The following is a 243793-nucleotide window of genomic DNA, read 5'->3' as shown; positions in this document are numbered from 1 at the left end:
TTTGTTTCTTTTCCAACTTCTGACATTTACAGAAAGTTAAGCATTCTTCTGAACATGTGTAGAAGTGTCAGAGTTGCCAGAATAATTGTTTGCTGCCCCCTCTTTAATAAGAGCTTTGACTTCTTTTCTCATTATTTTATACCCTTGTAAGATTTAGAGTTGATGAATTCTAAATCTCTAGTTGCTGTTATCCTCTTGCATCAGTGCTGTGCTGTGCTGTCCGCCTCTATAGATGAGTAAAAAGCTTTTCCCATTTCCCAGCTTCTGTGCAATGTGAGAATTTACATCTTTTTTTCTCCCTTTCTCTTTTTTTGATGCAACTGGACTAGAATGCAACTTTGGGGCACGGCTCTGAGAAACAGGTGGTGGATAAGCTGGGCTAGCACAGGAGTGAGCTGGCAGTTTGAGTTGGAGGCAAACCTCTGAGCAGGAGGATCCTTCTTGCATCATCCTTGCTTCCAGGAGTTACGGAGAAGAAGGGAGTAATTTGTTACTAATCTTCTTTCTCACACTGGCTTAGCCACTCTGCACGGCAGATAGTGGTGAGGGGATGGAGCCAACCATTGCCTGTCTCCTACTCACCACCTCCAAGTTGGCCCTATTGAAGTCTGCTATCTGAATCCACAGACCCAACTGCCCCTGCTGGGTGGAAAATGTTTCTCATTTCTCTCTGCAGATATTTAATCTGAATTAAATGACAGTAAGAGAAGTGTCTGGTTTAGATAAGTGCCAAAGCTGCAGTGATTATTCAAATCTTGTCAGAGCCTCTTGGCTGGAGTTATCATGAAACCGCTCGTGAAATAGTCTGTCTTGTGGTTTTGGCACGGTACGAGCTTATAGCTTCTAGCAGGGAGGATAGAAACAGCCACCCTGCCTCCAAATATCTGGCCATAACCAGCAGTGGGGAATACAGGGATAAACAAAAATTGAAAAGACCTTTAAAACAGAATGCAGGAAAATCAAGGGATGTTGCAATAGTTTAAAACCCATTCCTATTTTATCTGACTTCAGATATATCCCCTCTGATTCCTCCACTTCCAAGAGCACAATGTCTACTATGCAAAGTAGCCCTTGCCTAGGGCTGCCCAAACAGCAAATGTCTCCTGCCTTGCAATTCCAGGGATATTACAAAGACTTCCATCATGCCATCACCTTGACATCATCAGGAACGGCAACTGCTTGTTTTCCTTGTGACATATTACTCCAAAACAACATAAATGTCAACTGGCTGCCTGCACATATTACACTGGGAGAAAAGTGTTGCTCTGAACCTAATTTGCAGGCAAACTGATATGCTTATATCTTTAAAAAATTAAACAGAAGTAGGACATTCCAACCCAAGGAATGGTTAAAATCAAATTTGCTTCTGATTTCTTGTGCCACCTCCCCTTTCACACTGCTAGGACGATTTTCCATAGATTCTTACCTCTTGGTCCCAGCCAGTTTCACCTCACTTGTGCTGGTCCTGGCCATCAGCATAAGGCTGTATTCATTTGTCTCAGGCCTCTATCTGTTTAGTGATAAAATGATCCTAGACAAAAAAATACTAAATGTTGTTACCTCTCTCACTGCAACAAGTGTCTTGACACCCTGTTTGGTTTTGAGGAAAATGGTTTATTAAAAAAAGTGAGAGCCAGTCTCTGTGTTATCATCAAACTTCAGAAAGGGAACCCAAAGGCTTGGCTTTGGAACGGGATTCTCCTTGGTGGGAAAATGTATAAAATCACTGAAATTAAATAGGAATCTTTGTATGCTCCAGCAAAGACGTGTTATACTGATGTAATGCCTTTGACAATTTTGTAAAAGGTGAGTTCTTTTTAGAGAAAAATGTGTTTGATCCAGCATCATTATCTTAGTTTGAAATCGCATAAATAATTGGACATGATAAATCCAGTTAATTTTAAAGAGCGCACTTAGGAAAATATGAACTTTAAAAATTGTCTCTTAAATAGGCGTAATCTGTCTTCTAACTTTGACAGTGCACCTCTTTTTTTTTTTTTTCAGTTCCTGACTGGGATGGTGGAAATAGATTTGTGACTGTTCTCGGGACAGTTCAGAAACAGTAGATTAGAGCTGAACCACCGCATATTCAGAGATTAACTCTGCCCTGTCATGGCTGCAGTTTTAAGAAAACTGTTTCAAGGACTGATTGTAGTATAGTCACACTATCATGGAGCTCTGTACAGCCTGCAAAGCCACTCCAAATAGCTATCCAACCTCTTGCGTGGGTTCTGCAGCCTGTGCTGTATTCCTGGCTGCCACAGCTAAATCTGCTACCACTACCCGGTTTAAATACTGGGTAAGTATCCTGTAAAAGGGTAGGCTTACATGGCAGGACTTACAGTGCACTCATCACTGTAGTGCAAATTCTTGTATTTAAGTTGGTGGATCTGTTCTTGCAAGTCAAGTTATTCGTATGCTTATATGTTCGCTAGGTGCTGATATTATGCATGGGCCTATTTTTAATAAATGGAGAGAGTCAGAACTTGGAGTGCAGTTTGCATACACATAGCTGTAAATTAGATGCATCTGAAAAATTGTACTCACTATACATAAAAGAAAGATATTAAGGCTTCCAGGAATTATGCAGAAGGTAGGAAGTGTTGCCTGTTATTGTCCCCTTAAGAAGAAATGATGAATTAAAGGAAAAAATACTACACTCATGAAATACTCCCAGTGCACAGTAAAAATAAATTCAATTAATAGCAAAAGATTAAGTTGTAAAGATGTCTACATTACACTATGTGTCATATTATGCTATATGATACTTTGCACCTCTACTATTATATTTTCTTCGTTGTTTTTTTCTTCACCTTGCAACAGGGTGTTAGCTTTTCTTTCGCCGTGACTGATTACCGTGCAGTTGCTCAAAGTTGAGTAAGTCTGGGCAATCACGAGCGTAATGCATTGCAAGAGACTTCATTTTTTGTACTTTCTTCTGATAACATAGAGGCTGTGTTTACCAGAATAATTTAGTAAGTATAGTTTTGTCATAATGCTTCGAAGTAACTACAAACCTCTGACAGCTGCAGCTGTTTTCAGACCCTGTAATGAAATGGAAGATGAGTCAGACTGACACTGTGCCAAGGGATACTGCCAGTGCAACACAACCTCTGTGATACCTCCAGAGAGGAAAGCAATGTCAGTGAAGAGGAGGTGTCTAGAAAGGTTGAGCCAAAATATGCCTCAGTGACAGATCTCAAGAAAGGACCTACATCCCCTGGAAGGGAAGTTAGTAGATTTAAACCTGTTCATCTCAGTTTGACACTGTCAGCCTCATCAGCTGAACAGGCAGACCACGTCTGCTACACAGCGCTCACTGGACAATGCACTTGAAGATGCACGGGTCTGCTGGTAGCAGGATCGATGAGTTTGAATGGTCCCACTGATTCAAAGATGTGTCCTCCAGTGCCTTCTTCCAGAAGCTTCACTGCGTGTAACGTTGTAAAAGAGAAATGTGGGTAGACTGGGAAAATGAGACAAATGAATGGTTAAAGTGGTGGGCTGCACATACAAGGTAGCAGATTCCAAGATGGAGATTCTTTACTTTAACAAAAAGAGGGGGGCAAGTGTAAAAAGCGACCGTGATCGATTCTTTCAATAAGAGAACAGCATACAGGGAATTAAACCCAGGAAAATCTAAAGCCACAACCTTATAATCTTTGCTCTGTAGAAAATATTAGAAAACTACAAGGTTTTGGAAAATTATTGCTCAGTTCTTAGCATTATGAGCTTTTATCAAATGGGATGTGTGACCTGCTAAGCAACTCAATAAATGTCATCTGAGATACGTATGCAACTGTACAAAGGGCATCCCAGATACGAGTTCCTATAAAATTAGATATTAAGTTGATATTAAGGAGGAGAGAGAGCACATTTTGTTCCCCCAATCACCTCCAGCAAGCACACTTTGCTCTTTGATGTGCTCTCACTTGCAGAGTAAATAGAACAGTATTTGGTGTGAGCTTGCTGGCTCCTGGCAGCACCATTTACTAAATAGCAACAAAATTAAGGGCTGATATTATTTACAGTGGACCTTTCTGTGGTAAGTTAGTCAGTTTTTCCATGCAAAACGCTAAGGGCAGGAAGGATAGTTTAGCGTCTAGGACAGGAGTAGAAACCAGCTTTGTAAGAATACAAGAACTCTCTGCATCCTGTCAGAGGCCATTTAGTCTGCAGCGTTTGCTAGTATGAGATGCTACAGATAGACGGTCAACATCTCGTTTAAGTCAATGCCTTCCTAACTGTTGGCAGCTGGATGTTCCTTTACACCTGGAAACACAATGGCTGATATACCCTCGATTTTTTTAGCTTGTGTAACTGTGGGTGAAACAGACTCCTGAGAAATGGGTAGCTCCAGGGACAGCTGAATTTGTTCTGACAAAACCTTTTCTTCCTGTGCAAGAATCAAGTGCTGGCCACCCTTGCCCTGTTCTCTACAAGTGCTAGGAAATAACACCCTTACCTGGAGAGCAGCAGAGTTTCTTCAAGGAATGATGGATTTTTGCATTTTCCTTGAATTCCCAGGGGCCTCACCATACATTCCCACCAGCACCTGCATCAAGGAACACTACTAGGTTCAGTGGGATCAGTACTTGGGGAGAAGCATACCTCTGTGCAAATATGTTTGTTCATACACTAAAACTGTATGAATGAGTATGGTTAATCTAGCAGGTTGGTTGGCATCATTGTGGCTTACTCTAGAGGTATTTCACTTATTCAGTTGTTCGTATCGTCTTCAGACTAAATAAGCCTTTGTGCTTTAACCTCACTTTGTAACCCAAGAGAGGCTGAAGTTATCAATAAAATCACTTTAGTGATTTACATCGCTTTGGTACTTTACATCGCTTTCAATCTTTTTACTGCTTCCTCCTTTTTCATCATGCCAAACTGTATTTCATATTCTTAATCTCCTAAGGACTGAAGGTCCTGTAATCCAGCCTTATCTTTCTTTGCTTGCATCTCTTTCATCCTACCTATCACAACATCCAAATGTTTTCTTTCACAATTCCCGTTTTTTCTGAGGCCTCTTGTAGAAACAGAATTACCTCTTAGTTCTAGTTTATAACTCTTTCATCTTCTTGTTTAAATTCCTCCTTAAGTTCTTATTGTCCTGAAACCACCAACACGCTCTGAATTAAAACTCGTGTGTGTCAGTAGCCTTCTTACAGACGTCTGACTATCACGACAAAGGCAGTCTTACCCTGAGATTTATACAACTCCCAAATCAGCATAAAAGTTGACCTGTGTGGTGTGCCACAGACCTGCATGGCAACAGGAGAAGATACAGAGGATTTTAACTTTCTAATCCATTGTATAACTTGCCCAATTGCTGAGGATGACATGCCTACTCCAGTCGGTGGGCTTAGCAGCTTTAAGTAAGCGGGAACACAGAGGTGGACTTCTCCCACTTAAATTATTTTCATTGTCACTGGCAAAGGGAAATGGAGACTTTTCACCCATTTTCCTCAGTTCTTTAGGTATGAGAACTACAGCAGAGACTGGCTTGCTCAGGGTGACAGTGGTAGAGGATGGGATTAGAAATTCTGGTCTGCATATTTATTATTAAGCAGTATAAGCTCCATTGGTGTACCTGATCACTTTTAGTAAAATAAGACTAGGATTTTAAAAACTGAGAGCCTGAACTTGGGTTCTTAAGCCCATGTTCAGGTTACTGTGACTAACTTTGACAGTGCTGCATAGACTGCAGGTCCCTGTGACAGCTTAGGGCTCCTGAAAACCAGACTAAAATTTGAATATTGGGTTTGGTAGCCACCTTTAAATTCTGTCTTTTTTTATATTTTTTTGAACAAGGCACAAGCATATTCAGGAAATTATATGACATTCACTAATGTGACATTTATCCCTATTCATAATGTTTAATGCCAAGGAAAAATGATAGTGCTACACACAACCTACTGGCTGATCCTTTTGACATTGCAGAAATCTGATAGTTTGTTTTTTCCCTCTATTTTTATAGTTCTCTGCAGCTTGATCCTTGGCAAAAGCACATGACAGACAATAATTGCAGAACATTAACAAAAGAAACAAGAGAGGGTGAGAGATTTGAGACAGGAGATAGGAATGAGCAGGAATATGAAGAAGAGACTTAACAGTCTCTCCTGGAATACACTGGGAGCCCCTGGACGCATTAGCCAGGTGGCTGCTGGTGGAACTAGCAGGAGGGTTTAAGAAGAGGCCATTTTCAGGTAGTCCCAAATACCAGACAGACAGAGGTTGTCATTGCAAAGCTTTATGCAACAGAACGTGAGAGTCTCCCTGGTCCACCTCAGTGTGCAGCTAGCATCGCTAGCTGAGATGAGTGCTGAAGCTATCTGTAACTGCCAAAGGAGGGTGAGAAGAAATTAGCAGAGATGATAGTAACTGCTTAAACTGCTAACCCATACCTGTGAGAAGGCAGTAGTAGAGGGACTGTTGAGTACCGTCCAGCTGACTTGGCCAAAATGCCTGTAGGAATGATTCGCTGCGTGACTCACAAGGAAGAAACGTTGTGGCCGACAGTCTGGGGATGTGGCTGGTTCCCGCTGGGCAGGGCAACGGATGCACTGCCACTGTCTGCCTGAGAAGTTTATACAAAAGAGCATTTCCAACCATATAAATGATCATTTTACTGTAGATATATTTCAAGCCACAGAACTTTTTTAAATTTAACACTTGAAAGAAAAAAGTTTGTCGTGCTTTTTTAGGTGCCAGTAGATGGCACGCAGTCTTCCTGCTTATGCAGTCTATATGCAGGAAAAAAAGTCCTGCAGAAGCAATCCCACAAAGTTTATTGACCTGGTAATAAGAAAGCAGTGACAGCATGATGCACAAATGCTCTTCAGTCCCATTTGGGCTTCTCATATGTTTGTATTGTTATGGTTCCAGACTGCTAATACCTTAAGCCTCAGGCTCTAACTTGAGCAGGAAGGGTTTATTTTTGGAAGAAGAATTTTTCCCATAGACGAATGTCTGCAATGCCCACTTTTTAATTTTTTTTTTAATAAACCATATGGTAAAACTTAGGCTAAACTGGAAAGATTTGGCCCAAAACATCACTGTACCACTGAGAAAGGAATAGCCAGAATCCATACTGTAAAGTCTGTACACTCAGATGCATTGCACTGCCAACTGCGTGTCTAGGAGGTGGCGGTAGAGAAGAGATTGAGCTGGGTGGCTCATGTATGCATGGATGAAAGACTTTGGATGACATGCAATTCTGTGGGTGCACAGCTAATGCAAGAGTGAAAAGCCAAACTGGGCTGATCTGCTGTGCAGGCAGCAGCTGGGAGGAGCCTGTGGAAGAGGAAGGGAGCACGAGAGGGCTCACTTTTGGGCATCCAATGTATTGTTGTAGTTATGAGCCCAACAATCTCTCATAATCATAAATCTCTATGACAGATGCATTGTGTAGGGCACTCTGGATATCTCCACTGGAGCACTGACGTGTGGGCTGGTCACTGTTGAAACCCAAGATATGAGACACCTTATCGAAAATTCACTTCTGCATTGCCCTCTAAAATTCATTTGATAAGTATTCAGCTCCCTAAACATGTGTGTAGTGTCATCAGAGGTGACTGAAGTTACTTAGAGAGTCATATGGAAGAGGTGGATCTGACACCAGACTTACTGACGACCCACACGCTGTGCAAGGGCAAGGGGAGGCCATGACGGATACCAGAGGGCACTCTCAGATGGCTGTGTGTGATCATGTTTAAGTAACCGAACTGAGCCCGATGACTAGATCTCCAGTGACTGCACAGCTGGGAAGGACGAGTTCAGATGCAGAAGCCGGCACTGAAACTAAAAAGTGAGCTGGCACTCGCTAAAACTTAAGCACAAAGGATCTCACCCAAAAAGTCAAAACAAGTGTCTGTTCTGAACTTCATATGCGCAGTCCGTGGCAAAAGTGAAATATATCCCCTTGGGATTTCTCTTCCAGGGTTCGCAGATCCAGAAAGCAGCATATACCTTAGACTAGGAGCCAAGGACAAAGACTGAGAGCCATATCTCTGGACTCCTGTTCTTTACCCCAATACCTCACATGGATCTTCAAATTCCATGGCTTGTCTCTGTTTTAATTCCTTTATATATAAAATATTCTTTCTAGCCTACTTTCACTGGGCTGTTTGTGAAGCTTAATTAATGCAGCAAGTCCTTGTTGACTGATTCTAATAGTCTTTTTTAATCTTTATTCTTACCGCTTCATGTAATTTTTTGAGTTACAACCTATCTTTAAAATTCATGCTGGATGTTCTCCAAAAACTTCAAGTCAGAATCTTCTACATACAGGGTTTTCCCCAAGAAAATCTCCTCATCACTCATTTAAAAGACATCACTATTTTCCAGCCCAGTGCTGACTCAGATTGAATAGAGGTTACAAAGACTTTGGAAATACTAGTAGAAACTGGCACTTTATTCCTGTTAAAGCCAATAGATGTTCATAAACGAAGGTAGGATGGTGCCACCACGTTCCTGTCATTCAGCCATATTAAGTATGTTACCTAAAAGATGACATTTGTTAGTGCAGAAAGGGCGTATACCGTTCTTTTCATTACATAATGTACATAGGAAGAAAGTAAATCTTCAGCATCTGTCAAGATTCAAGAGGAATCATAAAGTTATGAGGACTGGCCAGGCTCATAGAGCAAATGACGAAAACTGATTAACCCTCGTTTCTTAGTGAGAAGGTGAAGGCCTCTTCTACCAAGCGGGGCTTTATGGCTAATTATTGCTGGTTTGCTTTGTGCTCCCAGTGGATGGTGCTGCCTTTTCAGTTACGTTCCCTGCAGCCCATGTTCACTCTCCTCAGTGAATCAGTGGGACCCTCCAGTGGTTCACTGAAGGTTGAAAGGAATTTGATTTTTTTCATCCAATACAAAGGAAAAAAAGATTTGGATAAATTAAAGAAAAATCTATCTCCACGCAACAGACGTTTTTGGAATTAAGAAATCAATATGCAGTACTTCACACGTATCTCAATTATCTTCCAGAATAGGAAGCGGATGTTTATAAACTGTGGACCTCGGACACAACGAGGGTATAATTTCCCGTTAAACCTAACACTATGTGTGTGTAGGTTGCAGCTAAGAGGGACAATCCCACTCCCCTGTCTGTGGCTGTGGCTGTGCCCTCCCTTTGCCTCGTATCTACCGATCGCAGGGCTGCTGGAGAGCATTGCTTCAGCTAGCTAAGGCAGCAGAGGCAAAGTGCCTCCTGCTCCAGGTGAGTCGGATTCACTCAGATCAGTAAGCCCAACTGCCTCATCCTGCAGAGCCTCCAGGTCTGGCACAAGGAAGGGAACAAGACCTTCTGGATGAGGGAGGAGGGAGAGAGAAAAGAGGGGAGAACGGGCCCGTCCTGATAACCGCAGTCTGCAGCGGTGCTGGACTACATGTGTCAGGAAACTATCCTATTAATGTGTCAAACACATTAGCCCAGTGTATTGTACTGTTACAATTACACTGCAGTTATGCTAAGAACAAGTGATTTAACAGATAAAACATAATACCGGCCCCAGAACTTGATACCTTTTATTCCATCTATTCATATGCAGCAGTATTTTTTAGGCATTGTAAATAGTAATAATATATCCTGGTAGCAACTGAGATTAAGGGTCCGCTGTGCAAACAGGTACTAATGCACACTCCATAGGCTCTCTAAGGAAACGAAGGTATGATGATAGCCATAGGGTAAAAGAATGGGAATCACCCCCACTTTACAAAGAGAGATCTGAGATATGCCCCAGTTAAGGAAGTTGCTTATGATGATGTGTACAAACGCCTTTGGACATCTGGGAATTGAATGTATTTCTGTTAAATACCTTCATAGAGTGATCATTATATAGCGAGGGTGACCTTAGATGGTGGCAGTCTGAATGGGAACAACCACTTTGACAACATTTCCAGGCTATCAAATAGTTAGAGTGAATTTTAAAGTTTTATTTTCAGCCCCTTCGTGGTTGGGACTTGGATACTTTTGCTTTGAACGCTAGTGAATGACACTTGGATTTCCATCATTCATTCTGAATTGTTGAAATATATATCTACCTCTATGAAGTATTAAAATTTCTAAGACTGCAATATTTAAAATTCTAAAAGAGACCAAATAAAATTTTTTAATACCAATGTATTTCTAATACACTCATTTGGAGGCTTGCGACAATTTTAACAGAGGATTGGTATTGTGTAAGCACTGATTACTCTCACTCTGTCATTGCAATAATTCTAAAATTGTCTCAGAAACGTTAATCAATCATTAATCAAACATTATTTGGAATGCCCTGTGCTAGTATTTCCCTTAATACAGGGTGTGCATCTTTGGGTACATGAGGCACCAGCAGAATTTTGTCACTGGAACATGTTAATTGTAACCAGTAGGGAAACAGATGTGGAAAAAATAATTTGGGAATATATGTGCTATTGCTGGCATAGTTATGGATGTCAGGAATTTCCAGGGCTAAATTTCTACAGGCATGATTTTGAAATTCTGCAGACTTCTAATAAGACAGATCAAATGCACTGCAAATAATTTAAAATTAATCTACTATGTTCAATGCTGAAATGCTATATTGGCATCAGAAAACACAAAAAAATGCAATTCTGAGAGAGAACCTGAGATCAGAGTCCTAGGTTTATAATGTCGAAGGGGCGTTTTCCTCATCCCAAGCCTCATTGGCCAGCGCTGGAGACACCATACCAGCGTGATACACCATAATCTGCTGGGGTAAATCATGTGTTCTTTGTAAGCTGCTGAGGTAAATTTCACATGCTTAATGAACAGATCAAATCGGAGCTGAAGAAACTTCTCTTGATATGATACATCAGGCATTCACAATTATGGAGCATGTAAAACCAGCGTGGGTCTTGCTTACCTAGGCATAGCTCAGGTGAGGAGCTGCTCCCAATTTCACCTGTGGAAGTAAGAACAAAATTCTGGGGCGCAATGTCTCTCTCCTCTCCTGGCTGCACGGTCCTCTTTCAAGTTTCCTCTTATAAACAGAGTGAAATAAGCTCTGGCTCTCTTGAAGTCAGTGGCAAAATTCCCATCACTTTTCTTTTCTTAGCAACCCTCATCTTAATTTTTTCTGACTGATCCAGCCAAGCAGTTGACAGAAAGAAGCTGCTCTCCTCCCTCCTCCTGCCGTTTTGCCTGCTGCCCTGACCTAGGGACTGGCTCTTGACTTTGCTGCCGAGTGCCTCGGTGTGCTGGAATTTACTGTCAGAAAGGAAACACTCTGACTGCTATAGGACACCACGGGGCATGTGTTGCTTACACAGTAATGTCACCCTTTGGGTCATTGTAAGGCAGAAGGTAGAGCTGACAAGTGGTGTTTATCTGTCAACGACATCTTGTACATGCCTTGAAGTGTCTCCAAGCCGACTGTCTTGGAAAAAAAAAATGCTACTTGGGCTTTAAAGTTTAATCTTCCCTCGTCTTGCTACATAGAGTAAGATCCCATTTGTGGACGCTACATCTATACAGAAAGTATTTCTCATCACTTCTCAACCAAGGTCATGTCTCATTTACATGGCAGAAAAGTAGAGTGCGTGACAGAGTTGGAAAGTCTTGTTTTCCTGGCAGGTCTACAGTGCAAGGCTGTGATTAAACGGGGCTGGCCAGGTAAAGCTAGGTGTCTTTCATCAACACCAATAAGTTCAGCAAAGATGTCAGCAAAAAAGGACTGCCTTCACAAATCAGATGGGGGCTAAAAAAGTAACAGATATCCTGAGATGCAGTATTTTTCCATGCTGAGGTACTTCCCTCTCTTGCAAAAGAGTTGTTATGCATTTTTCAGTTGTACATTTCTAGTCTTCCACTTGCCAGGATGGTAGAAATTGAAATAACTGATTTGTTATTTTCATTGGTAGAAAAGAAAAAAATGCTCTGCAGATTATCAGTGACACCAAAAGAAATAAAATCACCAAAATCTATAATGTCCTATTTTGAATAAAGTATGTGGCAAAGGCAGAATCTGAGCACAAAATGCTGTCGTTATGAGGCGATTCTGCTATAGACGTGGAGAACAGGTTTTCAAGCCTTCTGCCTGGTGGGAGGGGTCGTGGGACTGGAATGGGCCTTGGGCACTGTCAAACCTTATTCCAGCATCCTCCTGGAGAAGTGCCTTTATGGGTTCCTCCTGATGGGAGGGAAGGTTCAATCTGCTGCTGCTTCTTATCCTTCATCCTCGGACTCGGTAGAGTAACTGTTCCCTAGAGGCTCCAAAGCTCCAAATATGAAAACTGGTGAAAAAAGGTTTTCTGTTATGTAAGATTTCAAAACTCTGGATTCTTTACTAGTGCAAATCCAAGATGCTGTTTATTTTTTAATGAAAACACATAGACACACCGGCCTTTTGGGGTTATTTCCAGATTTTGTCCTGCGTGGACTGGGAATCCTTTCCCATTCTTGTCTAAACTGATCGTTTCTGCCCAGCATTCTTATTTCAATTGATCAGCTTTTCTCAATACCAATAAAACCTTTCAGTGGAAAATTTTTAAATAGAATCATAGAATCATAGAATATCTCAATTTGGAAGGGACCCATAAGGATCATCAAGTCCAACTCCCTACTCCTCACAGGACTACCTAAAACTAAATCATGCGACTAAGAGCATTGTTTGGTTAAATAGTTTGGTTAAAGATTTGTCGCTGAGGTCTTCTGGGAATGTCCTGATCCTTTGGCTTGGTGACAAGATGAAGATTTTTCTCTGGTAACAAACAGACAGTGACTTACTAGAATAGAGACTGAAGTAAGTGAGAGAGTTCAGTCCTAGGAATAGCAGCAAATACGAAGTTATGGATGCAGATCTAGCAGCTGCAAGAGCAAATAGGGGCTTTGGATGTTTGACCAAGGGAATTTATTAAAAACAGACGAGAGAGAATGATTTAATTATCTGACGCCTTGGTTAGCTGCTGTTTGGAAACTGCTCAAGGAGCTGAACAGAATTAAAATAGGATACTCATGTTTTGGAAAGAGACCACGGAAGATTAATTGGGGCAGGCATGGAAGAGAAAGGCTCAGAGAGCTTAGCATGTTTGGCCCCTGAGGTGGCTGAGACGAGGGCTTACGGTGGTACACAAAAGCCAGACTGCGATGAGGATAAATTTTGGTCAGAAGACATTCACTTTATGGAAGGGCAAAACACAAGGTCGCAAGCCAACTTATGGAATATCAGGTTATGAGAAAGGACGTTTCCATCCAGAGACATGAGGCAGCCTGTGCAAACAGGTGTTTTTAGCAATAGGTTAAGTTAATGAAAGGATGGCTGGGGATGGCACAGCCTCTCATTCTGTCTACGGAGGTACAGGAGGTGGGCTAGAAACAAGGTGGAGCTCAGCTCTTTCCACCTCATGATTTCTGTGAAGGGTCTGGCTCAGTCCTTTGGCAAGCAGGCTGGCAGCTGAGTCAGAAGGTGGTTCATGGCTCTTTCACTTGCTCAGGAGTTTTTTGTTCAGCACAGAGGAGCTAAATGCTTCCTTTTCTGCCTCAGCTCCTTTATAAGATGAGTTGCAATCACATCAGCTGAGTGATTGCCATATACAGGGAAGTAGAGCAGGACTGCAGGAAAAAAAAATGGTTAAAAATCTGAACTTCATAGAATGAACAGATAAATGCATTTATTAACAGAGAATGTGCAGGTTGGGTGGATGGATAAGCTTACAGATGACCAAAATGGAAAAAAAAACCTGAAAAAGGTCAGGTGTTTCCTTCTTTTCAGTTTTTTCCTTCTTTTTAAACCAGTCTTAAAGCAATTTGGACAATTGTTGGCCAAAATCAACACATCTCCTGTATGCAGTGATAGGGCAAGTTTGGTGACTACCATGCACTCTGCAAATGTGGAAAAGAAGTATAAGAAAGCAAGGTCTGAATGATATCAATCCAATAGCACCAAAGTAGTAACAACAGCTAGGGCACAAGCAAGATGAGGTCAATATTGTGACAACATTTGTGCAGGAGGAAAAATAACCTACAATGACTAGGTTGTCTTAGATTGGAGTATGAAGTATCTGCAGGTGCTTGAGGCATGGACTCAGCTTGGAATTAGACTGAAACAAATAAAATATGGCTTGCTTTCTTAGGAAATAAACTGCTTTCCCTGTCACTGCTAGTGCTAAGGTACACTGAGATATCACGGTCTAAATCTAGCCTGGTGGCATCTTTTATAGTACTATTAAAAATTACATTACAGGAAAGTTGCAACACTGGAATTTTTTTTTATCAGAGTACAAGAGAACATAACATGAAATGCAATGAATTATGCAAGTAGGTAGGAAAGTGTGAAAGGATGAGCAAATTTTCAGACAGTTGCTACTCCACAGTTTCAATTTATTTGGTGCAGTTGAGAGCCTTCTGCTTGCACTCTCAGCTGGCCTTTACAAAACAGAGACCTCAAGAAACACATCTCTCCACACACTACAAAGGCAACTGTAGTATTTCATGAATTTTTTCTACCTATCACCTATTGTCCTAATTTCAGCTGGGAGGGTTAATTTTCTTCATAGTAGCTAGTATGGGGCTATGTTTTGGATTTGTGCTGGAAGCAGTGTTGATAATATAGAGATGTTTTTGTTCTATGGACCTGTCGTTGTTGAGCGGTGCTTACACAGAGCCAAGGCCTTTGCTGCTTCTCACACCGCCCTGCCAGAGGGATGGCTGGGGGTGCACAAGGAGTTCGGAGGGGACACGGACAGGACAGGTGACCCAAACCAACCAAACGGATATTCCCTACCATATGACGTCATGCTCAGTTTATAAGGAGCTTGGGGAAGAGGAGGGACGAGGGCGCGGCAGCATTGGGAGTGATGGCATTTGTCTTCCCAAGTCACCGTTACGCATGATGGAGCCCTGCTTTCCTGGGGATGGCTGAACACCTGCCTGCCTATGGGAAGCGGGGAATGAATTCCTGGCTTTGCTTTGCTTGTGCGCGCAGCTTTTGCTTTACCTATTAAACTGTCTTTATCGCGACCCACGAGTTTTCTCACTTTACCTTTTCCAATTCTCTCCCCCATCCCACTGAGGCGGGGGGAGTGAGCGAGCAGCTGCGTGGTGCTCAGCTGCCGGCTGGGGTAAAACCACGACACCTATCTTTTTCCCTTGCTGCCTTGCAGAGGTTATAGTGCCAATTTAGGTTTTCTAGCTATGTCTATATCCATAAAAAAAGCAGGGCTAGAACATGGGTTCATGTGCTGTCCTGTGATTATCCACACTGGGGGATGGTTAGCATGCTCCCTGGTGCCATTTTGGCTCTGGCCAGCTAGCACTCTCCCACCTATGCCTAAGCATAGCTCAGGCACATGCCAGCAACCATTCCCTGTGGACATTTTGGCTGCAGTCTCCCGGTTTTGGGGTAGAGAAGGAGTTTTGCTGTGCGGATGAGAACCACACACTTTCACTTGGCTTCTGGGCCAGCGAGTGGTCTCAGTACTGGTGTATTTAGTAGTATAAAGGTAGCCTATGAGTTAGATTCTGTCTTCCTGAATATCCTTCTTCCTCTTCCTGTAAAGGAAGCCCTTTAAGGCTATAAGGATAAGCACTGGCCTCCAATCCTTTCTCACCGTGAGACAGCGATGGAGGTCCTCTCTAACCCATCCAGTGCTCGGTTGTGACCTGTTTATATCAACGGGAATCTCCAGACACGTAGTTCTCAGCACCTCTTGGCACACAATGGGCAAACTGTCTTTACATCTTACAAGGGGCCACTAAGGAAGCACCATGCTGGAGAGAATCAGCAGTTGCTCTCCATCCTCCTCTGGTTCCAGCCATGAGAGCGTTTGGTGCCTGGATGTGAGTAGGAAAAAGGGGGAAGAAGAAAAAATGATCTCTGCAATGTTATTAGGTCTTTTCATGCACTGATTCCCCTCTGCCACCACATTCATACCCAGAGGGACAAAATCCCCAGTTACCTGTTCAGGGTAGCACTCTGTTTGCTTTCCAAAGACAGGAATTATTTCAGTGATATAAAGAGGTTTACCTAGATAGTGATATGAAACAAAGGAGGAAAATAGCTTTAACAGTCCTTGTTTAGGTTCCTGTAGACAGGGGTCTTGCCTTTCTCTGTATTTTATAGGTACATGAATCAGTCAAATAATAAAACACCACAATGAGTAGAGCAGAAAAAGCCAGATGATAGTCTGGTCTCTTAAAAAAAGGAATGAAATGCCCATCCCTTATGTCTATAAAATGGCTAAATAGTCAGAAAACAACAGATTGTAGAGGAAACAATCATGCATTGAGTACAGAATAAACATGCACATGACCACTATTCCATCTCTAACTCCTATTCAAAGATGTAAAATATGTTTTTCCATAACATTTGAGTCTGTCTAGTAGCCTAGTTCTTATTGATATGTGATAATGATAGGAACATATGTTTTAATAGCATGAAACCCTTGAGGACTACTTCATCTGTTCCACTAATTACTACAGTTTTGTTTCAAAATCCTAAAAGGGCATAAGAAAACAAATCCTACTACCCCCTGATTAACTTGACCTGCATTTCTATTGCCTACATATTCATAGTTTAATTAGGAGTTTAAGAGGAGGGCAGCCCAGTGGCTTAGTTTAGTGGCTCGGTGCATGTGCTACAGATAGGATTTCCATTCCTACTGTCTGGTTTCCTGGCTTGGCAAAGACAAGGGGTGTTGCATCTCCTAGATGAGTGGAAAAGAGAATATCCCATCTCCCAGCAGTGACCGCTCCAGTTAATGAGGTAGCAGTGCTGAAAGGAACACTATAGTCTCTACTGAAGCCAAAATGAGGATGGCTACAGAGAAAGGACCCAAGAAAGTGTAGCAAATGTAAACAGAAGGGCAATATAGAGCGTGTTCACCACTCCAAACAGGAACATAATAATCCTTTTTTCTTCATCAATACTGCAAAGTACTTCTCACTCCATCTTTGCATAACACTTTCTCTTAAAGGAAGGAAATGAAATTTCACTGCAGGCATACTCTCTATACCTATCTGTCCCTTTTCTGTTGTAGGTAAAGGCGTAAATGTATACAGGTAGTTCCTATCAGTTCTGCAGGCAGGAGGGGCTCTTTAATAGTGTGGCAATCACTTTTTCAACCTCTATCTGTGTGTGTATGCATGTCTGCATGTTACAGAGAGAGACGCGGAGAGCGAGCAGTGCAGCTGAATTTAGAAAGTTATAGATGTTCTCATCAGCCCCATGCAATGCAGCAGAGATTCCTTCCAAAAGCCAAGGGAGCAGAGGCTGCAGACAACAGATGTGAGAGGGGTTCCCATAACTGTCAATTTTCAAAGTGTTTGCATTGAAAAGAGAGGAGGTGCTATTTTGATTGATATTTCAGCCGCAGTATATAAAGCAGAGGAATTCTTCTTACCCTCTGCTTGTCATACTGATCTGCGTACTCTCTCAGCTGGACTTGGGGCTACTACTTAGTGCATCTGAAAGGCTGAAACTCACTGGGAATAAAGAATTCTTGTAGCAATGCCGGAACCCACCAAGAAAGATGGTAAGCATAACAAATATTACCTGAACGTTTCTTAATTACAGGAATTATGAGTACGCACACACACAAAACACCTTTTAGACCGTCTTTCATATTTTAGCAACAAATAATATCTGAGAGTGATAGCCATGTAACATCATTACATTACTGCAGATCACCGATCCTTTTAAACTGAGAAATTACTTTCAGGTAGGGATATAGCACAAAACTGTTTTAGCCTCCAACTATTTTAGACAATAAACAATGGATTTGCAGAGATACTGAGAAACTACTTGATTGGGCAAATGCTGTATTCATGTTTTAAAGACTGCAGGATTTTTGCATTGCAATTAGTGGTTTCTCTATAGCTAAGATATCTAGACTCTGGAAAACAGTGAATAAGCATTTCTTATGGTTTGAAAAGTCAGCATGTTGATACGTTTTTCATAAAGTTTTATAAGTTATTGAATAGGAAGGATGTGTTCATGAAACAGTTTTAAGGTTCTGATGAAAATATATTCTATATGTCTAATGCATAAGTGAAGAACGTAGTAAGTTTTTCTATACAGGTCAAACTGGAATGGTACATTTTGCCACACTACAGAAATGATTATTTCATCTTTCAAATGGATAGTTAAAGGCAGTAATACTGGCCCCTTTTGTGGTACTATTAAGTTCATAGCAAAGAAACTGAGTATGTAGTCTGCTAGCGAGATACAGGAGGCTGCCCAAACAGGCATAATATGTTTGGGGTCTAATTCATAACTTTTTAATAGCTAGCATTTATTTTTTACTATTTTGCAAATTTAAGCTAAATAAGCTTCTTATATTTGCATTACTTCTATAGCCCTTCTTTTATTTTTCTTTCAAATTTAGACATTTTGGTAAGAATTTTTGATTATTATTGTTTAGCATTGACAATATACATAGCTTCTGCAAAGCCATAAATGTGCAAACCGTATATGCTTTGCATGTGTCGGCAAACGAGCTATACAGACAGGTTCCCTAATGCATTCCCAAATGCAAAACTGAGTTTAATCTTAAAGATAATCTTGTGGAAAGTATAGAAGTCATTAAATAGCATTTATTTCCCATCAATTCTGAAGGATCTGATAGGCCTGTGTGTGTAGTTTGAACTAGTAGATTTGATATAACACTGACCTATAAGTATCATTTGGTTTATTTTAAAAGTCTTTTTGAAATATTTTCTGGTTTTGTGAAAGGCAAGAGCAGAGCAATTATCAGGAGCACTAGGCAGTTTCAGCACCTCGTTGGGTTGGGGGCATATGAAAACTAAACTTTTTGCACGACTGAGTCTTAAACAAGTAGTGTTGACAGACCAATGTGATCATTTTACTTACTGGCCCTCCTTAGTGCTCGAGGACAATGATGGATGAAGTATCCTTCTGAAAATAGCTGCACCAAGTGCACGTATTAATACGAGAGCCTAATCCTCTATATCAAACCTAGAGCCAAGCCCCTTCTAAAGTGTCTTATTTGTAATTCAAATGATTTACACATGTATTAAGTGTCCTTTTTATTTGATCTGTTATTTGACTGGATATTACACAGTTTAATCAGAATGCATTCTGTGGCTGCCAACTAAAAAAAAACCCTAAAATATTTCTGCACTTTCAAAAGATATGTGCTTTGTAGAAAATTTGTTAGGAGGCTCATGTTTCTAAATGTTATTATTCTGTTTAAGACTAGATTGTTTGAAAGATGTTCTTACGATGCAGTGATTACAAATGCAGCTCCGTGGTTGTGTTACAAAGTAAATTTAGCAGCTCTGAACAACATTATATTGACAGTGGAATAAATGTGATTTTTGATGAGTCAATATTCAGGAACATAAAAATTATTGAAGCCTTCTGTCCTGATAGACCTAGAGTTCACACATAGTAATGAGCACTGGAAGAGTGATACATACAGGTTGTACACTGGTTGTTCCTTCGGGCACCCAGTTTATTTGCAGCCAGTAGATTAGGGTGATAACAGGTTTATCTTATTGTACTTAAGAGATTAGCTGCTTCCTAAAGATTTCTTTGTTGATCAAGAACTCACCTGGACTGGTGGCAGTACTTGTAGAGTAAGTACAAGTACTTACTATTTTAGTGGCAGGAGTATTCGGTACCAATAATAGTACAATACCACTGCTACTACTTGTACTAGCTCTACCAGTAAGAATTCAGAACCTCACGTGTCCATCAAATGCCTGTTCTCAAGGTAATTTCCGAGGTGTGAAGGACTGAAGGTAATTAATTAATGAAGGTAAAACCTTGGACTGTCTACATTCTGGAAGGTACCTCTGGAAGGACTCCCTGAGAAACCTTTGGGGAACTTGCTGGCAGACTACCATAGAAAGCAGAGAGAAACAGAGTCTTAAGGCTTCTGCATCACACGGGCACCTTAGCAGTATTCTTTTGACATTTCCAAAAGGAGCAGTCTACATCAATGATCTCATACTCCTTATTCTCATAGGTCCCACCAGTTAAAAACAACATACGCAAGAGCAAGCAGCTGAGAAATCAGAAACTGGCTAACACTTGAACATTAAGAAAATCTCCATTTTGCATTTTTTGTCACTGCAGTCTCTGAAGTATATAGATAGATTTTTCAGAGGCAGTGCTGTAGCAAGCTCCCAGGTTTTTGGTTTTTGGTTTTTTTTTTTGGGGGGGGGGGGGCGGCAAATGCTCTTTGAGCTACTTTAAGATTATTAGATTATGAAAGTGAGAAATTTCCTGACTTGGTGAGAGTGTAGCCTCACAATGCACTCTTAACAAATAGGATCACCAAATTAAACACACCACTCAGCTTTGAGAAGGTTGCTGGAGCACTTCAGCCTGATGGAATTTGTCACTGTAGAAACAGGCTTCCATGACTAATGATTTAAGGCCTTTATTGTGCTCCTAAACAGTCAAAGTCCTATGTATTACCTCAGCTGTGGCTTCTTTGGAGTATATGGTCATGCTGTTGTAAGACAGTTTTGTCTTAGCCTGTTCAAAATTTCATATTCGCAAGGTGAAGTTTACATCAATGGGTTAACTGATCCTGGCAGATGACTAGGATAGGACTGTGATGCCAAAGACCTTTACCAGTGCATTTAAATTTAACAGCCTTTAGTTTTCCTGATGACTAATAAAATAACCTCCCCTCATATAATTACTTCCTGTAATTTATTGTAATCACTCAGTCAATCTTTCCTCTCCCCCTTTTCCTTTAACCAATATTCATAATAAGGGCTGCCCATTAATTAGGTGCCCTCTTAAACTGTCACAGGCCATGGCATTTGGATATGCCTTTGTAAAAGTGCCAAGTCTCTCAAGAGCAACGGTTTCAAACTATTTGTGGGCATCATCCCACAGGGACAGGTGCAAGTCAGTCCCCAGTGGGCAGCTTTGCAAATTTGCCTTATTTATTCTCCCCAATCTAGGAAATAACTCATGGCCATGAGTTAAGCGACCGTTCCAAATTTTAAGCCAAAGCATTTATCAACTGTCTGCCAACTTCATTTTCTAAGGGTTTGCAAGCTCTGCTTGAACACTGCCTGGAGCATCCACATATTGGCAAGGAATCAAAATTATAAATCAGTATGCAGTGTTGTAGTAAAACTTTTTTCAATCTATAAACAGCATAGATGTAAAAGTTGTGAAGAAAACTATGTGCATACATTGTCTGTTAGAAGGACGATCTCGAAAACATGAAGCAATTTGTGAAAGGAGGTAAACATACCAGTAGAGACTGCTTTAGGTATACGCTAACACTGTTCTCTCTGAAGAAGCCCAGTTGAAACAGCCTTTACTTGTATTGACTTTTAAGCGTGACTGGTTTTGTTTCATCGCATGATTCTTCTATAACTGTGCTTGCATTATATTTATAATATTTAAAACAATACCACAGTCTGTTGTATCAAGATAATAGGCACTGTCAAACAAGTCAGCTAGTCATATAAATCATATAAGCAGACACGTAGAGCAGCATTCCAGTGGGAAATCAATGTCAGTATCAAGGGTGGATAAGAGTTAATTAAAGTGAGATTTCTTTTAATATCACATTTTCAAGGCTAGACAATTTTTCAGAGGTGAAAAAGAAGTTAAATGGAAATTCTGCTGCCATATATGGATTTGGCTTGTGTCAAAATTAACACTGCTGATGGAAGGTTTACCTGAAAATTCAAGAACCCAGCATGTGAACATTGTATAGCATTGCTTAGCGCTTTCCATGAGGAAGACTGGACCCGTATAAGCGTTTTATTATGGCACCAAACTGGGTAGTGCAGCTGCTGCTGTCCTTGCTGCATAGATACATGCTTCAGTGAGGCAAAAGAAAAGCACACAGACATCCATCTTCTGCCATCACCATCGCCCTCTGGGGCAGGACTGGCTGTAAAATGCATTCCCATTATTTCTAACTACCTTCGGTCTTGGAGCCAAATCACACTCAAAGTCAGGCCCATGTGTATCATTTGCAAGCAATGTGTTAGCGTCACAGGTAAATGAGTTTCGGTGGATGAGGAAAGGAAGAAACCTCTTATCTTATTTTCCCCTCTCAATTCTTTACAAAGTTTCTCTTCATCACCTCTAGCTAATAAATTTAAAGCCCTCACCAACAGAAAGCAAACTTACGCCTAACTGTTGTAATTAGATCCGTTAGGGTGGGCCCTGCTCCCGTCCTGGGCCCTATAGAGCAGTGTCCTCCGGCACAGATCTTGTTGCACGCTGGGAACTGGGTTGTTCTTAGACTGTCTTTGCTCCCACACTTCCTTCTGAGATACCAGAGCATCTCGGATTTATTCTTTGACCTTCCGCCCCCACTGCTCCTAAGTCTTAGACTACTTTTTCAACCAGATTTGTTTGACTGAAAAACCCTACACTGGCAAAGAAAAATCCTCGAACTTGCCTTATTTTGGAGGTTTTATGTTTTGTTTTATTACAGTGCAAATTGAAGGAAGTACATTGATTTATTCTTTTTCTTATACAATGCATTGATTTTATTTTAATACTAGTGTAGGAGGATAATGCAAGATTGATCTGGCTTACTGTTGTTCTTACTTGAGTTGAAAATCTCGTCCACCCTGTGCAAAAAGCGGTGCACCTATGCGCAGGAAAAATATTTAATATTGTCACACTAAAATAAAAAAAAAAATCATTGAATTTAGGAGGAAAGCAGGGAACAGTCTTTCAGCAGACCAGAGGGTGCTTTGTACTTGGCAAAACTGAATTTAGCAAATGTTGCCTTTGTGCCTCCCTATGCTGCACCTGTTGGGAAGATAAATAAAGGACTGCCCAGTTCTTTCCCTTCATACCTCCTAAATATATCACTTTAAGAGAGCCATAAAAAAACCCCAACCATGCTACAGTACCCTTCTGTTCCATGAAAAACTGGATGAGTTTCTTCATATTAGTTTCAGGGATCTACCAAGCAAGATGGGAAGGTCTGTGGTCGCATAGCAAAAAAATAGCAGACAAATCTGCGGAGACTTCAATTATGAAAACATTAGTAGCTGCCACGCGCATTATTGTCCTTGGAAAATATGTTGTACAACATATTTCATGTTTCATGAGGGGACATCCAGAGAGTTTCTTGAAGTGGAAGAGCAAATCAAGTTTGAATAAATTACCTGGGGAAATTTCCCTAGGGATAAGCTCAAATACTAGACTCATCAATCTGGGAAAATGCAGAGATTCCACTAAGTTAGAGGTCCTAATTTAATATTTGCTCAAAAGTGAGGGAAAAAAGGTTGTTCTCATCCAGACACTGATGTGGCTTTGCACTGAATGTACAAATCTGTAAAACAAAGGAGAAGACAAATGGATAGAATCATTAACTTCAGTTGTAATTAGAGTTTTCTCAGTCCCGCTGCAAACAGCTTTGTCTCTCGATTCTGAGGAACCGTGTGGCTGAGAAACAGCCCCTTCTCTTCCCACCCAGCCCTCTCTCTGCTCTCGGTCACAACTGAAGTGCTACTTCCGAAGGTTTTTCTTTTTTACTGCTATTAGGGAATGAATAGTTGAAGCCATTTTTCCATCATTCACTAGGGGAGTTTGATGCGTGTTGTGACCACTGGGAGATTTTATTCTTTTGTGTTTGAAGAGCTGTTGGTGTTTTAAGAGTTAGGGAAGAGAGGACTGATCTGACGTGAATGTCCATGTTTGTTCTTTGAAAATTTTGGTAACTTTGCAACCGTACAAAGATTCTAATGGTCTTTACACTGCCACAGATGATCGCTGAGTTAGGAACCAGATACCCAAATGGAAGTGTGTGCAAGTGAAGTAGGTGTCCCCGCTCCCGCTGGAGTCACGGACAGCAGGTCATTGCAGTCAGTGGAGCCCAGACCGCTGCTCAGCTGACCAGCCAGCAGTTGCCTAAACATAGGTGCCTACTGCCATATGAGACACTCTAGGACACAGAGAACACCCGTTTTGGGCTGGCAGGTATGACTCAGGACCTATGGGAGATCTGCAGCACCCTGGAGTAGCAGCTAGAAACCAGAAGGGTATGCTACAGCATCTGAATGTCATTGATCATCTATGTTTAAGAAAATCAATTAAACCATATTTTATGGTGAATAAAAATCTAATTCCATTGACTATAATGGTAGACTGGACTCCTAGCTCACACCGTAGGCACATTCATGTGTCTCCCTTTATTCTGAGTACCTTAACAATAAGGCTGCAGAGTTATTCTCTATAATTTATTCAATTAGTGTTTCAGGGCTTTCTGCAATGGATAGTTTTATAAGAAGACAAGGAGAGAGTTCCACTCCAGCATTATTTGCATGTGATATACTCAGTTGCTCTCCCTCGATAAATGAGTCAGTACATTGCGCCTAGATTCCCTTGAGCAGAGGAGAGTGCACCCTTCTGTAATTTGCTGGATGGACTGATAAAAATAATAAAAAAATAATAATAATAAAAAAGGTGCTACTGCCATTTTTTTTTGTTATTTGAGAGATCCCGCTGGTTTTGCTCGCTTTATTTTTTATAAGGAGGAGTCAATATATTGTATTTCATGGCTAAGCTGAGTGTTTAAATCAACTGAAAATTGAATTTCTTTTTTGCCTCAATGAGAAGGAACAGAAAGTTGCATTCCTGTTCAAATCGGTATTAAGTCATCTTCTTCCTTTCTACTCTAGCTTACTCTCACTGCCTTCAACAGCTTTATGCAGTGAGATGAATGACTGGTTACATCAAGGACATTTGTAACTATGAGTAACAAGCACTTTTTATGTTAAATAATAAAGTGTTTCTGAATATTCTACAAAGTGTTCAACAAAACACATATAGATTTAGGAATCTTCACGAATTCCCATTTCTGGAATTTATTCTCCCTAATTTGTCAGACATGGTTTTGGCTCCTGGAGATCACTGAACTAGCAGGTGGTTCAGCAAAGATGCTTACAGAAGAGAGTGAATTCGAGTAACTTCCAGTTCTGGGTCTAGCAGGATTTTGTGCCCTAGGAAGCCATTCTAGCAAGAATGTTTTGGTAAAATTTGCAGTCAATCTTCACCACTTCCTGAGATGCTGTAGGGATAGCAAGAAAGTTACTGTGAATTCAAGAAGTGTGAAGATGATAGATTTCTGCTCAGAGACCTCTCAGAACCCTAAAAAAAAAGCAGCATTCACAAACCAGAGTGGTTTCTCTCTGGCATCTCCACAGAGCAGTCAGTGGGACCTAGGCTAAGTGATGCAGGATGTCTTACATCACACAGCTTAGAACTGCCTCTTCTGAAGAAGACCAATCACAGCCACAATCCTCTACTGCTTGGCCAAGTGTCTTTATGTGTATTTTCATTTCAAAGTGCCAAAATAACCTGTGGCCTCTGCTACAGTTAGCCATGGTGGTGTTAGATGTCATAATACTGAGATGTTGCACGCCCTGCTCAATGGTAGTGCTAGATGGAGGTTAATTTAGGACATTAGGCCACCTGGATTACTGTCGGAGGGTTGTTGAACAGAAGGTCAAATATGGCACAATCTCAGAAAAGTTCCAAAATTCAAAAAAATTCACCATCCTAAAAATTGCTCCATGCTCTGCTTTGGAGTAAAGTTATTCGTTTCAGGAAAGACCCTCACAAATACGATAACTTGCAAGTCAGTCAGCGCATGTGACTTCCATGCAGCGCAAGGACTTGCAGTACCAGGACGTGGGAGCGTGGCTGGGTGACTCATTCCACAGTTTAGAGTCCCCCCACGTCCCACCTCCATGCTCCCAGAAGTGTACAGACACTGCAGCAAGGAGAGAGTCCTGCTGTATCTTGCAGCAATGGAACATGTTCAAGAGAGCCATTGCTCTCCCTTCCCTGGAGATCAGGAAATATTTCTTACATAATTTGCTATCCCCTGGCCCTATTACTAATTGAAAATAGCATGTGATCTACTTCTTAGGGCAGTTGTCCTTATATGTGATGGCTCCAGCAAGTTATTTTGATCAGGTGATTATTACAAAAAGCTCCGTTCTAATTTAATTCTCTGTAGGATCAAATGGTGTTTTTAGTGAGCGTCTGAAAGCGTTGTTCAGTAGTACCATGGTGCTTGCTGAGAAGGATCTGTATTAAAATACACACTCATCACGACTTTGCAGGCTCAGAATAACTTCCTAATTTTGGTCATAAGTGCCAAGAGTAGGTTGCAGTCACACGCAGATGCAGACGAAGATTCCCTTTCCATGCAGATTTGTGTTTATAAATCTTAGCTCTGTGTGCATAGACATAAATTGCAGAGACATGGGCTCCACTTCTTGTTATTGAACCGACTGGATGGAACACGTTATGTAGGGGCTGAGCAAAAGCCACTCACAAACCAGCTCAGACGGTTACTTTTTTCTTGAACGAGAGCCACGCTTATCTCAGCCAGCATGCAAACCCAGTCCAAAAGCCTATTCTAAATTTTGCCTTCTCTCAAAGCCCTGAAGTTGTGGTGAAATTAAACTGAACACAGATGCAGCTAAAACTGAAAGAGACCCCAAATGAAAAGCTCGCTCGTTCAGTTGATGGAATAGACCTTACTCCTTGATACTCACCTACTCCAGTGTGCTGATGGACTAGAAAGAGCAGTAAGACATAGCTGTGGAACCGTTCTTGAATTCCAACCTTTGGGTATTTTTGTGTTCATTTTCGTAACGTTTTGCCACAAGATCTTTTCTGTGCAAGAGAAATGCACAAATTATGGCCCCTAGCATCAGTTCCAATTGTTCTAGAAGGAAGAAAAATTTCCTCTTATCAGTCTGAGCTGATTGTGCAGGTGTGGTAGGGGCTTTCACTGTTCTCTGTCCCGAAATGAAACATTTCAAACCATTTGCACACCTGAAAGCACACAGCATCGCATTTCTGTCCTTTTTTCAACAGCTTTATTAGTTTCCGGTACCACTAAAACATTGTTCCTAGCAAAGATTACAGAAAACACTTATCCCTGGTGATGTGGAGAATATCTGTGGCTAGAGATATCTAGGAACAGTCACACGAGAAATGCCATGCAGATGGAGTAATTAATTGACTAATAGCTTCTGGGTCTCGTGCTGTGATATTCATGTAGATAAAGATATACATACACACACTGTAGCACATTCAGTATCTTCGGTTTTTATAAGAACATAGTATCTAGGCCAAAAACTTTATTTTAGACCCAAAGAGGAGCGTAATACCAACGGAGGCTGTGGCTGCCACTCCTCCACAGATGCAGACTTCAGTGAAGGCACAGAGGGTCAGATGCCTGATGACATTTTTTCCATGGCATTCCCTCCAGCCTTACTAATCTTTCATCTAAGCTTTCCTTAGCCCTATTTTTAAAGGGGAAATCTGACCTCTGTCCTCTGCCCCTTTTTCTTTGCCCTTGTTTTGCATTTCCATGTTTTGCAATGAAGGTTTCTCTCTTACCCAATAGCTTTTTTAACTGGACAGAGAGTATATTCAGTGAGCTGTGACTGTTATTCACAATAGCATCTCAAATGCATTTTGCTGTCATGCTTTGGAAGAGCTTTCTTTTATACATATCACTTACTGATTTACTGATGCAAACCCTCACGGTTTGTCTGCAAACATCCTGCTGTGGTGTTTTCCCTAAAGGCAAAGTTAAGTGATTTTTTAAAAGCGAAGGCTTATAATTCTCACAGTTATCTCCATTGCTGCAGAATGAGACTGAGAGGTAGAAAACGTACCAGTATTAACACAAAGGGATGTATGCGATTTCGTATGCCTAACACCCACAAGGGGACTTACGTGACTTTCATGTACATAAATATTGCTGCATGATCCACCAAAGACTGGCCAAGTGCCATAGGTCTCTGGGACTTTAGATATCCTAAATTTTTACCTACAGAAAAAGTCCTTTCTTCCCACATGTGCAAAATACTCTTAAAGGTTTTTCAATACAATGCTGAATTCCAGGCATCTGAGCAACAATAAATATTTATATACAAACAAGATTACAAAAAAAAGAAAACTCCCAAAGTCAGTGCATAGAATTCCCATTAAATAAGTAAGTTTCTGAGTTTTAGGGTAACTTCTTTTAGTGTTTGATATCAGCAATACTGCAGCTCTGATACAAAGCTTTCCAGCATTGCCAGCTATGTTTGGGGTTTTTAAAATTCTTCTCCAGACTTAATTACAAATGATCTTTGGTTGGCATGTACTGAAAAATCAGCACGCACGAAAAGTAGCAGCCCCTAAATTTTGTAGCCCATAAGTATGAGTTACCCTTAGTAAACTAAGAAAGTAGATGCTACTACCCTCTTTTTCATCTTGAGCGAGTTATTTTCCACAAGCCTGATGACTGAAAAATAGCATTGGGTAAAAAATTCAGGTTGCCATAAGTAATGGATTATTAGTGATTAAGTACTTGAAACGATCTCTAATCACCTATGTGCCTGACAGCCCCGTGTCAGGGTTCCTCATTACCGTCCCATTCTGTAAGACATCATCTCTCGAGAGGAGGCCGAGTACTGAAGCGCAGATGACAGCAGAGTGCTCTTATCTGAAGGAAGTCTGAGAAGACTCTTCCTTCTTGAAAAGATCACAGAGTATCAGATTATCTGTCACCCACTGTCAAATAGACTTGAAGCAAATGCTTTTCTTATTTGGTATTTGGACACAGTCATGACAGTATTTAGACACAGTTGTAGGACATATTACTTAGACAAAGACCTGATAACAAGCTGATAAATTCAGTCCTGGGGAAACCCCAACATGTCCGCGTTTGGTTTTGCCCTGACCCTCAAAGAAAAGTTGACCTTTCAGAAACTATGAAATGAGAATATCAGTAGGTTTTAATTTTACATTGTTGAAACATTTTAGTCTGAAATTTGATTAAGATGAAACCTATCAGCACATCTCAAACGCTTCCTTGTAATTTGCTGAAATAAGTTCGATTGCATGAATTCACGTCACCACAGCTTTATGCTGATGCCATTGTTTTCCCCTTGGAGTCAAGGGGAATGATTTCCCACTATCTGCACATACTCACATGGCTCTCAGGGCTAATCTGAATGCACTGAACAACAGGAGACGTAGTGCTTTGTGAAACTCACCCCAATTATGCAGATCATCGGGTCTATAACATGATTTCCATAAAATAATACTGCAGTTGATTTCCTTGAATCAGAGTGAAATCATAGAATCATAGAATATTTCAGGATAGCTCAGCAAAACAACAGTGTTGTGACTGGGGTTGAGCAAGAGTGAAGACAATTTTCTGAATTAGGAAAATGCTTCCTGAGCTGGTTTGGAAATTATCTGGCCAATCTGAAAGGAAGTTCTTTACTCATTAAGTACTCATCTCTTGAAATAATTGCCCTTTCAACTTTATTGCTGACTTTTATCCTATAATTAGAAGTGCAACTGCCATTGAAAATATATTGTTAAATTTGATGAATAAATTGCTGTCATTCCTGAGCAGCAGCTCTTTGTTTTATAAAGTTCTTAATGCAATAATCTGGTTCACTTAATAATGTTTTGCAGCTTTCAGAAAAGGAGTTAGCATTACGCAGTGTACTGCTATCTACGGTATTATATTGTGGTGGGTTTTGCTTTCATTTTTCCCTAGGGAATCTCTTGAACTAAATAAAAATATTTACTTCCAGAGAAAAATTATTAACAAGTTATTGCAAGGAAGGATAGGAAACTGACGATAAAGTCTATCTATTGCCTTATTATTTTACATGGGATCAAACTTTTCTGATGCGTGAACTGATTTCAGTAAATACATAACAAAGATTAATTAGATTTGGGTTATTTAAAATAAGAATTTCACTTGGCTGGGCTAGGAGTAATCTTTAAAGCTTGATTTCTCATTATCGCCTGCTGCCAAAAAAAAGAATCATATTATTTTTACAGGCAATTTAACCCACTAAAAATGTGTTGCAACATTCAACGAACATTGGAACTAACAAAACCTGGCTCTCTATGGCTCTGCGTCTTTTGTCCCTGCAAACACTAAAATCCAGATCCCCGAATTTTGACCTATGAGCCAGATCGCTCATTTTTAACCTGAAGACAAGAACCAGACCCGCTCCGACTCCTCCCCGCTCCCCGGGAATCACAGCAGTCACACGGGAGGCTGGGAGCCCCGGCAGCAAGCGGGGGACGCGGCGATGCCCTGAGCCGGCAGCGCCCCTTACGGGCCGTTAGCACATACAAGGCAGGCCGTCAGGTTTTGGCGGAAGGTGTGAATCTGTTCACAGACCTTAATGGAAACTTGGGAACATACACTATGAAAAAGGCAGAGTGAATACTCACAGCTGAACTACAGTGTAGTGGGAGCGATTCTGCAGAGCTTCCACCAGACCTACAGCCCTTTTTTTAATACAGCAGAAGAGAGAAATCTGTGCTAAGTGCTAGACTGAGTTAGGGCTTTCGGGTATGAAACTTTAGAGCTGAATCTGTGAGGTTGAGAAGTCCAGATCAGGTATTTCGGGTCTGTTTTGTTGTTGGCTTTACAACCTAAAAATAGGAACATTGCTTCTGTCCTTTCGACATAAGCACCTACCTGGTTGGCAATATTTACACAGCCAGTTTTCTCCTTCCCCTGTTTGACTGGAGTCAGAACCATGTGGTACATAATGTGAAGCAACATTAAAGAACAGCTCACATGACTGAGAACAGGTAGATGAGGAATATAGAATTTCAGGACTAAGGAATCATTTCAAACACATCAAATTAGCGGTATATAGACTAAGATGGTGCCATAATACAGGAAAGTTTGAGACTTTCTATCATTGAGCTACGATTTGTAGGAAGAAGCTGACTCTGGGCAGAATTTCCACAGTTTTCACTGTGTGAATATTATGGGGAAAATGCCTACTAAGAATTTTTTTAGGGATATTTGGGATTGCATACACTTCATTTTATACGTTTTGCAATGATAGTTCAAAATAAAATGTTTTGATTTCCAAGATCAAGATGTGGAATAAAAGATAAATCAATATAGCCACAAACAGAATCAGGCCTGGAGAATTTTTCAATGGCTTTACAGGTACAGCTGCGCTGACAAAATCTTCTCATAAAGGTACAGTTATGATGGCAAACTGAATTACCTTATCAGAACAAGTCACTTTGGTAAATACTATAACACATTTCAGCAAAATACTTTTGCCATATAGGCGGTGTAACCAGCAAAACTTTGCCTACAAGATTTTGCACGATAGCATCACAAAATTTCGGTTTTGAAAGTTAAAAAAAAAACTTTTTTTTTTAAAGCGATGGAATATGTTACAAAACTGCAGTTGTGAAAAGCTCAATGGAAAAACATTTAGTCAAAAAATTGCAGCTAAGTGTGGCCCTCAAATTATAGTCTACTGCTAGTCTGTGATCTGTGAGACACAGATTCTCTTGGATGCACAAGTGCTCAGGAACTAACTTTTATGAATTAATTTGTTTGATATAAAGTAAGAGAAGAAATATACAATGGAAATACAAATGGAATGTAATTACTCCGTGTTGGTGCCTTGTGGGCTGAGCAGGTTAAAAATGAGTTTGAGAATGCATGGGAACTTGATAACTAGAGTAAAGCCACCAACTTTAGCTTTCTTTATCTATTTTAAATACTGTCAACGCTTGGCAGCCTTCTAGTTCCCAGTTACTGCACACACACACAACTTCAAGACTCCCAAGGAAGTTTTGCATCATCTGAGGAGGGTGCTGACTGCTGATGGCTGCCTCCTACCTACCAGAAATTAAATGGGGGGGGTGTGGGGGTGTGTGTGTTAATGCATGGATGACGTAGTCCTTTACTGAACAGTCTACTTGCACAAACTTAGGAAGATATAGATATGTAAACATACATTTTATTAAAGACAATACTTTTCTTCAAGGTCATGGTTACAGTGTTCGTTAGAGATTAATTCCAATATGAAAGCAAAGCTATCGTAAGAAATGAGAAAGATGTGGAAGCTTACATATGATCAGATTTGATTTAATAGCATCATTTTAGAAAAAGTGGAACTGCAAGGAAAAAACACTAAACAAGCAATGGTTGTTTTATACGCTTCCATAATTAGGGATGGCAACAGAGACAAACTGGAGTCACCAATTACACTGCAGCTCCTCAAGTGGATCCCTAAACTATTTCTTTGGTGTCTAACCCATTCCACAGAATTCACTATTACTAAGCTTTTATTCCACCTGTTCATTCATTTTTTCAGTCTTTAAGTCAGGGAACATTCTGCATATATTATACGATGGTTTGATCACATCCTGTGGCCCATAAATCCTTTATAATTGGAAGTATTTAGACTATTCCTGAAACAGGTGTATTGTAGGTGAGATTATATACTGGGAGTAATTATTATCCTTGGTTTTGATTTTTTCCTACAAGCTGAAATTCATTAGGAATGGTTTTGAATTTTAATCATATGCAAAACTGAATTTTTAAGTAAACCCTTTGTTAAGTTTATTTTTTCTCCAGTCCCTACCTGAAAATGCATCACTGGATTATGACACTTTGAATTGCTGGAACATAAAAGTAATTTCAGCTTCAGGGAACATGCTGATTTGTTCACTTTGTTGCAAAATGAGACAGTATTTAACCTGAGGTTGCTGGTTTCATGTCTAACCAGAAACAGTCACAGCATTCATAAATTTATCAGTCTGGCTCCACTACTCCGTTGGCCACACTAACAGTCATCCAGGCAGCCACCAGAGCACCGCTGCTTATTCACTTCAGTCTTTAGAACGACTTTAGCTCTCAGGCCCTAGGACTGAAGTCTGTTTACAATAGTTTCTGTAGCTTTGGTTTTAAAGTAACATAGAAAATGTCCATAGATATTTATAAAAAAAAGGTAATCATTTCAGCTCGTATTATAGTTTCTTGCTTCTGCTCAGATTGGGAACTGTCTGTGGAAGTTGCACCAAATCAGTTTATTTCTCAGTGGAGAACTGAGACTCGTGAGGCGGCGGACAGACCCTGTCTGCATGACTGTGCGCGGGTCTTACAGAATGCTGAGTATTCCGCCCTTTATTGATATGAATAGTACTTACATCAATTTAAGTCCAACTGAATGCATTAAGAGCGCTTTTATTGATTACAAATGACTTTGAATCAAGCCTTCTGTTTCCCAGCTCATTTAATCCGAGGTCTGTTAACAGTACTGTTTCCCCATGAAATGCTCATCATGCTCTGGTAATCTATAGAGATTGTTGAGCAATGTCCCGCCTTCCAGAAGATGAGGCTATGGCTTTTAATCACATCACTGATGCTACTGTGACTGTACTGGCCTGGGTGAAGTGACCTATAAAAAAATGGTCAAACCATTTTGAGCCATTTCTCTTCTTCAGAGGACTTTTGTTGCAGGGAGTGTAAGTAACGTTGAAAGAAAGAACTGTTACTGCTTTTTTCTGCTGATGATCTGGGCATGAGGTCTGCCAAGCAACTGTTCCACAACCTTGGTCCTTCCCTGCCCACCTATTTCAGTGGAGCATCTACCCCAGAAGAAAGCCATGTGCCACAACGGCAGTTCTCGTGTCTTACAGAGGCCGCACACAGGGGACAGTCCTTACACATGACAACTGGACAGGGGCTAGGGTGAGCCATGCTCTCTCCCAAAACTAGCATTTTGTCTATTTTTGCCTGCCTAGCAGAGTCAGCACTTTAGGAATGCCTACGTAATAGTTATATTTGTCTAATCCTTTGAGGGTATGTCCGCAAGCTTAATCCACCTACTTAAATTTGACACAAGTTGACAGGTCTTTGTGACAAAAACGCATTAAGTGACCATCCTCATGCTCTTTGACATATGAAAGTCACTTTAATATGCTGCAGTTACACAGAGAGATATCATACCTGTATCCATGATGATGAAGCTATAGTCCTGGTTTCCCTTTCAGGTAAATGGGAGTAAGCCCTCTGGTCAGACTGGGTGAGATCCTGAATCCCTTGGCTGTTGAGACCAGAGTCTTTCCTGGGTTGTAACCAATCTATATCTAACTGCAGGGAGAAATTAGTGCAGGAAACTTTTCTCCTCCCTCCTGTGAATGTTCCAGCCTGGTGATGGTGAAATGCTATCTTTAGACTTTGTGCAAGCCCTAACTTAATGCTCAAGGTCATTTCCCTCACCTAAGAGGCAAAAAACCCCCACAACCCACTACTCATTTTCTTATATCATTTAGAGTTCCTAACCCTACCCAAAACAAACCTGGTCATGAATACAGAGATGAGAAGGGTTATCCAGCCAGACTGCTTTCCCAGTATGCTTGCTGATAACGTATAGCGCTCAAACGGTCTGAACTGCAAGTCTCCAGAATACTTTCCTCCCAGCACAGTAGTAGAGTAGGACCTGGACACTGTTTTAGAACTGTCAGCATGCCTCGTTATGTTTACACTCTGATGTGAAAAGTAATATATATGATGTCACGGAGTTTCTATGCTTGTTGCTGTCACAGAAGCCAGTGGAAGTGGGAATTTAGAGCCCTTGAAAATTGGCCACCACACATAAGCACCCTGCCAGTTCCCTGCCAAAGCTTCTTGTGGTTATTGCAGTTCGGATGTCAGTGCAGCCAGACCTAAAATGGAATTGAAATTTAAAATAATGATAGTCCCAATTTAACACGGTTCTTAAGCATTCCATAACTTTAGCACGTGGGTAATCTCGTGAAACTTTTTAAAGCTTAGTTATCTATATGCATAGCAAGAGATTTAAGTCTTATTTTATCTGAAAAAAAAATTAACATAGTAAATGTGGAATAGTGATGGAAAATTATTGGTAATGGGTCAAGTTGCATCTCCTGCTGATTTTCAAGAGTGTATGTGTGCATGTATAATTATAAATCACAAATAAAAATGTCTTGGCTCTAAGTGCTCATATCCTATGTCAAACTGGATCCTGAATGCATCTCATGACATGGCTGAGGCATGAAAGCATTTCTGGAGATGTTATCTAAGTGACAGTTGTGCTTTCACTTTATTTGCTAACTACACTTCTTAATATACTATCCTTTCTGAGTAGCCATGTAGAAAGGACTGCTAAGTTAATTCCTTTTCTTGCTCTAGAATTATACGTAGCCAGCTGCTTTACAAGTTTCACAACCAATGAATAACCCAAGGTCTGTGTTTAGCATGACACAATCCACTGAAATGCAACATTCTTGGCTTCTTAAATATAGAATTGCTAAGAAGAGACCATTACCTTTTAGAAACTGTGAGGCAGAAGTTAACTTTAGTTGCTTAGTAGAAGGCCCAGTTGACATTATTGTATCAAACCAGTGGTAACTGGACCTTCAACATCCTCTCTCCCCTCTAGCTCAAGAGGCATCATTACAATCCAGTGAAGAACACTTCTCCCAAAGGGCTGAGGAGTGCATGCTGGAGGCAACACTCTCTCCACCACCAGCCCCCCTGACGATGCCTTGACAGAGCACCATATTAGGCAATGGGGCTGTTGGGAATGGCATCTGGGGACTCCAGTGAGCATGCCTCCTAGGGAAGGAGCACAACAGTAAGCTGCTGGTTAAGTGCACGGAGCCCTTTCCTGGCTGACAAGCCTGTTGCAGAGGTCAGCCAGAGAAGGCTATCATTCTTTGGGGAGGTGGAAACTACTCGGTGCTATTAATGGGTTTTTTCCTGGCTGTCCTCAGGAATGGAACTGTAAGCCAAGCATGACCATGAAAGGGGTCGCACATCTCCAAAAGATTATGTTGAAGTATCTCCCATGTCTCTGCCACCCCCAGTGCCTGGAACTCTCTCCCTTCCTTTTTTCATCCCACACCACACTTCAGGTCTCTCCTCTGAGCTCAGTTCTTGCCTCAGTTTTCCTAGCAGTAGCCCAAACAGCCTTGAACTATGGTTTAATAAAGAAACCACTGACTTCTTGGTCTAGCTTCAGTCATCATCCCACCACAGAACTGCAGAATAGCTGAGGCTGGAAAGGACCTCTGGAGATTGTCTCGTCCAAACTCCCTGCTAGGAATAGGGTCAACTAGAGTAGGTTACCCATGACATTGCTCAGGTTTTGAATATTTCCTTGTACATCTACAAGTATGAGATGAAGTTTAGACTATAATAATAGTGTTTCAGGTCTGGTCTGTGCTGTAGATTTTTGGCTAACATCTGTGCCTACTGCTAGATAAGACAGGACTAGAAAGATGTATGATTTCTGACCAACACTACTGTGTGATGAAGCCATGAAATCTTTCAAATTAAAAGAAAAACTCAAGGCAAGTCCCTCAAAAGGCTCATAACCCTTTCACCTGAGCCTGGAAAGTGCTTAGTTTGGTGAGCTTTTGTTTATAAATTTGTGGCTCCTGCTGGTGAGTCAGGGGGAATTTTCTAATTCAGTGTTCATAAGAATACTCCCTGTTTCTAGCTATTAAGTTTCAAAAAGACAAGTACACAGACAATAATTTTCTGTTATTACTTTTCCATGCAAGAAATAGGCTTCCAGGCTACAGTGATGTTATTTTATTCTCAGTGGAAGCAGTGAGAAATGTTGTGGTAGTAAAGGGGATATGTTCCAAGGTGTACTTTTTGTGGTGGATTTTTCATATTTTCATATGAAAATTTTTCATATTTTCCTAGGCCACAAAGTAAAACTTAGTATGTTCGTAATTAGACCAGGAAAAATAAATTGCTATGAATCTAAGTAAAGCTATTTTATTATTATCAGGCTCTGCGTCTGTGAGCCTTTTATTCCATATGATGGGTGCTGTGACCAGAAGGTACAGATGGGCAGCACTGAGCTCTTTCCCTGTAGCGAGGGATTCTTTTTGAATCCTCTACAAGGATTTGCTATAGTGACCATGTATGTGGCTGGAAGTTCCTAAACCATATCAAATTCACACATTCAGCTTAAAATTATATTTGTACTAAAAGTATTCCTTCCTTTTAAACATTAAATGGAGTTATTAAGAATGAGAAGTATGTTTCAGTTATATTTAGACCTGAGTGCAGAGGAATAGCCTTACCAGCATTTCTGTGTGACAGAAATTGAAACTTTATTTCCTGAATATGAGCTGAGGTGGGGTCCCAAATGTTAATCCCCATAACATGATAAAGGTTAGTAAAAGCCATCTAATGTTACAGTTAAGGATTTCAACCTTTTAAATCTTTGCTTGTTGCAAGTAGTTGAACTATAAATCAGTGCACTATCTCAAATAAATATTACTATTTTCAACCAGTTTAGAGTCCTAAGGCTTTTACAGGTTGAAAATATGCTTCCTTTAACATTTTAAAAATAAACTTTATCTAGTTAATTTGTTCTTATGTTTTTAGATCGAAAAACATGTCATCCCAAAAGGATAACATTTAAATAGGATAAAAAGCCTGGGTTTTATATCACACATCTGAAAGGGAAGTGGTTTAGATTAAAAACCATGACTGAAAGAAAGAAAACCCAAACATACTGTAGGTCCTATGCAAAGCAGTTAAGCTGATTGTTTTACTTTCTGCTTGCACTGAACACTGAACTTAGATCTAATGGTGTGGTGAAAATTATATTAACGTCTCTGGATTCTCTGTGCATGATCCTCCTCAGTTAATGGATCCATTACATTTAACGATTAAAGTCAGCTCAGGTATTATTGCAGTTGATGGAAAGTTTGCTTAAACATAGGCTATTAACTGACAGAAGCATATCAATGTGCTAAGTTACACATTTAAGCATAGGTTCAAGACCAATTGACTTAAATCAAACTCAAACTTCAAATTCAACTTGAATTCCATGATGTTCCAGAATTGGCCTAAACTGGAATTGCTAAAAGGTCCCAAAATGTACTGGGGCCCACCTATATGAGTTAATATGAATGCATGCAGGTAGATGACCTACATGTCAGGGAGAGACCTTATTGCTCTCTACAACTGCCTGAAAGGAGGTTGTAGCCAGGTGGGTGTTGGTGTCTTTTTCCAAGTAACAAGAAGTAGGACAAGACGAAATGGCCTCAAGTTGTGCCAGGGGAGGTTTAGATTGCATATTAGGAAAAATTTCTTCACCAAAAGGGTTGTCAAGCATTGGAACAGGCTGCCCAGGGAAGTGGTTGAGTCACCATCCCTGGAGGTATTTGAGAGACGTGTAGATGTGGCGCTTAGGGACATGGTTTAGTGGTTGGACTTGGCAGTGCTAGGTTAATGGTTGGACTTGATGATCTTAAAAGTCTTTTCCAACCTAAATGATTCTATGATTCTATGAGTATTATATCTCTCCAGACTGTCCTGTACTCTCTCTTCACACAGCATAAGCTTCAGGCCTCTAACCATGTCACTCTGAAGATGCCATGTGTTGCATGTGTGAAATCAAGAAAAAATTGAGAACTGTATTAAAATATTAAATGAACTCAAACTGGGTCCAAATTCAACAAGCATATACCAAATGTGTGAAAAATATTTGCTTTTACTTGAAGCTGAATATCTGTCTTCTCATTTTTCAGAGACTGAAACTGAAAGTGCACCACCAGCTCCAGGTTAGTGTAAAAAGTGCTAATTTGTGCTGTAACACTAACATGTTGCATGAAACTAGATACTGTATAGCCATAATATGATTTGTGCTCATTGTCCCTTTGAAAGTGAGAGGATAGTAAGAAAAGTAAAAAACCTGCCCAAACAGGATATTCTCACATCATTTTGCCTGAATGTTGATTTTTCAGGCTCAATTCTTTTTTGCAAGACACTTGTTGGCGTAATGATGAAAATGTCCTTTAGATTACAAGAAAATGACTGCTTAAATTCTGTGGCTAAATTATACTGTCTCCTTGGATGCTGAAAAGCATGCAATTACCAAAATATTGCCTTTCATTTCTCCTCGAAGGTACTCTGTGAGTAAACTTGACAGAATCAAGCATGGGATTCATTTCACCTAATTTTAACCTTTTCTAAGATTAGGTATCTTGTCTAAGTTGTTTAAGTAAGAGTGCTCCACCCATAACCAGTGGAGCAGATCCTGGGCCATACACGCTCATCCAATGGCCATTTCCTGAATAACCTATCTAAAATGTCACTGGATGTCTATGTATCGGGAATTGCCCTGAGGACTTTGGTTGTCTAGATTGGAATGGGTGAATAACTTCCAGGAAGCCAAAGTTAGGTGAGGTGAAACTCATTCATAAGGACCAGGGTTTCAGGAAAAGGTAGGCAAGCCTTTGCCTTGTGGATTTTGTTTGCATTGAGTAACTTGAGTTATATTCTGCTGGTTAATACATATATCCATTATGCATGTCTAATGTAACCATCTGGTGAGTTTTATTCTCTGTGTAGTTTAACAGCAACGCCAAGCAGAATAAATACTCTCCAGGTGTTAAACCTGCATTTACTTACAGTTTTGCAAACTGGCATTTTACAAGGCTGATTCAAGGCATTTTTGTTTAAATGACAGACTCTTTCATTAAAAAATGACAAAGTCTGGAGGTAGTAGTATCATTTGCCACGAGGAGTTTCATGTTTAAAAGTTTCATGTTCAGAAGCTCCATCTCAACAATGTTAGTCCGTTGACGCTCATCCAAACCCATGTTCTATTAGCCACTTGACAGGTAAGTTTGCCACAGAAAGTCATTGTTCACAGGCAAGAAAATATTGAGTGCTTACACCTTGAAGACAGTACAATTCATATGATTTAACAACTCTCTAAATTGCCTTGTATGCAAATTGAATGAGATGGGAAACCAAAGAGAATAGGAATCCTATCAAGTCCTGAAATAAAAGCGGCATAGAAATTTTTATTTTGTTGAAAAAAAAAAAAAGTCCGAGTTTTCTAATACATACAAGGTCAAAGATAATTCACATTCACCTGCTTGGAGTAGAGGACAAGCTGACACCTCTTCTGATCAAGAAAATGGAAACCAATTAGCCTAGGAAAGATTACTATGATAATGATGAAGATTATGATAAAGTTAATTCTTAACTGAACACCCTCAATACACTCTTTCTGTGGTGTACTTTATCTTAAGGATAAACCAATTAGGGTGATGGAGCTCTGGATACTATTAATATTTGGCAGTATCTCATGTCTGATCCAATTCCATTCAAATTAACAATAATATGTAACTCATTTCAAAGGCTTTTGTAAATAAGCCCAAGAACAAGAGACTAAGAATCACTACTTCTAAAAAACCCAATCTTTTTCTTCCACTGAGTATAAGAACATGAATCTTCTACAACTTGTTCAAAACATAGAAAATGCATTGATATGCACAGAGTTGTAAAATGCTTTATGGGATTACAACTGTATATTACATATACACGTATATCAATAATTCTTAAATTTTGGTTTTTCAATACTAGCAGAACTCACAATATTGCTGTATTTTTTAATGCTGTGTAAGTTTTTCTTTTTACTTTAAGATCCTCTCAAAAATATACTTGTACTTCCTACACAGAACAAAAAACACCACAGGAAGGTGGAACTGGAAAGGGTAAAGGTGAGTCTGAAATCATATCTTAAAAATGGGTAGTAAAGAGAAGATTCCTAAATGCTGTTCTGATGCTGGATTGCTTGAGCTTTAATTCAGAATTTCGGTGCCAAATTTCAGAAGTGTGATGTGAAGCTTCCTGGATCCTTTTTCTGCATGACTTATCCAGCACAAGGAAATTGTGATACTTATGTGTATCTGCAAAAATTCTGCAAACAAGACTGATGCTTTAGCAACAGTATTTATATAGACTGTTAGTTAATACATCAAATTTCAAGTGATTTGCATGAGCAGAAAGCCACGTTTAAATGAGCCTGGATGTTGACACTGACCAAGCTTGCTAAAACTCAGGTACTATGCACATTGGTAGCTTTTAAATCAAGAAATGGCTTGCTTGAAAATGTATTATGGCTTTTGGTCTCTTCCAGACAAAATCTTGCCTTTTAGACAGACTGGATGCATACTTGATACCTGCAGATTTATTTGGCAAAGGCATGCATGGCTATTTGTCTCAGCAAAGTCAAAATATAAACACTGAGAGTGTGTGACTCAAGTACCCCTTTGAAAATAAAAATGCTGAACCAAGATTCAGTGCATGTTATTTTGCCAGCTGTCTTTGCATTGAGCAATTATTTTGACACACAAAATTTCATGTGAGTAATCAAATCTGTCATCTTCGTAATGGAAACACAATTCAGGATTAATTTGCATGCCTAATGATAGGAAAAAAGATGAAGGTCTTGCCTCAAGCTATTCCAGCAGTTACTTCTGCTTGCTTTAATTTCGATATGAAAGAAATGTTTGTTCCCAAACTGAACATGAATGGTGTTTTCCCCACTGCTTACAAGTCTACATTTTACTGAATAAAAAAGAAAACATGGTAGGTATCTTATCAAATACTTCTATTATCTTTTTATACATTATTACGATTATGTTTCTGGTTTGAATTTAGTGAAGAACACAGGTGCTTCCTAAGGGCAAAAATGCTTTCTTGGTGCTTACCCTGTCTAGGAGGATTTTGCTACCAAAAAAATTGTTTGAGATCCTAGGGTGGGAAGCGTTTCCAGTTTCAGTCCATGGTGGCAGCAGCTGCCTCAGTAAGAATTCAAGTGAAAGTCTGAATACCAATATGTAGAAAGAATAACCTTCTGACACCCTCCGGTGAAACTGTCACCTCTGCAAAGCAATGCAGATGTCATTGCCAGACACTTGGTATTTTTTTTGTTTGGTTGGTTGGTTTTTTGTTTGTTTGTTTGTTTTTTTTTTTTAATTAGGTATAGTGCATTTTTTCCTATCAGCTCCTGTTTGTTGCAGAATATCACCAAATAAGGCAAAGCATATTTTCTTAGAGTGATTCCTTCATGTTTGTCTGCCAGAAGAAAACCTTTATAATGGTGAGCATAATTCACAAAATGGGAAAAGGTTCCATTTTTCCAATGTGTCCAAGATCATTTACACTAGCAAGTGAGCAGTTCAACAAGGAAATGAGGACAGGAGCAGCTAGAGGTTAACTTCTGTATAAGCTATTTAGAAACCTGTTTCTGTAGCTTCAGAAGTAACAGATTTGGGTACTCCCCTGAATGGGATGAGACGGGAAAGATTTCATGTCTGAATTCCACAGCGATTCTACAATACCTGTGACCTTTTTGCTGATAGTTTATAAGAAACAGCACACCACAGGAACCTGGGACAGCCCCTCTCTGCACCACAGCTAGGCTGGGCTGGAACCTGGCAGCTAGGAAAGAAAGCTTGGTAGTCCACGTAAACCACATAGTCCATAATTTTCACCTCATTTCTAAGACAAAGTTAACAGCAGAAGTTAGGAAGATAAAGTGTACCTATCTGTGTGTCTGGTTTACTGTTCTATTTCTTTTTAGTAGTTGTTGTCTGTGTGAAATTACATATTTGTGTTCCTTTATGTTCTCCGTAAAGTTAAGAAATGGCAGACTGTGGTAAATTCTTTGTTATCTTGTGGTTATTTCAATGAAAATTAGTAGATCAGGGCAGCAAAAATAAAATTTTCTTGCACAGAATAATCTTTTATACCATTTCTAGTTTCAAAAATATCTGAAATAATGTTGTAAAAAATTCAGGATATGTATGATCATCCTTTTTATTTTCAGAGAAAAAAAGTGACTCAGCAGAAATCCCACCAAATTTACTATGTTATCCCATACTCGTTCAATTTCAACTCTTCTGCCTTTGTTTTTAATTTTAGCATTATCTTACATATTGAATGTTGTTATAATTGTGTTCCCACTAGCTGGAATAATAATTGAATTTTAATACCAATTTGCTCATTCCTTTTTTAGGTCACATCCAGTCATTCAGAGAGCTACTAAAATTTCTGCATGTTTTACCAATACCTTTTTCTCTAGGTTCCATCCAACCATCTACTAAAACGTTCGCATGCTTCATCCTCGTATTTTTTCAGGTTTCACTTATCCATTCATCTCTCTACTAAAACTTCCATTGCCGTATGTACGCACTTCGTTTACCATTTCCACAGTGCCAAGTCCCCTCGATGGGACTGCTGCATACTCTTTGCAAACCAGATGGGTAATTGAAGGCAACTCTTAAACTCTTGGTAATTTCAGCATAAACCAAAATTATTCAGGCCAGTTGGTTGAGTTACTCTGTATTTATTTACGTACCATGAAGACAAGGGTTCGCTCGTTGTGGTGCTTATCTACCTCCTGCCATGGCCTTGAGCACTTGCTCCGGTGTGCAGTAGCACAGGTAAATGTCAAGGCGCTCTGAAGTCACCCGCACCTGCAAAACAGCGTCTGCCCCCCTGTTCACCACTCCGCCTATATACGCCTGTCAGATCTCTCCCGTGGTCATCGGTGTGTGAGAACAGGCAACAACAACAAAGAAAGATTAATTAGTTTACCGGCTCTGTCAGTGGATTAAATCAAGTTTGAGATGCTGCTCCACTGGAGTCAATTCCAAAATTCCCCTTTTCAGTTCTGTCGCACCCGGCTTTTGGCATTGACACATGGCTTTCAAGTCTTCTTTTAAACAGCTAAAAAATAGAAAAGTAAAACAATACATTAATATGATTTTACCACTTCTGCAAAACATTAAGTTTATCAACAATGTGACTGAAGTCAGAAGAGCAGCTTCCACTTTTGTGTGGAAGATTTCAGATCAAGGGAAAGAAGATCTAAAATTCTTGATATCAGTAGTTCATATATAAATCAGTAGTTATTACCTATATTTTGACAGATTTTTCTACACTCCTGCTGTGTCAGCAGTCAGAAATTTTAATATTGAGGTATACTCACTAACTGTGAGTATAAAAAAGTTTTACATTAGCTACTTCTGAGATATGGAGTGTACTTTCCTCCTACAAGACTCTCCTCCTGATGGAGCTCCAAGAGGCCTGGTCCTCAGTTAATGTGATCATTTAGCTACAAGGAAATAAACATGAATATCCTATTAGTTAATGAAATGTGTCATAGATGAATAGAAGGCAAAGAACAAAAATCTCCGTAGAGTAATACATCCTACTGTCAGATGAGTGAAGTGATTTCTTCACACCTAGCTCTTGTCATGCACAGATTGCTAAATGTATTTCATTAAAAGTTTATTTGCAGAAGATAAGGATAGTGAACTGAATATCATAGCTCTACAGGTAGGTCTGGTATTTTTGTGATTTTTGTTACCTTTAAAAAGAATTTATTGCTAGCATAGAAAATCAGTCATCACAGAAAGCAAATCAGTTATAGCTGTTGAACCATTTTTCATATTTATTCAATATATGGAGTTATGGATCGATAATTACTCATTTGTCACAACAATCCTACTTGCATGTATTGTTTTCATACTCTTTCCATTTACAGCACATGCTTTCATTCTGATACTTCTGAAATGTTTGTTTGTTTTGATTTGTTTGTGTTTGATGTTAATGTTTTGTTTGAAAAGAAACCTCAGCAATCCCTCTGCAAAACTAATACCATCTTTCTGTTATTTTAGTTTTTCAAACATTTAAAGAAAATAGAAGTCAAATAGAGTGGTCCTTTAATAATGTGATTATTATACATCATCATGTAGGGTGCATCACATCAAATGTTTAATCATTTTTTTCTGGCCAGAAAGAATATTCAGTACTTCTTCAAGCCATCATATACAACAATGGTGACATTATTGACAAAAAGAGCTGGAAGTACACTTTATACTTTCATGAAATATGGAGAAAGATTTGCAGTGGAATTACTTAGCCTTGCACTCATTTAGTTGCTAGTACAATATGTTAAAACATCTGCCATGACTTTATCATTACTGTGCTTTCACTGAAAATCAACATCTTCAACGTCTGCTTATGCCATTGGATGACGCAGGTGGTGAGAGCTCTTTCACTAAACAATTTTTTTTTTTTTTTTTTTTTTTGCTATGAGTAAGAAATAATTTTTGTTAAGATAACACATTAATCCTTCATGTGTAGACCTACGACTGACATCCTCCTCCCAGGGGATTTTTAAAAAGAAGTTTGATGAATCATTAAAAAGGAATGAGTAAAATGTTATGGCTAAATAGTTAAGTTATATTAACAGACTTTCAATTAGCCTTCAGTGGTTAAGGAAGTATAAAAAATTAATATGACCAATATTTACAAAAATGCAACTATATGTTGTATGTGGTTTTGTCATAATTATTACATTTGTCTGTGAGAAAACATAGACAAATTATAACTTTAAGGTCAAAATCAAAGGATAACTACAGAGTTAAAATTTGATTCTGGAAAGCCAAATCTAAAATCTAAAAAAAAAGGAAAAAAGAGACATGTTACCTTTACATTAGATATGTATTAAATCCTAAATACGTCTAGTGTATTCAAATACTACATTGGTAATTTTTATTTTTTTTTTACCATTAGGCTTTTAAGACACTAAGACTTTCTGCATATTTTTATCAAAACCTAGTATCTCTGAGGTTTCTAGTCAACATCTAAAATTCAAAGAGATGTAGAAGACTCTTGTAAAGATAATCTTTACCTTATTCTGGTTTTCTAATAATCATGATTACTGTATTTCAGGTTTAATGCCAGTTTCATGTTTTTTCAGGCTTTTGATTTACATAAATGTATACCTCAAGGTATTTTATGAGATTAAACATTTTAAAATACCTGGATAACAATTTCTTGTGGTGATTTAATACCCAAGGATGGTCAACTGTTAGTGTGATTAAAAGGAAAATCCAGTGTGATGATAATAATTCTGTCCTCATTTTATATTATTCTCCTATAACATGGGGAAAAAATGAGTTGTTTATTCCTTGTATTTTAAATTAATATTCTAATACAGAAGTTACAAAGTATAAATACAGGGGACTATTTTTAACTGTTGCATATCTTGATTTAATGATGCTGAATGCATATATGGTGCACATTTTAATTGCAGACATGGACATCAGAGAAATGGCATCTTCCTCAGGTCAGATATGTGATTGACCTTGATTTCATTGTGGCTTTTTTTGTATTTACTGTGGATTACATCTCTAACAAACAGAACCACTCAGCAGCTTTCATATAAACTCATGATTTAATAATAGATCACAGTCCACATCTCATTTTTCTTTTACTTGCTTGAAACATTAAGGTTTACCATTTCAGCTACTGAATTATGCAAAGCTTTCTTCATCAGTTTGAAGCTTCCATTGTGAATGCTCCTGACTATTATGACTTCTTTCCCTTTCTTTTGCAGGTTTTACTTTTTCACTTAGTTGTGTTAAAGCAGATGATCGCCTGTGCTTTCAGTTTCTTTATGTACTTTTCTATTTGTATCTCTTTTCACAGATGAAGATGACACTTCAGTTAGTACTCCACCAGCAGGTTAGGAGTGTGACAGTGCTTTGTGTGTGTATGTATGTATGTATTTTTCTCTTGACTATTAATGAAGAAAGAGTCCAAACCATTGGACTGAACTCAAAACATACTAATTAGAGAAAAAGCTTTTTGAAGCGCCCTACATTAAATTAGTCTCCATTCAGAAGTACAAGACCTTCATACCAGATATGTTCCTTTCCAGTCCTGTCTTGAGATCTTTGGTAGAACTTCTGCCATTGGAAGGTAAAATATCAGCTAGCAGCTCTGAAAGCAACTCCCCTTACCTTTTCCTATCAACAAACCTGGAGTGCGTTTTTAAGGTTAGTCTTGAAAGCAAATTCAGGAACTACAAAAAAAACAGATGCCTTATGACTTCAAAACAGGTTTATCCACATAATTGTCTACCACCTCACCTTAGGCCATATGACCTACAAGGTAGTTTGAATGTACTGCTCCAAGCCATTGCTACCAAGCTGACAGATAGAATGTCCTTGGTAGCTGGCAGTAAAAGAAAAGCAACAGCACAGGGGTCCATCATGATAGATGTGACATGGGGAAAATTTCTCCATTGCTTGTTTAATATGTTTTTTAAAAATAAACTGTGGATGAAACAGAAATTTTGAACACTAGAAAATGCGTTGCAGTGTGCCAAATGAAAAACATGCTCTTAATTATCTTCACTGCCCTAAATAATCGCATTTTCTTGCTTTCTCCCAAAAGAATTTATTTGCATTATTAACTTAGGGCTGAAAGTCACCTGTAAAGTCAGTAGCAGTACGGTGATTTACAGTACTAGAGGGCCTCATTGGTAAAAGCTAAATATATAAAAACCACTGTAAATCACAAAACCCTAAAGTTTAATTTTAACTATTTATAATTATTTTGCTCAACCTGGGTAAATAAATAGACTATTTAAATAATTCAAAGTACTGTCCCCTCAGATAAATATAGAACAACATAAATTCATCTTTTATATGGAACTACACAAATCATGGAAAAAAACATCAGCTTCATGGAACCCTTCTAAATATGAACTACTAAAAAGGAAATCTTGAATGGGAATTAAACTAAATTAATTTAGATTTTCTAGAGAAAAGGGGGAAAGATTTCTGCTTTTTTTTTTTTTTTCTTCCTAAGCTGTTCACTTCCTTTTTCTGGTATTCAAGTAGTTCCTCATGGGTTTGATCCTAAATAGTCTAATCTTCTTGCATGAAGAATCAATGTTCTTAAAATCCCAATGATCTGAGGTCAGTTAGACTGTGATCTCTGAGCTGGTGTCATCTAAATTGCTCTTCCCTTTCAGATGGGATGTCTAAGCCAGCGGAAAGAAAAGATTCAGGTGAGACCTCCTGAAAAACATGATGAAACACTCCAAAATTTACATAACACGATTATTATTAATACTTTACTTCTTAAAGATAGAATTTAATTTTATTTTCATTGTTTACAGAGTATCGAACTGAAACTGTTGAAATGCTTTTAAGTATCAGAGCAAATAGGTTTCTAGCAGCTAAACCAGGAGTAAGAGAAGGCTCTGCTGCACAAGACAGGACACGCATCAGCATTTTACACATACATACATACCTATCTATCTATATCTATTTCTATATAGATAGATACGCAGCTATTCCCTTCCTCCTCAGCCTACAGGGTGACTTACCTGAATCCCACACACAGGCCCCAGGAGACTGTAGGAGAATGGCTTCTTCTCACAGCTCAAAGGACGGAGGGGAAAACTTAGCAAAGTCATAACTTCTTTCTTCCTACCCTGGCAGGTAACGCATACTACACCCACTTTTGTGGTTTCAGGATTTGCAGCCTCTGGAACAAAATGAGCAGCAGGTACTTCAACCATGGTTACTGACCTGGCATAGCCGCCTATGCCAGCCCACGAGCCAACGTCAAACCCACGTTTTGTTCTGTTTGTTTAATAAATAGGGTAACGTTAATATCTAAAGGTGATGATAATATTTAGGTGTTATTTTATGTCGTACCGTTTTAATGACTCTATGTAAGCTTCTTCCATTTATTAATATCCTTTTTCCATTTCACCCCATGGTGTGTTAGGTTTGTTACTGCACGAGACCGGGTCCTGTACTGAGCATTGTCACATCATTCTCTTCACATCAGTAACTATCACTTGTTCTTATGTTGTTTCCATATACTAGCATGTTATACTGGCAAAATCTAAACATCTGGATTATAGACAGTATATATAGATGTTTATCTATATATATATTCCTGTTCATGTATGTCTGTGTATATGTTTTCATATACGTGTATATACATGTGTGTATATACATGAACGTCTTTACCTGTAAGACATATTGTACAAGCAGACATATACAGAGATGTTAGGCACACCGCTCATAATTCACTGAAAGACTGAAAGGCAAAGATTTTATAGCAAAGCTGTCTAGCATTTCTATACCTTTTTAAAATTCCTAATAGACTTTAGGATAATAAAACCAGTTTGGTGGCATTTTCCCACGGTTGTCATGAGTTGTGTTGCATTCGTGAGCAATGGAAATTTTCATGAGTTAAAAAGGTTCCTGTAGCCGTAACCTCTACACAGTAGAAAGATAATTCTGACTTCCGGCAAATGAGTTTCTACAGAAAATACTGAGCAAGGAAAGGAACTTTTAATTTCAAGACTGGGGTTTGGCTAAGTGAGAAGTGTTGTGTGACTGGTTCCTCATTTATGCTAATTGTGAAACCAAAACCAAAAGAGCCTTGGATATACTATAAAAAGCTACTTTCACTTCTGAAATAACTAGAAGTTCAAGGGGAACAAGGGAGATGCAGCTCTGATTTGAAAGAGACAGATGGCTTCGTTAATTATAGCTGTACATTTCCACATTTGCTTTGCTCTTCAGCACCACCAGGGCAGCGCTGGCTTTACTCAGTTTCCCCTATGCACTGGCGATAACTCCTCAAATAATAGGAGATGTGGCATTTGGACTCCTCAGGTTCTCACCTGGAATGAGACACGTGCTTTGCATCTCTGCAGAATGGAGGCACGTAACAGACAGACGGTTCACTGTCTTGCTCTCCCTGCCTTTTCTGTTAGGAATCAGCTTTTGCCGTGATTTTGCATGTATTTACCTGAGATGTAACTGCACAGTGCAAAGCCAGGGCTGTTGAGCAGAAAGACCAGAAACCCACAGCTGTGCTGGTACAGTTCTAGGGACACTGCTCACTTGCTGCTTCTCTCAGTACCGTTGTTCCTTTTCAGTTCCAAAATCCCAGTTTCCAGAAGAGAAGGTGCTGTGTCTGAACATATGACACAATCATTTCCATCTGACAAGCTGTTTTTCTGTAAAATATCAGCCAATGCACATGGCAGGACATGGTGTTCACTGATCCCCAAACTCTCTGGTTCTGTCATGGTAGAAGAGAACAAAGTTCAAAAGTAAGCTTCACCCCTACTCTATTTTGCAGACAAAAAGGAAAAACTAGCTTGTACAATCGACTGAGTTTGGGCTTGAGACATACCCACCGAAACTATGCATCATACATGTTTTGTCTGTGCTTACAGCTGTTTGTGTTTTCAGAACCTCCATCTCTTCTGAAAAACAAAGAGCTGACCCTTGCGCATTGCCTCCATAAAGCACTCATGGTTGAATGCTGGTGCCATTCGAGTTGCTCAGTACCCGTCTTGGCTGATCAGGTTCCCCTCTCTTCCTCCGTGGTAGTTTCATTTGCTGTCACCACAGAGGTAGTGTTCTTGCAGGAACTGTACACAATGTGACAGCCAAGCAATGGATGTTATTGTGAGCAAAAACTTACATATCTTTCAGGACATCTGAAGAGAGAGGTAATAGGGTTAGAGAGTTTAGTAAGTTCAGGTAAGTGTATTTTGGAGGGAGTAAAACATGCTCAGATGATTGACATTTCCCTCTCTCTCTCTGCATCTCAGTATGGTCTATTGGAGAAGGAACTCCAGAAGAGACAGAAAAACACGATGACTCCCAAAGATCCACTTTATTCATTGAAAAACCTCAGAGCGGTTCAGTGAGTGTTGGTAAGTGCTTAGGAAGAAATCAAAAGCCAGTGCCAGAGAGACAGAGACTGAGGCAGAGCCGGGAAAGGTATGTGCAGTTCCTGTGACCCTCAGCTTCTGCCCTCAGCTGCAAGTACCTTCACGGATTTTAGTTGGATGTGAACTCCACTCTTCGAAGGCAAAAAGGACTGCACAAAGAGAAGTAAAACCCAATTGTTTCATTCAAGACAAGCTCGAAATCTAATAGTTTACTGAGCACAATGGGTAAGAGGTACGGTTTCTGGAGAAGAGAGCTGGTTACTGTAATGCTGTTGGCTGTACTGTTATTGACACGTCAGGAAGATCTACCCAAAGGCCTGCAGTGTAGCTTAGAGATTGGCGGGTGTGTAAATTAGCAAGTAGACTAATAGGAGCAGCTCTGTAGGGAAGCTGGTAGGGTCACCCCCACTGTAACTATTCTGGGGGATTTGCTCTGGACTAGCTCTGGTTTAGTCCAGTGGTCTATATACCTATGAGCAGTTGGAGCACAGGTGGTAAACTCTCAGAGCACATCTTTGGTTTTAATTCCACCCCAAAGGAAGCCAGTTCAAGCACTGTGAGGACCTTTGGTGTTGTGAACCAGAGCACAGTAAATGAGGGTGGTTAGGATGTTCACTTCCAAACTGCACTCCTGAGCCATACCATCACGGTAAGGTAGGTGCACCCTAAGCAGGGTAGCAGCAATGGTGAGAAGTTCGGTACAGGCTACTTATCTGTTGTGTACTTGGGTACACTAAGATATGGTCAGATGTGGGGGGGTTTTATGCATGCCTATTATTTTTCTCAGTTTCTGAGTAGAAAAAGAGCATTTTGGGAGGATATATTTGGAAAACAAATGTAAGGAGTTAGATGTACTCTCCTCTGGAACCCATGAATGTTAGGATGGAAACTCCACAGGGGCTGGTCAGTGGTGTTCTGAAAATTGAACTAACTTTTACTATTCCCAAATTATCGTCTAGAGAAGACTCTTTCCCCTTCCTTCTCAGCTTAAAGAATTAATGATAGAAATACATGAAGAGCTCCAGGCTTTCTTTTCCAGGCTGAAGTTTATTCATGTTCCAACTGCCTGGTAGCTTAGGAACACCTGTGCTTGTTTTAAGCAAGGAAGTTCAAATATTGGGAACAATCCACCCATGACAACAAGGACTTCTGCCTCAAGTAATTTATCCTGCTGCTCAGCATCTCAAGCTCCACATTGACATGGGCAGAAGGATTCCAGATCCAAAATCATTATTCTCTGTAACGCTGCAGTACTTTCATAGCCTGTGTGACTCCATCTGATTCTTACTGTCCTGATAGAGCTAGCACATGGAGACTGGAAGGAGCAGTAGTAAAAGAAACTTGTGCAGACATGACTGACCAACCACATGTTCCTCAATGACTGCATTATTCTTTTCTCTTTTTAAAAGGTGGGAATATTACATTTATAGCCAAAGTAGAAGCCAAAGATCTTCTCCGAAAGCCAAATGTTAAGTGGTTTAAAGGAAAATGGATGGACCTGGCCAGTAAAGCGGGGAAGCACCTGCAGCTGAAAGAGTCCTTTGAGCGTCACAGTAAGGTGCGTCTTTGCTTTTCCTTCTTGCAGGAGCAAAGGTCCAAAGAGAGCTTAAAGATCAGTTTAAGACAATGGGTAGAAATTCAAGAGCAATTGGTTGGATTCCAGCCCTGGCTTCCCCATGCAGATTTCAGTGATGATCTCTGGCCCTCCGCAGAAGCAGACTTTTCTGCTTTCCCAGCGCAGGACAAATAGTGGTGGGGAAATCAGTCTTCCATTGCCATTTCTGGGTTCCAGTTTCTTTCCAGAGCCCTTTATTCAAGTTATTCCTTGCTCCTGGTTTGGGTCTGAAATACTAAACTTTTAACTTCTGCTTTGTGCAAATGTATCCCCACATTAATGAACAATTATGTTCGATTTTTAGATTCATACATTTGAGATGCATATCATTCAAGCTAAGGAAAACTATGCAGGGAACTATCGCTGTGAAGTGTCTTATAAGGACAAGTTTGATAGTTGCTCTTTTGACCTTGAAGTCACAGGTAAGATTCCACTTGTGTCTGTAAAGATTCATAAAGATTTCTTTTTTTTTTTTAACCTGAAGTGCCACCTATTTTTTTTCAGAACCTTTAAGTGAAGTAATGCTTAAAGTGAACATTTTTAGCATAGAGCTCAAAAAATTTTCTTAAGTGTCTGTAATTTACTGTTTAAATGAACATTGGGATAGATAGCATGTGAGACATTTATCCAAAAATTAGAAAAGCAGTCAGATAAAACTAGTACTGAATTCAAATCAGGCTCTGGCATACAAGACAGAGAGCTGGGCTTAGGGCTATTCAGAGAGAGAGGCTTCATCCGGCAGCGTCTGAGCAGAGGGACACGGAACGGTCATGTGCAACGCCAGTGCTTTGCACCCTGATCAGGCATGGTATGATCATACTCCAGAAAGCTATTTCTTCCACTCCTCATCAAAATAAAAAACAGCTCAACGTGGAGAGCACTGGGGAGTCGTGCCTTTGTCTATTTCTGTGTTATAAAAGGCCTTACTCTGGCAAACGTTAACCCACAGGCTTATCTTTTCCTTCGAGAGCAGTTCTGCCAGCACATCAGCACACACATACCTGCACGATCAGCCTGAGAAAGACGGATGTCTTCCGAAATGCCAGGGCCAGCAGCCAGTGGACAAAATAGTTGTTCACCCTCATAAAGCACGCCTACCGACTGGCCGAGACTGGACTGTTTATTCACCAGTCAGGGGAAGGCGGTCGCAGTTAAGGGGACATTTGACGGCTGACTGACAGCCTGAGGGGCACAGGTAGGTGGGTGTGCTCAGAGGTGAGCAAGGCAGGGCCAGCCTGGCTGCATCTATCCACCGGCTGTGCATCAGCACCATTTAACCTGATTCAGGCTGGCACAAATGGGTAATTCACACAAGGGGCATTCATCCTCGCACTGAGAATCAACGTGAGTCTGTAGTTGTGGAGAACGCTGTCCCTTTCCTCTGATGCTGAGCGTACCGAGAAAGTGCAAGATGCAAGCAGGAGAGAAAGCATAGGGACTGGGAAGACAAAAAAGCCAGAGCCTGTGCATAGGCAGGAAAGGGATCGCAAAGAAACATCACAGAGAATGATCTCCTATGCAGAACTGCAGAAAACAGTTTAGAGAAATGCATTAATTAAACTTAGCTTAGCACTGAGCAGCTTTGCAATTATCAGAAGTTAATGCCAAAGGAGCAGCACAAACTGTGGTCACTTACCAGGAAACTGAACAAATTTCATATGCCAAATTACACTGATTTACATAAATTACATTAATTTCAAATGATGTTTTTAATTCCGGTGTTACTGTTATTTCATAGAATCTTCCCAAGCTGCTCCATCCATTGACATCAGATCTGCTTTCAAAAGAAGGTAACTTCAAACAGCGATCCTATGAAGCTCCTCAGTAATGGATGCTGGTAGCATGCACAGAACTGCTATCAGTCTTGGCAGGCAATTGTATCAAGTACTTTAAAAAAATGTTTTTGTAAATAAAGATAAAAGAAGTGGGGTTTAGGGTAGTTGGTAGTGGGTAGAGTGAAATAGTAACAACACGTAGACAGTGCATATGATATTAAATACTCTACTGTGAAATTACAGTGTCATTGCTTTAAGGGAAGATGGAATATTTAAGGTAATTATATGTTTCTTTAGAGGTTTTTAAAATCATATTTTCATTCACTAAAATAGTCTACTGCATGTTCCCTGAAAGTTGTCATCTACAATATGAAAGTTCCTGATCCCAATCCCGTACTGATTAAAACCAGACAGAAAATACACTGTGATTTCAAGAAGATAGGATCTGGGTTTATGTTATTTTACAGTAACAAAGTGTGTCATAAGGCCATCATTATGGAAAAAATGCAAATAATATATTGCAGAGGACATAAGATAAAGCACTGTGTCTTAAGTTTCGTTACCTTGGTGATAAAATAGCAACTCAAACTAGTGTAGATGTCATTTTTATATTTTATGGAGAAAATTATCTTACAAGGACAGAAATATTCAGAAAGAAAACGTTTTACAAAGAGAAAATGAATGCAATTTGTTAATTTACACATACAAGCAAAACCGTGATTCAGAAGTAACTGCTTTTATTTAGAGGGACTTGATTTAAAGAGTAAATGCAAAAGATATTACATTCAAGGTGCACTCCTTTCTTGAGCACATTTGAAGAAAAAAAAACCTGCAATAACTATTCTGCCCAAGCAGGTGAGGATATCTGAATATTTTCTGATTTTCTAAGTAATATCTTGCATGCAAAATCTAGGATGAAATATTGGCATCATTTGACAACATTTGCAGGATTTTGCCCTTTTTACAAATATTAAGGGCATTTCTTTTGTCTTTTGTGCTTTATAATCAGGTATTACTGCTTAAGGTCACATTATAGAAAGAAATGCACCTTCACAGCACTGTGATTCTAACTGTAAAAATGTACAATGTACTGTTTCTTCTTTTTTTAACTGATTTCTCCCTTCATTTAGAGAAAGGTTAAATCTGAAGTGTAATGCTTTGCAATCAGTATTTGACACAGCTATGCATTGTTAAAAGCACCACCCAGCAATGCAAATCTTTGTTTTACATTCATAGCAAAAGATCAGCACAAGCCCTTTGTTTTTATGCACATACACTATGGAAACGAAAAACAAAGCTCGTTGTGTTGACTAGCTCACATTTATTTGTGTTACTGAAATCTAACACAAATCTTGGCAAATTTATGTATACAGTTACAGAAATTTGTCACCAAAGTATAATAACAAGCAATACAAACCTTTGTGTTATTTTTCACAACTGCCGAAGGAAACATAATTCGTGTGAAAAAGAATACAAGTTTGTGTTGATTTTATACCATTATTTGTGTGTCCGGACAGTGTTGAGTATATGAGACACGTAGAGCGTTTGCAATGTGTGTTGTCTAAGTCTTCCTGTATTAAACAAAGATTTGATCTTTTTCTATTAATAACAGCGGTGATGGACAAGACGATGCAGGAGAACTTGACTTTAGTGGTCTCCTGAAACGTAGGTGAGAACCAAGTGATGCAGTGAGCAGGTGTGGATTGCAAACCATTAGGTTCGCACACAGAAAAGAGTCAGGTGTAGCATTAATAACTTCTTAAGAATTTTCTGACCTTTCATTTTTTTCAATGTTTCTAACTATAATTCTCATAATATGCAAATATTCAGTTAATTGTACCTTTAAGTGTGCAGAAAAGAAACCTCAGATTTGAGTGCACTGGGAAAAAAAAGTGAGCCACAACCTAGAGAAGCCAATAACATTTAGTTTACTTGCTATTTCTTTTGTGTTTGCATGGAGGGTGTGTGGGGGGACATTTTCCTACACAGGGATGAGCAGTTCAGAAAATTGAGTCTGGTGCAAGAGTAAAAAACTGCAAGGGTTAAATTTACCTCTTTGGGTACATCTTAATTTGATTTTATAAGCATCCTGATATGAAAAATCATATATCATGCTTTCAAACCGTAGACATTGGTATTAATTCTTGTTATCTTTCAGTTTCAATATGTTCACACAAATGTTCAATGGTGTTTTATTTAACTTAAATGCTTTGACGGAGAAAAACTTGGGCACGTGTTTCTCCGGTTTGCCTTGAAAAATCTGGTGTTATGATAGTTATGCCTCTAGCTATTTCAGATCTTAAACCCAGTTTAGTCTTTTAAGAGGTTAAAACAAGAGAGTTAATTTGTCATTTTTTCAAATTTATCACAGAAATTCTAGATGCCATGGAAATCAATGGCAACTGACCACAGAGAATTGGAAAAGGAACTAGATCCTTTATCTCATCTACCACTTACTCTGAAAGAGGAAAACCCAATATGCACTATTAATTACATTAAAAGTTCACAGTGGGCTCACGATGAGGATACTATTTAAGCAACTAAAGCAAATAGGAAAGGCTGAAGGTGAAAGTAGGCAGTGAAAGAATTATCTGAACCAATTCAAATCCACCAGGTCTTTGGTTTTTTAATCTTCTCATCCCTAATTAGGATCTGCAGTTTGACTTTTTATCATACTAAAACAACTTACCATGACAGTTCTCATGACTGCCTGTGGGGTGTTTCATTAGCAACATGAGAGTTGCATGTAAGAGGTCTTGGTGTTTTTGTGGAAAGAGAAATGTGACTTAAGAGTCATTATCACTTCACTAACAAGTAACTCACATGTTTTGTAAGATAAATACTGTATAGCCATATAAACATGGTATACCTATCGTGTGGTTAATGGGCAAAGCAAACTTTTAAACAGCATTATTTGATATTGGTCAAATCAGTTCATCATCTCCTTGCTTCAGGCACTGAAATGCAACCTCATACTTCCAAGCATAATTGAATAAGCCCCAGTGTGTATATATTACTACCCATTTTTATGAAGACAAATGCACGTTTTCATTTCAATTTTTTCAAGAGACAATGTGGCAGGTGCAATCCTTCTCTTGCATGGTTATATTTCCAAGGAAAGAGCTAGAACTTTTCACCTGTGGTGCATAATACTTGAAACATGTTTTTTAAAAAAACCTAAATGCATAGAATCCATATTCTGCCTATTTTCTAATTTCGCGCTGGTCTTGCAGGAAGACAAACTAGTCCTTATCTCAGTAAGCCACTCTGTGACTGGTTATGCTTCATCAATGCAATGGATCAGTAACGGCACGAAATTCCAAAAGGCACAAGATCTCAAAAACACTCAAACATTTAGGTCCTTTTTTAAAAAAAAGTACATCTTTCAACAAAATGCACATTTTCGGGGAAAAGATCTGAAAGCGATTTTGTGGAGAGGTCAGTCCGCCTAGGAAATACCAAGCACTGTTTGCCCACTACCCACAACAGAAACTACTGTGGTTTCAGAACGAAGTTGGTTTGCCCTACGTGTCAAAATTTGTTCTCCAGTTACACCAGAGGAAAAAAGAGTCTGGAATTAATTCTTTCAAGCTGGTTGAAAATCAGGATACCCTAACCGATCCTTATTCTCAACTACTGCCTGATTTAAAGGGGTACATGATCTGGATTCCCACGGAGCGTACCTCTCCTTAGCATGGCCAGGCGTTGCATGGCAAGCGGCCAGCCCTGGGAGAGGAGAATGCCACCCCATGGGGTGCGTCAGCTTTTACATATGTTTGCAAGCTGATCTCCACTCGCTGCCATGCAGAAGGAATCTCGCTGAAACGCCAGTGTTCACTGTACACAGTCACCCTCCAGAATGCATGAGCACAGATAAAAGTAAAAGGAACAAAACATAAAATTGCATACCTGAGATTGTCTAACAATAATTCTAAGGTAACGATGCAAGTATTTGAAAGATTCCTCAGTGAGAAGCTTTTTTTCCTTTTAAAGTAACACTGGCATATTATGAAAATGAATAAAGCTCATGGATTAAACAGCAAAGTGGTTTTCCATAGTTCCTCATCCAATCATGCAGACATTCTCTGGGACCCCCAGTGCTTTTTCTGTTTATGTTAAAGAAAATTCTCTGTCAGGCTTGATAGAGCTCAGCTCTAACAGTGTCTCACTCCAAAGCTCAGTCTCTTTTTATTCTCAAATGTTTATTTTCTCCCTCTGTTCTCACACGTACTGATTTCATTAGGCCAACCAGATCAAATCAGAATGATCCTGGTCTGATCCTAATGAATTTACAGGGAAAAATGCCTAGATTTCTGCTCCGATTCCCAGATTGTTCAAGCAGTTCACTATTTTGAGCTGTCAATCTCAAAAATTATCATTTTGTTTAGGATGCTTCCATTGTTCTCTCATTTAATGGCTGCCATTGTGAAAATAATTACACTTCTCTTTATTGGTTGTCTTAGCCTGGAGTTGCAGATAGTAAATACGATATTGAAACTTCTGTATAAAGGTGATGATATTCACACAGGCCTCTGAAAACACTTCCTGCTCTTAAGACTGAGATAAACATGGAAGCCAACAGATCCATCTTACAAGTTCAAGCTGGTGTGGAAATCTCCAGTTCCTATCCATATGCCAACTTTAAGTAACTCTGAGAAGCACTGGTGTAACTATAAACAGACCCAGATTCCCTTGGATTTCAATGTCTTTTCATTGGTCACCCCTAGTAACAGCTACCGGGACTCAGGGTTTGAAAGCATTTGTATATAATTCCGAAATGCACAGATTAGACTCAGATCTCAGTGGTGCCATCATAAATTGTAACTGATTCCACTCAAGTTACAGCAGATGATAAAACTGATTTAAGTGGGATTAGCCAATCTGCTATTATAGTCCTACATTTTCAAACTGTATTTTTTTAAACAATGAAGCGATATAAAAACTCTCATAACTGATTACATCAGAAAAGATCAAATTAAAAATTATATCCAAATTTCACCTTGAAGAAGTGTAAAGTAAGTTGTGAATGTCATTCTGAGCTATTCCACTCATACTGAGTGAAATTAAAAAAATATGATGGCAGCCTTCAAATTTTGATCAAAACATTTCTAACCTCACCATAGATTCAGCTTCACCTTTTTTATGGTGTGATAAAGCCTTCCTAACTCTTCTCCCATAATTTTATTTTGCTACTGTTAGGGAGATTAAACAGCAAGAAGAAGAACCTGAAGTAGATGTGTGGGAGCTCCTGAAGAACGCGAATCCCAGTGAATATGAGAAGATTGCTTTTCAGTATGGTATCACTGACCTGAGAGGCATGTTAAAGCGTCTGAAGCGCATGCGCAGAGAAGTGAAGAAGAGTGCAGGTATGGATAAGGCAGAATATTCTTATGTTCAGTAGTCAAATATGAGCATCCACCTTAAAAACCCAAACTTGCTTCCTTTCCATGGAAGGGGACTTGCACACTACAACTCAAGCCTTATTACTGCAAGGAGTTAATCAGAAGGCGGCTTTGGTCCACTGTGGTTAGCGAAAACACCCTGTCCCATTCAGTGCTACCAAAAGGGTCACTCCCTCTTGGCCAAACAGTAGTTCCAACTGGAACAAAGTCCCGCAGTTGTGTGGAAAGGTGTTACTGGATTAAACAGTATGGAAATTAAACCTTGTGTTATCATTAATATCTTCTGCTCTAAAAGAGAGTCACTCCAAACACATTGTTCGCTCTTCATGATTTCATTTTGCACTTAACCTGACATTCATCTGAAATCCCACTTCTACTAAAAACCCTCCACCCTGCACTGGGTGAGGACATTCAGGCCTGTCCTGAATAGCATGAGTGGTGTAATATATATATAAATATAGATATGTGTTTATATGTATGTGGATATATATGTGTATATAAAATATACGCATATGTTGCATAATACATATACACACATGGACACACATATTAATACAACCACCATCCGTTACACTGTTGTGGCATTTGCTTGCTCCTGGAGAGCATTTCAGATCTGGATGCAATATATACACCTGCTGTTCCACTGGTTTCCTGGAGGAGTCCCTTTTGTGTAGGCGAAATCCTCCACAACTCCAGCTGTAACCCAGCTGCCTGATATACCCTCTCTCTTCATCCATTACCTCACATCATAACAAGCGCTATGTTACTACACACTCATTTTTGTTTATATTTTTCATTTGCTGGTAGATCTGATTCTAGGCAGAGTTGAGTGAGGGAGAAATGGAGTCAATGGGCTTTGGCTGAGCCACTGGGGCAGTTTCTGTATCCAGTGGAGCTCTCTAAGGGGTCAAAGCCCACGAAAACTCCTCACCTTCCCGTAGGAGTCTGGAGCAAGGCTGGAAGCTGGGGCAGGAATTGCGCAGCTGGCAGGAAGAGCTGTTCCCTACCCAGGCGCATCACGTGGAAGTGCTTGAATATTTCACTGGGAAAGGGGCAACTCTTAGCACCTGGGACCAGTCTGCCTGGTCCTTCTCCCCAGTTCCCGGTTAAGTAGGATGGAGCTGCCAGCCATACCAGGACTTTGCAGTGGATAGGGTTTTCCCTACAGGAGGGGCTCCAGACGCTGGGGAAAATGTCTGTAGTAGTGACAGGATAAAAGCAGGGTGTTCTTCCTCTCACAACACCTTTATTATGAATTGGAAACATTAAGAAACATTAAAAATCCTTTTCAGATTTAATAGCTCTACTCCTGTTGTGTCAATATATTCAGTCTCCTGCAATCAGACATATGCATGATATAAACCATAGCAGAAATTGATTACTTAGCTGTGGGTAATTTGTTTGAGGCACCTTTTATTTATTTACTTTTTGAGCCACAGATACCTGCTCCCCCGTGTCTAACATTTCTGGCTGGCAATATCTAAGTGTTAAAGTGTTTTGAACTGATTGAGTTGCACCTGGCCTCACCTTGCCCAGAACAACTAGGCCTACATTTGCACATCTCAAAGAAACTTTTTGAAAAAGCCCCATTAGTATTGGATTCACAGACTGACAACTTTTGCCTGGTTTCAAATATTTTTGCAAATGTTTCGCAGCTGTAAAATTTATCACGTGGAACTGCAATGTACATCTTGCAACCTACAGAAAGAATCAGGAAAGCTAATTTGGCTTTTAGACAAACCAATGTGTTTATTCTGATAGTGGGAAGCTCAACAGGAATTTTAGTTTAAAATTCCCTGTTAACTTCCGTGGCAGTGCTAATAGTGAAGTCCTATGTAACAGATTAATTGTAAATGATTCCATGGCACCAGCTGTATACCATTTTCTTCTGACATAGCACTTCTCAGCAAGCTGCCAAACCTACGTTTACCCAACGCTATTCAGAAACAATCACACTGCAAAGTCATGAAGAGACACTAGCTTCAACTTGGTCAGGATAATCAGATCTGCATAGCTTTGCACTTATTTTAATGTTTCCAGAAAATAAACTGATTCATGTGGACTAGCCTAAGAATATAGAGTGATGCATAACATTGTGTGCATGTAGTCTGACAGATTTTACGAGATTTATGCAATGTCATTTCAGCATTCATATTCTTGTTTTCTGATCTTCTTTTATAATAACACTTGGCTTCCACAACAGCTTTTTCCAAAGGTCTTGATCCTGCATATCAGGTGGACAAAGGAGGTAAAGTAAGGTTCATGGTGGAGCTAGCAGATCCAACAGTGGAACTCAAGTGGTATAAAAATGGCCAAGAAATACGACCAAGTGCAAAGTAAGTGGTTTTATTGTATGTTAGCAATAAAATGGGTACACATGTACTTCCTTGACAAGTATGTTGCATAGATCTATCTCTTTGCTGAGCTTGCACCGATTTTATTTCTGAATTTCCTTACATGTGAAAAGTATGTAAATGATGCTATATGGCTCATGACCCAGGAAAGTCCACTGTATGCTAAATGTTAATGCAGATTATCTCCTTTGCCTCAAGAGAAAAGAATTAAAGATCCTCGACAAAACATGGAGCCATTTCCTACTCAGTAGTTTTTAAAAAAATGGGAAGCACTGTGAGTAAATAAATCTCTTGTCCTCAGTACTATGTCTGAAGGAGGTCAGACTCTTTCTACAGTAGTTGGTGCTAGGAGGAGAGATGTTTAACAACACATACTTACCCACTTGGCTCATAAACCACCTGAGGAAAGGGGAGCGAGGTTTGTCTCACCTTCCACTACCCCGTTAACGCTCACACTGAAGTCAGCACCATGCATTAGCTCAAAGTGACTTCAGTCATGTGCAATTGGTCTCATGTACCCAAGCTTCTTCATCATCTGTGTCATCTGCATATAGGTTTATGTTCTGGCTTTATCTAGAAGAAATGGCTTTTCAGGTGCAGAAGCTTGAGCACAGGTAGAGTAATGTCTGGAAATTGAGCCTAGTCCCTAGTGTGGGCACAACCAGCTCTTACAACCTGGTGCAGAAAAATCTCATTCCACAGTCAGACACAGCTAGAAATGACGATGTGCAACCAGTAGTGCACAGCAATGTAATGTTTCTCAGCAGCACAAAATCCTAGCAACTTTCTCCTCTGGGTCTGTGAAAAAATAGTAATTAGCAAAAGCCCTCTTACAGAGAAGGGGAAGATTTCCTTCATTGTGTTGCTGCAAAACTGAATGAAGGATTTTGATTAATATTCATAGTTGTCAACGATGCATAATAAACTGGGTACCTTTTCTTTAGCCCCTGCCATGAGCAGTTCAGAACTGTTTTGCAGGCAGCTATATGGATACCTCTCCAGGAGAAGGACCTGGATTGAATGCTCCAGTGCATTTCTTCCAGCCTGCTGAAGCAGCTGTCAGATGCTAATGAGCTTTGGCTATTACAAACCTGGAGCAGATCTAAACTGGTGACATAAAGGTGAAAGGCTCCATATCCCATTACCAAAACCCCATATCCCATTACTGATCTCTTGTGCCATCTGGCCTACCAATAATATTAACTTCTTAACTTCGGCTATTATTATACTTCACAAAAATGTTAAGAGTGTTGGAATGAAGATGGTGTCCTCTTACTGGTTATTTTCATCTTTACTCATCTAGAGTTTCAGGCTCCATTTTACCTGCCAACCTTCAGAGCCTACTCCTTTTTTTTTTTTTTTTTTATTTTTTCATATCAGCCAAGCCTGAGATTTTTGGAACAATCCAGAAGATGCTTGTTGTCACTCTACACCAGAACTCTTTTTGCTAAAATGTCTATGACAGTTCTGTTGAATCTTGGAAATTGCTTCTCAGGACAATTTTTCTAGTTCTACGTAAAAAACAGTATTTTCACCGCTAATAATCCTTAAAGCACTTTCTACATAAAACAAAAGGGGTCCAGCAGTTTTGCTAATGTGTCTTTGCTGCATTCCTATTCAAACAGATACATTTTTGAGCACAAAGGTAACCAGCGAATTTTGTTCATCAATAATTGTACGATGACAGACGATGCTCGCTATTACGTAACAGCTGGTGATGAGAAATGCTCCACAGAACTGTTTGTGAGAGGTAACTATGCAAAGCTTGCTCCTATTTCACCTGCTGTAAATTGGTGTGGTCTCTTTGGCTGCAACAGAAATTAACAGGGAGGATCTGGTTGAGCTTATTTTTGTATTTGTATTAGCAGCCCTTAGGATCACTCTGTATTTCTGTGATCCCTGATCATTTTTTTTCCCTCATCCTATATTTAGTAATATAGTGAAAACCCTGAAATGGGGATATGGTTGATTTCATACTGTGCATTGGGATCTAGAGGAGCTGTGGTCCCCTTCATAGTTTTAAAGCCATTTTGGGGGCTCATTTGTCATAGCGTTGGCTTTCCCTAACACCACAATTAGGCACGTGGTGACCCTGATACTCTTGGTCCAACCGATCTGTTTCAAGCACCCTCAGATCAGGCTGTCTAGCAGATATTTTTCATTCCATCTGCACCAATTTAAGGGAAGATTCTATCAAAAACTATGAATGGGTGGCCATTTCTTCACCCTTTTTGCTCCCACAGTGTTGATAGTCTTACTGATAATATTCATGGCATTACTCACATATGCACAAGAAAACAAACAGAAAAACAAAACTTACAGTGAGAGAAAAAAATCATCAAATATTTCAGAAAGCTATTTAAAATAATGGAGCCCATTACCCCTATAAATATATGAGGGTAACTGTTGTACAATCTCTTGCTGTTAAATAAACTTGAGTTTTGACAGCAGGAATGGGTTGGACCAATAAGGGCACCGTGTTATGTCATCAGGTCATCTTATGACGCATAACAGTTTATAGGACCTAATGAAAGCACAGCTTTATGAGAGGGATCTGTGGGAGGCGAGAGGGGAATGTCAGCTTTTCATGTTGACCTGTCTGGACAAAATGTCAATAAAACAGGATGCAAAGTGGGTATTAATCTGAACAAATGTTATTTTTTTATTTAGCACATTTGCTACTAGCATTTTAATGAGCAATTGCTTTTCTGATTTAAGGCAGAAAAAGCTGCACTGAGATTGATAGTAGAATTTTAAAGTAGTACCATCTTCTATAGCATGTTTTTGAAAACCTCTTTCATTTAGTTTTCTCTCTCAGACTGTGAATCTCTAATTTTCTCTTCTCAAAGATCCTCCAATTTTGGTGACCAAAGGCTTGGAGGATACTACTACCTATGTTGGTGAACGAGTAGAACTGAGCTGTGAAGTGTCTGAGGATGATGCAAATGTGAAATGGTAAGCCACACTTTGAACAGATACTGTTTTCCTTGAGAATAAAACCCAAAATATTTTAGTTGTAGGCAAAAATGTGGACAGCTTTTTCCATACCAGTAAACCTGAAACTTGTTAAGAAAACCTCAGGAAAAGATTATTCAAAAATGTAGCAACAGTAAAAATACCCTTACACATTCGTGGGTGACTTTGTTTAACCTTTTCTTGTGTCTTCAGTCTTACAAAGTCTTCTCTGGAAGTTTCAGTCTCTGGGAGTCTTATTTGCACAGGACTTCTATTGGAAAAATAATCATTCTTTGTTTTCCATTAGGTTTAAGAATGGTGTAGAACTTACCAATGAACCTAAATCTCGGTATCGAATCAAGGTTGAGGGTAAAAAACACACTTTGATCATAGAGGAAGCTGCAAAAAATGACAATGCAACTTACTCAGTAATGACAACTGGAGGCCAGTCAGAAGCTAAGCTTTCTGTTGATTGTAAGTATCATCCACCTTGCTCGTGAATTCATATGTCACAGTTTACCAGCTTATAGAAATAAATAATTTGCTTGCCTTTTCCTGCGGGTTTAAAGGGAGACTTAACTTCCATACCAATTTCTTTGCTGCTAATCTCCAGAACAGTGACTTTCCTTTAGACGTTGTTTGCAGTAATGGCAATGAACTAGTCCTGCTTGAAAACTCTTACTGCGTTAAGATAGAAAACAAAGCTATCCATCCAAAGATATAATAGGCTAACAAAGCGAAATTTTCAAGGGAAGTATCTGCTTTTCTTCAATCCTTTCAGGTTTTCACAGGAAAGCCAAATCAAGGCTTTTTAGCTAAAATCAGAAAAAAAGTATGTTGGGAAAATAAGCAGTTCTATAACTAGGCATACTGTTAACGGGCATCAGGGTCACTTGAGCTGAACTCATAGGCACAAAGACATAAATATGTAGCTCCCTCAGTATCATTTGTGCAGCATCTCTTTAAAACGCTGTTTAAAGCATTAAAGTGAGTTAAAGCAGTTCAGCAAACAAGAGAACAATTAGTGTATGAATTAAGCTTAGTGGCCAGTCAACCTTTGCCACCAGCCTGGCAAAACGGGTTGAGATCTGCAGTCCCCACTTGTGACGAAATACTTTGTTAAGTTTCCAAATTATCTCGTATCAGCTGGGAGAGCTATGAGAGCAGTTAGATCACTTTTAGATCACAGGAAAGGTGGATTGTAACCCCTTCTAGTGCATAGGTCTGGGGACGCAGGTCTTTCACTTCTTGAAAGTTTCTTACTGGTGTCGTGGTTTAGGCCCAGCCGGCAGCAGGGCACCATGAGGCCTCTTGCTCACCCCTCCCCCAGCGGGATGGGGAGGAGAAGTATCACCAAAAGCTTGGGTCGAGATAAGGACAGGGAGTGATCACTCACTAATTATCGTCACAAGCAAAACAGACTGCACTTAGAGAGGGAATTCATCTAATTTATTACTAAGCAAAACAGAGTAGAGGAATGAGAAATAAAATCAAATCTTAAAACACCTCCCCCCACCCCTCCCATCTTCCCGGGCTCAACTTCACTCCCAGCTTCAACCTCCTCCCCCCTCAGCGGCACAGGGCGGGGGGGCGGGGGATGGGGGTTACGGTCAGTTCAGCACACGTTGTTTCGGCCACTTCTTCATCCTCAAGGGGAGGACTCCTCTCATCGTTCCCCTGCTCCAGCATGGAGTCTCTCCCACGGGCTACAGTCCTTCACAAACTGCTCCAGCGTGGTCTCTCCCAAGGCGTGCAGACCTTCAGGAGCAAACTGCTCCAGCGTGGGTCCCCCACGGGGTCACAAGTCCTGCCAGCAAACCTGCCCTGGCGTGGGCTCCCCTCTCCACGGGTCCACCGGTCCGGCCAGGAACTTGCTCCAATGTGGGCTTCCCACGGGCCACAGACTCCTTCAGGTGCCTCCACCTGCTCCGGCGTGGGGTCCTCCATGGGCTGCAGGTGGAATCTCTACACCCCCTCATCCTTCCTCCATGGGCTGCAGGAGGACAGCCTGCCTCACCATGGTTTTCACCACGGGCTGCAGGGGGATCTCTGCTCCGGCACCTGGAGAACCTCCTGCCCCTCCTTCTGCACTGACCTGGGTGTCTGCAGAGTTTCTTACATCTTCTCACTCCTCTCTCCGGCTGCAAAAGCTCTCTCTAACTGTTTTGTTTTTCTTCTTAAATATGTTATCACAGAGGCACTGATTGGCTTGGCCTTGGCCAGCGGCGGGTCCATCTTGGAGCCGGCTGGCATTGGCTCTATCAGACACAGGGGAAGCTTCTAGCAGCTTCTCACAGAAGCCACCCCTATAGCCCCCCCGCTACCAAAACCTTGCCACGCAAACCCAACACAAATGGACTCTGGGGGATAGAAACATCCTACTCCAGCACCTAAACACCAGAGAGGGTACAGCATTCAAATTATGATCCTGGGCTTAGTTCTTCTACTGCCAATAGCCATGGAGTTTCCCCAGTCAGGGCATGGGTATTTTGGAACACCCTTTCTAAGGTACCAGACTACATGAAAAGAGGTTAATTTATGTAGCTTACACGTACATATTACTGGTAATTCAACATGAGAACTTTATTATTGGAGGCATTTTTCTGATTTGAAGACTATCGTGATGGCTAGTAGCAGCTCTGTGATAGAATCATGAGCTACTGTTTGATAGTAGCACTAATATCTCCGCCTCTGTTTTCCTAAGTGAGACCACTGAAGATATCACTTGCACTAGAAGACCAGACTGTGAGGCTTGGACAGGAAATCCACCTGAAGTGTGAGATATCTGAGAACGTGGAAGGGAAATGGTACAAAAACGGGCAACTGATCGAAGCTAGTGACCGTGTAAAGCTTTATCACAAAGGAAGGTAAGCCTGTTGTGTATTGACTTGACTTTTGATGGAATGACACTGCAGAGATATGCCAATATGTGGATACTTCACTCAAAATTATCTGGTAATCAAGCCTAGCCTCTGTCCCTCAAACATATTTATTTTTATCATCATAAAAGCCATGTCTCCTTTCTCCCTTTCATCTTTTGCCTTTTGGCTGTGGAGGACAATAATCAAATCCTTGATCCAAGTTCAAGCTATTAATTTTTATTGACATTGCTGTTGCTGTTAGTATGAGATATTAAGTAGTAAAGTAAAATAATTGTTAGACATTATTAAAAATATATAGCTTTTAAATGTCTGGGGTTTTTTTAGCTTCTGTTTCTGTCAACTCAGACCACATATCTCTGCCTGTGCAAAGTATGTGGAGATATCAGGTTGCTTTGCGCTTAAAATCCATCCTTTTTCATGGAAAGCTTGTCAGTTTAAAGCAAAAACCCAAACCAGGTCCTACCTTTACCTACGTCCCCTTCACTTCAGCCTACCAGACCATTCATAGAGCAGGGAACTGCACTTGTGAAGGTGTTCCTAAACGGGTTATGAAATTTTTGCATTGACTCCATAATGCTCACTAAGTCGCAGTAAGGGACAAGTGCCAGCTGTGCAATGACCCCTTGGATTGACATAAGGTGAAGGAGCTCCCCACAACCCATGTAGGCCCATAGGGTGAAGGAAAGGGGAGCAGGAAGGGCACGGAGGTGAGTCCTACCTTGAACAGAGCTCAGACATAGCAGGTAATAGAAGAGCAAATACATCATCATACTGGAGGATGCAGTTAGGCATTAAGAGCAGCATATGTTTTGCTCACTCATTTCTTTATTCTGGCAAGCAAATAGTAGATTGGATCCCATCACAAAGATGGTCTAACAGAAGTCAAAATATTCCCACAATGGGATCACCTAAAGATTTCTTCTTGAACAACCAAATTACTAGCTAATGGCATCAGCACAGAATCCTTGTATCAAAGAGATTACACTCCTGTATTTTTCTACTTCTGTGTTCAAACAAAAAATTTTGGAATTGGTTACATTATTTGGTGGTTGTCTCAATAATATTTTGTACAAATCACACAGTATTTAATCAGCTAAAATACCACTAAGCAGACAGCAAAGGATTTTTGTCAGTAATTTTACACACTTGCACAGAACTCCTAAACTTTTCACAGATTTTTCCTTATAGTTTCAAGGAGTCTTCAAAAATAATTTACATTTATTTCTGTTTCAATTTTTTACAGAATCCACAGATTTGTCATAGCGAGCGCTGCTGTTGATGATGAGGGTGAATACATGTTTGTACCAGATGCCTATAATATTAATATTCCATGCAAAGTGCATGTTGTGGGTAAGTATATGTCACAATGATTTATATATAACACCTCTTTCTCTGACCTTTGGAAATTAAAAGCAATGTGAAATATCTTTGATTACAATCAGTTAGTTTCCTCTGAGCAGGCATCTACCACAGAAAACAGACCTGTTTCATTGGGAAAGTGCAAGTGAGCTAGTCAGGGAGCACTTTGCCTGTGCACAGGATCTGCTCATAGTTTACAAGCCTGGGAGAGCTCCTGGAGAAGGCTTCTTGATGTTGAATTCCTAGACCTAGACCACTGTTAAGAGTTTGTGTAAAACACCTGTTGCTATCCTCTTTTCAGATATACAGTGTTGTCTTCTTTGAAGAATTGGCTCGCTGACATTGCAAAATGTGATTTAGTTTGGTAAAAGATTAGTAAAATAGGTACATATTTACCTATTCCCTAAATACATTAAATGATACCTAGGGAGCAAAATGTTTCTGGCCAGCTTGTATTCAGTCAGCAAAACAGAAGGCTTGTTAATGATCCCAGTCTTTCAAACAAAAACAAAACAAGGCATTGGCTCTTCCCACAACAACACCTCACTGGCTTTTAATTGCAACCAGCAACTTGGAAGTGAAAAGGAGAGCAATATAAATGACCAAAGTTTTAGAAAACATGTTCTGTGATTGAAGCTGAAAGAAGTGGGATATCTGTGTTACAAAAAATATTGGCAAGGTTTAGGGAGAATGAAGAGGGAAGGGGTACTAGAGGGATATGCCCAGTGACATAACTTCCAGTTTAAAAAAAAAAAAAAAAAAGTTGTAAGTGGATATTCAACAGTTGTTCTCCATGCTCATGGGGTACAATAAAACTGACCGTTTCATTTTCAGAAAGAGGATTTGGGTTAAGAAAAGTTTTAAACTCTAAGAACAGTGATGTCTGAAGCGTGGTAAAAGGTGTTGTAGAAAGCCTGCAATGGAAATTCTCAAGAGCCACTTAGAGGAAATCTCAGTTACTTGAATATACATCATTCTGCCTCAGGAAGATAGATTTTCATTTTTTTTTTTAAAATCATCCTACTATTCCAAAATTTCTATGGTGCCATGATTTACTTTTCATCAGACAACTATTTTCTTAAAAAGAAATTTTCTTCACAATTTTTCTTCCAAACAAAAAAATCAGTTGACTAAAAATACCAGGAAAACACAAAACATAGAATACGTTTCTCTATGTTGCAGACCTATGCCAGGTCACTGAACTCTCAGAGTGGCAGCCACACAGCAAATTTGCACAATCTCTCCTTTTTCAGATCCTCCTAAACTCCACCTGGACGGTCTTGGGGAAAATAACACTGTGACAGTAGTGGCAGGAAGCAAACTACGACTTGAGATCCCCATCACTGGCGAGCCAACTCCAAAAGTCATGTGGAGTAAAGGGGACAAGGTACATCGTCATTATAGGTGTTTCTTTAGAATCACAGAATCCTTTAGGTTGGAAAAGACCTTTAAGATCATCAAGTCCAATTGTTAACCTAGCACTGCCAAGTCCACCACTAAACCGTGTCCCTAAACCATGTCATCGACATGTCTTTTAAACACCTCCAGGGTTGGTGACCACTTCCCTGGGCAGCCTGTTCCAATGCTTGACAACCCTTTCGGTGAAGAAATTTTTCCTAATATCCAATCTAAACCTCCCCTGGCACAACTTGAGGCCATTTCCTCTTGTCCTACTTCTTGTTAATTGGGAGAAGAGACCAACACCCACCTCACTACCACCTTCTTTCAGGCAGTTGTAGAGCTTAACAAGGGTCTTTTTCCTTCAAAAAATAACCTTTAACTTTGTGAAGATATTCATTTTAATGGCAGAAAATAAGGAGGAAATGCATTTTATCTAAAAAGCTCTTCTCACTTAGAAATGAAGGGTGAAATGGATAACTATTATTTAGTAACTTTTGGGTCTTTTTGAGGAAAGGCTGAAATTAATGAAGGAAAAATATATGGTTTTGCTATAAATAAATTGTAAAGAAGAGTGACATATGAGATGCAAAAGAAAACTAGTGAAAATCTACCAAATGGCTATTTTTTCTGTACGTACTGCCCAGAATGGCTGCCACGATTTGTCAGTAAGCCATGGTATGGTCTGGTTTTGAAAAATGAATGATAAATTCTGATCGAGTGTCAAGTCTCGAATGAAACAATAGGCTGAGCAATTGGTGTCTTGCATCTGGTGTCTTAATACAAAACTCTGCAGATCAATCCCTGACTGTGTAATACCAAAAAAACACTTTTTGCATTTAAATCTTCATTGTGGTATGTGGAAGCTGGAACATATTATTATTACTGGATTCATCAGACCCTATCTGGTCAAATCTCTGACTACTATTTTTCAAATACTAATTGTAGTATCACCACTGTGGACTTGTCCAAATAGGGGATTATTCTAGGAGAGCTCTTACTCCAAAATATGTGCCAGAATTTGAAATCTGTGAGGACAAACTACTGACCGTTACAATCACTTTGACCTTTAAACTGAACGAATTACAGTTTGATCTGACTTTTGGGAGAATGCATTACTCTTTTTCCATCAAATTAATGACAGGTAGTGTTGACAAAAGCATGTTCTTGCTCACAGGACAAGTAAGCATAGTGCCTCTTCCTTTGAGATGCAATGGCTGAACTGTGTACTAAACAGTTACTGTATTTTAAAGTTAGCTATTTGTCCCTCAGATATTTTGTAATTTTTGTGATCATTAGGTGACTGAAATTCTGAGCTTTAGTGTGTTTTTTCTTACGGTTGCTTTAGTATTTTTGCTGAAGTGTCCTGTACTGCATTTGGATTTTATTTTTGAACATTTTGATTCTCAGATCCAGAAAATAAGACTTTTCCCTCTGCTTACTTTGATTCTTAGTGGCTCACAGACAGTGGAAGAATACGGGCAGAAACATACCCAGACAGCAGCTGTCTGGTCATTGATACAGCTGAGAGGGAAGATTCAGGTCCTTTCAGAATTACGTTAAAGAATGAGGCTGGAGAGGACACGGCTCTAATCAACATTAAAGTGGTTGGTAAGTCATGTGGAACAGTGCACGAGCCATGTCTTTTATCACAGCCCTTTTCAATAAATGCTGCTTGAAGAACCCTACTTTTCTGCACCCCAAAAGAGAGAAATTCCTCCTGTACCTGAAGGCTCTCTTCTGTAGATGCTGTCCTCCCTAACTACCAAACTTGTAGATTCTCAGAAAACTTCCATTTCCCCGTTTGTCCCCCTTTTCAGATGTGGAATTGAGGTGCAAGGATACCAAGGCCCAGTGTACTGCAGGACACAAGAGGGAGTTAATTATCACCCCGCTGCCACCTCACGCTGCAGGGGCCAAACTTGTGCAGTTGCCTCAGGCTGCCCTTAGCACTCCCTGTTCTCCATTCTCCATGCGACTGTGGGCTCTGTCTTACCACATGCCCTCAAGTGCCTCTCAAGTGTCTTGACCGTGCTGAAGAGCTTGGCATTTATCCCTTCCCAACCACCTGCCAGGATCCACAAAGGCCTTTTTTCTCTCTCTCTCCTCATTAGGAACTCCTGTTGCACTTCAAAAACTATTGAGAGTTGTTTCTTACTTGACATATTTTATTTCAACCTATGCAAAAAGAAGATACCTTTTTTAATAATATTTACTTTGTTTACAACAGATGTCCCTGATCCTCCTCAGGCACCAAACGTGACTGAGGTGGGTGAAGACTGGTGTGTTATGACCTGGGAACCTCCGGCAAATGATGGTGGATCACCCATCTTAGGTACATACTTTTCTTCTTTTTATTTTTTTTTTTTGTGGTGATGCTCTAATATAGACAGAAGACACAAACTCCAAATAATGGGCGCCATAGGATCACAGTTTAGCTCAGGCCCTGGAGAACTGCACTTTGAATATCCAGCTGCAAGAATGTTCTACCCAGTCTTCGGCTTTATCAGATACCTGGTTTTCTAATGCTTTGAGATTTGTGATTTTGTATGTTGCCACATTATCAAACCCCCTGCTTGAAAGGCAACCTCTTATAATACCAAACTTTGAACAGTTACCCTGTTTGAATGTTAGCAGGAATTTCAGAAACAATTTACTGTGTAAATTGGAATATCTTCTAATACATTGAACCGCGAGGAAAGTCAGGGGGGCCCAGAGGCCAGCAAATCAGGCCCTTTTCACTCTGAACTAAATACAGCAGTGTTGTACGTGAAGTCCAAAAAAAGCTGTACGTGGCCATGAAAGCCAAACAGGTGACTATCAGATAGCTTGCAATGGGAAAAAAATTTAACAATAATCCCTACACCACTCTGAGGCTAGAAGGTGATATTGAAGTGTATCCAGAAATAGCACCATTGGGCAGTCCAAAAATAGACCCCTCACTATTGAGCTTTATGCCACCGCTTACTGTAATAATATTTTGTTTGGTCAATAGGATATTTCATTGAAAGGAAAAAGAAACAAAGCTCCAGGTGGATGAGGTTGAATTTCGAACTGTGTAAAGAAACAACTTTTGAGCCAAAGAAGATGATTGAAGGTGTTGCTTATGAAGTCCGTGTATTTGCTGTTAATGCAATAGGCATTTCCAAACCAAGTATGCCTTCGAAGGCCTTTGTTCCTTTAGGTAAGTAATCAAGAGCATAGAGATAGGTACGCAGGTACGTAGATAATGTAGAAAATTATCCTTGATACATTATTACAGTCATCTAATTATATAACTGTAGTTCTTGTTGCACCTGTGTTGCTCAGAACCTGTCTGTATTAGGTGCTGCATAAACTATATGTCTATTCCTGAAGGATTTATAGTCTTTTATAAACAAGAAACAAGGATGTATAGACAGAAAAATGGTTCACTACAATAAAATAGTGACATGCTATAGGTGAGCCTGATATGGTCAATACTATGGTCAGGATGTTTTAAGGACCAGAACTAAAAGTTCCATGTTCTTGTGTATCATAGGTACCTCCTGAGTTAGTAGAGTCAAACTGTTGCCAGTCAAACTGGGAATTTAGAGAATTGATAAACATGGTGGATTATAGTCTTGGTTGTTTTGTGTGTCTTTTTCCTGCTATAAGTTCAGTCAGGCATTGGCCAAAAATGGTCAGGAAAAGTGACCAGAATTCTAAAGATCACTATTTGCAGGCTGCACTGTACAAAAATGAGTCTTTCATTTTTTCGCTATTTACATTTTGCTGTTACATAGTAGCTTGCCATTGAAAAAATGTATGAATGTTCACAAATAATCCATACATTTCCATTAAAAAAAAAATCATAGGTATGTGATTTATCATAAAGGTAGAAATTTATGGAAAAATTAAATGAATTTGCCCAATATTGCAACAAATCATATGATAAGATACATTTGAATAGTCTCTAATTTCACTCTATGCCTCATGGATCCCCATTAGCTGAAGTAGGGGCTTTTTTCCCAGAAAGGATTCAAATATTTTCAATGTCCTTTTGCAGACAATCCAGATTAGGCTAGGTCATATTTTATGCTATTCTACATGTCATCTTATTGCTTTGTATTAATGAAACAGCTAGAGGGCCTTGTCATTCACCTAGTGACAGACTAATCTGGTGGCCTTTTCATATAAAGAAACAGATTTTCAAACTATCGTGACAACCACAAGTCCCTGTAAAAGAAAGGTGCCTTGTTCTGTAGGCCAGCAAAGATTCCTACCTTGCTCAGCGGCACCCCCACAATGCAGAGGAGGAAGAAGAAGGTGGCCATTATTGCCACAGCATGCTCTCCTCTTGCCGGAAAATACCTGCAGTTGTAGAATACGCTACTCACAACTTCTCTGCTTTACCTTCCACCATTCTTGGTCCTTCTCACTCCTCAGGCAGCAGGAATTTAACTCTGGTTTAGGCTGTGAGCAGATATGGGATGAGGTACCTGCTTCTCCTAGTTTGGTCCTAATTGGGAAAGAAGTGCCAGGGAGGGTTGGAAAAGCCTGGCAGGCAGGATTTAGCCTGTCACCTATGATGCTCAATTAGAGGAATACACACCATAAATGCAAACCTTTAATTGTAACACATTTTTCTGCCTTCTCCCCGCTGCCTGCTTGCTTCAGCTGTTACCAGTCCACCGACTCTCCTGGCAGTGGATGGAGTGACTGATACCTCAGTTACAATGAAATGGAGGCCACCAGACCACATTGGAGCCGCAGGGTTAGACGGCTATGTTGTAGAGTACTGCTTTGAAGGAAGTAAGTGACGACGACTGTGGTATGTTACTCATAGTGAAAGTAGGTGAGAATTTCTCAAATTTTTCTCTACAGGTGTCAGGTACTCTTACTTTAAGGCAGAGGCTAATCAGTCAGAAAACCTCAAGCAGCAGGGTTTTGTTCAGGATTCCTTTTGTTTGTATCCCAGATCCTGCATGTTAATTGTAGTTCAACCCATTTTACATTTGATCTGAAATCCAAATCGAAAGCCATATAATCTGTTGTAGGGCACCAAGTACCATGTAAACTCCTATCCTCTTTTTTGAGCTAAATGAAGAGTTGATGCAGTAAAGAGTGGATGGATGAATGAACAGGAAATAATGAATGGCTAGAAGTACAGTCCAAAATATGTGCAGGTTGGCTGGGTTTTAGGGACAGGAGATCCTCAGTGTGGTAATCCCTATTTTGACATATTACTAATTGGCTACTTAAAGTGCCAGTTCCCAATACTGAGGACAGACAGCCTCCCCAGTAGCTGGCTGTAGAAGTTATCTAGACATGCAAATTTCATGTTTGGATATTGAATTTCTCCAACATTTCCATGTAGTTAGATACAGGATCTTTAACTATGTCCATGTAAGACATAAATCTATACAGAAATGAAGGAGAAAGATAAAGATGTAAGAGACTGAATAAACTTATGAGAGTGAACTAACAGGAAATAGGGAAATATAATTTATATTTTACAACTAAGAGTCTTTGGTGAACAGGCAGCAGAAACTTAGCATTTGCCAGCAGATTTTCTTCTGGCATCAAATGAAGTCTATTTTCAAAAAGTAAAATCCACCAGCTCCTGGGTAAGTATGAAATAGACTGGAGCGGTATGTGCAATACCCAGCCTCTGTGGGCAAATGCCAATCAGTGGGACTCCAGCAGTGTTGTGTGTTTGGATGAATGGGACACAGTTATCTTCAGCTCCGCTAGCTGCTGCTCTTGACTGCGCTGTAAGTCAAGTGATGAGTTGGACACCTGTTTTCATAAAGGCATTTATTTCAATGAAAGATTTCCATGAATGCAGCCCACAGCCTGGAGACAGGTAGAGGACAGAACTTGTCTTTCACACTGTCACGTGTTTCAGATTCAGACAATCCAGGAAAACAGTAGTTCACAAAAGTGGTCAGATACCACAGGAGCAGAGTGCCCTCAGCTCTCACTCAGGCAAGTGGGAGAGGGAGTGAAGAAGAACCACTGGCTTTTCTCAGGAGCACTCAGCATCTTGTAGTGTTGAGCTGAATATCTGTAAGGAGCAGGAACAGACTGCAAGAAGCTCAGAGGTCTGGAGAAGATTACCTGAAGGCAGACACACCTGGAATGGTAGGAAGGGTTTTCCTTGTATATTGGGAGGGAGCTGCGGGAACAGCTCAGAAGGAGTACGCATGCGGTCTTACATCAAGATGCAGCATTCCTATAATGTTTCCATTGCACAGGCAAGATGTATGGGAATATAAAGGGAACTGTCAGCGCAAGGACTTCAGTGTATGCTGTATATTATGCTCTGTTTAGCATTGGTAGGATGGCAGGGGAAAAGTTAAAAGTGTTTGTAATATGTCACTGTCATAAAACCCTTGACATTACAGTATGTGATTTCCAAATTAGGATAAGAAATATATAAACAGTAATGCAAACTATGGTGTTCAAAGGAATCTTCCAAATCTATCTTTTAAGGACTATTAGACAGAAGATCATTGTATACCTGTTGAATGGAACAAATTCTTTACTTTTCTTTTTTCAGATAGGTTTAAAACATACGAAGATACAACAAAATGGCAGTCAACTCTGTCATTTTATTGTTACCCACCTCAGTTAAAATACAATGGGTACAATGTATTTTACATAGCTTTCTGAGTGTTTATGTATATCTATATATGCCTCCTATATATGCATATACATCTATATATACACAATTGACATTATTTATGTATATATGTTATGAAAATGGTTAGGAAGAAGCAAGCTTAGTAGAAAATACCAATTAAAAAGATGTGTTATTAAAACATACATCCTTTTCTCTATGTTCAGTCCTTTTTTTCTTTCTTGCAATATCTCAGTGCCTCCTTTTTCATTCCTTTCAGTGCCTGTTCTGCCTCAAACTAATTTCTTCTATACTGTTTAATAACTCTTTTTAATTTCAAGGTACTTTTTATGACTATCTACATTCATTCTGCTGTTCTTTTCTTTTAGTTATCTGTTTGTAAACTCATTTGTCTTTACCTTCTCCATACTTTCATCATTGTCACTGAAGTAGTTTTAAAGAGGACTTTTCTGAGACTTCCTTATCATAGCAATCATTAGTAGAAATCATAATCTGAATATAGGAAGGAAAAAAAAAGTTATAATTTAGAGTAATCATGTACCATGAGCATTGGTTTGGCTTTGCAAAAATTGGTATTTGCCTTTAGTCTGAACCTCATAACTTGATCAACATGGTGGACTCTTGGACTTCCTTAACTGTGGTAGCACCTTTAACAGCTCACTGTGTGTATTACTGAACTGGAGTCTCATCATGAGTATCAGGATCTGGCATTGCATAGGTGTGAATAACGTGAACATAGAACTCCCCTTCCCAGGGCTAGTTTGCAACATCCAACTTGAATCTCTTGCTGTGGTGATGTGGAATAGACCAAATCTTGTTGACACTAGAGAAGTCAATTCCTAGTAATATATGCTGCCAACTGCTTCTTGTTTGACATTTCAGGAGTAGTCTGATGAGCTTGGCCCTAGTTTTCCCTAGGACACTGTGTTTATGTGCCTTTAAAGAGCCATCTGCAGATGATCTGTTTTCATAGCCAGTAAATAAGCACTCCGGAGAGTCTCTGTTGGCTGAGATCTTTGCCAGTGGTACACATCCAGGGCCATGCACAGATGCTAGAATAGTATTTTTACTATACTGAAAATAGCCACCTCCAGGATTCCAGGAAATGCAGGGCAGTCATAGCTTTGTCCAGGAAACAAAGCCTCAGTGATCATATCATATATGTCATCATCCATGGTTTTGGCCTTCTTTAAATTTCTTTCTATGGTGCCTTTAGCTAAATGTGTTCTATTCCCCAATTTTTTTCCAAGACATCTCTTTTTCTGTCTCTCTTACTCAGATTTCTTCTCTCAATTTCTTCTCTCTTCTATGATGTGTTTTCTTCTCCTCCTATACTTTCTCCCATCATCATTTTGTTTCATTTATCTCTCTTCAAAATGTTCCCTTTGTCTGTTTCTTTTCATCTTTCCAGGGCTGTGGTCAGGCCCAAAGAAACAAAACAACTTAATCTCCTCTTCCTTTATCCTTTAGTTTTTCTGTGAGCATCATGCATAACTCTTCTTTGATCTAGATGACCTCTTCCCATCTCTTTCCTCCCTGCAGTATCCCTAAATACGGGTCCTCTAAATCTTTAAAGCCCAGCATCTATCTTTGCATACTTACTAACAGGAATTGCTAACCACTGACAAAATGCTCCATCTGTGTGAAAGTGGGTGTCTCTGATTAATTTTAAAGATGGATTCTCACAAGGTATATCGACAGATCTGTCTGAGGAATTGATGGAGCCACCTTTTAACCTGGAAGGTACAGTATTCAACAAAGGATATAAATCTTCTTTAATGAAAGAAACACTCTCTTCATAAAAGTAAAGATAAATAAGTCCACAGAATTTGCTGTAGTCCGTGTATAAGGGGAGGGGGACGTCTTCAGAAACAGTCATTGATTGCTAGAAGCTGAAAGCAGCAGCTTAAAGGAAAGTTTAATGCCTAAAAGTAAGACCTGCAGTTATGAAAATGTACCACAGTATTGCGCACTAAGTCTGCAGGGCTCTCTAGCTTATAACAGTGCTCTTATCTTCTGTGCCAATATTATAATGCTATCTTTATCTGATGTGGAAGGTATTGATACTGACTTGCTACCGCATAAATCTGACTGCCAAATGTCAAGGTGCCAGCAGTGTTAAAGTGATCTGTTTAGAGGACGTGGTGGAAAAGAAAGTATCATTCGTAGTTGAAGCTTTTCTGAAAGACTATACTGTTTCTTTCCATCACTCTACGGATTACATGCGACTACTTAGGGCTAGGATAAAAAAATCCAAGAATTCTGTAATTGCGTGAAGAATTCTGACACAGCTTTCCTTTTTTAAAGGCACCAGGAGAGATGGCATTTCATTGCAATTTGTAAATATTCTGTGTTTCTCTTATCCCTGTGGTCTCAGTAGTAGTTTCAAGGGTACTCAGTACTGGTCTAATTGTGATATTAGTGAAATTAATTGTAAACCCCATTTCTCTCCAAGGAAGCTGTTACAGCAATGATGAGTGCTTTTGGAAATATACTCTATGTCCCCCTTGTTTTCTATCAGCTAAATTTAAAGACTAATCGGTTTTCTCTCTGAAAATTAAATGACACATTCTAAAAACATTTATTTCTCTAAATATAAATATATAATCAGCAGAAACCCTTAAAGGTTTGAAACATTTTTCCTACGTATGATTAAAGTGAATCAATACCATGTTACAGCATAATTTGAAAAACAAAACCGATGCATTCATCAGAATATAATGAATCTATTACCGTTCTGTAATTTTCCTCATCCTTGCAGTGGATGTATTTATAATTTCCTATTCTTTGGATTCGTCCTCCTCTTTTCCCTAAACTAGCTGATGAATGGATCGTGGCTAACCCGGAGCTGACCGACAAAACGAAGTTTACTATCAATGGCCTGCCGACTGGCTCGAAAATCCTTGTGAGAGTAAAAGCCGTGAATGCTGCGGGTGAAAGTGAGCCCAGGTACCACCCACAGCCTATTTTAGTCAAGGAAGTGATAGGTAAGATCCTCCTGCCTACGCTCACACACAAATACACTCTGCTGCCGTACTTAGTTCGGGTTTTTAAGGCTAATACTTACTTGTTGGAAACTGATGCCATTGTGGCCTTACAAAGCCATTGTGCAGTGGCTAGAAATCATGAAACCATCTTTAAAAATATTTGTAATTCTTTTTAATTGTTTCATTTCTGAGCCTTTATTGCTCAGCCTTTCAAGGCTTTTTTCCTGCAGAATCTGATGTTGCTTTTTTTGAGTTGCACTAAGTTTCTCGCTTATTCCTACCACCACAACATTTGGTGTTACAAAAACCAATGGTGTACCAAATGTAACACTGTGGGACCAAGAAATTTAACACACTTCACTAATTAGTCACTTCGGGGAATTGTAGACCACAGAGTCTCCTATTTATATTGTTGCTTACTAGTACTGCCTAAGTCAGAAAAGAAGATAAATGTCGAACACAAGCTTCTGGCTTTTTTCAGAACCTCCAAAGATTCGTCTACCAAGACACTTAAAACAAACCTATACTCGAAGAGTTGGAGAAACTGTGAATCTTGTTATTCCTTTCCAGGTAAGAACTAAAAACACTGACAGGAAAATACTACTTTTTCTTATATTGCTGCTTTTTAACTTCTTTCTGTGTAACTTCGGTCTGCCAGTGAGTTAACTTCGGCAGATGTGGAAGAACACAGAAGTACACAGGTGCTTGAAATCTTTTGCTTTGACGTCTCAAAGAAATGATGCTAAGCTAATTAATGAATTGGGTAACCAGCTTAGACAGACTGATTTGTCATCTGTTATCCAAAGGACACTTATAAATCCTTCCAGTAGACATTATATGTGAGATAGTCGCTAGCACAATGCAAAATGGTTACATTGGCAGTAGTTAGATATGGTATTGGGACTGTGGCATTAAATCTTTTTCTTGACTTGAGAGAGCAAAAGGGAGGGGAAGAGTGGGCAGACTTCAACTGTCTCCTACAGAAACTGCAGTTTTTAAATCCTTGAGATCACAGCTATAACATGACTCTTTCCAAGGACATAGCACATGTTTTCCCACAGCATCGTGTTAACCTTCATTCCCATAGGTTTTACAACAGTGACTGCCTCTCTACCTGCAGGGTCCTTATTCTTCTGAATGGAAGAAGTATGGCAGAATACACTTCTATTTCATCTCCGCACACCTAAAGATACTGGGTGGGCATAGTCCAGCTTCTACAAGGCTGATAAAAGCCTAATAAAGGCTTAGATCAGCAATACACTGCTCTTGAGAAATTAAAGGAATATTCTATGGTTATTCTCTAAGATAAGGCATTCAAAAAGGTGTGAGATTACCCTTTCAGACAGCATCTGCAAATTGTTTGCCTCTGGCAGCCAAATCCCAAGGTAAAGCAGGTGGAATTCACTGTGACTTAAGTACCTAAATTGGGCACTACTAGGCCCACAAAAGTGGCACACAAAAGATGTCAATCCAGCTTACCTAACAACTATTCCAACTACTTTTGCAATGAAAGAAAAGAGTTTGGGATCCCTGGAGGTTCAGCCCACTACTTTCCTCTTTCACTGGCAGCATAGAGAATGCAGGCACTTCCAGAGGGTGAAATATTTTATTCTGCATTTTCTGTTTTTTTCTCCTTTTTCTTTTGGAAAACTGGAAATTAATTGACAAATTTAGCCAGATAGTTAATTTTCCAGTTTAGCCAGAATTTGCAAATATTTTCAGTCTCCTGGAAAAAAAAGAAGAAAAAAAATCTGTATTTTAGGTGAATTAATATGATTGCATCTCAGATGCTGTATGCTTTAAAAAAGAATTCTTAGTTTCTTTCGGGATGGTTTTTACTTCCCATTGGGGAAAAATGGGAAATAAACCTGTTTTCTTTCCCACCCTTTTCTCTCCCAATATCATATACAAATTGTTTCCTGACTTCTTACAGGGAAGACCAAGGGCAAAAGTATCATGGCAGAAAAATGGTTCTCCAATTGACAAGAACCAAATCAACATCCGCACCACTGAAAACGACACTATCATCTTCATCCGAAAGGCAGAAAGGAGCCACTCTGGAGAATATGACATGAAAGTGGAAGTAGAGAACTTGCAGGACAAAGCTACAATAGATATTCAGATTGTTGGTATGTTTTGAGAAACAGAAATAAATGCATGCCAGAGAAGCAGACTACACATTCCAAGGCTATAGGAAAACAGAGGAATCCCAAAGAGCATATTTCTCAACAGTGATAACTCTCCATGTCCAATTACTTGGCTACAGATTTGTGGTCTCTAAGTAAACCTCCCCACACAATGGCCAATGCTTGCTGGAACATGTCCGTCTCTTTTTTCACTGTTATGCTTTTCATGTTGTTATCTATCCAGGATGCAAGCTTTTCCTCGTTGAATGCTATCCATAGCCAGAAATGGTAGTAAATCCACAGTAACTTTGTCACAAGTGTAATGTGGAAGAAATCCTAAATGTTGAAAGTAAATGAAAGTAGGAAAGACAGACAAGAAAACACATTTACTTTTCATTTTTACCAATCTATTTCTTTACATAATAGGCAAAGCTGGTAACACAGCCTTTAGAGTAATTGTCCAACTTTGTCTTTTAGGAACACATCTTCAACTGGTTTTAACTTTTCCAAAATATTATGTCCTTATGCAATTAAAAGGCATGTGCATATTAGAAACCATACTCACAAAGTGGTCAAGTTAAGTTTTTCATAATTCTGACATGTTTTAACTCTGGAAAGTTTTATTTTGCAACCTCATCTTTCTTTTGGCGTTGGTTTTGGCATGTGAGTATCGTAAGAGAGAGAAAAATCAAACTAAGATGTGTGTAGGAAAGAGAGAGAGAAAGCAAATAGTGGAAAATGTCAGCTGCCATATTTTCATTACAGATCGCCCAGGCCCACCAGAGGTTGTAACTATTGAGGACGTCTGGGGAGAGAATGTAAATTTATCATGGAAGCCACCAAAAGATGATGGCAATGCTGCCATCACTGGGTACACTATTCAAAAAGCGGATAAAAAGAGTATGGTAAGTAATGAGGAGATGTTTAAAAGGCTGATGTACTCATGAATTCTTCCTTTTCAAAAATAAAAACCTTACATGTTTAAATTGATGCATGTGGACAAAGCATTGATTAGTCAGTGAAATCTGCAAGGTATCTCTAAAAATTCTAAAAATCTCCTGTTCACTGTATCTAAAGCATAGACATGGAAATGTTTTCAGATGATGCCAAAGAGGAGGACTAAAAAGGTAAGGACTTTGAGGGAAGTAATTCTGCTTTTTTCCCTTTGTCTCAGTAGAGAAAATAAACCCCCAAAATATTAAAGTCAGTAGGTCGCTACTAGAATCAAAATGTAGTGCTGTTGTTTTCAAACCCGTAATGTCACATTGTGTAAGTCATTGCCACTCCTTACTACCCATGGCAACATGGTACATTTGTAATTCATAAAGTGCTTTGAGATTTACAGATGAAAAGTGCAATATAGAGATGTTTATTATTTTCATTAAACTAACATGAATTTTACACTTCCTTAAACGAAGGTAGTTGGATTCTTATATTTAACACTTACTGCAAATTTAAACACTGGAAATCTAGAATAATATTTTGGGAGTTGCCTTACCTAAGGGAATCTTTTTGCTGCGCTACCCTCCACTTTAATATGTTGATCTACTTTATGGTCTGATCAATTCATTCTTCCTGTGTTGCTATTTCCCTTCCCATCCTTCATATTTTCTTTCTCTTCAGACTGTAGGAAGAGATGGTCTCTGCACAGTGATCAGAACAATGATGTCACGTGTCTCTAAATTACTGTGTTAAGGAGAAAGTAACAGCAGTAGCGTCTAGGGTCCAGCGTGTCACGGATCATTCAGGTCATAGTTTCCCCGCATTCTCTGTGGTGGTGAATTTTGCAATGCTGGCACAGCTGGCGTTCTGCAGAAAACTCTTTTCCCAAAAGGCACTTCGGCTCTTAAAGACGACCAAATATCAATGCAAACTGTGACACAGGGAACTCGACATAAGTTCATCTTTAGAAAAGCAAGAAAACTATGTAGGACAGAGTAAAGAAAAGCAAACACATTGCTGTGGTCATATTGCACTTTACATTAATTGCATTTTAGCATTAACCTCTTTCATCTCTGTTATTTAGGTATTGTTTACTAGGATAGAGTTCACATATCCCGTTACAGCTGCAGACTAAAACGCTAAACCCCACCTCCCCATCTGAGCATTTAGATGTCAGAGGACTACCTGCGTAGAATTCGATTTCTCATGAACACTCAACCTGTGGAACAGGGGGTAGATTATTGCATTGGCCTCTTGTGAGTACATGTTACTGCAGATTAGTACATGCTACTACTTTTCTTATCTGCAGCAGTACCCTCTCTGTCAGCAGTGTGCACTAGGGATGAAGGAGCCTGCCTTGCCTTGCACAATACAACATTTGTAATACTGGATTTCCTAAAATGAACCCTCCCAGCTAAGAGAATGTAACAATTCAGTAGGGTTCACTTTCCATTTGGCCTTCGCTGCTCAGCAGTGAGCTCTGTGGTATTCTCGTTATAACTCATTTCGGACAGAATAATTAATTATTGCTAGCTTCACTATTTTAGTATGCATTAACATTCCCTTAAAAGAAAAATCTTACTCCTACAAGCTGGATGATTCTTCCAAACAGTTAATGGCTGAAAGGTGCAGGGTGCTGCGGGGAAGCTTACTCTCTGTGTTTGTGCCTTTCAGGAATGGTTCACAGTAATTGAGCACTACCACCGCACCAGTGCCACCATTAACGAGCTCGTCATAGGAAATGAGTACTACTTCCGAATCTTCGCTGAAAACATGTGTGGCCTCAGTGAGGATGCAACGATGACCAAAGAGAGTGCTTTGATTGCAAAGGATGGTTAGCTAATTATCCATTCCTTGTCAGAAGGGAAGGGGTGTGTTCAGAGGCTGGAAGGGGATCAGGGGTAAAGGCTGTATCTCTAAAGCATTCAGATGCATTCCTATTCCCAAGGCCAGGTACAAATAACAGCTAGGACATTTCGTATTAGGACTTCTTAGTTTGTCCACATAGTTCATAGTAGGCTTTTTTAATAAAGAGTGGGACATTTTTCCAATGTTCTGACATTTTCTACGATCTTGGATCTCAGACTCGTCAATTTAGACTTGCCAGTGGTGACACAAGAGCTGGAAGAGGAGTGAAGAAGCTGTTCTGGTAGAAGCAGTGAATCACTGCCTCCCAGTGGAGACTTGGCATCAGCTGTGCAAGTGCTCCCATCCATTTCAGGCAGATGAGTAATACACCTGTGCACAGGAATAGATGTCAGTCTCTCCAGCTGTTCTAAATTATAGAATCATATAATTGCTTAGGTTGGAAAAGACTTTTAAGATCATTGAGCCCAACCATTAACCTAGCACTGTCAAGTCCAACCACTAAACCATGTCCCCAAGCACCACATCTACGTGTCTTTTAAATACCTCCAGGGATGGTGACTCAACCACTTCCCTGGGCAGCCTGTTCCAATGCTTGACAACCCTTCCGGTGAAGAATGTTTTCCTAATATCCAGTCTAAACCTCCCCTGGCACAACCTGAGGCTGTCTTCTCATGCCAACTTAGTTTGTGGGTGAAGATGATTTATTGATGGTAATCTCCATTGCAGAGCAGGGAAAAAGTGGCAGTGAGAAACTAGATTTTACTACCACATTTTCCTTGTACAGAAACTACATCCGTTCATGTATCTGTATTGTTTGTGCACTGTATGAAGCAGAAAGAAAAATGGATTTTCAAATACAGGGCCAGTTTGCAATCGGAACAAACTGTGAAAAGTAATTGGCAACAGAGTGAACACGGCTTGTCAAGGCAGGCATCCTGCAGTACACCAGTCAGGATCCATCCTGTTCTGTAATATGCAGGGCATGCAGGCGAATACACAGAATAAATGTGTATTATTTGGTATACCACCTACTCAGGAAACAAAGAGGAGCTCTCAGACATCTACCCTATAGCATGACCAAGGGCTGTGGTCACTTCCCAGGCTCGCTTCCAGCCTCCCCTACAACCGCAATTGCTAGAGGCAGGTTGGTACCTAAAGCACTGCAGCTCAGAACAGCTTCAGACTCCTTGTAGCTTTTTAAGATGCTTGGGTATTTAGCTACACGCCAACACTCTTTTCCTAAATCTTTTATTTTCATTGCATAGGTAAAGTCTACAAATATCCAGTTTACGACGATTTTGACTTCAGTGAACGGCCATTGTTTACTCAGCCTCTAGTCAACACGTTTGCTGTAGCTGGTTACAACGCTACTTTGAACTGCAGTGTTCGGGGCAACCCCAAGGTACAGCATAGCTCGCAACGGTATCAGTTAAAACACAAGATAGTTTAACCTGATAGTGAAAACTGTAATACCATTTTTACTATTTTTCTCATTCACAAGCCAGTCTGAAGGCAAAGAGAGTGGTGTGGGCTCTAAAGAATACAACAAAGGACCTACTTACCTGTGTCACAGGCATTATAATAATTACTAAACCCACAGAAAACTCAGTGAAAGGGCAGAACCTCAGGAAAAGGCTGGGTTATAACTGGGACCGGCACTGACAACAGCTGTACAGTTAATATATGAGTAAAGATTGTTACTAAAATAAAGCCATAATTATGCTATAAAAAGCTAATTATGCTTTAAGAAAGCGCATTGCAGGAATTCTCCAGGGACTGCACTGGTTCTCAGACCCACTGTGCAATGCATCTTCCAGTTTCTTTTGAGTTGTGCCTTTTTGTGATCTGTTTTCTGTTGTGAAAAACTGAACTGACCGAGTAAAATGAGAACTGAAGAGTACTTAGGGACATGTTTGCTGTTCACTCTTCACCTTCACAGTTTCTAACTGGTCTCTGTGCAATACTGTGAAAACCCATGCTTTTCTTATTGATTTAGAATAATTGGATGTCAAAAGTTACTGCTCAGATGCTCGCTACCATTACACAGTGCCTCTTACACTGATAACAGGCTTATACTTATGACTTTAATTATGTGATAGGAGCTGCACTGAAAAAAATGTGCTTAAAACCAGATGCACGATGCAGCCTATGATGACGTTTGAGTTAAGAATTACAGATTCCTTTCTATTTTATCTATTTTGTATCATTTCTGGATTACTCAACTTCAACAGAACAACCCCAAAAAAATGATAAAATATTCAAGTTCATAAGATTTGTGCATATGGGTTTTCTTCTGTTTTTACCACAGCCCAAAATAACCTGGCTGAAAAACAAAGTCATTATAATGAATGACCCAAGGTACCGAATGTTCAGCAACCAAGGTGTCTGCACCTTGGAGATCCGCAAACCCAGTCCCTATGATGGAGGTACCTACACCTGCCGAGCAGTCAATGAACTTGGAGAGGCAGAAGTTGATTGCAAACTGGAAGTAAAAGGTAAGGGGTTTAAATCATTGCAAATGCCCTGTTTGTCTGAACACCACCTGCGTAGGAGTCAAAAGTACGCAAGGCAAATGCAGAAAGGAGTTCAAACAACTTTTTTAACTTTCCTGAATGAAAATGACAACTTGATTAGGACAAAATAAACTATATTGGTTGCTTTGTTTTCTTTTTGAGGACCAACATGCTGTGCTTATGTTATATTGTCTTTTTTTCCCCCCACACCAATTCACATAGTCAGTGATTGCAAGGACTTTTTCCACAAGTGACAAAATGGTAGACTATACCTCTTAGAGCTATGCCACTTACCTGACAAACTCTAGTAAGACTCAGCTATAGAGCTCTTTGGGAAAACATTAAAAAAAAGAAAAAAATCAGCTTGGATAAGAGACAGATCTCTGAAGGAAATGGCAAGGGGAAAAACAGAGAAGGAAGAAAGATTAGTTCAGGGCAGTCTTTGTCTGCCTTAAAATTATGTATTAAACATACCAAACATTTACTTCCAAGGAAAACTTCTTAATGTAGTGTATTAGCAAAATCATGTAGCAGCGTTGCTCCGAAGGACACAAGCTAGCTGATAGAATTGCTGTATTTGCTTTAAGTAATCAGAACTATGGACTTTGCAAAGGCAGGGAAAGAGGACGAAGCCTTCTACAACTGAAGACTTATCTATTTTTATTAATAGGTACTCTTTATGAATTCCAGGTAGTTTAGCATTGATTGGGATGTCATGCATGGCAATAGGATTTGGATTGGACTACTAATGAATCATCTCAGGACCATATTTTTCAGAAAAATACTTCCTAGGAAAAGACGGGGTCATATTTAGCTGGACTAACTCCCCCTCAAGGCCTTTGCTTCAACTGTTGAATAAGCTAAGTATTTCTGAGAAAAACAATTTGAGGTTATAAGTAAGGAAAGCTGCCTAAAGCCAGCTGATAGGAAGTGTCTAACTCAGGAATTTAGGCTTGCTGAATATGGTCCTAATTATATTATTTCCATCATGCTAATCTATAATGAAAACCATAATATTTAATATCCTTATGGATTGTATTGTGTTTATTTTGGATTTCAATTTCCATTTTCAGTATTTTCTGATGTGTCTTGTCCCACAGCTCAAATCTGCTAGCAAGAAGCCATTGCAATAAATGTTTGGTCTATGAAGTTGAACATTTAACTAATGTAATGGAAATATGCATAATAAGTTTCTTAATTTTCATGATTTGTTTTTAAGACACTGTTTAAGAGACGATACCCTCATCCTGGAAGTATGATTGTTTTCCTTAATCACAAGCAAACTCTCTATTTCACAGTGTGACAGAAGACGTCATCACCTGAGAAGGCCACTTCATTGATTGATTTTTTTTTTTAATACTGAAAGGCGAAGTTAGTTTGCCATTTCATTAAACTTCCCAAGTCGCCAAGCCCTAAAGCTCTTACACACGTTTATACTCAGTTGTAACTTTTTAGTCTTCAGCACTTTGCTTGTAGTACAACAAAATACAAGAGGCTGTTTAGTTCTCTCCTTTGTTTTACAAAGGATTTTTTACATATGATGTGCAGAATACTGTGAAACATTTTTAAGATAAGAAATAATTTAAGTAGTCCAGACTCCAAATGTTGCCATGAATAACATATCATTCTTCAATAATTCCCCTTCCAGCTGTTGTGAAGTATAGACGCTTCTGTTGATCTTGGAACATTTTTTCACTGGGTATCAGGATGAATTAGCTTGCTGGTTTTGAAGCGTCATACAAACACCACGTCTTCATTCAGGCTCTCTTATAATAAGCAACAGTTTCCAAGAAACTGTTCAGCAGCAGTGGAAGCTGCTCTATGTTAGAGTTGTTAAGAGAAACGTGGAGAGATTTTTGCCTTTGATCGATACCGATGGGGAATTTAATTTCTTACATTTATGGACTGGTATCTGAAATAGGCTGGAAATGCTTAAGATCCTTTCCCAGTCAATTAGAAGTAATGTCTCTAGGAAAAAAAAGCTACAGTTCTGTTCATTAAAGTGGTTACTAGGTACAGCTGAGATGATGTCCCTGATGATTTTTGCTGACAAAAGTTTATTTAACTTTCACAGGTCCAGTTTTCTCAATAGTGTTCTGAAATGGAGAGCACATGATACGCTCTGTTCACAGGCTGCCAGGCCTGGCCCATTCATAGCTGATTCTTTCCATGATGGCTGCATTAAAGATTAAAACAAACAAAACCGTTATATCTGGCAACATGGCAGCAAACATTTGGGGTCGACAACAGTCAGAGCAGTGAAGCACTAGAGCAGATTTGTTATGATTGATAGGCACTAAATGACATCTCAAGATTGTTCCAGCTCTGTGAGTCTGAGATCTTGACTCAGTTCTTAGCATTGCCAACACACCCTAGCACCTCAGCCAGATTCAAGTATCCCCCCCCCTCGATCACTCACCCCACAGGAAACCTTGGATAGACGCATGGGCTTTGCTACATGTCCTGAGGGTTGCATTAATCATCCTATCAGCTGGCTGCAGCACGTCCTACAGTCTCAGTTCCTCTGGCACTGGATCTTGGAGTTGCAGTTGAACGTACCTTTGCTACAGTGAGAACGAGTCTGTAAGAATTACCCCCTTTCAACAAGATTTAGTTCATCCTTTCCCACTTGTAAACAAAATCTCCCACACCCACTGACTGCAAAAGGCTTATAGCACAGACACTTCTAGACTTAAAAAGCCTTCTTTCTTCTCAAATAAAATAATATTTACTTTAAAAGATTAACTGAAAAAATGGAATACTATACCATAGACATCTTGCTCAGAGCAGTACTTTAGCTTTGCATCACACCTGAAAGAAGCCCTGAAGAATGCAGGCTGCTGGGATCACACCTGGGCTCTGTGTTGTTGTGGCTATGTGATGGGCTGCTTCATTAACCTAAATACCCCCTCCCCTAGTTAATGGTTGGTTTTTGAACCCAATCTTGTATCAACCATCACCTGGCGCAGTCCCACTCCCTCCCACCAAGCTTGGTATTGTGGTTCTCTCCCAACGGTTTGGGTCGTGAGTGGTCACCCTCACTGAGATTCCTCCCTCCACCCCGGCAGGTTTAGCCGTTGCTTCAGCCTCCTGCTTGAAGACTGCTTAGGTGAGCAATTTGTAGGGCTTAGGCACAGGACAGCTGTTGTAAGGGTTCAGTGCTGATGCTCTTAGCGTGACTGGCAGTTCAGCTGATGAATTCAAAGGGAATAGGATTAAGTGAATACAGCAGCTGTAGCTTGGCGGACCAGGGTGGGCTCAGGGTTTGCTGTGTGACACAGGCAAGCGCAAATGAGTATTAAACAGCCAGAGCATAAAAACATAATTATGTCTTATTTCACTTTTCTATTGACTTATGTGTTGAATTATCATTCTCTGAAGTTTCCCAGCCTGTTTGTTCATTTAGGAGGGCTCTTCGGATGACTGCTCATCACACTGATGGAGAGCAAAGAGTTACGGATTTCTGACTCACTGGAAATGGATTGCAGTGTGTGTGTGTGTGCGTGTGTATTCATATGTATAGCTTTAAACTGGTTCAGCTTTACTCCAGCAAGTAACAATCAAGGTCTGAATTTGTAAAATGATGATACAGTTGAATGCTGCCTGAATAAGACCAACAGGCTCAAGGCTATGCTACCTATCCGGTGAAGGTACTAGCTATAGGGCTGCTCCTACAGATCTTTGGGTAGTGAGCCATGCTAAAGAGCTCTATGCCATGCAACCGTATATATTGCAGTAAGTGAATTTTCCTTATGTTGGCTAGAATTTATTTTACCCTTCTATTTCTGAGGTGTTGGAGATCTGAATTTTATCATGCATATATATATATATATATAAGGGTAGTCTTAGAAACGCCATCAAACTACTCACAGAACAGTCAAGGATTTCTGATTTTACGTAGTATTTGAACAACTGAATAGCCATGAATACTCTGGCTATGAATAGTATCAGTATGCTACAATTTTCTTTTTTAGCCATTCACTCACAGTATTTAGTACCCCTAGTTGTTACTAAATTTAATGCTCATTTTTTGAAAAATAGTTAATGATGGTTAACAGACAATACGAGCACAATAATAAACATAATAAAAATAATAAATTCTTATTCTGCCTTCAGAAAAAAGGGGTTGCATTTACTGATGTTATTTCAGATAGACAGTACTTCGACTTGTGTTTTCGGTTTTGCTGAGTGAACTTAAAGATGGCAGTTATGCAAGCTGCTCAGCACAACTGCACGTACAATGGCTTTTTTTGTAAATATAAACGTGATGAAAAAGGTAATGCAATAGATCTTAGACAAAATAATAACTCTACCTCATATGTCTTGAAAGATGATGCATGCACAGAATCTAATTATATACATTATATAAGGAAAAATTCAGAATATGTATCGTTTTAAGTTTGAGGTAGATCCCTAACTATGGCTGTAAATCTCTCATAACAAGCAGTAAGGAGCCGATTCCTTATTAGCTTCACTGAGGTCAGTGAAAAGATTCAGATAAAGCACTGTGCTTCTTTTATCATGAAACAAATGGCTTTGGAGAACATTTATCTTAAGCATGGAGTCAAGGTTGGCGATCACTCTAATAGGTTGATGATAGCAAAGATGCTGTATAAGAAATATTAAAAAATAAGGTGTTATGATCAACTGGGAAGAATTTCAAATGCGAATAAATACCACTATAAATATTCTAATTCTGCAGTGATATATCATGGAGTAATTAACCCAGGAGAACCATTCTTCTTGTCGGGGAATAATCAGGTTTATAATAAGCATACTCCTCTGGACATTCCATTTCATTCCCTTCCTCTCTTTCCACACGTAAACGCATTTTCTGCATGCAAAGTGTGTATTTATTTGCTTTTTTAGATTAAACTAGCTAGTGTCTCATGGCATACAATGTCTATGTCACATGAGCAAAGAAGGCCAAATTAATCAAGAATATGGGTATTTAACATCTGAGTTTAAAAGGTTTTAGATGTATTTCTGCTATGCCACTGGGCATAGAACTACCTGTACCTATAAGGAATTTATTTAATTCCTGTGACTGTGACCGTGACTACCTTTGACCAGAACACTTAGACCAGGAGATAGAAATTTGAAAAACAGCTCTCAGTAAGCTTGTAGAATTATTGAAAGAAGTACCATAAAGTCATTTACTGTGCTTAAAAGGCATTATTTATTACAGAATTGTCATCTTTAGTTACAAGTTAGTGCTGAGAGTGATAATCCGTGCCTAAGCTTGCACTACAGAATTTAAGAATGAAATCTTGATCCAACTGAAATCAGTGAAAACTTTTTACTGACAAGCATATAATCTCTGGAGCTTATTTTAATTCAGGTTCAGTGGGGTTCAGAGAATTTGGTTCCTTCTATAGAAAGGTGTTTGCTTGTAACCTTGCCCAAATCCAGAATATTTACAGTGCAGTTTTAAAATGTCAGAAATGCCCAAAAACTAGTCTCCAGTATATTATGCATCCAAATTTACTATTTTAAACCTAAAACATGTTAAGAAATTAGGCTAGATAATGTTCCTATAGTATTTGAAGTATTAAGGTATTTATCTTAAATGGCTACAATAGGCATAAAGTTGAGTGTTTTTATATATATACACACACATATAAATATATATATAGAAGTTTTATAAGAGTCAAAATGTTTAATTAATTGTAAGGGCTCCTACAGAGTAAATAGCATGCTTTAAGTAATGTAAATGTGAATACGTGACAAAGTACATACTTTAGTGCACAGGAATGTTATTAGTCTGTACTTGATTATTTTGCCTTACAGAGTTTCGACATATATATATATGCTTCGGTGTTATGTGTGTGCTTTTTTTCCCTGGTGGAAAATACTATATATATATATGTGTTAGCTTCCTTGAAGCTACGTTTGGAAACTTTTATCATAAATGTCAGTTGCATAATTTGGTTCCAATCTATACTTTAGACTAATTACAGGAGTTATAGTTACTTGTACATATTAATATAGCTTTTACTTATTAATGATAATTTTGAAGTGGAACTGGATCCCTACCTTTTACTCTTCATGTGCTTCTATTCCTACATATTTTACATGACTAAGGATTAAAACATCACCTTGACATAATTGTAAGCATAATTTCACTCAACATTTTCTCTCTACTTTTGTGTTTGCGATTAAATTGTTACTTCTCTTTCTCTCTCTCCCTTAGCTACACAGTAAGGATTTTTGAATGTATATTGTCATCTAAGGTAAGCTTTCATATGGTTCTTGCATATGAAGCTTATTGTCTGTTTACACGTCATACAATGTCTGCCTAGTATGGCATGATTTTCATTATTTCACTTAATGAAAATGGTTTTTAAAATGAGTAGCATGATAGTTTTAATGCACAGAAATCCAGATTTTTATAATAATTGCTTGTTACAGTAACTCCTCTTAGTAGTATTTCCCACTACCTTCTAATAGTGCACGTTTCAATGGAAATTAACAGCGCACGAGTTAGCACGATTAATTAGCATGAATAAAATGCAAGCAATAAAGGAGCATCTTGCATTTACAGTTATTTTCATATAGGAACATACCTCTACATGAATGAAATATTTATTCCACAGTTAATTTCATTTAAGAATGAATGATTCGTATCACAACTTGCACTACATGAGTTGAAAAGATGCCAAAAAGCATGCTTTTTTTTTTGGTCTGTATTGTGCATCTACCTAAGGTCGGGAGCGAAGAGTTCTGCAACGATGACGGTGTTAAATGAGACAGCGCAGTCTCATAATCACTAGTCACTAATAGCACTTTAATTGGATAATCCTTGTGTTAATAAAGGTTACAAATTCCTGAAATCTGTACTCAGGATAAATGCTGTATGTGAGTATCAGCTCAGTTGCACTTAGCCAAAGCATTCAGAGACAGTGATATCTTCACCCTGGCAATGTACTTTTGCTTTAAAGCTTTTGGTGTGTTCCAGAAAAGGCTCCGAAGGTAAGTGCAGTTATTAGCGGATGGTTTTGCAACTTGCAGAACAGAATACTCATGCAGATTCGTAAGAGGAATAGTAATGGTACGTAGCTTGCTTACAACAAATGCCACCCTTCGCCTTGAGAAAGGGCAGACTAATGTTTTAGCAAAATATTTATCCGTTTCACACTGTTCCTTCCAAATATCCCTGGATTTCAACGAAATTAACAGAAATACCCACGTGTTTAGTTTCCATGACATTTTTTCAATGGCATGAAACTTCACTCCTGATTCAGATTATTTGTATTAAATTACTGCTTCCACATCAGTGGGATCTGGGGTGCCCTGGCTGGTGTGTTAGACACTACATACATGTTGTTCTGGGCACGGAGAGAAATATTTTGTCTTGGATTGCTAAAATTTTTAAATGCTCTTCAGAAATCTTTTGCCTTGTCCCTTTTTCCAGAACACCAAAGAAAACACTGAGTACTTCCAATGGCTTTCTTATAAGCTCGGGTTTCTATTACAGCAGGGATTTAAATTAGGTTTGGTTCAGATTTTTACTCATGGTGGCTCAGCCACAGTCACAGAGCGCACAGACCTGAAAGGCTGGGAATGGTGCTTTGGTTACCTGTTCAGCGAATATTGACTCCAACCAACATAAAACTGGAAAATGGAAAGAAAAAAAGAAGAAAAAAAAAAAAAGTTTAGTTTCATGGAAACAGGAAACTAAGTTTTGGCAGGGCTGGAGGAAATGCAGAATACAAGAGGCCCCTGTTTTGTCAGCTTGTGAGCATGGACGCTCGCTGCTGCAGCTAAGGAAGGTGCTGGCCACAAGTCTGGAGTAAGACTCCCCTGCGGATCGGTGCAGGATCTCCCACAGCTTTGAGATCACATACCTATAGCTTCAAGCCCTTGGAAAACTCTGGAGCTTTAAGGGAGTAGGCACCTGGATCCGAGGTGATTACGTGTGGTCTATTCTTTATTCAAAAGCAAATCCAAAATTGTTCTTCAGACTTCCCCAGCAGATGAAAGTTTCAACTTTCATCACCTCTCTCTGGAATCTAAAGGCACCTATATCTAAAATCCTGGCTTTTTTTCATGAGATTGTTTTACATATGTCATCCCACCTGTTATTATCAAGCAACACGGTAAATATTTTGCTAAATACTTATAAACCATTGTAAGACCCAACACTAGAATAATTTGAATGTCTCTGCATGTTTTCCACAACTCATCATAGTCAGGTGTTTTCTACATTGTTCCCTCTGAACTGACCTCCATCTCTGACTATACTTCACCCAGCCTGATGGAAATCCAGTAGGGTTATTTGAGGTGAAGCTTATCATAGACTATTGCATGGGGTGAGAGAAATGACTCAGTGTATGACATCCTAGAAATGAAATTCACCCTGCACAAAGGACAGGGAAGTTCTGTATAGTACAGAACTCAGGTAATGGTTAATTCTTGTGCTGGACCTATGAACAGGGCTGAATTTTATCACATCTCAAAATGAAGTATGCAATAGGCGCTGACTAAATCTTTGTCACGCCAGAAAATAAAGGTACAAAGCTACTGCTCCAGGGACCTTCAACCTGAAGATTGTCTTATTCCTTGTCTGTAGGTGGGCTTTCGTTCTTCAGACTATTGATGGATGGAGTGCCTCCGCATATCATTGATTCATATATGCGTGAAGTACAGGCAGACAAAACTGAGGGGAAGTGAGAGTCCGTCCACAGTGTTTCCTCCCACTACACTGGAAATGGGTAGCAGAATAATTACAGCATTTTAGTTCTTGCAATGACAGAACAAATGTGTGGTTGGGGAATTTTTTTCCTTTTTTCTTTCTTTCCTATTTGTTGTTTTGTTTTCCCTACCTGCTCTTACTGAAAAGAAAGAATACGCATGGATTGCTTTGGGGTTGAAATGAAATGAACTGAAGACAACACACGTTTTTTGTAATGTTCAGCTTTATTTTCTGTTTGATATTGTGTTCTGTTTTTTAATGAGGAAAGAGGAGAAGCCGTGTAATAAACATGAGGAGGCAGTCAGAGTTTGTACTCGGTGGTAAAAAGCGTATCTTTCTCAGACTGAAAGTACTTGGATTAGCCAGTAGCTGTGCAATAAGACCCTTGGAATACATACCTCTTTGATAATGTATCTTATTCACCTGAGAATTGTTTAACAGAATATGGTTTTACTGTAACGTAATTAATACATATATACTTAATGATCATTTAAGCTGAACATACCTTCCTTTAGAAGTTTTGATTTCCTAAATCCGACCCATCAGTCTCTCAACTGAACTGAAACTGTTTTATTTAATGTACAATAAATATGAAGTGTTTAAGATCTATCAAGTTCTTGTTCACTATTTTTTTAGGTTTTTTTCTGTCTCATCTTACCACATTTCTTGTTTAATTTCCACATACTGTAAAGCAGGAACCTGAGCCCACTATATTGAGAGGAAAACAGTATCAGCAGTCACACCTAACCTAATGGGCTTACACTTCAAGAAAATACGACACAGAATGTGAGTGAAGATAAATGCTATAGATACGTGCAGTTTTCTATCTATATGTTTTCAATCTATGTGTTTTCAATATATAAAATATTGTAAATGCCAACCACGACAGCTTTCATCATTCTGGATCTGCCCCCTTTCTCAGCAATTCACAGAGCTCTTGCAGGTATTGCAGCAGCAAAGGGACTCAGACCATACCACTCATCAGGTTACCATGCAAGGCAAAAATGCCTTAGATAAGGTAAAATGGCTACATTACTTTTCCAGCTCTAGCACCTTTAGCCTCCAAGTATTTCAGGAGTGGGAGTGATTGTCTGTAAGTCTCCAGCAAACTCCAAAGCACGTGAGACACAAGGTCACACATAAGTTGGCCACGCTGTCGATTCCCTGTTGCCCGGTCATTTATTTACCAGTTCTCACTCTGGCTGCATAGATAGCGTAGGTTATGTGCTTACTGACTAATGATTGATCTTCAGTTATGGCTTATAAAGGTCTGCTTAGACCAGTAGTACATTACAAGATGGTTATGTGATGTCAGCACATTTTCAAACATCCAGCAGTCAGTAATTATGCAATAATAAAACAATGTGTTACTATGAACCGCCACTGCTGAACTGGTGTTTTTTCACTTCAGTTACCGCTTCTTTTGCCTTGCGGAGCTGAAAGCATTTTCTCACTTAATGTTCTGTGGATCCTACTCACTCTGAGATCCTTTTTCTTCCTTCCCTCCTTGCTATTTTTGTGATTTCTTCTGCGCTGCCATCTGTGCAAGGAAGCAATTCTCTGTTCCCGGGGATTCTGGACACCCCCCACCACCACCACCTGCATTTCACCCTGCTCTTGCCAAAATCGGTTCTCTCCTACACATTCATTCACACCTACACATGAAAGAAGGCAACACATCTACTAAGAAAGAAAATTCCATAAAGGATTAATAAATTCTCTTTATTCTGTATCTCACCAGTGAATGAGGACTCCCTTCATCTGTATTGAAGCACAGAAGGTTGTAGGAGAGGGTCAGTTTGAATATATGCCATGCAGCATTTAAGCCCACAGCCCTCATTTAAAACCGTATCAGTCTGTTGAGATATATTATAGTCAGCACCAAAAGCTATAGTTATAACTTCAAGCTTATGTATCTGCATCTGCCTCCTCAGTCTTAATGTACCACACATCATAACCTGAAAGCCAGCATAAATCTCAGCTTCTGTAGGCTCTCTGCTGAGCGCATTAGCTATTCTAATTTCTACCAGATGCCAGCAGTGTTAAAAGACAAGCTGAGCTAAGCTACTTTTCATGGTGTGAATGGTAAGCGTTATATTCGGATGCCCTTAATTCCTCCCTGGTTGCGTTGCTCAGCATTTGCCATTGGCCGTCCCTGGGGCTGGAGACGCACCACGCCAATAGGAAGTACTGGGTATCGCCCCGTGGGTGGAACTGAGATGAGTGGGCATTAGTGTGCTATAAATTCATACCCTAACTAGGCTGACTGGCCAAGCCTCCGGATTAAAAATTAATTGAAAATTACTTTGAGAGGAACCATAGGATGGGGTGAGATAGGAAAGGGATTTCTAGTAGATCTAAACCAGGCTGCAGAACCTTAAATAGAGAATAACAAAAGATAAAGTTTTGATTCATGATGATTTGTTTAATGGGATTCTCCAGGGATGGTGTTTGATAGGTGAAATAAAGTGACCGAAACCACAGAGTTAAGAAAATGCTCATAAAATCTGTAGTTAGTACCAGCTTGGGAGAATAAAGACGTACCAAAGACAAGAAAAACTACAGGCAAAACAACCTAGAGAGAAGAGCAGCAGCAGAACATCATGCTGTAGAAGATATGGCCCGACGCTTCCAAGAAGAAATTTCTCCTAAGTAGGCTCACATGGAATTTCCGTAAGTTAGTAAACCTGAAAGAGATGTAGGAGTAACAGAAGGCAGCAAATAAAACCTGGTCACATGAGATAAAGTAACAGCAAAACTAGTGAAACTAGTAGTGCTTTTATGTCTTATGGTTGTGTTCCCTGATGTCTCATAACATGTGAAAACAGTTTAAGTCTTCAGCTAGTCGCATTATTCATCTCATCTGTTTGCTCTCTACACTCTCCATCAACTATTATGTGCTGGGGTTATAGTTCAGTAGCACCTTTAACAAGGGGTTTTTTCCTGCACACTTTCACATATCTGTTAGGAATTTAGTATTTTTGAAAGCTCTGCCTTGGTGTTTAGTTTGACTTACACAGGTCAAAGAAAGTTATTACTTGGAATAAGGAGGTGGACCCAATCATGTATACACATGCAGATACACAGAGAGAGAGAGAAGAATCAAATTAAAAAAGGCGTTTATTGTTAAGAAAGCCAGAGGAAAATATTTTGTCTTCTCTTGGCTTGGTCTCCTCGCCCATGGAAGGGCATTTGGCATATAAGCATTCCTGTTGTATAAATACAGATCCATTCTCAAATTGCTATATGTGGAGCTACGGGCATTGTAGTTACCCATTTGCACTGAAAGATCATGGCCAGTGCCAGCCCATTTTTCCCTCATTGAAAACAATCTCACAAATATAGAAAGGGGAAGAGAAAAAACACATGCAAATATTTTAAAGAATGCTCAGATTGGGATATGCTGTTTATAAGGGGGTCTTTACTGAGAGTCAGAAATTTTAAAAAATATTAAAAAAATGTTTCAAGCTTCCTGTACATCCTTTAAGGGAAGTATAATATTGCTACCTTTTACAGAGCAGTGTGTGTGCTTTATGAATACCTGTTGTTGCATTTTGAGATTCTGGAGCAAAAGGCATTCTATTTTAAGCACAGTGTATTTACTATCACTTGATTTTCATGGCCTGCTTTCCTGACTGACAAGTAAAGCTGCTGCTTTGCTGAAGCAGAGAGCATTTGGAAGCAAAACCATACCCTGAATACTGAGGAAGCGCTGGAAGTCTGAACACACTGGACTTTAAATTCTATGTTCTCTTGTTCCATGCTTTGTTGCTGGATACTTTTTTAATTAAAACAAACCCTTCCACAAGCTCAATAGTAGGAATTCTAGTTCTTCCTCTGCTCATGTGGGCCTCACTTTTTACACCACTTACTTTCCCCTCCACTTCTTTTCCTAGTTTGTTTTCTCTTCTTTTCTTTTCACCTTGGTATCACAAAGAGCTTGAGCAATCTCTCCATAAATACCAGTACCATTATGTTCATGGACCACAGCAATGCACAGGGTATTAAAAGAAACAGTGTTTTTACCTTTTTCCAAACCCAGTGATTCCAGTGCACTGGGGATCTGGCTGGTTGTGAGTCCACCTGTCACGTTTCCCCTTTGCCATTCTCTAGCTGGCCGTTAATCTTTCTTTACTATGTTATGTATTACCCCGTCCTTTGCTGGCGGTTCCTCTCTTCTATGTTTTGGCCCCTAACCCCAATTGCTGTATCATACTATATTTAGTGATCTGTAAATGAAATCAGCTGATGAATGACATGGCACTTGGGATGCACATACCATGTCGAGAGATTTTGAAACCACCCTTTTGCGTATGTCAAGCATTCCTGACCCTTGCAGTAGAGAAACCTACTCAAAATCATATTAACTTTATCTGATAAAGTGAATGGGTTGACTTTGAATAACAGAAAATGGTTCTGTCCAGGAAATTGTTGTGCCTGGCCAGAACGCTGCAGCCTCTGGCTCACAACTGAATAACTTAAAAAAGGATTCCTGATTCTAAGAAGATGCCATTTGGTATGTAATACTCATTAGAGGTTGCATTTTACCCTTTCTACTTCATCTTTCATACAGCCACAGAGTGCTCACCTTTCCTTGGCCACATTCAGAAACCACATACCTTCCTTGAGATTCAGGGATGCACCTTCACGTGACCAATTACAATGATTTGACACGCCACAATTTCTGAAAAGGCGTATTTGTTTTGAAGCGCCTTCTCTAGGCAGGTCAAGGAGGTAAACTAACGCCAAGTCCCACGTAACGCAGCGCCCAGATGCCCCGTAACGCCTCAGACCGCCGCTCCCCGGGCAGCGGGTCCCCTCCCGGTGGCAGAGGACTCCTTGGCTGACACAGCGGGGATCGCCTCCCTGCAGACACGGCTGCAGCGGCCTGCTGACCGCAGGGAGGTCGGCTGCTGCCCATGCTTTATGCCTTGCTCCAGCAAAAAGCCTCGCCGGGCCACCTGCTGCGTGCACACCCCGCTGACAGGCCGCCAGCTGCACTGTAAAACGTGCCGAAGGAAAATAAGACGAATCGGGAAAATCACGAGGGGGATTCAACCCACCCTGCTCGCACCCAGCGGTGACGGGACGCGGGCGCTCGGGCCCACCGCACCAGGCCCCAGCACCGCCCGCAACTGCCCGCGGGCCTGGGGAAATGGCGGCAGGCGGGAAGCAGGCGGAACCGGCCCTCCCCGGGCGCAGCCCCTCGACGACCGAGGGCTCCCCCCGCCGCCAGACAAGATACCCATCCCTTCACGGCGGGGTTGGCGGAGCCACCAGGGCAACCCACCCAGAAACGGGGCCTCTGCTGCGGGGGAGGGACGGAGCCATACACCCAGGGTGAAGGAACTAAGAGCGGGCCGGGGGCGAGGGCGGCTGCCCCGCGTTAGCTGTCGCAGGGGCGGGGGTTCCCAGCCAGCAGAACAGCCGCTGGGCGTCGGCCTCTTCCGCCTCACGCCGCTGCCCTCAGCTCAGCCCCGCCCCGAGCGGCGGCGGCGGTCTGACCTCGGTCCTGTCCGGTGGGCGGCTAGCAGTGGTCCCTGCGGCGGGGCCGGCATGGCCGTGCCCTGGGCTCTGCCCGCGCCACTCAGCCCGGCACAGCTGAAGCGCCTGGAACAGCACCGCTACAGCGCGGCCGGGTGCTCGCTGCTGGAGCCGTGGCTGCAGCCCTACTGGGCTTGGCTGGTGGAGCAGGTCCCGCTGGGGCTGGCCCCCAACGCCATCACCCTGGGCGGCCTCCTGCTGAACTGCCTGACGGCGCTGCCGCTCATCGCCTGCTGCCCCAGCGCCACCGAGCAGGTACTGCCCGCCACGGCCCGCCGCCGCCTCTCGTTACAGCCTGACCCCTTTCCCCGCCCGCCACCGCCTCCTCCCGGCACGGTCTCCCCGCAGCCCGGCGGCCCTGCCCCGGCCTCTGCCCCGCGGGGCCCCCCTGCCCTCCCGCCCTGCGAGCGCCGGGAGCTGGTGCCGCAGCTCGGCCCTGGGCGGCCCGGTGTGGGGGAGCCGCCCCGCTACCCCCTGGCAGTACCCGGAGCGCTCGGGCTGGTGCCCACCGCAGGGTGCGGTGCCCTGCCGCTTGCGGCTCCACCGCAGTAATATGCGCGGCCCTTCCCGTGGTCGGCACGGCTAAGGTAGCACTGCGGGTTTGCCTTGAGAAATCAGCGGAGCGGTGATGCAGGGGTCACGTTTTGGGGTCAAGCTGGAGATGGGTGTTAAGGTTTGAATGCCGAAGTGCTGGGGGATCACAGGGGACTTTTCAGTGAGCTCCTCTCTCCTCCTCGGCCCTTCGCTGACCAGAGGTCCCTGTGGGGAAAGGACTTTGCCTGGGCGCTTGGCCTGTGCTGGGTGCTGTGGAGCAAGGGTGTAGCCAGGCTCGCTCTGGTGCGTGGGACCCCAGCCTCCTCCGGGGGCCATCTTACATCCCACATGTGTGCCTCTGCTTGGGCAGCTTGCTGGGAAGGAGACATAAGCTGTGCCAACTCTCTTCTTAAGAGAAGGGCTGTAACAGGGCGCTGTGGAGGTGGAAACAGCTGCCAGCCAGGAGGGAGTGTGGGATGTGCCCAGGAGCGGGGCATGGCTGACGCCACTTCAGCGTTACTTAGTTCAGAGTTGAGGTTCGGTTGTGTCGCAGATGTGTTAGCTGACAGTATCTCAAATGCTTCCCGTTCTCGTGTGGGAAATGTTTAAATGCTTTAACTTGTGGAGGGAAAACAGGCTTGTTAACGTGGGCTGATGCTGCTGTTGCTTAAACTGGATTGCCTACAGTTTGACAATTTAAGGAGCTCTGTCGGAGCTTCCCAGCCTGTTATGAGTTTCCCAGTGCAAAGTCTTCATGATAGTTAGGGTGGGAAATATCAGGGGAAAATGGCTTTGCGTAGGTAGAATACCTTGAAGGGTGGCTGTTATTTTTCTTGCATTCTGATGGTGTTAAAGCCTAATGGCAGAGGTGGCAGTTGGTTGGATTTTTTAAATAACTTAGACGTACTTTGAGTGTTCTTGTTGATGGAAAACCCCTTCTTTTTCTCTAGTGGCTTTGCCCTTTGTGTTAGCAGAGGTGTTTGTGACAGACGAATCAGGAAGTTGATCAAAATTAAGTTTGCTTTGGTCTAACTAACCCTAATCACTTCCCTGATTTGCATCACCATGTAGAGGTACTCTGTGGTGTTGCGGGCAGTAGGAGAAGGGAGGATAGAGATGCGAGTGAATGGTCGGAAACTGCAGGTTGTCTTCTAGTGGCACTTGCAGAATTAAAATGTTTGAACTGCTACATTTAGCTTAGTTTTGTGATGTAGATATCAATCATGTGCCAGCTGTGTGTCTGGATGTTCATTTTAGCTTTTTCTCTTTGCTAGTCAATAAAAAAAAACCAGAAAGTATATTTTAAGTTATTTTTCCCTTGAGGACTCTCGTACAAAAAGAAAAAGGTTGTTTTGCAGACATCCAGGGAATTATTTCTTCCAGGAAAGCTTAGGTTGTTGTTGTTGGGTTTTTTTAATTGTGGAAGCTGAATTTTATAAGAACAATTTGGACTAAAGTTCCTTGTTCAGATATCAGTATATGCTTTATAAATATGTAGTGTAAAGCCATACTCCTTATCCTATTGGTTTTTGTTGCCTCTGTGCTGTGAGAGTAGCCCTCCCTTTCTCTTGCTGCATCACTTAGGGCGTTATCTCTCTTGTTTTTGTTTAATGACTCAGTTTGTCTTCCACCTAAGATGTCATGGTTCTGGATGGCTTTTTTAAAGAGCTGAACTGTTGCAACACTAATAGGTGCTACATGTACTGTTGTAATATCTACTTTGTACTTTTGACTTGGATGTGTAGGTTGGAAGGGCTAGGGGGAAGGTGGAACTGAAAATGATGTTGAAGGTGATTGAATCACAGACTGAAGTAATAGCATAGTGTACTTGAACATCACCGCTTTATAATGCCAAGCCACTGTTAATGAACAAGTCTAGATTACCTGATGGACTAACAAGGACTTGTTATATTCTCTTGGTGGAAGTGTAGGACTACTGGATGGAAAACTCGGATAAAATAACAAGCAAGTTTTGTTTTTTAGGTGGGTTTTATTTTATGAGTTGGTTTGTGTGGTGGTTTGTTTTTTCCCCTAAGCAGTCTTAAGTGGGCTGTTTCTATTAGTCCTTTATTGAAGACACTGAAGTCTTGATGTTTGTACAAACCATCCAAAACAAGTAAGACTGGTAGCTGAAATCCCTCAGAGAGTTGCTGCTAGCAGATGCTTAGAGAAGAGATCTTTCCCCAGTACACCCTTCCAGCTGCCAAAAGACTGTAGTTTCGAGGTGTCTCAGCAAGGGATTCTACTCAGGTTACTTGCTAGAACTGCAGCTGATGGATCTATTTCCCCACAGACACCTTCCACCTCATGATTTTGCCTTTTGAATTATTTGGTTTGAACTTGTTTGTACTTTCAGCTTTCATTACGTCCTATTGCAGTGAATTTCACAATTTATTAATACTCCCCCCCCCCCAATGCAATTAATACCTAAAACTAATGCTGCCTTGTTCTCTCACTGTGTAGCCACTATTTCCTTATACGCTATTCTTTTCATTAGCATCAGTAGCCGCTAAAAGCCAATTTGTTACAGACTAGCACAATATGTTTTGGCTTTATAAAATATTGTCTGCATCAGTAATGTCTCCTTGTCTAGTAGGAACATGGGTTGTATCACTGTCTCCTGTAAATGCACATTTCAACATAAGCCTTCTTATTTGTACCTAAGCCATTAGCAGGCCACACCCCTCAAGTGCTGTTGTAACTAAAATCCATGTGTGTAAATTTTTGTAGAGTATTTGTCCAGTTTCCTACTCTGTGTAACTTAGGACAGTAATCTATAGAAATAATATACAAGACTGCTACACCAGGTGTGATGGTGGTGAGGACACTACCTGCACATTTCATGTTCTCTGGAGGATTGAAATATCTTTTTTGTTGTGACTGCATGATTAGGGGGGGTTGTTGTTTTGGGGTTGGCTTTCTTTGATACTAGTTAGAAAATATTTAGGAATTAAAAGTTTTGCCGACTTTAAGTATGAACAGCGTAGATTTGCTGCGTTAGAATGTAAAAGGAGCACTTCTAGGTGAGGATTTCCATTTTATCCCCACCATTTGACAGTGAACTGTTTTGCTGTACTTCCAGCTGACTTCTCTGAAGTAGCCAGAGTTACTTCATTAGGTTTTGCTCGTGAATCTCTCGTTACCCCTTCCCATTCTGGGGAAAACTGACATGTTAATTTTTTCCTTGCATCAACACTAGGAAGAAAACTGCATAAACAATTCTCTACCTTTTTAAAAGGAGAAAAGAAACTCTGATCTTGCTGCTTTCATGGTTGCTCATGGAGGGCCCTACCTTTGGTAATCCTTCGAGCTCAGCCACAGGTGTCTCTAAAATACCATGGGAAGCTAGAATTTCAGGACAGAAGTTCATGCTAACAGTAATTTATTACTTTGTATTGAATTCATATTCATGAAGTAGTACAATTGTACATTGTGCTTTGTGCTGAACAGAAGTGAGGGAAATGATCCATGTTTTGGGGGAAAGAGGAAGGGAATCCAGTAAAAATGTCTCTGTTCTGGATCTGCTTCAGAGAGGGGCCATGTAAACTAGGGCAAAAATAGTAGCTGTGGATTGAGGAAGCAAGATTATGACTAAATGTGTTGAGTAATTAAGGGGGGGCTGAATCTATAAAGACTGCAAAAGCTTGGACTGTTGAACTCTCTGGACTTGAGAGCTTTGCTTGAAATAAGTGGTAAGGGATGTCCTTGGTACGTGTAGTCTGCAGCTGTCTCTGCTCTTCTGTGGGGTGGAATCACAGGAGCAGAAGAATAAGGACTGCTGTTCAACCTACACTTTTTCCTGAAGGAGAGGCATGCCACACATACCTGTCAAACATAATATGCACATACTTTTGTTTTGACACCCTCTGGTTCAGTAGCTGACCAGACCTGCTGTACCAAATCTGCGTGTGACAAGTTTCTGGGGCTCTATCATCTTTCAGACATCCTTTTTAATTGAAGCAGAGAAGTGTTCCCACTCCCTCCCTTTCCCCCAGGTTTGTATTCTCTTCTAGTTCCATGAGAATAGCATCTAGCTCTGGCCAAATAATACATTTGCTTGGACAGGATATAACTGGGCAGAGATAATAAACACCTCATCAGTGAAAAGCTGATGATTATTGGGAGCCTCCTGACCTTTCTGCTGAGTCTGTCAGCCATGTCAGGATTCTCAAATGCTTCCACTTCTCTAATTTGCAAATTACTTGGGTCCAGCGTGGGAAGCCAGCAGGGGACATCCCTGGACGGAGAGCCAGGCATGTGAGAAGGCGGAGGAGATGGCAGCTGTAGCTGTATTGAGAGGGTGGATAAGCAGAGAGAATTCATGGTTATTAGGAACTTTGGAAACCTCTGTGCACCTTCAGTGATTTGGAAAACTATATTTTACCAATTAAAACATTAGAGCATTCATTTAATCTGCTAAATGCATAGTTAATCACAGGTCACCTTTGGTTCTTACCACTTTGGGTTAAATTTGAACTAACAGCCAAGGGATGAAATGCTCCAGATGGTGTTTCTAAGCTCTCTGACACCTGTTCTCCTGTTCTTGCTAGGATCTTCTTCCCTTCTCCACAACTGCGGGGATACAGATGCATCCGCTACAGGTGTTAATGGACACCAGTGATCCTTATTGAGAAGAGGATGAAAGCTCTCCCCCTCTTTCCAGATAGTCAAGGAGCAGAGTATTTTAGTTTTGGAGTTGGGGGGACTGTTGCTTTGATTTGTCCCAGCAGGAGCTAATGCAGACAGGCTTGGATCAGCAGTCTTAATGATTTCACCTGCACTGTAACTTGCAACTCAAAAAAGCCATTTCTTTGTGAAAAAGATGTGATGAGAGGTTTGAGTTGAAACTGCTTTATTTATTTATTTTTACATTTAATGTGTTAAACTTGTTTGGAGGTAAGGTAAATATAGACGATGTTACCTTGAACAAGAATTCTTGCCTCATCTTCTGTGGGTTATGGAAACTTTCATAAAGTGACTGCAGTAACCAGCATGCAAGCTTTCTGTTTTGGTTAGAATCGAGGCTGTATTTCATGGAGCTTGCATTTCAAAAATTTGTGATAATACCAAGCATACAGCATAGAACACTACGGCTAATGTTAAAAAAAAAAAGTGCCATAACAGGTTTCTGTTCCTGAGTGGTGTTTTAATTATGGAAATGATCCAGCTAAATAGGAAACTGCCCACGCTCTGGCATTTGACTTAATTGGTGATGTGCCCCACGCTGGGGGCGCGGGGCAGGGGGGGTGTTGAATGTAGAGTGAGTAAGGAATTTGACTAGCACTGGATACAGTTTACTTTTGTCTGTAATATGGAGAACCCGACGATTTTAAAGCAAACTAAAATCTATTTCAGATATAGGTAGATAGTTGCAAAAGGAGGGGAGCCTAATGCAAAAAACTCAGTGGTGTCCTGGACAGAATTACCAGGTGTGGCCTAGTTTACTTGCCACTTTACACTGCAGATTACCTTTGCACTCCACAGCAGTAATATTGGTGGTAAAATTGGAAATGTCTTTAAAATACTACTTGAAATGACTACAGTGAAACCGGTAGTTTCTCCTAGCCTTTCTGCTTATAATGCTTTGTTCATAGGTCTGTGTCAGGAGCTGCCTTGTTTGAGAAAACTTTATTGTATGGAGAATAACAGGTAATTCTGAAAAAGCCGGTATAGGTACTGCGGTAGCTTTAGTATATGGATTATATCACAAGTAAAATGATCTTACCTTCAACAGGGTCCTAACCATGCTTTTATGTCCTGAAATACCTGGACAGCAGCTGACAGCTCTCTGTTTTGGAAAGGTGGAGAGTGAGAACGGGGCTGTTGCCTCCCTGCAGAATGTCTGACCAAGTGTGCCTGCGCCAGGAGAGGCCCTCGAGCTCGCTGTTCCTCCGCATGGCTCTCGGTGATCCGTGAACCCGGGGCAGCAGTGGGCTCCTCCTGTTGTCCACAGGCTCTGTCCTTCCTCCTTTGTCAGAGGAGAGAAACTTTTTCAAGAGATGGCTAAGAAGTCGCTCCCTGGTTTAACCCCATCCCCCAACACAAAATTCCTTTGTTTAACTGGACTAACAAGGGAGGAGAAACCTGAATAACTTGACTAATTCCATTGGTAAACATCAAACATATTGCTGTCATCACTTGATCCGGATTTCTATAGTGTGATCTTTGCGGTGGTTATCAGATACCAGTGTGTTAAATGTGCATTGGCATGAAAATATCTACTCACCCTCTTCCATCTGCTGAAGGCTGCCAACGTGGTCTGTGATTACAGATTTTCTTAGTTTCTTTGGATTAAGGGGAAAGACGGCTTTGCCAGTTTTGAAGTTTTCTGAGTTTTCTAGATTTCTATGTACATACAAATCCAGACTTCTCACTTATACCTGGAGTCCCTAATTCTTTAACCATCTTTTGCTTCAAAGCTGGGGGAGCAGCTGACCATTTGACTTTAAATGGTGGAATGTTGTATTAATGAAATCATCCAAATACTGGGTAGCTGGAAAATCATAAATTTGCTGACAATACTGTTTCCATATTAAAAGCACAAAACTAAGCAATAATACAAAACTAAGCAATAACATAGTGTATCAGCCAGCCTTGAATACGTGAGGAAGTCTTAAGTAACAGCAAAAAAGCTGTTCAGAACTGAACGTCCCTTAAGCATGCTGGCTCTTGGGAAGGATGTGTTTCATGATCAATCTAACTGGAGGCATAACTTTTTTTCTAATTCAAGTCCGTGAGTGTAACAATGTTGAGAAAACAGAATGTCTGGAGGAGCAGCTCACCTCATCTGCATTCTTCTTGCTGCCTGCTCCTGTCCTTGCCAATGAACTGATTGGCAACTGTCATTGTTCCTTTTTCCCCAGCAGTGACACTGGGTTTATATGAGTGTGGACAAATCTCAGCTCACTGAGATTTGATCTGTTGCCTAAATCTGGTTAATAGCCTTTACCGGACGTAGATAATAGACATAATCATGTTGGTCTCTGTGCTGCAGGAGGGGAATTGCAGAGGTGTAGGGCCGCAGCAGCAGTCCCTTACCTGGGAGTGGGAAAGGATTCAGCTCTGTGGCTGCCTGTGGCTGTTCACTTCTTTCACCTGCAAGTTCCATTTCTAGCATTTATACCTAACTTTGACTCTCTTTTCCTGAACAGCGCTTCTAAATGTTAAGGATACTGCTGGAAACTACTTGAGACAAAAATGTTACCTGTACTTTGTTCAAAAGGTGTTATAAATAATTTTTAGTAAAAACTAATTCCTAGACAGACATACTGACTGTGCGTATGGAAATACTGCTTTTGAAAGGTACTACTGTAGGACAGTTCCTTTGAACCTAAGACTGGTGTTAACTAATTCACAGCTTGTTTTGAAACTCTGATAGTCCATGTTAGGTAGATAGTTGTTCCTTCATATTTAGTGAATGACTTAATTTCTTCAAACCCCAGTCCAAAGTGTCTATATAGTCAATTTTTGTATGTTGGAAAAAAATCTTTCCCTAAAAGCTGAAGTCTTTATTTAGCAAAATGTAATGGGGGTGTGTGTGTGTGTATATATATATATATGTTATAAATCTGAGCAAATCATCTAAGCATCTATCACGTTAACTGCTGAGAACTTTAGTAAGTGCCTTGCTACTACTTTCTTTTTTAAAGATTAATTTTACTTTCATAACATTTTTCAGCACAAAGAATACAAATAATTATAGAAATGCTGTGGGTTTAAGGTGGAAAAATAAGTCAATTGATGCAGAAGAGAGGTTAACTTTTTTATTTTTTAATTTTTTCTAAATAAATAGAAGGACCTGTGTTTCACTGGTGTATCTGGAGTAGTTCATTATAGTAGTTACTACAATTCATGTAGAAACTAGCACAAGGAATTTGGTTTGTCCATTAACTAAGTAACAAATAGCGCAATGTACTATACTTTTGTGCTGAACGATATTTTACCTTTAATGAAACAGATTATCAGCTAAGAAGTTGGGAACTGCCTAGTGACCTTTTATGTGAATCTCTTTCAGGCACCTTCTTGGGCATACATCCTGGGTGCATTAGGACTTTTTATCTACCAGTCCCTGGATGCCATTGATGGGAAGCAAGCCAGAAGAACAAACAGTAGTTCCCCTCTAGGAGAACTCTTTGATCATGGTTGCGACTCTATTTCCACAGGTAGACTTAACCTACTGTTACCCATCTGAGTTTTAAGAGTTACCTGTTTTCAAGAGGAGCTGATTAATCACATATTTGTTGAAGTTGGAAAGGAACTCTGGAGATCATCTAGGCCAACCCCCTGCTCAGAGCAGGGTCAGCATGTTCCCTTCTTTTCGGACGACTTCACCATCTCCTGGTCTCTGCAGCCAAGGCTGTCCCTGACCGGGATCAGGGAGGATATTTCAGAAGTACCTTTGACAGATGTTACGTAACATGCGCGCTGCTCGTAGTGTGCATCTTCACGTACAGTGTTCTTTGAATGAGCTAGATGGTGAACAAAGAATTCCATAAGAGCATGCTTAGAGATTCTTTACTATACATAGCCTGTGTTTTCCAGTGGGGTACAGGTGATACCTAATAAAGGATTTTAAGGACCTAAAAGACTGATGTTGGCATGTGAAACCAAGGATTCCGCTTTAGGAGTGAAGTGCCAAAACACCAGTTCGGTAGTAGGGCATCCAGCCTGGCACTTAGGAGAAGGATAATTTGTATTCTTTAGAAGAATGAGTTTAAAAAAAGTTGACTTGGAACCCTTAAAAAGTAAGCCTTGCTCAGTTTTACTTTCCCGAACTTAGCTGCTGTTGGTGGCAATGCTTGTACGTCTATAAAAGCTTAATGGCTGAAACATTTGATATGTTCTTCACGGCTCACTTCCTAGAGAAGGGACAACGACCACTGTAGGCTAGGAGGCGGGGCCCTCGCTTGGGAGAAGAGGAGTCCTGTGTTTTGGTCTCTCCTGCCAGGACTGTCTCTGAGGTTAGCTACTCAGTAAAGTATCAGTCATGCCATTACTTTGTTATAGTGATGTAAAATGCCTTGTGGTTTTTTGTTTTTTTTTTAATTTCTCTTAACTGCAAGCAAAAAGGGCATCCGACTAACATGTTCATTTCTGCTTTTCAGTTTTTGTTGTCCTTGGATCCTGCATAGCAATCCGACTAGGAACAAATCCTGACTGGTTGTTTTTCTGTTGTTTTGTGGGACTGTTCATGTTCTATTCTGCTCACTGGCAGACATATGTATCAGGCATTCTAAGGTTTGGAAAGTAAGTAGGTATCTTTAGAAGTACATGTGGCTCAATGTCTGAGACTACTCCGTTTCTTCTTGGTTTTTTTCCCTGCTTTCTCTTCCTCTCACCTTCCTCATCTCCCTTCCACCCTAGCAGACTTGTGTTTTACCTGGCAAGAACTTTAAAACTCTGCATAGTACTGAGCAGAGGACTTGTTCTTGTAGCAGCTGATTTTAGCTGTATATGCTTTGTTTGCATGCGTGTGGCTCTTTTGTTTGTGGATTTGTTCTCAGAACCCATACAAGCACCATGCAGGCTCAGGCCAGAGAGGTCTTGCCTGCAGTATAAATAAGTGCTCTGTGTAGGAGTAGAGATACAGTACCTCCCTTCATAACCTCGCAGCCACAGAACACTCTCAGCCCAGGGGACTCTGAAGCACATGCGTTTTTAGAGAAATTCCCCTGCTAATGGGTTTCCCTTCCATAGACATCTTCAGTCTTCCTTCGAACAAACTCTCTGCATCCATTGCATCCTTTGGCAAGGAGTTCCACAGAGCTATGGCAGTGCTTGAAGAGTTACCCCAGGTTTATGTAGGGGCTTTGCTTTTAATCTGGCTCATACTGGCTTTGATGTCCTTTAGGTTTTGTGTTAGGTCACAGTTCTGGAGATTGCTGTGATGCTGTTCATGACTTGGTAGAAATTTCATCTGTTCTCACTGCAGTGTAGGAAAAAGAGTCGTGACATTCATGTAGAAGATAACAATTTCCATTTCATTTGTAATGGCATGGGGATTGCTGCACCCTCCTGCAGCTGTGGTGGTACTGTGGCTTTTTTCTGGTTTTAAGCAATGAGCTGCACTTTAGTAATGACCTCTGAAAAGAGGAAAAGAACAGAGAATTCCGCAGCAGCAAAATTGGAACTGTGTGATAGATGAAGGCTATCCTTCTGCTACTCCTAGTCACTTGCTAAGTCACCTGCTTATAGCCCTACTTAGCTCTGGCTTGCAAGAAGCACCTTAGCAAATCTGAGCATCACTGGGCGCACAGGCTAGTGATCAGCTATCCTTGCACACTGCTCGAAGTCTGTACCAAAAGAAAGCGGTCTCTGTAGTAGTGCTGAGAGCTCTTTTTATTTCCTGATAATGCATTTTACCACACAAACTATAACTCTTCTACCTGCCTACCCCTCCTACTTTTTTTTTTTTTGAGGACATCTTGTGCTGCAAACAAAAATAGATGCTTTAGAGTGATGGCTGCAATAGGATAATTTCCGTACATGACAGTGGACTACACTGAAGGGAGATGGGCTATGCCATGAGCTCTGGGGTTCTGCATACATGATTGCTTTTCTGTGCCTTTGCATAAAATGTGAGAATTATTTCCCTCCATCAAGAAGGCACTGAGACTCGTATATCACATAAAAATTTCTTCATTAAAAACTTAATGGCTTCTACATAAATATAGTGATAGTGCATAGTACTAGCAGTTCAGAATGGCCTGGTGTTCCATGCTTTCATTTGAAGTTAAGTAGACACAAATTTTCTCTGAGATAACTCATTTCTGTTTAGTGAGAACAGGTCAGAGTTCTTTCGAGGCTTGCAATTTAATTCTCTTAAGCAGAGATGAGAGTCTAAATGGAGGCATTAGTTTATTGCTCTAAATATGATAATACATAACAACATGGACGGAAGCTTTTACTGATGCTGTTCCTGAATTAGCAGCACTTGATTTTTGAAGTCAAATGACAGCTGAGAGAGGCCTAGCACTGATGGCCAGGAAGGACCAGAGCAGCTGGGTACTGTCCCGCTGTCAGGTTATGTAGAATACTGCACAGTGTCTGATTAAAATCTTTGGACTCTGATTTGGACTGTGTTGCAACCAACAGTCTGAGCCTCTGTAAAATTAAGTACGAAACTTTGGCACATATAATGACTCAACTTCAAGTTCGAGCCTCCGTCTGCCAACAGCAAATGCAGTACAGCTTAGAAATCTAGGTTTTAATAGTACAGAGGGCAAACTCTGAACACTTGCATATGGATGACTTGTATGACGTAACCGACAAGTTCGGTGTGCAGCTACAGCAATGACTGGGCAGATGTGACGCTTCATCGCTGGCAGAGGGAAAAGCCTGCTCCCAGCAGCGCTGTCTGGTTTCCCCCTGCGCAGACTCTGTCACTTCAAGACAATTCATAAAATGGGCAGAGGAGTAAAAACCTACACAAGGCTAGCAAGCTGAACTGGTTCACCGTACAGTCTGATGAGTAGAAGTGAGGGAGCACAACAGCATAGGAAGGAGAAGACTACCCATTCCAACGGCTTTCAGCAGCGACGAGGACCTCAGCCTAGCATCTAGTTGCAGCTTAAACTTTGGCTCTTCTAAGACTAAGAGTCTGAAGTTTGTGGTGAAACTTAGTGTATTTTATCACTATCTTTCCCATGAAAGAAGGGAGTTTAATGTTACTGTGATTATCGAGATCAGATAAATGTTTTCCATTAGCCAAGAGTTGATTCCTATCTCCCTTTAAAAAGACAGTTTCCTGTGCAGACAGTTCATGTGCTAAGCAAGTAATGATACATGTTAACTTTGGTCATAATACCTTAAAACAGCAAATTTACTCTTAACTGCTTAAAGAAATGTTGTATTTTAAACATCCGTTGTCACTGCTTCAGTACAAAGATCCGGTACCTGTCTCAAAACCTTTAGTGGCATAAAAGGTACCTTAGATGTGCAGACTTACTTATTTTAAAGCTTTATTCAAAGTATTGATTCTTTCTCTTAAGCCTCTGCTTAACTTTTTTTTTATATATATTCAGATCTTCTCAAAACATTTCAGCAATCAAATACAGTAATAAAGAGTTGGCTATCTCGTCTTGAGAACCAAAAAGGTAGAATACAGAGCTTAGACTTTAGGGGGCATACAAGGCCCCTATTTTAAGAATGTTTTCATGGAAAAAAGCACATGCTCTGAAACAGGACAGATGCTTAGCCATCCGCTGGCTCAGTCCTCAAAATACTGCCCTTACATTTTGCAGGCTGTATCTGTCAAGTTTTCATGATATGATGGTTTAAAGAAATCCCTTCTGTCCCAGCCTGCATGGCCAGTACTTTTATATAATATGCTTTTAATGGAAATGTTTGATTGCATTTACTATGAACTTGCCTTAAAGTTTGTTTTGATTTTTGCACAGCAACAAGTCTGTAAATTTATACAAAATTCTCAAATAGCCAACAATGTATTAATTATTGTTCCCCATTAAAATTATATGTAGCTTGTTCTAGATAAGGAATATAGGTTTATTTTTAAATCTGAACCAAAGATGTGTGCCTCCATATAGAGCACCTTTCTCAGTCAAGGAAAATCATATTTGATATATATTCATTTAATTTTAAGTACTTTAAAGGAGATAATTGAAAGTCACCGATTTTTTTATTTCCCCACTCGCCTGCCTTACACTTTCAGCAAAAAGAGCTTTTCTTTAACTAAATCTCCCTTTTTTTCCCTTCATAGAGTTGATGTAACTGAAGTTCAGATTGCCATAACAATGCTGCTCTTGATATCTGCATATGGTGGATCAGCAATATGGGACTATAAGGTAAGCATATTAAGTATTCGGAGTTCCGGTTGAGTATTCAGTTCCTGTTGAGCATTTGTACGTAGTTCCTGTGGTATTTGAAGCTATCCTGTGCATCAACACCTACTAGTTGCCTAATGTTCTGGTTTTAGCTTATCATACAAATGTAGATTATTTTTATGTTGTAGTTAACTTAGATATAACAGTGCGACTTCCTGTGCACAAATTTAGAGCTATGTAGAGGAAAAAAGACCCCATCTGCCACACATAAACTTCTGATCTGGAACTAATACTCTGCAGATACTTAAGCTTTAACAAATAGTTTTTGTTCTAGTTTTATTTCTTTTGTATATTTTATTGTAAGACTTACATTTATGTTCAGTGAAATTATTTATGGGATACTTTATTTTAAAATGTAAAGATTAAATGTTTCACTCTAACAAAACCATGGGATGAAGTTAGGGGTTTTTTGGTTAAGAAATCCGTATTTACACACCAACTGTTAAAAATCAGTACATCTCCATTATGTCAGAGCTGACATAAATGTAAATATCTGTATCTAAAGAATGTTTTCCATCCAAAAGCATTTCCCCATCTCTGGCTTTTATTCTGATCTTTAAAGATGCACTTTAGTGGATGGGATCAGAAGAATGTTAGACTAACATCTTCATCCTTTCTAGGGTCTTTACTCAGAAATGTATAGTTCTGCTTGGTTACGGCACATGGAAGAGCTGAGACCATTACATGCTATTGATAACCAATGCAAATTAATCTAAATATACACCTCCGTGTAATTTAAATTCACGAGCAATTAAGAAATGTTTAGCTAAACTTTGTTTCCTTTCCCCATCCTGCAAGACGTTTTTGTTCTATTTTCAAACAGCTTATTTTCATGTTGGAAAATAAAGTGCATTAGACTTCAATTATGATTGATTTTTCTTCAGTATTAAAATCTGTGGTAGTAATGCTGTATCTCAAATCAATCTATATTCAAAAATATAGTCAATGGTTTCAATTTATTACTACTACTTTTTTTTTTAAATCCTCTGCTGCCTTCGGAAGTTCCCTTGAAACTGCAATTGATTCAGAAAGGTAACTGTTTAATTAAAATTTGTATCTTGAGACTATTCTAAATGCAAAGATACGGCATAAAATAACACGTACCAAAACACAAAGCAGGCAGATGGTGTTTGTGTTTCCTGTGGTTTGCTATTGTGTTACCCAGTGAAAGAGAAGGAACTGTCCTCCCCTCTCCCATGCCTTGGTGATGCAGTAGTCCGTGTCAAGTTTTTTGCTTATGTAGTAAAAATATTTGAAGCACATCATAAGGACAAACACAGTAAGATCAGCTGAATTTCAGGACCAGAACTCAGTACTCAAAAGTCAAGTTTAAACATTACAAAAGAAATTCGTTGTCTCCTTAGTAAGGAAACAAATTCCAAACACTGTCCTCCTGAGCTTGTTCCTGGGACAGCGAGAGTTCAAATAAAACAATTGCTTAGTAGGCATCAGTAGCTTTTTTTAATCACTTTAAAAAAAAAAAAAAGGTATTATTCTTAACTTTTAATATCTTTCTCTTGTTTTTCCTGCTAAGGTCCCTGTGGTGGGCTTAGAACTGAAGTTCATTGCAGTTTTGGGCATATTGTGTGGAACAGCACTTTCTTTTTTCAATTACTTCCGTGTCATCTTTGGTGGAGGGGTTGGAAAGAATGGATCTACAATAGCAGTAAGTTGCTTTAAAAACACGAATGAGGTTTGAATAATTTAGGTCCATAATTTATTGCATTTCAGATGATCATAAGGGGTTTTATCTGTTTAAGCATTTAAGCAGACAAGCATATGAGTGTTGGATGGCTAAAGCAAAGACTTCGTTATCTACCTTTTCTCTCCCTGTTACTGAATTTCCTCTATGACAGAAACCAGCAAGGAATTTTCTTACAAAATTGATTAGTGGTCACTGCAAAGGACATGAGTAGCATTGGCATAATGCTAACGGACTTTCCCTGAGTTTTGACAACTCTAGTTTTGTTTAATGGGATTTGCGATATGTATAAAATCTGTACCTTACTGTGTGACAACTGAAGCCCAAGACAAATTTTCTGTCTATTTGTATTTCAGGGAACAAGTGTTCTTTCACCAGGCCTGCACATTGGACTTCTTATCGTACTGGCTGTTATGATCTATAAAAAGTCCACAACTCAGCTGTTTGAAAAACATTCTTGCCTGTATGTCTTGACATTTGGATTTGTGAATGCTAAAATCTCACAGAAGTTGGTGGTAAGGAATCTTGTTTCAGTCCTAAACCTCCTAAAACTAAACTGGTTCTTGGCTTAATGCTTGCTGGATCAGCAGGCACTGCAAGTTTTACTGTTCTGCTCTGCTAGTTTCATGATGGCCAAGACACTGAACTAGACTCAGGCTCCTACAGAAAGATTATATATGACACTGATGCAAACACATAGTTATTGTTGAATGTATTGGTTAGAACTCTGTTTTGTTTAACTTACTCCCAGAAATACACTGTCTGTAACATCATAACTGTGGTTCCTCAAGCCCTACTAATGGTGCTGTGACTTCAGATTTAATTATCTGAAATAGGAATTTACTTTAATTGTTAAAATGAAGAGATGAACTTTTCTATATTTATCTCTTTTGTAATTAAAAACCTCATCAATGGATTAAAAAAAAATAAAATCTGCCTTAACTACATATTTGCTAACAACAGTAATCCAGCCAGCTGTTTTTTACCCGTAAACTTTCTTCTTCTCTTGGTCATTCTGTAAAGTGTCTCTGTGTGTACATCGCTAGCTGTACTAAACAGGGAAAACAAGTCTTGTCACCTAGGCAAAAGCCTAGTTTCTAGTTAGCTTTTGGCTAAGTAAAGCCAAAATTTTCAAGTTAAGACTTGTAAACAACATTTCAAGTGAATAGTAAAATTCATTTTCAGTAATACACTTGCATACTCTTACCCTTCAAATACAGCACTGAAAAAATGGGGAACCCGTGCAAATAGCTAAAATGCACTGGTATCGATGTAACATGTTACAAAAGAGCATTGAAGGACATGTATATGTTTCTTATGTAATAAAGTCAAACAATAAGAGCTATTTGAATTATCAGTTGGTATCACTGATTAAAGTGCTATATATTGATTAACCTGGAAGGGGGTTACTTGGTCCTTGGGAAAGAAACTGTCAGGGAGCAGCAGGCCCTGAAGCATTTATGAAGCCCTTGCCCTACCTGCTGATTGCTTCCCAAGAACTGGGGACAGCAGGCTGTTGCTGAGTAAGGATGTCATGTCATGCCCTTTCTGTAACTAAGTTGGAGGCTTTCTGGTACTTACAATGACCTTGCAGTGATGCATTTTTGTGTCTTTTTTAACATAGGTGGCTCACATGACAAAAAGTGAAATCTGTCTTCAGGACACTGCATTTATTGGGCCAGGACTTCTGTTTTTGGACCAGTACTTCAACAGTTTCGTTGATGAATATATTGTTCTATGGATAGCATTGGTAAGCATTTTGTTTTGTACTTTTCATGTGGAGCATACTTAAAGGAATGGATTGAGAACTGTCCCTGTCACTCTGCTCTGCCACTTCTGACTTGCTCAGATTTCAGTTGTCACTGCAGAGGGAATGCCAGGACACCATGTAAACATGTATTTTGAGAGCTGACTGGCTTGCTTTCCTTGGAGCAGAGATGGGACAGTAAACTTTCAGATCTCTCTTGCTTAGGTCAGGTGATTTGATTATTCTGCTAACTGCAGATGAACAACCTTTGTTTATCAGACTTTGTAAGTGTTTAATGCTGTTTGGTTTTTGGGTGTATTTTTTCTTCTAAAATAGACCACTCTATATGTTAATGTATTGTTAAACTTGTCACTTGTGTGTAGATTGATTAAAGTATAGATGAATTTATAGTAGGGACAATTTAAAAACTTTTTTTTAATCTGTTCTGTTTTGTTCTTTTGAAGTTCGTATCCTTGTTTGATATGCTGAGATATGCCACTGGTGTATGCCTACAGATTGCTGCTCATCTTCATATACATGTCTTCAGAATTTCATCTCATCAAGCTCCTGAACAGGTTCAAAACCATACTGACTGATTAAATAGGTCAAGGATGAAAGGAGAAGCAGTTAGGTGAATGTTGAATGAAGCAGCCTCTTTTTTGGGAAGACAGATTAAGCTTTTCAAGAAGATAGTTTTATGAGAAAGCTCACTCTATCCCAGATATTACCAGATGTTAGAATTACAAAATATAAAGTCCTGCAGATTCTACTGTGATCAGTACTTTTGAACCAGGATGTATTTCCTCCTGTGTTCTAGACATTGCAGCTGTTACTTCATATCATGAATACAACATTTGAAACTTTTGCCATTTCCTGTTAGATAACCTTAATTCTGTACTTCTGGTCTGGTGAAGGTAGACTGCAAACCATGGTCTACCAACTAGAATTCAAAGAGGAATTTTGCTTTTCCCTAGACCAAGTTGACTAATCTTCTAGCATTAGTTTCTAAAGTAAGTTGTCTTGGAACTACTGTGAAGTGGTAGGCAGAAGTATCAATGAATATAGTACTACATTATTAAACTGGTAAAATGAGGCACCTGTGAGGTAAAACTACTCATTAGTCTCTGTTTTGGTATTTCTAAAGAACAAGCTACTGGATCAGTAGGATGAAGAAGGTATAGCTCAGGAAAACTTTCCTCTATTTCGAAATACTGTTATGAGTGCCTTTAGGATTCATGCATTCTCTAGTATCTCAGTATAAACCTACTGTTACTAAATAAAATTGTAGCTTGTATTTTCTTTCAAGGCCAGTTTCTGGTTTTGTGGTCATAAGGTTTGCCTCATACCCCATCATTATCTAGACTACCAGTAGTTGCGTACTTTGAGGTCACTAACTTTACCTACCCTAACTTGTATCTGTGAAACTGCACAAGTTCATTGATAAACTTAACTGACTGTGACTGTTTGACTGTGACAATGCAATCCACCCATCTGTAATTCCCTCTGAAGTGTGTTTACTATCACTGTGTTCATCTACCTTATAATCTGTCAAATTTGTCTTTGAACTGTTACTGTACTTTATCCAAACTAAACTGTACAGAACTAGTAAAACTCTCCAAAACAGAAAGTCAGGCCCACTATCAGCCTTTCTCTTTTTTTAAGAGCAGACCCACTGGCTAACATAATGTGCCTAGCTAAAGGGCTGCTGTTGTCATGAAAGAAAAGCTGTATAAAAGTTGCATATTATCTGTATGAGAAAATCATGACTTGTACACAAACCCTGTAAGTTTAAGCTCCTTTGAAGAGCTACTATTTGAATATGTTTTTTTGTAAAAAGCTGTTGAATAAGTGTCAGTTACTGCTTTCAGTTGCTGATATGTAGCTGAGCTGTGACTTTATAAAGCCCTTTCTGAACTGTACAATAAAGAATGCTATTGTTTGCTTTAAAAATATTACCACTGCAGCCTCCTAGCTGCACATTAATTCCAAAGAACTTTCTGAGGTGTTCAAGGAAATTTAAAAGTGGTGTGTTGTCTGCTAAACTGGGGTGAAATACAGTGCCATCCACCACACTACATACACTTGAGGTATAACTGTAACAGTTACAGCCAAAGGATGAGCACTCTAAGTGATGAATATCAATTCCAAATTAATCCTACTGCTCCTGTTTGAGGCTGGGAAAGATAGAGCATCTGCACATGAACTTAGCCAGAACCCAAGCCATGGGCAAATAGAACAGAAGATGGTAAAGACCATTTCAGTTTGTCTGAATAGTGTGAATAAATTAACCACCTGATGAAAAGACATAGGCAACTATTTTAGAATGAGAAGGTTGGTTCCCCAAAATGCTTAAAAATGTGTCATGTAGTAGTAAGCATAAATAGTTTTAAGGTATGTGGAAGATAAGAAGCTAATTAAGAAATTATTCAGAAAACCAGAAACATGAGGCAATACTAACAAATAACCTACTGCTGAAGATAGGAAGCAAAAACTGTTAACTGCATTTCATAGCATCATCTAATCACGCTTAGAGGGCTGAAACTCAGCAGTGCAGTTACAAATTGGCATAGTGACCCGTTACCCACTAGAGGCCTATATTGCCTCAAGCATCATTCTAGCAATGTAATTTATGTTTGCTCCTTCCCCGAGTCCTAGCAGACACAGAACAAAAAGAGCTCCATAGTGGTTGCTTTTTCAACTTCAGTTGCAACCTAGTAGCTGAAGTTTTTGCAAGTTAGAGATCACTAATCTGGCTCCCAGAACTGGAGAACCATCATCAAATGACTTGATGCTGAACTAAAAATGCTAGTAAGCTGAGGAGAAGAATCTGTACAGACTGGTTTTGAAATACATTGTTAGGAAACAGCACATTTGTGCTTGGGGGTACGTGGATGGTTTTTGGTTTATCTACAGTTGTATTCAGTCTAGGCACTGAGTATGTTAGGAACTACCTAATTTGTAAAAGTGGATATTCAGGTGTAATGGTTTTCTGTAAAAACAAACTGCATGCAAGCTAAGCCAATTATTTAATTTGGACTGATTTACTGTGATGAGATACATGAAAGATAAATGCTTTATCCTTAAAACTTGGGCCTCCCTAAATTGCTAGTCATTTGGAATTGCAAAAAGCAATATTCCATCTCGAAGGCTTGTAATTGCTTGTACTAAATAAATGAGCTGGATTACTTCTAGCAGTGGTTCTGCAAGAACTATATACTGCAAAATGCATAATGTTTGGTTATGCGTACTTGAGCAGTTGTCATATAAAGCTGTGATACTCAGCTCATCATTCAACTAAAGAAACCTGCTTGTTGGACAAACTACAGCCATTCATAAATCTCTTACTAGTAAAAAGATATTACAGTGCCTAGCATAACAAAAGACTTAACAAAATTTACTTTAATTTACTGTAATACATATTATTAAACAATCTTACATGAGCTATCTCGTACTCTGTCAACTTTCATAACTGCTACTATGTCAGCAGACTAAATGTTGAAACTATGAAAATTTTACAGTCTGCAGCTTGTGAAAAATGCTTCCACCTGTACAATGTACCTGAAGGCCTAAAGTTAGTATGTAAAATCTGGGTAATGCATTATTCATTAATTCTGCCCATTGTTACAATTTGGCACTATAAAAATTGAAACAATTTAAACAATCCAGTGCTATTGAAAATTAGTATTAAGTAGTTAAATTGGACAGTAAATGGTTTGGGGTCCATACCCTTCTCCCCCCCCCAGTAATAAATTTACTAATATACATTCTTAAATCATTATCAGACACAAGATTAGAACAATCCATGAAAGCATTTAATAGGAACTTTGAAACATTTAAATCTTAACATACTTCTCTATGGCTAATGCCTATACTTGTATCATGTTACTTAGGTACAAGTTGTTTCTCCATTGAGCCATCAGAATAACATGGACTGAAGAGACTTGCGAACAGTTGCCATCTCCTGCTGTTGCTGTTACGAGAAAAGGAGATAATATTGAACAAATGCCCTATCAATATGATTCCTTTGAGCTAATTAAATGAATGTCAAATGACTTTTTTATAGAATGTTCTGTTTTTGCATTTAACTGACTTCTTCATAGATCTGATACTTACAGTGTCCATCATAATCTTCTTCTGCAACATAGCCATTTCTTTGCGAAGTTCACTTTGTGTACCAGCTAGAAGATTTTCATTGCTCTTCTCCAGCTCTTCCATGCTCTGAAGTTAAGGATAATCTTAATTCAGAACTGTTCAATGTCAAAGGGTTAATTTTAAACAAACAAACCATTATTCAGACTACAATTTAATTTTTACAGCAGCAGTGGTCACTGATAATTGATGAGTTTTGTCATGAACTTGACAGACAATTCATACAGGACTTCCTACTCCAGTCTACACTCCTGTTTAAACAATGCAGACGTTGTGAAAGAAACAGTCCCCTCCACTCAGCATCTGTGAGGTCTCAGCTAGTTATCCTGCATTTCACTAAAGATAAGAGTTCTACAAGAAAAGATTAAACAGACATCTGTCAGGAATGATAGGGTTTTAATATTATGACAACCTTGGAGACTTGAAGTAAGGACTATAAAACCCATTAAATTTCCTTCTCTTTGCACACTTCTCCCCAGATAAGCCAAGGAAAGCTTGCTGGTTATCTTCCCTTTTGTACATACAAATTATGTCTAACTGTGTACTGTGTAGTTGCATTTTCTTGACTTTTATTTAGTTAAGCTTATTTTGAGGGTTGATTTCTACCTTTTGATCTTTTTTGAAGAGAAAAAAATAAAGTAATACTTGACCTTCTGTTCAGTTTTTCATCTTTGAGGAAGACCTTTTTGACATTTTGGAACAGTTATTATTTATTAATACCTCTGTAATATCCTATCTTAAACTAACAGTTGCTGTATTTCAGATTTATTTTTCAAAGCTACTAGACTTGAAAAAAACCCAACACAACCATATCATAACTAACCGAAATTTCAAAAAAGGACCAGTTAGGAAAGGACTTGAACACAAATTAAGGTTTGTCAGAAACTCACAGACATGAATCTGCCCCAAGAACCAGTGTATACTGGGGGCCACCCAGCTGAAAAGCAGCTTGGCAGAAAAGGACCTGGGGGTCCTGGTGGACATCAAGTTGAACAAGAGCCAATGGTGTGCCCTTGCGGCAAAGGCAGCTAACGGTCTCCTAGGCCGTGTTAGGAGAAGTGCTGCCAGCAGCGCGAGGGAGGCGATCTTTCCCCTCTGCTCAGCATTGGTGAGACCACACCTGGAGTGCTGGATCCAGTTCCAGACTCCTCACTACAAGAGAGACATGGACATAGTGGATAGAGCAAAACAAAGGGCCATGAAGATGAATGAGGGACAGGAGCATTTCTCTCATGAGCTGGCACTGTTCAGTCTGGAAAAGAGAAGACTTGGAGGGGATTTTTTTTTTATATATATATATATATATATATATACACACACACACACATAAATACTTGGAGGCGGGGTGCAAAGAAGATGGAGCCAGGCTCTTGAGATGCCCAGTGGCAAGACCAGAGGCAATGGGCACAAACTGAAACACAGGAGGTTCCCTTTCAACATCACAAAACACTTTTTTACTGTGAGGGTGACAGAGCCCTGGAACAGACTGTGGAGTCTCCATCCTTGGAGATATTCAAAAGTCCTCTGGACATCAGTCCTGGGCAACCAACTCTTGGTAGCCCTGGTGTACCACCTGCTGGCTGGACCAGACGGCCTCCAGAGGTCCCTTCCAATCTCGGTCCTTCAGTCACTCTATAGTAATGTGCCTCTGCATTCATTACAAAACCAATCATTTAGGGTACTTTCATTTTTCTCACGGTTTAGATTTCTAATATCTTACTTAGAAAAATAGTGGGGGAAGGAAGTTCTGGGAATAAAGTGTTCTGTTGTTAGTGTAAAATGACAGGGATTTTTTTTTTTACCAAAAAGTCAAATTTTTGAGTAGTTGTACTTACAACAATTTTTTGTTTGCTATCTAGTATGTTAGCTACTTTGTTAGAAAAAAACCCCAGCAAATCAAAACACATCATAGTTGATCAGTATGAATCATGTGTTTAAAATATATTCTCTCTGTAAGCGCTGTCCTAAAAAAAAAAAAATGGTGTTTGTAGGGACTCTGAGCAAATACAAAAGTTATGCATGAAGCAACCAGGAAAGTTTAACAGGACTGACTACATAATCAGCTAGCTGAGCATGTTTTCACCATAAGTCATTTCCATCAGATTCTTCCTGTTGACATTTCAGAGAATACTTACCATGAATACCAAGTTACAGAAAGGAAAACCCTTTTCTAATGAATGTTGCTTAGGAAGAGATGAAGGGAATTCTAACTGGGTAATTTTAAGGGAAGTACAATTGATTTTCTTCAAGGGTCAGTTTCCTTACATGAAGCGGCAATAGCTAGAAAGGTTAATGACAGAAAAAAATTGGTATCTAATTCTCATTATGGGGGATGCACCTGTCAGCAGTAATAAAAGCAGTAAATTGCAGCCTAAGATGTATTTTTAATAGATTGTCAAGTTTCACATTTTTAAACACATGAAAAACCTAAGGGAATAATTAAGACAAAATCCTGATGATTTAACTGACCTATATAACCTCTACACTGCTACAAAACTGTGTTCTGTTTAGAAAGTATGCTCTGAGGCTTGTGGTTCAATATTTGAAACAGGCGAGCCAATCAGATCCCTGTGAGAACATACTTAATTAAATCATTTATGAAACAGATGCAACGTCTATGCAGGTATAGAGAGAACAGCACTCGTGTACAAATATGGGAAAGATACCAACATGAATATTCATGCAAGGATGTTATTTTCCTTAAATGAACCTTAGATCTCCGTATTTCATCAAGGTTAATACAGCTTGCTTAAGTGATATGATAAGGATCAGTTGCCTTCTAAGAAGAAAATTTCCTGTACCTTTAAGAATTGCTCATAGAGTTGCTTAATGGTTTTCAGTCTCTGACTTTGAACTATTCTTGCCTGTTGAAAAACTTTTTGTTGCTGACGAAACATATTCTGAAGCAGAAGCAAAAGAACAAATAATCACATTAGTTAACCAAAAGTGTTTGGACAGCAACACTAATGTCATTATCAGAATCAGAAATTCTGCCTTCACTGGAAATCTGGGTCACGTAATGTAGATCTCTGCCTGGAGAGTTATCCTTGTTCTTAGAAACACTGAAGACTGGATTGAGCCCTGAGTCACCTCCTGAGGTCCCTTCCAACCTGAATTATCCCTATGAGATCCTACGAGGATCGCTGTCCAGTGCGGTTCTTATCCCAGGGCAATGTGCTGCTTAGGGAAAAACAAAACTTGCAAATGTGTTGGGAGTACAAATACAGCAACATCATGTGATTACATTCCATTGTATAACTCCTATCCCCTTTCAAGAATCAAATTCTCATACATTTATTATATACAGGCATATTTTTAAGCAATACATGCTAAAGACCACTACTTATCTTTACTCCTTTGTTCCTGAACCCAAAGAGTATGGATGCACTGACACAGCACACATCTTTCTTCTCCATAAATGGTCTTGGCTTTTCTCAAGCCATATGCTGGCCTAGGGCATCACTTACTGCCATTTGTAAACTTGCAATAAAGTTTAAAAATGCACCCCCCTTCGCTTTAAAATATATCCCAAACCTTAAACATTTACAGTTTGAGAGCCACCAAACTTGAATGATTTTTTTTTTAATCGAGGCAAACAATCATATGTTTAAACTACGTGAAGTGTTTTTACATTTCTGAGTGTCTATAAAAAACAATATTCCCTCCTTGTGAAAATACTGTGAAACTCATGCCATGCTGGAAACTCACCGCTAGTTTTTCTTCCTGCTCCTCTGCTTTCTGCACATCTACATCCCATTGCTGAAATAAAGTCAGGAACTGCTGGGAGAACTCATGATTGAGCTTCTGCCTAAAAACAGACGCTAGCCTAAGTATGACAAATGCTACAAAGAATTACAAGGAAAGCTAAGGTTCAACACACACATGGAGTAGAATAAAAGGAGCTGGCATAGATACAGAAACAGGTTATTTTGACACCTGGCCCTGACTATGTTTTGAAAAACTGAACGTGCATACATACAGACACGCTTTCTGAGGGAATGTGGATTATATACATAAAAGGAGACAGCACTCATGTACAAAACTCAGGTTAAAAAAAAAAATTACAACTTTTCTTCCTAACAGTGTCAGGTTTTCTGAGATTTACAGTGTTTTTCTAAACCAACTACAGATCGTGGCTTTAACGCAAGGGGTTTATAATGAAAAATTTATTAGTTCATTCATTAGTTCATTATGGTCTAGTTTCTCTATGTAAACTTAAATTTTGTCAATGCAAGTTTCAAATATATATATAAAACCACCAAGGCAGTTACAAGTATTGCTGACCTTCAGTTTTTAGCGGTTTCATTTTTCATTTTGCTCTACCTGTAGTATCAAATGTAGTAATTAAATATGCCTTAGGAGGTGAGAGGAATGTTATGTAGAGTGAAAGTTACTTACAATGTGAAAATGAAAATTATTTTCTTTCTTAACCAGAATGGTATAAAATTTTACTGAAAAGTTTTAAGTGAAGTAGAAACAGAAAATTCAAACTGAAGTGGAGAAAATAAAAAAATCGTTTAAAAGACAAAAATAACATCAAAGGTAATTTTCCATAAAGATAAAGCAAATGTAAAACCAGCTCTTTAAGGTACCTTGCTCTCAAAATTCCAAATCTTAAGCTTCTCCATTCAAAAAAGCACTATGCTAAACCATTAATGTCAGTTTAACCAAGTGGACACAAGTGTAGGCAGCAGAAACAGAGGACCTGAGCAGATATTTAACTAGTAGATACAGTACATGCTATTTAACTATCCATGCCGTGACACAAAAAGGAATTTGATTTCACAGGTTTGAAAAGCAAGGGTAAATGTTACCTTTGCTCCTGCTGTGTTTTCCAAACATGTTCAATCTTCTGGTTGCTAGTTTTGAGCGAGGCTTTTGTATACATTTCTAATCTTTTCCTCTTAGCTAAGAGAGCCTTGTTAATGTCAGCTAAAAATCAAAGAATATTTAGAAATTAAGCATACCGAGATTCATTGTGCTTTTTATTAAAAATGCTGATGAGTTACGCTTTGGATAAGCGAATGAGGTGTGTTCTAACAAAAAGAAGCTAATGTGATCTGGGCTCCTAGCTGCTGTGTTTAGAGCGTCCCTCAACCTGCTGTTGGCATTGGTGTGAGTCCTGCTTCCCTAAGCTCCCAATACGCCCTAACTGGCACCTGGCCTCTGGAGTTGCAACTACTTATTGCCCAGCCCCACCAACTACTCTAGCATCTGCTTTGAGTCCCACCTTGCTTAGGGGCCTCGGTAGGTAGGCCCTATTTGAAGACCAAATATGACCAACCATGATGTAACTCGGCTTTAGCTGCTTTCATTCTGGGCAGGATGGTAGTGGGTATGGTGTCAGACTGGCTCTGCGCAGACACACAGAGTAAAGTGAAACTGTCCAGCAGTTTGAACTCAGGGTAGCTGCAGTGCTGCCATTATGTACATTTAAATCAGTTCCTTGCACACTGTCATCATGTGTTCCTCTACTGATTATTATGGTCCAACTTCTAACATATCCATACAATAAGCACACATATATGCTTGAAACTCTAGAAGCACTAGTGTTTCAGTTCACAGTCAGTTCACACTGCATACCTTCAAACATTGTATTTGGACATCTCACAGTCTGTAAATTCTCCATTCAAAGCTAGAGACACCTTGCACAAACCTGTCTGAGTACAGACCTCTTGCTTTTTTCTCTAGTATTTAATTATGTTTTAGTCACACCATCAAAATCCTCATTCCTTTAGCTGCATAACTTCAGTGCCAACTCAGAGTTTCCAGACCTTCAAGGAATTTAGTTATCCTGACACTTTTTTTTTCCCCCTACAAAACCCACACGTTTCAGAGTAATACTCAAATTGGTTAGATTTCAGAAATAAAGGTAGTATGTGATTACTATGACTGTGAACATGTTCAATGAATGAATGACAAACTATTTCCAATACTTCAGAGAGAGTTGGTACTTTAAAAAAGGTATTTAAATTAACATAAGTTAGTATGTTTGTTTCACTTTAATTTACATTTGGAGATTTAACAAACAAGTCACAGCTTAAGGTTAAAACAGCCAATTCTTTTCCTTCTCACTGTAGATTTCAGGAAACATCTGTCAAACCTCTCTAATTTGCTGAGGCATCTGCCCCTGCTAATGTCAAACTTACTATTTTTGAGCAGATAGCATTCTCACTCTGATTCATTCATTTTCCTTCCTTCTGTTTTTGAGTCTTTACTAACAAGCAATCCTAGCTTTTTAACATTGAAATCCTCCTCCTATCTAGATTGCTGGATCTACAATAGCACTCTAATATGCTAAATTTCTTGTCTAGAATTAGAGCTATTTGTTCTGTTTAGCTGCTTATATTAACATTTACATGCCCCTAATTTCTCACTCAAGTCTTGCAATCCTGTCTTCTACATCATTGTAACAAAAAATTGAGTAAGAACAGCTAACTCATATTGCCCCTTCTCTTTACAATATAATCATTACCTATTAAACTTCATCTTAAAATTGGAATTGATAATCAAAAGCAGTTGTGTATCTTTCCCTTTTTCCTTTGTAATTACCTACACTAATACTTACATCTCACTTTATATGCAGTTATTCCCTTCTTTCCCTTTGCTCTACTTAGATATAACTTTTTTCTGAAAACTGTTTTGTTTTGTTTTTTTTTTTTTTTCCAGAAATGCTGGAAAATGCTACAAAGACTGGTTATTTTATGTAAATCTTGAAAGTTATTTTATGGTAAAGAATTACTGCCAATTCTAAAACTTAAACATGAATTGTTTTTTAATTTATTAGAATGTAAACATACTTACCTCCAAATCTTTCCAGCATATTCTGTACTTCACCCCTACAAAATAGTGTTTATAATTTTTATTTGTCCATTTTTTGACTTTAGAATCAGACCTTTTGTATATGCTTAAAACTAATTTTATTCACATGCCCATTATTTGTAAGCAAAGACAGAGCTGCTACTGTTCTACAAGATAAAAAAAATAACTCTCCTCCTGTGAGAGGTCTATTTTTTAGACTAATTTGCTGTTTTTTAAAAAAAAAACAAAACTAGAATCTATTAACTTACTCCCCAATAGAAAAGGCAGTATTAAGAATTAAAGGGTCCTGAGGGAGGGAGGATGGTAAATAAAATTGATAGTTCCCTATACAAAAAGAAAACACAAAAGGTATTTGGAATATCAAATGAAAACAAGTCCATGACAGTTAGCATGGCTGGCATAGTGAGAACAATCCAAGACAAATAAAATTAATGCTCTTTTAACAACACTTTTAAGATGATAACACCAGTGTGTAAAGCAGTGGTACTATAGCTGACAAGTCCAAAAAGGGACATGGTGAGTAAAGAAAATGTTTATCTTGCTTTTATATCATCTCCACAGGACATCACTTTCTGTTTTGAAGAGTTAAAAAAAAGCTATTTAAATAATACACTTTATTAGATTTACACTGCCCATAAATATTGAATTTCATAAGATTTATCTGTAAAAAAATTACTTTCTGTGCAATAGTTGAATCATTTAAAGTACTGTTAATATCTTCAAGCAGCTAAGATCAGAGGGAAAAAAATAATGTAATTATAAACAATCTAGGATAAATCTTAAATCATCTTTTGAAAGAAAAAGGAATTTTAAGAACTCTCACAAATATATCAATTTTTATGGATGTTCAAAAGTATCTACAAAGAAACCACAGAATTATTCATTTTAAAATGTTACATTTTCCTTTTTTTACTTACAACCACTGTATTATCTGTCACCTGATTTTTTTAATCAAATACTAGAAAAAAAACCCCAAGCAAAACAAGCATAGTGAATAACTGAAATCAGTATCTATTTAAGACTTGCTTATTTTGGGAAAAAAAAATAAAAATAAAAAATCCTAACCTTACCCCACATCATCTGGAACCACATGAGTAGTCACCAAAGGTCTTTTCTTTCCATGCTTGTCTATTACTGGTGTTTCACCTTAATACACATTTCAAAAAGATTTACAAAGATATATTTTGTGGGGGTCTGTTGAATTATTAAAAGTGTAATTACTTTTCTGTAATGCCATTTCTCTGAACATGTCTCACAGGTTTCAGTTCCCATCCATAACACATACAGTTCCTAAAACTTTGAATCTGGAGTTGACAGATGATGGTGAATTATTCTGCAAAGCTAGATTTGAGCTGGCACTGCCTTGAGTTCCTCTAGACGAGTCTCAACCAGTTTAAGTTCCTCTGCCCACCACTACACAGTTACTCCCACCTAAACAATATAAAAAGCATCAGAAAGGTCAAAAATAATCTAAAAATTGAAAGAGCCCAATCTGTAAGAATTTCATCTTACTGTAAAGTACTGAAATTGTGTACTCTAACCTTTAAAAAAGCAAAATCACAAACAGATTTATATTCTTTCCAAAAAAATAAAAATCCTTGGCTGTCAGATTTCTATTAATGGGGGCAGGGTGGAGGGGAGGGAATTTAGTCTGAACAAATGAAGAAGGGGAGAAATTAAGAGAAACAAATCCAGAGATAACTGCTCGAAGACAAAAATCCAGAAGTGGCATTACATCAAACTTAAAAAAAAACCCAAAAACAACCAAACTATCATGTGATGAATGAGAACTGCATTTTTAAGCAAAGTCCACTTTTTTATGACACTCCCTCAAACAAGAATCCCTTGGTTGTCTACTTTTTCCCCTCAGCTTCCTCTGCTTCTTCCTCTATTTTTTCTTCAGTTCAGATTCTTCCTGAAGTACTCTTAACCAGGCCAGCATTAAGACCCCAACTACCCTACCTGACTCAGCACTCCATACAAACAAGCACAGCTCCTCTTCTATTCTATCCTGACCTCACAATGTTATATGCAGTTCCGTGATAGAAGGATATAGCATTAAAGTAACAAAATCATGTAACAATATCCTACTTTATTAGACTCCATCTATAATTTTAGGACATAATAGTGCACTATCCAGAGCTATTGTGTTGTCTTCTCTTACCAATTAAAATGATAAAATAGGACACCACCTGTCACAAACATTACGAACCATTCTTACTCTCACACTCGCTAATACGTCTTCATTTCTATTCAGTCAGAAATATTATAAACTTCACTTTAAAAAAATTTAAAATCATATAAGCACCTTCTCTAATATCTTCCTCTGATCCACTCAGCTCTTTTCTCTCCTCCTGAAAGTCATAGGCAGGTATGGCTTGATCTTCCTCTTCTGGTTTACCAGCTTTTCCTGCATGCTTTCTTCTTGATGGTGCCATTATGAGATTTTCTTCCTACTGAAACAGTGTGTTGTACTTGTTTCCTAACTTTCCCCACAATACTTTGAAGATAAATATGTTTTCATGCTTACATTGACCTGTTACGGACACCCCTGTAGCAGTCTCCACCTGTAAGGATATTCAAACTGGTTTAGTTTTGAGGTAATCCACAGGATTACCTATCAGAGGTGTTTCTAAGATCAGGGTAAAAAAAAACAAAACAAAACAGAGCTAGTAGGTACATACTTGATTCTGCTAAAAACCAAGGAAGTAAATTAGGAACCTTCTTAAGGTTCCTACCTGCTGGGCTTCCATAAAGCTTATTATGTATTTTGTCATATCCAGTATGGCATTCCCCAAAACTATGCCACTATTCTATTTTGCAAAATATAGCAATTATAAACCATAAAAGCCCAGTGTGATTCTACAAGCCATCCCATGCTAGGCAGACAAATATACACACACGTATGCCATTTTTAAAAATCCTGGGCAACTTTCTGAATTATCTTTATTTTTAGCTATTATGCCTCTGCAGTCTGTAATCTAACTAATGCAGTTTCTGTATCTGTGTTTTCCAAATACACTGCCCTCTTCAAAAAAGCAATATTCATTTCCTTATTTTAGTAATACTAATTTTTATATATTCTGTGTATTTTTATAAATATTTAAGAAGTAAAATATCTATTTAGAAGGAAAAGAGCATACTTGTAATCATTAAATACGAGTGGCAAAATAAAATAATTTTTTCCTTAGCACTTTAGCAATAGAAATAAAATACAACAGGAAATAGGAAGCTACTGAATTGTTGCTGAAATATTTCTTCTTGTTACCTTTGTCTGATAGCAAGCAGTATGAAGCATTTCAAGTTAAGTGTCATGACATATATTTTTAAAAATGCTTCAAAAAATAACAGGATTACTTGGAAGATGGAAAGAATAAAAAAAATAAATCAGCTGCAAGTACCCTGTTTTCCAAACTAAGCAATACATGACTCAGCAGTGGATAAACTTCTAATTCCAGGCAGAATTCACAGCTAGAAACATCAATAGGTTTTCCACAAGCCAAGGCAGATAGATCTGAAAATTAAGTTCACACACCGAAATTGAGAACTCCAGTAAAGATCTTTTGAACTTCTAGGGCTGTGAAGTCCCCCCAACATTAACAGCTGTCTCTCACACCTCAGTTTACTATTTCTGTTTCATGAATTAGTTGTCCATAGCCATGAAATATTTTTTTTTAACCATGTATTACATGGACATATACCCAGCTTTTTCTGTGGTTGATGTTTCTCTATATAGTGTGAAGATTTTTAGACCTTACAAGTTTCTTCAAGAAAAAAAAAAAACAAAAAACCCCACAACACCCTGAAAACCCCTTTAAATTATTAACTGGAAAAACAAAAGCTCTTGCATTAAAATTATCCTCAAATGAGAGAAAATTTTCAAGACTCATTCTGCTTTTCAGCTACTGTGGCTGTTGAAAATGTGATTTAAGGGGTAAAGTACTGGTACAGCACCTGGCTGTGCATCTCTGTGCTGCTGAACAAAGCACTTCGACTGTAAACTGCAAGCGTATTTCTTATCTCACATACTGGCACTTTTCTTTGTACTGAAAATCAGTATACAAAGCAGAACTCCCTCCATAGACTGTAAAACAATCTTGCCACCTCACAACCTCATACAGCCTTCACCCATCCTGTGTAGCTACCTGGTTTAGCCAAGTACCTTCAATCCGCAGTTATGTATTTAATAGTGATTTTTCAGAGAAATTCACCTCCTTTTTTTCACCCTGTCCAAAAAGATGTGAAATAAACCAGTATTTGTGTAAATCTCTCATGTGGGGCTTTTCACCATGGGGGCCCACCTGTTTCTACCTCAGAGCAGCAAGGGAGACTTGGGTCCACACCACAGCAGGTTTTGAGGGGAAGCCACTGGGGTGTCAAAGGCTGAGGGGCACCACGGTGTCCTAACCCTGTTCCTCACTCTCCGCCCAACCACCTTTCATGCCTCTACCTCTGCCCTGCGATGGGCTCCTCTCTCTCACCGCCTCACCACCGTGCAGCGCCCACCACGGCCGCCGCCTCACACCGAGGGGACGCACCAGCGGCGGCGAGCGAGGGCGCCTCACACAGGCATGAGGGAACGCCGCTTCGCCCGAAATCCCTCACCCCCGGCGGCACCACAGCCTCTGGCAGCCTGACGCAGCAGACAGGGAGGATACGACGCGGTCCAGCCTCAACAACTGCCACCCGCGGGAAAAAGGCGGGAAGGCCACACACTGGCGGAGGGGCGCATGCGCAGTAACACAGCCCCGCAGGGCCCTCAGGAGCGGGACCCGCGGCCCAGCTCGGGTACGTCGTGCTGGCTCAGCATCAAACTCGTTTTAATCTCACCTGCCTTGTTTTGGTTTTCAGTGGATGCTGTTCAGTAAGTTTATGCAACATCTTTTGGCTATTATTGCTGAAGTTAAACAAAATGCCATGAACTTACCTTCGAAACTGCTTAAACAAAAATGAATGGCTGTGACAGCTGAGCTACCTATGCAAACTACTTGCATGTAACTTCAGCAGGTAAACTGTCTTGAAATTTCAACCGAGTTTTTCCAACTATTTTGATTAGAATGCCAAATGTTTAAAAAGCCCACAGATCCTAGTCAAACTTGAATCTATCTAATAATAGTTTGAAGTATAATAAGCTATGAAAGCTTTCTTGCATTTCTTGAAATGTCTCATTTTCTGCTAGTCTGAAGTACTGTAGATTTAAACCTCTTATTTATATTCTGTTTCAGCATAATATATGTTGCTAGCATGAAATACAACCTTAATTAAAGGTGCTTGCATTTTTACAGTGCTCAAAAGTTTGATTCTACTTTGAGAATCCATTCATACTTCAAATTAATATTATTACTGTTGAAAGTTTAAGGGAAAAATAAGAACTTTTAACATAAGGATTCATACGTATTAATGGCTAATTTATCAAAACCAGACAAAACTTTTATCACATTTTAGTTAATTTCAAAGCAAACCAAGTATCTTACAATACATATGCACATACATTCTGTACATCATCTGCTTACAAAAATTAATGCTTTTTTGAATACTGCTAATACAACTAACTGAAGATACACCACCAAAAATTTTTGCTTGAAAAGATTCAGTATCCTTTCCCACATAAAACCACACTATTCTGATGTCTCAGCAAAATACAGGGCCAAACCCTGGTAAATTTGAAAACACCAAAGCTTCATATGTCAGTACAAATATTGTTTTCTGAAGTGAAACACTGCTCCCATACATTGCTACATTAAAACAGTTTGTTACCCATTCATATAGAGAGGCACTTTTGCTTTTGTATTTACAATGCTTGTAAAATTCTGTACCTTGATCATTTTCATTTGATTACAACCCTCTCTCTGTAATCAAGAAATAACACCACTGTATTCTTTGGAATATAATACACAAGATACATAAAGTATCTTTCAAATAACCATTAACTGTTCTTTTACTGTGTATTTTTTTTTTATTAGCACACATGTCTTTCAAATCCCAAGTAAATACTACAAATAGGGGGATGAATTGTCACTGTGCTTTAAAGAATGTCAACATCAATAAATGTATACTAAATCTAAGTTACAAGTTACATAATTCTCAATTTTCCTGTAGGGTTAAAAAAAAATTAAAATCAGCAGCAACGACAGAAATTTGCAAAATGTTTTGGAATGCAAGATCAAGGACCTGTTAAGCTGATCCCAAACAACTTTGCTTTCCAACATTTTATCTAGTTGGCAACATCCACTGCAATAAATGCAGCTACATTTCTTTACGTAACCCTTTTTATAAAAAAGGATAACATGGCCATGAACTAACAGTTGTAAAGTAAGATCTGTTGAAAACTGCCTATGTACAAGTTTCCTGCAATTATTTTTGTTGTTGTTTTGCATTGTCACAGCTCCAGCAGCTTGTATATCATGAAGAGTACTGCGGAGATTCTAACTGTAGACGCATGATTTTTTTTTTTCTTCATATCAACGCAGTTAAACGTCAAACCATAAAAGACACTTGAGAGACAGATTTTAAATGCTTATCACATCTTGAGGTAGACTGATCTCCAAAATAAAGCTCTTCTACACTTTGATTCGTTCATGACCAACTTCCTTTTGGATCCTTCTCCTTGGAAAAATCTTTCGTTTAAGTGCAATTAGCTGAGGAGAGAAAAAAAATACAATATTTAGTTCTCTGCTGGGCTAGAGGTGCACAGATGGTCAGGTTTTCATCCTAGAAACTATAAAATCTGTACCATCCGTGGTAATTAAGTCAATACTGCTCTTTTTTTTCTTCACTGTATAGGAAGAAAGTTATTTACTCAAATTCATCTATTAGTCGTGCACATTTCTACTGGACTTCTCAATAACCAGAATACAGGCAGAAAGTGAAAAATACAGTATGCCTATATTCTGATTATTTTAAAGTTAATCTGTGAATTTAAATTAATATAACACAAGGCTACACTCAGTTTCTAAAAGATAAACACAAAGCTGGCATCTTAAAACAGTATTTATATACCTAGCTGTACTACTGAGTTAAGTATCCCATTCCAAAACCAAGTTACTAACGGAGGGCAAGTTTTCTAATATACACAAAAGGCTGAAAATCAAGGGAAAGATTCATGCAAAAGTTACAAGTGGGGGAAAAAAAAATAATAATCAAAAGCCAACCTTTCAAGAATTACACCCTCTTCATCAGACCACGGAAAGGGTTACTTAAGGCCCCAACCTGCAAAGAATTACCCATATGATTTGTTCCATTGACTCCCTCTAAGTTTAGCAGGATTAATCATGTTCAAGAAAGCCATTTTATGCTTGCAGAAGTGGAGGGGTTTTTTTCCTTCAAGTCAGTTTCAAAACCTTTTGAATTCAATAGGAGTCTTTGCAATTACTTAGGGATGAGATTTAGATAAGGCCTCTAAATACCTTAAGATTCTCTTCAGGACTAGAGTAATGCTATTACTTAAATTTCCTTCCTGTGAACTTTGCACTTTTACCAATATGTGTGTTAAAAGCCCCAGAATTTAAAAAAAACAATTACTGATTTTGAGCATTCAAATTTAGCACACTGATGATGGACTTGACAGTCACAAGGAACGTGAAAAAGGAATACCACAACTCCTTCCTCCATATGACTCTTTTCAAGGAATCTCAACTTGATAACTTAAACATTGAAGCAACCTAATCATTACTCACGTAACATCTTTGCTTCCTTTATGAAGGAAAAATCCTAGCTACTCTTCAAAACCTATTTAAAAAACCCATCTTACATTATCCTGAAGATACAGCAACCTATTAAATGTTATAGATTTGATAAGAAGATATTAATTTTACCTGTTCAGCAAAAAATGAGATGACTGTAAATACAATAAGTGTTACGAGAACACAATGGGTCCAGAATTTGAGCTTGTCTCTATATGCCCTCCTGCACAAAGAAATAAACAGAAAAACAGCTTCATATGCTATAAATGCAAAGATAGAAACTTTAAAGAATTTCCATGAAACAGGCAAAGAAATTTTTTTCCAGTACTTAAAGGGTGGCTACAGAGACGACTGAGACTCTTCACAAAGAGCCACACAGAGAAGACAAGGGGCAACAGGTACAAGTTGGACTGGGAGTCCTCAAAAAGGGAGACAAAAATATGTCTACTCCTCCAGCCCAAATTCTACAGTTAACTGCTGAAATGGGTTTATCCCTCACTCCCTCTGCCACTGCTACAGTAGGGCTTGTAACACTACTATCCACGCCTATTCTTGTCACCTACAATCCTTTTGATTCATTCTACAGTTTCTCTAATTATTTTCTCTTTCCTTGCTAACAGCTATTTCTCATAATTTGCTGATCAACAAAATTACGTACTAGTCATCTTGTCTCACTCTTATGACCATACCTGCCAACCTTTTGTTTGCATTTTCAACTATCCCAGTTTCTGAAGGTATCATTTATAAAATGGCAAGAGGTAAACACACATAAAAATTTCACACATTAATGTAAAAATGACGCACGCATGTATCTTTTCTGATGATTATCCAGCTGTTTCTGCTGACATTAAAAAAAAATCACTTGGTGAGAAATGTAACAGTTTATATCACCCTGTGCAACAGGCATTACAAACAATGGGAGGTTTTTTACATTTAAAGAAAGCCAGAAGTCCTGAATTACTTCTTTTTCTTAAAAAAAAAACCCAAACTTTTTCTTCGAAGTAGGTTAGGGCCAATCAATGAAATGTTAATGACTTCATGAGCACCAGAAAAAACCCAAATCTTGCAAACCTGAAATTTTAGTCCATTCAAATGTTTGCATGTTATTTTCAATGTTAAGTCCTTCATGACAATATTGGGGGGCGGGGGGGAAAGACTTGTAGCAATATATTCTATAATTATGTGCCCATCACACTGGAATAACTCAAAAAGAATCTGTGTAACATACCATTCTTGGAGTTCATGCATGTGAAGGAAACGATTCCGATATTCTCTTGGCAGTTCAAATTGGGAGGGTATAGGAAACATTGATTCATAAAAATCCCTAAGCACCGCTTTCACTGTCTGAGCATCCTTATGATTGTGATCAATATTGTCATTTAGGCAAACAAATTTTCTAGAAAACAAGAAGTTTTTGTTAGACGATTTCCTTTAATAATACGGCAAAGGTATTAGCAAACCAAGAACACAAACAGGATCCTTTCAAACAAAATTGATAGATTACCCTTTTAAAACTAAATTGCATTATTTAAAATTAATTTGATTTTAATTCTTAGAGCACCAAGGCTGACAGCGAGTCAAAACCTCTGAGGAATTAAATGACAAGCCACATTTCTCCCTTCTATTTATATAATGCTGCCATCTAATGGGCACTAGTATGCTTCATCCTAGAGGCCACCAAGGATACAGACAGCAGGTCAGATGGCCAGCATTACGATTTGGGTAAGGGCTTTTATAGTTTTAAATAAATTATCAGAAGGATCTTAAATAACAAAAGAGCTCCACTGTAGGAGGTAAACATACTAAGTTATTAATATTTTATTGTGTATGCTGCACCCTTCAGAGAAGGTCAACACAAAAACTATAGAAGATTGTACAAGATAAGGCAAAGCTTGGTCCCCAGGTCTTTGAGTTACTGAGAACACTATATAAACTGGGCAGAACAAGACTTGAATCACAGACCCAAAGCTGAACTTGTATAATTAACCAAAATACAAACAGTAACAACCTGGATAGAATTTATGTGGAAATCACTGTGACCAAATAAGCATGCTCGTAACAACACCTCTTGCAGAGAGTTGCTACTCATACAAGAAACACAATGATCTAAGTTACTTCAAGTTATTGAAACTAAAGCAGCAGCTAGTGTGCTAGATTGCTATGTACCCTTGGCCATTCTGACCTGGTGCTGGACAACAAAAAATCCCTTTCCCACATATGGGCAAGGTTATGTGCTTTATTTATATTATGAGATACAAGACCCTTACATTTTCCCCAGAGGGAGAAATCGTATCTGGTGACATATGCCTTGTAATTGCTAACCTTTGTAAATAAGTAGTTCTGGTCAGCTGTATTCTTTATAGTATGGTGTGCTCTTTCAAAGAGCAAAGTTCAGACTTCCTACATGAAGCTGGAAATAAGCAGAACTCTAGAGCACGTAAATTGGCCTACACAGGGCATTACCACTTTTCCTCAGTCTGTACTGAATCTGGCATAATTGGTAACCTTGCTCTAGACAATTACGTGCAGAGGATAAACAGTCATTCAAAATTGCTATATCTGAGAAGAACAAAATACTCTTCAAAGATGAGCGGGCTATGTCTACACTATCAAGTAATAATATGCAAAGCAGCTGGTTATGGCAATCATACGTCTACACTATAAGCATTTTGGGAGTTCACTCTGGACTGTCCCTGACCTTGTCCTTTGGACTGGCAGCTCATTAGCCCTGGGAACGCAGTAGCTGCACTCCTGGAGCATACATTCCTGTTTAACTTCATCTGAATGAGATGCAGTTTACAGACTAAGAGGTTGCCATATGTAGCAAACCAAAGCACAGTAAGTTGGAGCGATGAGGATATTAATTTGTTTCATATGGAAAGACCGTTATAATCCATCCAAAAGAAACCAAATCTGAAATTCCTTTGGGTATTCCAGAATTAATGCTTAGACGATTAAGGCCCACTTTTCCTTAAGGATGCAAAGCAAACATTTTAGGCAGATCAGTAAGTGAACAATACTTTTAGTTCATCCCCAGAGAGACACTGAATACCTGTCTTCAGAGACTGTTCTATAATTATTATGTTGTTTTATATGCAGGAAAGCATGGCATAGCAAAGGAAACGGCATGCCTACATAGCCATGCCAGCTCTCCTTTGCTAACAAGATGACTACAGCACTGCACTGTACTTTGCAGGAAAACAGCCCAAGCAATTGACTCAACCTCACTTCACAAACCAGCCAACAATCTGGGACTACAATACACTATTGTTCTTTCAGAGGGGAAAAAAAAACCCCACAACAAAAACCACAAAAGGGTATGCACATATGGAGTCTCAGGTTGAGTCCATAATAGCATGCCAGTGCATCATATGAAAATTAGGGAAGATTCAAGACAGAACAGCTCACCTGCCTCATCTTGCCTGTTGAGGTTCCTGAGACTACAGACTAGACACCCTTACTCAAACACATACTCATCTAGGATGCAATCATTCCACAGAATAGGCAGCTCTATTTTAAGTTGCTAGAAGGCCTCGATCCATTATGCACATTCATATCACAACCAACACAGCATCAGGATCAAGTCTGACACCAGCAACCACCCTTCAAAAAAAGAAGCAAGTGATTGCAAGCATGAACTTGAACACTGAAGGTGAGAAACTTACATTATGTGCCCTCCTTGGGCCTAACAGGTAGTTTGAAATCACATCTATATTTCAAGAAAAAGTTCTAGCCAACAGATACAAAGAAATGGAGGAGGAAGAGGAAGTGGCAGGATGAGTTAGGACACTGCCCACTTTTGAACCAAGTCGTTGTGGGAAGTGGAATGCAGGAGCTATGTGGCCAGAAGGCACTCTTGTTAAGCAGGAGCAATAGTTACAAACCACCTTAGCTGCAAAGTATCTCAAGACTAGCATTCCCCTTTCTGAATGAATGACCTAGACAAGCAGTACAGTGTAAGAGGCAAGTGAAAACCTGCTCTTTATCTACAAATGCAAATAATGGTGTAGCTTTACAGGCAGCTGAGATTACCCAATAGCTTGCGGTGACCTGCAAGAGGAGGTTTCACTTTCCCTGGCCCAAGGTACGTGGTCCTACTTTCCTCCTTGCTCTGCTTTTTGACACTTGTCAGACCCCTCCTTGAGGCCAAACTCATTAAACTGGCAGAAAACTCTTTAGTTTTCTGAAGACAGAAGCAAGATGTAAGACAAGAGTGTGCAGCTGAGACAAAGGAAGGAGAGGAGATGGGTGGAGGCACTGTCTCACTCTTAAGACAGCTGGCTATTAAATTATCTCACCATGTCTTGTTGAACCCCACTCTTACACAATGGGCTCAGGACTACAATTAAATGCTTCTGTGAAGCGGATTCAGACCTGAGTCTCAAATACAGCATACTTCGCTTTGCAAGGTGGTTGCTGTGAAATGTGTTCCAGCACATTTCCCCATTTATCTCAATCATTTGAGGAGCCTAATTCAACACTACAGAGTCTACTCTCAGATTTGGGTATCTAAACCTTTCACCATTGCAGAGTGGAGAAACAGAGGACTACCTTCTGGCTTTAGATGGTTTCTCACCAAACATTAAAAAAAAAAAACCAACTAAATTAATACCTCTTGCCATGTTGTCAGAGAGCAGGAAAGCATAATGGATATGCAAAACTGATTTTGTAACAAAACAATCCACGCCTAAGTTTTATTTTAAAATTGCTACGTAAAGCAGATCAAAATGCTCTTCCTTTAAAATAAAACCACCTGCAATATAAACTGTATGCCCTCTAGAATGGCAAAAATTAAAGCCTTAAAAATAGCTGAAGTTTATAAGTTTTCAAAGGTTTTAGATATATAAAAATGTAACAGAAATTAAGGCGATAATCCCTATCATAACACAGAGAACAGCCATTTAGCTTCAGTTAAATAAAAAAAATAAGTACTTTTGGTTAAAATTGGTCTTGCTCTGTAATACACAGTGTGAAATACATTGCAAAAAATTATTTTTCAGTGCACAAACAGTTGAAGCAGAAAATTAAAACCACCTCAAAACTTCATCTAAATCAAGAAATAGGATACCTGGGATTTTTTCGTATGTCATCCAGCTGACCAACCACGTGAGAAACATTTGTGCGAATCATTTTGAAGGCAATTTCCTCTTCTCCCATGATTTCAAACCTTATTGTTAAAAAAAATTATAATCACCTATTAGTAGAACAACCTAAAGTCAGGTTCAATAAATATTAATTTAAGATTTTATTGAATAACTTATTTTTAATCTGACTATCCAATCTTCATTAGAATTTATAGTTTGATTTCTGTAAGCTTTAGAATATATAGTTTGAAATAGTATATTTACGTTTTTCAGCTAATGTTCTTGTACAGAACCACTTTCCTGTATTCATTAATAGCCACCCATAAACCAAAGAATTGAATTCTAATACAAATTATGTAAACTACAAGTTTTGACATAAAAGTAACATTAGTCTGAAAGCAGACCTAACACTTACTATGCTTTTTAAAAAACACAATTTACAATTGTAATTTATAATTAACTTCAGACATGAGAAAGCATGTTCTTATTATCCAATCCCAGAAAAATCTTAAAATAAAATTAGAAGAGTATATAAAACTGCAGCCTTAAATACAAATAAAAACATCCTCACCCACGTAATCTATAACTTGCAGACAAAACAAGTATATGGAATGCAGAAGTATGTAAATCCTGAAGGCTATCTTGAGTTTAAAAGGGGGTCAGATAGTCTTTCAACAGGCTTACTAGAGGCACCACACTTAAATTTTTCACCTTTCTTATCTTGATATAAGAGAAGACCCTGCCCGCTCCTTGAAGTCTCACCTGAGAACATACTCCATTTATTAAGATCACAAAATTAATAATATAGTTATCCAATACTGAAGTTCAACAGAACAAAAGAGCAGCTTATATCTTAAACTGACTATAGTAATGTGTATATATATCATTAAGCACAGCAAATCCTTGCTTCTGCCCCAGTGTTTTTCAATCTCATTTGTTGTGTTAGCTTTCCAGTTTTAGCATAAACTTTCCTGGGGAGAGAACTCTTTATAAAGCTTACAGCACAAGTTGAGGTACTATGAATGAACATATAACAATGTCCAAAAGCTGCCCTAAACAGCATCTGCAACCTTCTTTCATTCTACAGTTTAATTTAAGTTTGTAGCCACTCCTGGGGGAACTGCAGAGACTCCCCAGCCCTCTCCCCTGCCAAACATGTCTGGCAAAGCAATGAACAGGAGACAAGGCTGTAAGCTCCACGCCAGCATGGCATGCAATTAGCTTGCAAGTTTCAGAAAAGAAAGATCTAAAGAATCTGATCTCAGGCAGATCTACACAAATACAATTATTCAAGAACAAACCCATGGTCACGATAATCGTTTGTCCTGCCCTTTCCAAAAGGGGAGGGAAACCCTTTTCTTGTCCCCTTCCCTCCCTCCCTGTCACTCCTCCTCCTTGCAGGAAAACCACAAGGTAGTTGGGCTAATATGCTTTTTCTTTTCTTTTTTTGAGCTTCAGTAGAAGAAAGGATGAAGCAGATTTACAACTTCTAGGTACAGGACAGGCTCTTTCCTCTTTTTTATGCTACTTTAACTGCCCTCGCTCACTACACATAGTCAATTTTTATAGCCATCTAAAGATAGTCTGGCTTACTCTTGTACAACACAAATTAGGATCTGGCCCAAGATGACACAAGTAGCACAGAAATATCTAGTCTACTAAATAAGAAACTATGAAAAAAATCACATCATTCTGCACAATGTAACTACATAAGTACATATCAGTATGTTTCTTCAGTTCCACTGTTAAAATAAATTGAGCTAAGATTTGTTAACACACAATCTTTGGTCATGTATGTATTTATACCTCCTCTCATTGCTTTATAAAACATAGCATGGCTTTTCACAGGACTGTAACAACATACCTGTATTTGTTTTTGTCCTTGTATGCCTTACGAATTCTGTCAGTCACAGGTTTGCAATTAGTCACTAGGTTTTTTGTTACTGGAGGCTGGAAGAAAACACTGCTTTGATTATAGGTTACTGAAAATTAGAGAGTCTGTTATAAAGATAAAATTTGCAGGAAATTTGTATTACAGCTAGAAATGTCTGCATATACTTTACTCTCCTGGAATGAAAAGCACTAGTTTCTTGATCAACTGTTGAGGGGAAAAACAACCAAGAAAAAAAAGATACTGGTGCATAACATCATGATTTCTTATGCATACAAATATTATTTGAGAACTACAGATTTTTTCTTTGCAAAAACACTGCAACTTCTAGATTTCATCCTCAATAAAATATTCAGAAATTTTAGCTTATTTGACAGCTGTCTTTGACATTCCTCTGGTAGAGGCCACCAGTAACGCTGGCCAGGCAAACTCTGCAGAACAGCTGATACACGTTAGGCCTTATTTCTGTCATAAGCTATGTTGAAACAATTCTGAGAAATAACATCCCTATTCTCAAGGGATATTTCTATGGTAGTAGACTCACTCCAGGAAATTTAGCTGTTGCAGACAACAGAAGTAAAAATAAATTAGGCCTCTCTGCTAAAACACTATTTTGTCACTAGTTGAACTGACTGATCACGTTAGTACATTAAGCATTATTGCTTGGATTAGTAATATGTTACTAACTCTCCAAAAAGATGTAATGTCATTCCCAACCACTGAGACTTATTTTTAACCCCATCTTAAAACATATTCATGGCAGCCATCCTTTATTACCACTCTTCAAAGTTTTTACTTCACAGAATTCTGCAAACTGAATTAAGAGTCATAAAGAGGCAAAATGAAGGAAGGCTACACTGGATGTAATGTCCTCAGACTGTGCAGGATTCTCAAATTCACACTTCCATTTCTTCAAATCAGGCTGACAGAATGGTTTTATTTGGTATATGTAACTTCGCTGGAATTCAGACTTAGGGGAAAATATTTTTAAAACCTTGTAACATAGCCTGCTAAGAATACAAGGCAGGATAGGTGTCCAGAGGGGAGAAAAAGAAAGAAAATAGACCATGTCCATATACATTTATCTACCCACATATTGTGGATCTCTGTACTATGATTTGCACATGCTGGGGATCAATAATGCTCTTCTACTACCCAACACTTCATAATCAGTACTCATCAAAATTATTTTTGCTTTGATACAGTATTGGCTTGAAGCTATACAACACCAGGTCATCAATTTAGCAAAGACCATGCATACATTTTTTTTTCAAATGCATAGGTTGATGCAGGAATTAAATTCTCATTGTAAAAGAAATCTAGGTATTAGTATCACATCTAAAGATTCTAGATTCCTAAATTCCAGCAGATTTTAATGAGAATTTAACCACTAAAATAGAAATTAAGGACTTAAATCCTTAAGGAACATCTAGTCCTAAGACCTCAATTTTCACTGAATCAAAGAAAGGTTTAGGTTGGAAGGGACCTTGGGAACTTATCTGGACCAACCTGCCTGCTTATGCAGGGCCACGTAGTGCCAGTTGCCCAGGACTATGTTCAGATGGCTTTTGAGCATCTCCAAGGACGGAGACTGTCCACAAATCAGCAACCTGCACCAGTGCTTGGTCACCCTCACAGTAAAAAGTGTCTTCATGTTTAGAGGAAACCTCATGTTTTCAGTTTATGCCCATTGCCCTGGTCCTGTCACTGGGCACCACTGAGAAGAGCCTGGCTCCATCACCTTTGTGCCCTCCCTTCAAATATTTATATGCATCAATGAGATCCTCCTTGAGACTACTCTTCTTTAGACTAAACAGTCCTGGCTCTCTCAGCCTTTCCTCCTAAGAGAGATGCTCCAGTCCCTTAATCACCTTCATGGCCCTTCACTAGACTCCTTCCAGTACATCCATGTGTCCCTTGTACTGAGGAGCCCAGGCCTGGACCCAGAACTCCAGGTGTGGCCTCACCAGCACTGAGTAGAGGAGAAGGATCACCTCCCTTGACCTGCTGGCAACACTCCTAACGCAGCCCAGGATACCACTGGACCTCTTTGCCGCAAGAGCACGCTGTTGGCTCATATTCACCTTGGTGTCCACCAGGACCCCCAGGTCCTTTTCTGCCAAGCTGCTTTCCAGCTGGGTGTCCCTCAGCATAATACTGGTGCTTGGAGTTGTTCCTCCCCAGGTGCAGGAGTTTGCACTTCTTTCTTAACTTCAGCCCATCTTTGGAAGTTAAAAGGAGTTAGTCTAAAGCCTTCAAATTCAGAAGAATTATTCTAAAGATGTCCATCTGATGGTTTGAAAGTTCCAGTCAGAGAGATATTGGGCTTACTGTGTTTTTGGTTCAGTGAATTTTCTTAACAAGGATGACTTCTTAAATCTCATATATAACATTCTAAAGCTCAGCTTTTCTCTGTTTTTGAAGGAAATAAATGGCTTTATAAGTTAGGAAATAGCTTGTAAAATTTTCATTTTATAACACGTGCTTCGCGTACACACAAGTAAAAAATTTGTAAATACTTTCCTTGTAGAAATCAAACCAGCTTTTCAAGCACAGTAAATCTATGCTCAGTAAAGAAGCCAAGCATCTTTTAAGACCAATGTTTCTTACCAAATTGGGATCATAATATGCTTCCTGAGTTGGTGGAATGACATGGATCTGAGTGATGTTGGCAGGAAGAGATTTAGAGCAATTTATTAACATTTGTTCCAGACTGGTCAAATCCTAATAGAAAGAGAAGGGAAAAAAAAGATAATCCTCTTTTGTCACTAACATAATTCTAAAAGTCCAGGGTGCACAGACATATTTAATGTTATCCACATAAAAAATTTCCATGCTACTGTCAGAAAAAGAAGGCTTAATATTCAGCAGATGCAATTCCATAACTGCTGATGACAGTGGGACTCCCCATACGCCTGAAGTAAAGCAAATGCTCAGTGCATAGTTCAGTTGAGACCAGATAAAGCATGGCTTAGTCATTTTCATTTAAAAACAGAACACACATGTTTACTGATGATGTCAGGACAGTACAGAATTCCCAAACCAGCAGTGGCATATTAAATCCCAAATCAAGCAAACAAACAGAAAAGTGAACTGAAAGGACAGGAAAAAGGTTTTCTGACTATAGTAGAGGTCAGGAACACGCTAAAGCAGGGCTGTGTTCCAGCTATGCCAATTATTTTATTTGCTATTTCAAAAACAAATTTTTATTTGTTTGTGCCAATTCCTCTCTGTAAAGCAGAAACAGTACACTTTATTTTCTACTGTCTCTAACAGTGTAAGTTCTAAAAGACCATGTCTCTCTATCATGTTCTCAGAAACATAGAAATGTGAATCTTTGTGGTAATAGTGTTTACTAGTATGACTTCTTTTGCTACCCTTTCTCTCACCTCTTTAGGCCACAAGTTCCTCAGGGCAAGGACTGTCTTTTACTATGTACAAGAATAAGAGTAAGCACAGCAGGATCCCACTCTTCACAGTGGCTTTTACCTGTGAACATCTTTTCTGACAAACTCACACTAACCGCTTTCTTGAACTTGGACACCAGTGATCCATTTTTCTGATGTTGCTAGAACTCAATTACTGACTCCATATAACAACGATAAAGTAGAACACAACATTATACTCTCCAGTTAAAATTTAAGAATTGGCAAATGTTACAGATGCTATAAGCAAGAATAAAGATTTGACTCATTTTATTTTAACAGTTTTGGACTTTAAAACTGGAGTTACTCGAAAAGTTATCAGTAACAAAAGAGTACCTGCAAACTTAATGGTAGTTCATGGATTCTTGTGGCCAATGTGCGAATCTCTCGATCAGACAAAATGCCCGACTGGTCCGTATCAACCTCATCAAAGATCTGAGAAATGTTCAGTGGCTGGACTGCACTCATAAGATAGTAGAAATATGAAAAAGCAAACTGCATATCTTCTGAGTGCCGCACTTTGTGAAACGATGTCTTGTCAAACTCCTCTGGAAACCTGTATAAGAATGTAAACTAATTTAGTACTCCAGTTTCTTAAAGTAAAACATTCCTTACCTAAAAACAAATTCTCATCTAGAATTTTAAAAAGGTCCTGAGAAGTCTCCTTATTTTAGCACAATTCATGTTGTAATAAATTCCCTATTACCCTTTTCAAAATACAATTTTAATGAGCAGTCATCAACATATTAGAAATAGCTATAGCAAAGCATCAACAGAAAGGCAGAATTAACTACAGTTTTACATTATTCCAAACAAAGACATACTCACATATCCTGTAGCTCTTGCATAACAGTGCGGTCAATCATGTGAGGCATGTGAGCAGGGACCTTCCGAGATGTAAATCCAAATTTGCTGTTTAAAAGCTTATTTACATATCGAAGGGAATCAGCAAATGTATCTTTCAGCTGCCTTCCAAAACGCTTACCATCAGTAAAGTATGACATTTGTTTGAGTAACGACTCTTCTTCCTAAAGAGCAGGATGGGCATAAATCAAGGTTACATTACCAAAAAAGACCAAAAACATTGAACACATAGGAAAGAAATGACATTTCAGCCAGGTGCCAACTCTTTCCAATATTTGAAAATAAGAAGAGAAGCTTTGAATATTTTTCTTCATATTCTTTAGTTCTCTCTTTAAAAAGAAAAGATAAAAAGTAATCTTTTCCTTAAAATGTTCATGATTTGAGGAAAAGTAGTCTGTAAAAAACAACTTAACATTTGTGCTCCAGCACCTCACACACACAAAATCCCTGTTTGCTATCTGATTTATTTGTAATATTGCCCTTTTTTTGCTGATTATTCATTCCCATTTGATAAACAGAAATGCTATGAGTACAAAGATTCATGCAAAATCCAATCTCAGATGAACAGAAAGCAGCAGCCTTTTAAAAAGCACAGCCTCTTTGCCATTTGGAGTAGTGTAAAGCAGTTGCTACCAACTGAAGCACAGTATCTTCTCTTCTAGAGGTTTTCAAATCTCTGCGAGAATGCTTTGGCTGGAAGCAGAGGAAGCTTCCTACATGTTTTCTTGACATGGTCTGGATATTCAGTTTTGTTGGCAGACATTCAATTTAACTTAGAGCCCTAGTACTTACCATTATACATTTTTTTACATTTTTTTAATAGACTGGATCCATATTTGCATAAATGCAAGCAAAACAAAAATTAAGTTTTCTGTTGTAGTGCTATATATGTTGAACAATAGCACTGTGTCAACATACAACGAATAAAACAGCAGTAGAACGCAGAATAGCCATTTCTATTCCCTTTCACCACCTAGCTCAGAGAGAGGCCCAAATCATAAACAAATTCGATTTTATGTGAAAAGTCAAAAGGAGCTTTCAAAAAAACTTGGTATTTGCCTCAAAGGCAAGACACATTCCAAATTTACAGATCATATTAACATTATTCCACTAAATGTAGAAAGATGCAACTATTGCAATTAAGCAATGATGTTAAAATACTCACATCAAGAAGGTCTTGGAAATACTTCTTTTTCTCCCATGGTAAAAAGCCTTGGTAACTTCCAGCATAAGACTGTAATTTTCTTCCCACTATCCCCTCCTTTATTTTTGTATCCACCTGCACACGTCCTTTTCGTCCTTCCACTCCCTGTGCATCTTCTCCAATATCTAAAATCCCAGTATGTTTTGATTTCTGGGTTTCCCTTAACATGAGTGCATTCAATACTTTTTCTCGAGTTTCATTTTTATTTCCCATGCTCTGGGAAGGAAGCGTGGGTTTAGGCTTTACTTTGTAAATAGGTTTATTTATGTTCATTGTCACAAAAGTCCCTTTTGTTCCTTTAAGCCTTGAAGGAACATCTTCATTTGGTTTTATTGTTTTTATTTTGCCATAATTTACATCTTTATAAGGCTTCTGCCAGCCAGTACGGTTCTTCTGATCTTCTGAATGATTATGCACGCCCTTCTTTTCCAGGCCTATAATACTCTTTACTGTAGTTAAGAACTGGAAAGGTCTCAGGAGAGCAGCCTTGGATAGGTTAAATCCTTTCTGAGTGATATCACCATTTAGTAGTTTTAAGTCCAGGTTCTGCAGTGCTAGCTGAACATCTTCAGGAAGGAGAGACACGTTTACTGATGGTATTATCACCTCTTCATGTAGAATCTCTTTTGTGCCATTGTGACGTCTCCTGACTCTTGGAAAGCGTTTTTCTTCAGGAATATCCTCAAATATCATTTCAGCTTCTGGTACTGAAGTTACAGTTTTAAAATCAGAGTTGGTTTTTTGCATGGAAGTTGTGTTCAGTTTTGGTTCCTCTCTAGTATCAGCTTCAACAGCTACCTGCATTTTAAACTCTTCATCGTTTTTATTTAGAAACGTAAGGTTAAAATAGATCACAGTTGCATTCATGCCACTGTGCATTATGAGGTGGATAGTCTTCCATTTGTTAGCAACTGAAGCATGTCGGATAATTGGATTATCACTATATGAACCCTCAATTCCTTTCTTGGCTATTTCACTGAAGCTGAAGTAGGGCAGACATTCTCCTTTGGGAATAACATAGTAGGTCTGATTAAGCTGAAGTGTCACTTTGTACATCTCTTCAAAGTGATCTGGAAAAAACAAAGAAACAAAAAAATTTGTCAGTTTGCACTGTGACAACTATCTTTTAGTCTTTTTTAACTGTAATATGCCCAGCTAGATTCACTATATTAGTAGAAAGACTGCTTTGTGAAAGAACACTTACTGTAGCTTCTAGTTTCTTGCTCACCTATCTTTAATAATTAATGACTAGACCCTACTCAGACATATAAAGCTGCCAGACATTCCAGTGGTAATTCTAAAAGCCAGTTTAATTAATCCCTCTTTCAGTCTCTACCTGAAGAGCCTAAGCGGCTCATTATTACACGTCACTTAAAAGTTTTGTATCGGTCATAAGAAACAGGCCCATACTACATTTTGGCCACATTTTAGTAGACTAATGTTACAGCAGTTGGTTTCACTACTGCATTGCATCTTGATTTGAAACTTCCAAAATCAGATATGCTGAATCGAACTTCTCCCTCCCACAGCAGAAGACAGATTATCTGTCAACTCTCACATGAACAAAATCTCACTGCCAGCAACAGAACTGCCAGTAATGCATTTGTCTGAGCTGAGATGCAAGGGAGCCTCTACTCTTCCAAACGGGCCAAATTCTTCCATTTCTGCTCCCCTGCCTATAGCAGACAGCACTCTCAATCACTTCATTCACTCCTGCTAGTCTTTCCTATCAAAATAAACTTCAGAGACAACTTGACAGGTGACTGAAAGTAGCCTTTGGCAAGAGCCCAGAGCCAGGCTTGAACTCATGCTGCCAGCATCAGAGAGGTTCTTTAAATTTCTTAACCGTTATGGTCATCATCAAATCAGCTCTCTTTATTTGGGTAAAGACTGTTTGCATAGCTGAAATGTAATTTCCCTGTTTAAAATATAAGCCTCCCGGGGCAAGAAGTTTGATGCTTGCTGCTCTGTAGTGTATCAAGCACTCCACCCATGCTTGTTCAATAACGGTTTTATTAAATAAAGCAGCATATAATATTGATTCAGGTTTGGATTAATGAATACAAGAAGCATCTTTTTTCTTCAGTTGCTAGCAGCTCTTTTCCACAACTGTACAGGGCACTTTAGCCCAATCTGAGAGTAGTGATGAACCAAAAAGATCAGGCAATTCAAGAGAATCCCTACAGAAAGTTTATTGGCAATGCATTTTACATACCCTGGCCACAGTCACCAGCATCAAATCCACAGGAGAGGACATTGCAGGCCTGATCACAGAATTTGTCTGCTAGCCAGGAATTAGCACAGCCTTGGTTACAGTATGAAACACCACTTATTCCTGCACCAAATTGCCACGGTGGTCCATTCCCAATACCTCCAACTGCACCTCCACCAGCAGCATAGCGACTACCCCCACTGTTACCTACAGGGAGACAAAAGAAAAACAAAAAAAAAGTCAGTCATTTGCAATCCTTATTTCTGAGGAAAGGCATATTTTAAGCCACACTACTGAAGTTAGACTGAAGAGTCAAAAACCTTATTTATCACCGGTGAAATGAAAGCGGGGCAAACACTAACTAGACCTCTGTGAATTAGTGTAAAATCTATAGCGTGCACAATCTCACTGTAGAAGTTTAGGAACCAACTTAAAATTGTAACAAAAGCTCCAACATATTTTGTCTTAACTTCAAAAAGGCAGCCAGAAAACTGATCTACTATTTCTCTTGCACTCTTGATTTGACAGCATCCTAGTGGTATCTCTTCCTCAATCCAGAAGTATCACTTCATTTTCCTCCCCTGCTGTCCTGAAAATTCGATGTAGGAACTAATGGTCCAGCTTCACAGTACTGTGAGTATTTGGATTCTGAGTCCAAATAATATATTTTAAAACATATAAAATATTTTTAATAGAATATCTATTGTAAATAATAATAACAACAACAACAACAACAACTTGAATTTCAAATACCTTCCTTTCATCTAGTCAAATTTGGCACCCAAAGTAAGTTTTTCATATGCTCTACTCTTTGCTCTAATTTTCCACAGAAATTTGTCATTTGCAGGAAATAAGGTTTACATCTGTATGCCAACTTTTTTTTATTATCAAATAAGGCAAATTTTGTAGTTACAGAGGATTGATAAATTACAGAATTATTCCTGTAAGAAAAAACAAACAGTTCACTTCTAAATTTAACATTACTGTCTTACCAATGCAATCACCTCCATCCCAATCACATGCTGTGTTATTACAGGCTTTGTCACAGTACCCATCTTTAATCCATGAGCCAGGACATCCCTCAGCACAGTTTGGCACAGGCCAAGTCAAGTAAACCTGGAACAACATTACAGCCTGAGACAAGGATTGGCAAATAGAAGTCAACTGAGCTTGTTTCTTGGAATACAGAGACTTAAAATAACGCCTCCCTGCGTATAGTGCCTTAAGAATTCACAAAACTTTACAAACAGCATTTAAACCCTATCACCTGTGAAGTTAATGTTACCAGTGAACTGAAGAATTCCCGAGGCCATACAGCAAGGCAGCAATAGCCAAAAATAGTAAGCAGGACTTCCCAAATCCACTTCCGCAAAACATATTCCAATACAAATTAATATTTTATCTTTTATCAGATAAGAAGGGGGGGACTTAAACTCTGAAATAGCTCTGCAGTTCACTTGTTCTCCTGACTCAAAATGTTTCTTCATTACTAACCAGTCATGAGATAAGAAGCACATGTTGAACATAATCCCTGAAGCATCTGATCCTCTATAACTTAAATAATTCTAAGAATTGCCAAGATAAAAAAAAAGTGTGTGGGTGTGTGTATTTTCAACTGGGGAGGCATTAAAAACCACACACATTTTCCTTTAGGCCTTACTGTTTCAAGATTTTAGCAGCACATTTCCTACTGAAACACGTACTGGTCAGGTTATCACAAACAACATCGTATCTAAGCTTCATCATAACTGAGAAGAATAACTGAAGAACAAAAGAAACGTGCTAACAACACGATTTTGCAGTTATGTGCCTACATCCTTACAGATTTAAAACAACTAAAAGCCTTCTAACGTCCTCAAGTATTGAAACAGTAATTTTAGGGTAGCTTAAACTAATTTTGTACAGCCCTTCTGTGTGTGTACACAAGCATGCACACCTGCCTGCATGAAGTGTTTCATTCACTGGTCTCTAGTGTCTTGTGCACTTACTGCTTTAATATAAATAATATAAATCTTTTTTCCTCCATGTCGCTCTTGCAGATCAAACTGATGGATTAAAACTCTGCTGGTAACCAGAGTCTTTATGCATGACTATTGCTAATGTGTCCTCAGCCTGCTTTTCTTGCTCAACCCCAGTTGTTGATAGTAAGTCTGTTGAAAGACTAAGTTACTTGATGTTCATGAACATGCCACAATGTATCTTTTAGTAAATAATTATATATATGATTATATATAGATTGAGGAAAAGATATTCTGGGTGTCTGGAACAGTGGTAATTAATGATAAATTTAAATATTAGATCAGTATGAACGTCACCTAACTTCAGTGCTCCTATGGAAGAATTGATTCTGGTTTGTTTTGAACATTTCCCATAATACAAAAAATTTACAAGGGAGGGAAGACTGACAGCTGCCAAACATCACATCAGTCTTACCAGTGCTTCAACATGAAGATGGAAGAATTAGAGAATGACACTGATAAACTAAAGCATGAAGCCTGACAGAAGAACCATTATACCACCAGAAACCTGTGAGTGACTACTAATAAAAGTAGTCCTGCAACCCAAACAAACGTCAACACAGCACACATACAAAAAAAAAAAAAAAAAAAAAAGACAGAGCCCTCCCCACCTTGTACCATTGCTAACAATTGTCTAGTTCAGAATAATGAACCTTTAGAGGTAAAAGGGGGAGCGAAAGCAAATCTTATATTTGCTCTCCGTCTGAAAGTGGCATTTCTTTGATTTTTATTATATTAGCACAGAAAATTTTTACATCTACTTCTGGTAAAAAAATCCTTTCACAATGGCTTACCTTTTGACCTTTAGAGTGACTGTAAAAATCATCAGGCCAAACATCCTTCCCAAACATAACATCATCATTGAGATAGATAAACTTCTGAGAGAGACCACTGATACGATGAATGTGACTTTCAATAGCTGGTGAACTGAAGGTAGGCAAGTGACTCACATTCTGAAATATTTCCTAAAAAAAAAAAAAAAAAAAAAAAAAAAAGCCCCAACAACCCCAAACAGTTTCAGAAGGCAAAAATAAATAAAAAACCCCAAACCATAAAAGTGCAGGCACATCAGACATATTTGATATTTATCTACTCAAAAAAAAGATTTATCAGGAACAAGAAAAGAAATGAAAGACAAAAAAGTAAAAACATTTTAGCAAAAAAAACCCCAACAAACCTTTTGCTATCTCATTTTCCCACATAAAAACATTTTCAAGTCTGCTGCTTAACTAAGAAACTGCACCTGGCTCAATACAAAGGCACAGACTTCTCTTTCACTGGCTACTGGATCAGGCCCATATTTATATATACATATTTATACTTCTCATGCAGTACAGGCTGCACAAAATTTCAAGCCAGTTGAACCAGTTCCAACATTCAAAAAGTCAGGATTCTTTCATCTCTTTCAAGTAACCTCACAAGCAGACAGCAACAGAAGTTGAATCAGTATCTTGTTACTACTTAGGTTGCTCAGGGCTCCTATGGCATGTCCAGATACCAAAATTACTCCCAAATTTGTAATAAGAAGCTACTAGAGTATTTTTGTTTCACTTATTCAGGAAGCTTGCAGGATTCCCTTTCTCTTTTTTAATAAGCTTTTTAGAATACATAGCTACTGTTTTTGCAACCATCGTCTTAGTTCTGGTAATTGTAATCCATCCTGTCTCAACACAAGCTTATTAGGTTGTCAGTAGTTCTGAGAGACTGTTTTGTATTCAAATTGCATTTTCCTCTGCCCAGGTTTTTTATAAATAGACTTTATAAGGAAATTAGACATGGGTATACGTTAGCTTAAATGTCAGTATTTGGGAGAAGACTAAATGAAGGCTTCATACTTATTCAGTTATCTGCTTAGCCAAAATACAATGGCATACTGGGGTTTAATAAAACTATGGATGAAACAGGGAAGAGGTGGTCACTTCTACCTTCCAAATAAATGCAGCCTTTACCTGAAAGGGCATGACTCAGAAACAAACATGGAATCTTTACTAGTGGCACTTTCATGCTGGTATTTTTGTTTGTTTCACGTTTTTGGCGGGTTTTTTTGTTTGGCTTTTACCTGATGTGTCACTATGGTTATCCGAGGATTATCCAGGTTAAGCCAGGAAGGAATCTGCCCATTAGTGACAATGAAAATGTGTCGTACCCAAGGGGCATGCCTCTCTATTGATCGTAATGAGTATCTCAGCTCTTCGTTATCTTCAAAACGGCTGGCAGAAATATCTTCATCCTGTTTAGACTATGAAAAGAAAGAATCCTTTCTTAGATTTTTAGATAGAACATTCAAGTTCTGATCCAGCTAGGTAACAACAGTGTGCTTTAGCATGTGGGTGCATAAGCAAAATAAAAAGTATATTAATCAAGTACCATTATTCTTCTGAATTATCAAGGTGAACAAAACAAACTTTGACATCTATGGCTGACCACCTGGTATCATTAGGATGTCTGCTGATCACACTGCAAGATGACAGTGCCTTGTGTGATCCTGGCTGTTGAAGAAAGAACCTCAGAAACAACACATCCTCCTGTTCTCCTGGATTATTAGTCTCATTTCCTGATCTTCATCAAAAGCCAAGTGGCATTTCAAATCCATAACATCACCTTTCAGAAATTCAGTTTTAAGTGGCTGAGGCCTTCCAAGTACATTGCGCCATAAGCCGTATATGTCACCTAATACAGATACACTAGAAGTGTCATGATGTAGCAGCTCTTCAGTTATCCCCTGTTATTAACAAAACTGAGCCTAATATTCACTATCAAATAGCTAAATGTTTCTATATGTTTTTGTTAAAAAGATAACATTTTAATTAGAAGCTCTTCAGGTAAGTAACAAAATCAGGTTACATGACACCTTAACGTATGTTTCTTTTCCAATTTATTAGAATAGAACTTAATGACCTCTTCTAAGAGCAACAATTAAGGCTGCCTAAAAGGAATATTTCTAAAAGAAGTATGCCCAACTAAAACAGGAAACTCAAGAAAAAGAGCACTTAATTACCATTTTCACTGCAGATTCTACACACTGTAAATAAGTCTCCTTTTCTAGTATGTACAATAACACAGCTTACACATTCTCAAAAACATAACTGAAAACATTCCAGCAACACCAGCATCCATTGGCTAGGTATAATATCTGCATATAAATAATGCGTAATTTCAACATGGGAAGTATAAAGTTTGAGTTCAGGGTTTGTATTAAGAAGGAAAGTTCCCCAAAAGCCAGGTTCACAGGATATAAAGACAGACTGCAAGCTTTACTGGAGAGGGCACATTTACTTTACCCGTGCCACTTGATATTCACTGTAAAATTAAATTCTAGCAGGAGAAAGCCACCAAGATTTTAGAAGATCTTATCTTGAGACAGACATCTTGTTATTTTATTTCCTTTTGCTAAACCAAACATCTTTGCTTGTATTAAAAGCATTCAAAGTAAACCTCCTTTCCTTACAGACATCTGCATTTCAGGTCTTCAAAATTTTTGGAAAAGAAGCCGTTAACATTTGCTCAGCATACATGATGCTGCAAAGCAAAAATGTCTAAGAAACATATTGGAAAAGAGATAATCATGTTTGTTAATAAAGCCCTCTGTCTCCCCCACACAAGAAGCCTGCTTATCTGCCATTCAGTATCAGTTAAGCCTTTCAGGCGTTGACTGCACACAGCTTTATCAGAATGTGTGCAAAGGGCAAAATTTTTCACTTAGTGGAGAACATGAAAATTTCAATTGAATGTCGCTCTGATCCTTCTTCCTCCTTGATTTCAGAATTTGACAGTGTTCTCGTGATGTTTTCTTACAACATAATAAATACTGGATTCTTAGCACTTCCAAGCTGCTGGAAGAAATCCCATGTTCCTAGTCATTGACTAGTTAGCCTCTACTCACGGTTTTTAAATACTGCAACCTTTACACGCTGTAACAGAATTTACCTACCTGACTGACAGAGCTGAGGTCCCATAGTAAATAAGCAGGATTAAGCGTCAGTTCTTTCCCATCTATAGTCATGTTCTTCTTTGCTTGCTTGCTCAGTTCTTGGAAACCCTTAGGGTTATTCAGTTGCAAGAGAGCCACGCTGGCTTCTGAATAAAGCTGCAACTATACAAGCAGAGAAAATAATTTCTGGCATGTACCAACAACAGCACTCTTCCTTTGCCAATTCCATCTTTTTGTTGTATCTTTCTTACTAGAGTTACTAATAGGAATAACTGTAAAACACTGTTTTTAAAAGAATTGCAATTTTGTAAGAACACAAAAAGGGGTAGCAAAATGGGAAATTCAAAACATTTAAAGATACAGAACATTTCTAAATGCTTAATTTTCACTTTCCAAAGAATATTTCTCTTTATACAATAATCCAGCAACAGTAAAGCTGTCCATGTTATAAATATTTCCGGAGTAATTGAATAGTAAGTCCCCATCCATTCCTTCCCTCTCCCCAATAATAAAATTCATATTTTATTACAACTTCATTATATGACTGAAAGAATCATACTTTTTTTCTGTCTTAAGTCATGCTTTTCTCCGAAAATTAAGGCCAGCAATTCATCGTTGCTGTCAGAAGCGTGAAATTTTCAGAATGGTTTACAGATCAACCTACAGCTCAGAAATCTGAGATACAAAGGGCTCCAGAACTAATCCATGTGGGTCTCCAAGTCCTTAATGATGGTTGCCAATATGCTGTTAAGGTCATTTCTTAGTTGGGGACTGTTTGATCTGTTTGCTGTTTTTATCTCTTGCCACTAGTAAGTCTGTATATCAGATTTCATAATGCACAGGATAAGAAGGGCTTGCACTACATGCCCTTTTTAACAACTAGTATAGCTTCAAATTGCAGGGTATCAAAACATTTCACTAGAAATATAGCATAACCCAATAAATTGCTGTGTTTACCATATGAAGTAGCATGAGCTAAACAAGCTAAAAACAGAACTGCACTTTGATTCTCCAAGTGCATGCATTCAGTAGTCAGGTTGAGAATAAATGAAGTTAATCATTAACAATATTTATTAGCTGCTATGCTTAATTTTTATTCCTTCATGCAACATAAGACAAATAAGCACGTCTACCAGATTTTCAGTTGCATAACATACATAAAAGCAATTCATAAGTTAACAAAATTTGAATATTGTCATGTTTGAAAACAGGAAAACTATCACAGTTTATTTCATAATAACCTTAAGTGATTTTTTTCTCTTTATTTTTATTAAATCTGACCCTTTCTGCTCATTTTAAAACACTTGTCCCAGAGTTAGCACCCTTCCCTTAGCAAGGCCAGCTGTCCCACTTGTGACATTTTAAAGCTGTTGATGCTTTGACTCATATGCTATTTGAGATCTTTCAATCTGACTTATGAGGCCTGCCATTAGAAAAATCTGATAAATCTCAGACCTTCCAGGGAATCATCTGAACCTACGGGTGGAAAGGATGGCTTCAGTAGCTAAATGGCTGAGGTATCGTTACGGAGTGCAGCTAGCAACCTCCAAAAATATCGATATCGAAATGCTACAGATTGCAAAGCTGCCATGGGTGTATGTGCTTTATTTAGGAATACAACAGTGTCACACAGTCCCTTAGAATCTGTCAAAATATTACCGTTCTAGAGCTTTGAAAGCATTTAAGAACATTTAGTTTCTCTTTAACTTGTTTCCAAAGTCAACAAAAAGTCAACCTGTACTACAGATTCCTAACTAGATTTATTACAAACACTTCCCCTTCCCCCCACTAACACAGCATATATGCTCTAGGTTTTTAAATATGTAACAGTCCAAGCACAAACAAGTAGTGGATAAATGTCCTCCACTGTTTAGCATCAGCATTAAGATAACCCCTGCATTGAACAGATTATTTTTATTACCTCAGTGTTTTTTTCCACCAGTACCTTTTTAAGAAACAAGTCTTTTCATAAGTAGAGCTATCAATAAAGTTAAATTTCAGTGAAGTTATCTGGTGACATAACTAGATTCTAATAAATTGCAAGCTCTGCTCAGAGCATTTTGTTGCTGGTATATTCAAAATGGAATTCTCCCCTGGCAGATTTTCTGATGTCTCACAGGTATTATCCTCTTCTCAGTGGGGATGCATGCAACTGCCCATTCCCTTGAAATATTATCTTCTAGAGATCATCTTCCACCTGACAAAACAGGCCAGCAGATCCAAAGGTATTGTGAAAACAGAACAGAAAAACAAGCAGGTAGATGCAGAGTCAGCGTGATCACGCGAGCCTCAGCTTCTAACACAAGCAGGCTGAAAAGGCGCTGTGCAGGCACAGGTACAGACTGCCACCCGTGCACATTTATATTGTGCACTTGAAAACGAGACAGGAAAACTGCGTTCTCCCTACCAGGTAACCGTAAATGCAGGTCTCCTTTGGAGCCAGCATGTTTGGCAATGCTTAGACCTACTAGACTAAGCCACCCCATGCAGAAGTAAACTTTCATTTCCACATTCTGAAGCAAAAAGGCCTAAAAAGCAGATTTTTTTTCTGAGGTAGAACTTGGAGTCTTAACCAGTCTGTAAATTATTACATTTTATCTTCTTAACGGCCAAAGTTGATTGTTAAGGAAATGAGATGCCCCTTTTTTCACACTCCAGTATGGATATTGGGATAACTCATATGGCAAGGGAAGGAGGAAGCATGTATTGTGTTAGAGAGTTATAAAAGCTTTACAAGTAGAAATACTGTTGTCTTTACAAATTTATCAAGCTCCCTTTATAAGGTAACTAACCGGAGGGTCATCTCAGAGCCAAAAGTAATGCAATACCTCAGAGGTTTTTTTTTCCTACAAAGCTTACTTATTACATCTGTGTGAACATACAACACCAACTCCTGAAGCCACCTGTCTGCTCCATCAACACTGACAAGAGCAGCAGTAAAAATCCTAGAGCCTCCACCCTCAAGGCAGTGACGACAGCAAACACTCAGCATCGCCGTGCCGCCAGGTTCCCATGTGGATGTTCTTCCATTAGTAAGACAAGGTCATTTAAAGACACTTAACAGTCCTTAGTTTTCAACATAACTTGTCTATATACATGTACATGTGTGCATATGCAGATTAAAGAGGAAACAGTATTTTGCAGAGGAAGGAGATCTGCAAGCTCTGTTTTCCCTGAAGCAATCAGGATATTAAATCTTGAAGGATAAATAGTCACACCTCTCCAAAATTTTTCACGCTACTGTATGCTATTTCAGTGAAAAAGTGTTAGCATGATAGTGTCAAAAAACAAAATCAGAGAAATCAAACCCCCTTGCTTTCAATCCTTCCCTTGTCAGTCTTTTCATCACTACCTAGTTTAAGTCACAAGCGTCTCTTTTAGGCTGAACAATGACAGTTTTCTTTAGAAATGCAGGTAAGGAGGGGTAAGCAAAAGTGAAAACAAATTTTCAGTTGTTGTTCTTCATGTATAGGTACAAGGTAACATTGCTAAAAGCTTTAAAGAAATATAGCTTAGCAGCAGGCAGCTACACAACCAGAGTAACACCTCCATCTAGTGGCTTACTAATGCACCATTAAGAAAGCATGGAAAATGAAAAGCAGCCAAATACAATTTTCAACCACATCTGTCATAACACACAGAACTTAGAACAATAAACGTGATCAGCAGACACACTGCTGCTTACCTTTCACATCTGGAAATAAACTTCCATATCATTACATTACAGTGCAGGTGATAAGTACAAAAATTCAGTAGACCGTAACATACATAATTCACCTTAGAAACTGATTCATTATATACTAAATCTTCACAATTTAACCCCCTCTAGTTGAGCTCAGCTACTTTTGTCAGAGCTTTTTAGTCTTTTGGAACAAGAAACACATGACCCAGATGTCCGACCAATTTTCGGTCCTCTCTGGATTCAGAAGTGCTTTCAAACAAACTAAAGCAATCCAATTAAAGCAGCATTACCAACAGTCAACACAAACTCACCAACAGCTACACTCCTCCCTTTCTTACCTTTCTTCCCTTCTAACAGCAGCATTGTTGAAGTTTGGGGGGGGGAAGGGGAATGTTGTTTGTGGTTTTGGTTTTTTTTTTCCTTCCAGCATTACACTAAGAAACAGTCACTTATAGCATGCAGAAACCCATTAAGCATCAGGAGGTGGCTATGAGACACAGGTCTAGCCTCAGGTGCAAGTTTCTTCTCCTCCACCAAGCATCTCACAGACTTTAGATGGCAGAAGTGATAACAGCAGAGGAATTGCTGCAAATTTCAGTGGAGACTGTAAACAACCAACCTTTCTGCTACTTAACTGTAGCATTAATCTAGCATCTCTCTCCTTGGTAAGGAGAAAACCACGCTTGGTTATGTTTACCATAACCACCTACCTACAACTTCCACTGAACGCAGAACTGATTCTGAGCTAGGATCTTAGTAAATGCTTCTATAGAAACAACCTCATCCACACTTCATATGTAAAAATTTTTATCCTTGTAAATAAAACATTTCTTACATTTACATACATATATTCCATTGTAGGTATAATGAATAAATTGCTCCTATCAAGAGTAGAGAACTGGTTGGGGAAGAATCTGCTGCTATGACCACACAGAGTACAATAATCCAAATTCAATTGTTCTAAAGCATCCACCACCAGGAAAAGAAACACAGACAGCAATGATGACTGGATGGAGAAACTGCAGAATGCTGTGGATACCTGAGAAGAAAAATGCGTGTACACAGAGATGTGCTTAACCAAATTGCAGGAGCTTTTAGGAACAGGTAAGGAACTGATCACAAAGGTAATGTTTACACAAAGATAAGAACACACCAAGGAAGAGAACCAGCACAAACAGGAAGATTTGCGATCAAATGGATAACGCATTACTGACAACAAAGAGAAAAAAAAAACCCACAAGACAGTAAGGAAAAATCATGTAGAAAGATAATAAGCATGGGATGTCGCTTCCATTAAAAAAAAAAAAAAAAAGAGATGGAGACATATCTAAGACACCCCAGAGATGCAGCCTTTATGTTCATCTGGACGGCAATGCAAAACCACAGAGAAACTATAGAATTTTTAAGATTTGCTAAAGAGTTAAGCTAGTGATCATCTTGGATACAGACAACAGATTAGCCAGCTGCTTGGACATGAGAAGCAGAACTGAAACACATGAAGTATCCATCCATCATATTTTTTGTTGGACTAATCCTGCTAGGAGATCCTACTGGAACGGAAAAAAGATGATGAAAGGGATCATCTGATGAAATGGAAAACAGATGACTGCAATCAAAAAATTAAGGTCCAGGCAGAATCACTCCACAAGTCTTAAAGCCACAAGATAATAAAAACCAGCAGATAGCTCAAAAGTAATTAGGAGAAATCTGGGTAGGTTGTTCTTCCAAGGTGTCCAAGAAAGATGGAAGGTCTCTGTTACAGCACAAGAGAGAGAGGCTAGTCTAAGAATAAGGTCTGTGGCTTGACAGATTTACAGCAGAAATTCTAGAGAGAATTATGAACTTCTCAATGCTGGAAGCAAAAATCCACACAGGAGTATTAAGGAGAAAAAGCATCGACACTGACTCAAACAACAGCTAGATAACAGAATTAGAGGAATAACCACAACTAATGAAATTAGAAAGTGCGGGGGAGAGCTGGGGAACAAAAAAAAAAAAAAAAAGAAAAAACTCCCACAACAACAGGTATTCTTATTCTAAAAGAAGTATGTTTTAGCAGCAAAAATATTAATACAAGTCACGACACCAGACATCAGAGGGAAGAAGAGGTGGTAGAACACCAAGGACAGAGAGATACTGAAGCATCCAAGACAGACATAAAAGTTACTCTGACAAAGGAACACCAAGTGTCAACCACACAAGGCACCAGAACCTAAAAAAAAAAAAAGAAAAGAAAAGAAAAAGAAAATTGGGTACTATGGATACAAACTTAAGTCAAAATCATTTTGAAAAAAGAGCATGGAGCAACATCTGCTAAGAGACAGAGAATGAAATTCCAAATATTGTTTGAGATAGATACCAATTTGGTAATTAATGAGAAAGTTACAGAAGAGCTGCTCCTAGAAAATAACCCTAGGTCACAAAAACATAAGCTAATTGATTTTAAATTGAAACAGAAAAAAAAATTAAGGAACACCTTGTTACTAAATTTCTTGAATGCTAAAGGGTAAGTTTAACAAATGAAAAGAGCTGGCAATTGAGGTCAAAGGTATTCTGAGCTCTTCAGCTCCATTAAGCCAGATGTGTTGAAACTACCAGGAACCTGTAACTTAAGCTGTCCTGAGGGAACTAGAAAAGGCTCCAAACCCAAATGGATGAACCTGCACTCAAAGAAGATTCTTCGGATGACTCAAAGTCAGGAAGCATTCAACCAACAACACTCCTTAGGCAAACTTGAAATGAAGAACCTAGTATCTTGGACAGCAAAACTGAAGTGCCATCTCCTGTTGGATAACAATCTCATTTCTCTAGAGTAAACACTGTTTCTTTAAAGCAATTAATACCCATAGCATATAAAAAAAAGTAGAGGCTGGCAGATTGACCATAGGAATATCCACTGCTATTTAACCAATGTGCCAATAAGAAACAGAAGGAAGGATGCCTTGGCCACACCAAAGCACATTTGCCATCACTCACCCAAACTAGCAACAGATTCATGGTAGCAAGAGAAAATTTTTATGAAGAGCACCAATACACAGCAGTGGAAGGATTCAAGGGAGGTGACACAAATACACTGGCAGTGCTGTTTGCAAGGAGCATAATCTAGTACACAGCAAGTCTCTGACTGTCTGCTGGCCTTGGGTTAGCTACGTACTATGTATTTTTCACTGTGTAAAAAGTTCTGGTGATGCCTCCTTTAAAATGCTGTACAAAATTCCATTCAATGGTGTTGAAGGCAGACAAATCCACAATGGAAGTGGCAGGGAAGAGCTGTCAGAAGGATGAGAGGAATGGAGAGCCAATGCTGTGGGATGAGCACTGCCTGATTAACTTAGTAAAACAAAGGCTAGGAGAAGCCATAGCCACTCTTTATGAATACACCAGAGATGTAAACAAAGGCAAAAGAGCTATCTAAGCTTTAATAACTGTTTAAGAGCTCTATTAAGCTGTTCAAGCACCTGTAGGAAGAGAGGTACAAATTTATGTACTTCGGAAGGTTTCTACCATTAGTGACATTCTAAGACAGCCTGTTAACACAAGTTGAGACAAGAAAGAAGAAATTCAGCTTGCATTAAGTTGGAGCGTGACCAGCTGATGAAAGGGGTTACACAATATTGTTTCTGCAATAGCAGAATACATGATTTGTTAACGCAGCCTTCCAAAAAAAGACAAGGAAAGGAAGTCATGCTCATTCAAGCACCAAGAACAAGCCATAAAGTTAATTAGCAAATCCTATAGTTGGGCATCAAAGACATTACCTATAGATTGACATTCCTTTATCGCTGCTAAGTCCTCCTCCTCCACAAACTCCCTGGCCTCAGCCCCTTTCACACCACCAAGCACATCTCTCTCCAATACACGAGCCAATGATTTTCACAGACTGTTGAAACTTTTACCTATCTGTTAAACCTGGCTATAAATGGAAAAGGTGTCCAAATGGCAGGGAAGAATAGAAGGCATGAAATACTAATGGATGGCACAGTCACACAAGTTGTGATTTACTGCTGCCTTGCAGGTGGGTAAGTTGAAGTCCAACTTGCTCAAGACCATACAGAGTACTTGGCAGAGAGAAATACAGCATTCAGCTGTGAAACAATCCAGTGTTGTTACTATTAAGATAATTCTTCTAAAAGCAAAGAGGGAAGAAAAAAAGCTAAGAAGCAACATAAACAAAATTCTACCACATTAAACAAGCCAGTGATATAGCATACTTCAGCAAGACAACAGCCTATAGCAAATGTCTGAGAGAAACTGATAAGACTGGTAATTTTTAATCAGTTGCAGGCTAGCAAATCTAATGCCTAATAACTTGCAGTCACAGAACGGACAATTGGGCTTTTGAGGGCAACTGGTTGAGTCACTGTTTACTACTCTTCACAACTCAAGAAAACAAGAGTCACACAGAAAAACAGTTTACTATCAGAAACATCCTAAGTCTCCTAGGTGGGTGATATCCCGTGTGGGAACCATTCCAAAAAACTAATACCGCTAAGTCACTCTCTCCTCCAGACCCTTACCAGTTTTACTTTAGAGGCCAGGCTCTCCGGTAGTTTTGTTCGCAGCTGATTTGTTTCTTTGAATGTAGCTGGAAAACCACTAAGGAAGGCCAAGTCTTGCATTAATACTAGACCTGGAACTTCTTTGTCTGTGGTCTAAAAACAATAAAACAGGGTATAAAGACTTTTTTAGACTTACAATAATGAACATTTATGTGTCAATCCTTCATCAGGTGACAGATTTAATAACACATATTTTGCCACTTAACCTGAACTTCAAAATTGAAATAAGGGTTATTTTAAAAGGTTTCACTTCTTACTACATGTGAGTTATGGAAAGAGAGTAGCACAGAAACACTTTCTAAATATGTACAAAAAGTTTAACATAGACAAAATGTAATCAACAGATTTTAAAAGTACGTACCAAGTAGCCCCTCCATACTATCTGTTTGCTGTTGTCTTTTAACATTCCAGAATGGGCAGCTTCAACTAGAATATATAAAATGCATTCCAAATCAAAAAATGCATGTAATTTCTTTTGTATATTCTAGTAACTAAGATATACTCTTGCAAATTAAAAAGATTTGGATATTTATGGCGTGAAGAGTTGTCTTTATAACTGGTAAATAATTCTTGGTGGTAAAATAAACACCACTGGTTGGGCTAGTGGGTGGTAGTGGTCAGGCACTACACATTAAACAAAATAAGCAGCTCATACCTGCTCCAAGATCCTACTTATATATGTTGAACACATGGATAAGTTTATTTTAAGGTATGTAATCCTTTGAGCAAGGGCAGAACTTATTGCACAATATTCAAACTAGACTTCACAGCAATTAAGAGGATTTCTAAAACTAATCTTCCTTGGTCTAAACATCAGCCTTCTGAGATTATCAGCGCAACACAAATATTCAGGTATCAAATCTGTTTTGCAATAGTCTTCTGAATCATGGAACACTAATCATTGGTAATCAGTTGCCTGGGAGGTAAGCAAACAGTATTATTAATGTCATCATTTAGAGGAACAGACTGAGGGCAAGAGATGCTGAATGACTTGCTAAAGTCAAACAGAAAATTAGTGGCAGAATCAGTACTGGAGAAAAAAACCCAACAAATCCTAATTCAAAGCAACTTACTAAAAAGCTTCCTCTAGAATACTAGCTGGAATCTGACAAATAGGTTCTTACCATCCTTAGGGCTATCAAAAACAATTACTGTCACGTTGGTAGAAGGATTTTTTGGTTTTGCTACAAAGAACATATTGTTAGCAGCTTGTAAAGCAGGGTGAACGGATGGCAGGTCTTTCAGTGTGACATTGGTAGGCAGCGCAGGATCCAGGACAAGCATTGGCACTTTGATGCAGTGCGTCAGCAAACACTCCAGTTGCTTCTCACTACAGCAAAATACCAAAGGTGTATATATATATAACACTAGTAGAAAAATTAAGACAAAAATCAGTGTCAGATGCAATGAGAGATATTTTTGTAAAATGTGATCAATTATTTCTAACATCAGCTGGGGCAGGGCAAAATTACTAAGAGCATGCTTATTTTGCTGCAGAAGGCGTATACCTGACTGCTACAGTTTAGTTCATTCCCATAAGTGTTTTTTCAAAAGTTTCCAAGATTACAAGTTTGCCCACAGAGGAGACCTTATAAAGATCTCTAACTAGCAGAACAACCAAGCAAAATGAGTAATAGGACAAACCAGGCCCTGTCACTTCCTGGCAGCAGAGACACAAGAGGTTTTGCCCCACCACAAACAATTATTTGCAGTGCCATGTATACAAATGGCAGGTGAAAGCACGCTTTTGAATTATAAAACTCCAGGTACACATGAATTACAAATCCACACTTGGAATAGGAACTATGCCTAACCAGTGACAAGGATGTGCTTTCTGAACTTCAGAAACTGTCACATTTTAAGAAGCTCATTCATATATGTCACAATAACATTACTTTTATTCAACATATATATTATCATGCTGTCAACTGTTCCTGAAGCGACACAGAAGGAAAGTATGCACAGGCTATAGAAAACCAAACCACCTCCCCAACCAGCATCTGCTTTCAGCTAACAATGTGTAGGATATAATTTATTCCAATTTATGCCCAAACCCACAAAAACTCACCTCTTCTTTGTTGGTTCTGTTACATTCTTTCCAAGGATTTCCCTATTACAAAATCAAAACAACTACATTAAATAACACTGAGTTGACAGTAAGGAATTTAGTCTAATTTCAGATTGTTAACTGAGTCAGGGACAGGTTGTGAAAGCACTGATAGCCCAGTTACAAAACTGCCAAGGCCTTGCCATTGGCCTTGCCAAGGCGAGCACAGGCCGACACACACGTGCACCTCCCTGCTCGCCCTCATGCAGTGTAGCTCAAAAATTCTCCATTGTGTTGACAGCTGTGGCAGTGGCACTCTTTCTGCTAACAGGATTTTCAGGGGTTGTTATTACATTACTTAATGAAACTGATGTTGATATGAAAAACACTGATAAGAAACCAGGATGAAGTGACCTGAAACTAGGCTGACTGGATTGTTTTGCCTAACATGCATATTCTGATAAGGTCTGTCATGTATTTTTCATGTGGACGTAGAAGCTAATGATGATTAACGTGAAGGTAGTGCAGCGCTGATATTAAATAATAATCACAGCATCAGAAGGGCACCCTTCTACATACACCAATGGAAAGAGAACCACCATCCATCAAGCTACTCTCTTCCACTGAAGAATAAAGCACCTGAACCACGACTAGCTCAGTTCAGGCGTATCAACAAGAAAGTCAGAACTTACGAAGTTTTGCTATGCAATACAAAATACACACTCATTAGCAGAGATTTGTAACAGCTTTGCCTTTGTCTTCTGCAGTTATCTTGATCCCATGAAACAGTTCTTTTTGTAACAGTGCTAACCGATTTCAAAGTACATGAAAAAAAGTTATCTACAAGGGAGAGAACCAGGTGCCCCTGTAGATAAGGAATGTGACATGGACATGAGTCTTACTCATAAGCTTGATATCAACTTTCCAAATCAGCATTATGGAAAAAAACATTATGCGTTTTTCCCTCTGTAAAATGGGAATCACAGCATGAGCAATGACAGAGCTAAACCCACTAACATTTGCCACATGAACTGCTAGGAAAAGATTAGTTTAAATTTGAAATCTTTTCAGAGCAGACACCATGTCTATGTTTAAGATATTTAAACTTAATGTATTTAAAGTTCTACTTAAGTAGCAAAACAAAGATCCAAAATTTCACTTGTGATCACATTGTCAGTGGTACCTAAATTGCAAGTCATAAGATGCCAAACATCAGATCAATCCACTCACTTGTGGATTTCAGATTATTCTAAATTAAACTATTACAACCCTTAAAATAGACACTTGTTCTTCAATTTAGCATATTTTCTGGCCAAAGCAGATCATGTGATCACAAAGTTACCTATTAAGAACTAAATCAATGGTTACAAGACACAATCCAAGGTATCTGCAGCAGCCTGTGTTTGAAGCCTCAGATCAGCAATTTTGCACAACAGTATAGCACAATCTATAACACCAAACGCAGCAATACATGTCTTTCCCTCCTTAGTTAAAAGGCTGACTCATACCTTTATAATATGTATAAATTATTTTCCCCTCAGTTTCAGTGTTTGGGAGACTACAAATCTAACTTTAAAAAAGGGGCTTTTAAGAACCATATGCTTAAGATATTATTAAGCCCATTAGAAAAAGAAATACTGGGGGGGGGGGAAGGGGATGAAGAGAGGTTATACATAGAATCATTTCAGATATAGTTTTATTAATTACAAACTGAGTTGTAGAAATCAATACAAAATGATATACACAAAGCACAGTTTTCTGCATAGAATTTTACAAATTCAAGACAGAACAGCCTTAATTACTTTAAGTTATTATGCTTTGTAACTTTAAACAGTTTTCTGATTAGACAGTACTTCATAGCTAAATGTAGAACTGAAACAAGGTTTTGAGAATAATCAAATGAAGAAGTGAGAAAAATGCACTTTGAATTTTCATGTTGAGTAACATGGGAGAAAAAGAGTGCTAGTACTGCATTAGAATGCTGCTGTCAGTTAAAGGGAAAAAGTGCATAAGATTATTACCTCATTATTTTCTGTTCTTCCTCCATCTGTTCTCTGACCTGTTGCAATTCTTTGATCAGTTCAACATCCGTGCCGTTCACCCAGGTGTATACCACATCAATCGGCATGGGTAAACAAAGTCTACATAATTCAAATGAAAGCTACATGAGCTGTTTAATATGACATTACAAGTGTTTGTGGCATCCTACAATAGCAATTTCTGTCTAACAACAGAAATACTTGGTGTTTGGGCTACAAACAAGACAAAGTAAAAAGCTTCTCTTAGCTGTATATCATCTCTTAATTATACACGAGCCTTTGAAAAAACAGCACAGACATTAACCAAAAAGGATGTAAAGTGGCTATAACAGTTCACTAACCGAATGAAATCTGAACTTCATGCTCTAAATTTCATCAACATTAACCTATAACCCAACTCCTTTGAACCACTAAAATATTTCTCAAACCAGTACCAGCATCCAGGCACATCCTTAATTCACCAACTACATTAGACAGGACAGCACAAAGTATAAAGACTTAAATCATACTTGCTGTTACTTAATTGCACAGAGTGAATAATATCTCAGGAGGACCAGGTCTCTATCCTAGGACTGCCTCATTAATAACAGAGCATTTCATAAACCAACAAGCTAAGTAGGGTACATGAATTCAGACTCGGTCAAATTCATTCTTGACACAATTTAATATCCTGGAGCTGTTTCTGGACAGTTACAGATTTCCTAGCATACCCAAGGCAGAAGAAAAGGGGTACGGGTACCTTTTTTCTATTTGTTTACGATAATATCCTCTCCGAGGCCCACAGCTTTGTTTCAGCAGGTACACCAGGCTGCTGCCATACGTGAATCTCAGTCCCAGAAAGCAGGAGGATACCCCAACTACTATTTTCAACTGTTCAGTGTCAAGCTATTCAATACCTTCCTAAACAGTAGATGGCCTAGCAAACATTGAGCATTTCTCTAAGGCTAAGATCCATAGGGTCACAGAATGAGGTTTTCCAAGGGAAGGTATTCCCCCACTCACTGCATCCTTTCAAGAAAACATTCAAAGAGAGACAGACCTTATAGGTATCTCCTCTACCTTCCCTTGCATGGTATGACACGCAGACAACTTCCAACTCAGCTTAATTTTCTACTAGCTGAGATTCAATAACTGAAGCACAAAATTTGGTAAAAGAGCAGCCAGTAGCTGGTCACCGCCCAAGAGACAGGAACATTTTGTACTCAATTCATCACTGTCCCTAGCTGAGCTACGACACTTAAAAGGATAATGGTGGGTTGTTCTGAGACAGTTTGACTATCCGAAGAAGCACTGCCTTCCGCAGCAGCACCCCCCTCAGGAAGTCTCTCTCACCTCTGAAATGCAACACTCCGCAGGAGGCTACCCTCTCAACTGGAAAAAAAAAGTCAATTTACTGAATACAACCACCCTTCTAATCAGTTATTTCCCATCTTTCTCAGGGGATGACACTAGATTCTTGTTCATTAACAGGTGCAACTCAAGGCATGTTTTGAACACAATAGTCCTCCACAGGAGTAGAAATTCAATGGCTGGAGCTCTTCCACCTTTTCTACAATTGTTGTGACCAGTTAAATTATTTGATTGACAGTCCCTTGATTGCTACAGCTAGGACAGGAGTGTTTCAGGTCGAAGCACTTGACTCAAGTCAGCTGATTTAAAAAATGCCCAACTCTGTTTTCTGGACAAAGTGCAGAGTTTATTTACCCAGGCTTCACTGAAGAACATAAAGTGTCAAAAAAAAAGTGTTAACTCTTAACTCTTCCTAGGGTATGAGGCAATTTTGACTTCTGTGAAGCCTCTCACCAATTTATCATTCGCTAAAAGCGTGTTTCTATGCAATAGCGCATAGAACTATGTAATATGTTAAACTTAATTTGTAGCATTGAAATTATGTCACAAACAGCCAAATGCTAAAGAACTCCACAGAGAAAAGGCATTTTTGGTCAGATGCAGTTATGTCAACTCTGAATTAACACTAGCATGGCAAGCTCTTTCTTCATTACCAATGGCAATAGAGACTAATAAAAAAGGCTGTTAAAGCAAGTGAACTGTTTGCAGATCCACTAGTCTAATTGCTTAAAATTTATCCAAATACTCAGATAAATGTTCTTAATGTATTTTTACAGCATACATTGCTTGAGAGAAAGTAGGGGTTATCAAACATATAATAAAAAACAGATATCATACACAAATTAATTTGTTGCTTCCAATTAGGATCAGTAACACTGTTACTGTTTCACCTGTTCGGTCTTTGCCAAAGCTTTCTGGTTGGTTTCATGGCTTCTTAACAAGTACTGAGAGTTTATATCTTGAAAAGCATGTAGTGGCATTTTGCTTTAAAATTAAAAAGGAACAGGAGATCCACTTCCACATTATCCTTCTCAAACAGAGAAGCAGAGTCTTTTGCAAATTGTTCAACGTCAGAAAAGATCAAAAACTTTCTCCTTAAAATTCTGTAGCTGTGTTTCTCCTTCACGTGGATTTATGCATTTGGTCCTCATCACAAATACCAGTCTTGCAAACTGATTAAGCCTAATGGGAATTATGTAACACCTTTCTACAGAAAAATCATAGATCTTCCTATTTGCCACTGATTTTAATATCAGCAAACATGGACTTTGGAAACTTCCTTGGAGACTCCCAGACAATTAATGAGGCTTGGTTTGGATACTCCTTTACACTTCCCTCTTTCAAAACCATACCCATTTTTTACTTGCAAACCCAAAACCATCAATAGGACCTTGCTCGAAGACAAAGCCAGAGCCACCAGCTCTCCCAGATAGGACAGGAGACCTGCCACATGCTGCCTCTTCTACACACCTGCTGGGAAGCATTTTCCATACCTGTGACATTTGTTTACATACGAGAGCCATGCTCACAGCCGCAACTGCAGCTAGAAGACAAAGCCTCATTGTCTCAGCACCCACAGTTGCTGAAGGAGTACAGCAGCCTCTGGATGTCTTCCAAGCTACCATATCATGATCTCTAACCTTGCTGAGCCTCTTTAAGAATGAGCATAAGCCTATTACACACTTAAGGTCCCCACTGTAAACCTTCCAGCCCTCCTGCCTGTTCCATCTCTGTAATTGCCCACCAACAGCAACTCAACTGTTCCATTGCTATTCCCGCTCCAGTACCTGTTGGCTCCTTAAGTTGTGCATCTTTTCCTCTTTCCAGCCTCACTCTGCTCAATGGCGCTCCAACAACTGATGGCTCTCACTTGCTGTACCATACTGAAATCAGTTTGGACATTTTAAAAGCTGAGGATTGTTCCTTCACATTTTGTTTCCATACATTTTTGAGTTTTAAATATGATTTGGCCATGTGCTGGAATAGCAAAATTACACTTCAGCATTTGCCAAAATGCAGAATTTGCTGGTGGAGAAAAATAAAACAGAGTTCTTGGACAAGACTCTCATGCATTGCAACTCCATTACTTAGTTTCCTTCCCTCCCTTTTATTTTCATACCAAAATTAAGTCAGTCTTCAAAAATGAGTTTGGATGAGATGGCTTGGTAAAAAGCCCTGGAATTTCTATTCCACTGTCTCAAGCTGTGTAAGAACCTGGGCAAGGGAAGTAGGAAGTTTAGCAGCTGACACAACTACCTGGAAAGTGCAACAGCTGGAATGCCAGAGGACATGAGATAGGAGGGAAAAGCAAACCAAAGCAATCGCTAAATTTCAAGGCAAAAGTAGTAGTCTTCCTTAGTCTGGCAGAGTACAGCATTCAATAGGTGTAACTAATGATGCTAGCAACATCACTGTTTTTACGTTAACTCAGGAAGAAGAACGTTTCGAATTTATCATCATAAGGACCTTGCCCACATGCACAAATTTGTCTATGTTTCACACTGAGATTTTCTTTATAAAAGTTTATAACACAACTGTTCAACAAGAATGGAGATGTTTTCCTGCAAAGCTAGAAGATAACACTACTTTAATTCAGCTGAAGGTCCATTAATATTTCCTAAAGGCCATGCAGCTTTTACTTTCCACTAAGCGGTGGATCTGCTTAATTTCCAAACCAACAAGCTTCCTGTTCTCCAATTCTGAATATTTTTCTCTAACACTAAAATAAGAACTGATTAAAATCAACAGATAAGCTAGGATCAAAACTGGAAGTCCACAATCCTCATTTTATGTAAAAAATGTGTGACACCCTACATGCTGCATTGCTACCAGCCTTAAAAATTCCCTCAAACCACCACTGATATGGTGCGTACTGCAAGACAGGGTTCATTACTACATTTGTGAAGTTTGATAATAAAAAAAATTGAACCCTGACAAGGGACTTCTAAAAGTTAACAGATGTCAACGAGTATGTCTCCATAAAGACTTTTTTGTTGGTATGAATTTTTTTCAGGAAGTTCATATGTCCACACAAATACCACAACAAACCTCGCTGACACACCTGACATAAGAGTATTAAAGGCATATAGGTGAACTGGAATAATTTAAGCACCCATCACAAAAAACTTAAGCTTTTGCTCAGGCAGCCAATAGTTCCTCCCCAGGCACTAGATGTTTTGATCACAATTCACAGAAATCAACACTAGCTAAGGAGTGCTTTACACAACCAAAAGGAAGTAACAAAACACACTGTAGAAATGGAAACTGACTATACCAGCACCACAACAGTAAGATTTGTGATTTTGTCTTGGACAAAACTCAACCATTTTATAAAAGCACTGTACTTAATTATCACAGTGAGGCATTTTAGTACTGACAGGAACAAACTATCAAGCTTTCACTTCAGTACTGCAGAAACATGTAAACATTAAGCTAATCATCCATATGAGCTATATCACTCTGCTATCATCTGTCATCCTTTGAAAATGGGGGAGGAAGGTAAGAGATGACACTATAAAAGTCCATAGGATTCACTGACACCATGCAATGTACTTTTACAGAGTTATCTTGCACCAGCTAAAGCATGACAAACTGATCTGATCATCTCTACTGTCCCGCGATTCACTAAACCTCAAGGCAGATTAAGCATCTGCTTTCAGGTTTTTTTTTTTCCGGTTGAGTCTATCAACACTTAGGAGTCAGATGGTATCTCCTTAGTAGCTTCTTCCACCTACCAATTCACAGTCCACTGACTTCCTGAGCAACAGACCCCATGACTATTCAGACACGAACGATGAAACCACAAGAAGTCATGCAGCAGTTAACAGAACTGAAATAAATGACCCATGTGACTTGGTTTCCAGCTTGCTGTGACTTCCCACGTGCACTCAGCTTTAAAAAGTTTCTTAAAAGCGGAGTGCATACAATAAGGTCCTAGTCAACAGTATGTTACTTCATCTAAAATATTTAAATATTTGAAAATTCATTGAACAGTAAAATGTGCAATACTGTCAACTACAAGTAAAGCTCACCGATTCTGAAATGATTTGCCAGCAACGTTGTCTCTGTATGAATCAAACATAACATGATATTGGTCTCTACTCCACTCCAAGACAACCTGCAAAGAAAACAAAAACCAACCATCACTTGATGTCACCACCTTCTAAAACTAGACACCTACATTTCTCCTTCTGAAATATTTAATCACAATCAATTTCCTTCAAATTGATTTATGCATTTATGCACAACTGACCAAACCTTAATCCAAACTAAGTTATTACACTGAGCCAGCAATCAGACTCGGAACTTAGGAGCACACTGGATTTAAACAAACTTTGTTTTTTCTCTGCAAGAAATGATTTCATGTTTTATGGACACACTTTATAAGCTACTATTCATTTAGGTTACCTCCTCCTTATCTCTCAGCCTTTAAAAATTCAGGAATGTTTTTCCCCCACATATAATTTTGCTCATCTTCCTTTCTATTCTCATAAACGACATATTGAAGTATATACACCTCTGAAATCTGAGCTTTGCAAACAGCCAGCCAGGCCAGAGCATATCCAATTATGCAAATTGACCTGTCCACAAACTTAAAACACAATAGCTCTTTCCCAATACAGATGACGTCTTACATTGCAGCTGGACTAACCCAACAGTAAAGTATTTCTGCGAGCTGCAGCCTCTCTTCCATCCCCCAGCATTTCTGCCACCCCCTTTCGCTTGACATGAGTTCACCCGGCGTGCAGCGAGCCAAGTCACGAAGCTAAACCAACAGAAAGATGAACCTTCAAAACACAGAGCACTTTATCTTCCTCTACTTAGGTGCTAGAGCAGATGAGAAATGGTGGGAACACGCAGCTGAAGGCAGGGTTGTCTTCCCCACCTTCATCCAGCCATCAAGGTCGCTTAGCTAAAATTCCAAGCTGCACCCAACTTACATGCCCTTTGCCAGCTGTCCCCATTCCTAGGCATACTCATAAATTAGCTATATGGGAAATTAATCACAAGCTGATTCTTACCTTGGAAAGCTGTAAGTTTACATTCCATTTCTATTCTTAAATGTATACACACAAAACAAAGGCACATAGTTACATTTCCATTACTAACAAAGTATCTGACATCATGGTTCTAAACAGAAAAAAAGAAAAACAATCCAGACTTCTCAATGCTAAAAAGGCTTAATAGGCTTTGATACAGCAAAAAAACCCCATAAATAATTTGAGATGAAAATAATATAAAACATTTAGGTTCTACTCTGAGATAAACTTGCTATGATATCTTTTACAGCGCAAGTCCAACTTTAAAAACTTCAGTGGCATCTTGTGCTCCTTCAGAAATGGCTTATTTTACCTGGATAACTATGTATTTATATGTACTAGAGTGGAAAAAAAAAATATCAGAAAAGGATAGTACTTACTTTACACCACTCTTCCTGGATTTAAATTTTACTATTGCTTATTTCTTGTATTACAGGAACTATGAAATATACTATTTCTCAAAGATAACGTTCAAAACCATAACCTAAAGACTACCTCTCTCCCTTTTAAGAGGACACACATCTCTACCCTCATGCCCACTAAAGCAAATTAAAGCCTTCTAGAGAGCAGGGAAGCCCCATCACGTGGCTGGATGGCAAGCGCGCACACACACAATTCCTGCCAAAGCTGCGAACAGTCTCTTTGTAACCAAGATCACATCTGTACAAGTTCATTCCCCTTACACAAAGGACACGATTTCCCAGGTGAGCATAAAATCTCCTCCCTTAAATACCAAAGTCAGGAAGGATCTTAAAAAACACACTATTACACTTTTTCACATGCAAGTCTTTACATCCTTCTGCCAAATACACTAGTTTAATACAGTGCACATAGAAATATATCCAGGCAGAAACATTTCCTACTACTGATAATGATGAATTGACACACACTGATCTGCTTCTAGAAGAAATACAGAAGCGTTTGAGTAAGAATGTAATTTATTATATAAGTAATACAGCTCTCCAAAAGAAAAATGTTAACCATTCAAATGTTTGCTTTTTGCCTTTGTGCAACTATAACCAAAAAGACCAAGAACAGCTCTCTTTAGAAACACATTTAGGAAAAAAGTTAAACTCTTCCCACCTGATACTTTTTTTTTCCCCTGTAAATATTTCATCCTGTCGCATTATTTGTGTTGCAATAACGCCTGGAGGCCGCTTTGTTTCAACTTTACATACTGATATAAAACCACTAAGGGAACAACATTAAAGATAAAACACTTTACAAAGCTAGCCGACCTACGGAAAAATGGCCAAAAAGGGTTTAGAACCAAATTGTCCTAAAACTTAAAAGTTCATCCTACAACTCTGTTACAGCATTTGCTTAGACTTGGCTACCCTATGTGTTTTTGCAGAAATGCTCCTGAATCATGCTTAATGCACTGTTATTTCATCAAGCTCAGATTTTTTCTTGAAATCAAGTTCGTTTTCACGTTGAGGACATTTTCATGTCTGAGGACATCATTATCAATCTCAATTTTTTTGCCCCAGGCATCTATTTTTATGCCAGCATTTATATTAATATTAGCATGAATTTAAGCAAGCAGATCTAATTTTGACTACTAAGATGAAAAAGGTGGCTCTGGGGGTCAGGGAAAAGCAGAACTGCAAACACTGCTCAGACACCAGGGTCTGATAAGTGTTGCCTCATGCTGCTTTTTATTGCTTGACAGTTCCCCACAGATTGTTAAAAATGGCTGACCCAATAATTACTAGAAAGATTTCTGGTTTCATTTTCAAAACAGTAATATATTTTTATTAGTTGCTGCCTTGCGGACTGTGCACTGAAGAAATGTTTTCCATTCCCACTATAGTTGTCAGAAGAGGTCTAATAGCATTTGCTCTCACAAGCCCAGTCACTCCTAAACCTTAAGCTACCACTGTTTACCAAAACATACCACTTTAAATCATAAAAGAACAAAATGCACACGAACATCTCTTACCATGCTCATTTACCATCACTGTAAAAAAAAAAAAAAAAGTTCTTTCTGTATATCTGTATGGTCATTCTATAAAGGGTGGGGGTTTTGCTGGTGTTTTGTTTTATTTGAGGTTTTTTTAAACACTTCTGGTCACTTTTCTTTTTCCTTAACATATAATTTTGAAAGTTTACTCCTACATGAATCTGCCAGTTCTTTGCTCACTGTCTACATAGTATCTAAGCTTTCCAAATAGCTCTAAAAGGGCTGGAAGTAGCAAACTAAGATTTGGTAGGAAAATAATTCTGAGCAGTGATTTTAACCGATTCTCAGGGAAATCAGCCATAACCTAGACAACTACTGAAGTGTTTTAAAAAAAAATATTCAAAGTTCTATGGAATCCTAAAGCTGGGTTTAAGTCCCTGTTCTGAAAAAAGGCAAAACTATACCCAAAGTTTCACAGCACCAACAGGTATACACCAAGCCAAACTGATAATCATGTACAAACAGGTGCCTAAGAGTACTACACAATTCATTAATTCACTGATGGCTTTCAAGTGTTTCAGGAACTTGTGAACCCTGCAAGACAGCAGGGATGAAGTACTTTACGCAAAGAAGATGTACAGATACACAAAATGAAGTTCTGATTGTGCTACACTCACAAGTTTCAGATAATAATCTTTATGGCTCTTTTTTTTTATCTGAAAGAACCCATCAAAATAAAACAGGGAAGGAAAAAAAAGGAGGAAAAAGAGAACAATTTAAGAATCAGGAAATTCCAGTTTGGTCGCATTTAATACTGCCATCCTTTTACACTGACAAAAATACTTTCTTTAATTCCCTGAATACTTACTATATAGTCAAACACTACACTGTAGCAGGATTGGGTTTTTTCCCTCCGGATTCTTTCACTGATCACTTCCAAAATAGACAGGATAACATGAAATGTAGCTTTAAAATATACATCATAGACAGAAAAAGTAGAAGTTCTATTGCATCATTTACAAAATAACATGCAAACCGAGTAAAAAGCAGCGAGTGACAAATGCAATACAGCATCTGCTGAGCTACAGGCAGCTTGGAAAGGGGCTACATTTAACTCCTTAAACTTCAGAAAGGAGAAAGATTCTGTCACTCCTGATTGCCATTTGAAGGCTATATCCAGCACAGGCTTTAGAAGAGTCAAATAATAATAATAAAAAAAAAAACCCACTAATAAATCACCTGATAAGGGAAGTGGAAGAAATTGCACAAGACGAGAAAACAGGAGCTCTCGGAGCACGCAGATTTTTCTCAGCTCTCCCCTCCAGGGCCCGCCAAGGGTGTATGTTGGGCACCCCCGGGGCGGTGGGGGTGTGTGTGGGGGGGGGGCGGCACTTAACGGTCGTGTCATACCTGGCGCTCCCAGGAGCCGCGTTATTCCCCACGGGCGCAGTTTGCGCGCCAGCCGCCCCACCGACTGTAAAGGTCGCCTGAGGAGAGGGAGCCGCCACAGAGCTGCTTCCCAGGGGGCGAGAGATAAAAGCCCCTATAGCTACGGCAGGCCCATAGCCAGCACCGCTCAACACACCGAAAACACAGCACACAGGGGTGCTCCGTGTCGTTTCTCTGCCGCGATGGTTAATATCCCAGAACAAAAAGGGAGCACCACCACCGTAAAGCACGTTTTTCTCCCTTATGTCTTTTTTATATATATATATATATATATATCTGATCAGCATTCCCGACCAAGCCGCTTGCTGAAGGAACTCGCTGCTCAAGAGGACATGACAACCACCCGGCTCCCAAAAGGGAAAAACGCCCCAAACCGACACGCACCCGCCCCCCCCGCCCGTGCCGTGCAGCTGCGGGACCGCCGGGCGCCTCTCCTCGCCGGCACCGCTCGGCACGGCTCAGATCGACCGGGGCTGCCCGGGGAAAGGGAGGGGAAGGGGGGCGGCCACGCCACGCCGGCGCGGCGCCGTACTGACCTCCCCGAACTGCAGGGCGGAGACGATCATGAGGACGAGGCCCCCGAGGCAGAGGCAGGGCCCATACCTGTGCGACAGGCAGGTATAGGTCTGGCGCTGCAGGAGCTTTAGCAGCATGGCCCGCCGGCGGCCAGCCGCTGCCGCTACCGCCTCGCCCGGCGCGGCCCTACGCTGCCCGGCCCGCCTCACCGCCCTGCCGTGCGCCGGGGCGGGCGGGCGGGTCCCACCGCCCTCAACGCCCGCCCAGCTTCCGGCAGCGCGGCGGCGCCACCTGGCGGCGACTTCGGGTCGGGCGGGCAGGGGCGGGGCGGCGCTGGATGCCCCGCCCCCGCGCCGCGGCGGATCTCCCTCCTCTCAGCTTCCCGCCGCTCCCATCGGACGGGTCCCGGCCTCTGCCGTCCCTCGCTTCTTCGGGTTATTTCTCTGCCTCCGCAAAGGACTCAGCACCAGAAGGCAATAAGGGGTCAGACTACATGGGTTTTTTTATTTCTTTGGCTCCTCTCTCGTGGCCTTGAGTGCTCCAGGCACAAAGCTTCAAGGCGTATCAATGGTACGGACCTGCCAGAGGTGGGAGATTGTCCCTGCAGTTTTTAAGAAATGATCCAGATTTTAAGAAATCATTCATGATTTCTTCTGGGAAAAAAGAAATCATCCAGTACCGTGTTTGCAGGAGGTGAGCCACAAGTTCATAGAATCATAGAATGGTTTGGGTTGGAAAGGACCTCAAAGATCATCTAGTTCCAACCCCCCTGCTACGGGCAGGGACACCCTCCACTAGACCACATTGCCCAAAGCCCCATCCAACCTGGTCTTAAACTTCCAGGGAGGGGGCATCCACAGCTTCTCTGGGCAACCTGTTCCAGTGCCTCACCGCTCTCACAGTAAAGAATTTCTTTCTAACATCTGATCTAAATCGACCCTCCTTCAGCTTAAACCCATTACCCCTTGTCCTGTCACTACACTCCCTGATAAACAGTCCTTCACCATCTTTCCTGTAGGCCCCTTCAGGTACTGGTAAGCCACAGTTAGATCTCCCTGGAGCCTTCTTTTCTCCAGGCTGAACAATTCCAACTCTCTCAGCCTGTCCTCATAGGAGAGGTGCTCCAGCCCTCTGATCAGCTTTGTGGCTCTCCTCTGGACTCGCTCCAACAGCTCCATGTCTCTCCTGTACTGGGGATCCCAGAGCTGGATGCAGTACTCCAGGTGGGGTCTCACCAGAGCAGAGTAGAGGGGCAGGATCACCCCCCTCGACCTGCTGGTCACACCTCTTTTGATGCAGCCCAGGACATGGTTGGCTTTCTGGGCTGCAAGTGCACACTGCTGGCTCATGTTGAGCTTCTCATCAATCACTACCCCCAAGTCCTTCTCCTTGGAGCTGCTTTCAATCCATTCCTCGCCCAGCCTATAGCTGAGCTTGGGATTGCGCCGACCCACGTGCAGGACCTTGCACCTGGCCTTGTTGAACTTCATGCAGTTCGCACAGGCCCACCTCTCCAGCCTCTCAAGGTCCCTCTGGATGGCATCCCTTCCCTCCAGCATGTTGACGATACCACACAGCTTGGTGTTATCAGCAAACTTGCTGAGGGTGCACTTGATCCTGCTGTCCATGTTGCTGACAAAGATGTTAAACAGTGCCGGTCCCAGTACCGACCCCTGAGGGACGCCACTCATCACTGTCCTCCACTTGGACATTGAGCCATTGACTTCATTGAACTCTTTGAGTGCGACCATCCAGCCAATTCCTTATCCATCAAGTGGCCCATCCATCGAATCCATCTCTCTCCGTTTTAGAGACAAAGATGTCATGTGGGACAGTGTCAAATGCCTTGCACAAGTCCAGGTAGATGACATCAGCTGCCCTTCCCTTGTCCACCAACACTGTAACCCCATCATAGAAGGCCACCAAATTTGTCAGGCACGATTTGCCCTTAGTGAAGCTGTGTTGGCTGTCACCAATCACCTCCTTGTTTTCCATGTGCCTGAGCATAGTCTCCAGGAGGGTCTGCTCCATGATCTTGCCAGGCATGGAGGTGAGACTGACCTGCCTGTAGTTCCCTGGGTCTTCCTTTTTTCCCTTCTTAAAAATAGGGGTTATGTTTCCCCTTTTCCAGTCAGTGGGAACTTCACTGGACTGCCAGGAGTTCTCAAATATGATGGAGAGTGGCCTGGCCACTTCATCTGCCAGTTCCCTCAAGACCCGTGGATGCATCTCATCAGGTCCCATGGACTTGTGCACCTTCAGGTTCCTTAGATATTCTCGAACCTGATCTTCTCCTACAGTGGGCGGTTCTGCATTCTCCCAGCCCCTGCCTTCTGTGACCTGGGCAGTGTGGCTCAAGCACTTGCCAGTGAAGACTGAGGCAAAGAAGTCATTGAGTACCTCAGCCTTCTCCATATCCTGGGTAACCAGGTCACCCGTATCATTCCAGAGGGGACCCACATTTTCCCTCATCCTCCTTTTATCACCAACATACCTATAGAAGCTTTTCTTTTTGTCCTTAACATCCCTGGCCAGATTAATTTCTATCAGGGCTTTGGCTTTCCGAACCTGATCCCTGGCTGCTCGGACAGTTTCTCTGTATTCTTCCCAGGCTACCTGCCCTTGCTTCCACCCTCCCTCCCCTTGCTTCCACCCTCTGTAGGCTTCCTTTTCTCGTTTGACTTTGCCCAGGAGCTCCTTGTTCATCCATGGGGGCATTTTGGTGTTTTTGCCTGACTTTCTCTTGGTTGGGATGCATTGCTCCTGAGCTTGGAGGAGGTGACCCTTGAATATTAGCCAGCTGTCTTGGGCTCCTCTTCCTTCCAGGGCTTTGACCCATGGTATGCTACCAAGCGGATCCCTGAAGAGGCCAAAGTCTGCTCTCCTGAAGGCCAGGGTAGTGAGCTTGCTCTGTGCCCTCCTCACTGCCCTGAGGATCTTGCACTCCACCATTTCATGGTCACTGCAGCCAAGGCTGCCCTTGAGCTTGACATCCCCTACCAGGCCTTCCTTGTTGGTGAGAATAAGGTCCAGCATGGCACCTCTCCTCGTGGGCTCCTCTGTCACTTGGAGGAGAAAGTTGTCATCGACACATTCCAGGAACTTCCTGGATTGCTTGTGCTCTGCTGCGTTGTCCCTCCAACAGATGTCAGGGTGGTTGAAGTCCCCCATAAGGACCAGGGCTTGTGAACATGAGGCTGCTCCTATCTGCCTATAGAGGGCTTCATCTGCTTGGTCTCCCTGGTCAGGTGGCCTGTAGCAGACCCCTGCTATGATGTCCCCTGCCCCAGTGCTCCCTTTAATCCTGACCCATAGGCTCTTGGTCAGCTCCTCATCCATCCCCAGGTGGAGCTCCATGCACTCCAGCTGGTCATTGATGTAGAGGGCAACACCCTCTCCTCATCTGTCCTGCGTGTCCTTCCTAAAAAGCCTGTACCCCTCCATCCCAACACTCCAGTCATAGGAGCTATCCCACCATGTCTCTGTAATGCCAATAAGGTCATAGCCTTGCAGGCGCGCACACATCTCCAACTCCTCTTGTTTATTCCCCACACTACGTGCATTCACGTAGAGGCATTTCAGTTGTGCTGCCGATGAGGCTGACTTACTGGCTGGAGTGGCTGGAATTCTTTTGATGTATCTTCCCAGTGTTTCCCCGTTGGTTCCTGTTGTATCTGGAGCCCCTGGCTCATCTCCTCTAGGGTTCGAGCATGCTGCAGTGCATCCAGCACGTCTCTGAGCAGTAGGCTGAGGGCCCTCACCAGCACCCCGTCCCTCCAACCTGGGCAGGTCGTCCCACAGCATGTCGCTGGCAAGCCTGATGTTATCCCCCTCCCTCTTCGAGCCTTGTTTAAAGCTCTGTCGATGAACCCCGCTAGTTCCTGGGCAAAGATCCTCTTCCCTCTTTGAGAGAGATAAATCCCATAAGAGTTCACCAGGCCTGGTGCAGTGCAGGCCGCCCCGTTGTCAAAGAACCCAAAGTTGTGGTGTTGACACCAGCCACAGAGCCATGCATTTATGGACTGTGTCCGCCTGTTCCTCCCAGCGTTGCAGCCCTCAACTGGAAGGAGGGAGGAGAATATTACCTGCGCTCCCGAATCCTTCAGTGACTGTCCCAAGACAGTTACGCTGTCCTCTGCATCTGTGGTGCTTTGCTGGCAACACCCCCCCCTCCAACATTTGAAAAGTAAATCCATGCAGGTAAGAACATGCACCCACAAATGAAAAATCACACTGGTTTCATGTCACTGTGGCCAGCAGAGCTGCACCATCTTGTCATGCTTCCAGATAGGCTGCAAAGCAAATTTATTTTCCCTACCTAAGAGGGATTGGGAGGACTTTTGAATATCCTAAAGATACAGTAGAGTACCTGCTGAGATTTCATTTAAGCACTCCCATTCGTGTTTCAGCAAAGAAATGAAGTATGGGGATAGGTTCATGAAAGGGGAATCACCAGGCTGGAAGGAGGTTATTCTTCAAGAATGGTTCTTGAGGCAAAAACATGGTAACGAGAAACTAGTTAGAGGTCATTAGCTGACAGCAGACTCTGCAAGTTCTTAATCTGCATCACTCTGGTTTCTGCCATTTAGTTCAGCCATCTACATAGGACACTGCTGGTATCACCACTGTCAAAAATTTCATCAGGCAGAGGCACTTCCAGTTACCAGAGCAAAATAAAGTGGTGGCCCTCATGAGGCCAGAGACAGTAGCACCTATCTCTGTAGTCCTTTATCCCTGCATTGAAAGGTCATCTTCTAAGTATTTCTTACAACTGGATGCAGTGACTTTTCTGAGTAGCAAACATCACTCACGTGTTCTTATTTTTCCCTGTGTAAAGTAACAATGCCTGACCATTTCCAGAAGTTTGTCCTAGTATATTTACACAATTGTGGTATGAGAGGGCTGCAGCTGGCTGTACTTCTTTAAGGACCATCCGAGAGCGCACGGCTGTTTGGCACAGCCCTCCCAAACCACTGAGCCCTATGCCTATTCACCTTTTTGGTGTCACAGTGTTTTTCCTTTCTTCATGGGCCATGGGACAGGATGGTAAATTCACTAGGGGCTACCTTCAGAGTCTCAGAGCCCACCACACAGTGCTGTGTTCCATCTCCTTATCAGCATGATTATACTTATTTGGTCCTTCGTGATAACCCAGCCTTCCAGTGTCAGCATGCAGAAGCCTGCAGCTAAGTTGTCATCACCTGTTGTGCACAGCCAGCACTCTCTCCTAACACATGCGGTCTTCTTCCTTCACATGTTCTCACCAATGTGTCAAAGTACTACCCCAGAGGAATACAATCTTTAGATATTTGCTGGCACTTCCCTCACCTTCACCTCCTCTTCAAGTACTGAGCTATTATTATTGAGCTATTATTACTGAACGGCAACGTCTCTTTACCACTGCCTACAGAATTGTGGCTGCAGTACTAGTGCTGGCCTGGTGTTCCGAGTCAGCAGACTGAGGTTTTCGTTGAGAACTGAGGTATAGCGTGTATGCACACTATGAAAACAAAAACATTACGTCTGGTCAACAATACAGCATAAATGCAGAAATGGACTAAAAGATACGAAGCTGAGAGACATAACACCAAAGTAAAGCAGAAAATCAGTCAGGAAAAACTGGATGACTTCAAAGCTTGGATAATAATCAGTGCAAAGTGTGGGATGATACATTTATACAGACTAATAAATACTTCCACATAATATCAATGTGATAAAGCCATTAAAATTTATATGATTTTATAAGGTATCAGCCAAAGTATTCCAGTAGATATAGAGATGTAAAAAGCTACTGTACAAATCATGATGGGACTATATCTGTCCTTGTCCTTGCTTGCAGAATACTCATGTTCAAGGAATATATATTTAAACAGAAACAGATGCACAAAAAGGAACAACCAGCTCCTGCCTTCTGAGGAGATACTAAAAAATTTTGACTTGTTCACATCACAGGAATGAAGATCAGAAGTTTAAACTAAATGCAATACTGCCACCAGGTTAAAACAAAGCAAACACCACCACCACCCCCCCCTGCAAAAAAAAAAAAAAAAAAAAAAAAAGAGGAGAGAAAACCAAGTTCTGGAGTATATTTTAAATAGGAATAGCAGGAATACCTATCAAGCAGGGAGAGCTTAGCCAGCTTGTGACAGGAGATGGGACTCTATACTGCAGATGTCCCCCTCTATTCCCATTTTCCATGGTTTGATACACTGTTGCCATTTTCAGTCCACTAAAGGCTTAATTATTCCATGCAACACAAAGGCATGACTGCAAAATGGATGAAAACAAGGCCACCCTCAACTTGCTAATTAACTGCAAGTTACAGAGTACACACAGCAGATGCAGGTTCGAATTCCCTTTGAGACGCTCTGAATCCAAGGTGCTTGGATCCTTCTACATCTGTCACTAGAAAATCTTTCCAGGCTCAAAACCAGAAATCAGGTCAGGGACCTTGTATCACTTTGCAAACAGCTTTGTGAGCACGTCTCTGATAGGGGCAGGGCTCGGGCCAAATTCTTTCACATTTTATCTAATGCATTGTTCGGCAGCTGTCCAGGTGAGTATCTTGCTATTGTATCCACAAATGGGATACTTAATTTTCTTCGTTTTCCCCAGTCACTGTACAGGCAGATGAACCCAGATATTCTGCTTGTGGCAATAAATTCCACTAGGTGTCAGGATATCTAAAAATTAGATGTTGCCATTATAATCCCACATACACTTAAGGGCCTTGCCAAATCACTATCCATGTAAACTCTTGGGCTCTTGGAATAATCCACTTAACTGTACTTGTATTTGTATTAACTTGAAGATGCACGTAGCAGCACTTAAAGCAAAGGCATGCCTTCTGTGGAATATGAAGTAATCTAAATAAGCAATCATAATTATAAACACACTTTATCTTAATCCTGATTTTCTGCAAGTTGCCTTCACTAACATTTTATATTTCTTAGATTTCATAAAGCCCCCTGAATTTGAGACGTTTTTCTTACTACAGTTAGACCATCTTTCTAAGAGGGGGTAGAAACTACTTTCAAAAGGGAAGTAATAACTACTTCTTTTAAATGGGACTGTAGATATCCTGTAATGTTCAAAGGCTTGAGGAAGGGAGGAGTTGTTGCTACTCTTCCTCATGTCTGCCCTGGGAAAACAGCAATCGCCCACACTGTTCCTTCCTTGGAAAAGCTGAAATATTGTGGAATACTCACGTCTGCCCTGGGAAAACAGCAATCACCCACACTGTTCCTTCCTTAGAAAAGCTGAAATATTGTGGAATACTCTTTCCAAATCTTCTGCATTCTAATTTACTGGGAAGGGAGAAGAGCAAGAGCTAAATATCCAAGACAATAATGCAATTATCTTTTGTTGAGGCAGAAGACCAGAAATGATCAACCTAGCACCTCAAGCTTCTCTGTTAGCCAAGAATAATATTCATTGCACACTCCTTGAATCTTGCGCTAAAGCAAAGAGAATTAATGTCCTCATAGGCTTCCAGTGTTCATCACTGTACAGTCTGTTTCACAAACATGAATTAATCTTGTAGCACTTCCGTGAAGCAAGTATTACTGAGCACAAAGGCAAAGACAAAATTCAGCAAGTTTGATGCCTGCTTCCACTTCAAGACCAATTTTTCACAGTACAGGAGCTAACTGGTAATACTCTGAAGGCTCAGCAGTTTGCTCTTAGGGACTTTGGTTGCATTTGTCAATGCTGAGAACTTCTGAGCATTCAGAGGTGTCTCAAGTGATGCAAGCAAAAGTAAATAACACAGAGGTAAAGACTTACCCGTGGAAAGTTTGTTTGAAGGACTTGGCTATCATCATAGAAGAGTTTTGCAGCAGAGGCAGGGGCCAATTTATATTTGCTTATTGTAATTATGCAGCCATCATTTCTATTCCTGGCCTATTCACAAGAGATCTTCTAAGAACTTCTGTAAAAAACCTAGAAGTTCTTCTACACAGCCGAACTTCGCCACACGCACTGAAGGATGGAGAGGAGAAAAAAGCAGCCAACTATTTAACCATTCACTCCTGTAACGTACATGCTCAGGAGGATTAAAGTCCTCAAAAGCTCCTATAAAAGTGCCACTAAAATCTATAGGAATTTTGACAATCTAGACACCTGCCTAAAAGCCTGTTCTGTAATTACCTTTGTGCATCTGGTCCAGTCTCTTTTCAGTAACATTTAAGAAAAAAAAAGTAATGAAAACAGTTTTATTAATTTAAATATAATCCAGAAAGCTTCCTAATGGTTGTGAGTACCTACCATTGAAATTACATCTCTATATCATAGAAAAATGACATGTGTAAGTACCCACAGTAGCTTTGCCCTGTTTAGCAGGAGATGAGTAATAGCGAAGCCTTGCCAGTGTGGACTTCAGGGCAGGTTCCATGAGCTCGTGGTAAGAACCATGTGAGTTGATAGTCCACAGCAAAAGCTGTGTTGCCAGATCTTCACAACCAACATGATCTGTAGCAGCTGGGTTAAAACGAGCTGAGTTGCAGCATGACGTTTTGGCAGCTCGGCACACCTGCTGACCCACCAACAGGGACCTACAGCCCCTCTCTACAGCTCTGGCCCATTTCTTCCCTGCCAAAGCCCATCAAGGTTTCTCTGCTGCACTTGCATGTTCATTTACTACATTAATATGCTCTAAAGGACCAGCTCCTCTAAGAATTTATGTATCTTCTGTACACCTAAATGCTGACAAAGGACTTTGTAAGAGGGCTAGGCCCTAAACAGCAGACAAAACAGGCTGGTGTGCTTGTCACTGTTTTGAAGAGCTGTATTAGCGCTTTCTATGGAAAGAAATTGGAGACAATAGGGCCTTCTAGGACCTCTCTCCCTGCCCCTCCACCCCCCCAAAAAACTACATCTGAATGTTAATATCTATACTGCTGAAATTTAAAACAGTAGCCTTAGGCATATTGGAATGAGTAGCTCAGTACTGCACGCTGAATTTGGTAGTAGCACTATCTATCAAATACAATGATTAAATCATATTAGTCATTCAGAACATAAAAGAGTAAAAGACAGTGACCGAGCAGTATTCTATCCCTCAAAAAAATCTTCTCATTTTGACTCACCATTTATAGAGATCTTAGCCTTTGATAAGACTCAATCCTGCTGACATTACCTCTAAAACAGAGACTGAATATAAGTGATCAGTTTCTGAGAGATGATGTTAGACTCTGATGGTATGTCTTGTAATGGACTATCTCTAAATCAGTCTGCAGTAATTTTAGCCTCATGAGCGAATGCATTCTAATTACATGCAGCTAGTGAGAGTTTTCACTTAGTACTCCAGCAAAAGTGGAAATTTGAAAATCGTGCTCAGAACTTCAGGGTGTCACTAGTTTTGGAAATCCTCAGATGTTCAGCTCCTAACCCTCTGGATAGGTCCCCAAGGAACATTTATGACTTCTTACTTGAAAGTTTTGTTGATAAAATATAGAATGCTTTTTTTGCTTCAGACCTCATTTCTCTACAGGAAAAAAAAAATGTTATCTCTTAAACAGCAATCATTCATCCTACCCTTTCCACTTCTTTTTTATTTCTGCAGATAATAGAAAGGATATTTACAGTAAGCTGAAGAGCATGGCTGGTAAATATGAGGTATAAATAAAGAAAAAAGGAAAACATTAATATCTTAGAAACAGAAGAAAAAGCAGCGACTGAAGAGCAAAGGATTGGAACAATGGCATTTTGAAAATCTCTGAAAGTGAGCATCTAGATGAGGCTGAGGCAGCATGTGCACCTGGCACTGAAATCAAATTTTCAAAGCATAACACTCGCCAACATTTTACTCTGAAAGACCCCATTATTTTCTGAGTACTTCAAACTAAAATAACAAATGCCTGCAGAAAGTCAGAAGAAATATTTTGAAACTTTACAGATAGCTGTACAATGGCATTGTGGTTAAATTAGTGGGCAACTTGGCCTGGTCCAGTTCTTCTGCAGAATGTCAACTGTTCTGTCTTCTGTGGAAGAAGGGATGAAGAGCCATCAAGTACTGAAATTAGTTAAATTAATCAGGGAGTTAGGTTGCAGCATATTTAGAATAGAGTAGAATAGAATAGAAGAAGAGAATATTTCAGTGGGAAGGAACCTACAATGACCACCTAGTCCAACTGCCTGACCACTTCAGGGCTGACCAAAAGTTAAAGCTTATTATTAAGGCCATTGTCCAAATCCCTCTAAAATGCTGACAGGCTTTTGGCATTGACCACCCGTCTAGGAAGCCTGTTCCAGTGTTTGACCACCCTCTTGGTATAGAAATGCTTCCTCATGTCCAGTCTAAACCTCCCCTGGCACAGCTTTGAACCATTCCCACGCATCCTGTCACTGGATCCCAGGGAGAAGAGCTCAGCACCTCCCTCTCCGCTTCCCCTCCTCAGGAAGCTGTAAAGAGTGGTGAGGTCGCCCCTCAGCCTCCTTTTCTCCAAACTAGACAAACCCAAAGTCCTTAGCTGCTCCTCACAGGACATGCCTTCCAGCCCTTTCACCAGCTTTGTGCCCTACTCCGGGCCCGTTCAAGTACTTTCATATCCTTCTTAAATTGTGGGGCCCGGAACTGCGCACAGTACTTGAGGTGAGTCTGTACCAATGCTGAAAACAGTGAGATCATCACCTCTTTTGACCATCTGGTTATGCTGTGTTTGATGCACCCCACCATGCGGTTTGCCCTCGTGGCTGCCAGGGCACGCTGCTGACTCATATTGAGCTGCTGTAGATGAGCACTCACAGATCCCTTTCTGCAGGGCTGCTCTCCCGCCACTCCTCTCCCAATGTATACTTGTGCCCTGAGTTGCTCTGTCCCAGATGCAGAATCTGGCATTTGTTCTTGGTTTTGTTTTTTGGTTTTGTTTGTTTGTTGGTTTGTTTTAATAGCAAGTCCTTGCTTTTAAAAGGGATACACTCCTAGCAACAGGCAATGACAATTTAAATAGATCATGGCCTTCAAACCACATCGTATCTGTATATCTGTTTCCAAAGTCCCTAATGGAGTAGATGAAAGAGCCTGAAAAGTAAATAAGCCATGATTAAATATATATAATGTATATTTTAAAAAATATATAAATATAATAATTATATATTATATAATTATATATAATTTTCTATATTATATATCATATTTTAAGTATTAAATTTCATCATGCTTTTGGAAAATACACAGTTAGAATTCATTATCCTTTATAGCCAACTATCACTATAGAATAGGACAGGATAGAATAGAATTTCTCAGCGTAAAGCCTGGTTCTCTGAAATGTTTGATTATTCTAAAGAGTAATAAGGTATCATTTTGTATTTTAACACTAAAAACGCAGGGCCTTTAGTACATTGATGTCATTGTTACATAACAGTGCCGGAATTTAAGTTTCTTTTGCTAATCCTACCAAGCTGTAATAGCACTGAGAACAGACTGTATGGGTTCGATGGTTAGAATGGGCAGGGTAGTCTTTTGTATCCACTCAGCAGCACACTTAGGAAAAAATAGAGATGCCTTTAGTGGTGAGCAGTGGTCAAGATTTTGTGGCTTTATCAAATGGCACATACTTTTTACATGACAGTGGTAAGATGGAGACTCAGAACATTAAAAGAACATTTAATTTGGGTTAGTTAGCTCTCAATCACCTGATATGGATCACAGTTTCAGACAGAAGGATGAAATAGGTAAAGGACCTGTTTAGGATGAACAATTTCCTTTGTTTCTTGGAAATATGCTTTCTATGTCCAAAAATGCTTGAAAGACTACAAAGAGAGGAGAGTGGAAATAATTACTACAAGATCTTTTTGGAAAGCCCTATTAACTGTTGTTCTTCATGTCTATTTTATTTCAGAACATGATAAGAATTCATCATGAGTCCTTTATTTTCATGTACCCTACAACTACAGTGAATTATTCGGTTATCCCCAGAAAAACTAGATTTTGAATTCTTGCTCTATGAGCCTCCAAGGAACAACCTGAATTCTCTAGGGCCCACCCAGGGAGAAGGATCAACAGGTTTTCTCCAGCACGGTGGTGGTGGGTGGTCCTATGAGATGGAGCAACCCACTCAAGGGGGCTCTACTGGGAAGCCTGTGGCCACTGCTGCCTATGGCACCACTTCCCACCTCCCACTGAAACCTGGTAATAGGCTGCAACAATCCACAAGTCGAACCACTGGAAAACCTGATCCCTCTATCTGCCACTGCCGTTCATGAGTGTGGAAAAACTGGTATGGACAAGACCCAAGTATAGCTCATAATCTTTTCTCTGGGACTTCCAGAGTTGCACCAGCTTTTCCTTGACCCAAAGTTCCTCACCCAACTAAGAAGCAGTGATGCTCTGCTCTCAAAGGTTATCACAGGGCTCATGGCCAGGGTACAAAGCTGAGCATTTGCTTATGCCCCATGATACTGATTTCACTGCACTTTTACTGAACAAGAACAATCCTTCTGCCTTTATTCTGTATTATTTGTGGTCTTATCAGAGTTGCTACACAGCACAAATTTTTGATACAGAACTATGAAGGATGTTGTAAGAAATTCTTCACTCTGAGGGTGGTGAGGCACTGGAACAGGTTGCCCAGAGAAGCTGTGGATGCCCCCTCCCTGGAAGTGTTCAAGGCCAGGTTGGACGAGGCTTTGGGCAACCTGGTCTAGGGGAGGGTGTTCCTGCCCATGGCAGGGGGGGTGGAACAGGATGATCTTTGAGGTCCCTTCCAACCCAAACCATTCTATGATTCTATGACATTGGCGAAGTCCAAGAAAGGATGGAAAACACAGTTTGTTAAAACTAAAAAAAAAAAAATGGACAAAATATTTAGGTTTTGTAAAATTACATTTTACTTAGTAAGTCTGTTTGTTACATTTGTATCAGCTTGAAATAAACAGTTCCAACATAAAGACATTTGGTAGTATTCCCCTGAAGCACTTGTAGCTGCTCTCTATGGCCTTGTTAGACCTTGGTGTCAACTGTGTCCAGACACAAAAGGAGGAAGTTTATGAAAGGAGCAGGCAGTAATGCAGCCAGCAATGTGCAAAGCATGGTATGAACAGGAAGAAATAGTTGAATGCTCTATATTTAGCAATATGCTGCAATAAAGGCAGACAAACCAACATCTGTAAATTTTTCTGGCAAATCTAGTTTAATATATGAAAATAGGATCTGATTTTTCAGCAGTGGGTACTCCCCATTTCCACAAGGTTTTATGTTGGACATCATTAGCCACTTCTGATGTTGAGAAAAAGATATTTTTGATAGCTTTTCCTAGGATTGCTCAAATTATCTCAGTTTAGACTCTGATTCCTTTAATCTCTTTGCATCCTAATTGGACTCAAGGTCATTAATTTCATTACTTCTTTTTTCTCTTCAGCAAGCAACTTAGTGTCGGTTACTGTGTTCCACTAAGAAAACTGCAAAAGTACTCTTCTCAGATGGCAAGGCCACATAAAAAGCTACCATTTTCCTTTGAATGATTGCCTTTTCCCTAAAAATGTGCTCCTCTCAAAATGTAGTGCCAAAACTATTAAAATGCTTGAGCCCAATTCTCCCACTACCTGTTGCAGCATGTTGAGTACCTCATTTAGAGTGAGGGAGAACAAAGCCACTGCAGAATGGTTCGTCTGCAGCTAGACAGCCTCTTTCTTGCCCTTTATAGCCCACATCGGTCTACAGCTCATGCATTCTGGAAACAAAGATTTCTCCCACTAAAGCCTTTTTTTTTTTTTTTTGAAAAAATCACCTGAAAAGAAAGTGAAAATAGAAAGTAGAGGAGTTAAAAATATGCATTTTGAGAGCTAATCTTCTCTAGGAATTCTGGAATGATACTTTTCAGATCTCAGCATTATCAGGAGATATTTCTCCAAATCTGCCCCACACCGCACGAAGCTTCTATCCTTTTTTGGAGAGAAAACGACACAATTTCAACCCAGTAGTTACCTCTCTTCATTCTTAAGGGACTTGTCAATATTTTTAACTTGCCTGCTCTTTTTAACAGCTGAGACATCTTTGTCTATATTTTAATTAGACATTTGGTTAGATATAATCTAGTTAACTACAGAGGGAACCATAACAAACTGTTCTCTTGAACAGTAACACCTGACAACTGCTTTACAACTAAATCTCATTACTTGCCAGAAATACTAATGTAATGCCATGAATGCCTCACAGCATAAGACTTCACAGATGTTGCAAGTTATTATTACTGCAATTCTGAACTTCATGTCAGAAGTGAGAATAGCTTACACATGCTTTTATTACTGAGAGAAGGTTACAGACATTTGGCATGTGACCAAAGAGGAAGGGAAGAGATACCACAAACCAGCTTGGATCTTTTACACAGTAATCTGCAGAAGTTGCAGGTAGCGTGTTTGATTCCTCCTGTAAATGTCCTTCTGGCACAACCTGCGGCTGGAAACTGTTTCCTTCTTTCCAGCCAATACCATCTTTACCACAGCAGTCCCCAGCTGCTGTGCAGCTCTCACACCCTCCTTCCGTTATTTCACCATATACTGCTTTTCTCTATACAAGAATTCTCTCACTTTATTCCCCAGGAAGATTTAGTTCTGCTTATGAGCAGTCGTAAGTCTGTGAATTCCAAAGGGTGTGTTGTTATAGTGGAGCTCCCTGGATATCCAGGTCTGGTTACGTATATACAAATCCAGCAGGTAATGTCTGAGTGCAAAATCTGCAGACCTTATGTTTTTACATTCTAAATGTAATCTTCTCGCAGATTTTTGGGGTTTTTTTGTTTTGTTCTGCACTGGAAAAACTTCCAAGTTTAAAGAAAGGGTAAAAGTGCTAGAACAGTGAAGTAACAGGCCAAAATATTTTTTTTTCAATTCTATTTAGTGTTTTGAATGTCTGTGTATGACAGACAAAGGAAGCTTGGGAGGTAGCCTTTGCTCATCTTTAAAAAATACATATGATGTAAGGCAAAAATCATGTGGCTTTGCTGTAGAGTTTGCTAAAGGATTGGCAGGTGTTAGAAAAAAATATGTAAGCATTCCATTCATGGATCAAGGCTGCCTTTTTCGTAGTGCTTGTGTGTAGCAAAATACAAGATTTTAAGAAGTAACTGAAATACTTATCCTTTCTCTTGCTTATGCTCCAGACTTTCATTACTGTCATGTTCTATCTTGCTTGTTCTTCCATCTTCCAGCAAGTTCTTTACCAAATCAGGGAAGTAAGAGCTACCACAACTATTCTGCACAGGATCTGTCTGAACACCATGCAGAGATATTAAAGACCAACATGTTTGGGGAGGGGGAGTTTTCGAAGTAGGTCTTTCAGGTCCCATATCACGTTATAAGAAGTGAGTTTGGAATTACACATTGTAGCCAGCACTTTCTTATTTTATTTAGATGTCTTTCAAAATCTGCCTAAATTAAGCTATGCTGCTTCTCCATGCCTTTATTTTTAAAACAGCTTTCTTGTAAACACAATTCTCAGGCAGTGAAAAGTTTAAGTGTGTCAAGTATAACAGGGGAAGGACAGAGGCAAACCAGTACCAGAACCATGTTGTTACAAGAGAGACCATTGCAGTGCTTGTCTCAGCTTCTCTCAGAGGAAACCAAGACTATTTACCAGCCAGACCAGAAACCCCCCAACCTCCATTGTTTAAATACCAGAATGGATTCACCAGACAAAAAATAGTCTGGATGTGACAGATAAATACCAGAGAAGTGAAGTGTGCAAGTAATCTGTTTAATTTAGCAAGTACTATTCAATATTCTTTTTATCAATGCTCAGTGAGACGCTGATGTATCCAGAATATGTGATTGTCTCACTATTGCTTCAATCCCTGAGCCCTCAAGCCCTTCACCCAAAACTGTTTTTAGCTACCTGTGTTTTCTGTTAGAAAGAGAATGGCTGTCAATGACAATTAAACCTTGCACCAGCAGCTGAAAAAGTCCATGGAGTACGCACCCACAAGGTAGCAGGAGCGCATTTGAGTAGAGTCCTTTTTTTTTTTTTTTATTCACATACAGGTATGGACAGTAAGGAGAGCAGAATGGAACAGAGATAGGTTTAAAAATCAGTATATAACCATTCTCAAACTGGAGGTGCCAAGGCAAAATTTAGTCTAGCACACTATTTTAAAAATGAAAGAGTGCTATGTAAGTGACATAACAAAACAATGAGCTTCTTACATGACACTTTGCAGAGAAGATCTCTTTATGCACCTTACCTAATTAAAACTACCTGACTTTCCTCAGAAGGTAATGTGATAAAGAAAATAGTCACATATAATAAATATAAAATCCATGGAAACCAGATAGTGAATAAACCAGAAGGAAAGTGGGGATACAAGTATCACCAGCATAGCCTATTTCAGGTCTCTTCCATGACTATTTCCTTTAGCTTTATAGGTTTTCAAATCACTGATGAGGGTGTTATTATTTACACATCTTGACACATCTATTTTTCTAATGATTGTAATATGACATTACACTGACAAGCATAAATTTATATCAATGTTTCAAGCATATAGAAAGTAGTCTGATCATTTTGTTAAACAACAGAATCATAGAATGGTTTGGGTTGGAAGGGACCTCAAAGACCATCTAGTTCCAACCCCCCTGTCATGGGCAGGGACACCCTCCACTAGACCATGTTGCCCAAAGCCCCATCCAACCTGGCCTTGAATGCTTCCAGGGGTGGGGCATCTACAACATCTCTGAACAACCTGTTCCAGTGTCTCATTATTCTCATTGTAAAGAATTTCTTCCTTATATCTAATCTAAATCTACCCTCTTTCAGTTTTAAACCATTACTACTTGTCCTGTCACTACAAACCTTGGTAAAAATTCTCTCCATCTTTCTTATAAGGGCCCTGGAACCTTCTTTTCCCCAGGCTGAACAACCCCAACTCTCTCAGCCTGTCTTCACAGGAGAGGTGCTCCAGCCCTCTGATCATCTTCGTGGCCCTCCTGTGTACCCACTCTAACATGCCTGTCTTGTACTGGGGACCCCAGAGCTGGATCCAGTACTCCAGGTGGGGTCTCACCACAGCAGAGTAGAGGGGTAGAATCACCTCCCTCAACCTGCTGGCCACACTTCTTTTGATGCAGCCCAAGATAAAATTGGCTTTCTGGGCTGTGAGTGCACATTGACGGCTCCTCTCTAATTTTTCATCTGCAAAAATCCAGTGAAGTTACATTAAAGTCCATAGTTATTTTGCATTTTTATACTGCCAGTGTTTTAATATAATTTGTCCAAAGCACAATAATAAATCAAATAAATCAAAATACATAGACCTTCTTTGAAATACCACACTAATGTTCTCAAGTACAGTAAATAAAATTACTTCCCCCAAGTTTGTGAGACCTGTATTTGTTACTCCTTGCAGCTCCTAATGATCTTTTGAAGAAAAGTGAACTAATGCTGCTGACAAAAACAGATTAAAGATCACTGCTCAAATTATATGTTGTTACCGACTACCTCCTACAATAAAAGTATCAAGAAACATCACATGAGCTGTAATAAATGTTTACATAGCAACAAAGTGCCTTCGCTAGTGATTGCCAAACAGTAAGTTACCACCTGCTTGAGCCAAAAACGTGTCTTTTTCTTTCACTCCAAATAATGTCCAGGCACTGCAAAAAGTCATGTGAAGAATTTAAGTACTCAACTCTCACTTAAGAGTGAGTTATTTACCACTTACAAAACTATAGCTAGTATAATGCAATTTTGCAGAACAGTGGATGAAACATGTTTCCAACAATCTCACTTAAATGTTGATGCAGTAAATCAAGTTAACCCTATCCTCCTTCTACAAGGAACCAAACCAGAATGCTACATTACTGAAGAAAAAAAAAAAAGTCAAATTCTACTTCTATAAATACAGTGAACATCGACACATTTCTGCAGTCCATTTATTTACCAAAAAGACTAGATATAGCTCCTGTATAGTATTTCTCTTAATTTTCTGTTCCAAGGGAAAAAACAAAGATATTGAAGGGTAATTAAACAAAAAGTTTTAAATCAGCATATATTAAGGCAGCTCAAATACAAATTTCACTCCATTACTTTTGCATTTCTAACTTAAAAAGAAATAAACCCTTTCTTTCAGCCAGAAATTTCTGCCACTGAAAATTACTAGAAGACAGATTACCTATGGAAAGATTAAGTATGAATTTGTGGGGGTTTTGTTGTTGGGTTTTTTTTTTTCAAACCCTTGCCTTCCCTAAATATATTCCCTAAAATACCTCTACTTCAGTACAGAAGTATTAGCCAATATGAAAAGGGACGGGCTTTTTTTTTTAAAAAAAAATGCTTGAGTGTAATCATGAAGTATTAGTGAATTATTAGACTCAAGTTATACATTAAGAATGTGAGCAACATGCTACTGCCAAACGGCACAGGGTGTAGAGTACCTCTAGTCTTAGCAGTAGAATAATTTGTGCGATTACTTGGACTCTCTTCCTGATATCTTCAAAGGCATGCAAAGTACTCACCTTCTAGCTTACTACTCTTCCACCACAGGGAATGTGTACCGAAAGAAGCAAGGCAAGACTCACAATAGATTTTCCAGGAGAGGAAAGGAGCGAGGTGGAGTACGCCGTATGCGTCTTTGTTTCAGAATGGTGACCTTGCATTTGGATGTTAGTTTGGAGGGCAGATGAATATGAACACTTGAAATAGAAACAACCTTGACAGATCGTCCATGGTTTCAGGTTAAACCAAAGCGAAAATGCAGAACATGGCGTGATTTTGAATTAAACTGTGGTTTCCCTCTAGGAGTGTGAAAAAGTGAATCCCCCAGAAGACATGCAAATCAAGGCTACATCGTGTGTTTGAAATGCGAGTCCAAGGTGGATGAGTTTTGTACTGTGCAGGACTCCACAATGAGACCGTCCAACCACGGGTGTCTGAACCACTTGGCTCCTCCGCGCCGTGCCCCCACGAGGAGCGGTGCTCCACAGCTAACCGGGCCCGACCGGGCTTCTTGCCCGCACAGCCGGCCTCGCAGCAAGCACAAGCTGCGAAGCCCACAGCGATAAACGCAAACGCTGGACGCATTTTTAGCCCCTTTTCCTTTGAAATATAACTGTAAGCGCACAAATCGCCGGGACCCTCCGCAGCCGCTGCCAAGCGCTCCCCGGCAGCACGGCCGGCCTCCGTGCCCCAGACTAGGGCGTGTGCAGTCCGGAGAGCCGGCAGGACAGCCGGGCCGGCAGGGAGACTTTCTGTTGTCGACCAGAAACTCTTTGAGATGCCGCCACAGGTGAAAGACGAACGGGACCACCTCGGCCGGCCCCTACTCCCCACCGCCCGGGACACCCCGCCGGACCGGCTGGGCCGTTAGCCGTTGGCGGCCGTTAGCGGCGGCGGGCGGGGCGGGCGCGGGCGCTGCCCCCCCCAGGGGGAGCGCTGAGGCGAAACGAAAGTGAAGGGAAGGCAGCGGGCGGCGGGGGATCCCCGGGGCTGTCGGAGGTGGCAGCGCCGCTGCCTGGCAGGGGAAGACAAGTGTGAGACGGGCGGGTGGGAACCGGCCGGGGGGTGTGTGCGTCCCGCAAGTCCTCGTTCACGGTCTGTGACTTCAGGGCGCCGCCACGGAGCCCGGCCGGGCGTTCCCGCCCCAGCCGCTGATGCCCGGGGCAGGGCAGCCGCCGGCGATGCTGTGCTGCATGCCCGGCGTGGCTTTTGTCCCCGCTTTGCTCGTCAGCTGGTCCTCGGCCGCCTTCATCATCTCCTATGTGATTGCCGTGTTGGCCGGCCACGTCGAGCCCCTCGTCCCCTACATCAGGTGAGGCAGGGGCGGCGGTGGGAGAGGGGGGTGACGCCCGGGCTGTGAGGCGGTGGCTTAGCCGGGAGGTGCTGAGGGGCTCCTTCACCGCCGGCTCCGCGGCTTCTTACCCCCGGCGGCTGGGGCCGGGTCCCCGGCGCAGATGTGGGGTTCCCCAGGGGAAGAGAGGCAGCGGTGGTAGGGCCTCCCCGTGAGGGCAAGCAGAGCAGGGACCCGCTGTGTGCTCCTGTCACCCATCACACCTCCAGCACCCAGGCGACTCTGAGTGCCATAGGACCTCAATGCTAACGGTCGTGGTAGAAAGGACTTGAAACAGTTTTCTGCTGGAGCCAAAGTGTGCTGCAGGCCTTATCCTAGCAAAACTGAAGGGATCTGCCTTGGAGTCAGTGGTGGAAATGTAGTTTTGTTTGTGCAGCTCTAGAACTTGGGCAAACTGCACCGGATGGTGACAGGACTCAAAGCCCTACAATAGCTTTTGGAAGACACACACCCTGACAAACATGCATTTTTAAAATTTCAGCATAGGAACAATGAGTGCAAAAGGCTCCTGGAAAGATTACTGGCATCTCTTTTCTATAACCTCGGTCGTTTAAGTGCAATTTGTATAAATCATTGTTTATACATTGCTTATGTTAACATTTAAATCTGAGCTGTGAAATTATGAGTATTTAGATCTAAACAGATTAAAGATAAGCCAGAAATCCAAGAGTGGTCTCTGATATATAGAAGATCTAAAAAAGACTTTCAAACACATGTTTCAAGACACATCTAGACCTAATTCCTTGAAGGACTTTATGGACGTGCATGATTTCTGAAGACTGCTAACCTAATTTGTACATACACGTACATTGATTGAACATTAAGGTCTGTCATCACAAGCAAGTGAGATGGTGCAAATGACACCCTAACCCACAGGAAAGTTGAGCATCATTCAAATTCAGCCAAAGAAAGCTGGGCTTCATGCTTATGTTAGCAAAACTTTTTAAGATTATTTGCCCAAATCTGGAGTCAGCTCTTGGAAAGCCTTGTACTTGTGCATGTACAAATACCCTACTGCCTTAACAATTGTGGTTATACTCATGATCTTCCTTGATGACATACACAGTTTTACTGAAACAAAAGCACTTGTAACCAGTGCAATTTATCCATTATTAACCAAGAAAAATAAACCATTTCATATAACTGTGTCAATGCTCAGTACACGATTTGTGCTCAGAAGGATTTTGAGGTCCTGTAGTAAGAAATTTGACAAATGATGTTTCTTATGTTGAAGCCATGTCCTTGAATAAAATATGTGAGAGAACAGGACGTGGTTTTTTCTGTATAATTGTGTTTGCAGTCAAGTTTTTGACAGCCCAGATCTCTCAAAATGTGTCATTCTTTTTAAAGAAGTAGACCAAACCTACAAGTCACAGCTGTGTAATGCTGATGAATGTATCACAGCTTCCATAGTTATATCAATCTAACTGAACATCTCACTGTAAAAATCATTCTTATCCTTTAACTAAGGCATCACAATAAATGTCCACATACCCTAAAAAAAACCAAGACATATGAGGCTGTGTCAATGATTTAAAAAAAACCAAAACCAAACCCACTCAGATTTCAGGCCTTCTGCATTTGTTAGTGAAGTTTTTTGAAAGACAGATGTCTTGTTTATTTTACATCCTTTTAACACAACATTTGGACTAAGGATATACATTGACTGTTGGTGAACAATCTGTAATAATTCTAAAGGTGCATGGTCTAAGCATATGATCTTTGTAGAAGGTGGACTTAGGAGTAATATGATGATTCCTTCTAAGTACTCAGGCCAATAGTCATACCATAATTCATATTCTTATTTTGCAGGTCATTGCATTAGCCTGAGAAGCTGAATCATGGGATTAAGAATGTGATTTAGTGAAACTTAGAGTGATAAAAAAGAAAGAGGAAGAAAGTTGCATCATTTCAGTTGTGCAATATCTTAAAATGAACTATAAAAATTAAATAGACCTTGTATGGGGAAATTCCAATTACATGAAAGAGGAAAACACAAATTTTAGTTCAACATTTCTGTAATTCTTACTTAGATTCCTCAAGCATCCTGTGTATGCCTTGAGGTAACTTGTTAATTTTGTTTACCATGTAACAGCTGTCACAGTGCGAGAAGACCACATCTAAATTTGTCATTGAAACTGTGCTAATGTCTCATCAAGTAAACCATATAAATACATTTCTGGGTAGACAAAAATTAATATGATTTTGTGTTTTCCAGCAGCTGAGGCCTAAAAGGTGATTAGGTTGTGCCCAAATTAGTTCTTTTGCTCATACTACTCAAAATCCAAACTAATTTGGATGTGCTGGGGTGGCTATTTGGCGGTTTGAATTCTCAGTGAAGGACTAAAGGGAATTTTGCTTAAGGTATTTGCTGCCAATTGGTACCTCTGGATCAATCAGAATCCCTGGCAGCAGAATATGATCTTCTTACGTTAAAAATTTGGGACTTCAGTTTGGAGAGTAGTAGTTTACGATGGCTATGAGGAAAATTTGATGATGGTGAGTCTTTTAGCCCTAAAATATTTATTCCCTGCTCTACCTTCTTATCTTTCCACTCTTCAGAAGACTGTTTGACCATTTGTAGAATTCTGCTACATGAGATGGTGACACAAATGCTCATTTTCATGGTTCCTTGTCTTTTCCATGGCAGTTGTGCTCACCTATGCACCATTGCAAATAAGTGAGCATATGTTTTTGTTTCATATGTGCCCTTTGCTTTTTTCTTTTTGATGAAAAGAAAGTAACTGTCACAAATACTTTTTTTTTCTTTTTTCCAAAGCAGCAGACCAGAAGTAAAACAAAAATGTACCTAAGTCTTCATTTAGCTTCAGGGATTTTTTAGTGAAAAATATGGCATTAAAAAGATTGTGTCCTTAAAAGTCTAGTGCAGTACTTTGCAAATACATTTTAGATATGATATGGTATTCTTGGTATGAAATTTCTTGAAAGCATACATCTAAGATTATTGAGTTTAAAAATCAACATTAGCAAAATTAATCTATAAAGCTTTAGCTTGAGAAAAGCTTTAATTAAAAAATGAATGGAGTTCAGTGCAATTTCAGGTTATTTGGATTGCTCTTATGATGCGAAGTGTTCCAAGAACTTCAAATGGCTTTCTTTCCATGTGCCAATTCCATTCTCTTCTCACCTAAAGTCCTTCAAAAGCTTTGAAGTGATCACAGTCCTGTACTTAGCATAGAGCAGTTTCTCATTTGCAAAAGTCCTTCAAGATTGTCACAAGTGGCCCACTTTTTAAATGGAGTCCTTTGTCATATTAAAGAAAACACTCCAGGCACATGAGGAAAAGATGGGAGGTTCAAAGTTAGAAAACGGGCTAAATGAAACATGGATTAAGATGATTTTCAGAAGTGTCAAACAAAAAAATGAGAATTACTGTACTGTTTTCATCAATTCCACTATGAAAGAGAAACAAGACTAATACAGAGTACAAGCTGGAGCAAGTCTTCAGAAAGCATTACGACAAGAAAATACAGATGAATAGGGATTCTTAATGCCTGAGAAGTTGTAAAAACTTGTCTAAAAGCCTGGTCCAAGCTTTTGTTGTGTGAGAATTTGGAACCAATCCAGTCTAAAGAAACACAAGATTTTTCTCTAGTTTTTGCATCAACTTTTCATAGGAAAGGATTCTCCCTTCACCTGTTCTTAATAAATCATCTTAGCAACTGATTATACAAATGCTTCTGTAACATAGAAGGGATTTGAGAGCAAATATTAATTTCTAAAAAATTAAAGCTTTTGATATGGTCATGCTCTTCTGGCTTGAACTTAACAAAATTCTCAAAATCTTTAAGAACGATTGCTTATGTAGAGAGTGCTTTCTCTTTTGGGTGTTAAGAGCACAGGCATTCATAGTCAGCACCTGTCATTTTGGCTGCACTCAGTGGTAGGTTTAGAAGTTTAGCACTAAAAGCTAATCCAACCTTACTGTTGGAATGAAGAGTATTCGTCCTCCTGAATCACATAAAAAAAATCTCTAGCTAGTACCTACTTGTTGCATCATACACCTAAGAGAAAGTTTTGTTCTCAGAATCTTTGCTCAGTTTCCACTGAACTTTGACATTAGCTAAAATCCTTACATGTTTACGTTTCTGATAGTAGAGTTCCTTGGGTGCCTCTGTTTACACACACAATCGAGCCTCTTGGTACTGCTCAGTAACTGAAAACTCAGCTCACACCCAAATCTTATGTAAAGATTTATGAACTTTTCCATTGGCGTGACCAACAGAGCCAAATGAAATAGATATCAACTGGTCATATGTTAGACAAGAAAAAAATAGCATAAAGAGATGATGGCATTGCAGTATTCTTTCAACAGAGCACCCGCCTTGTATAGAAGAATCCTGCTTGAAGGAACTTGAACCCACATATCCCCAGGAGTATGTCCTTCCTGTGAGGAAAGGCCATTCTCTGGGGTGAGTGTTTGCACATATGTAGGGACAAGAGGGAAGAGGATTCTATGATGCAGGTATTCCATTTTCTACGTGTGGTGGGTTGACCCTGGCTGGGGGCCAGGTGCCCACCAGAGCTGCTCTCTCACTCCCCTCATTCACTAGACAGGGGAGAAAAAGTATAACAAAAAGCTTATGGGTTGAGATAAGGGCAGGGAGAGATCACTCACTAATTATCGTCACGAGCAAAACAGACTGAACTTAGAGAGGAAATTCATCTAATTTATTACTAAGCAAAATAGAGTAGAGGAATGAGAAATAAAATCAAGTCTTAAAACACCTCCCCCCACCCCTCCCATCTTCCCGGGCTCAACTTCACTCCCAGCTTCAACCTCCTCCCCCCTCAGCAGCACAGGGGGCAGGGAATGGGGGTTACGGTCAGTTCATCTCACGGTGTTTCTGCTGCTTCTTCATCCTCAGGGGGAGGACTCCTCTCATTGTTCCCCTGCTCCAGCGTGGAGTCCCTCTCACGGGAGACAGTCCTTCACAAACTGCTCCAACATGAGTCTCTCGCACGGGCTACAGTCCTTCACAAACTTGTCCAACGTGGGTCTCTCCCACGGGATGCAGACCTTCAGGAGCAAACTGCTCCAGCGTGGGTCCCCCACAGGGTCACAAGTCCTGCCAGCAAACCTGCCCTGGCGTGGGCTCCTCTCTCCATGGGTCCACAGGTCCTGCCAGGAGCTTGCTCCAGTGTGGGCTTCCCACGAGGTCACAGCCTCCTTCAGGTGCCTCCACCTGCTCCGGCGTGGGGTCCTCCACAGGCTGCAGGTGGAATCTCTACACCCCCTCATCCTTCCTCCATGGGCTGCAGGAGGACAGCCCTGCTTCACCATGGTCTTCACCATGGGCTGCAGGGGGATCTCTGCTCCGGTGGCTGGAGCACCTCTTCCCCCTCCTTCTTCACTGACCTTGGTGTCTGCAGAGTTTCTTACATCTTCTCACTCCTCTCTCCGGCTGCAAAAGCTCTGTTTTTTTTTCTTCTTAAATATGTTATCACAGAGGCGCTGATTGGCTTGGCCTTGGCCAGCGGCGGGTCCGTCTTAGAGCCGACTGGCATTGGCTCTATCAGACACAGGGGGAGCTTCTAGCAACTTCTCACAGAAGCCACCCCTGTAGCCCCCCCCGCTACCAAAACCTTGCCATGCAAACCCAACACACTACGTAACATATATTTTGTATATATGATGTTTTTCATATATATGTATGCATGTATGTATGCGTATAAATTCTGTAGATATTCTGACACTCATGCTCTGTCTGTCTGTTCCAGTGAACTTCTAATTATCGCCAATAAGGGTGAATTGCTTCAGCAGAAGAGACAACACCTTGGGCCTAGAGTACTCTGTATCTACATTAGTAAATTAAACATTGCCTAGGAGCATTCCCGGGCATTGGAACACAATTGCTTTCCTGGGGTAAAGTCCTTTCAAACAAATCAGGAAATTAAGCCAAATTCTCTCATATCTTAGGATACTGAATGCCATTAGATATGTTTTACTCTCTCATGGTGTTAATTTACCAGATAAAAAAAATGTAATTTCTAAAATGTCATTTATGTAATCATTTATGTCGTTCATGAGCAAAGTATTGCTCTGTAACGTCTCTGCATATTGCATACAGAAAAGGAAGAAATACAGTTCGAATAGTATGCTCTAAAAATATTTTTTTCTAAAAAGGAAGATTCAGTACTACAAATGGAGCTTAAGCATGCATCGGACAACATTCCAATTTATATATTTAAATGTCTTATGCACATAGCAGCAGTTCACACAAGTTACATTTCTTTGGGGGTTTCATGTGTACATCTCATTTATGTTTCACGGATCTCAATTAACTTTTCATTTCTTTCTCTTCCTGCTTTAGTGACACTGGAACTAAACCTCCAGAGAGTGGTATCTTTGGTTTTATGATCAATATTTCAGCACTTTTAGGTATGTATAAGGTACTTGGTTTGAGCACAGCAAAGACATGAAAGCTAGCAAAAGCTGTCTGCTTATATTGCAGTCTATACAATATCCTGCAGAAAAGGTACTGCACAGTCAAATGGTAGTATCAGATAGATGGAAGTAATATCTAGAGGGCCAGGTCCTTAGGGTCAGTAAGTGCAGGCTTAGAGGCGCTTCTGTCTCTTAGGAGCACCTCATCAGTGCATAGTAGTCAATGCATCTGGAAATAAAAAGTGGAAGAAAGATAGCAATTATTTTGCAAAAACTGTATCTTTGATGTAGGGAGACATTAGGTTCTAGGATGCTGCAGCAAAGGGAAGAATGGTATTGAAGCAACGCCTGGTTTCCTCTGCAAGATGCCTACCCCTCCACTAAATGTCTGCTGACCTTGATTTAGGAAGCTTGGCATTTTCTGTTCACTGCTAGGGGATGGAGGTTAAAGAGCTGAGTACCTCTGTGTAAATGTAGTCCATGATAGCCTTCATGCAAGGTAAAAAATCACGTATTTTACCTTTTCTATGAGTCTCATTCAGTCACACTATTGTGGTGTGTTTCACATAACCTCATAGTGCCTGAAGAAAGTTACCCAATTTATTTTTCCAACTGCAGATAGACTGAAACTGTTCTGTGTTATTGAACTGTGGAATCCAGTCTACAGCTTATTATATCCTGATGAACTATGTTCTTTCAGTTGTTACCGCTATGATAATTCAGTAGAGGTGTTTGTCAGGAGTGAACTGCATATTGGGGTCACATAGGCTGGAATACAATCTGTGTGTAGTGGTTTGGGGATGCTGTATGTACTAAAAGGCAGCCAGAATTGGCCCAAAAGCTTTGAAAATATTTTCTGGATACACAGCTAGTTATGTTTTTTTCTGTTTACACTCTACAAAAATGTATTAATTCTTCAGGGCATCCATTATAAGGAGATGTAGTTCTGGTACAAGACTGCATATCAGAGCAGAATAAATTCTCTCACTTCCAGCTTATCGTTCATTTCCCTGGAACAGCTATTCCTACTGTGGAATGCCAATGCGTCTGTGCCTAAAATGCACAGGAGAATGGGATTTAAATTAGTGTTTTTCTTGCAGTGATGTGCAGTTATTTCTAGATAGCGTTAATGTGCGGTGTTAAGACTAAGATAATATTAATGAAAGTAATACATCTGAAATTCACTACTTTTTCATCCCAGTAGAAGGCAGTATTATTTATATTTGTATTATATTCACAATTTTATTCTGTATGCTAATGTGTTGCACTGCAAGGTGTTAAAATGTAAGCAATACATGATCATTGAAAAAAATGTACTTTTTGTTTTTCAGGTGTAATTACAATGTACATCAGATATTTATTAATAGAGAAGCAAAATGAGTCATCGCACTTTGTTAGGTCTTCGTGCAACATATTTTCATTATGTATTGGATTGATGGGCTGTATTGGAATGGGCATAGTTGCAACTTTTCAGGTATGACCATAAATTTCGTATCATAAATTAAACTAAAGTTGTTTTACCAGTTAAAAAATCAAATAGATCAGATCACATCATCCCAGTGTGGATACTTGGCAAATGGAGTAAGAATGTCTTGCTTGCTCCTGCCTTTTTTTGTAGCTTTAAAAAGACAAATTTACTTTCCCCCTGTATACTAGATCTTTTGCTTGTACAGCTATGTCAGTAAGGGGTTTGTCTTGTAACAGATCTGTACTAGAAAACAACTGAATATAGATGCTTTTGCTGTAAAATTTTTACTAGGAAAACTTTACCATAAAAAAGCTTTACTATTAGCAGTATAGTTTGCTTACAGTCAGGTAGGGCAGAATAAATTAAACTAGGAAAAGCACCTGTATTTTTACCTGTAAGATGGCATGCACGCTAGCAGCATTTTCTACAGAATAAACTAGACTTAGCTGACAGGTTAGAACACTGAGCACAATATTAGCCCATTGTTTTGAGTCTGTAGGAGATGGCATAACAACATGTTAAGTCTTTTGATAGAGACATGCAGAATTACCACTTTGCCAGAATGGATAAGACATCTCATTATAAATCAAAGAAGTCCAGCCCTCAGTGTCTGACAGAAAATTCAGTAGAGAGTAAAAATATTGAAACAGATTATTCTTTTCACCTTTTCTAGTGAGGAAGTGTGTAATAGGGTAGATACTGACACAAAGAAGTATTAGGACAATTGCTCTCAAAACTTCAGCTGAGAATCAAGTCAAGTTTAATTGGCAGATAGTTTGAGATGTTGCTTTAAATCTGTGGAAACAGCTGAATTTGGCAGATACTGTTGTGCTTATATAGTGACCTGGCAACATACAGAGAAATTCAAAAGAAAGATTGTCAGCACTTCAGCAGCCAGTACAATTTTGCATATAATTGACATGGTATTTTCAGACAAAACCCCCTCTGCCTTAGACTGGTATCTTGCTCTTTTTAGTCTATCTCCAGGCAGTGTGTCTGGATTGCAAACACTACAGGCATTGCAGTCTGTTCTAAGCATGCTATTCTACGTTTATATACTCTTATTGATGAGGTTTATATGTGGCACAAAAAAAAGTTAGATGATGGGGAACAGTGTTGCTTGGCTGAAACAGAAAACGAACTCAGCTTCAATAAGGAAAAGACAAATCAGGAATGCAAAATAATTTGGGAGAGTCAAGGAAGCAGAAACTTTGATCCTAAAGTTTCCAAAGGGGTCTCTTGACAGAACATTGATTCTTATATAATCTCTATTGTCTCTCATTGCCTGTTCATAAACTCCTTCCTTACCTAATTTCTCTTTCCTCTGCTTTGACCTGTCTTTCCATGTTAAGTGCAGTTTGTAGGAAGGATTCAGAACACAGTAAGGATCTAATCTAGCTAAGGATCTGATCTTGCAGGTTTTTGAGTGTGCTTAATTGCCCAGGAAGATGGAAATGGTGGCTTGCAAGTCTTGGGTCTTTTAACTCTATAGTATACTACTAGTGAACGGTACGCTCTTATCTCCTTTACCAGTAGAATAACTGAGACATGAATAGGCTGTGAGATTTGCTCAAGGTCAGGTGATTGTTTCAGGTCAGGAGACCAAAGCAAAGCTGGAATTAAAAGTTATTTCTTTAGCATTCAGTCTAGTCCCTATAATCAGTGGGTCATGCAGAAAATTCACATTCACGTGCACTCCCTGTTTGTTTCTTAACATTTATTTTTCCCCAGCAGGTGAGCTAACACCATACCTGAGTACTGTAGTAGAGCTAATTGATGCTATTGGGCATCAGTTTATTTTCTCTTTTCCCAAAGCAAAATATCTAGTCTGTTAAAAATGCTTTGGTGTGAAATTATACTGGAAATATTTAAGGTTTGCTTTTATTTACTCAAATCTAGTGCCACTTATGGTGAGTCTTTTAAGTAGTATAATTAGTTGTAAGGAAAATATTTTCACCCTTTTTGCTTCAAGGTAAGATATGGTAGGTAGCATGGAATTTTAAAGGTATTGGTCTCTGAACACTTAGCAAAAGTGAGGAAAGAGGTGGGAGAAAACACTAGGAGTGTGTCCTCTAAAAGCAAAAGAGTTTCTGAGAAAATAGGTAATGGTCATGAATCAGGTGTTTGTTCTCTGTTTTAAATAACACAGTGCTTGAAATACGGAAATGGCAGACAGTGGAGGGCTAGCTTTAAGAAGATATTTGGATATGGAAGGAAAAATCCCATAATCCTTAAAGAATAAGGCAAAGCGAAAACCTAGGTCTTAGCAGGTCTGTTTCTGCCTGTTAGACGTTACACATGATTAAAGAGAGATCTTCCTGTCTTTGACTGGAACACTTAGAGGCTTACCATAATAGATGTAGCAACATTTCCCAGGTTCTACAGGGGTTGAGTGTGATGGACTTTTTAGGGAATTGGTGGCAGTTTGATAGGAACAATCTTGAGAGCTATGTTACAAAAGCTCTGTGTATTGCATATGGAGCTAAATGCAAAAGCCAACAGTTATGCTTGCTTAATGCTTTCCATACCAAATCCTCTAATTCCTATCTGGAAGGCAAAAAGTGGGACAGAGGAGAAAAAAATGCAAGTATAGAGGAGATGCCACTTAAATACCTGTGTAAGGAACATGCCTTAAAATCTGACAGAACTTCATACATCACAGAGAGATAGAAGAGGATGAGTAGAAGGAAAACACAGGGGAAAAAAATAAAAAGAGCATGTGAACATAATAACCTTTACAAGACAAAGAAAACAGTGGCCTCCAGGCAGGAAAGATGTTAAAAGATGTAATGAAAGGATATACATGTGTTTTCATGAATCACTAAAATAGAACTGTAGTGGGTCAGATCATAGCACATGTTTTGCTATGCTCTGGTGACAGAAAGGAGCTTTGAAGCACACTTATCTGTCTGATACTGGATTCCAAGGTGGCGTAACTTTGTATTTGTAATTTTTTGAAACATTTAGAATACAATAATTTCTCTGGAATATTCATCTGTTTTGTTACTAAGTATTCTACTTGTTTGTGTTTTAAAGGAGAGAATTGTCCATAGGTATGGTATTACAAAAATATAGGCCACATGTAGTGATACTGGAATTTTATACATACTTTCACTTGTTGCGGAACTTGAATAAAAGTGTCTGATGATGTGGGGAAGAGTAAGAAAGCTGAATAATTCAAGAGACTGACAGTATAAGACCTTCATATCAAGAGCTCATTTTAATTAACACTTTTTTTTTTTAATATATAACTAATTTTCCACTGACTTATTTCCTGGAGCATTGTGGCTGGTTACTGGAGGGTGAGGGACAGAGCTATAGCAGTCACTATTACTATTCTATTACTAGACTACTAGTCTATTTAGAACAGTTCCTATGAAACTTTACCATTAGAGTATGGCCACACAAATGCAGATTAGACTTTCAGCACAAAAGGATTAAAATCTTTGGCAGGGTAAAGGGAAAAAGGAGGTATAGCAACCTCTTAAGAAAACCACAAGCCAGTTCATGTTTGTGGAATCATTAATTGGTAATAGACCAACTGTTGAACAGAACTAAAATTGATCTATGCTCTTCTGTGAACACAGGAAAGGACTTTGACCTGGTGGCTTTGAACATGCTTAGTTTACCTCTCTGAGCTACTCTTTCCTGCTTTTGTTTCCTATTCCCTGTGTAGACTGTTGTGAGAGGGGACTGTTTCCCACTGCTTGTACATGCCCAGCATAATGTGGCTACCATCTTCTCAGGGCTCATTGATTCCTGCCACGTACAAATAGTAGCAGCTAACTATTGTACTGATTCTCTTTCCAGGAGCTGTCTGTTCCCAGTGTCCATGACATAGGAGCTTTGGTGGCATTTGGCTCTGGTGTTATATACATTACACTTCAGTCTATAATCTCTTACAAGTCCTGTCCACAATGGAACACTTACTTTGTGTGTCACATAAGGATGGCCATATCTGTAATATCATGCATTGCTTTCATTCCCAGTATCCTTTATGTTGTATCCCACGGTTTTCTCTTTATACATTCATGATTTTCCTTTTAAGTTAAACCATTGCTGATAAAGGATGAAAATAATGTTACAATCTTTGCTTAGGGGTCTCTAATATTTTTGCTACAATAATGCATATAGCATGTTGAGACACCAGTAATAGCATAAAGATGAGTTTCAGGATCTTTCTAAAAAGCTGTATCTCTTCTTTTCAGTAGTATATTTAAATCTAGTGCCCCAGTGTTCTTCATAGGAACTTATGATAATTCAGATAGGAAGGGATCTCAGCAAGTCAGCTAGACCAACTTTCCAGCCTCCTTCATTTGAAGGAGGATATGGAGAAAGACCTGCCAAAGCGGGGCACCACTTCTGAAATGAACCTAAAACACAGACATATAAAATACAGTTGGTATTCACAAGATTTCCTTTAAGCTTACGCAGATGCTTTGGATCACGTTGATTGGTGCTTGTCTTCATTAGATGCCTCCTCTAGAGACACAGTCAAGACACTTACTGTCTTTTCCCACAGCCTGCTGAAATCAGAGTCACCCCATTGATTTTATTTGGCTTAGGGTGATCTGCCAGTGTTAGAAAGTGGTCACAGCAGGTCATTGCATCAGCCACCCAGCTACAGCCTGCTTTTGGTTTCAGCAGCTGTGAAAGAGGGTCCCAGTCCTGAGAGAAAGTTGTACAAATATAGCAAGGCCTATATTGTGGACCAATGGAAACCAGCGTGGTTCCCCTTCCAACAATGCAGGACCCAGCTCCCACAGTTCTCGGTCATGAATGTGATCTGAGTTTTGGAGTGTCTCCCCTCTGTACTTTGGAAGAACCTGCAGAAACATTTATTTGTGCAGAAATTTGTTTTGATTGCTGCTGTCAGTTACCTTTCAATAATGCGTTTCATTTACTTGTCTTCTTAATACTTTGATTCTATATTCTGGTTGTTCAGGATCTCCTGTGTTACAGAAGGCAGAGATGGAGTATATTTTTGTAAGAAGACATTTTCACAATTACATGCTAAAGTTTTATAGTTTCCTTTACACTGTGTTTTTCCCAGTGATTGTGTTTGCTTCACAAATTTCCATGACAAAAATTGATTGGACTCCAGGTGAAAAGGTAAAATCTCATTAGGTAGCCAACTTACCCTGTGTCATTTTATTTGGGGCATGCTGTTATGTTTATCTGAAAGTGTGAACAGATGAACAGATTTGTGAAATCTCACCAATTTGTGCAATGCTGGTTTCCAGTTATTTCTTCATTAGAAAACTGTCTGCGGCTTGGGTAAGAAAACTTGTCACGGATGGGTAAATCTTCAGAGAGCTAGACTTTCATTTTAACTAAGCATTTGAACTTACCTGTGGAATAAATTGTAAAAAAAAAAATTAATCTGGAAGTGACTTGTTCTACTTCCTTTTATAGTCACATTTCTTGAAAATGAACTTCACACATGAAACAAATTTGGACCAATTTGATACTGAAGTTTTTGAGGTTTTTTCACAACATTGTTTTTTCTTAGCTTTTTCACCATTCTCTATTAAATAATCTTTACTATTGTGATAAACTTTGGGCCTCTGACCTGAAACATACTAAAGTCAATATCAGGTATTTGAACTGATTTCAATGTTCTCAGAATGATAACTATGAAAGGTAAGTTATCTTTTTGGACCAACTTTGCCACGTGGAAGTATTAAAAAAACAGGTTAAATATAATGCAGAGAGCATACCCTGCTTGAAGAGCTTAATAAAAGCAAACTTGGCAAATGTACTTCAACCAAACCAAGCACTTCAAACCAAAGCAAGTCAGCTGTGAGAGAAATCTTCACAAGGTAGATATCTAATATCTACCTCTTGAGGTTTTTTTTTACTTGAGATGCAAGGATGAGGAAATGTTGCCACTGAAACAGACGGCATATTTGTTGATGGCATGTTAAGAAACACTTTACATTCTGTTTGTGTCATATTACATAGGTTTTCTATGATGGTCTACTTAAAAACAAAGGTCTTGTCAGGAACTGTAGTACAAGGGTAGCCCTCCATTTTAAAACATCGTGAGAATTTACTGTACGGGACAGTACTACTGAGCTCAGTGGCTCTGAGTAAAAGTTTTGAATATGGGCACTTTGGTATCCTTCACATAAGAACTGCATTTTTCATGTGCAAATTATATACAAGCTATGTTTTGATCTTGTGCTAATTGCAGTTTTCTTGTACAATTTTTTATGTTAGTGCACAACATGTGTTAGTGCTTAATGGAACATATGCAACCTTGATAAATATACTTACCGCTCTGTAAAAACTAAATCTGAATTGACTTTTATACAACAGGGTATTGGGATGATGAGTCAGAAGTCGTAGAATATTGGTCGAATTTACAAAAGGAAATGTCTGTTTTCATAGTATTCCACAGTTATTTTGTTTAGCTGTTTTATATGAAAATTTATTTTATGTCTCATTCCATCAGGATTACACTTATCATTTTGTGAGTGCGATCTGTGAATGGACAGTGGCCTTTGGTTTTATCTTCTTCTTTTTAACATTCATTAGAGATTTTCAGGTTGGTATCTACATATTTTAGCAGTGACTAAGAAGTGCTATGAATTGTATAACAACAAATGCAATAGAAAATTACCATTCTTTATCTCAGCTAGATATACCAAAGCTATATAGAAACAAATTTTGTTAGACAAGGAACTGATTTCTGTCTACCTAATGAATATTTTTTCCCTGTGTTTTAAAACATAAAAATCATCAGTTTTATAAATCAGTTTAATAGTTGAATAGATGTCTGGTATTGGAAATTGTTAGGTAAGTTAATATCTTTTACTTATTTACCACACTTTTTGTAGAAAGAGGCCCTCTAAAGGTGACATAATACCAAAATGAATGATGCAACTAAAACTGCATTTCCTTCTACTTAAGGGATTTTATATAATAATCCAATTCATTTCAAACACAGATGTTTCCTTTTAAAAAAAAATAAATTACACATTTTGATATATGTTCCCTCACAATGTGAAGAATATCAAATACTTTTTGAAAAGTATTGACATGAAAACCTTCTGGTTTGGATAGCGGGATCTGGTGATGCATCAAGTCTGACTTTAAGGAAGAGAGAATATTAGATTAGTTAAAAAGAAAACACTTTTATATGATTTGTGAAAGGCATGCCTTGAACTTACTGTCCCAAGCTTTGCCTTGCCAACTCTTGTTTACACAGCATGTTCTAGCTGCAGTGTTTCTTGGCGTTTTTATTTGGTACAGGGATACAAAATGCTGAAAATACCAATGTGTGTGGCTTAACTTTGGCAAAAAGAACTTGTAAAAAAAAATTAAAAACCCCACATTGCTCATGGCAAGTGCCTTGTGGAGATTTGAGGACAAAACCTCCTGGATATTACTGTAGATGTTAGGAGGATCGTGGCCTCCTTATCCTTCTCAGACTTCTGGATATTTGTTTTCCCCACAAGGTAGTTGGATCTTTGCAAGACTGGAGTAGGGACATTAAGGTAGAAAAGACTGAGAACTGCTGCTTTATACTGTAATTACAGAGATGAACTAACTCAGTTGTAATAACTGTAGATGGCATACCCCATACGTAGGTCTTTCATATACACCATTGCCTCACTCAAGTCCCAGAAAGTTGACAACTAGATCCAAGTACTTGCATAACCGTAGAATCAAGATCACATGCAAGCCAATTGGTGCTGAGATAAATTGCTGGAAACCATATCCAGAATTCATGGAGGTGGGAAGGGAGGAAAAATAGTGAGAACCCTCTAAGTCCTCTGGCATAAAACCAAAGTTTGACATCAGATCATGTAAAACTTTGTAATTAATTTATGTGCTTCTTCACTTACGTGCTTGCTCAGCATGGAAATGGTTAATACTTACATATAATCTGTATATAACTTTAATAAGCATATACAGAAATCAATTTTCAACTAAGGACTCGGAGTTAACATGTATTTTGCTAACCGATAGCAAACATTTCTACACCTGTTTACTTTTGGCTGATAGTATGCTGAATAGACCACGGCTGTAGGACTTTCCCTTATTAAAAAAAAAGAAAAGGCTAGGTTCTGCAGAACAAAATGCTTTTTTTAAAAAAGTAATTGTTCCAAATTACACAATGCATTGTCTTAAAGACATTGAATTGCCTTCTAAACCTGACAAAAATATTGAAGTACCATTCAGAAATGCATGCATCACTAGACTTACAGTTTTTGGGAGGAGGTATTTATTGCCAGTCCATTCCTTTCTGATGTCTACCTATATGATGGTATCTGTTTCATCAAAAGTCATACTCCTCCCTTGGAGATACATATTTGTGGACAATGCTGTAGTGCTCAGAGTAGTTGAATGAGTTGATAAGTTTGCTTCAGATCACAGATTGCAGTGTTCAATATTGAAAGTTTAACTATATACAAATATTGTGAACATAATAAATAAGAGAAAGTGATGGAATTAAACTAAAGATAAATGCACACCTTTTAATTTACAGGCTACAAAATAGCATGAAATCCAGTGCTAGTGTTTGACACTGTCCATTTTTTTAGATTTTATCCTTGTTTTGTCCTTACCAGTGCTCACAGAAAGCCAAATTTTTAACTCAGAAAAAACAACCACTAAACTCTAAGAAAAATAAGCCTTTTAAAAATTATTTCTCACAGTGGGTATTTCACTTAAATATATTTTTTTGTTTTATCTCTTTGTACTTTATATCACGAAACTGTAAAATTCATTTATCTTAAGCTGATCTTGGTTTATTTTTCTTTTAGAGAGTTTCTTTAAGGATATCAACAGAAATACATGAAGACTCCTGATAGTGGAGAAAATGATATTTTATATATATGAATATTCTAGGTTTCTTTTTACTTGTAGAAAATGTTGCAGAGGGACAGGTATTTTCAAAGTTGTGTAAAGAACCCATGCCGTTGACTCTGCAGCATCTAAACCAGCAACCACTAAAACATTTTAAAAAGTCGCAGCAATGTTCCTGCTACCTTTTTGCAATATTTTGTAATTTTTGTACTGTTTGATATAGTAAAAATACTGTAATAGAAGCAATCTGTAAAAGCACTTGAAAGTCTTTCAAAGACTTTTGATCTCCTCAGCTCTTCACTTTTGGACGTATCCATACTTTTTCATTTGTTATGGTCTGGTTAGTAACATTAGTTTTAAACTTGAGAAAGTATATTTTGCAAATAGTTAGGAAAGTCTAAAGAGAATGGAAGACACTAAGGCCGAATTCCTTCGTACGCTGTTAAGTTGCGAGGACTGTGGAGGAAAGCGTGAGCAGGAGTGGGAGTCTTGGTTTCACAACTGGAAATTTGCAGTTAGTAAATTACAACACTATGCTACATGTTTCTGATAGTGGATGCTTTATACAAATACAAATCCTAGGGGAAGTTTAAACTATATTGCTTGGAAACTGTTTTCTAATCATCACTGCAATGCATGTTGTAAAAATCTAACCCTTTTTCCCCTTTATGTGCTGCCGGCCATAGGAAGCTTAAACCTGAAGTGGGAATAGAAAGTAAATTTACAGTTATGCATGATCTACTAAAGAGAAATCGTACTGCAATTTGGTTAATACAAAGCAGAAGTTTTCCAGCCTGTGTTTTAATCTGCAATGATGGAATGAAGAGGGCCTCCACAAAGTAATTGGGAGTGAATGGAAAAAAAAAGAGGCACCAGTAGTTTTCAGGTGTTCAGTTATACGTAGATGAGTATTATATACATATATAAAACTGAAGAAAAAAAAATCCTGGAAAGCTTTTCTAGTGAAGATATGGCATATTTGCTGCTATAAACTTATTTCTGTAATGAAAGACTTGGAAAGGAACTATTTGAGAAGTCAGATGTTACAAGTATCTGGAGGCAAAAGGGTCTTTCGTGAACTAATTCACTACCTCCCTTTAGTGCATTAACCACTTGGCTATCAATCAAGTTCTCTGAAAATTACATTTGCCATGGTCTATCACAGTTTATGCAGAAATAGTGATGATTTTCAGTTGCTAATTTTCCATGAGATAAAACAAATGTGTGTTTTGGAGAGTGATGTCTTAAGACTAGTCATCTGTTGATATTTCCTTTAATGTGTATTTTAAGTTGTATTAAATTCACCTATTTCACAGCTTAAAAGACTCCATGTTTTCTTTATAAGTTCTTCCAAATAAAAATAGTAAAAATGTTTTTCACTGGCAGATTTGCTTTCCACAGTGTTCAGGTTATCTTGCAGAGGTTTATAGTTACAATCATGTTAAAAGCCGAATCTAGTACTGATTGAATGCAACACTTATGTCTTGCTGATGAGGTATTCTGCAAGGGGCACACATTCCTTCAAGTGAAGATCAGAAATACCCACAAGAAAATGTACGCCAACCACAAAAAGTGACATCTTGTTATTTTGAAGGCCATGTTAAGAAAAGACCGCATTTCTTAGTGCATAGTGTGTTGTTCTTTTATTGCTTTTTATTCCTAGCTTTCTTAAATTTAAGTATAAGGAGCTTGAAGTTTTTATTTCAAATTATATCAGATTTCAGCTCATCAATTTACTAAACCCTTTACATGCATAAAAGAAATTATGTTAACTTGAAGTTCAGCCTTAACTAATATTAGTGTGTTTTTACAGTGAATCCAAGTACACTTAAACAGGAAAAGAATTCTTCGTATTGTTCTGATTTAGGCAGGAAATCAATAAATTTCACAAGTTTCAAGGTGAGAGAACACTGAGAAAACAAATCATCATCCCAATACAAGGCTCCTGAAACAAGAAATTGAAACCTCAGTGCTTACAGTCTCTAAATAAAAAAAAAAATCAGAGAAAGTGGCTGAATCAAAATAATTTTATTTGCTGGAGTCAACATGTTAATTCAAGTACTGAAAAACCACCAAATGGCAGCCTTCCCATTTTTCTGAGCTTTATCATGAAACGTTTTTATATGAGTTACATTCATGACCAAAAGAATGCGCCACCAACAGTTTGCTTTTTATTTAATTTGTTAGGCCAAACCCATCAACATGCATCTACATGCAGATGGAGACAATGGATTATTACCTTTTTGTTTGTGCAGTGAACAACTATTGAAAACATTTTGATTATTCTCTGGCTCCAGGCAGCTTTTCTGTCTAGATCCTGATTATTTTTTTGAGTTGAAATATGAGTTGACATAGTACAAGCAATTGAAAAATATTTTCCTCTACCAAGCTGTACCATTTTAGCTGTGGAAGACTCTTGTTAAACAATGCTATTTAACTTTTTACAGTCAAATGTTCTTTACAGGTTAGTACAGATAGTGTTGCAGTACGCTTCCGTTCCTTTGCAAGAGACCCTTTTTTCTGTATTTTCACATTTCTTAGCAACAAGAAATAGCTATTTTTTTCTTGGGAGCTATGCTAGAAATATTTTGACTGCCTACTATGTTTGCATGAGGTTTTCAATATCTCACCCATCATGAGTGATCGAGAAAATTCTTTTGCATAAGCTACTGTAAATCACATGACAGTTATTTTTGGTGATTATGTGAAATCATTTGTCTACCCCTTCCGAAAGTGCAAAGCCTCATTTTTCTAGGTTGTGCAACTTGAATCTACTGATGAAATACTACCCTTGCAGTCTCTATCACAGTTCCAAATCATGTAAGGATGAAACTCAAACAACTCTAGATACCTAAAACCCACCTTGTCTTGCGACGCTGTTACTCCCTCTGCTCTCCTCTCCCCTGTGTGCTCAGCCGGGCATCACCATATATCGCACCTTTGCTTTTTCTCATGAGGTGTGCTATGTTTTTGTTTCTGGTCTGCTCTGTTTGCATATTGCCTTATCTCTGACAGCAGCATATGTTCAATAGCAGTAAAATGATCTTGATGGCAAGGGCTTAATTATTTGGTGGTAACACTGGTTGCAAAACTTTAAAGCAGATTAGAAGGTTTATAGTAATATATGTCAGTAAAGTTTTGGACATTTCCATATGAAGTTTGTAAAGATATTCAAGAGCTTGGTATTTTAAAAAGTGCTCTGTAAATACAGAGTCTTAGTCTCAATATTGACACCACATTTTCACAAGCCTTCAGCGTTTGGAGGATCTGCTTGAAGAGTTGAGAGTGTTTAGGGTTGGTGACATGATGCTAGTGGTTTACAATGTCCACTACAAATATTCTTTCTGGAAGAAGCTGGGAGAGCTGGAAGAGCTGCTCTCCTCCAAGAAATGGTGAAAGGTGACGTGGTGCTTAGATTTTTCAGAAGGGGTAATGTTCATTTCCTTGGAAGATGATCTGATGTCCCTTTATTTGGGAGAAATTTGGCATAATGTAAGGAAGTTGCAATAGGTTTTAACTAGTCTGTCTTTGACTGCATTTGTGTGTGTGCCCATAGGGTTCATACGTGCATACACAAACAGTACTGGCATGATGAAGCCTGACAGTGGTTAGAGTCCTGCATGTTGCTGTAATACACATAAATGATAATAATTGACATATTTTATTAAAAAAAGAAGTTATTTTAGGAGCTTTGGCTATGATTTCTAGTATGTACTGTAATGCAGAAAGAGTATTTCTCATATTTTAAAGAGAAAATAGGCAACTTCCACATTTGCTATCTGTATTTTCCCCTATACACAATAGATGGCACTAGTAGACCACATGATCAGGGCTTATTTTCCACGTTCAGGCTAGTAAGTACAATAGTTTTCTAGTAGCTTTAACTGGTTTTAATAGTCATCTGGAGACCCAGTTAAATGATTTTTTTATTATGCCTTTGCGGAAAACAAGTCAGATCTAAGTTTCCTTGCCATCCCTTCCTGCCTTAATCTAAGTAAATATGTTTTGCTACTGCAACATGTAGTTTCATAGCAACTTCGATATTCAAATTAATTTGTCTAAATCAAAGGAGCCACTTGCTGTAGTTAGCACTGGCGCAAGATGGAATTCAGCTGTCATTATCAAGCCACTTCCCTTGCGAAGTTATTTCTACCCTATTACAAAGAAGGTCCATTTTACTCAGTAGCCTCAATAGTCTTCTGTCAGTTTGCAATGGAGCATCAGAAGACAATATATAGACCTTATTTTCATGAGATGACAATATGAAAAGGACAAGATTTTAACATTTCAAAATTGTAGCCATTTTCCACCCAGAAACAGTGTCATGTCAGGTTGTAAAAAAAATTCCAAAGCAGCTGCTGTATCTATTTAAAATCCGCTTTTTTTTACATACAATAAGTCTATTTTCATTTATTTCCTTGCCCCACTAAACACTTGGATGGCATTTTTTTTGCCTGATTCTGTGAAGTGTAGCAATAATCCAGGCCTCTGAACATAGAATCATATCATAGAATCATAGAATGGTTTGGGTTGGAAGGGACCTCAAAGATCATCTAGTTCCAACCCCCCTGCTACGGGCAGGGACACCCTCCACTAGACCATGTTGCCCAAAGCCCCATCCAACCTGGCCTTGAACACTTCCAGGGATGGGGCATCCACAGCCTCTCTGGGCAACCTGTTCCAGTGCCTCACCACTCTAACAGTAAAGAATTTCTTTCTAACATCTAGTCTAAATCGACCCTCCTTCAGCTTAAACCCATTCCCCCTTGTCCTGTCACTACACTCCCTGATAAACAGTCCCTCACCATGTTTCCTGTAGGCCCCTTCAGGTACTGGTAAGACGCAATTAGATCTCTCCGGAGTCTTCTCTTCTCCAGGCTGAACAACCCCAACTCTCTCAGCCTGTCCTCATAGAAGAGGTGCTCCAGCCCTCTGATCAACTTCGTGGCCCTCCTCTGGACTCTCTCCAACAGCTCCATGTCTCTCTTGTACTGGGGCCCCCAGAGCTGGATGCAGTACTCCAGGTGGGGTCTCACAAGAGCCGAGCAGAGGGGCAGGATCACCTCCCTCGACCTGCTGGTCATACCTCTTTTGATGCAGCCCAGGACATGGTTGGCTTTCTGGGCTGCAAGTGCACACTGCTGGCTCATGTTGAGCTTCTCATCAATCACTACCCCCAAGTCCTTCTCCTTGGAGCTGCTTTCAATCCATTCCTCGCCCAGCCTATAGCTGAGCTTGGGATTGCGCCGACCCACGTGCAGGACCTTGCACCTGGCCTTGTTGAACTTCATGCAGTTTGCACAGGCACATCTATTATTTTACCTGGAATTATACAAGTTCAGCATTCTTGGTCTTAAATAAGCCGCACTGAGCATAGATATTCCTCTAAAAACTCTCATCAAATGTGGCATGGATTTTTTTTTTTAAATAAATATAGCAAGTGCTTTAACAAAGTATGAATACTGTGGTTTTGATAGACATCTTTAACACGGTAGAACCTTCTTATTCCACAAGATGACTCCTCACCCAACACACACTAATAAAATTCATGGTAATTGGAAGGTACATTTCAAAGCAGGTTTCTCTGATGAACATCTAGACTTTCATCATGAGATCTGCAGGAACAGTCTCTCTGTAGCCCAACTTTTACTAGAGATACTAGCAGCTGACAGATGTCCCTGCAAAGAGGTATCTTTCCTTCCTCCTACACTGCATCAATAGTTGAAACACATGAGATGGTTTCAATGGACTTTTTTTCTTTTGGTTTGAATTAATCAAGAGTATTTTGCTGTGGCAATGGGAAGAAGGAGAGTGGTGGCACCACAGGTTAACATCAACTTGGTAAGGTGGTCACAGCAGGTGTCACCCAAGTGTGCAATGTCACATACAGAGGCAGGTCGGTATGAGAAGATCATTAGTCTGCAACAGGGGTATTTTTGTATTTTGTTGCTCTGTTTGGCAAAGGTGGAAACCATGCAAAAAGTCACAGAATCACAGAATCCCAGAATGGCAGGGGTTGGAAGGGATCTCTGGAGATCATCTAGTCCAACCCCCCTGCTAAAGCAGGATCACCTAGAGCAGGTTGTACAGGATCGCGTCCAGGCGGGTTTTGAATATCTCCAGAGAAGGAGACTCCACAACCTCTCTGGGCAGCTGCTTCCAGTGCTCGGTCACCCTCACAGTAAAGAAGCTTTTTCCTCATGTAGAGATGGAACTTCTGTGTTCCAGTTTGTGCCCATTGCCACTTGTCCTGTCACTGGGCACCACTGAAAAGAGTCTGGCCCCATCCTCCTGACACCCGCCCTTTAGATATTTATAAGTGCTGATGAGATCCCCTCTACTCCACTCTTGTGAGACCCCACCTGGAGTACTGCGTCCAGCTCTGGGGGCCCCAGTACAAGAGAGACATGGAGCTGTTGGAGCAAGTCCAGAGGAGGGCCATGAAGCTGATCAGAGGGCTGGAGCACCTCTCCTGTGAGGACAGGCTGAGAGAGTTGGGGTTGTTCAGCCTGGAGAAAAGAAGGCTCCAGGGAGATCTAATTGTGGCTTACCAGTACCTGAAGGGGCCTACAGGAAAGATGGTGAGGGACTGTTTATCAGGGAGTGTAGTGACAGGACAAGGGGTAGTGGGTTTAAGCTGAAGGAGGGTCAATTTAGACTAGATGTTAGAAAGAAATTCTTTACTGTGAGGGCGGTGAGACACTGGAACAGGTTGCCCAGAGAGGCTGTGGATGCCCCATCCCTGGAAGTGTTCAAGGCCAGGTTGGATGGGGCTTTGGGCAATGTGGTCTAGTGGAGGGTGTCCCTGCCCGTAGCAGGGGGGTTGGAACTAGATGATCTTTGAGGTCCCTTCCAACCCAAACCATTCTATGATTCTATGATTCTATGATTCTCAGTCTTCTCTTCTCCAGGCTAAACAGACCCAGCTCTCTCAGCCTTTCCTCATATGAGAGGTGCTCCAGCCCCCTAATCCTCCTCGTAGCCCTCCACTGGACTCTCTCCAGTAGTTCCCAAAATGCCTTACCCTCCCCATTTTCACTGGGCCCTGTGCCAGGAAAATGCAGCCGTATGGCTGGTCAGTGTGCTGCTGCTCTTCCCTCATCAGAGATGCTCCAGTGCCCTTCGCTGGACTCTCTCCAGTAGTTTCTTGTCTAGTTTAATGTTAATTTTAAAGATCTTGTGGACAACTAGGGAAATTCTAACCAGAAAAAAAGGAAATAACAGTGATAATGAGATATAATATGTGCCTTAGCTTTTATCTTTGTGCATAAAGGCTCTTTTTTGTCTTTGTTCATTTTAGCTAGAAGCTGGAACTATTTATTTTCCATCTGTCTATGGGTGACTGGATGATGCAATTCTTGAGCAATACTACAATTTAAAGGAATTTTCGTTGTTCAAACGAACCAGCTTCCCCTTTAAACATCCAATGTGTAGATAATTCAAAAACCTTGGCTACGCTCCAGTCAAATGATGTGAAACAAGGGCTTACGCAGCTAGGCTTTGTCATATCCCAACATTTCTAGGCTGGCTCTGTTTTTTCTAGTAATCTGTGCTAGATTTAATTCATATAGGTGACCTGGGAAAGTCAAAAACTATTATTCTAGGGTTACCATAAATATTGTTTTACACAAGTGCTAGTCTCTTCCCCAGGATAGTTTTTCATAGTGATTTGTGGGCTTTTTTCCTTTCAAAAGTTACAAATAGAATTTTGTACAGACTTGAACTTTCACTAGGATTACACGTAAAATCTTGTTGTCTTTACTGCTTAGAACTGATTTTAACCATAGCTCTTGATCTTAAGGCAAAAAGGTAATGTTCAAAAATTCCTCCTGATGGAATACCACTTGATTCTTATAGACAGCTATTTAATTGTTGAAGGTGCAAATTCAATAGGAGATAAGAACATTCACGTGAAAGGAAAGTGATCATACTAAAATGAGAATACAGGCCTTTTACTGTCTTTAATTCTTAGTATTTCTTGCTCTGCTCAGCAAGTGCATATGTTGTTCATAGGGCCTGGGGATGTTTCCTGGATAGCTTCTGGAGTCAGTAGCATAACCTCAGGGATGAATCTGGGAAATAATTTATTTTTCTGTAAGCAGTTTGAAGTAGGCATCGAACTCTAAGACTGTCTGGTTGTTCTGGTTTAGATGTGAGGTATCATCAGAGCTGATACCACAGATTGCAAAAGGATGTGGTTTTGATTAAACCTCTAATAACATTTAATTCAAAATTTGGTGGAAAAGCTATTGTGTGTAAAGATCATCGTGCTGTGGCAAGATCTGAGAAGTCCCCAAGTAGCTGTGTCAGTCTTAGAAGCAACCGAGGAACCAGGAGCCAGGCTTCAGCAAGCACTCGTTTTCTCAGGAGCGTGGAAACTTTCCATTGGCATGGCTTCCTCTTGGTTTTGGGGGCATGGAGATGGCGCCATTTCTTATTTCTCCCTTTGTCCTCTGTCCTTCTGTGTTACCTAATACTCAATTCACACAAATGGTGTTGGCAAACAGCTCTCCTAGTATGTTAGTATTAGGATGTGGTTTCTATGATTCTGCTCCAGAAATCATCTTTCTTCATGACAGTCAACAAATTAGCCTTACTTTCCTCCATTTTGTGGTCTCAATCTGATGTCTGGGGAATTTAAATGTATGCAGGTAGTAAGTCATGGGTGCTCTCTGACCTGACTGCTGACCAAAATCAACTCTCAACTGAGATCCTGGCTACAGCTGGCATGGCTGGTTAGCTTAAAAGTGTTTAAACCAAATATTTGGGGTAATTATAGTATTATAGCAAATTTTAAAGGGTGACTGCCAATGCTGTCAAAGGGTGAAGCTGACATTTTTTCAGTAGCTCTCCTTGCCAAACAGCTTTAAAATTTGAACGTTATTATTGCATTAGCGTAGTTTTTTAGTCTTGAACTGAATTTAAAATATACTTACTGTTTAGGGTAGGCAATACAAAATCCCTATTGCTACTTTCCTGGAATTTCAACCAAAAAGAATGGTATAACATTATATAATCAGATTTTTTAAAAATCAACTTACAGTTTTACATGGCATCTTGTGTCTGCTCATGGCAGCCAGAACTGAGCGTTGCCATTGAAAACAGAGAGTCATGGCAGTATATTCACTCCAAAAATACCTTCTGGTTGCAAAAATATTTAACAATGTTAGGACTAAAGAGGAGTGAGAGGAAACTAAAGAAAGACAGGGTTGGAAACTGTTCATTGCACTGTCAGATAAAAATGCAGTATGGAAAAATGCACAAACAGACAAATAAAAAACAATCTCTGGAGTAAAAATGCAGTCCTGCAGACCGCTGAGTCTTCTTGAGTAGGGGTTGAAGGATGAAAGGGGGTTGACTCTCAAGCCACCCAGTTAAATTCAGTGAGCAGAAAGTGCTGTGCGTCAAGCACTCAGCTCAGGACTGGGGACAGATAACTCTCTCCCAGATTTCTAGAAAGAACAGAAACCCTGCCTCTGTGCATACCTCCGGGCTTTGGAAAAACAGAAATCTCGGAAACCAAAATCCTAGCAATATCACGGATGGGTTATTGAAAGCATCCCATAAATCATGGTAGCAGTTAAATCACGTGGCAAAACGGGAATTAGTGATGTCTCAATTTTCTTCAAGGGGAGCTGGAGATGGATCATCATCTGGAATACTGAATTATGTAACTTTATGACAGAATCAGCAGTTCCCCTGCGTTTTTGTCAGTTACTCCCAAGACAGGCGGACTCAGAAACAGGTCTAAAGTTTAGAAGCTGAGAGAACAGCTAAGAAAGAAAGTCCCCATGTAAGCAAAGAGGCGAAGGAAAAGGTAGGACTACAAGAGTTTGCCTCAAAGTCTGAACATGCCACTTGTCACTGGCCCCAGTGGAAATTAAGAAAAAAAACCATAAAGAACTCTTTATGATCCCGTAATGAATACACAATCAATTACATTAGATGTCAGCACATTACACAGAGGGAGCATGAAGCACTTTTTCTCCAGTTTCCGGATGCTAAGAGTCAATACCTTGGCAGGGTTCATAGGAGAAAGGCAGTTACAGGAACTGGAGAAGAGGTACCTGCTCACAGATTGCAGCGAATCAGTCAGAGCCAGGAGGATTTTTCCCATGTGTGGATTTTCAGTGTAGAATTTGGGACAACAGGAGATGGTGCTTTCTTGTAAAGGTCCCCGTGTAGCTTCTGGTGGGGAGACACCAGCTTGTTTGGCAGTCCAACAGGGAACACGGGGGAGTTGTTTTGCCAGCAGAATGACAGAACTGGAAGAGGAACAGAGCCTCTGGAAGGAAACACTGAGGAATGAGCTACAGAAGAAAGATGTTTGTGGTGATCTGCTCGTGTCTCTGGTGCCACGTGGGAGACTCTGAAAAGGGTGCCACTGCGGGTGCAAGGACGATTTGCTTGATTGTGATGGGTCCTCCACTCCCAGCAGCTAAATGATGGCTGAGCTACATCTCAGGGAGTCAGTGCACAAGAACCCTTCACATTGCAAGATGGCAAAACAAAAACCTAAGTCAGGAGCCCCACACTCATCATGGAAAATTAAAAAATAATAAAACAAAATAAAATAAAATAATCAGGAAAGAAAAACAGTGAAATTGAAAATAAAACAGATATAAAGCTACAAACTCTGGTGAATCTAATGGACCAGTATTGATCTGAGGAGGAGGAAAGGGAAGAGAACTATGCTGACGCAACTGGAAGAGCCACAAGGTAAATGACCACCCATCAAATAATATGTAATGAAGTCTTAAAACGTCTGTTGACAATCAGGAGGAGGATAGAGACTCCAGCAGAAAAGGGTGGAGGTGGCTTTTCTTATCTGTATTTATACTGGGTTGTGTTAGGATCAATCAAATTGGTGTCGTACTTCATTGAACCAAACCTATGGAATTAATTCTCATCTCCTAGATACTCTGCACAGGGGGGTAGTTCTGTTAGCCTACCGCTAAACCATGGTTTAACATAAAATATTGCTAATCTGAAATCACTCCTTAGTATGCATTTATTGCTGCCCCGATCATTTATTTTTGGGCTATTGTGAATTGTCAGTATCGTTTTCTTTAAACAAGGGAACACATTATTCAGAGAGTGCCAAACATCATCTTTATAATTATCATGAAGTCTCCTATAGAGCGTTTCCTGTTAACTTTCATAGTGTTTTGAAGAAAATTCTTTTGAAGGCTTTTGTAGGCTCTTGTCCAACATATCTGGGGAGTCTGTTTTTCAACATCTAGTTTTACTCTTTAACATTTATTTATGGCCACTTTAGTGCCTTCTAACTTCCTAGGATTTTTCAGTATTTTTTTTAACCAACTTATTCATCTCAGATTTGCACAAATTTGAACAGAGACCAGCTGATTCACTAGTAATTAAAGTATAATCACAAAACCTGCTCTTAAAACAATTTCATTTACAGCTTGCGTTCTTTCCAACGCTGTGCATGAACAGGCACACAGAGCTAGCTTTGTTTCGGCTGCGTACAGCTACACCGGACCTGTGCAGGGTACAAACAGGAAGCTATAGAGGCTGAATTTTACGGCAGATATTGTAAACAGGACATGAATTCCAGTGCAAGTTCCTTTCAGGAAACCTACCCATTTTTGTCACTTTCCCCCTCCCTCCCCGGTATTTTTCTACTTTGTCTTTAAACCTGCTTCTTTTTAAAGGATACCAATTGGTGTCGTCTTCCTCCCACCCATTTTGCTCCCACCCCTTATCAGAACCGCAATTTCAGATCCTAGGACAAACTGGAGTGACTTAGGCTTATGTTGTTTCACGGCTGCTTGCAAAGGTCAGAGTAGCTGCCTACTTCTTGCATCTGCATTTGCAGTGATGGGAGCAACCGTTTTTGTAATGAATCCTCTTAAACCTGAAATACAAACCCAATCACATTCTGAAACGTGCATTTCCTTGAGATCATTTTATGTTTGCTGCTGCTTTTGATTCTCCATATTGTTCATGGTAATTCTTCTGCTGGTGCAGCGTAAATTACAGTTTTCCTCTGCCACTCAACTCTGCGCATAACACGCTGCTTTGTATACAGCTCATGATTTCCTAACATCTACGTCAAAATAGGGACAGTGCTGTTTCACATAAGGCAGAAATGACTAAGCCCATCATCCTGCTGCCCAGGTAGCCTTAAGACAGCGCGTCTTTCTGCAGATCATATTGCAGCTGACATCTGGCGTGCCACACAGAAAGAGAGGATTCTTTGCCTAATGGTTGAAATGTTCTCCATCAGTAAATGCTTAAACATAGCTGGAAATTGGCAGACTCTGAGGGGTCTCCTGTTAGGTAGGACATCTGCCTGGAGGATATTCCAAAAGAAGGCCCTAAGAAGGAAAATTATGAAGTGAGAGATTGTTTGTGTTAAAGCTAAAGTGTTCAAAAAACAAATATCGTTATTAGATCTGAATTAGCCCCTCTGATGTTACATCAAACCTTATTAGCCTTCTTTTAGCAAAAAGCTTAGGCTGTTGCTTAACTTTCTGGAACGAGCCATGAATTCCATTGTTTTTCAGAGGCTGTGGTTTGATTCCCAGAACCAAAATGAATCTGATTCTTGAGCTGGCATATACCCTTAAAGCATTCCTAGATCAGGGCTCTGAAAAGAGAGGCTTTGGTTTCAAAACCTCTTCGTCATTAATGGGTTCCTTATGGGTGATAATGGTGCAATTACGAGAGATGAAGAACCAGGCTGAGCACTGGGCTATGCAGCAGTTGTCCTTTTCGGATTCGTTGGAGAGAAGGAGTAGAGACTGGGACTACTTCAATTTGGTTCCAAGAGGAGAACGAGATCTCCTAAGCATGCTACGTGGTAGCTGCTGTGTTAAGAAGGCTGTTTACGAGGGGACTCATTCAACACCATTGAAATCCCGTGGAATCTTTCCACTCTGCTTGGATTTAAATCACATTCTGTTCCTGTCACACTTATCTGCTCAATGTTAACTACCTTGAAATGGCCTTCAAGAGCCATTTGCAAAAAAAAAAAAAAAAAAAAAAAATCCTGCTTACTATTTTTGGTTGACAGTAAGTTAGGCAGGTAAGCAGCAGTGGTTACTGACTACTGACTAACTACTCAGTGCATACGTGTTACTGGTAGGGCTGGTCTAGTACAATTGGTGTTTCCTGTTTGTCATCACCTGTCCAGCAGTTAAATGCATTAACTAAATTTCATCCTCAGTTCTACAAATACATATGTGTTCATAGATATGTTTGAAGGGCTGGCCGTGAGTTCTGTGCACTGCTGTGAAATGACAAATTAAAACGAGCTTCTCCTAAAAAGAATTATCTGTACCATACAATGGCATAACATTAAGGCTATCGCAGAGATCAGGTTGGATGGCACCATGTGTCGTGGGCTATCCACCTAGACACACTGACTTAATTAGCTGATTACAACTGAGACTCCATTCACCACCATTTTCAATCCCTTACCCAGAAATAGTGCTTCATGTACAGCAAAACTGATAAAAACATATTCATTTGCAAGACAACCTAGAGCCAAAGCTAACATAAGTTTTGTGCTCATTTACACTCGGCCAAAAAACTACAGGTTTCACAAAAGAGCTTGCTGATATCTTTATGGCAACAGTGTTGAAATGCCCAGCAGACTTGGCAGGCTAAGTTTTTAACATTCATAAGGCTGCAGATGTAGAAGTCATGGACAGCTGTCTTCATCACAGTCTGCATATGTGACCTCATCTTTGACCCGGATGTTGGAATAGTGTCCAAAAAAAAAAAAAAAAAAATCTTACCTCATTAGGTAGCAATCAGAACTAGCCAAATGTGATCTGGATCATGTATCCGGATTCAACAATAATGACTGCTGGATGGAAAGATTCAATGGTGTCTTTGCATAACATCCTTCTGAATGACTGGTACTCTTCCACCTCGTGGGTTTTTTTTCTTCCCCTTGTTTCTGTATCAGTCCTGCATTTTAAATTTTCTATGCTACATGGGGACAGAAAAGTAGAGCACAGATAACCAAAAATCAAGCATTCATCAGACACGATGGCAAAACCAAACTCCCCAGACTTATGCTGTGATTATATTAGATTAGGAAAATTCTTTTATGTGCCTGTATGAAAGCTACTAGATCCTGTCCTCTGGAGCTATTCAGGGCAGCAAAGATTCTATATTCATGTGGATGAAGCCCTTGAAGGCTATTAAGCACGTGGGCTTCAGAGCACTTGCCTTTATTTAGGGGGGCATCCCAAAGAGTACAGCTGCATTTCTCTCTTACCCAGCCCTGTAAGCTTTCTTGCAGTCTCAGAACGTGCAGGTTCATGAAGCACAGGGTGTCTGTCACCTGTGAGAGGAGTAACTAACACCTTCATTCAGAAAACAGATCTTGCAGTCTTACCGCACAAGGGTGGAAGTAGCAGTGAAGATGTTCTCCCTGGTTATGTTACGTGTAACCTATTACCATTCAGTACCAAACCTTTTGTTCTTGCAGCAATTCACAAAGGAGCAAGCAAAGATAGGTGACAAACTTTTCTTACGAAAATCTACACCCTTGGTTACCAGAATTCAATTAGTCTAGAAAATTACTATATTAGTATTATTATTAATTAATAAAGTCAAGGAAAGTCTTTCCTGGGAATGAGGGAGTTTGGGACACTACTACTGTCCTTAACTATCCATACGCCAGGCTACACCTCATGAGATGAAAGAGGAAAGCTGTCTTTACAGGAATTACTCTGAGCTTTTTGAGGAACAAATGGCAACAGTCTGGGCAGGAAAGTCCATTCATTCTGAAAGAATACACCTAAAACCAAGAACTTAAAAAAAAAAAAAAAGTATTTATTTCTTCTCTGGAGGCAGGCCAACCAAATGAAGAAAATCAAACTGTAAACTCCATGAACTTTGTATGATGCTGAGATTTGTTTATTTATAACAAAATGGAGAAAGAAGAGGCAGGAGCACCTATCTTGTAACATGAACTTTAAAGTGTAAAATAAATACAAAGCTAAGAAGCAGTCAGGCCCAGGAATCCAAAACAAAGTTTGTTCAAAACGTGAGCAGAGGCGCAGCTGTCACAATGCTGACTTAGCATTCTTCAGGTTTCAAAGGAAAGTCAAGTCCATATTTCCACGTCCCAGTAAATCGATACCTCGCCTTAGCTGCAGACCCTGCACTCATGCACACTCCTTCATCAGGGAAACAACCAGAATGTCAGTTGTCCTTGGACAAAAACAAAAAACCCAAACCAAACAACACGTGAATAGTTGTACAGTGATATTGTATTTCTGCCTTTCATATAGAAGCCAAATCAGAGTTATGAGTTGCCTTAATTTCAGTTACTGTTTGGCAAAGTGATTCCCAAGCAGAGCTTGTGGACCACTAGTCATCCACAGCCACCCTCAGAACCACCGATGCTCCGGGCTCCTGGCAGGCAAGGACAAAATCTGAAGGTTGACAATAGTTCATTGCTTTAACTTTGTAAATTATTACCAAGTGGGAATATTTTTTCTCTCAATTCTTCTTCAGAAAAACAAATTCTTTCTGCAGTCATTTAGGTATTACACTCAGTTTGGTCTACAACATGTAGTTGAGGAAGCATATTTTTTTCGTCCTTACCAGACTATTGCAAATCGCCTGCAGGAAATTTAGAAATAAGACGAGCTTTTCAAGGGCGACTAATGCTGTACCTGGAGAAAACAGGCTTTATTTTGCACTGTGTACATAATTTCTTTAAAAACATGGGTGAAAGTTTACATAGTGTATTTCCAAAATGTTAACATGCTGACAGATCAGTAAATATAAAAGCTGAAATCAAATGAGAATTTGAGTAATTCACTCCATTTGACTGGAAAGAGAATTTGCTCTCTGAATACTCGCCTTTTTCAAGTTAGAGGGCGGCGGGGTTATTTTCCAAAGGTTTGCCGGCACATGAAGGTGGACAGGTGTTTCCACATCTGGCCAGCCTAGCAGCGGCAGGAAGGATGGAACCACGCTACATTTACTTTATCTTAGTTCACCAAAACAAGGTTTCAACTGCTGTTTTAAAGAAGCAGAAAACACGAACATCCGGCAGCAGCAGCTGGTGAGAACCAGAGGAGAGGGCAGCCGGCTGTGAGACAGACAGACAGACCGAGGGCTACCTGGGTTTGTCTCCAGCGGGCTCCTATAAGATGGTGGCCAGGGCAGACACCTGCGGCTGGCAGAAAGGTTTGTGAAAACCAAGCACAAGGAGGACAAGATCCTCCCACATAGGGGCCGTTGTGGGAGAGCGTGAAGAAAAAGCCGGTCGTCTTTACTGCTGCCCTCATCCTCACTTCAGTGCGTCACTATGATAATCTTGGCATGCAAGAGAATATTTCTCCTATAACCTCCCATTCTTGTTCCTGCTTGCTCAGTTTTGGGTGTCTTGCTGATAACGCTTAGCTTGGTGAAGTAGCACGACTCCGCTGTAAATCTCAGGTACAGCTCTGTTCTCAGCACGTTACACCAAATGGCAGCTAAAACTCTGGCAGCTCCCGGCAGCCGGCCTGCAGGAGGACTCCGACTTTGCCTGCCTTTGGTGGATCAAAATCAGTGGGAGGCAATTATTGTTATATTTAGCAGAAAGCAGAATGCAGGGACCATAAACTGCCTGGAAAGGTCTGAAATGTGGAAAATGTGAAATTATCCTAAGGCTCGTTTTCAGTCCTCAGTTATTATCACAAAGCAGCAACATCTGATTCTCTTCTATCACTAAAGCTTTTTTACTGACTAGTCTGCCACATTTCTGATGGCACCTCTCACCACAGGAGTCCTTCATCCAAGGTTTGTATCTGCGATTCAAACAGTAACGAAGGAATGCAAGTATTTTAAATATTGAATTAGTTTGGACTGAATGTGATTTTTGAGCACTTTTGGAGTGTTTGCCTTTAAAAGAAGCAATAAAGAAGGAAAAAAAAAGAAGAAAAAAAAAGTAAAAAAAGGAGAACCCCCCGACCTTTTCAGTTTAGCTTTCTGTACTAAGGTGATTAACTCTCTTCATCCCACTCCCCCCAGCCACCCTGTGTTTTTACTCTAGTATTTGTATTACCACTTTGAGAATAAGTTCCTTATGATTTTGCTTTGTGGAAAACTATGCGCCAACTTTAAAACTTCTACAGTAAGTTTTTATTTATGAGTCATTTGTACCAAAACCAGACACTTTTGGAACTGAACGCTGCCAAGTCAGGACATCTAAGGAAAACAAAACTGAGAATTTAACATTAAATCTTTTTAAAGTTCCTTACAATGATCTGACAGCAGAAAAGCTCCTGCCTCTCATTTCATCTTTTGTCATATATTCACCTAACTGTATTGAAGCAGACATGATAATTTCTATTTAGATAGCGTGTCTGCGCTTTTGCAACAGTTTAGGCATTAATATACCTGCTATTTTAAAACAGGTGATGCCAAGCAAATTTTTGGAGCAGTCACCCCTCGTTTTTTTCTCAACGGGAACTCATACTTTCTCCTCTATCCATCCTTATTGGGGACCTTAAAGAACATTTACCATGCTGGTCTAAGTCGCTCGCTCTCTTTCTGTCTTGCCGTGATGAGTACATGATCAGAGCAAGTGACATTAAAAAGCAAAAAGCTCATACCTGCAACACACTGTTACATAGTCCCGCTTTTTCCTTGAGTCTTTCCCCCCCATGTGTACAAATCATCTTCTACATAGACAAGAAAAGGAACAAACGCAATAATCGGCAGAACTTTGTCAATCAGAAATGACTTCTAGCGTGCAATTAAATCCATCCTTTTGCAAGCACAAGTCTTCTTACTGCAAGGATGCTAGGGAAGTTAATAAGCAGATGTTACAGATCTTACACTGATGATGTTAATAAATACTATAAAGACTCACAGCTTTTCAAATAGGCAAAATCACGTAACATGTTATTTCCTATTTGCATGTTTTAAATGTAAGACAAAGTATGGGCTCTCTCGATCATTCAGTTCCTCTTTGGCAATAAAATGTTTCTGGATTGAGTATGAATCCATCTAAAAAGCTAAGTATGTAGAACAAATAGGAGTCTCTCCACTCCTATTTTTTAATTTAAGACAGGACTGGGATGAAAAAGAAAGCCAAAACGTCTCACAGTATAATGTAAAAAGAACAAAATACATCATATCTTCATTAAGGCAATTGTAGCAGCTTTATGCAAATATTTCTGACTGACCATAGAGATTCGTAATAGTCCAGAGGGAATGTGACAAAAATAATTTTAAAGTTTCATGTACATCAGTTATGCCTCCTTCCAAGTACTTTGAAGGCTTTCAAAGTCAGAAAACTGGTTAAAAAAATGTTCTTTCCAGATCTTCCCATTAAATCTTTCAAACATTCACTTTGTCAGATAAATTGAACTCGCTGAACACAAAATATCTACACAAACATAGACGGACGTTTTTGCATTTGTGGAATTGAAGCTACTGCCCCCCTGGAGCTCCAATGGATGACACGGTGTCACTCTGCCTGTTGTTTTCCTAGATTGCTTGTTTGTTTGTGTGTTTTGCTTTTAGGGAAAGACTAACTTTTAGTATCTCTGTGGTTCCACCTAACTAATTAGAGAAAACCTGCTACTGTATGGGGCATACGTCACCACTTCTGTGTTTTATTATTTGCTACTACCTTTTTTTCTCGTTAGGAATCCAAGTCACTAACCATGTTAGATGGAAAAATACAAGTTTACTGAAGGCTGCATCTCAGTTTTGACTCTGAGGAAATGCAGTTCTAACTCTTTTCCTCAAGTGCTTGCCTATATATTTGGGGATGGCCAAGATACACAGTTTATACCATTCAGGCATTCTCCAGACATTCAGAGTGGGATGCAATTTTCTTTAATCCTAGATTTGCCCATTTTTCCACTTCACCAGCCAAAACAACGTGTTTAGAGGATGCGTTATAGGTGCCTGTGGCAACTGGGTATGTTTATCAGGGCATCTGTTGTTGCACCTTTTTACTGCTCTGTCAGAAAACTATTTCCTTTTATTACAATTGGAGTTTTCAGTTTTCTTTCAAGAAACCCCTCCAAAATTCAGAGAGTCGTTTGGTGTGTGCTATTAGTGCCAAAAAATAAAGTTTTACCAGACCTCTTCCCAACATCTAATTTATATGCACCACTGCCTATTTTTTATTAGGTGTTATTTGGTATCTTTTCCACACTATCCCTCCCCACACAAGAAGAATGAGTCAATCCTTTTCTCTTCATCTCTGCTGCTTATACGTATTAAAATTTCAAGCCAAAACTGGGCTTTGCAACCGTCATGCGTTTTTTTTCCCATAAACATGCAAGCTGCAAATTGCCAGTTTTAAAGCTACCTGTGTGACAGTACAATCTGAGCCTCCTCTGCAAGCATACTGCCATTTTTTTTTTCATTTTGCAGTTATGCTCTGGATTTCCATAGGGAGCCTCCCGATGCATTACCTTTCCTGGGCAGCGGGGCAGCCATTACTTTCATGGGTTTTGCACATGGTGCCCTGATGCTTTTAAGCTGAGGGGAACTCAACAGAAAATGTTGTAACAGAAATGGCCAGGGAAATCCCTGCCAAGGGCTGTGCGAAGGTGCTGCGTCCTTCCCATTCCGGCGTGTTGTGGTGCCAGGCTGGGTGCTGCCATGGGCATCATCTCCATGAGCACAAGGGGTAAATGGGGCTTGCAAAGATTTTACTGAAGGTTCTGAAGTTCTGGTGGGGCTGGACCTCACTGGGAGGAGAAAGACAATTGAGGAGGCCAATCACCAGTCTTGGAGCTCCTTGAGAAAACCCTCAGAGCTGATTTTCTAACTTGACTTCAGACTTTCCTCCACGCTACGAACATGCTTGGTGATCACTGGACTGTGTAACGACTAGGGTGTTTGTCTCCGGACATGATCCTGAACTGCAAACTCTACTTGACTTCAAACCTGTCTCATCACTACGGACTTCCCTGGTGATCTGGACTCCTGGTCAAACTTGGCTCCCGTCACCGGACCCTCTCTGCTTGCCTTGCCGGGGGCCTGTGGGACTGCACCCGTGCTGCCCAGCACCGTGCCCTGCTCCCGCCTCACCACCAGCCTCAGCTCCCGCCTCGCCCTCCCTCCGGGGAAGGGAACCTGCCCTTGCTGCTCCCTGGCAAAGACTTCCCCTCTGATCTAAACGTGGCTTCTCAAAATTATTATTTTTTTTTAAACACAGAAAAAAAGCAATGGACTTTTTCCTCTCAAACTTTCTCAAGAAGACATTTTGAATGAAACTTGTCAGAACCAAATCATCCCAAGAAGGGCACCTGGACTTGAACTTTTCACCCCAATGGTTGAAACGTGGCAGGTCTAAAAATCTGATCTAAGCGGCTCTGAAATTTTTGTAAATACTTCTGTGCCATTTTGCAAGAAACAGACACAGGGAATGAGGAGAAGCATGGAAAGAGAGGACTGGGCAAGTCAACAAGGCATCATGAAGGAGCTCGAGGAAGCAAAAGGAGCAGAAGGTCAGTCTTTCCTCTCCAGGAGCCCCAGCCATTCCTATAAGAGAAAGGTGAGCTGAAAATTGACTCAGGCTGCTGCAACCTGCTCAGGTTCACCATCATGGCGTGAGAGAGCAGGCAGGAATTTCAAGTGGCATCTTGACCAGTCGCACTCAGAGCTGACATACTTCTGGGAAATATGGATGAATGCTCTGGTTTAGAGAGCTAACTATTATTCCTGCTATTGCCGTGGGATTGTTTATGCAAATGAATTTCATGCAGAAAGGGTTTAGAAGGAATGAAGAATATGACAGCCTGTAAGTCAAAACTAAATTGGGTGGTTGAAGTGAAAGGGACTGTTAAGTTAGACTCCTTAACTTTAGCCTTTGTTTAAGCTCAGTGACTGATTTAACTATGGGGAAAAGAAAGCCTTTGTTAATGATTTAATCCTTTGCCTTTCATTGAAAAAGCTTGTGCATATAACGTTACAAAAGTCATAGACCAACTCCGAGAAATACTGGCGCTGGTCTTTCTCATATTTGCAATTCACATGGAAGTATGTCATCTTGGCAGTAAAATGGAGCTGATGATAGTACTTAAAGCAGCTGTAACTTTCCCCTCCCCATGTACCAGAGAACCAAAAACTGGAGACCTCCCTCCCGGAAAATTAAATGTTTTCAAAAATACTTACTTTTCTGTGTTCTGTTCAGCAAATTTATTTTTTTGTTTGTTTGTTTGTGTTTTTTTCCCTGTTTCTTCTTTCTTCCTTCTTTCGCATGCAGCACAGACCATTTACAAAGATAATTACAGGTGGCTTCCTGAGAGTAATGATCCAGGAGAAGAGGAAAGGGAGAGCAGCTTTAGGATGTTTTCTATTTACAAATCCTAACCAAGAGGTTTCTGTTCCCTCTCATGCAACTTTACAAAACTGTCTTGAAAAAACCAACCAAGCCCCAGAATTATTCAGCTACTGCTTTTCCAACATTACTATGAAATAATTCAGATATTTCACGTCTTAGTGTGTTGGGGTTTGGGTTTTGGTTTTTTTTTTTTTCACTTGTGTTTTGTTAAAGAATGATTTTTGTAAGGCTGACCTAATGTGTTTGTGATTTCCCTCTGGGGCTCTTGAATGGAAGTGCTAGGGAGGAGAAAAGCTTTTATGTGGCTTTCCCTTCCCCATTTTTTCTTTGCTGATCTAGAACCATCTGATCTTGGCTTGTGCCTAAAGGCAAATAGACCAGAGCTGTAACTGTGGTGTAATGGTTTCAGTGATTTTACAGAAGAAGGTTTCATCACAATGTTCCCCCTTCTTCCTAAATCTTGAGTAACAAAAAACCATAAACCAAAGGAAAAAACACTTCAGACCAAGGTGAGGAGAAGAAAATGGTTCGTGATGGCAGGAATTAGGGGAACTGAGTTGATATTAGGGATAGTAAATGTCTATTGCTATCACTCTGTGACTTAATGAACTTCAACAACAAGCCTGAATATTTTCAAAGGCCCTTGGGACAGCAGAAAAGAGAATATCTGATCTCTGAAAACACCAAAGAAGTTTTACTGGGTTTTTTCCCATCGAATTACCAGCTGCTATGGTTGAAAACAAATCCTGCCATCATGTATTTTGTTAATTCTTTCTTTTTTTCAGAAAAAGAGTATAAAAACCTTATGTAGGTCACTAAGGTTGCGTAAAATACTGTGTAAATGCTGTCATAAAACCAAACAAAGCAAAATTATTCCACCGTAAATAACATGTGGTTACCATTTGTTTACAATTTAGTCCAGCTATCAAAACAAGTTAAACATTTTGATAAATGGTTCACAGTCATTTTGAAAAGGACGCAGATTAGGGGAGGTATATCCAACATCTGCTCTTCCAGTGTCAGCCGTGTTGCTGAACCTCAGCTGCCTCTGCCTGGGCAAGATGCAAGCTACCAGAGCGCTCTGGGGTCGGTCAAGCTACACAGGCTAATTATTGTATACGCTGCTCACGGCACTTCCCACTGATGAGCTGATTCCACCGAAGCTATCTTAATATTTTAAAAGAAAAGAAAGGCAGGTAGTGAGTTTCCTCTTGATTTCATTCAATTCTTTATGAAGGAAAGCATTTAGAAAGAAGAGTGGGATTTGGGGTTGACAACACATAATTTTCTTAGTACACAAATGACTTAAGATCAGCAATTATAATTTGTCTAGAGGATAAACACGGAAATATTTTGCACTAAAGAGCTGTTGGAAGTGATGTGCAGAGGGGGAATGTCTGGTTGCCTGTGGAGGCTGAAGGGAGTTTTGCTTTGAAGCCAAGTTCCAAATATCATCTGTTTTCACTGTAACGCTATGTAACAAAACAAGCCCCAGTAAAATTTTCATTAAAGTGGGAGAGAATTTAATTGTTTTGCTTTTTTTTTTCTTCACTGTCATCTCTCCTCTGATTCAGAAAGATGTTTGAAGGAATTTTGTTTGCTTGGGTCTTGGACATAAATAAAGAATGTGCACTGCTCAGGAACAAATCAAGTGTTGCAAATTGGAACTAAAAATGTAAACATGTTGGGAAGTTAGGAGCGTGTATGTGAGAAGAATGTGTACATGTGGATGCATTTTTTTTTTTTTGAGAAGTGAAAGCATTTTTATAATAAAAAAGTTCAAAATCTAAGGACAAAAACTCAGTCCATAATCAAGCTAACCATCAACGAACCCTTTTTTTTTCTGCCCAGTTCACTGTGTTTTCATATGTAGGCCAGAGAAAAAAGAGATCAAGCAAAACTATGAAGTGAAGACTGGCACCAAAGTGAATCTGCTATGCAAACCTAAAATCAGAAATGCTGTCTGTCTGTTAGCTAAATAAGAAGTGCACGTGGTATGGGAGAAAGACATCAACTGCATCGGTGGCCAACTGCTTGCAACTGACAGATATGAAACCTGGAAGGGGTGAGCAAAATGACTCTCTTATGGCAGGGTGAACACTCTTGGCGGGTGATTCCTATGTGATAAGGAGTCTCACACAATATGGATGCACACTGAAAAATGGCCAAAGTATGGCATTCAAAGTCGCGTGGCTAGTACCTGAGCTGATCATGTGACATTAATTGTGGCTATAGCTTGATTCTGTGCTCAGTGTGTGAGTACAGTGGTAGTCACGATGCCCAACAGAGACATACTGAAAGATAACAGCCAAAAAAAAGAATCATAACATCTTTTAAAAAAGGAAGAAGGAAGCCCTCTTGGGGGAAAGTGGGGCTCATGGCTCCTGGAGTCAGGTTATTGGGTCAGCAGAGCCCCATTGTATATAACCTGACAAACCCCACTACTGACAGCGCATCCATTGCTTACCACACTGCCCTAGTGAAGGCATCTGATGAAAGAATCCAGTGTCAAATACTTGGGCAAGATTGAGTAATCCAGTCCCCGGGAGAGGTGAGATTAGCAACACACGGTGCGGTGCGGCAGCCAGCTGGGGCCTGAGGACGGGTAGCTGTGCTCTGTGCTGCCGGTGGCTGAGGCTCATTGTAACGCTGAGAAATCCTGCGGAGAGCAACAGCATGTCATGGAGCAAAGGGACGGATGCCCAGGAGAGGCAGGTCCTGGAAAAAACAGCTAGTGCAGTGTGTGCTGATATGTATGACGATATAGACACAATTATTGAAATGGGGAAAACATCCAGAACAGGAGAAAGACAAGTTCAGTTATGCAACCCATTCTGTTTATATGGCAAAAGGAAAGTTTGTACTCCTACCTCATTTTCTGAGGACTGCCTTACACAACACTAGCACAGCGTGGTCCACTTGTGAGCACAATATAAATAATGCCCGCAGAGAACTGTCCTATTGTTCCTGTCCTCTCTGCCAAAGCTTCAGTCACCACAAAAGCATGGCATCTCTCTTCAGCCAAGCTGGTCACATTTTGAAATGTTTTCTGGTAACTGTATACTTACAGAAAGAAGTTCAGGGAAATGAACAGAATTTGATTTCCTAGGGAGCTCAAGCATGTGCCTGCCTGGCTTTGATTGCTAAGATGCAAGCTCTACGTGTACATTTCCTATAGCAGGTCTACAGACCATGGCCTTAACGCTCATAAAAATCTGTTGGAGGCAATGGAAACCCTGCGTAGTGAACCTCAGATTCTAGCTGCTGGGCAGACTGGTTGCCGCTGGTTATAATCTCACTAGCAGCGTATCCGTGTTGTGCCGATTGACCCATTGCCTGAATAAAGAAAATCCAGGAGACAACCCTAGAATTGAGTTCGGGCTGTAACTAGGGAGGTCTAAGGGCTCCTTGCTGAGAAGAAGGCCTAACCTTAGGGGAAAAGTGCAAACGGGTACTTCATAACACCGCTTTCCGGCATCGATCACTTGGGGTGTAAGAAGGCTTCAGCCAGGGATGCAGCCTTTCTTTGGCTCAAATGCTATTACATTATCTCTCCCTTTTACCCACGCATTTTCATCAAACCCATAGGGACTCCAATCTTAGACGTGTCTTCCTCTCTCCCCTACCAAAGTGTGACTGAAACAGGGCAATAGGTTCTGAAAGTTGAGGAAAACTAAGGACAGACACATGTACAAAGTGATGGTGTTTTCACAGTAAATCAGGCTGAAACATTTTCCACAATTAAAATATTATGCAGAAGCTATCACAGAGTCATCCTATAAAATGGAAGAGCTCAAAAGAGAGACTTGCATGGTTTTAAACTATGGTTTAGTTTGAAACTCAACAATGTTTGAAGAGCAAGGGTGCCAGGAGGCTAGAAGAACGATAGAAGAGGAAGCAGACACGAAAGCCAAGTCAGAGGCAAAGAGAAGTTACAGTAAGAAAAACACTAACAATCACCCCCCTCCATGATATTTTAACTGTATTCAGCTGCTTGGAAACCGTCTTCTCGATATATGCTTTTGTGCGGGCAGGCAAGCTTTTGACATCAGTTCCCTAAACCACAAAAAACACATGATAAAGCGTTATGAACCATTTTTCACCTAATCCATTATTACAAAAATACTGGCTGCCGCCTATTTCACCCTTTGCTTTTGGTGACGCCAGGCATCATGCTGGGCAAACAAGACAATGTTGTTCAAGGTTTCTTGGAAAAAACCTCTGTTGTTATTATTTGGCAGTTCCCTAAAAGTGCTGCACTGAGGAAAAAGCAAATGATGAAGCAACTGAGAAAAAGACACTCCTTGTTTTCTCTGTTCATCCCCCTCCCTATTTCTACTCTACTTTAAAGGTAGGTGAACTGGATCCTGAAAATCAAAGGATCGCCTCTGCACGCAAAAGTATTCCTTTTCAAAGAGATGTTGGGAAGCGGTATAGAGAAATTAACACCGTAAGATGTTGATTGCGAACAGCTTCTCTCTCACTGGGGAAGGATTCCCCGTGCCCCTGAAAAAACAGCGTAAACTGTGCTACAAGAAATCACACAAGGATTATGGAATCTGTTGGGAGCATGGAGTCAGCTGAATGCTAGAAATCATTTGGTTGAAAGCAAAAAGGATAATCACAATTCTTAGGAGAGTTATCATTTAAAATGGGCCTTACAAGTTTTTTCCACTGTCCAATTCTTCACAGCAGGGTAATTCAAGTGTATTCAAGTTCTCACCACTACAAGTGACATAAATTGTAAGTTTTATTGAACAGTTGATGATAATCACCTATAAAAAGAACTGCTCATATAAATATAACAAATGACTCCCAGATCCCCTTCTTCTGACCCGTACTTTTCAGCACTTTGATACGTGCTCTTTCCAGTAACAGATTGGTCCCAAACCTCCCAAGCCTAGCATCCACTTTCCTACAACTTCTGATTCCACAGACCAGGACAGAAGGCAACAATGAAGCACAAAAAGGGATTCCGAGTGTACAGGGAACATCATGTCCTCAGACGGAGTAGACAGCTTTCAAGTACAAGCTCATATGCTAGAACATACAAGAGCTCGATAAGCAAAAAGTGTATTATTTCCTAAATCAGAGAATAGTACTATTTCCCATTTCATTCCTTCAGGCAGAGGGTACCAGTTACGAAGTCTGATGCAAAAATAATCAACTGTCTGCAAAGTCAATGATCAGAATTTTCCTTTCCACCCATTTACCTGAAAATTGGAAATACACTGAATCAGAAAATAATCCACTTGTTTAAGGTCAAGACACTGACTTAAACAACTTCAAAAAACCACACAAAAAACCCCCTGAGTGTTTCATGCTGCATTGTCCTCACCCAATGACCTGCATTTTAATTTATAGCCATTTAAACTTGTTTCCTCAAAATGAGTATGTATGTGGAGACACACCCTATGCTAAGCTTGTTTCTGTCATTTGTTTTCTGTATGGCATGGGCTATGTTATTTTAGTTTTCTGCTCAGTTTCCCTCACAATGAGCTAGCCCATGGAAGTCCCTTCAAGCAATATTGTATTAGCAAAATTAGAGAGTCAAACACAAGGCAGGAATATCCAGAGCTTCCTGAGTTAATGCAAAAGTTTTTGGAAGCACTAACAAACATGTAATTTAGCACTGAACATCAATCTCTGCTCACAGCTGAAGTAAAATCCCGGTGGCAGGAAAAGGGACTGCCGGAGCACCGCGGCACTCCCCATGCCTTCCGCTCAATTATCGGTTTTTATCAGAGGCAGAACAGCAGGACTAAGCGAGCCACAGGCCTGAGCTAATGTGGCGGCTCCGGTCTTGCCTGTAAAGCAGTCTGAATGGAGACACCATCCCATGAAGTATCAGGAGAATAACACTCAGGGCACTAGTGCAGGCGTTTGACCTGCAGTCCTCTCGGAGAACAGGTTGCCAAATTTTTCGAAGAGTAGGAAAACGCATGTTCCGTTTTGCAGACAAATCCATTGTAACGGCTGTAACCTTGCATCAGCTTTTCAGGGATAAAACTGGATTCCCAGAAAGCTTAAGACTGTGATGAACTTTAGTTTCTTGCCACATAACATCACGGAAAGCAAAATCGACCTGCTCGCACGCAACTCAAATGCTGATCTCAGTGATACTCTCTTTTGCCAAGTACAGGCTATAGCTTCTTATGCCTCTCTTTTCACAGAAT

General features: G+C 39.7%; 5 protein-coding genes across 19 annotated transcripts; 3 read left to right on the top strand and 2 right to left on the bottom strand.

Moving 5' to 3' along the window:
- Positions 1 to 17332: 17332 nt before the first annotated feature.
- Positions 17333 to 96228, top strand: MYBPC1 (myosin binding protein C1). 3 transcript variants are annotated; one of them, XM_054810972.1, is made up of 32 exons: positions 17333 to 17480; positions 38303 to 38335; positions 40244 to 40285; positions 46074 to 46109; positions 47407 to 47442; positions 50023 to 50127; positions 51555 to 51703; positions 52065 to 52182; positions 53499 to 53550; positions 55148 to 55204; positions 58735 to 58901; positions 61141 to 61273; positions 62917 to 63041; positions 64141 to 64246; positions 64554 to 64720; positions 66951 to 67113; positions 68372 to 68478; positions 69741 to 69874; positions 71340 to 71496; positions 72116 to 72220; positions 72881 to 73069; positions 74524 to 74658; positions 79309 to 79476; positions 79958 to 80046; positions 81410 to 81605; positions 82368 to 82507; positions 84219 to 84378; positions 85679 to 85815; positions 86722 to 86908; positions 91629 to 91687; positions 93120 to 93126; positions 95499 to 96219. In XM_054810972.1, exons 1-32 carry the CDS (start codon positions 17456 to 17458, stop codon positions 95597 to 95599), a joined length of 3585 nt encoding a protein of 1194 aa, XP_054666947.1. In that variant the 5' UTR covers positions 17333 to 17455; the 3' UTR covers positions 95600 to 96219. The 3 variants fall into 3 exon arrangements, with proteins under 3 accessions (XP_054666947.1, XP_054666926.1, XP_054666936.1); XM_054810951.1 differs by lacking the exon at positions 91629 to 91687 and having other exon boundaries at positions 17334 to 17480; positions 93120 to 93159; positions 95499 to 96228; XM_054810961.1 differs by lacking the exons at positions 46074 to 46109; positions 47407 to 47442; positions 91629 to 91687 and having other exon boundaries at positions 17334 to 17480; positions 93120 to 93159; positions 95499 to 96228.
- Positions 96229 to 101033: 4805 nt separating this feature from the next.
- CHPT1 (choline phosphotransferase 1) lies at positions 101034 to 122793 on the top strand. Of its 2 annotated transcripts, none has more exons than XM_054839802.1 (9): positions 101034 to 101420; positions 109714 to 109861; positions 110804 to 110945; positions 114418 to 114502; positions 116076 to 116207; positions 116600 to 116758; positions 117868 to 117993; positions 118455 to 118565; positions 121881 to 122793. In XM_054839802.1, the coding sequence occupies exons 1-9, from the start codon at positions 101178 to 101180 to the stop codon at positions 121923 to 121925; spliced, it is 1191 nt and encodes a 396-aa protein (XP_054695777.1). In that variant the 5' UTR covers positions 101034 to 101177; the 3' UTR covers positions 121926 to 122793. The 2 variants fall into 2 exon arrangements, with proteins under 2 accessions (XP_054695777.1, XP_054695787.1); XM_054839812.1 differs by having other exon boundaries at positions 101035 to 101420; positions 118455 to 118621.
- Positions 121648 to 131730, bottom strand: SYCP3 (synaptonemal complex protein 3). Its single transcript, XM_054839827.1, has 8 exons — positions 131270 to 131730; positions 130032 to 130107; positions 128944 to 128978; positions 126954 to 127071; positions 125848 to 125947; positions 124941 to 125039; positions 122104 to 122208; positions 121648 to 121960 (listed from the first exon to the last, which is right to left on the bottom strand). Exons 1-8 carry the CDS (start codon positions 131397 to 131399, stop codon positions 121907 to 121909), a joined length of 717 nt encoding a protein of 238 aa, XP_054695802.1. The 5' UTR covers positions 131400 to 131730; the 3' UTR covers positions 121648 to 121906.
- A 2656-nt stretch (positions 131731 to 134386) lies between these two features.
- GNPTAB (N-acetylglucosamine-1-phosphate transferase subunits alpha and beta) lies at positions 134387 to 180111 on the bottom strand. 9 transcript variants are annotated; one of them, XM_054801174.1, is made up of 22 exons: positions 179877 to 180111; positions 174981 to 175066; positions 169582 to 169701; positions 167582 to 167623; positions 166638 to 166843; positions 165875 to 165939; positions 165472 to 165606; positions 157273 to 157434; positions 155401 to 155580; positions 154136 to 154306; positions 152316 to 152439; positions 151327 to 151530; positions 149073 to 150181; positions 147872 to 148071; positions 147380 to 147599; positions 146229 to 146342; positions 143592 to 143677; positions 141712 to 141810; positions 137872 to 138039; positions 136776 to 136866; positions 136113 to 136170; positions 134387 to 135599 (listed from the first exon to the last, which is right to left on the bottom strand). In XM_054801174.1, exons 1-21 carry the CDS (start codon positions 179991 to 179993, stop codon positions 136123 to 136125), a joined length of 3747 nt encoding a protein of 1248 aa, XP_054657149.1. In that variant the 5' UTR covers positions 179994 to 180111; the 3' UTR covers positions 134387 to 135599; positions 136113 to 136122. The 9 variants fall into 9 exon arrangements, 8 of the variants coding, with proteins under 8 accessions (XP_054657149.1, XP_054657139.1, XP_054657159.1 ...); XM_054801164.1 differs by lacking the exon at positions 136113 to 136170; XM_054801184.1 differs by lacking the exon at positions 136113 to 136170 and having other exon boundaries at positions 155488 to 155580.
- An 18951-nt stretch (positions 180112 to 199062) lies between these two features.
- DRAM1 (DNA damage regulated autophagy modulator 1) lies at positions 199063 to 217642 on the top strand. Of its 4 annotated transcripts, none has more exons than XM_054812575.1 (7): positions 199063 to 199592; positions 205967 to 206034; positions 207372 to 207514; positions 211319 to 211496; positions 212562 to 212620; positions 213966 to 214058; positions 216283 to 217642. In XM_054812575.1, the coding sequence occupies exons 1-7, from the start codon at positions 199435 to 199437 to the stop codon at positions 216325 to 216327; spliced, it is 744 nt and encodes a 247-aa protein (XP_054668550.1). In that variant the 5' UTR covers positions 199063 to 199434; the 3' UTR covers positions 216328 to 217642. The 4 variants fall into 4 exon arrangements, with proteins under 4 accessions (XP_054668550.1, XP_054668551.1, XP_054668553.1 ...); XM_054812576.1 differs by having other exon boundaries at positions 199065 to 199592; positions 217012 to 217642; XM_054812578.1 differs by lacking the exon at positions 213966 to 214058 and having other exon boundaries at positions 199109 to 199592.
- The last annotated feature ends 26151 nt before the right edge of the window (positions 217643 to 243793 follow it).

Source organism: Grus americana, chromosome 1 (assembly GCF_028858705.1).
Source record: "Grus americana isolate bGruAme1 chromosome 1, bGruAme1.mat, whole genome shotgun sequence".
NCBI classification, from domain to species: domain Eukaryota; kingdom Metazoa; phylum Chordata; class Aves; order Gruiformes; family Gruidae; genus Grus; species Grus americana.
The sequence above is the reverse complement of the archived record's forward strand: the minus strand, read 5'-3'. Positions and strand labels throughout refer to the sequence as shown.

Coding starts and splice junctions, on each gene's coding strand:
- DRAM1 (XM_054812575.1), top strand. CDS start 199,435: ATGCCCGGGGCAGGGCAGCCGCCGGCGATGCTGTGCTGCATGCCCGGC. Junction 206,035..207,371: donor CAATATTTCAGCACTTTTAG/GTATGTATAAGG, acceptor TTTGTTTTTCAG/GTGTAATTACAATGTACATC. Junction 212,621..213,965: donor ATTGGACTCCAGGTGAAAAG/GTAAAATCTCAT, acceptor TCATTCCATCAG/GATTACACTTATCATTTTGT.
- MYBPC1 (XM_054810972.1), top strand. CDS start 17,456: ATGCCGGAACCCACCAAGAAAGATG. Junction 55,205..58,734: donor AGTGGTCTCCTGAAACGTAG/GTGAGAACCAAG, acceptor TGCTACTGTTAG/GGAGATTAAACAGCAAGAAG. Junction 69,875..71,339: donor TGTGGAGTAAAGGGGACAAG/GTACATCGTCAT, acceptor TTTGATTCTTAG/TGGCTCACAGACAGTGGAAG.
- CHPT1 (XM_054839802.1), top strand. CDS start 101,178: ATGGCCGTGCCCTGGGCTCTGCCCGCGCCACTCAGCCCGGCACAGCTG. Junction 101,421..109,713: donor GCCCCAGCGCCACCGAGCAG/GTACTGCCCGCC, acceptor AATCTCTTTCAG/GCACCTTCTTGGGCATACAT. Junction 116,759..117,867: donor AAATCTCACAGAAGTTGGTG/GTAAGGAATCTT, acceptor TTTTTAACATAG/GTGGCTCACATGACAAAAAG.
- GNPTAB (XM_054801164.1), bottom strand. CDS start 179,993: ATGCTGCTAAAGCTCCTGCAGCGCCAGACCTATACCTGCCTGTCGCAC. Junction 165,607..165,874: donor TAGTATGGAGGGGCTACTTG/GTACGTACTTTT, acceptor TATTGTTTTTAG/ACCACAGACAAAGAAGTTCC. Junction 143,678..146,228: donor CATATTATGATCCCAATTTG/GTAAGAAACATT, acceptor GTTTTCTTCCAG/CCTCCAGTAACAAAAAACCT.
- SYCP3 (XM_054839827.1), bottom strand. CDS start 131,399: ATGGCACCATCAAGAAGAAAGCATGCAGGAAAAGCTGGTAAACCAGAA. Junction 128,979..130,031: donor GTGGTTCCAGATGATGTGGG/GTAAGGTTAGGA, acceptor ACTATTTTGTAG/GGGTGAAGTACAGAATATGC. Junction 125,040..125,847: donor AGCAGGAAGAAAAACTAGCG/GTGAGTTTCCAG, acceptor CTTCTGCTTCAG/AATATGTTTCGTCAGCAACA.